The 244280-nt window shown below is 45.7% G+C and overlaps 1 protein-coding gene and 1 pseudogene across 12 annotated transcripts; one reads left to right on the forward strand and one right to left on the reverse strand.

Annotated features, from left to right (window-relative positions):
- Nucleotides 1-12055: 12055 nt before the first annotated feature.
- RAP1GAP2 (RAP1 GTPase activating protein 2) lies at nucleotides 12056-239983 on the reverse strand. Of its 11 annotated transcripts, none has more exons than XM_079130826.1 (26): nucleotides 239919-239983; nucleotides 227609-227725; nucleotides 200873-200908; nucleotides 108713-108797; nucleotides 66566-66601; nucleotides 62723-62767; nucleotides 61922-61954; nucleotides 61320-61532; nucleotides 60053-60156; nucleotides 51845-51923; nucleotides 51014-51067; nucleotides 48384-48467; nucleotides 42925-43025; nucleotides 40722-40851; nucleotides 38117-38272; nucleotides 32998-33069; nucleotides 32356-32442; nucleotides 30857-30991; nucleotides 21805-21942; nucleotides 20058-20176; nucleotides 17204-17317; nucleotides 16800-16917; nucleotides 16505-16631; nucleotides 14375-14451; nucleotides 13919-13956; nucleotides 12056-12789 (listed from the first exon to the last, which is right to left on the reverse strand). In XM_079130826.1, exons 1-25 carry the CDS (start codon nucleotides 239966-239968, stop codon nucleotides 13948-13950), a joined length of 2319 nt encoding a protein of 772 aa, XP_078986952.1. In that variant the 5' UTR covers nucleotides 239969-239983; the 3' UTR covers nucleotides 12056-12789; nucleotides 13919-13947. The 11 variants fall into 11 exon arrangements, with proteins under 11 accessions (XP_078986952.1, XP_078986955.1, XP_078986956.1 ...); XM_079130829.1 differs by lacking the exon at nucleotides 239919-239983 and adding an exon at nucleotides 235765-235799; XM_079130830.1 differs by lacking the exon at nucleotides 66566-66601.
- LOC306657582 (alpha-enolase-like) lies at nucleotides 113126-115138 on the forward strand (annotated as a pseudogene). Its single transcript has one exon. The product of its transcript is annotated as an alpha-enolase-like (transcript).
- Nucleotides 239984-244280: the final 4297 nt, after the last annotated feature.

The raw sequence follows: 244280 nt of genomic DNA on the forward strand, positions 1-244280 counted from the left end.
AGAATTTTAAAGTTCATTGAGGTTAAAGAAATAAGGTCTTTCACACGTTGTTTAAAGGGATAAATTAATACAACTAGTTTGAAGGACAAGTTGACAAAAACCTGAAAATATTCAAAGGACACAAGTCCTCTTTCACAGTAGTACCACGTCTAGGCATTTTTCTTATGGGTATACTTGCCCAAGTGAACAAAGACATTATGTAGGGGAATGTTCTTTGTAGCACTGCTTGTCATTATAAAAGACTGGATGAAACTGGTTAAATAACCTCTCATACATCCATGCAACTGTGGAACATAATGGAGCAACTGGGCACAGTGTTGCATGCCTGTAATAACAGTGACTCAGTGTGCAGCAGGAAAATCACAAGTTCAAGGCCAGCCTGGGCAACTTAGCAAGACCCTGTCTCTAAATTTTAAAAAATGTAAAAAAGGAGGGAAGGCATGGAATATAGTTCAGTGGTAGAGTGGCCCTGCATTTAATCTCCACTACTGGGAAAAAAAAAAAAAAAAAAAGGAAAAGAAAGTCATTAGGAAAAACAGTAATCAGTAGGAGGCTTTACCATCAGTATTTACTTCAGCACCACTACTAATGTTTCCATATCCATTAAACAGCCAGATATTTTTAGGTCATAAGCATAAATCAGTTTCCTATATGCTCCTTTTATGTTGAAAAGAATTCTGTAGTAGACACCTCCTGAGATCCCGCTTCAATGACCCTTTAGCTGCCCCATCACCCACCAGGTTATTTATAGCAGCCACATGTCCCAATGGTCTGGGCACAGTTAACCTTCTTGGGTCAAATTCCCACCTACTGGACTCTGGAATAGAACCAAATGCTGGTCCTGGATGGAGTCTTCAACGTGGAAGACGTGGACTTGTATGTTTCAAAGAGACTTCTTACCAGAGACACTGAGAAACCTGAACTTTGTGGCCAATCAGAAGAGAGAAACCATACTATAACTTGAATAGAAGTTTTAATATAAAGAATTATTAACAGGGCAATAGAGTAACAAGGTGTTTCAGTCAGTTTTTTCGCTACTGTGACTGAAAGGCCTGACAAGAACAATCTTAGGGGAGAAAAGTTTATTTGAGGGCTCAGGGTTTCAGAGCTCTGTCTAAGGACAACTTCAATCCTCAGGGCTCAAGGTGAGGCAGGGCATCAAGGCAGAAGGATGTGGTGGAGGGAAGTGACTCACATGATGATCAGGAAGCAGACAGAGATTTCACTTGCCAGATTCAAAATATATACCCTAAAGTCACGCCCCCAATGCCCACCTCCTCCAGCCACACCCTGCCCACCTTCAGTTACCACTCAGTTAATCCCACCAGGGGATTAATTCACTGATTGGGCTAAGGCTCTAATAACCCAATCATTTATCCTCTAAACCTTCTTATGTTGTCTCACACTTGAGTTTTTGGGGGACAACTCACATCCAAACCATAACACAAGGGATTGGCTACTAATAAGTAAAGAGAACACTAAAGAATAGAGAAATAACAAAAATAAGAAATAGCCACTACCCCTAGGGCTGTGATACAGTACCCACAGAAGAGCTGCCCCCCAACCCAAGACTAAGATGGGCCTCAGTCCACTGGATGGGGAAGTCACTGTGGCAACACACCAGTGGAATTATCTGGAAATCCACCCTCTATTCATAGGTAGAGGTCTCTCTGCAGGCATGCCACTATAAGACCACCTGGGCACTGAGAGGGTGGGGACAAGGAAGGGCTATTAGCAGGAGGAATCACTGGCCTTTCTGTGCTGCTGGCTTCTGTGTGCAGCAGGACTGCATGCAGGAGGAGCTGTGCACACTGTCAGAACCTGGTGCTGGGGAAGGTGCCCAAGAGGCAGGAGCCAGACCTTGAGATGCAGCATGCACTGCAGGAGCCTGCCAATGGAGCATAAAGAACTTGCCAAGCAAGCACAAAAGAACCAGAGAAGCAAGTCTTTCCCTCCTGCAGGGCCTCTCTTGCACCCTCTACTGACAAAGCTTAACATCCTGCCTACTGGCTAAGGGAACATACTGAAAGGGCCCACATCCATTTTCACAGTCTGGGCGGTGAAGGGATAATTTAGAGAAGAGAATAAAGCTAAAAAAGCCATCAGGAATCTATAAAGAAAAGACTCAATAGAAAGAAAAGAAAGAGATGCGCAGAGAAAAACTGAAAGCAGAGGCAGGAGATAAGAGAGGGGTTGGGATGTGGATCAGTTGGTAGAGCACTTGCCTAGAATGTGCAAGGCCCTGGCTCAATCCCTAGTACTACCAAAAACAAACAAAAAGACACACAGAGACCAGCAAGAGAGATGACAGCTTGTGCTGTCCTTTGTGTGTTCTTCGACTCTAAAATAGACACACCTGTAGCTTTTTAATAAATACCCCTTTTTTTGGCTTAAACTAGTTTGATCTTGTTTCAAGCCCTACAGCAAAACCATACCTCTCAGTACTGACTGGCAATAACAAAGTTCTTGAGTTAAAATCTAAGATAATAAATTTATCATTGCTGGGTCCTTGTAATAAGTTATTGCTGTTTGTATCTGCTAGAGTTTTGACCTTTCTAGGTTTTGTAAACACTTTTCCTTAGTGTAAAATACTACAATTAAAATTTAAGTTAAAAAATATTTTTCCATCATATTACACTATTACACAAGTGGCACAGGTGGGCTTCACCTGGACCCCTGCTGTCCATTTTCCCTGGATTATTTCCTCAGATTCCTTATTAGTGATAAGTTCTTATAAAAACCAACCAATCGGTATGTTAGAACAAGGTCATAAAGACTCCTTTGATAGTCTTGGGATTTTTTCCCTAATGTAATGTCTTGCAGGGGGACTCATTAAAATTCCCTCAATCCAATCTTCGGAGCATATTTACTAGACCATCTTTCTTATAAAGCACCTGTGCTTTTCCTAAGATGGTCTCACTTGTGTCTGTCTAATCATTCATTTGTATGTTTTCATGTGGAACTGATTATAGAGTAGTTTGTTTTTATTAGTTCTTCCAAATGGGTTGTTTGGTGTTATTATTCCACTGGAAGGAGTCAATTTGTCAAAGCACTCTTTAGTCTATACTGGAGTTACTAGTTTATTCTGCCTTTAACATCATTAGCAATAGGGAACATTTCACCCATGGGTGGAGCATCAGCTCCTTCCAGCAGCTATTTGTCCCAAGGTTGCTGATAGATTTCCACAGTCTCATATCACACTTTTCCTCTGATAATTTGGTTTCGTTTGAAGAAAGATGCTGTATCCATATTTTAATTTTAATTTAATTTTTAATTCTTTCAATATCTGGTTTTCCTTCTCACCAGATTCCTTCTGTTTCCCGGGTGATGCTGATCTTTTATCTGTATGTTCCTTATTATGAGATGCCCCTGTTGTTCTTGCAGACATCATCCATTTTCATCTCAACCTACTTTTTTCAAGCTTCATGTTTTATGTATACTTCTCTATTCTGTTCCCTCTACTGATTCCCTTTCATTTTCCTGTAAGATCCTGTGTCTTTCTAGGACAGATATTTTCCCCACATCTGTGATAATGGTGATAAGGATCCCCTTTGGTGGGGGGACAGGTGTCTTTCTATCCCCAGGACCCTCACAGAGCCCCACCCCTCTCTCACTGGCTCTGAGCCTACTGTAATAGGAGATACTTAAATAGAGACTGTGACTTGGGTCAGTGAAAGACTGCAGCAGAATCCCCCATGTGCTTGTTTAAAATACAGATTCCTAAGCCCCGCCCAGTCCAGGTGAATTATAAACTCTAGAGCAGTGCCTGAAATCTGCATTTGTAATGATATTTCTGGGAATTTTTATGCACCCCACAGATGAACTGCTAGAGAAGAAGGCCTCCCTGCATGATGCTCATGCAGGGGACAGTATCAGTTCTGAGAATGGCTCAGCACTGGGTCTGGTCTAAAACTAAAGACAGTCTGCAACAAATTTCTCCAGACCCTGATGCTCCCAGGAGGCATCATCTCTACCTGGAGAAATGGAGACTGAAATTCCCCTTCACTGGATCATTGCTTTTAGGTGCGATCTTGGTCTTGTATTTTCTCTCTGGAACTTAACTCTGGTTCCCATAATTAGTGCCTGTCAAGATCCACCATTAAAATATTGAGGGGAGATATAGAACCACAACAATGACCAACCAAATTCACATTCTAAATTCAGAGAAACATCAGAGTCTCTGTAACCAGCCAAAGAGCCCCAGCAGATATGCAGAGAGGCACCCCTGCATCAGAACCAGCAATAAAGCCAACACTCCCACCTCATCCCCCAGGCAATACAGAGGAGGACTGGCTCCATGAAGGAGGGACTGCATCTGCCTTGGGTGATGGTTAGTTTTATGTGCCAACTTAACTGAGCTAAGGAATGCCAAAGGAGTTGGATAAGCATTATTTCTGGGTGAGGGTGCTTCCATGAGAGACTGGCATTTGAATTAATGAGTAATAACCACCCTCACCAATGCAAGTGGACATCAGCAATATGTTGAGGGCCTGAAAGGAAAAAAAGAGGGGAGGAAGAGCAATTTGCTGCCTCTGCTCAAGCTGCAGAGATGCCCATCTTCTCTTACTCTCAAACACACTCCTGGTTCTCAGGGCTTCAGACTCAGACCAGGACTTTTACCATCAGCCTACCAGTTCTTGGGCCTTGAGTTTAGACTGGAACTCCACCAAAACCAGGCTTCCTCTGCTCCCACCCAATGACTGAGTGTGGCAGGGTTGTAATTTTAGGCTCCTTCTAGAAATATTTGGGAATCCTCAGGTGGAGAACCCTGGCTAGAGGGACTCCCCAGTGATCTTCCTCATCTTAGAACTCACTAGACACCTCAGCCCAAACTTCCATCCTCCATCTCTCCTTTGCTGGAGGTCAGACCTGCCTCACAGGTGATAGATTTCCACCTTCCTCAGCTTCTTCTTCACTCTCTCACAGGTCTTCCCTCTAATAAATGTGTCGCTCCTGTCTTGGTGCTTCTCAGTACTCAGACTAACCTGTGCCTTTTCCAGGGGCAGTCCCAAAATGAGAGTTCTCTTTTGCCCCTCTCCTCTATAGTATGGAAGTACAGAAGAGTCAGAGGGTGTTGGTAGGAGGGCAGACCAGCTGCTTAACAAAGAAAAATTGCACCAGAGTTAAACAGACAAGGAAGACTTTATTCAAAACTATTGAGATAGAGGTGAGATATTGAACCCAACTTTGAACATGACAGGGACAAGTGAGGATTTATAACCAATTTTCAGGGTAATTTTCTAAGGTGGAAAATTATCAAGAGGAACTTGGTTAGGTATCAAGAATGAAGGATGGACATCTGGTTTGGATATGTAGGCTAGGGAATTCTCAAACTGGTTAAGCAAGAGTCTTAGCTAAAACAGCTTAAGGATAAGACTAGGCCAAAACGAGGACTCAGAGAAGCTTGAGTAAAGTTCAGTCAACAAGGGAATCCCATAGCAAAAGACTGGTCCTACCAGGCCAGCCTACCCAAAGGATTGGTGGGGACAGCTCTGAATTGAAGGAATGTTTAAAATAAACAAGACTGAGCCTCAATGAAATGGGATTGTTTTAATAACTAATAATGCAACATTACAGAATTAGACTGTGATGTCATTATTGAACCCGGAAGCCCAGAGGACAGAGAAAGGCTGATCAGTACACAGCTGGTCAGTAGCATCTTTGGACACAGCAGGCACTCAAAATATAAGACTCAGGGGAAACCTGAGCACAGCCTGACATACTCCTCAGCAAATATTTCCCCTGTGTATTAGGCAGAATAATTGCCACACACACACACAGGATGTCCAATGACTGCTGCAAGCTGTTGGATTCTGATGTTAGTGAACCAATTTCTAGAGTCCTAAGACTGAGCCCTCGACCTGGAGGCATATTCACCTGGTGGGAGAGAACATCTGAACACAGATACCTAGACTAGCAGGTGAGCTTTGAGAGCACTAATAGGGTCTGAGGGTTTGGAGAGACAGGCGTTGGCCCAGCTGAATTGCATCCATACCTCTATGACACTTTCCCACACAGACTTCCTGTTCAACCCCCACAAGCCTCCAGCTGTGACATCTCAGCTTCTAGAAAGAAAGGCTGAACCCAGGAAGCAGTCAAAGACATGGGTGTTTGTGTGAAAGATGAGGCTTCATTTGCTGCCATGGAGACAGAACAGAAGGAATCTAAAATGCTAAGAAATATGAAACCTTAAACCACAGACTCAGAGGAGGTGCTGCTTAACATGAGTGGAATGACCCCAACCTGGTAGGCTGCAGGCATGAGTTCCAGGATAGGCACTGCTAACTGAGCAGGGAAACTGGAGAAAACTGAGATACACTTTACCTGGTGCATTCCTCTGCATCCAGAACTCCCAACAGTCTGGAACTTACCTTCATGTTGATGTCAGCCTAGTAGATTTGGATCCTAAACTGAACTGATTCTGAATCCTTATGTTACATGAAAATAATAACGTCTTAACGGGTTGTTTGGAAGACTAAATGAGAACAGAGTCAGTTCTATTATGACACTTGTTTTAAGAAGGTATTTCCCTGAGAATCACGGTGCACACCTGTAATCCCAACTATCAGGAGACTGAGGCAGGAGGATCTCAAGTTCAAGGCCAGCCTAGTCAACTTAGTGAAAACCTGCCTCAAAATAAATAGGGCTGTGGATGTAGTTCAATGGTAAAGTGCCCCTGGGTTTAATCTCCAGTACCACAAAAAAATAAAAATAACAACGAAAATAGGAATTGACACCAACACAATTGATAAAATAGGGAATGACTTGAGTATAATGCAAATTGTACTTTTGATTTCACAACTTATCCATGAGAAATGTGTAAAAGTAGAAACTGAACTCAGCTAAACTGAGCTGCATAGGCACACACACAAAACATACATGCACCTCAAACATCTACCACCTACCTCTACATACCATGTGTGCTACAGCCACACCCATCCATATCTGGTGTTATCATCACCCATCCAATTTCAGGAAAACATCCCCTCTACGTCTTCATAATAATTCAGAAATGGCGACCCAACACCCACTTCCACAAGTATACTTCAGGCCTTTTTCAAGCTCAAATGCCTTGTATAGTATAACATTTATGTATTTCTTAATCAATATGTATAAAGTTATTATCATTTTTATTAAGTATGGTATAAACATGACCTTTTTATGTTTATGTGTCACTGATAAAGTTTTTGAATGTTATGCACCTACCCCCATTTTTTCCCATAAGCCCTGTGGTTGCATGATTTTACACAGTGTTGTTTTTAGGAACTGGTATGTCATAACAAAACTGACAACAAATGTGAAATGATTATTACATGATCAACTTGCAATAAATGTAATCTGCTACCATTGTTATCATCATTATTATTGAACTTCTGATGATTAAATAATACTTGCCATTTTTTAAAGCTCTTCCCCAATTATGAATTCATTTTTATTCTCATACTTTGCATGTGGGTTAGATTCCTGATAACACATAAAAGAAAATGCAATTCATGGGAAGTAATTTGCCCAGGATCACAAAACCAACCCCTATCAGATATCCAAAGATTTGTTCTTTATCTTCAAACTTCTGAAGAAAAAAATACATTTACAGGTATTATTCTAAATCTAGATCCAAACAATGTAAAGCAAAGTATATAAAAGAGTGTGGCCATTGGGGGGGTCAAAGAAAGATAGGAAGAGAAGGATTTTGATTATGAATCATTAAAGAAGTGAATCAGTGGACTGGGAATATAGTTCAGTTGGTAGAATATAGTTCAGTTGCCTTGCAAGCACAAGGCCCTGGGTTCAATCCCCAGGACCAAAAAAAAAAAAAAAAAAAAAAAGTGAATCAGTAATTTGAGGGTGGGAAGAATGAAGAAATTTGCAGGATGGAAACAAAACAGTGAATATCATGGGTCTAACTCATGCCTATAGATGCAGACAAATAATGGGAAAGAGTAAAATGCTCCAGAGGCGGACAATAAGGAGTGGTGAAGACTGTGTTATACTCAGATCCTACCCAAAAAGACAGACTCTGCTGAGTGCTGAGGAATTCATGCCTGAGAAGTGGATTCAGCACCTGATTTTTTAAGAGAAACAGAAAATTGAGATTTTTATGTGAAATTTCTAGGTGTACTTTTGAAAGTTATGGTTAGTTTTAAAACATTGGTGACTTATTTTTTAAAAATTTAAACACTTTCAAGCCAAAGTTAACACATCTATCGGCTAGCTAATATGCAACCTCCAGTGAACTGAAAGGTGATACCCAGGCCTGGGGCCACACACAAAGAAATTTGAACACTGATGGACACAAAATATGTTATTTATTGTCAATTTCTGCAAAGACACATTTAAGCAACAAAATATACATTTGTCAACCTTTTAGAATTTGTTTTATACATTAACAAATACAATATGCTACCATAGCAATAAATTAAATGTACACTATTTACATTACATAGGCAGTCAGGGTCTACAAATCACCTCCTCACTAAGAGGAAAGAAATAAAAGTCATCGTCACAGGGGTCACTTCCAAGCTACAGTTCTTAGGTTCTATCACACAGGAATCTCTTCACATGAAGACGTCAGCACTCCCCGAGCTGGAGTGTCGAAGGGTAACACCCACGACAAGGGAGAGTTGGCACACATGCTAAAGAGTGGGAAGGGGGGTTTTACCCTTCCAAGCAGAAATATCACAAAAATCAAAGACGATGGCAATTAAATTCCAGTCTTCCAGCCAAACTTTCTTTCCCCAGGGCTGATAAGGCACAGGACAGAGCCACTGTTCCAACAGCCTCTCAGGAAGCAGAACTCTGCTGCCTGTGGCCCAAAGGGGGTTATCTTCTTCCTCCCAAAGGGGCACATGGCCCAGCTGAAAGGAGAAGGCCGGGGGTAGGGGTGGGTGAGAGGCTGGTGGTAAAACAGATACTGGAACTGGGTAGAAGAATGCCCCCACGGGTCCACACTTGGCTGCAGCGGCAGCCTTGGCAAACTTCATTGTCCTGCCCTTGCCTTTGATAAGGAGTAGCTGGAGTGGGGGAGGAGCCACAGGGTCCTAGCATGGCTGACTGGCCTGGTCCCTTCCAGCCCCTGAAGCTGTAAAATCTACTTGAATCCCCCACCATTCCCCACAACAGAGCTATATCTATAGACTAAGAAACAAATGAAAAAGGTAGTGTTTGAATTGGCACCTTCAAGGGTCAAGATAAGGAAAGTGAAGCAGGCCATGTCCTACCTCGTCACCTGAACCTAGGTTTCTAGTAACCACTTCCCATTAAGAATCAGAGAGAAATGAGAGAGAGGTTTGCTCTTACTACTTTTTGTTTTGATTTGCAGCAAGGAAGCTGAGGGTGGTGAGCTGCATCTCTGCCCTGGCCTCTGCCACATTACAGAATGGAGTTGTAGAGCAGAGGTCACTGAGGAGCAATTTGCTGGAATTCCTTTCCCTCTGCATTTTCTTTGCTCAAGCTTCATCCCAAATCTCAGGGTCCTCACTGACCAATCCAAGAGAAGAGCCCACCCAAAGACCAAGGCCCTACCTGAAGCCTTGACTGCTGGCACCTACCACCCAGTGTCAAGGCCAAAACACATGGCTTCCCCCAATCCTGGGTCCCAGGAAATCCAGCCACCTTCTCTATCAGTCACACAGCTGGTGCAGAGGACAGAACTGTGGGCTGTGAGTTCTAGTCTCAGCTTTGCCACTAGCTGGCTGTGGGTTCACTGAGGTTAAGGTTTCACATTCAGGTCATGATAAGGTTGAATGAGATGCTAAAAGAGGACAAGGAGGCTTGGGCATCAAGACTGTGCCCAAAAAACTGAACCATATAATATTTTCTAAGACACACCATTTGATATTCATTAGCATAGACAGAGATTCTGCCTAAGACCTTCTATCTCAACTTTTTCTGCAGCTGTTTTCAAGCATCAGTGGAGCTAGAAACATCCAGGTGCCCAACAGCACCTGCAAAGTATAATTTCTCCTGTGAGTCAAGTGGTCCCCAGAGCCAGAGATGTGAGCGGGAGAACCTCTCATAGAGTTCATAGTGGAAATTCCCCAAATACCAAAATAAGCACCATCTATACAAATCCAGTCATAAGGGTTTAGGGGGCTTCAGCAAGTCTCTGAGCTCCAAGACTGTGTGTAGCAATAAAAGGACAGTCATTGTGGATTAGAGTGTGGGGTGGGGTGAGGTGAGGAACAGTCCTCCAAGAACCTGAACTACTGCCCATGATCCAGGAGAGTGAGGGGAGACTGGGCCACATTCTCATCTGCCTCCTCCCTATCTCCACTAAGACCTCAGGTAGGTTGATAATGCACCCTCTGGAAGTTTATGAATGGACTTTCTAAAGATGGAGAGGCATGACCTAGAGGGAGGGGTGGCATCTCAGATCCTACCCAGAGTACCCCAACAGCAAGCCAAGGGTGGAGACCACATCTCATGTCTGCACTTCAGGAGCAAATCTGTGCCACTCTATTTCTTGGGACACACCTAGCCATCCTGTCCACCAGCCCAGAGGCAGAGGCAAAGCCCATCAGGGAGCTAGGGGCTACAGAGGGAGCAGTTAGGGCAGTGGAGACGGGGGGTACGACATTCCCAAGTAGGACAGCATGGGGACAACCTGGAAACCCCAAAGGACCCCAAAATGCAATATAACATGGTACAACCAATTGTAAATACTAGCTACCCAGAAAGACAAGCCAGAACCCTGTAATCATTTTCAAAGAAATGCAGTTCGACCTTTCAAGTTCCTTCAGAAACCCAGCCAACAGAAAGCCACCAGAGTTGACAGGCCTCGTTCCAGCAGTGGGTGCCGCTACACTGACTTTCAATAAAAGTGAAACAGATATTCTGTTGACCTTCTAACTAGAATAAACTATACCAGACTAGTACTTTATGTAAGCACATGCCCTGCACAGGGTGAGGGGTATGGCCACTCCCAACCTGCAAACAGGATCCAACACAAGAGTAGAAAATGAAGGATCAAACTTTTGCTCCAATTGCAAAAGTAATGAGGAAATAGTCACAATATCGGTCAAAAACAATGTGTTGCATTTGTATGCTTTGATTTGGGATTGGGTCCAGATCCCTGTGCAGAAAAAGCACTTGATTAGAAATTTTGTCATCTGCTCCTTAAAAGAAGGAGCCTAGCCAGCAACACCCCAGAAGCCCTGTGCCACCTGTACCAGAGACCCTGTGAACTTCAAACTGCAGTACCACCAAGGGTCTGATGTTCAAACTCTGTGTTTTACTTGGAGGATGCCTCACCCTAAACCCAGCAGCAAAAACACCCTGCAGACTAGCAGGACAGTCAGAGGTCAGAGGGTGGCCCCTCAGGACAGCTGGCTCATCCCAGAGAGGGTGGTTGTGGTTGGAAAGGGTAAGAGGATTGGGGGATGGCACTCCAGACATGGCCAGAGGGCACAATAAATGGAAGCAGCCCCCAAGGCAGCACTGGACACCTCACTGATGCCTGGGACATAAATCGCTGAGGGATACTGCATTCCTTTCCCACACCTAAGTTCAAGCCACACACATTGACTTGACCAAACCTGCCACGGCATCCCCCTAGCTCACCTCTCGCCTCCTGCCCATGGTGAATTGAAATTAACTATGTCTTCCACAATCAGCAGAGACTGGGACCCTGTGGAGGCCAGCTGAGTCCTCAGGCCCTGAGGTTTTTCTCAACCAACAAATGCCCAGCATTGCCCTGTTCCTTCTCCCAGAACTCCTTCTCACTCCTGGCTTCCCACCTGTTCCTGCGGAAAAAAATATCTGCTCAAAGGGGAAAGACTGCCTGGGGCTTCTCCCACAGCAAGGACAGTCAGGAACCTGCATAAAATCAGGTGGGAAAAAAGTTTCAGCTATAATCAAAGAAGTGTGCAGCCAGGTTCCCAGACACACCCAGTTCAGCCTCTGAGCTTCCACAAGTCCAAGACCCTGGTAGCAGGGATGACAGCATCCCTGGACCTGTCTGTGGGACTAGATCAGAAGTGTATAGCACAAAAGCAGGTAGATGTTTGGCATTCCAGAGATCTGGAACCAATGGAGTCAATTTTTTTTTTTTGGGGGGGGCACTGGGGATTGAACCCAAGATTGCTTTATCACTGAGTTACATCTCCAGTGCTTTTTATTTTTTAATTTGAGGAAAAAGTCTCACTAAGTTGCTAAGGTTGGCCTTGAACTTGCAATCCTCCTGCCTCCAGAGTTGCTGGGATTACAAGTATGCACTCAGTTTGGGGCCAATTTTCATCAGAACAACCTCCAAGATGTTGCTAATCTTGGCTCCTGGGTAAGCAGCCCCTCTATCTCCATTACATCACTAAATGCACTGGTGGTGGTGAAGCTCCTGCCTGCCAAGTCCAGGAAGGCACTGCACTGTGACCAAGGATGAACAGGGCCCACCTTATGTTCTGCTATCACCTCTGCTCTCCACCTCATCATTTTCTGCCTGAGGCAAATGAGCTGCCCAGTCTCTGACCAAGCCCCCCATACCCAGATCCCCCCTTGCCCAACTCTATCTCCTACAGACAAAGCAAGATGACAAATGACCCAGACAAACATCACATCTGGAGGTCAACAGCAGAGAAGCCTCCAGGTATGAAGCCTTGTCCAGAGTTGGGAAGGTTCTGCAGGGTATGTTGGTACAGGAGCTAGCAGGGCTGTGGTCAGGTTGGGACAGAGCATAGGAATCTGGTCTGATGGGCAGGTGGCCAGTGGGGCAACAGGTCTGTGATGGTCAGAGTAGCAGATGGCACCCCCAAACTGCTGGAACAGGAGCCTTCTACAGGACAGAACTGGGCTTCCCTGGAGAAGACAAGAGGGAGTGAGAAGATAAGTAAGCATTTCATAAAAGCAAGAGAGATAAATACACTGGCCTATAGCCACAACCCACCAACTGCACTCAGGACGAGGAGAGTGCCAAACATAAGGGTGCCCAACTTCATTTATACAGCCCTGGCAGTTGGGTATGAACATTACTTTAGTAAAAAGAAGCATCTGAAGTCCATGATAGATGTTGGAGGTGAATGTTGACATTCCTGTTTTTCTTCTGTTTTCTCATAAACAGGCTTAACATCAAGTGGGCTCAGCTCTGCCCTTTCCCATGGTCTCTAATGTGACTCATATCCTGGTGCTCCAGGTGGGGGAGAGTCAGGAGTTCAGATGGATTCTCCTCCTAGTCTTCACTAGGAGGAGCTGAGACTTAATCGTAAAGGACTCCTGCCCTGCTGTGCTGGAACCACATGAACCCTGGGCAGAGGCTGGGAGCAGAGGTCTCCCTGGGGTTGTCCCTTACACTTTTTTCTGAGCAAGTGTATCTCTTGGCATGTATGGAGGATATATCCTAGCCTAGACCCTTGGCCAATGACACAAGGAGGGAAAGGCTATCTAAGGGCAGGGAAGCAACAGGTAAGCCGAGAAACTCCTCCCTCCAGAAAAGGTAGTGGGCTCTGGCCACAGCCCCTTCCACTTGCTGAAACCAGACTGTCCCACTGAGTAAACACTCCTTCCCACACCCAAGGCATCCTCCCCATCTTCCCATCACAGACTTGGGAAGCCCATCATGGAGACTTGGAGATGAAGCCTATGTGTGGACCTCCCCAGCTGGCAACATCTCTCTGACCATTCTCAAGGTCATAAGCCCACCAGAATCCTGATTTTTGGGGGGAAGGGGTTAAACTATGGATTAGACCCAGGGATGCTCAACCATTGAGCAACATTGCCAGTCCTTTTTATTTTTTATTTAGAAGCAGGGTCTTGCTGAGTTGCTGCAAGGCCTCACTAAATTGCTAACGTTGGCTTTGAACTTGCCATCCTCCTGCCTCAATCTCCCAAGTCACTGAGATTACAGGCATGTGTCATTGCACCTAGCTGGTACCCTGATCTGAAAGGAATACACAACTCCCCTCATGCCCACTGCAAGGCAAACACTCACCTTGGACAGGCAAAGGACTCCACTTTCCATTAGTGACCCTGTTTGAAGAAACATTCATACAAGAGTTTTAAGTAACAAGATCGCAATCCACTCTACCTGTAGCTTCTGCACACTCAGCTCTCAACAATCTGGTGAGCTCAGAAAGGGACAGAGGCCTCAGGAGACAGTGGTTCATATCACAGAACTAGACACAGCTTTGTCCAATGGTAGCTCTAATGCAGAAGGTGGAATAAAGGTAGCTGATGAGCCCCTGGCTGATGCCTGCATCATGGGAGGACACATGACATCACCCCTAGATCTGATAAGAACTTCCCTTCCCCTCTTTCAGGGGACCCCCATATGATGTCTGGGACATGCTCCCCTTCCATCCCACAGAAAAGAAGACTGGCTTTTGGAGGATATTGGAATGGGAGTGGGGAGGGTGTTCCTGCGCAGTTGTCACACCCAGATCCTTACCGCACTGGAGCTGGCATGGCTGAGCTTATCAAAGCGGAATTTCAGGTTTGATCTTGGGGAGTTTCTGCTTTTGGCATCTAAGAAAAGGAGAATGTCCATGAAAAGGAGATGGAACTGCAGAGGTCAGGTGAACTGAATGAGTAGACTGGCTGGGGATGCCAAGAGAAAGGGGCCTCCCCAACGTGCCTAAAGGCACAGTAGCCCATATGACATGCACCAGAGCCAACTCTTAAACTTAGAATAGTGTGAGCTGGTTTTAAACACAGTTTTAAAAATCAAATGATAAAAACTTATGAGTAAATAGATTATATTCAATAAAAGTTAATAAATACTCAAAATTCATCATGTCCTCACTATTTTACAATTGTCTGTGCTTTTGCATCAATTGAATGCATATGACAGAAACACCCTACGGAAGTGAACTATACTTCTTCCCAGCCCATGTTCAAGGACATCACAGAGGTAGCTTAAGAGAAACGGGCAAATGCTACAAATCAAGGCATGATTTATTATTTTGTTGTCTAGACTTAAAAAACTAATGGAGAAAGTAATCATATGAATTAAACTTGAAAATGTGTTGTGCCTACAGCCATATCATTGTCATTAGCACCAAAGACTGAGTAAATACTCTTCCAGTATTTGAAAATTATTATCTGATTCAGTAAAAAAAGTTGCTCATGTCTTTGACAAATGGCTGAAGTTCTCTTAATATAAAGTACTGCTTAACATAAATGATAATATCAATTGTCATTCATGTTGGAATCACATTTTTTCATCATCTTCAACCTCAAAATTGGTACAGATACAAGGGTGAGACAACTATCAATGGAAATTTTTGTGTTTTGCAAGAATCACTGGACAAAAGGGATTTAAAATACAGAACATTGTGTATTTTATCCTTATTTATAAACTTTGTGTTTGATACATTGTATCAGTAAATTTTACAATAAGTGTAATAATTACAATAAGCATAATAATTGTAATTATTACAATAAGTGTAAATGTGGTAGAAGACCCCACTGTTAAATTTCTGCCATTACGCCACTCACAAGATAGCCACAGGCTCTCTGGTTTTCCCCTGACTGAGGTAACCTACAACTCACACATCCCTCTATAGGTTGCTGATGAATTCTGCAGGTGCTATAGAAACCTCTCTGAGTGACCCTGTCAATCCCCTTATGGGCTGCAAGAAGTGCAGGTACAAAATGACCAACGATCAAGCATCTGAGATTCTGGAAGACTCAATGTCAGGCCCTCCCAGCCCACCTCCCTCCCCTCAGCCTGCCTCTACCCAAACTCAGTTGAACAGACAGGTATCCCCAAGCCCACCCTGAGATCAACTGGCAAATGCTACAAATCAGGGCATGATTTACTGTTTTGTTGTCTAGACTTGAGAAACTAATGGAGAAAGTAATCAAAGTTGTGCTGTGGATACGCAGCACAACTTGCATGGAATTAGGGGTCAAATCCTATGTGAAAGGGAGGGTTACAGGAAAGTGCACACCAGGAAGTACAAAGCACTAGATAAGAGTCACTCGACATGATCTAGGTTCCCTTCTTCCCCGAGTAACCTTCAATATGTCGTAGACTCTAAGTTTCCCTTTACTCAACATATTATTCATTTTGATATTCATTTAGTGCCACACTGGCACTGGGTTTGGTTACAGATTCATTCATTCCATCAACATTTAACTAGCCCTTAAAAATCTAGGAATGTGTATGAATACTCCATTTTATAGAGAAGGAAAAGGAGGTTCAGAAAGGTGGGCCTGTCTGATCCAGATTAGAACCCAGCTCCAGATGGGAGATGAATGAGAGGAAGGCATGAACTGCTCCACTAACTGGGAAGTGCTAACATAAAAGATCACTTGCTCCTGACCATGATCTTCCTTATATCTTCCCTTGGACACTGCTGACCCTTTATACCTTTAGATTGATGGAAGATTAAAAGAGCTGGTGGAGCTTAAGGGTCTGCACCTGAGGGGTGGACAGAAACTGGCCAGTCCAGTAATACCTGGTACTAGGTACATACCCCATGTAACAGTGATCAAGGCACATCTGGCCCTCCCGGCTACATTACACATACCACCCCTCCCAGCCACATTGCAAATACCACCAAAAGCCACTCACCCGTTGGACTCCGGCTCATGATGATGGGGGTGGCAGCTGCCCCCAGGCTGGGGCTCTCGCTGCTCGGGGACGGGCTGTAGACAAACACCTCCTGCTTGAAGGGTGAAGTTGTGGATGGTTGGCTGCTCTGAGGAGAGAGACTGGGTGAGTGAGGCCAGTGTACCCTTGCAAGCCCCACAGGGGTTCCATGCCCAGGCAGGCCTGAGACAGGACCCCCATCAGCCCAGAACCTCCCACCCCTTTCTGTTGCCTCGGCCCTGGGGCACACTCCACAGGTTAGAATGGGTCCACTTACCCCACTGTCACACTCCTCCATGGCCTCGCCTTCTCCTGCAGTGCTGCTGAAGCTGCTGGTGCTGGAGGAGGAGCGGGAAATGTTGGCCCGGCCATTCTCCTTCAACTTTATGAAGGGCCTGCAGGGAACAGGAAGTGAGGCTGCAGGGAACCAGAAGTGAGGGCAGCCCGGGTCACAGGACACCAAGACCCCATTTGGTCCTCAGGCCCTCCCCAGACAGAGAGTGGAACAGGTCCACCTGAGATCTGAGCTTGCCCACAGCAATTCCTGTGCTCCCTCTGCCAACTTTCATGTTCCAAAAGTTTCAGAGGAGAGAGAGACTCTCAGCTGGCCTGGAGGCAGAGCCCATGTTCCAGGACTCCAAATGGGGAAAGCCAGTCTTTCCTTCACCCTTACTCTCTTACTTCTCTTTATTGGGGCAGATTTCCGGAGAGCTGGGATTGGATGAGGTCTCAGACTTTATCTCTTGAGAAGAGTGTCCGCCATCTGGGGTCTTGGGGGTGCTGGATGCACTGTCACTGAGGGAATGAGAATGAAGAGGAGTGAGACCATGGACCAGCTCCCAACCTGACAGTCCACCCCCAAGCCTGAGACAGAGTTCTGACTACGGGGTCCAGCAGACCCCTACTTTTAAAGCACAGCTACCAGGACTTCTTTTCCCACCTGAGTCCCTGAGACTGCAGCAGCCAACAGGGTTTTATGTTCCCTATAGCAAAGACTACTCTAGATTCATAGGTGAGAGTCCAGACCCACCAAACAGGAGCCCTGGCTTGATGGACTCCAGCCCAAGTCTACCCCTCATGCAAACTGGCTCTCCCACCAGGCAAAAACTATGAGTTGAGAAAGGGCCTCCCGATGGAACAAAGTAGAATCTATACAGAATACAACCTAACATGCATGGATTCCCAGAAGGTTCCAGGAAACCATCTGCCGTGTGACTCTAGGGGACACCCTGTATATACACTGTAATATGAGGTCCCTGGATCTGTAAGGTGAAGTAGGTCTGGGTACTGGGGAGCAAAGGGCTACTCTTGGCCCAAAGGTCCAGGAGTTCCCTTCTCTTAGAGTTTAGTAAAGACCATTTACCCTGTGCCAGCTGTTAGGTACATGATAGCTTTGTCTTCAATGTACGGGTTTTTTTGTTGTTGTTTTGTTTGTTTTGGTTTTTGGTACTTGGTATTGAACCCGGGGGCACTTTACTACTCAGCTACACCCTCAGTCCTTTTAATTTTTTTATTTTGAGACAGGGTCTCATTAAGTTGCTGAGGCCCTTGCTAGGTTGCTAAGGCTAACCTTGAACTTGCAATTCTCCTGCCTCAGCCTCCCAAGTCACTGGGAGGCTGCACTTTTTTTTTTAATAACAGTATCATGGAGACACAATATACATACCATATAACTCATCCATTTTAAGTAGACAATTAAACGGTTTTTAGTATATTCACAGAAATGTGCAATCATTACTACAATTTAATTTTAGAACATTTTTAGACCTCCCAAAAGAAACCTTAGCTCCATTTCCAATCACTGTCCATCCCTCTTTTCCCTACTCCCCTCCAACCACTAACTTCCTTTCTGTCTCTATAGACTTGTTAATCTGGACATTTCATATAAATGAAATCATTTAATGTGTTATGGTCTTTATGTCTAGCTTCTTTCACTAGCATAATGTTTTCAAAGTTCACTATGTGGTAGTGTGCATTCAAACTTCAATTCTTTTCATTGCAAAATTATATTTCATTTTATGAATAAATCACATTTTATTCACGCAGTTATCAAGTGAGGGGCATTTAGATTGTTTCCACTTTGGGCTATTGCAAATAATGCTGCATTGAACATTTGTGTCCTGAGTTGTGCTAGTGCTCTAATTTTTTATAGGTGATTGTTTTTCAGTTCTCTACAGCAGATATCTAGGGGTGGCATTGTTGGGTAACTCTCTGTTTAGCCTCTGTTTTACATTCCAACAGCAATGAATGAGGGCTGGATTTCTCCACATCCTAACAATTGTATTATCTGTCTTTTTGATCACGGCCATGTTAGTGGTGTTGAGTGCCTCAGTGCACTTCTGATGGCCTCCTCACTGCCAACCCTCGCAGGGGTTTGGGCCATGGTGCTGGATATGCCTGCACATCAACACCAATGTGGAATTTCTCCCCTCCTGGCTTCAGGTATCCCAACCTCCACAGCCTCTCCTCCTCTTCTCTCTTTTCCTTCTCAGTCATGTTCACTAGCTCTCCATCCTCCGGGTGCTCTTGAACACTAGTGCTCCATATACACCCTCTGGACAATCATATTCACCCATTAACATGTCTTTAACCGGCATCTTTATTCCAGTGTCAACCAACTCCTCCTCTCCAGTCAAGTCTTCTCTCTGAAACTCAAGAACTGAACATCTCTCCTGAGTGGCCCATGACACTCGATTGTGCAGGTTCCAAACAGAGCCTTTTGTCCTCCTCCATAAACCTGTCCCTTGTCCTGCATGGCCTACCTTGGGGAATGGTACCACTACTCAGGGCTACAGGCAAACAACCAGAAATCTAGAAATGAATCTAAATGTCTTCCCTTCCAGAACTGTGAGCTTCAGAGGGCAGGCCTGTGTCTGGCTGCACCTGTCTAAGCATTCAGCAGCATGCCCAGCATATGGCAGACACTCAATAAATGGTGCTTGCTGAATTAAAGAAAAAAATGGGCTCATTAGTTAAAGGATCAGAAAGATGATTAACAAGAACAGGTTAAGTATGGTATAAAAGGAGAGTTGCTTTAAAACGTATAAGAATATTCTAGAAGTCCAAAAGAAGGTTCAATTAACTCTGCCTGACAGAATCAGGGAAAGTTTCCATAGGAGGGGACATTTGGAGTTGGGGGTGTAGCTCAGTGGTAGAGTGCTTGTCTAGCATGCACAAGGCCCTGAATTCAATCCCCAGTGATATAAAAAGGTGGGGGGGGGGGGATGTACATTCGAGTGAGCATTGTAAAAAGAGACAAAGAAAGACAAGAACCCAGGAAATGTTTCTAGCCTGGATCAAAATGCTGCAGAAACAACTTTGGAGATCCATGCAGAGAATGGCCAAATGACTTGGTAGATAAAAAGCTGAGTGAGTGATTGACCATGCAGGTGCCTGAGTAGAGCCAGGGTTAAGGAGAAGTCACCTCCCCAACCTGAGCTAAGCTCTTCCCAAGGGTGGGCATCTGACAGCTGTCGAGGTGGAGAGGGTTGACAGATCGCACAGCTTAGCTGGAGTTGGGGCCCTTGGTAGTTACCATCGTGTCCGGCCGTCCCCCTGGCCTTCTGAGCCCGTGTGCAGGCGGGGGAAGAGCCCTGACCGCCGCTTGATGGGGCTCCGTGACTGGTTCTTCACTGTCGCAGCTGCCGCTGGAGGCTGCGAAGGAAACTGCCAAAGTGAGTACACCCACCCCAAACAGAGGTCCTCTTCCCTGCCCCCTCTCTGGTCTACAAATGGCACCTGGTCTGGAAAGGACCCCAGAAGATAGCAAGGCAGCTGGGAAAGATGGGATCTATGTAGCAAGAACTGAGACCCCAAAACTCACAGTTCTTTTCTGTGTTCTTAAGATAAATCACTGGCCCCAGGCAATGACCCAGTGAAGACCAGAATTCTTGGTGGGGTCAAGGCCCCCAAAGCAGAGCTCCACATATTGAGAAAGTGAGGATGACTCATGTGGTCACAGACTGAGAACCACAAAGCTCAAGAGTCCTTGATTTCACCAGTGAGGAAGCTGAGGACCAGAAAGGTGAAGCAAACTCATCAAGGTCAGCTAGCATATTATAGGAAGGATGAGGATAAGAAGCCAAGGGCTCCTGACTCTCCATCCATTGCTCAGGAGTAAATGGAGCCTGGCAGGAGTCACAATAACCAGATGGAAGGACAGCTGTGGAGCCAGGTCCATGTACGCAGGCAGGCAGCGGGAACCAGCAGAGGTTTCTGATTCAGGAGAGTTGCCTGGTCTCGCAGGGTGAAAACGAAAAGGCAAGACATTGAGGAAGGAAAGATGGGAACCTGGAACTAATCTTTAGAGCTTCTAACCCAGGACCGGCTTCTGCCAGTCACATGTGTGCAACCTTGGGCAAACGGCAGAACTCTCTGAGCCTGTCTCCTCAATCACAGAATGGAGAAAACTGCCCTGCTTTGCTCACTTCATAGACCTTCTGAAAGGAACATGACAACAGGTGTGGTAGATTAAACTAATTGTGTAAGGCCATTTATAATAAGAATCATAAATATTATGGTAAGTTTGTTCTGCTATTAGAAAAAGAACAAGAAAAGAAAATCCTAGTCCATACAAGTCCAAAACCACCATATTGCCAAATGGACTGGCAATATGGTTCCTTCACCTGTCCCACCCTGATATAAGTCAAAGCCACAGGGCCCACTTTCCTTGGTCATTGTATACACAGTTATGAAGAAGATATACTTTGAATCAGGAAGACTAGCATTCAAATCCAAGCTCCTCAGCTTAGCTAGGTGACTTATAGCGATTGCTTAACCTCTCTGAGCCTCCTTTTCCTCAAATGTGGAACAGAAATTGCCTCAGACAGCTGTGACAGGAATCTGGTGAGATCTTGTCTATGGATTATTTAGCCTGGTGTCTGGCACACAGTAAGCTGGGGTGGCTACTTCTATTGTTAAAAATAACAATGTGAGGACACCCTTCTCCCAGTCATGGGCTCCAAGCCCCTGGACAGGGAAACACACCCCAGGGTCACTTTGTAGGGTTGGTCCAAAGGATGAGATGTAGCTGTCAAAGAAACTCAGAGAACAGGACAAGTGGACTTCTAGTCCCAGGTGTCACCTGGGACTGAGGCTCTAAGCGACTATTATAAGAGGGTAAAGAATGAGTCACCCGCCAAGCAGACGCAGTTTCCCTCCATCATCCAGCTTGCCCCGCTCAAGTTGTCTAGCCCAAGTCTGGGTGGGAGCACCCTTCCTGCATAGGTTTAGTGAGGGGCCTCCCCTGGTCCATGTCATGGCCTAGAACCTGCCACGCTTACCGAGAAGGTAGTCTTGGTGACCTCCATGCTGTTGTGGACAATGCCCCCACTGAGACTTCCAGGAATGCTTCCACTGTGCAGCTTCCTCTGGCTGCCCACCATGGTCTCCATGGAGTGGCTACGCACGCGGATGGCCCTCTGCAAGGAGAAGGGTGACAAAGGTTTGAAAGTCAGCACCCAGTCCCTCTGGATGACCCTGCAATTGGCATGGGTGCATTTGTGCGTAAGTACAGGCACACAGACACTGAGGCCCATGCCAGAGCTTACACATTCTGTCCCATGCTCTGACAAGGCACCAGATAGGGGCCATAGGGGTCAGCATCCTAGCTCCCTACAAGGTGGGTCAAGGTTGTTATCCTCATCTTACAGGTAAAGGAAGTGAGGCTCAGGACTCAGGCAGCAGGTGTGACACTGGCTCAGTTACCAACCCCTCTAAGTACGGCTTCCTCATTTGGAAAACTGGAATTACATGTTCCACACAGGATCGAGGTGGGGATTAAGTACATTAAATCAGGTACTGGACTGCACGTTGATTCTTTGTTCAGAAAACTAACCTTCCATTCATGTCTACAATGGACTACCCTTCTGTTGTCATCCCAAAGTGTGCTTTGTGCAACTGGGATTCCATTCACCCTTGGTGAATGGAACTGTGAGGAAGTCCTGCTCATCTGTACATCAAACCCCACGTCGAGTCCTCCCTTCTGCTTACGGTGCTGAAGGCACACTTGCTTTCTAAGCCCATGGTTGCATGGCTGCTGAAAGAAGAGACGTGTACTCACACCCAGCACCTGCTTAAGGGGCAAGGGGCTATTCAGGCCTCATGGAGCCTGTGCCCACCTAGGGCCACCAAAGAGCCAGGGGCACACTGGCAAACAATGAAGCATTCAGGAGAGGATAACCAGGATGGTCAGGTTTGCCAGAGTGTGTGTGAGGATGAGAAGAACAGCTAAACCATAGGATCAGCAAGACCACAGGGGGGGTGGTCCTGGGGTGACGGCCAACTCTCAGGTTGCTCCACAGGGCAGTGCTGCTTGTATGAGACTAAAGGGGAAAAGTGATGGGAGAAATTATGGAGAAATGATGGGCCACTTCTCAACAAGTGAAGTCCTGGAGGATTCTGGCTATCCCATCAATGATGTTTTCTTTCAGTCCAGAAACCTTCAAAGATGGTATGAGAATTCTAGGAGGTTCTCTCCAGTGACTCCAAAGAACTGAAGTCACCTCCCTTTGATCTTTCATTCAGTTGCTGAATAACAGAACCAGGTGGCAATGCAAACTAGCTGTCAAAAGCATGAAAGCCTCAGGGTGGCACAGCTAGGATTTATACTTGAACTCTCTACTCCACCACTCATGATCTGGGTACCCTACTCAGGGTACTCATAGCTTCTCTGTGGCCTGTCGGCAAAATGGGATAGAGGTTACCTTCACCATGGAGTTGCTGTGAGAATACACAAAAGTCTCCCAGAGAGAGCACAGAGCATCAAAAGTACCTCTAAATGTGGCTACTCTTACTGTTAAGAATAAGAATTTGTCCCCTCGCTTCCTGTGTGCCTAATACTGTGCCAGGAACTGAGAGAACTGTAGTCCAGAGGCCAAAGGAGTATAAGACATGGCCCCTGCCACCAAGAAGTACCCAAGACATATTCCTCAATTGGGGCAGTGTTGCAAGACTCAGGGTTTGTGGGGTACTCCATCTGCATTAACTAGCTGCTCAGGGGCCCCAAGGACAAGTATTCCTGTATACAGATGCTATTAATGACTCACAAACAAGTACCAGTCCCCCAGTTCTCCTTGCTGACAGAATCACTGTCTGACCCAATATCTCCTCCTCCTCTGTGGGACACAGGAATAAGTCCTGATCAGTCTGAAGCAGTCACTTAACCCCTTAACCCATCCCCTTGTCAGTGGAGCATGAGGAACCTTTGCTGGGAGCATTGGAGAAAGGCTTCCCCAATGATTCCCAAATGAGATGTGACAAGTCTGCACCTGAGACATACGGCAGCCCTCTTGGGGTCAAGCCTGAGGGACAAAGCTGATGAGCCAGGCATGCAGAAGAGAAAGAGAGGAAGAACCTGGAAACCCCTGACCAACTGAGCCACAAGTCACCTGGTTCTTCTTGGTGCATGAGTAAATGGACTTAGCATGTAAGCCTGTCAAGGGAGGATGTTCTCAATCCCAGCTCCAGAAAACAGATGCAGAAGGGCTACAAGTTATGGGTCTGCTCCCTTCCTCTCTGAATGTCAGACCTGTGAACACACCTCAATCACCAACTTAGAGGTCTCAAGTAGAACAAACTCCTTCCCTCCTGCGAGGTGCCCAGGGAAGAGCTCAGTCTATGGCAAGGTAGTTCCAGGAAAACAGCATGAAGAATGACCCAACCTAAATAGCAGGTCTCTTGGGGACCTCTTTAGACCAGGAATTCTCCAGCCTTGGAAATTTCAAAGAAACCCATCCTGCCTGCCTTTCTATCCTGACAAGGGAAGCAGACTCAGGAAAGTTGTTGATAAATAAGACAGTTCCCACGATGAGGTACTGAGAACAAGGCATGGAGCCCACCAGTCTTACTCCTGATGTCATATGGTTTCTCAAGTCTGAGTCAAAGATGCCCCTTGAGGGACATCATCTCTCTCCCTCTCTAGACTACAGAACAGAGTCACCTAGCAACAGTGTTCCCGAGACATGGTTGGAACAGTCAGCATGTTCAATTCACTCATCACCAGAGCATCGTAAAGTCATGTACCCCTTGGGAAAGATGAGGCAGCACACAGCATGTCCTGCAATGAATGGTGAGTTTCCTTAAATGAGGTGAGTGCTCCATAAATCTCAGCACCTTTACACTCCTTGTGCCCTCTTGTGTTACCACCACCACTACCGCATTATCAGTGTCACTTCAAACTCATCCCAGATGATCTGATAAATTCCTCACCATCTTTTTCCCAGAAAGGATTTGATGTGGGGAATAAGCCCTGTGTGATGGTATCTGGTCTAAGCAGCTTCATGTATGTGACCTTATTGAACTCTTACAGTGCTAAGGTACAGGGAGGGCAGGCACTGGCTAGACAGAAAAGGTTTGGAAAAGCGAATATGCCCAAGGCCATGCGACAGGTAAAAGATGGAGCCAGGACCCTAGGCTTCCAGACTGAAAAATAATTCAACTGGCTGATGAACTAAGGATGAGTAGAAATCAGGAGGTTTCAGGGCACTCCCTCCCCACAAAAAAAAAAAAAAAAAAAAAAAAAAAAAAAAAAAATCTCAGAGGCTTCTGTCAGGAGGACACAGTCTCCTCAATTGTCCCTGATGCTACTGTCAGTCAGAGAGGTAAGTCTGAGGAGAGGATGGGCTGATGGGTGGGCAGGGTGATGGTCTGCTGCTGCAGTGATGAGAAGGGGCTGGGACCTGGCCCTCCCTTTGCTCTGCGTGTGCACCTCTCTGAGATGCTTTCTTTATACAACATGGCAATGGGCCCTCCAGGAGGAGCTATCACAAGGACGGCAAGAGATGGCATAAGACCAAGCCTGGCATAAGACCTGACATTCGGGGTCAGCTCTCCTGCCCCAATCTTAGTGAGAGGGAGGTGATGGTTTACCTCCAAGCCCTAAAATAATACTGGATTTGGATGAAACTGCTCAGGGATCTGATCTAAAGAACTTCACATTTCAATCTAATGGTCAACTGGATCAACACGCTGGCCTTCTCAAACTGGACAGAAGAGTCCAAGAAAGGGGAAGAGAAAGGAGGTGTCAACTATGGAAAGAGGAAGGCAGGAGAGAGGACAGGCACATGATGCCTTCGCATGGCTTTGGGAGGTCTCCAGGGACCATGAGGACTGTCTCCAGCTTGGCCCCACATCCCGCCCCAGCAAAGCTCATGTACCCTGCACTGGCATCTTCCAGGGCTGGCTGCTCACTGCCTCCAAGGCTGCCTGTCCTAGTGGTGAATGGCCTGACCTTTGGAAAGTGCCAAGTGAAATCTTACATAAATTCCTAGAGCTGAGTCTTGGACCAGTCTATTGGATTATTTCACATGATTGTCCCCTGCTGTCCCCAAACTGCTGTCCTCCTATCTAATCATCTCCAGTTCCATCAAGCTTCCTAGGTCACTATGATATCCCACCCCTCATTCACCTCCCTGCTCATCTTTGGAGAAGTTCTCCTTTGGGGGAGTGAGATTAGAGAGATGGCATAGATTTCTGGTTGCCCATACATGCCACTTGATCTTAGCCACGAGCTTGAGCACCAGTTAGCTTCACAGAGGAAGCAATTTCCTTCCCTGCCAACCACAGTCCTCATCTCCTTACAAGTGGATTTTATGAATTGCTTCCATTTAACAAACTCAACTCAAGGAGCAAAAATCAAGGAAATGAGCACCAAGGGGGATGCATGTATCAGAATCAGACAAGTAACAGAGGCAGAGCCCCTGGAAACAAAGATGCTAATTTCCTGCCTGCTGAGATGGCTCCAACTGGGGAGTACTCTTAGGTCTGGCACAGGGCCTTCTGTTCCTCTAGCAGGGTAGGAACAGAACAGAAGCTCACAGGTCTCCTCACACAGATGAGGTTCTAAGCCATGAGCTGAGCAGGGCCACTTGCAAGACCTGAGCTCTCTCTTACTGGACCCCCCCCCCCCCCCAAAGGCAGTGGGACCATCCTGACTCTACAACTTCCTGTCTCGTGAGGAAAAGAATGGGGTAGAGATGCCAAAGGTTGGGGATTCTGCCTGGGCTCTTCTGGGCTCCATCTACCATCACTGCTACTGCCTGGACCCCACAGAGATATGGCCAGAAATATGTGTGGCCTCTCCTGCCACTAGGGGTCAGGTCAGACCCATTCAATAACAATCACAGTCCCTCAAAGGCTGGGAGAAATTAACCTGGCAACTTCCAGCTTGCAGTGGTTCCAGTTCTGTCCTCTCTTATCCTCTGCTTCTATACAATGAGGTCAGTGGAGGGCTGGGCCCATTCAGTGTTTCTCCAAACGTGACACACACATGATTTATGCTCACGTCACATGAATACATCAAGCATCATCACTTTCTTCTTGTTTCATTACAGACCAATCAAAACCTTTGTCAATAGCTGGCATGGGCTGAGAATGGCATTTGAGAACAATACTCTGGAGATCGATATCTTTCAAAGGTGACTGATGTACAATATTTTTTTATAAAGAAAAAATGTTCTTGCAAGACCCCCAAGAATCTGTCCACAGACCCCCACAGGCTGCATGTGTAATACAGCTGACTATGTTCCCTGTCTCATTCTGTAGAAACATCTTTTAATTGTGAATCATCACTGCAAAAGTTTAGTCTTTGTCATTGGAAATCTTCGCATTTTAAAGTTATAATCTAAGTGAAAATGGAGACTTTGAAAGGGTCAGTAGAACTGGAAGGGTCCTGAGAATACCTCTCAGGACAGCTGAGGCAGCTCAGTTTGAAAAGCAGGTCTAGAGGTCCATAAACCAGCACGTCTGAGACTTATGGAGGAAAAGCTTTAATCACAGCCAGGACAAATGAAGCGAGATGTAAAGAACCACTCCACCTGCCACAAGGTGCCAGGCAGCACAACCCAGGGTCGTGGTGAGTCCGCTTCTTGAAGCCCAGATAAGGCCAAGGCCCTTTAAGGTGCAGGAAGAGCAGCCTCAGGAGAGGTGAAAGGATAAATGATCAAGACAGCTTTTGGCCCTGAATTTTCTAAATTATGTTCCTATTTCTCAATCGCATTATATCTACCTGTAAGATGAGGACTTTGACAGGAAGATTTAACATCCGAGTTTTCTTCCCAGAATCATTTTCAGGCACCACTTCATTCAAGAGGAATCCCGTGGATGTCAAAGGGAACTAGATGAGGAATACCAATAATTCTAACACCATAGCTCTGCCTAATGCATCCATGACAGAAAAAAAAAAAAAAGCAAAACTAGAGACAGTTTCCCGAGCTGAACGAGAACCTGGCCAGCTCAGGCCTCTCCATGTGGGGAGATAAGAGTGAGAGATTGAAAGGAACAGGGCTAGAGAATATGTGTTCTCCAGGCGAGGGGAGAAAAAACTGATCACTATCAACCAAACTCTAAAGCTTGCTCTGTGACTGATTGTGACAGTCCCCCTCTAACCCCACAGTGCAACTGCAGAGACAAGCAGAATAGAGAAACGGGTGTCCTCAATCTTCAGTTGCAAAGATTTGGGGTTGAAAAGAGAATTCCCTTCATTATTGACTCAAAGACAAGAAATAATAAAGTTCTGAAGTAGTTCCTCTCTTGGAAACCCCTTTAGAAAGATGTCAAATGCTCTGGAGTCAAACAGAGGCCAACTGCTACTCCTGTCAGAGGCAGAGGAGTGGACAAAATGGTCTCCTCAGGCCACTGTCCTATAGACCTGCCCCCTGTATTTAGCTACTGGGCCATCTCATTCACTGGATGCCATGGGCAGTGTCCACAACCTACAAGCTTCTACAGATTATAAAAATACTTGAATCAGGAATAAACAATTGTTAACTCTAATATAGAAAAAGAATCTTGCAAAACATAAAGTGACAAATGTTTCATTGAATGTGTACAAAATACAACATTATGTTAGATAGTCAGTCACAGCTCTACTCTGTTAGTCCTGCGTAAATTACACTTACTGTGTGTTTTGATCTGGAATGTCCCCCAAAGGCTCGTGTACTGAGGGTTTGGTACCCAACGTGGCAATGATCAGAGGTGGGGCTTTAGAGGAAGTGACGGGATCATAAGGGTTCTGATCTCATCAGTGAATTAATCCATGCATGGGTTCATAATTAAATGAACTATGGGAGATGGTGGAAACTGTAGAAGATGGGGCTCAGTTCCAGGAAGCAGATCACTAGGGGCCTGCAATGCCCTAGAAGGGTATATCTTGTCCCCTGCCTCTCTCCTTTCTCTCCCTCTCCACCACACCCCACCCTCCCACCCTGCTTCCTGACTGCCATGAGGTGAGCAGTTTTGCTCCTCCATGCCCACCTCACCACTGGCTCTGAACCAACAGAGCCAAATGCCTGTGGGTTGAAATCTCTGAAAACCATGAACCAAAATAAATTTTTTCTCCTTTAAGTTGATTTTCTCAGGTATTTTGTCACAGTGATAGAAAGCTAACATACTGTGTGATATGGACCATTTTGACATGCTTGAAATGAAGGAAGGCAGAGCGTCCAGAAGAGTGCAAAGCCTTAGAAAACCTCTAAATGGTCCTGCTTATCTGCCTTTCCAGATTCAAGTTCATTTTCCTATTATCTGGTCACATTCACCCCTCCCTCAGCTGGGCTATCCAACCCAGCTCTCTCTTTCCTTTTCCTGTTCCTCTCTCTCTCCCTGTTCCTTTTCTCCCTCGTCCCTCTTACATCTTGATCCCCACAATTTCCCTTATTTTGCCCTGGCTGCCACTGTCCATCAGAACTAAAGCAGATGCCCCAGGAATCTTCCACCAGCCTGGGCAAGCAACTTGGCTTCTTCCCCCACCCTCATGAGGAATCTCAGCAGCTGACTGCTGCTGACCAGCAGAGCCATGCCCTGCTCTCCATGGTTCAGCCAGTGAGGGACTGACCCCACACCTGCCCAGGCCCAGGCCAGTGTGGGTGGAATCTTAATAGTCAGAAACTGGGAGGGAGTATCACATAGCTGTTAAGAACACAAGGCTTTGGAATCTGGGAGACCTGAATTCAACTCTGTCTCCAGATGACTGGGACAAATTATTTAGTCTCTTTGAGTCTTAGTTTTCTCATATGTAAAATTATACCTGTAATTATTAAAATTGGGTCTAAATTATTATACCAAAATTACTACATCCACAATAATAGTTTTCCCTACAGAACACAGAGGGCAGTTGGAGGTTTAAGATAGGATAATGTGTATTAAGCTTTTACTTCATATAATAATAACAACTCACACTTGAGCATTTATAGTGTTGCAGTCAATATGCACTTCCCAGCCATTATTTCTATGAATTCTTTTTTTTTTTTTTATTTTCAGTGCTCAGTGCTGGGGATTGAACCCAGGGCCTTGTGCATTTGAGGCAAGCACTCTACCAACTGAGCTACATCCCCAACCCTATTTCTATGAATTCTTATAACAACTCTGTGATGGTGGCCTGATTTATCATCCCTGTATCATTAACTAGTAAACTATAGCTCAGAGACTTTAAAGATCTCAGCCAGGACCATGCAGAGCTAAGATTTGAAAGCAGGCAAGTCTAACCCTAACCTACACATACTTCCCCCAAAATAAAAGCTTTATGAACCACTCTCCAATGGACAAGCCAGAAGGACCTTGACCTGAGATTGTGAGAACCTGGTTTGAAACAAGGATCTACTCTGTGACCTCTCTCAGCCTATCCCCATGTGTGTTAGTAGAAATAATAAGAAACCATCCAGCTGACCACACAGGATTACAGCCAGGCTCAAATCAGACATTGGCTGTGTTGCCGTGTGGACCAACAAGGGCTCATCTAGAACATGATGAGCCTTGTCTGCCCCACATGCCAGTTCTGTGGCTACACAGGCTCCACTTGAATATGCTCAGGGACAGGGAGCTCACTGCTTCTTTTAGCAGCTTGTTCTGGTTAAAAGTTCTTCCCTTTGCAGATCCAAAGGGACTTGCCTATATCTCCAGCCCACCAGCCCAGCCAGGTCCCCAGGGCCTTGCCAGTTGGAAAGAATCACTGCAGCACCCCACACCAGCTGCAGGAGACCCCTAAGGTTTGTGTTTGTACACTTGCTTCTCCCATCCTGCCCCGGACACCCTGATCCCAGAAGGAGACAGATGAAATTAGGAATATTCTTGGTTTCCACTGGCTCCTCTCCAACTGCTCTCTACCTGTCCCTGCTTATCAGATTCCTGGGCCAGGAGAAGATGATCCGGGCCAATGGAGTGTGGAGAAGATGTTGGAGACACTGTTGGCTAACTCTGACCTCTCACACTCCTGATATCTCTGCTCTGTGTAAACACCCCCACTGGTCCTGTCTCTTCTAGCTGGCCCTAGGGCTTTAGGGCTAAAATCTTTACGACTTTAGATCACTTCCTTTCTTCACCTCACCCTCTCTGGCATACCTTAAAAGACTCCAGGAATCCTCCGTGGCCTCCATTCTCAAACTTGTCTTCCTCTGGGCCCAGTCCTAGCATGGCCTGTGTGTGAGCGTGGAGTTCATCATGAAGGTTGTCCAGGAGGGCAGCCCTTGTCCGGTCCTAGGAGGGAAGAGGGTGATGATGGAGGAGTTGGGGTCGACAACAAAGATGTACCCTCTCTTTGTGGGTTACACACACCCAGCCTGAGGACTGTTATGGTGCCATTGCATCCCAGCCAGTGTGGACCTGCAGCCAGGCTGGGCTCCATGCTCACAATCACGGCTGTGACAGCAAATGCTCTGGGCTCAGCCCCCTGATCTCACTGCTTTGCCCCTTTCTCCCTGGGTCATCCCACTACTTCCACAGTTCTCTCTGGTGACTCCCCACCCAGATATCTACCCAAGCCGCACGTTCATGAACCCACCTGCCCATGGCTCTTCTCCAGCCAGATATTCACACCAGGGCTATGCGTGCAGCCTCCAGGGGGCACATTCGCACAGATGGCCCTTTGAGTCACCCGCCTTGATAGGCACCCCAGAGCAGCGGATCCTAACAGAACAGTCTCCCAGTCACCCCCATGTCTACCACAGAGCTGAAGGTCTGAGAGACCCTACAGTTCCATTTCCCTCCACCCATACTTCCAACAAGACTTCATGTCTTCCTGACCCTGACTCTGAACCATTTCCTCCTATAGGGTATGAGCTTTCCTCATCTCTTAGACTCCTATTAATTGCATCTAACTGACCACCTTTCCTGTTCCTTCAGCCTGTCCTTCTCACCAGTCCCTCTAATATGAAAATAGAATGTGTCATAAGAACTTTCTAGCACCCATCACCTCTAGCTCACAATCCTTGATCTAACCCAACCTCATCTGCAGCTGAGCGCCCCCCATTCCACACCCCATGAAGTCTCTTTCCGTCCATAGCAGACTCCCAGGAGCTGCCTCCTGGAGCCATGCTTTGACTCTATGTGGCCTTTGCTCATCATTCCCCATGCCTGGAATAATAATCCCCACTCTTGCCTCCTGGCAAACGGTCATCAGATATTGAGTTTCAGAGACTCCAGAGCCACCCACTCCAGGGAGCCTTCCCTGAACACACTCCCAGTTCTCCCCCCCCCCGCCCCCCCCGCAAGTCACTGCCCTCTAAGCAGTGCTGGCTCCTCATGGCCTAGGTCTGGCACATTGTATTAAACTGTCTCCCACCAGCCTATGAGCTCTGTAGAACAGAAACTGTCTTGCTTATCCCTATATTCCAGGGAATAGAACAAGGCCTGGCACATAGTAAGTACTCAATAAAAGTTGGGTGAATGATTGACAGACCTGGAGTTTCCAAAAGAAGAAAGCAGTCCTATGATGAACAGAGGGTCAAGGGCTTAGAGGGGCAAAGATGCTTCCCACCTTGAACAGACCCCAAGATGAGAGCCCCAAGGGAAGCTGGTTAAAAGCAGACCAGGAGGAACACCTTCAGAAACTGTGCTCTCACCTCCAGCTTGGCAAACTTGTCCGACTTGCAGCAAGCGTTCTCGGCATTGGTAAGCTTGGTGAGCAGGAATTCCCTGAACTCTGGGCCCTGGAAAAGACAAGATGATCCAGAGCTCTCCCACCCTCAGTCACTGCCAAAGAAGCTTCAGTCATAGTCTTAGGCAGGCAGAAAAGGGGGCCTGGAAACAGTCCCAGAAGGGGCCCTGTGACATTTGATCATTTCTAGCAAGGCCAGGTCCACCTGCTAATATGCCATTATGGAAACCAGCTGGTCCTGGGACAGCAGCCCTCCATAGGGCATTTCCACAGTGGAGGCAATCTCTCCCAAGGTTCCTTGGGCAGGAGCATGGTATGAAAACCCTTCATTAGACCACTAGAAGAGTGGAGGATGGGGATCAAGAGAAGTACTGGATCATAATGGCCAAATTATGTTATATGCATGTACAAATATATCAATGTATAATTATAATGTACCCATAAAAAATTAAAATTAAAATCCCTCCTCTGGCAGGCAACCCTGGTATCAAACACCCTGACAAGTGGACACCCTAATGTTTCCAGCCCAAATTCTGCCTTCCAACATTGCTAGACAGGTATGGAAACCTAGAATCTTAAATGTGAGAAGAGTGGAAGAGTTTCCTACCTTCTGGAAAACAGGAGGGCTGGGCAAAGGTGGGCCAAAGGCAGGCACATCTTCCCGTGCAGTGACAGAGACCTGAATGAAAGAGAAACATGTGGGCCAGGAGAGAAGAGATCAGAGTTGTCTTTCAGGGAGCCATGCTTTTTGGGGGGTGCAGGGTGGTTATCAGGGATTGAACCCAGGGGTACTCGACCACTGAGCCACATCCCCAGCCCTTTTTTATTTTCTATTTAGAGATAGGGCCTTGCCAAGTTGCTCAGGGCCTCGACAAGTTGCTGAGGCTCCTGCCTTAGCCTCCCAAGCTGCTAGGATTACAGGTGCACGCCACTGTGCCCTGCTGAGCCACCACTTCTTTTATTTATTTATTTATTTTTAAGTTGCAGATGGACACAATGCCTTTACTTTATTTATTTTTATATGGTGCTGAGGACTGAACCCAGTGCCTCACACATGCCAGGCAAGCTCTCTACCACTGAGCCACAACCCCAGCCCAGAGCCACCACTTCTTAATAGCTAATCCACTCACCTTCTCCCCGCTCCACTTCCCAGAATACAAATAAAGTGCCCCGATAAGCATCACCAGCACAGGCCCTGAGTCATTGTTCCTAGAGGTGGGACTGGACAGTGAGGAGCCATCCGCATCCTCTCCTCTGCCTTCCTGGGTGCCAGAAGCAAGTACGGCAGAATGACTGACAGGGCTGAGGAGCAGCAGGGTCCCTGATTATAACACAGTGCAAGTGTCTGGGAGGTGTCATTACTTCATTCAACTGTGATGGTCATCCCATGGAGAAGGCACAGGGAGAGCTATTACCCCTGTTTTTCTGATGAGGAAATAGAGAGCCAGAGACATGGTTGAGCCCCACAAAGTCACACAGGTGATTAGCCACGGAGAGGAACAAAGCTTCTAGATCTCTCCTAATCCAGTCTGGGGTTCTTCCCCACCATACTGTCTCCCAAACCCGGCCATACTTCAGACTCACTTCCAGTGTTTAAAAAGTAAAATCAGATTATATGAGAAGCTTGGGGTTCCTGGGAGCCTTTGTATAGCCAATGGACCAGTGTCTGGGAGCCCTGGCCCCATACACAGGGTTAGCCATTCTGGCTGATGCTTATCCTAACAGATCTCCATGGTCAGGTTGAGAACTGAGAGTGGGGGGACAATCAGGCTCAAGCCAGCCTTAGTGAGATCTAACTGCAGAGCAAGAGTATTCGGGTACTCGGCATAAAGGGTGCCCATGCTCAGGGCAGGTCCCCTACCTCACCCCCTCTGAGTAGAGGTGTCCTGGTTTCACCTGCTCTCAGCCCCAGAGGCACAGGGCTCTCGGGACACTGCCTGCTCCTTTGCCTCAGCAGACATGAGCAGACCCTGGCCTACTGCCAGCCCCTCTGGCCTGTGAACTAGGGCAGATGCAGAGAGCCTGCCAGACCGGGCGAGCAGGCAGCCCGGAGCCGAGCCAAGGAAAGGCCCTGCCAGGGTCCAGAGGGGAGGAAGTGGAGAGGGTAGGTCAATACCGGCTTTCTCTCCCCAAGCTCAAGTCTGTCTGCACAGCCCAAATTGCTCTGCCTAGAGTCAGGAAATGCTGTGTTCACTGACATGATTTCTGGACAAGCTCCAGCTACCAAATACAGTTCCCTACCACCACCCACCGTGCACTGGTGGCCCAAGTCAAGAATTCCACCCACGGAGTCAGAATTTTGAGTGGGCTACAGACATCTGGGATACCTGGGACAAAGGACAGAAGCAGGCCCAGAGGCCCCCACCCCCTTCCAGCCCCGCTTCCTTCTCAGGCCTGCATCAGAGTGGTCGGTGCTGACAGGGTATTTTCAGACATGCCTAAATCCATCTGAGTCTCCCTGACAGAGAAGCCCACTGCAACAGTGGTCACAAACACAGGGGACAGGGGCCTTTCTGGTGATACCCTTCAACTTCCATCCTCAGCCTGTTCCCCTCCTGACCCCATTCCAACAAGGCAGTCTGGTCTCTGTGGTTCCCTCCTCTTGAGGATGTTGCTTCTGAAAGCAGAAGTTGCCTGAACAGAGCCCCTCCTCCCCTTCCTGTTTCTAAATTCAGCCAGGGCTCAGAGGTCACAGCAGCAGCAGGTGCCCTGGGGAAGAGCATCTTCATGGCTGGAAAGCGGAAGGAGCTTGGGTGTAGAGGCCAAGAGGATGCACCAGGAAGGCGGGGGATCTGAGCACTCGAAACTGACAAAGTCCCTGCCCAGGTGTGGCCTGTCACCTCAGAGGGCTGTGGAGTTAAGCTTGTTAAGCAACAAGTGTTGGGATGGGAAGGGGAGAGCTTCCCCAGTGGTCTGCTCCACAGAAGATTCCTGAAACCTTCACAGGACTTCAGGAAGGGGGAGGTGACCCCAAAGAGGAAGAGGAAGGAGTTCTACTGATGGCTGAGCTGGAGTTTCCTCCCAATCTGGTGGGATGGGGACTAAATTCCTACCTAAAAAATAATCCCATGTGACTCTTCTTGCACACCTGAATTTGTGAAGCCAATTTCCTACCAGCTCTGATGGCTTCACAGATAGACCTGGGTAGGAATTTCAGCTCCATGGCTCCCTGACTCTGTGGTCTCAGCCTTAAGTGGTCTAAGCTCTGAGACTCAATCTTCTCTCTATAACATCAAGCTAATAAGACAGAGTGCTGGAAGGAGATCACAGGGGACCTAGTCCAACTTCCTCATTTCATACATACAGAAACCAAGGCCCAGAGAGGGAAAGGAACTGATCCAAAGCCACACAGTAGTCAGAGGCAGGACCAGAACCAGAACACCAGCCTACCAATACTTTGATTGGGGAAACTTCCCTGAACATTTCCACTTCTGTTCTTCCCCCCACTCTTCTTCTTTCCTGTTGCTTATGCCTCCTGGGTATTGCTCAGTCCCTGAGGAAATCCCCACATCCTTTGTTGTAGCCCCTAAGCATTCCAGAGTCAGTTAAGGTCCCATTTCACCTGGACACCCTAAGGAATCTAACCAGGCCTCCCTCACAGTCCACATATCACCCAGGCTGCTGCTGGGGTGCAGGCAGGCAACATGTTGGGAAGTGCCTTGGAAGGTTGGTCTCTCTCCCTGCCCTCTGTATCTCTGGCCCCATTCCCACCAGGACATCTGCCAGGCAGGTGAAATACAAGGTCAAGATCCCAAGTCCTGAGGACTTGGCCCTGCTCCTCTGCAACTCTGCACCTCTCTGAAGACAGTGCTTGGACCTGGACCCCAACCTGTGGCTAGGAAAACTGGGTGAAGATCTCTAGCACTGAAGCTGGAGGAGGGGTAGTGCTTTCTGGATCTCTGGTTGTTCTCTGTATGGATGCACCACTACACTAAGCTCTTGGGAAAGTGGAGAAGCCAGGGACTGGGGATGTAGCTCAATAGTAGAGCACTTGCCTAGCATGCATGAGGCACTGGGTTTAATCCTGAGCACCACATAAAAATAAAGGTATTGTGTCCATCTATAACTTTAAAAAAATTTTTTTTAAAGAAAGTAGAGAAGCCAGTTATCTAAGCTCCATCTCCTATAAGGAATGAAAAGCAAATAGTAAATGTCCACGAGATACCAACAGATGAGCCACATCCAGATGACTTTCTTTCAGGGCTCCTTCTCCACGGCTCTTCCACCTCAGGAGGCTATTAAAAGAACCAGTGGTTATTTGAACTGTCCAGTGGCTGAACTACACTCACTGGCTCCTCTGTCTCTTGTCTGGGGTCAGCCAGGACCTGTAGGCCAATTCTGCACGTCACTTCCTGGTTCCCCACCCCCAGCATGATGCCTGGCACACAGTGGGCACTGAAGGAGTAAACTCACTTTCGTCAACAAATACATCAAGCAGCTGCAACAAGAATGCTCATTTCAGTCAAAGCAGGTGATTCCATAGCTTTCTAGGGAATGGCCACACCACAACTGCTCCAACCTTTCAACTAAAATTGCTCAATGTCAGAGGAACCCAAACTCGCTCACATAAGGAAATTAGCTCAGCACAACAAGAGGGATTTGTTTTTTGTTAGCTTTTTCTTTCCTTTCTTTTTGATAAGTCTCACATTTGGCTTTAAAATTTGATGGGAATTTTGCACTGAATACATCTATGTTTGTACTAATGTGTGAGTGACATAACCATACATACCAAAATTAATACTTACAAAGATGGCAGTGAACCCAAGGAATCAGCCCTGACCTAAGTTATTATCTAGGAAATATTTCCAGGCCTCATTGTCTCCCATTAGCAATGACAGGCTCATCTCTCCTCTCCCAGAGAATGGTGGTTCCCAACACTTTGTGAAGCAGGGAGCCCTTTAACAATGCGATCTCTGGCCTCTCTTCCCAGGAAAGGCAGAAAAATGCACCAACAGCAGTTGGTGCCAATCCCTGCAGGTGGGGGTGGGGTTGTGCAGAGACTGACTGACACCTTAAAAACCCTGCCTCAGCCTCTCTCCCTCAGGTCCTGTGCCCCTAGAACCACCATGACATAGTGTTCCATCTACCTAGAAGGTCAGGATTATTTCTTGTGGACAGGAGGAAGGTAGCCATCAGGAGTAAGCAGATGAGGGCTGCCAGGACAATGGATTGCTCTGTGTCTGTCCCATCCCCACTAGTGAAGACCATAAATCCATCTGCCCCACCACCCCCTGGCCAGGAGACTTACAGGGGTCTTGCATCCCTGCCTCCCTGAGGTCTTCAAGTTAAGATGGCCCATTGGTCCAGAATGACCAGGCCAGAGGGCTGGATCTACCACACCCATGCCCCCTTCGTCCTTCTCACCAGAAACATTCCCCCTCCTCTTTCCTCCCTCTGTTTGCTACCTCCCCTCCCTTCTCCTGTGTCCTCTCCACTCTCACACCTCCCACTCTGCCATATCCTAGAACCTGACATTGCTGCATTCCAAATATGGCATTCGGGGCTTCTGGACCCTCAAGTTAGATGCTGTAGAGCCTGCAGCAGCAAAATGGGTGGGATGACCTGGAAAGATGCTTTCCTTCAAGAGTCTAGCTCCAGATCCCAGACACCTGACAACTCAAGGAGCTCCAATACTGTCGACAACGAGTGACTTTTGATATCAAGAGTCCACAAAGCGTGGGGAGGCGTTTGGGTCTTGACTGGCTCCAACAAGGCCTACTCCTTACCTTGTAGGAGGGAGTCTCTGTGCCTGGGCTCTCAACCTGCACAACAATGTAGGCATGTAAGAAATTGGAGGCAATCATATCTGGGACAAATGGTGTATTTTCTTCTTGGAAGATGATGGCCACAATGTCGTTCCCAATGTGTCTCTTTCTCTGGAGCTAAACAAAAAGTATTCTATCATTACACACCAGTTAGGAATAGCCTGACAAAAGAAAAGATCTGTACAAGAAATTCCCCATTATTTTACCTTGGTATGTAAATCCTGGAGCTCTGAGACCTAGCTCCAGGGAGCTTCTTTCAATCCTTAGAAGCCACCAGGAAGAAAAGAATGAGGAAGATGCCCAAGTTGTTAGATAGCAGCCAGTGAGCATGTAACTGAGCTCAATGGTATGCAGAGCCCTAACTCAGGACCCAGGGAGAATATTTAAAAGGTGAGGCTGGAGCCAGATGCAGTGGTACACACCTATAACCCTGGTTACTCAGGAGGCCAAGACAGTAGGGTCACAAATTTCAGGCCAGCCTTGGACACCTGTCCCACCCAAGAAAGGGGAGGTTGGAAAGTGGGGGGCTGGTGATGTAGCTCAGTGGTAAAGCAACCTTAGATTCAGTACCACAAAAAAAGGGTGGGGAGGATTGGGTCTGGCCCCAGGAGAGCTGTAATTGATCTGGGCAGAATGACCTGAGAACCCTAACAAAGCTGCCAGTCAGCAAGTGCTAAGTTGGCTGCTGCACACAAAATGCCTCACAGCTCTGGGGACAGAGAGGAGGGATAATCAAAGGGCCTGGTAGGAACCTGAGAAGGCTTCCTGGAAGAGGAGATGAGGGTGTGGGGAGTCCTGATGGAAATGTGGATAAGAGGAGGGGCTGGTGAGTAGGTGGAATATTCTGCCAGAAGAGAGCTGGCCATGCTTAAGGGGCTCTAGTCACCAGGCTGAGAGAGGGGGGATGGAGGAGGGAAACCCCACTCTCTCAGTTTCCTAAATAGTGCCACATGCTTTTGCATGTGATCTTGATCACTAAACACCCACTATGTGTCAATAATTGTGTTGGGCTATTCACATGCATGATCTCAAATGTTAAAATCCTCCTGTAAAACTATGCATTTGTTCCTTTATTAAGCACCTACTATATGCAGGTCCTATGCTCAATCCTTTTACATAGAGTTTCTCATTTACTGAGCACTTGCCATATACTGAGCACCATGCTGGGTACTTTTATGCAAATTATCTCATTCCACACACATCCTCCCATTTCTTAGGAAAACTAATATTTATTCAGTCCCTGCCAAGAGCCATGCTCTGTGCCAAGGTACACTTCCCAATTAACGTATGCCAAACTGAAGTAGCCTGCGAGAACAAGCCCCAGGCTGGGGCAGCAGGTGAAGGGGACCATGAGGGAGCAGAGACTGAAGGTGAGCCACTATGAGAAAGCCCACTCTGGATACAAAAGGAATCCTGCTCCCATTTGTTTCTGGAACATTCAGTCATTATTTGAGAGCCAAATCATAATTTCATTTGCCAATTTCCTTTTTTCCTAAGAAGCCAGCACTATGTTTACAATTTTACGTCTCTGCTCCCTCTCAGTTCCCTGCTCAGAAACAAAATAGGTCAGAGTTTGGGCAAAGACCCATCTGCCCTTCTTGTTTTCCCAGAGACAGAAAAGGGACCAAAAAAGGATGAGGCAACCAGCATCGCGACCTCCAAGATCAGCTGCTTTTCAGAGGGAAAGCCCTCCCCAGGGATGTGTGGCTGTCCAAACACAAACATGAACGAGGCTGAGCAAACACTAGGAACACAGGTCTGTGAGTACAGGCTGAATGCCTGCCCACAGGCAGGTGTGCGGAGTGAGGAGGGGCATGAGGAGGTCCTCATGCAGTAAAAGCTCCGTCACCAGGGCAGCAGGGAGGCAGAAAGTCTAGTGTCCTTGAGCAGGGAACAGTTGTTACATAGGGAGTGGCCACATGCCAGGCATCCATCACAGTAGCCCTATATTCAGAAACTTATGTGAGCCCATAACAGCTTTCTGACATAGGGCTGCTATCTCCATTCTACAGAGAAGAAAATGAGGCAAAAGCTAACCATTTGCCCAGAGTCACACACCTCTAAATGGCTCAGCTGGTTTCAAGTCCCCACCTGCAGATGGGGTCATGCACCCTTTATCTCTAAGAGTTCTTATATGATCGGAATCATAGGCTCTGCCCTCAGCTCAGCCCCTAACTGACTGGGAAATCTTGAGGAGTATTTTTTTCTATTAGTGCTGAGAAGGGAACCCAGGACCTCCTCATACATGCTAAGTCCCCATTCTACAACTGAGCTACACCCCCAGCCCTCAAGAAAGTCTCTTAAGGGCCTGCCCTTGGACTGCAGTCCAAGGGCATCTGTCAAAGAGGGAATAACCAGGAGTACTGCCCTGCCTCCTGCACTGGATTGTGAGGTGCCACCCTGGTGATACAACACAACAGAACAAGCTGCGACCTGGGATGCTAAACAGATTGTCCTCTTAATTACGCAAAGGAAAGCCCCCTTGTCATCCCCCAGGCAGGTCAGCCCAGGAGCAGGCCTTCAAGGGCCACACCCAAGCTCCCAAAGTTCTCCAAAACCAGGCTACCTGTTGGGCATCACCCTCGGTGAATGGCAGCTTTGTGGAGACGTGAAACATGATCTCCCGGTCCCGGAAGGTTGTGAACACTGACTCCACCCCTGTCTGTCCATGGGTCACATCCAGGCCTCCTCGGAAACTGTCAGTAAAACAGGGCAGGAGCAGGAGAGAAAGAGTGAGGGGAAGCAGGCAACGTGGTGCGACCTCCCCTAAGGTTATGAGGCAGATGGTGGGCAGATGGAAGAGTTAAGGGAGGAGGAGAGGGCAAAGGAGAGAACAAGGGGAGGAAAGCAGGGAAGGGTGTTCTTCTGAGCAGACTAGCCTGGAGTTCTAATCAGACATCCATTGTCTAAATAAAAAGGCAGAACCTCTAACCCACCCCTTGTTGTGTCCCCCATGCACCGCTGTTCATGTGGGAAGGGAGGCCTGTTGTCCAAGATCCCAGACAAATGCCCATCCCAGCTGCCAGGCCCCCAAGGCTGGGCACAGCTCCATGCTCTCTGCAAGGCCATAGCCATGTCATCTGCCCAGAGCTAGGGCAACCAGCCATCCTGCTGGATGACGGTGAGCCCCTCAATGGCTCCAGAGTCAGCCAGGAGAGATAACAGATGCTTGGCTTGTACCTAGCTAGTTCCTGATGTGGAGGCCCAACTGTGGCAACACCCAGCTTAGGGAAATCCAGGGAGGTCCCTTCTCAGACTGCCTATTCACAGACAGGAAAGAAAAGCACAAAGGAACTAGGTGGGCTTTCAAAGTCTGTCCCTTCTGCCTTTACAGAAAAATGGCTGCCAGCTCTGGACCACATCCTTCAGCAAGGAGAAGAAAAGGCAGATGCAGGTTCCTTAAAGAAAATGAAATAAGATGGTCGCTGGATGTCAGTCTCCCAGCCCTTAATACAGCCAGAAAATGTGCTCAGCCCAGCACAGCAGAAAGGATTTTAGATGGGTTGTCGGAATTTCAGGTTCTAAACCTGCTTCTGGCACTAAGTCAGCTCGTAACCTTGGGCATATCACTTAATGGCTCTAGGCCTCAGTTTTCTTTTTCTATAACATAAAGGGATAGTATTACATATCTCTGGATCCTTCTGGGATTAGCATAATATAGTTCATCTATTCTAAGACCCTCAATTTTAACATTTTAACATCACAAAAATCAGGACACCTCATAATGATGGCATCTTAAAGTCAACAAAAGACTGCAAAATAAGAAAAATAACAGTAATGATAACCAGAGTGTGGCACTAGTCAAAATATTTCAAGTGCATTAACTATTTTAATCCCCCAACATCCTTGTGGGGTCAGTATTTTATTTTCCTTTTTACAGATGAAGTAACTAAAGCTTGCCAAGGTTAAGTCACTTGTCCAAAGTCTTAGAACTAGTGGGCAACAGAGCTGGGATTTTAACACAGGTGTGATTGACTCCAGACAGCAGGGTGACTTCCAAGGAGAAAACAAATGATGAAAAGGGGAAAGGGAAAAGGAGAAGGAAACAGAGAAGAGAAGAAAGCAGAGGAAGAGAGCAATTTTTGAACACCTACTACATGCCAGGCAATTGGGCTAGTTAATTTATACATGATGTTTGGAGCTCCTGCTATTTTGACTTCCAGGGTGGGAGAGGGGTGTGATTTCTAGGGCCCTCAGTCACACACCAGGTACCTGGCTGGCCAGAACTGAAGTATTCCCAAATGTTGCTGTTGCCAAGGAAAATCAAGAGCCAGAACCTTCCAAACAATAGCGCCAATATTTAATCTTTCTGTCTATTGCATAGACTCCTCCTGGTGTGTGTGGGGGGGTTATATTTATATCAACTCTTAATTACCCACTCTTTATGCATTATCTAAAAGGGGTCATTTCCTTCCAAACTGCATAGGGAACTCTTGCCCAGCAGGTGAGAGGTAGGGAAGGTGAACTCATTTCATTTGAAGTCTGAGTCAAATGCAATGAGGAAGGAAAATCTCAGGGAAGCATTCCCATCACACATCCTAAGGCCAAATGCCAATGCCTTTCAGATAACCTACCATGCTGATTATCCTTTGGACCACTGATTCTTTAGGAATAAGTGAGTGTTGATCAGATGCTGAAAAACAATCCCATACTCCTCAGATGTGCTTTTAACTCTCACGTGAGCTCCTTGAGGACTGAGCTGTGTGCCCCAGGCCCTTCTGCTAGGGCCTCATCAACGGAGCTGCAGCAATCCCTTGGCTAAAACTCACCCTTTAAAGTCCTGCAGTGTGATCGTGTCCCCTAGCAGATCCAAGAACTCCTTGAAAGCAGGACTCTCCTCATTGTTCCCAAATAGTTCCTCCTCCAGGGTCTTAAAAAGAAACAGGAACAGGAGTAGGAGTTTAAAAACACACCATCTTGGTGCCAAAGGAAAGGCAGCCACATACCTGGTCCTTTGTTTCTTCCTCCCTATCTCCCAATATATTTCACCACAGACGTCCTCATTGGAGGATGGGCTAATGGAGAACCACTCCACAGAGCTGGATCCTTGCAGTGGGTTAATGAGATCTTTCTATTTGAGCAAAGGTTAGTATAAAAGGCAAAGCTGACACAAAGAGTTCACAGACTTAATACCAAAAACATGATCCCTAAATGAAAATTTGGTAGTTGGACTTCCAACAAAGAATTAGTATCAAGAACATAGAAAAAACAAGCATAACACTACAGTAATCAAAACCACAATGAGATGCCACTTCACACCCTCTAGGATGGCTATAATTAAAAAAGAAAGACAAAAAAATAAATAAATAAAAAATAAAGAAGTATCCAGACTGGAAAAAAAAAAAAAAAGAAAGAAAAGAAAAGAAAGACAACAAGTGTTGATGAGGATATGGAGAAATCAAAACCCACATAAATAGCCACTGGGAAGAGAAAATGGTACAACTACTTTGGAAAGCAGACTGGCAGTTCCCCAAAAGGCTAAACAGAGGTACCATATGAGCGTGATTCCACTCCTAGGTGGGTACCCAAGAGAAATTAAGACCTAGGGCCACACAAAAATGTTTGCATGAATGTTAATAGTAGTACTATGTAAGATGTCTCAAAAGTGCAAATAACCCAAATTTCCATCAATAAATGAATCTAAAAATCTGATATATTCATACCATGGAATATCTAGCCATAAGTAAGAAACTCTTATAAAAGGTGCAGAATGGCAAGTCCACGGAGATAGAAAGTAGATTAGTGGCTGCCAGGAGCTAAAAGGGAATGGGGTTGGAGAGTCACTGAGAGTGAGTATGGGATTTCTTTGGGGAGTGATGAAAATATCCTGGAATTAGATAGCCACTGCTGTGCCACTGTGTGATTACACTACAAATCACCTGATGAAGATGCAACTCACACACTACTATGAATTGCACAGTATGAGACTTACACCTTAATAAGGCTATTATAAAGAAAATTTAAAAGCCTTAGTGAGAAAATGGTCAAAAGAACAGACATTTCACCTAAGAGGATATACAGATGGCAAACAAGCATAGGAAAAGATGTTCAACATAGTTAGCCTTTAGAGAAATGCAAATTAAAACTATAATGAAATATTACTAAACACATATCAGAATGGCTCAAATTAAAAAAAAAAAAAAAAAAAAAAAAAACAGAGACAACACCAAATCTGGCAAAGATGTAGAGAAACTGGATCGCTCATACATTGATGGTGGGAACAATCGCTCAGTAAGAGTTTGGCAGTTTCCTACAAATTAAACATATAATTACCATACAACCAGCAATTGTGCTCCTAGGCATTTATCCCAAAGAAGTGAAAACTTGCATTCAAATAAAACCAAAAGCTATATACAAATGTTCATAGTAGCTTTATTCATCATAGCCAAAACCTGGAAACAACCCAGATATCCTTTAATGAGTGAATGGTTAAACAAACCCTGAGAGAGCCAGACTATGGAACACTACTTAGCAATAAGAAGGGACAAACTAGTGACACAATTCAAGAACTTTGGACAAATGCTACTGAGCAGAGAAAGCAACCCCAAAAGTTCATGTGCTGTATGATCCCATTTATGTAACATTTTGGAATAAAGTTTTTGAAGTCAGAGAACAGATCAGTGGTTACCAGGGTTTAGGGACTGGAGTGAGGAAGGAGAAGAAAGGTGGGAGGGAGATGGCATGGTGATAAAAGGAAAATACGAGGGAGCCCTGTGGTGATGGAACTCTTGTTTCTTGACTATGGAACCTACAGGTGGATAAAATGACGTAGAATAAAACATAGACCAAATACACACGCGCGCGCGCGCGCATGTACCTCTAAAATGGGGATATCTGAATACTATCTGTGGCTATCTGAATATATCTGAGGATTGTGTCAATGTCACAATGGTTGTGACCGTGTGCTGTAGTTGTGTAAGACATGATCTTTGGGGAAAACTGGGTAAAAGATACATGAGATCTTTCTGTATTATTGCTTCCAACTACATGTGAATCTACAAATATTGAAAACTAAGAAGTTTAACAATTAAAAAAAAAAAGGCAAAGCTAAAAACAGTAGCAAGCTTTGCAAATGGTGATAGACTTTAAAAACTGACTAACCCTCTCTGATGAAAAACACTTGCTATTTTTTTCTGCCCATGGCAGCAGGGCCTGCAAACAGCTGAAGGCTCTGTAAACAGTCATGGGCTGCAATGAATGGCTGCATACAAAAAAATTTTAGTTTGTCCAATCACTTCAAGGACAAAGACAAATAGGTGATTCTTTAATATCTCCTTAATGTCTGCTATTTGGGGGGGTGCTTGAGATTGAGCCCATGGCCTTGATCATGCTAAACAAGTGCTCTACCACTGAGCTACATCCCCAGCCCCATGTAGGCCTGCTTTGCAACTAATGAAAGCAGACCCTCAGACTCCAAGTCTTCAACAGGCAACAGAATCTAGCAGATTTCAATAACTTTACTTGGTTTTTAATAGTATTTCTTCTTAGGATTACTGATTTCAGGACAAGTGATACTGGTTTCCCAGTTAGTGGAGTGTGATCTAGAAATTCCTTAAAAAAATAAGTGCACAAGGGCTGGGGGTATAGCTCAGTGGTAGACCATTAGCCTAGCTTGAGCAGTGTCCTGAGTTCAATCCCCAACACCACTGAAAACAAATAAATAAAAGCATTTTAGTTTTTTTAAAAAAATTTATAAAGAAAATATTTAGTAATTAATAGTATGGGTGTGATAAAAATTTTAACAGTGGCCTATTGTGACATAAATGCTATAATACAGATCCTAAGTATGGTCTATGAATATCTGAAGTTTTGGAAACACGGCTCTCTAGCAGGTGTCAGCAAACTATGGCCCATGGGACAAGCCCAGTTCCCTTTTTGATTTTAATCAATAAAATTTTATTGGAACATGGCCAGGCCAACACATTTGCATATTGCCTTTGGTGCTTTTGCACAACAAAGGCAGTAGAATGGTAGTAACAGAGATTCCAAAGCCCAGGAAGACTAAAAAATCTATTATCTGGACCTTGAAAGAAAAGTTTGCTGATCCCCGATGTTTAGCATGGTATGAAGGCATTGCAACTCCAGCCAAGAATCCTGTTTGTCCCAGGTCATGGGGCCTGAGTGTGAACTGCTGTTTCCAGGAAATCTACATCTCCTACTAAGAAAACAACTCATTGTAGGTTCTGGGGCATGTACCTCTCATCCAGGATTCATACCCAGTCTGGGATTATTAGCATTGTCATTATTTTTATACTGGCCCTGGGCTTGACCATGTACTCAGGGAAGGGGTCTTAGTCATCACTGTGTCCCCCACAGTTCTTAGCATAGTACATGACAAACAGGAGAGTTAGGTGAAGCTTATTTATATCCAAAGACGAGCATAGGGTTTTAATGCAACAAATGTTCATATTAAATGTCCCCCAGCTGTAGGTTTGCAAAACAACAATCTGCCTAGATTTTTTAAAAAATAATTTTATCTTCCTGGCTTTTTCCCCCACAGCAGCAGCAGGTACACAAAAAGCACAGAGGCTCCTTCTCAGAGGTGGATGGTTAATGTTCAGTAATTATAATTTTGCTGGAACATTGGTTTGTAATCACCTTACGATCTGTTTTGGTAAATTTCACAAGCAAAGAACTTTAATTAGGGGGATCATATTAGCCAAGTTATAAGAAATAAAAATGTAATATGTGAAAATAATGAGAGTGGCTACCTGAATAATCTCCCTTAAATTATAAGATTTATCAGCATTGGTCTTTCAGATCCTAACTCTTCACATAATTAGAGTGTTTTCAAGCAAACACATGTCTCTTGTGGTCTAATATCTTTAGACAAGGAAATCAGCCATCATCCGGCCAAGAAGACATTGACACGCAAAACACACACACACACACACACACACACACACACACACACACACACATAAAATTGGAGCACACTACTTAGCTGCCAATAGTAGGGCCAAAATTTTCATTTGTTCATTAACTCACATAACAACTGAGTATATTTATATAAAGTCACAATGCTAGTCTCTTGGATGATACAAAGGTGAGATGGGTGTGCAAACTTCTTCTCGTAGAACCTAGGTGAGGAGACCAGTGTGTCCTGCTGACCACCCTGCCAGGATGTTAGTAAATGTTCACGGTAAAACACAGGGAAGGAAGATGGGAAGTTCATGGTCAAAGAAGCATAGAAAATAATGGGCTCAAGAAAGTTAAAAAGAGTTTTTTACCTTGGGGGTTCTGAGTGTCTTTAAAATGTTCCTACACACACAGACCCCTGCTCCAAGTCATTTGCTCACAGAATACTTCACGAGACCAGTGTCTCATGGAATCACACTCTGAGAAACATTATTTGGGCCAATTAACTCCAAAGCTAAAAATGAGTGTTACAAGAGATAGAGGAGGGTAGCAGTGGTGAGCCAGTAAATTCTTTACCAACTACTGGCTTTCACAATTGCTCTCCAAAGGAAGAAATTGAAATTCTGGTGCTTGCCAATTTCCATGATATAAATAATACTTCCATGGCTGATTTCAAGCTACCAACATGACATCATTCAACACAGAGTTGGAAAGAGATGCCCATAATTGATTCCAGCACACAGCTGAAGTTTTGGGAGAAAAAGCTAATTCCCAGCTGGGAGAACAGTGAGCAAGAAGAGATAGGCTGCCAGGTGAGTAGCACATGCCTGAAATCCTAGTGGCTTGGGAGGCTGAGGCAGGAGGATCGAGAGTTCAAAGCCAGACTCAGCAAAATCAAGGCACTAAGCAACTCAGTGAGATCCTGTCTCCAAATAAAATACAAAATAGGGCTGGGGATGTGGCTTAGTGATTGAGTGCCCCTGAGTTCAATCCCTGGTACTCCCCAACCAAAAAAAAAAAAGTAGAAGAGATAAGCTTATGCTAATCTGTTCCCTCTGATTATTTAGGTTTTTCTTGTGACTGACAGCCCATAGATAAATACAAACTGAGACAGTCAGGAAGAATCAAACTTTACTGCTTTACTGTGTGAAAACTTACACCACCATTTAAAAGACTTGTAGGCCTTTTGGTAAGAAGTAGCATTACTTGATTCTGATATCTGCAGTCCAATTCACGCTTTAAATATGACAGTTGTATTCAGAATGCCTTAAAAACTTAGTTCAGGGATTCTGCATTTAGAGTAGGGGAAAAAGAGCCCTCAGTGAGAAAACATAGGAGATGGTGACCAGAATGGAGTTATGGTGCTTACCTGCCTGGCTTTTTGATAAATGACTCCAAACTTAAATGTGTTGTTGACATCATGTTCATCATAAGACACAATCATTTGGGAGGCCTGAAAAGGTAGGAAGGCAAAAAATCAATTTTGTTAATTTGGAGGCAAATGAAGATGCAAATGGAAGGGAAAGCACTCATTTTGGTAGAGAATGTGCCCCCTACTAAAAAAGCAGATGCTCAAGATCCAGCTCCAAAGGTCTTAGCTAGCTCCTAACACCTGAGCTTCCCCAGTAGTAACCAAGCTTCTGTATCATCCATTCTGTTCCCATCCAGGTGGGCCAGCCATTACGGGAAATTAAGGAGCCAGTGGGACTCAGGGAACTGACTTTACCCCAGTATTTTATCTGTGGTGTTAAAAATAAAGCCAGAACCCCAAAATAGTTCAGCAAGGATGGCTCTAGCTCTAATTCCACCTCTTCTCAGCAGCATAATGCTGAGCAAGTCCCTTCTCCTGTCCAGGCGTCAATCCTTTCTTCATAAGATGAGCTGTATAGAGGAACATGTTCTAATAAGAAGTAAACAGAAAAGAAAAATTAAAACCTGACCATAAGTTCTACCAAATTTTCCATTTTTTCTCATAAAATTTATGTCTGGGGTCAGAAACACTAAACGCTAGTTCTGAATCTGCCACTTTTATCCATGTAGCTTTGAGTGTGTCACTCATGTCTCTGGACTTCACTTTTTCCTCTGTCAAAGGGAGATGTGTAGTTATGAAGAGTCAATGAGATCAGGCACATAAAGTGCTGAGCACCAAGCAGCTATCATCAACATCAACATCATGATCAACAACATCATCACCATCTGCGCAACCCTCCTGGAAGAGTTGAACCAGCTTGTTGGGAAAGAGTAGCATATTTGGGTGCTACTGGAATACTTCCTACAATATAAAGGAAGGATTCGTCCATGTATTATGCTAAGGGAAGAACAAGGCAGGCCCATGTTAGGTTGCCACTCACTGTGTATCTCTGTGAGGTTCTCAGCTGCCTGAGAAAATGGACACATCTCAGCTCCCCCAGTGAGATCCCTGTTGGCCTGACCCTTGTGGAAGCCCACCAGTCCTGCCTGGGATGAGTTAAAGGAGAAGAACAGCTGCCCTCTCAGGGAGAGGCACCAGATCATAGAGACCTTCCAATAAATGTTCTAAACTCTGCAACTTTTAAACACAAACATCTCAGCCAGACTAATATCCCAGTTGAACTTTAGCAATTCCTCCAATACACACACACACACACACACACACAAACAGCTGATTTTCAATGACTACCAGGGATGGAAGCTTTCCAAGTTATAAAGAGAACTATGTAAATGGACATCACTGGGCTCTCACAGCGGGTATGATCTGACAACAAAAATTACCAAACCTGTAGTTCAGTTAGGTTTTTATGATGGGGTTTTAATGTGTGGTTAAACCTCATCAATTCAGCTTTAATCCTAAAGGGAGGTCAGTCTGAATGATAGAAAGCATTCAGTGGAGCACAGCATATTCCTGGTAAGTTTCTGGAGGCTCTAAAAAAAGAGGCATCCAGAAGAAGGGCTTGGTGAGATAGAGAACTCTGCCACTAGCTCAGCCACTGCAGATGAATAAATGCGTAGATGCTTCTAGGAGTGTCTTGCACAGTTGTGAACATTGAAGGTATTTTTTCCAGGGGGTTAACAAATTGGCAAATGCCTTAACCGTTATCCTGGTCCCACCAGGATAGAGGCCTCTCTTCTTCACACACACACACACACACACACACACACACACACACACACGCCAGACATTTCACTTCATGGCTCCTGGTTTTCAGAGTTGGAACTCAAGGAATGGACAGAGCCAATCCCAGCAAGCTTCAGCTGTCACCACATTGGCCACAGCGGAAACTCAGATCACAGCTCCACTTCCATTCTCTCCCTCTAGACCCTGCTGGCTCATGAAGAAGGCAGTTGGTGCACGAGGTCTTTTCTTGTGGCCAATTTTAAGCAGTTCTCTGTTCATGGCTGATTTAAGTCCTGTCATACCACAATCATTCTTGAGTGGGTTTCTTGTTCATTTTGTTATTATTGCTCCTCTCTCTACTCACACCACCATATCAAAACTGGGGTCAAGATCAGGCCAATCCTAAGGAAACTGATAACAAGAGAACTAGCTAGCTTATTAACTAAGGCCAAGAGGGGCCCGTAAGACCTCAGAGCTGCAGTAACATGGGTGATGGGAGCCAAGGTCTGGCCTTTTACTTCTTAGTGGGTTCCTGCCCTTTGTTTCCCCCACCCCCCATGATAGCAGTTGCTCTGTATCCGCCCCGCATCTCATCCCAGTACTGGCCTCAGGGAGGTACAACTGGAGTGCCGTAGAAAAGCTGTAAAACTGCTACTTCTGCCACCTTCCTAGCTGGAAACCTATTCAGCTGGGCTGGAGACCCAGGCATGTCTAAGGATATGTTCCCAGGGGATCAGTGTGTGAAGTAGTAGGCAAGGACAGAGGGAATCCTAGAGATTTATCATTTAGACCCCACAAAACCCCACCATGATGCAGAGAACTCCTCACAGAGTCATAGGTATGCAAATTCATGCTGAGCTACACAGCCCTGAATAACAGGCAAGGGGGAATATAAAGGTCCTCACCTTGGGGTACAGGACAGGGTTGAATCTCAGCCCCACTGCATCATCACAGAAAGCCTAAGCAGGGAAAGAAACACACAGGTCAGGGACCAAGGCCACAGAATACATCCCAGCTCCTGTACCCACTGAGAGAAGGCAGTATGGGAGGGCAAGGACCATGGGGTTGGGAACCTGGAGTTGAATTCTGGCTCTGCAGCTCACTACTCTGTGCCCAGGCCAGTCCACTAACCTTTCTGGGGCTTCCTGACAAAATGAGGAGAGGAACCATGTAAAGCTTGAGACCTATCCCCACTCTGACCTAAAAACAAGACCAAAAAAACCTCCACCCCCCAATTCCCACCAAAGGTACTTGGCCCCATTCTGCCAGCATCCCTGCTCCCAGATTGAGGGTCCAATACAATCCCACCCTCTCACCCCTCTTTGCTGACTCAGTTCCCAAGTTCCCTGTATCCCAAAGTGACACAGCACATCTGCCAGCTGGCTCCTTACTCAAGGCGGTCCTGGGTCTGGATCACCCTTCAGCCTGGCCCAGTTCTCTCCTCTGTTGTGAAGGCTCCCTGGTCTCCCCACCCCACCCTCCTCTGAAGTCCTATAGCTCTTGCCATGGCCAGCCCTGCCTTCCTATATTTCTGAGGCTGAGACTAAGGATTACACTCTCTCCTGAGCAACCTCAGCATTGATGGAAGCAGCTACCAACAGCCCCCCAACCCCATCCATGCAATCAAGGACCAGAGAAAAGTGGCTTCCCCCTTCCCAAGGGCAGGGCCTCCATTCCCCAGAGGCTAGCTCTGGACTGAAAGAGGAAGTCACCTTCTCTCAAGGGTTGGTTTTTACCTTTGCAATCTGAGGGACACTGGGCAATTTGCTCAGTCCAGCCAAGGGAATCCGCTCATGCACTGTCTTCAGTTTGGACCTGCACATGAGGATAAGGGTGAGGCAAGGGCACCCACAGGAACAGAGTCAATAAGGAAGATGGTTGAGGTCACACCAGACAGGTCACCTGCTTCAGGTCTCCCTGGAGGCAGGTTTGCTTCTTTCCCCCAACCCATATGTGGGGCAACACACTCAAACGGGGAAATGGAACCTAGCTAGGTACCCAGGGGAAGTGGACACTTCAAAGAACAAGCCTGATAAAGCTATCTGCCACTGAAATATGGGAAATAACTATATTTCCACCCTCCAGGTTACCACTATTTTTGTTTCTTTGTGGGTTTTTTGTGCTCTCCCAAAGAACTGGGCCCAGCTTCTGTATATATTTGGATTTTGACATGCAAATGAACCTGTATGAAAGATAATCTAATATTTGAAAATCTGGATTTACTCAAAATATAAATGGAATGGAATCTGCTTTATAAAGGGCTTCACCATGAGACTCTAAATTTAGCCCGTTCCCCTGATTCATTTAGCACATTATGAAAGTGTTGGATTTTTCTGAATGCTTTTCTGCATCTGCTGAGATAATCATATGGCTTTTAATCAGTTAACCTGGTGGATTACATTTCTGTGGAGCTATCTTTTCATCCCACAGGTAGAACTCCAATTGCTTATAATGTATTATTCTTAATATCCTGCTGAATTTAATTGATTAATAGTTTATTTAGATGTTTACATCAATGTTCAAAAGCAACGCTGGCCTTTTATTTCTTTTCTTATATTTTCCTTGCCAGTTTTTTATACCAAGGTGTTATTTCCAGTCACATAAAGTTGTGGGATAGCTTCATGCCCTCTGAAATATCTTGAATAATATAGGGATTTTACATTCCTTAAAGTCTTGTGAAATCTCATCTGTGACATCCCTGGGCAAAGGATACTTCACAGTTCTCCAGTGTTGAGTATTTAGATTTTCTACTCTTTCTTGAGTCAACTTGGATAATTTTTTTTCTATAAAAGTATCCAACAAACATATTGATACACTTGTATCAGATACTATTAGTAGCAGCTTCATTGCTATAATACTACTTGTTTGTGTCTTTTCTTTGTTTTCTTTGATCACTCTTAGCAGGGTTTACCTCTTTCATTAGTCTTTTCAAAGAGATAGCACTTGGCTTTCATGATCGTCTTTGCTCTTTTTCATTTTTGCTTTCTACCTCACTAGCCTGTTCTTATCTTTTTTACTTCCTTTCTTTTATTTCCTTCAGGGTTTTGCATACTATTCTTGTTCTAACTTCCCAGCCTTATGCTTACTCATTTAATCTTTTTTCTTTTTTTTTATGAGTGTACTTACTTACATCTCTCTGTAAGTACCACTTAATTGCATCCCACACATTTTGATAGGTAGTATTTTTACTGTCATTTAGTTCTAAATATTTTGTCAGTTCTTTTGTGATTTTATCTTTAACCAAGGAGTCATTTTAAAAGGTATTTTTGTCCTTTTCTTTCTTATTTATTTATTTTCAGTGATGGGAATTGAATACAGGGTCTCACACATCCTAGGCAAGTGCCCTACCACTGAGCCACATCCCCAGCTAAAAAGTTTTAAAAAAAAAAAAACTTTCCAAGTACAAGAGTTTTTTTCTTCAGTATTTTAATTGTTGATTAATAAATTCTCTTTTTTCAGGGAACATAATCTCTATGATATTCATTATTTAAAATTTGCTGACTTAGTCCATGAAACATTTTCTTTTTATTTTTACTTTTTCACATTCCATGTGGACCTGAAAAGGATGTTTTTGGTTGTTGTTGAGAGCAGGAAAACACATTACCAGATCGGGTTTGTTCATTGTATTGTTCAAATCTTGTTTATCTTCACAATTTTTTATCTACTTTATTCATTGTTTTCTGAGAGATGTTATTAAAATCTCCCTCTAAGACTGAGAATCTGTCAACTCTTCCCTACATTTCTGTCAGTTTTTGCTTTTTAAATTCAAGCCTCTGTTACCAAGCACATACCCATGATTGTCAGGCCTGGGAGACCTGTCCTCTTCATCCTCATGTAGATGGAGGCCTCAGAGAGAACCCAGCAGAGGCTATCTTTTCCTGCCCAGGTCTGAACAAATTCAGTAATAAAATAACAACAAAGAGTAAGGCAGTCAGGAGTGAAAACAGCTCTTTGTTACTGATAAAGACTGAGAACACATAGCTTAGTGTGAAGGAAGATGAAATGAGACTTCCTAATTAAAGTCCAGAATTAGTCAAACATAACCACCCAGTCACAGGTAGTGCTGGGTGGGGGCAAGAGCCCTCCTGGGGGGCTACTCAGGAGAAAACTCCAAGAGGAAAGGGGAGAAAAATCAAGGCTACACCTTAAATTCTTGCTCTGAAATGAACATGTCAGAGGGCAGAGAGAACCAGAGGTGTTACACAAAAGTGTTCCCACCACATGGCAGGAAACACCAGGCATCAAGAAAAAGTATTCCCAAATTACAAGAGTACTTCCTTTATCCTTAATGCTTTTTACCTGAAATTCTATTTTGTCTGATTTTAATATTGCTATGCCAGCTTTCTTGGTTAGTATTTTCCCAGTGTGTCTTTTTCCATTTCTTTCTTTTAAATCTTTCCATGTCACTTTTCCTTAAGTATGTCTCATAATCATAATGTACTTCCATTTTAAATTTAATTTGATAGCCTGATATCTTAGTAGGCTAATCTAATCTATTTATACTTACTGTAACTAACATATTGGAAATTATTTCTAATCTATCATTTTATATCTTTTATTCCCTATGGTTTTTTTTTTTTTTTTTTTCTTTCCTGTCTTCAATTGAATAGAGTTATGGGTATTTTTGTTTTTGTTTTGTTACTCTCTTTTTTTTAAGTCTGCTAGTTTGGGAGATATAGATTGTGTATCTCCCAAGATAAATATTTATATTTTTTCCAATAAACCCTAAAATTGTGATATTTCTCCTGTGGAGAAAGGTTAAAAAAAATTCTTCCTTTCCCATAGTCCTTGCTACCTTTGTTTATAAATTTAGTTCAAGTCTCCATTTAAAGATGCCAAAAATTACCTGTTTTTCCAGTCAGTAATTAAATTTATCAGTATGGTTTACCTATATCTTGTTATTTTATAATTGCATCTTTTCTTCTAAGTTTTCTTTTCTTCTGGCTGAAGTACATCCTGTAGTATTTCTTTCTGGGAGACTCTATGAATCATATACTCCCTTTTTTTTTTTTTTTTTTTAATGTTTGAAAACAGTTTTGTCTTTGATGTTTTCTGGGCATAGAATAATGGGTTAAAAATGTTTCTTCTTTAATTTTTTTTCCTTCCTGCTTGCTTGCTTGCTCACTACACTTTAAAAATACTATCCCCATCATCTTTCAACAACTATTATGGCTAAAGAAAAATCTACTCCCAGCCTAGTTGTCACTACCTCAAAAACAGTCTGGCTTTATCCTCAGGTAGTCTTAAAATTTCTTTAATTTTTGATTTCTGATGTTTCACTTCAACGTGTCTAGAAGTATTGTTTTGTTTTTAAATTGTTCTCAGCAGCAGGTTGTATACTTTCTTCAATTCTGACATATTCTCAGCTATTCCCTGTGGGAATCTGCTCACTAATCTCTATTATTTCCTTCTGGAACTCCTTTGAGACAAATTCTGAGGCCTCCCAGTCTATTATCCACATCTTCTCTTCTTTTTTATGTACTCAATCTCTTTATCTGTGCTGTTTTCTGGATGAATTCCTTGAAACTATCTATCTTCTGATTCACAAATTCACTCTTTGAACAAACTAGATTTTATCCTGTTAAGTTTATTTAAACAATGATTTTTATTCCTAAAAATTCTAATTATGCCCATGAGTTCTTGATTCATTTCTTTGTATTACAATTTATCCATTTTATAGAAGCTATTCATTCTTTGTCTTTTTAAGATCTTAAATATATTTATTTTTTAAGTCATTTTGAAAGACTACCATTATTTGCATTTCATCAGCAGTAAATCCATCTCCCATTTGTTGACATTTTGACTGTCTTTCTTAATGTCAGTTTTCCCCAGGTGCTTGGAATTTTCCACCCACTTTTCTCTATTCTCAGTGCAAGTCACTCTGGTTCAGTCCCCATCCTGGCTATTAGTCTGCACCACTCTGGGGGCACCATTCACATTATGCAATCTGGTGATCGGGATGATCACCTGCAATCATCACCTGGCTCACTGTGGCCACCTCCTGACTCACCTTCCTTCTCTTGGCCTTGACATTCCTCCATGTCATTGTCCTTACTCTAGCCAGAATGACCTTTCTATAGATCTTTCTGTAACATTCTCTCTTCTGTAGCTCTCCTTTGCTCTTAGGATAAAATCTAAGCTCCTAAAGATAATCTGTACATGATCTGGCTTTCCCACAACTCTCTAGCACAGTCTTTCAACCCTACACACATTGACACACATTCCACAATCAAACCATCCTGAACTTCTTTCAGTTCTCCCTCAACTTCTATCTTTCGCACCATCCTCACTAGCCTACAATGATCCAGGTCCATAATAAGAAGATGAGTAAAGCTAAGAAGAAAAAGACCTAAATGGGAGCTAGGGGTGTAACAGTGGTAGAGCACTTGCCTACCATGCACAAGGCCCTGGGTTCAATACTTGGCCTTGCAAAGAAGGAAGGAAAGAAAAAAGGAAGGGAGGAAGGGAAAGGAAAAATATATATATATAAAATGTATTGAATGCTTTCTACAGCCAAATAAACAAGTTAAGAATTTATTCCTCATAGAATCCCTACCCCTAGACAAAGTCTGGCACATAGTAAGCCTTGGTTAAACAAACACTAAATAAATCATGCACTTCCTCATATTAACCATTCTTACATTGCTAAAGTAATTGTTTCTTGACTATAGTAAAGTTTTATTAATAGTATGCTTGAATTTAAGTTTCTGAGACCAAGCATTCTTCTATATTAATAAGGAATACTGGGACCTGTTTTTTTTTTTTTTTTTTTTTTTTTTCTTTTTTAACTTACATTTCATTTGCCTGTTTTATTTTTCATGAGTACCCTCTAAACATTATCAAATGAATTGGGAAGCTTTCCATATTTCTCTATTCTCTTGAACAGTTTAAATAACACAAAATCTGTTCCTTTAAAGTTTAAAATACCTACCCACAAAACATTCAGACCTAGGAACATTTGGAGGGATAATTCTTTGAGAATTTTTCTAAGTTATTGGTGCATTTGGGTTTTTTACCTCATCTTGAGTTACATTTGGTGATGTATACTTCCTTGAAAGGCATCTGTTTCAAATAACATTTCCAATTTAATAGCATGAGTTGCACACAGCATCCATTAATAATTATTTAACCTTCACATCTGTGGTTATGTGTCTTTTTATGCCTAATTTTGTGCATTTTTATTTTCTCTTTTTATCTACATTTGACTAGCTAGTCACCTATCTTATTTTTTCCCCCCCAAAGAAGCCCAGATTTATCAAGTGGTGGGTTCTTTTTATTTATAATTTTATTTATTTCTGCTTTAATCTTTGTTGTTTCTTTCCCCTCACGTTCTTTAGGTAATCATATCAATGATGAAAAGAGTACTAGCTACCATTATTGCATTATTGAGTAGCTACAATATGACGAGCTCTGACTCACTAGGGCACATAAACACTCAAGAATTTTACCTATTATTGCCATTCACAGATGAGGAAACTGAGGCACAGAAAGGTTACTAACAACAACAACAACACATGTAAACATCACTCTTACTTATTTAATAAGAGACTATTTAAGGTGACAAACTTTCTTCTAAGTATATCTTTGAATGCAACCCAGAATTTTTATGTGTAATAGCATAAATGTCATTACTTTGTATTCTTTAATTATTGCCTTGACTTCTTCTTTGACCTAAAAGTTACTTGAAAGCATTGAGATTGTTTACTTCTAAGTGGTTAAGTGTATTTCCAAAAACATTCTTTTGTTATTAATTTCTACTTTTATTATCAATGTGTTAGTGAATATATCCAGAGGAGAATTTGCTTTTTGAAATTTATTTAGATTTTTTTTTGTAGTTCAGAAGTTCCTAATCTACCTGAAAGAACAACCTATAAGATTTTTAAAAGCAGAAATTTCAAATCACAATCCAATTTTTAAAAGGAACAAAGCTTATGAACAGTTCACAGCAAATAAATACAAGCAATCCTTAAGTATACGAAAAGATATCTCCAAATGATGGGTAGATCCCACTTGATTACTCTTATGCACACACAGAGGTTGTCAGAGAGCTCTTCTCATATTTAGTCTGGAATGCTTGTTGGGATAAATTTGGGACAGTGATTAAATAATCCAGAACTCTATAGGGAATGAGGAAGAAGCTGGGACAGTAGTTACTGCCAGCAAAGGTATTTCATCTCTGGAAAAGGACTTCTTTGTGTCTGGTAAAGCTGCTAAGCCATGGAGCCAATTTTTTCATGCCTGGTTTTCAATTTGGCCTGGCAATCACTCCAAGTACATGATGTGATTGTCCAACTTCCTGGCTGATATATGGTGTCTCTCTATCACCCTGCCCACAGGCTTTCTTTTGGGGAGAGACACTTTGAGCTTGCTCTTGGGCTCCTGGTATTGATTTCAAATGCTGCTGGCCCCAAATCACAAAAGTGGTTCTATGCAGAAAGACCCTTCACCATTCACGACTCCCTCTCACTCCTAAAGAGAACAGATTTCTTCCAGAATCTTCAGTCAGTTGCATATAGTCCCACTCTACACTGCTTTCTAAGGAAGGGACCTAGGGTTCAACTCAATGTCACCTACATTTTGGTCCTAACTATCCAATAAATTACAATTTTAAAATATCAAGTATATGTTGTGCCTGGCACCTTCTCCAGTCTTCAGTACTGATACAGTGTTTCATATAGGATGTAGCATTAGGAAGAAGGGCTTAGATCCCATTGTCATCTGACTCAGAAATCCCATATAATCTTGATCTAATTTTTATTAAGAAAGGAAATAATTTTCTTCAGAGAGGTTCATATAGCTAGAAATCCTATTTGGAGCTAGGGATTCAGGTCTTACCCTCTCTGAGATTTTTCTGTAGTTACTTAATTGACTTTCCATGCCCTGCAAATACAATTTCCATCCATGTGAACCTATGTAAATATAACCACTTCCTTTTTACATCAGAAGCAAACCAAGGTTGAATGGGGGCTGACAACTTATTCGAACCATACCCTCTCCTGCCTCTCCCAAAGCAGGGTCAAATGTTCTTGTTCCTTCCCATGTTTATCTCAAAATTTAGACAGAAAAAAAAATTGTTATTACTGCCTTCCAAATACCTTTAAGAACTTACAATTAGATTTAACAAATATGAATTGAGAGCTTGACAGGTTCATAGCAGTCTACTAAGCTCTAGCCCTTGGCCTTCCTGGCTTCTGCACCCCATAGCCAGGGAAAGAAATAAATAAGGCACACACTCCTCTGGGCCCTCATAACATTCTGTGCATATGACTAAAATAATACTTGTGGCACATATTAAAATTCAGGTTTTTTTCTCTTGCTAGACCATAAGTCTTTAGGGAACAGGGACAGTCTTGGTCATCATTATCAGCCCTTATCCTATTTCCTGGTACAAGGAAGGTTTTACAAAACATGTTGCTTGAACCAAACAGAAGCCAGTTCCAGTCCCTGCCCTTTAGGAAGTCACAATCCAGGAAGAGGTGCCACCGTTTCACCTATAAGTCAGGAGCACTTGTAAAGATCACTCCAGCTCCATGAACCCAGCACATATGACAGATGGTTTAGGATCCACCTTCCCTGACTCGGTGGTCACCATAGGCAGCATTCTGGACAACCCTTTCCCAGGACATAAAGCTGTGTCTCAGTTTGATGAGACACACTGAGCCATCCCTACTGTATGTTCCCATCCTTCTCAGGCTATGGTCCCTCATAAGAAAGAAAGGCCTGTTGGGGTCTGGTCTAGGTGACCTTGAAAATCAGTCAGCTGGGGCCACCTGGTCCTGTTGCCTGGCAACTTCAAATATAGCCCCGAGATGCCAGCAGGTCTGTCCTTCCAGACTGGACCTGGTCAGACTGGTATTTCTGCCCCCTCCACCACTACCCAGCACACACACTGATGGCAGACCCACCCGGAAGAGGTGTGGCCTCAACCAGTGCAACAGCCCCACCTGAGAATGATCCGGAGGTACTCAGTGCCTTCCACTTCCTCGCACTTGATGGACAGAATCAAGTTCCCCAGGCTGCTGCCAGTACAGTAAAAGTTTAGATGATCCTAGAAATAGAAATCAGGTGTGAGTGGAGAGGAGGCAAGCCTCCAGACACGTCACCACAAACCACCTTCTTCACCAGGGAAGAGAAGCCCCACAGAAATGAGGACGCTAAGGATGCTACTGCTACAGTTGCTGTGAGTGATGATGATGACCATGATGACAATAAAGAGTCCCCAGTATGTGCCAAGCACCATGCTATGGGTTTAATACCACTATCTTCTTTAATCCTGACCACAGCTCTAGGCAGGAGATCATCCCTATTCCACAGACATGGACACCAATGTTCAGGGAGGTTAAGCAACCATCCAGGGTCACACAACCAGCAAGACACAGATCCAGGGCTCAAACCCAGATGTCTCAACTGTGCTGAAGCTCTTCACCACCAGATGTTCCCAGGGGAGCAGCTCTCACCAACACAGACTCCTGTGGGAAAAAGCTAGAAGGCACTCAACACCTCCATCCAAGGGGAACTGAGAGGTCCTCTGCACCAGGGAGCCTGGGCTACAAACATGGCTTCCTGGAGCCCATGCCAGGTCCACCAAATCAGGGTAGGGCATGGAGTCTACATTTTAACAAGATCCCCTGGGTTTAGAGGTCTAGATGCAGCTTCTTCCAAGTGAGTCTCTGTAAAGCTGTCTCAGGCTAGAGATTTTCAGAATCTGCCCTGGGGACTTAGGGAATCTAGCAAATTTGAAAGGCAGAATATATTTAAAGATATATAACTTTGTCACTTTTAAGCAATCAAAGGGTCACAGCAAGCACACTGTGCTCAGAGGAACTGCATACATGACACCAGACATTGCACTAAGTAAATGACAATGGAGTCTTCCAAGGTGTGAGGATGTGTTTTTCCTGGAGAAGTCAAAACTCTACCCATCTCTCCTTCACCCCTAAACACTATCCATTCCATCACCTCCTACAATCCTTGCTGGGAGTGATCCCCAAAGGACCCATCATGGGAATTCTGCATTGCTCCCCTGCTCCTGCCTCAGAATACTGCTAGTCAAACTTCTCCTATTAAGACAGATGCAGGCAAGGAAGGGGACAGGTCTGAGACAGAGAAAAGGCAGGGAGAACAGAGGGAGCACTGGAGAGAGGGCCCCCTTCCCACCCAGGGCACTTCCCCCTCTGGCAGATCTTTTCTCCCAGGGACCCTGGACCTCACCTTCCCTAGGAAGTGCCTGCGGTAGGCCCTGGCTTCACCCTTGCACTCAAGCTTGTAGCCAAAGGTGTTGGGGCTGAGGTTGTCCTCTTCCTCCTCCTCACAGATGCTGCTGCCCAGTGACGTCGGTGTGCCCACATTCTCCGGGTCCTCAATCCAGTAGCCCCCAAACTGGGGCAGGATGATCAGAGGGTACGGGCCTCCCTTCTCCACAACCTGGAGGCAGAGGGAGGATCTTGCCCTGCAGGCCTACCCTGGGACTGCAGGAGAAAGTGCCTATGGTGTCCCCACCAACCTCTGCACTGCTCCAGGGAAGGAAGCCTGGTATTTTTAAGGCCAAAGGCAGTAACATGAATCTCTCCTCTGCACCCTATTGGCATCTCCAGCTTCACCAGCTGACCCTGTGTCCATGGGTTGCAAGACCTGGCTGGGCACCCCCAATTAAAGCAAGGAAAAACTGAGGTCGCAGAGGCAAATATGGAAAGAGGTCTCAGGCCCTCAAATTCCAGACCCAAGGTTCTCTCCCATGTGGGGCTTGGAAGGGCCATGATCTCCTCAGGGACAAGACCCAGACCAGGCTGCAGTGGAGCCAGGGGGGCTCCTACCTCATCAATGCTGGGATATGGGATATAGTCATCCTGCAAAGCAAAGAAGACAACAGAACTGTTAATCCTCGCAGTGTCCATAAAGTCAGATCGGTTTCCATGTCCCTCTACTGGGTCTGTGGAGGGGATGCACTGGGGGCTTAGCAGGTTGCACCAAGGCTTTGGGAGAAGCACAAGAGATGGAAGAACAGCCTAGAGGCAGCTCCTGGATCTGATATCTGGTATCTGACCTCAGTTGAGCTGTCTACAAATTGACCAACCTGAATGCAAATTAAATGAGCCAAAGACTCAGCATACCAAGGTGCTGACCCTGTCATCCCTAGTGAGACCAGCTTCTCACCCTAGGATGCCAAAACACGGTGATGGCCCCTAGTCTCACCAGCAGCCTTTTCCAGGTAAGAGGGTTGACCTCCAAGGTACCCTTGGGCATTGGAAACAATCCAAAGCTAAGAGCTGATGCTCCTCTAAAATCAAGTCTAACAGCCCCAAACACTGTGCAGGTGCAGGTGCATAATGGGATGGGAGGAGCTGGGCCCAGCCACCACTCCTGGGTCTCACTCAAGACCTCCACTCCCCCCCCAGCCTGCTCTGAAGCTGCCTTAAAGGCACTGAGCCAGGCCCCCCCTTTGCTGCCCACCAAGCACAAATGTTACCAGGCTTCAGTTACTTAAATGGCTCTTGGTGAAAACCAGAGTAAGAGAGGAGGAAAAGAGAAAAGCCCAGCACCCTCGATGCTCCTCCTGCCCTCCTCCGACTCAGGCCTTCTCACCAACCAGCCACCACCTCGGCGACCCAGCCCACCTTGTTCTTCTGGGGTCCTGGCTTCTGCTCCTCAAGTTTGATCCCCTGTGGAAACAAGGAAAAGAGGAGCCATGGAAGCAAAGGTCATAAAAGAATAATCAAAGGAAAGAGTCTCTGGGCAACTTGCCTTGTTGGGGGTTAGTGATGATGAGAGCAGCGGCAGCTGGCAGCTCTCACTGCCTTGTCACTGTCAGTCCTCATGGCAGCCCCAGATGAGACAGCTGGCAGCTGAGTTAAAAGCATGGACTGGAGACAGATCACCCAGGTTCAAATCCCTACACTTTACTTAATAGCCTGATGACCTTGGGCACGTCACAGAAACCTCTCTGTGACTCCATTGCTCTCATCTGTGAAATGGGAATGATGATAGCACCTACCATTGTGTTAAAGGTTAAAGGTTAATAATGAGTGAAGCCCTTGGAACACTGATTGGTAACTGGTAAGTACTCTGGGTTATTAGTACCATAGGCTAGCAATATCATTATCATCATCCTGGAGCTTAAATTATTTCCTAGGGCCACAAGGTCATCAGGTGAGGAGGGGAAAATGGGAACCCATGTCCATTGTACCACCCAGCTCTCCCCCTCCCTGATGCGAGGGCCTGTGGATGACAGGCAGGAGGCCTTGCCAGGTCCTCATTCTGCTGCAAGCCTTCTCTAGGTGACCCCTGGACCCTCGGTAGCTGCATCTATAAAATGAGAATGAGACACATCCCACCCCCGCCAAAAAATAAATAAAACTCACAGATACACAGAGTATAACAACGATCAGCTTTGAGAACTGGGACTAGACTGGGGGAATTCATCTGCAGGTACCTGGAAAATTCACTTCTGGGAGCAGTGCCTTGTCCAGCAGTCCTATAATTGGGTTCTGACTTAACTGGGTTGTGTGGGAGGATAACACATGGTGTCCCAAGACTGTCCAAATAAGTCAGGTGAGGGTATGAGCTGGTGGGACAAGCTAGGAGAAACAGGTCCCCTCTGGGGAGAAGAGAGTTCAGAAGCAGTCCCTGCCTGGTCAGAGCACTGACACACCTTCCAAGGTGAGTTTCCCCCATGGCCTCCTTCAAAGTTCACAGTAGCTTTTCACCAGCAAGGAAATAAAGATCCCACAGGAGGGCATGTGCCTAAGGGCACACAGCTAGTAAGTGACAAGGCTTAGATCTGAAGCCAGGTCACCTGCCCACTGGGTACATGACCACACCCCACACTCTCTGGACACCAGGGCCAATGCTAACTGGGTAGATTTAGGTATAGCTTCCCTGGACTTCTCTGGGCTGAGTCACCCTGCAACATTGTTCAGGAGGGCGTGGGAGGGGCCCTCCCACAAGACAGGTGCTCCTCATACACACAGGCAGAAAACCACCAGGGTGGCCCTGCAGACCCTGTCGGGGTTAGCCAACTGGGTAGGTGGGGTGGGGGAGTGGTGTCGGGAATTGCTTTGTTTGTCCTGCATTAGTCATCCCTGTCTGGGAACAGTCCCTGGGGCAGGAGAGCAAACCTTCTCCCGGCCCCTCAGCCACCGCACTCCCTCCCCCACAACAAAGCCACTGCTCCAAACTGGGCCCTCTCTCCCCCAAGTGCAACAGGTACAATCAATAGCTGACACCCAACCACCACCACCACCCCCCATGAGAAAATGGAGGCTCAAAGGGCAAAGATACTCAACCAGAAGGCATGGGGGTTAAACCTGAACCTGGGACTGAAGCATCCAAAGCATGTGCTCTAAACTCCTCTTACTTCACAGGGGTTGTGCCCTTCTTCACATCCCTGGACTCCTGGGCTGGAATCAGGGATCCTAGTTTCAGCTCTTCACAACTAGCAGAGTTGCCTGGGCACTTAATTGCTCTGAAGCTTGTTTTCACAATTGCAAGATAAGGATAGAGGAAGCCCAGCCCAAGGACAGACTCCACCCCCACTACACACTGCCTGGTCACCATCAGTTCCCCACATGCAAGTTTCCTACCAACAGAGTAAACGGGGACTGTGAGCCCTCCGCGGCTGGCACCCGTGGGCACATGGTAGTCTTACACACTGGGAATTTGGCGCCCACGTCTCAACTGAGATAGAAGCAGCAAACCACCATGGGTGTCATTCGTCCCAGATATATAGAGGAAGGGGAAAAACAAGCCCCTGCCCTGGAGAAGTTCCCACTCTAGCTGAGAAACAAACCCACCCGACAGCCTCTAAAAACAGAACAATATGAGGCCAGTTAAGTGGGGCTAAATTGCACACTCACACAGAAGCCCTGTGGGGGAGGGAGGAGACTCCAGCTCGGGGTGAGGACAGGCAGACCGTGGAGACCACCAGGGAGTAGGAAGAATGAGCCTCCGGATTCCCCACCAGCTTGCCAGAGTGCAGGGATCCCATTGGCTTGAGGGGAAAATCCTGGTTCTGCTCCACGCAGTTGAGCACTTAATTATACCCTGTCCCCACGACTCGAGCAGTGCACATGCCAGCCCTGTTTCCGCCAACTTGATTAGAAGTTCCCTAAATGAATGTAAAATGAGTTTGTAGTCCACACACTGGCAAGCATGGAGTAGAATCTTAATAATTTACTCGTGGTAATGACACAAATACTATCTTTCCCTCCAACAGGTCTCCTCTTACCTGCCTCTCAGGAGAACTGCCAGCTCTACCTGCACCTCAGGACTGCCCTGAGCACCATATTGCCCCTCCTCCTAGAGCTCCCACAACCTTATTACAGGATCTGTCTCTTCTCCTTAGGGTAAAAAGTATCATGGTACAATAGCTAAGCCCTCTGGCTTATTGCTATGTGTCCTAGAGTGCTATATTTAATAGCTCAATGCCTCAGTTTTCTCACCTGTGATATGGGGATAGTAATGGTATCATACCTACTTCCAGGGCCTTGTCAGGACAAGATAACACCTGTCAATCTCTGAGCCTAGGAGAAGTGCTTGAAACATGTGTGCCATTATCAGCTTCTTCCCACTGTCTTCACCCACGTCAATTCCACCTGGATCTCTGCTCATATTCCTTAGAGCAACCCTCTTACCTGAGAGCCCTGACCTCAGGGGCATTGGTTCCAGGACCCACACGGATACAAAATTCCACAAATTCTCAGGTCCCTTATATAAATGGCATGGTGTTTGACTAGAACTTACACACATCTTTCCATATACTTTAAATCATCTCTAGCTTACTTACACTACCTAATACAATATAAATACTGTGTAAACAGTTGTTATACTACATTGTTTAGGGAAGAATGACAAGAAAAAAATCTGTACATGTTCAATACAGATGAAAATTTTTCTAAAATGTTTTTCATCCACAGTTGGTTTAATCCATAGATTTGGAATCTGCAGATAAGGGCTGTGCTTATAAAAGTCCTTCAAATCCACATTGAACATTGACATTCACAGAGTGCCTACCAATTATTTACATATGTTCTTTTATTTCAGCTCAGTGAGTATTTTTTATTATTGTTTACTTAGAGGTGTGGAAACAGTAAGGAACTTGTACAACTAAGCGTCCAATGCAGGATTTGAACTCAGGTCTGCCTCCCATGTTGCAGCTCTTTCCCCTACAGAAGATGACACACCTCAGATGGGACTTGCTTTTTCAAGCTTTCTTTCCACCCCATTCCAGGAACAATGGCCTCTTTCCAGTCCCTGATGGAGTGTTTGGCTCCCCGGCTGGTCCTTCCTGTCCTCAGGCTAGAGTCTTCCCAAGTGCTTTGCTGCTCAATAGCAAAATGGCCTCAGGTTGTCTGGGCTGAGAGGGCCTGTCCCTCCAAGGTATGTCCTGCTGCTGATACCTCCAAGGTCCCAGCAGCAACCACACCATGACTGGGCCGCTTCCCCACTTTGGGAATGCTCACCTGCATTTTCTCCAGCATCTCGAAGAACTCCGCCGACTGAAAGACACAAAGGGGGTAGGGAGAGAAAGACGGGAATCAGAGCCTCCTCCTCACCAACTGCTTGGAAGCTAAGCTCAGGGCTTCCCCAGGGAAGATATTCATTTGAGTCAAGAGAGAAGATAATTTGATTTTGCCTTGCAGAACTGGAGAACCAGAACACCCCATACAACAAAAGATAAAATTAAACAGACCTGGGCTAGCCAGTGGCCTTGGGGAGAAAGCAGCCACTCTATCTCCTTGGGGGAAGGGGCAGTGGGACCCCTGGGAAAGTCACATTCCTCAAACACCAGTGAAGACTCAGCCTCCAGCAGGATTCATGTTTGGGATGTTTTCAACCCAACAGTGAAGCCAAGATGTCTGATACACGTAGTTTTCTGACATCTGTGGCAACACAGACTCTTTGTCTCCTACAAAATCTCACTCAGACCCTGACAGAGAGCCAGTATACACACCCACTCCAGTCACAGCAGCGAAAGAGGCCTGAGCCCCTGATGTGCCCCCTGGGACATCCTGGACCCCGTCCCCATGGCACTGCTTTGGGACCCTAGAGCTTGTGAAACAGCCTGAAACCCATTCATCTGAGCCTCCGGCACCTGGATGGATTATTTTAAAAATCTCAAACTGCAGCTGTCCAAACCTTTAACCTCCCTCATTGACCCCCTCTGTAAATTCCAGGTAAAGGCATAAAGGAGAACAAGGAGGCAGAATGGATGGTTGAGGGGCTGGAAGCTTAACCCTGATGAAGGACATGTCCTTGTCCCTCAGAAGTCCCCCGCTTCCCACTCCAGGAAAAGAACCTCACTTTCTTACACTAACATCACTGCACACATCTGGGCACTGGCAAGCCGTGAGTCAAGGTGCCCAGGGCAGTGCCCAAAGAATGCAGAGACAAGGAGGAAGGCGTTGTCCTCTTTTTCATGCAGAAGTAGTGCCTCCCCGAATCTCCCTTCCTCTGTAGGCACTAATAAGCCAGAACTTCCTGGGGCTCCCACTGTTCTCAGAATTCTTCAGAAGGGAGAGACCTCCAAGCAGTCACCTGGAGGGACCCATTCCTGCCATAAAATCCAAATAACCTGGGTCAAGGCTAACTTGACCTGTTAGAGGCAGAGCGCCTCTGACCCACCAGCAGTTCAGGATCTAGGTCTGCAGATCCCACATGTGAATGTACAGGATTAGGCTTGGGGCACTCACACCTAATGTCCTTGACCAGAAGCATCCACCAGACACCCAAACCTACCCTTCCCACTTCTCTAGATATAAAGGCACCAACTATACTGTGCATTCTTACCAACTCTGCCTCCAGGAGACCAAGATTGCCAACATTAAGAGCTTATAGAAAAATGAGCAGCAGGAGGACAGGGGGCAGAAACAATCAGCAATTTAGATACACAGATGGCCAACCCACCAACTACACTTCAAGCAATCTATATTCTAACATTCCCATGTATGCAGAAGATGCATACTCTCAAAATGCTCGTTGCTGCATCATTTGTAACAGTTGAAAAATTTCTGAACAACTTAAATGCCAATCTATAAGAAACCAGTTAGAGTAAGCTACATTCATAGGATAAAAATAAATACTACAAAGAATTTCAGGTCAACAAATTAGATAACTTAGATGAAGTGGACAAATTCCTAGAAAACCACAAACTATCAAAACTGACACAGTAAGAAACAAAAAAATCTAAAAAGACATGTGAGAAATAAGGAGACTGGGGGCTGGGGTGGTGGCTCTGTGGTAAAGCACTTTCTTAGCATATGTGAGGCACTGGGTTTGATCCTCAGCACCACATAAAAAAAATGAATAAAAAAATAAAAATATTGTGTCCAGATTCAACTAAAAATGTTTTCAAAAAAGAAAAATAAATAAGGAGAATGAATTTGTGATCCAAAAAATTACCCACAAAGAAAGGACCAGGTTCAGATGGCTTCATCTGTAAATTCTACGAAATATTTTTATGTGTTCATTTTGTTTTGTTTTGTTTTGTTTTTTTACTTTTTAAATTAACGTATTATACTTTTACATAATCATTGGGTTCATTCTGACAAAATCACACATGCACAGAATTTGATTTACTCCCTTTCAGTCCCTGGTGCCCACCCCCTTTCTCTGTTCTACTTATCTTTCATTCACTCATTTATTTATTTATTTTTATTGATGCTTTATATGTGTACATAAAGGTGAAATTCACTGTGGTATATTTACACACACATCTAGCGTGAGTTGTTAAATCTATTCTGCATTTCCACCCCTTTCCTGTCCCTCCTCCCTCTCTCTCCTTCTTCTGTGCCATCTACCAAATATTTAAAGAAGAATTAACACTAAGTCCTCATACTCACTCTCAAGAAAGTGAAAAGACAACCCACAGACTAGAAGAAAATATTTGCAAACCATATATCTGATAAGAGACTTGTAGCAAGAATATATAAAGAACTCCAGCAGCTCAATAGTAAAAACAAACTCCTTTTAAAAATGGGCAAAGGATCTGAATAGATATTTCCCCCTGAGAAAATACACAAATTGACAATAAGCACATGAAAAGACATTCAATCAACATCAATTAGCCATCAGGAAATATAAATCCAAACCACAATGAGATCCCACTAAGATGGCTATAATCAAAAAGCAGAAAATAAGTGTGAATGCAATAAGTACAAGAATGTAGAGAAATTGGAAACCTCACATATTGCTGGTAGGAATGTAAAATGGCACAGTTGCTGTGGAAAATAATTTTGCAGTTCCTCAAAAAGCTAAACATAGAGTTGTCACATGACCAAGAAATCCCACTCCTATGTATATACCGAAAAGAACTAAAAGCAGGGACCCAAATACCTGTACATGATGTTCACAGCAGCATTTTTTCATGCGTGTCAAAAGATGACAACAACTCAAATATCCATCAAGTGGTGAGTTGGCATACAAATGTGGTATACCTACACAATGGAATAGTATTCAGCCGTGAAAGGAATAAAGTACTGTATATGCTACAATATGGATGAACTCTGAAAATATTATACTAAGTGAAAGAAGGTAGACATAAAAGATTACATGTTATATGATCCACTTATATAGAAGGTCCATACAGAGAAAGTAGATTAGGTTGCTTAGAGTTGAGAGGGTTGGGAGGTCAGAGAGTGGGTTTCTTTCTGAGGTGGTGAAACTGTTCTAAAATTGATTGTGGTGAGGTGATGGTTGCTAAACTCCAAGCATATGCCAAAACCACTAAATTGTACACTTTAAATGGGTAACTTTACGGTCTGTGAATTATCTCAATAGAGCTGTTCAAGAAAGCTATGCAACCATTCAAAAACAAAGCAATCAATGTGTATTACTTAGATAAGCCACTCTCCAAGGGACATTGAGGGGAATTTAGAGGGAAGGAGAAAATCAGAGAACACTGCATTGAATATAATTCCACTTGTATAAATACAACCTTAAAAACAAAATCTAAAGTCACCTATAAATGGCATAGAAAACTATGTGGAAGAATATAACTCAAAGTGCCAAAAGTTATTTTATCAGGAAGGCAAGATGACAGCAGTAAGAGAAGTTAAGCTTTGTATTTGGCCTATTTCAAAAAGACACAGACCCATGTTACTTTCATAATTAAACTTTAAATAAATGAGTAAGTTTTTTAAGGGAAACAGAAAAATGTGTGAAGGACATGAATAAACTGCTAAAGGAGAACTATAAAATGACCAATTATCACACAAAAAAAAAAAATGTCCCAACCTCCCTTGTTATTAAAGAAATGGAGAGTAAATAATATTATAGCATCTTTCATCTGCCAGATTGGTCAATTTTGGCAAGAATATGGGGGTCAAGAACACAGGAACTGCTGGGTACGGTGGCATACGCCTGTAATCCCAGTGGCTTGGGAGGCTGAGGCAGGAAGATCGCAAGTTCAAAGTCAGCCTCAGCAACTTAGCAAGGCCCTAAGCAACTCAGTGAGATACTGTTTCTAAATAAAATGTAAAAATGGGCTGGGGATGTGGCTCAGTTGTTAAGAGCCCCTGGGTTCAATTCCCAGTACCAAAAAAAAAAAGGGAACACAGAAACTATAAACAAGTGAGCACCTGGTACAATCAATTTTTCTTTTCTTTTCTTTTCTTTTGGGGGTTCCTGGGGATGGACCCAGGGTGCTTACCTACTGAGCCATATCATAGCCCTTTTTTATTTTTTATTTTGAGACAGGGTCTCACTAAGTTACTTAGGGTCTCACTAAGTTGCTTAGGGCCTCTCTAAGTTGCTGGAGCTAGCTTTGAACTTGCAATCCTCCTGCCTCAGTTTCCCAAGTCACTGGAGTGGGACAATCTTTCTAAGGAGCAATTTGGTGTTCCGTGTGCTAAGTTTTAAAAATGTTCACATCCTTTGGTCCAATGAATTAACTTCAGGGAATTTGCCCTAAAGCAATATTTGAGCAACTGCACAAGAACACAAATACAAGGATGTGTGTCACAGCACTGTTTATAGGCAAAAAAAAGTGGAAATACAGTACCCACCAGTGAGGGGAGAAGCAAATAATGCATGAGTGTATGCCCAGACAAGAAAATACCAAGAGAGGAGACCTGTGTTAATTATACTAGCACAAAAACTCACAATGCAGTGCTAAGCGAGAAAAATAGCTTTGACAACAAGATGGTCCTATTTTTCAATTAAGCACAAAAAGATGTTTGTTTATATACATGTACATGTCTGATTACAAGTATCATTCCTGATTACAATGTATCATTCCTGCAAAGAAAAATACCTTGCAGGATATATGGCAATATGAGATGTTGGTTAAGGATGTTTCTTTCACTTTTCACAATAAGAGTGTGTGTGTGTGTGTGTGTGTGTGTGTGTGTGTGTGTGTGTGTGCGCGCGCATGTGCATATGATCCACATTTTGAAGACTTTGACACCTAAGTGGAGACTCTGGCAGTCCTTTCTTTGCTTTCTCAACCCCAGCTCAAGATCCTTCCCACAACTTCATGATGGGTAATATCCAGGGACCCAGTACTCAGTCTTTAGTGTCTGCAGAAAGACCCTGGATTCAGGCCAATTCATTCTCAAACTGATCATGGGCTCTGTGTATTATAGTGTAAAATGCCCAAATCCAGCTCACTCTGTTATCCACACACTCTGGGAATCAAAAAATTCTTCAGCTGTGTTCTTCAACAATGCCCCTCTATTGATCAGGCAGTTATCCTCAACTGATTAAGTACCTCCAAGGCATGGACAGGATACGGAGGTACCAGGCAAGGGCCCAACTTCCAGGGTATTTGATCTTAATTATGAGACAACACTTTCCAGGGTAATATAACTGATGACCAGCATCATGGTTCAGGGGTGGCATGAAGCACTTCTTACTGGGATGTCAAACATAGTTCTCTGCTGCTGTATAAGAAATTACTCCAAACCTTAGTGGCTCAAAACAATTTCTGAGGAAGGAATTCAGGAGCCGCTTAGTTGTACAGTTCTGGCTCTGGGCTTCTCCAGTGGCCACAGTCAAAATGTCAGCAGGGGCTATGGTCATCTGAAGGCCTAACTGGGACTGGAGCCTCTTGTTCTCACATGGTATACTCACATGGATAATGGCAGGAGGCCTCAGGTCCTTATCATGTGGGCCTCTCCATCAGCTGCTTGAGTGTCCTTGAAACATGGCAGCTAACTTCCCCCAGAATGAAAGGGCCCAGAGGAAGTTGTAGGTTATGACCTAACCTGAAACTATACAACATCACTTCCACTTATCCTATGTATTAGAAGCAAGTGTCCAAATTCAGCCCAGACTCAAGAGGAGAATTAGGTTCCACCTCTTGAGAACTATCAAGGAATGTGTGGACATATCTTAAAACCAACACATCAAAGAAGGCATCTTGCAAGACATGGAAGCCTTAAGGCAGACCTTAAAGGATAAAGAGAAATCAGATAGACAGGGAAGAAGAAGACATGGTACCCAGGCAGAAGGAACTGTGTGGGCAACGGTGGAAAAAGGAAGAAGTACATGTAGGTGGTAAACAGTAAGTGGATAAGCCCAGCCGGACTGGCCTCTGGGTAAAACATCCTGAATTTCAGGCAGGAAAGAAGAGCTGGGGTCTGGACCTGAGAAGCTCTGACCGCCAAAACTCAGCTAAATCTGCAAGGCAGAACAAAGCTACTTAGATTCAGAAGCAGTAGGAAGACAGGAGGGAGCAGAACCCAGAGTTCAACTCGTTGAACTTTCCAATGCGACAGTTCCAGCCTTGGCAAAGAGCAGGGATCAGAACCCAGGGCTAGGAAGTGGCCAGCCTGATGCTGCCCGGCTGTGTGGGATGATTCAGATTAATCTCTCTCAATTCTCAATTTCCTCACCTGAAAACTGAACCAAATAATCTCTGACTTTTGGGGACTCTTACATGGATAAAGTGATAATGCACGTAAGAAGTGCCCAGATAGTACCAGGTCCATGGAGAATGCTCAGTAAGTAGCAGCTACTGGAAGGAACTATGAAAACACTCACTATGGAAACAGCCTGGATCCATTGGGAAGATGGTCTATCTGCTTTAGGATACTTTGCTTTTCTTAACTTTGTGGGTCTTCCTAGAGCTGGGGTATTTGGATACCTATTAAAAATGAGTGCGTGTTTCCTGAATGAAGATGCTCTATGGCCTAGGGGTTGGCACAGATGGTGAGAAGGGCTGTGAGTCTTCCTGAGATGTGAGAATGCTTTGAGGGACAATTCCTGCATGGATAGTGCCCAGGAGCAGAAATTAGCCCATGGAAGTTGGCCGTAGCTGGGTTGGCCCCACTTCTTAGTGACTCGTTGAACTTTCCAATGCGACAGTTCCAGCCTTGGCAAAGAGCAAGTCTCCTTTTCCACCCAGAAGCAGAGTGACTCAGAGCAGCCTGGAAGAGCAGCTGTAGTGTTGCAGATCCACCCTCATCCACACACCCTGAGAATACGTCACATAGCCAAGGGCACCCTGCAGGCACTCAATAAATACTCACTGAGCCACTGGCATTGTCCCATGGTCCCAGTCGGACAGGCTGAAGTCCTGCCCAGAGAATCCTTGGAAGGGGATCCCCCTCCATCAGGAAGCCAGCCCCTGGATTTTCACAGAGGAATGTAATTCGGCCTCTTCATCAATAGCAGCGTGAGCTCAGTTGTCTAATTTATTATTAGCAACCACCGTTGCCACCCAAATGAGAGCAGCGGCCAGCATTTCCCCTGGGCTCCGCTTTAACAGCAGGTCAAGTAGGCCGTGAAATAATCACAGAGCCAGCTCAGCCAAGGAAGTCACAGGCTGGGCCCCAGGGTTCAGTCGGGTTCAGTCCCTGTCCTCTCCACCTCCCAATATAGAAACTGCCTGGTCCTCCCTCCTGAGGGCAAAGCCAGTCTTCAGGGAAGAGACTGTTGGAGGAGGTCTGAAGCAGGAGGAGCAGGCAGGACCAGGAAATGCAAGGAGCCACTTGGGTTTGAAAAATCTCAAGAAATTTTCCCCAATGTGCCTCTTTGCTGGCTCTGGTGCCAGTGCACTGCCCGGATGGTTGAAGAAGTATAAGCAATGGAAAGAATATGGATTTGTGTGACAAAATTTTCTTTTTTAATTATTTTTAGTTGCGGATGGATGCAACAACTTTATTTTATTCATTTACATTTTTATGTGGTGCTGAGGATAGAATCCAGTGCCTCACACAAGCTAGGCAAGAGCTCTACCACTGAGCCACAATCCCAACCGGACAATTTTCCTTTGCTATCTGCTGAGGATTAGATCCAGGACCCTCAACATATACCAAAACCCCCAGATGCTCAAGTCCCTTATATAAAATGTCATGGTGTTTGCCTATAGCTACACACATACTTCTGTGTGCTTTAAATAATCTACAGATTACTGCTGATACCTAATACAATGTAAATGCTATGTAAATAGTTGTTAATACTATATCGTTTAAGGACTAGTGACAAGGGGGAAAAGTCTGTACATGTTCAGTAGAGATACAATTTTTTGTTCAAATATTTTCAGTCAGAGGTTGATAGAATCTGTGAATGCAGAACCCACAGATATGGAGGTCCAACTGTACAGGATGGCCATGGCAGCCATTACACCCCCCTGTGCCCTTCCTGCAGGCAGGAGCAGCCTTGTTTGCCTCCCACTGCTTCATGGCAGCTCGACACATTGATGTGGCTTCTCCCTGAATATAGACAGCCACCTGTTCTTTCCCCATCATTGCACCCCATCCTCAAAGACACTACACACACTCCCCTTTCCCTCCTCCTCCTCCTCTCTGACCCTTCTTGTTGAAGAGACACCCACTGCCACCCACCTGCAGCGCGCCATGTCCCTGCTGGGCAACCTGCCCCAGCTCTGGGCTCCACTCCCCCGCTCCTGGAGGGTGTGTTTATGTGTGAGCAGCCTTGCTATGCCCCACTCCCAAGAGGACGACACACCCACGGATCACAGCAGGACGAGTGCTTCTGGGCACCCTGCATGTTGGAATGAGCCAGCATGTGCACAGCCTGGCACGGCACCTAACACACAACACATACTCTACGCTCAGCAGCAATCTCTTCACTCATTATCCCTGCCACCCCAATCCACTGAGGGAGCAAAGGCACATCAACAGCAGAACAAATTCATAGCAAGATGAGGGTGAAGGTTTTCCACTCACATGGATCCCTAGAAAATAAGGTGGAGGTAATGAGGAAGGAAGAAAACCTGGGTCACAACAAGTCTCTGGTCCTCAAGGAGATGAAAGACATTAAAATGTGTGTGTGTGTGTGTGTGTGTGTGTGTGTGTGTGTGTGTGTGTGTGTGTGAAAGACTCAGAGCACACGCCCTAGTAGGAACCAGATCAACATGCCCCCCAGCTACCCAACCATGGAGCACACCAAGTTGTCTGGTTGCTGCCTCACGGGTCCTGGAGGGTGGGCCGCTCCTGAGTCCTACAGAGAAACACCAGGGCTATTCCCACAAGACCACAAAGAGTAGATCACCAGAATAGAAGGTCCTCGAGGACATGGGGTTCTTGGTCTATAGTGTTCACTGCTGTCTGCCTCTGCCTAGAAGTGTTTAGCACACAAAAAAAGCCTCAAGAGACATTTGCCAAATAAGTAACTAAATTCTCTGCTGACAAAGATGAGAATGAAGCAAGCAGTGGAAACTGAGTCTTAGGCCTGGGAATGACCAGGGCTGGCTCCCTGGGACGGCTACAGACAGGACTGGACAGGCTAGCATGCCTACTAATAAGAGATGTCTATTCTCTGGCCACAGATTGCACTCCTCACCCAATCCTATCTAGGCCAAATCTCTCTAGTGAGTGCCCTCAATGATAAGTTGTCTTATCAAGTCCTATTCCAACCAAGTCTCCCTCCTCCACCACCACCACTACCACCAAAAAACCACCTGCATGCTTCCATTTCCCTTCTTTGGTCTCCCCTCCCACCTACTCATTCTGCACACAGCTCCTCTGCTATGGAAGTACTTCAGAGATGCCCCTTCACTACATCACCTGGACCCAGGCAGGAGTCTGCAGTGGATCTCTATTACCTACCACAGTGAATCATCGGGAAAGCTTGCTAAAACACAGCTTCCTGGGCCCTACCCCTAGTTTTTCTGATTCCTAGCCAGAGACTTTGCATTTCTAATCAGCTCCCAGGTAACCACACTTTGAGAACCACTGATCTACGGACTTGTGTTTAATGCAGAGGGTGTGTGAAAGGGCCTCTGTGAGCAGAGATACTGGAGCAGAGATGGAGTCAGGAGGGAAGGGTGGAAAGATGACAGATCTAACAGGACATCTTAAAAATCAGGCAGACAAATTTAAATCTCTAAGACAGGACTTGAGGGTACAAATGACTACAGGTACCAGGGAGACAATGAAAGAGCAAGGGATAAGAAACAAAGAGACTGCATCAGTAATTAAAAACCTCCCAATCAAGGAAGGTCCAGGACCAACCATATGGCTTCGTAGTGAATTCTACCAAACATTTAAAGAATTAACACATATCCTCTGAAACTTTTCCAAAAAGTTGAATAGTTGAAGGAACACTTCCTGACCCATCCTATGAGGTCAACATTACCAAATTCGTACAAAAGGAATCCCAAGAAAACTACAGACTGATATCCCTTATGGACACAGAGGCAAAAATTCTCAACAAAATACCAGCAAACTGGATCCAACAGAACTTTAAACACCATGACCAAGTAGGATTTTATCCCAGAAATGCAAGTTTGGTTCAAGATAAGAAAATCAATATAATATTATCACATTAATAGAACAAGGAGGGAAAAACATTTGATCATCTAAATCGATGCAGAAGAAACACTTGACAAAATCCAATACCCCTTCTTTATTTAAAATAAAAAACACTCTGAAAACTAGGAATAAAAGAGAACTTCCTCAACATGATAAAAAACTTTTTTAAAAAACATAACTAACAGCATATTCAGTGGTGAAAGTTCTTCCCTCTAAACTAGGAACAAGATAAGGATGCCTGCTTTCACAACACTAGCCAGAGTAAAGAAATAAAAAGCACCCACAATATAAAGATGTGATGACATGATCCTATATAGGCAACCTTAAAATTTTTACAAAAACAAAATGACTAAAACTAATGAAATCAGGAAAACTGAAAAATACAAAAATCGATTGTTTTTGTACACCAGCAATGAACAATCTGAAAAGGAAAACAAGAAAACAATTCCACTCACAAATAGCATTAAAAAAGAATAAAATAATAAGGCCAGATTTAACCAAAAGATTTACATACTTATATACTGAATTTATAAAACATTATTGAAAAAAATTAAAGACAACCTAAATAAATGGAATGACATCCGATGTTCTTGGATTGAAAGATTTAATATTGTTAAGATGGCAACACCAAACGAAGCAATCTACATATTTAATAAAGTCCCTATCAGAATCCTAGATGAGTTTTTGGTTTTCCTGTAGAAATTGAAAAGCTGACCCTAAATCTGATAAGGAAACTCAAGGAATCCAGAATAGCCAAAACATTATCAAAAAGAAGGAACAAATTTGGGAACTCACCTTTCCCAATTTCAAAACTTACTACAAAGCTACAGTATCAAAACAGTGTGGCTGGGCTGGGGTTGTAGCTCAGTGGTAGAGCACTTGCCTTGCATGTGTGAGGCACTGGGTTCGATGCTCAGTACCACACAAATAAATAAAATAAAGGTATTATGTCCATCTACAACTAAAAACAGTCCCAAAAATTAAAAAAAAAAAAATATCAGCATGGTGGTTCCATAAAGATAGACATTTAAATCAAAGGAATAGAATTAAGAATCCAGAGATAAACCCATACACCTACGGCTAATTGATTTTTTTTTTTTTTTTTTTTTTTTTGGTACTGGGATTGAACCAGTACAAAAGGGGCACTCAACCACTGAGCCACCTTCCCCACTCTATTTTTATATTTTATTTTGAGACCAGGTCTTGCTAAATTGCTTAGGAGCCTTGCTGAGGCTGGCTTTGAACTTGTCATTGTCCTGTCCCAGCCTCCAGAGCTACAGGGAGTACAGGCGTGCTCCACCGCACCCAGCTGGCTACTTGATTTTTGACAAGGTTACCAAGACTGATCAATATGGAAAGAACAGACTTTTTAACAAATGGTTGGGGGAAAAAAACAAATATTCACGTGCAAAAGGATGAGGCTGGCTATTTTCTTTGTTTAAATTTTCAAGGAGCCTCCATGTTGCTTTCAATAGCAACTGCACCATTCTGCTTTCCCACTAACAGTGTTATATGAGGTCCAGTTTCTCCACATACTCAGCAACATTTGTCATCCTTTGTTTTTGTTTTTTTTTTTTATGATGCCATACTAACAGTACTGTCTCATTGTGATTTTGATTTACATTTCCCTAATGATTAATGGTATTGGCATTTTTTCATATTCTATTGACCATTTGCATGTCTTTTTAAAAAAATGTCTATCCATGTCTTTTGCCCATTTTTAAATCACATTATTAGTTTTTTTGCTATTGAGTTGTAGGAGTTCCTTATATATTTTGGAAATTAACCCCCATCTGATCTATGGCTTGCAAATATTTTCTCCCACTCCATTGAATACTTTTTTCACTCTGCAGATTGTTTCTTTTGCTATACAGAAGCATAAGGATCCCATTTCTCTAAAATATCTAGAAAGACAGAAAACAGACTAGTGGTTGCCAAGGGCTGGGGGTGGAGGGAGGAAAGGATGGGGAGTAAGTGTTAATGGGGTTTTATTTGAGAAGATGAAAACAAAATATTTTGGAACTAGATAGAGGTGGTGGTTGCACAACATTGTGAACTAGTGGTACTAAATGCCACTGAACTGTTTATTTTAAAATGATTAATTTTATGTTATATAAATTTCACCTTGATTTAAAAAATAAAAAGAGTGGAGGAGTGAGACAGTGTTAAATGCCCAAAAGGGACAGTCACTACTTATCTCTAACCCAGTTGCCAAGTAGAAATGCAAGCTCAAAGCAGCTGGAGTTTTCAAGATAAGCCAGAAATCCATATTCTTATGTGAGCTCTTCTCAATTTTTACACATGAAAAATCAATTCATTGCTAATCAATACAATGTTAAAAATCTCTGTACAGACCAAACATAGTAAGTCTACAAGCCAAATCAACCCACAAAATAGAAGAATGAAGCTCTGCTCTGGACAACAGGAAGTCACTGAATATTCCTCAGTTGAAAAATGATAGAAACAAAAGTTTTAGGAAGTCTCAGGTGTCCTTGATTGAGAACCCTGTGATGTGCCAGGCACTGGGCACTGAATCAGACACTTTACAAACACCCCATGAGCCACACAAGTATCCACAGAGGGTTAGGGTTAGAAGGCTGGAGGCTTAGAGTGATCAAGTCACTTGCCCACAACACTCTTAGGAAATGCAGAACGAAGTTCAGGTCCAGCTCCAGCTGGGTTTGCTAACTCCACATCTCACACCCTTGTCTGATGGGCACCTCAAATTTAACAAGGCCAAAGCAAGCACTCTCATTAAATTAAAAACTTACTCTGCACCCACCAGAACCCCCATCTCACTGAGTAGTACCTCCACCCATTCTAAGCTCAGGACAAAGCCCTAAGAGTCCTCATGGATTGCTCCAATCCTACACCCAATCCCCCGCAAGTCTACCCTCAGAGTGGGTCCCAGGCCTGACTGTGTCTCACAAGCTCCATAGCTCTATCATGTCACCGTCCTTCAGTGGACCACTCAACAGTCTCCCACCAGTCTCCCTGCCTCTTACTGCACACCCCCTCACCAGTTCCCTATACGACAGCCAAATGGAAGATTAATATGATAGCATCAGTCCCCAGCTTAAAGTTCTCCAATTAACCACAAGCCACCCGCTGCCATGACCCAGAGGGTCATCAGCCCCATAATACCCATCCTGAGATTAGGGAACTTCTTGGCCCAACCCCCCAAATATAGTATCCTGACACTCCCCACACTTGTCACTCATCCCCAAGTTGTCACTCTCAGCTTCCTGAATGGCACAGTCGAGAAGGGAGAAGAAAGGCAAGAAAACAGCCAGTCCCTGGCCAGCAGAAGGAAGGCGTGTGAATGAGGGGGCCCCCACAGCCCCAACCTGGTGGTGTCAGCCTGGACCCTGGTGTCCACTAGGAGGAGTACAAGGGACTGGCAGAGCTGAAACAGGGTCCAGGAGCCTCTAGGGACAATGTGGCTGGATAGCACTGCACATGCTCACTCACCACCACAAGTCTCACACTAACCACAATCTAAGGCTCTGTGATGGAACACGAAGTATCCTACCAGGACCACCCCAAGAACATTGAGCAAAGAAGAGAGGGACTAGACCCCCAGGGCTGAGCTGGCTAGCTCCAAGTGTATGGGCCAGGCAGAAGCCTAACAGAAGAGTCCCCCTCTCTCTTATCCTGGAAACTCCCACCTGCGGTGTGACCTTTAGCTGGCAATGGGTCCTCTTGAGCCCTGGCACTGGGCCAAGAAGACTTCTCAGAGAAGCACATAAGTGAGCTCATTCCAACCCCCCATAACAGGCCAGGGAGCAAAGACCTGGCCCCTGACTCTGTCCCCGTCCATTCCCCCACCCCCACCACACGTGTGCACGCATACACACACACACACACACACACACACACACAGAGTCCCCACTGTCCCTGACCTCTGCTCCTCCTCCCCTGAGTGACAAGAGGCTTCCATGCCCCATGGTGAGCAAACAGCCACTTGAGGCTTCCTGCCAGGTAACAGTAGGAGGGACTATGCCCCTCAACCCCTCCACGCAGCAGGACCTGGATGGGCATTCCTCTTGCAGCCCAGAGACACTCACCAAAATGTTCTTGAAGAAATCCATCATCTTCCACCCACACTGGTCCCCTGTGAGTCAGGGGTCCTGTCTGCCTTAGCACCACTGCCGTGGCTGCTGCTGCTGCTACCACCACGGTGGCGGCAAGGGTGGCTGCTGACGTTGGACAACTTCCTTAAGATCAAACAAGGAACTGCAGGATTTGGGTGTCCGCCCGGAGTTGTTAGTCTACATTGACTCGCTTTGACCTTCGACCCCTCTTCTGCCTGGGCTGTTTTTCTGGGGAGTCCAGGGTTGGAGCAGCCACACATCATACGTCAAAAGGATAAGGGGTCCCTCCCAAAGGAGGGATGCCATGCCAGCAAGTAATGAGAGGAAACCTTTCCAGGCCTGGGAAAGTCAAAGGTAAGCACGCTCCTCCCCTTCCATCCCTGCCATAGGAGTTCCCAACACCCCTGGTCTGCACCTGGCCACAGGGAGGACTGGGACACAGGAGGCCAGGGACAGTGCCAGGATCAATTAGAAGACCAGTGTTGGGTGTCTGGTGGAATTCAAGGCAGACCCCACTTGGCTGGGGCCTCAGTGTTCCTGTCTGTGAACTGGGAAGCACTGTGCACAAGGAAAACAAAAACAAAAGAAAAGATCAGTGCCTTCACCTTTGAGTTTATGCTTTCGTTTTACAGTACTGGGGACTGAAGTGCCTGCATCTTTGAAGGCTTCTCCTGTGGACCATACAGAGCCTGGAACATCACTCATCAGAGATGTGAGGATACAGCTCAGAGTGGTTGCTTCAGGAGTGGCAGAGGGGAGCTTCTGGGAAAGGGCACAGAGGCACAGAGAACAGTTTTCTTTCAAGTATAATCTGGATTTTCAAAAAAATCTATTGCATGTACTACTTTGTTTTTAAAATATTTTTAAATGCACTTTAAAAAGAAAGAGAGCAGTCCTCATGCCCTGTGGCTATCCCATGAGAAAAAGTAAAAATAAATAAGATGAATGGCCTAGGGAGACTCATGCTGCATCTATGGCTTGAAGCCAGAGGTGTCCACAAGCTGTGCTGTTAGAAGCTAAGCATGGGAGTGGGCAGCCAGGCCCTCCCCTGGATCTCAGAGTCTCTTTCTAACACTAATGAACAAGTCACACTCCATGCCCATTCAGGGGCCCTCAATCTTGTTCTAGATTTAGAGGAAAGCAATGTCCCCAACTCAAAGGAAAGGGCATGGATTTTTAAATCCCTCTAAAAAGCAATATAGTAGAAATAGCTCTGCATTTAGTGTGCAGCAGACAAGCTTACAACTCATGGTTCTGCTGCCGCTACACTTTGTGGACAGGCCACTCAGCCTCTGAAACTCAGTTTTCATATCTGTAAAATGGAGACATATGGCCACTGTGCACCACAGTTGCAGAACAGGAAGTGGCTTATACACTAAGTCCACTGTAAGATGAGGCATGAATCACCCTCCACAAATGCAACCATGAAGATCACAGATCTTCCCTCCCAGCTTCATGCTTGCTCTTCACACCCCACTTCCCAAAACAGTGTGAAAACAAGCCCACCCAGAAGACCAGTCTTGTCCCTACTTTCCCCACTCATGCCCAGCTGGCATTCAGACACCCAGCCCACCTCCCCTCTCCAGCCCAGCACAGCCTGAGCCTGCTCCAGAAATCCCACCACCAGCATCCTGTGGGAGGATAGAGGCCAGGAAATGTCCCCAGGGACTGGGGGAGGGCATAGTTCACTTGAGTCCAGGCAGAGAGGGTTTTGCATGGGTCCATCCCTGGGGGCTTGGAACAGCACTGGAGGTCAGAAGGGGTGGGGAGGAGAGGGCAGAGTTCTAGACAAACTGGACCACTTCACTCATTCTGAGGAACCACCTGTGAGAAGGAACCCTGACCACAGAGAAAGCTGGCAATGTCCCTTCCAATTCCTCAAATGCCGAAGAAAAGACCATCTTGGGAAAAACAATAAGGTCAAGTTCCTGGGTCTCCCTGTTCCTACTGAGCCCAGGAACCCAGTACAGGGCTCCTGCATCCTCAACATCCTCCCTGTTCCCTCCTGTGCCTGCTTCTGGCTCATCTCCAATCCTACTCTGGGCCCATGAGTCATTTAGCAAAGTCCCCACCCCCACCCTAGCCTGCCAAGTCCATTCCCGCAGCCCTGGCCTCAGGAACTGGCACACCCCAGGCTGGCAGGACATGCCATATCTGGAACCCTTTTGCAACCTCTTGGCCACAGCACCCTTATGGTCCAAGCCTCTGCCTCTGTGCAGGAATATTAAGAGGCAGGGAGGGAGGTGAGAGATCTCCTCTTACTGATCTCCTCAGGGCCAGACACTGGCTGAGACTGGGGACCTGGGGAAGAACAGCCTCCATCCCTCTTTTCCTATCCATTCCCACCCACTTTATTGAGTGGACTCCCTTAGAACTTATCTTGGAAAGCACTTCCTCCAGGAAGACTTCCTGATCTCCATTCCTCCCCAAGGTGGTCTCCCTCCTACACACACCCTATGGAATCAGTACCTCTCTGTAATTTGTTTGTTTCTCACACTTAATCCATAACCTCAGCACCTGGCTCATAGGCACTGAATAAATACTCGCTGAATGAATAACTGAGTGAAGGGACTGGATGCAGGCTACTGACTAAGACAATCCTAGGAGCAAATAATCACAACCCAATAAGAGAACAGCAGGAATATAGATCTGCCACAGCCTGCAGAGATGCTCAGAAGAGTAGGCAAGGGCTGGGCTGCAAATGGGGAGGACTTTCTGGAGAGACTTATTCTCCCCATATTTTGCAGATAAGGCGGTGGAGTTACAAGTCCAGTATCTAATGATACATGGTGCAGACCAGGCCCAGGATGCATCACTAATATTTCCCATTTGACCCTCATGATGGTTCAGTTGCTGGGAGAAGGGGTAACTAAAGCTCAGAGAAGTTAATTGGTCTGCTCAAAGTCACACAGCCTATCAGTAGCAGAGCCTAGTATTCTAGGTAAAAGAAGAGTGAGGAGGGGAAGATGGAAGGGAAGGAGGCAGAAGGGTAGGGAGAAAAGACAAATATGTCTGTCTGTGTTAAACTCAGCAGGAAGGACACTCCTGGCTGGCTGAGGTGGCCCTTGGTCCCTGCAGAGTCATGAGCAGAGGTGGCAGCACAGCCACATTCTAAGAGCCTCTTCAGGGTGCAGGGAGCCAAAGGACAGCCAAGCTCAGAAGGAATGAGGGTCGAAGACACAAGTAGCTATTCTTGAGAAGCAAAACTGGCCACTGGCCACAGAGGAATAGATAAGAGATTAAGCTCTGTGCAGATTGTCCGGGTCAAATTAGCCTCCTGCAGCTCTGAATGAGATACTCTTTCTTTTTTTGTATCCCATCCCAGTACGGGGGATCAAGCCCAGGGCCTTGCATGCTAGACAAGTGCTCTACCACTGAGCTACACCCCCAGACCAACCCCTCTTCCTTCTAAACCCCACCATTCAGGACAACCAACAGTAATGATCAGGTGACCAAATACCCTGGCTAGGGCGAGGCCACCAGATCAGTGGGTTTCCTTTCTTGCCTGAGATTTCTCACTAGCAGTTGTACTCCAGGAAAAAGAGCACCAGGCAGAGGGAGACAGACCAAATCACAGCACAGCCATGTGATCTGAGGCCACATTTTCTTTATTTGTAAAATTAAATTAATGATCCCCACCCCATGCCTGAGTGTTTCCAAAGATGAAATGAGAAGACAATGTGAACGTGCCTAACACCTGGAACAGAAGTCAATTCAATAAATGTCTGCAGGCTCTAAATCTGTCGAATTCATCAAATTAATTTCATGAGGCGGGATCTGACATTTACTGCGTTCTCACTGTATTCGCCAGACCTTTGACTAAATTATTTTATATGTGTTCTCTTATCTAATACTTGTGATCATCTGTGCAGCCAGCTCTCTTACTGTGCCCACTCTACAGTTGAAGAAAGTGAGGCAGAGAGTTAAATAACTAGACAAACAAGCAGCCATGCAAAGCTACAGTCAGTTGCCAGGGTGTAAATTTTGAACCACCCTGCTAACAGGGCTTGAGTGCCTGCAAATCAGCTGGCTGATACAGGAGGAGGATGCTCAGGGTCTGAATCCCACCCAACTTCCCCTAAGCCTTCACAAAGCCCCAGTCACCATTCCCATGGCACTTGACCTGATTTGGGTAGACATCATATTCTCTTTTATGATAATGCTGGAACCATATCTCCTTTCCTCTAAACCATAACCTCTGGTGGGAAGAAACTGTGTCTACACACAGCCAGAGTTGTACACACACCAGATTTCATCAAATCTAAGCAGCATCCATTGAAAGGTGCACATTATTTGTACCACTAATAAAACAAAAATACTGGCAATCACAAACTATGGCAAGCCATTGCTTGTGAGGGGCTCCTGATTCCAGAATTGTTAAATGAGGGAAGCAGGAGGGGGTCTAAGAAGTAATAAAATACAGTAGCAGATACTCAGTAATTATTTGTAGTCAGTAATTATTTCTTGGGGTAATGGAAAGAACACTAAACTTGAAATCACAAGAGTCAGGTTTGTGTCTTACTAGCTGGCTAAGGAAAGGGCTTCATTATTTCTCTAAACCCCAATTTCCTTATCTGAAAAGTAGGAGTATAATTCTTCTCTTTCAGGGTGGCAATGAGAACCAGAAGACTTCACAAATGTGATTTATAAACTGTAAAGCACCATTCCAAACAAAAGTACAAAATACAAAGGGAATGAAGATACAGGTGGAACAATGGATACTACCCTTCACCTTGGACCTCAGAACAGCAAACCAAAATAAACCTCTTTTCTTTATAAAGTTACCTGGCTTCAGGTATTTTGTTATAGTAATAAAAACCAGATTAACACAGACACCATCTGTGGTTATGAGAGAAGCCAGATGGGTATTCACAGGGGGCACTATAAGTCTGAGGCTGCCTTGGGGCAATTAGCCCCATTTTTCAGAAAACAACTTGGGCTCCAGTTTCAAGCTGCTCAGCACTGGTTAAGGTGCAGGCACCCACACCATGAAGCCTCTCCAAGCCCAGCTTTGTGGTGTCAGTTGGCAGAGCTCCTGGTCTTGATCTAGTCTGTAGCCCGAAACTTTCAGTCTTCCCCACAAAGTGGGACTCAGCCTCAGGTCTGAGCCTCCCAGTGAGGGAATTGGAAAAACAAATCTGGAAATCTCATCAGGTCATTTGAGACAAACCTTGCTAGGTCCATGGTAGGGCAAATAGGAGGGTTCAGCATTCCAAGAGAGGCAGTAGCTTAAGTGAGGTTCAGAGCAGAAAGGTGAGGAGGGGCCAGTCTGGCTTTGGTCTCACCAGTGGTCATATCTGTGGCCCTGTCTTCTCTATGTCTCTCCCTGAAGAGTGGGAAAGAGCCCCTGAGGCTGAAAAGGTAGAGTCAAGGGTGGTACTGACCTCCCAGAAAATTTCTGCTTCCCTCTAAGCTTCCTTGCAACTGGAAAATGCATAGGGTCATGGACTGTCTCATAACTGGCCCTGGTGGGCGGGTGCCTGGCTGTGTCAGAGGCATGGGGTCCTTGCTGTATCCTCCATGGTGGCCTCTGCTCCCAAGCAAGGTTCCTGCATAAACCTGGGTGCCTTCCAACGGAATCACCCTCACATTATTAAACTTCCTTCCCCTCTCCCTCTGCCCTGCCTCCTGCCCACTTTCCTGATGGCTCTTTGAGAATGGAAAGAGCAGTCGTGCCCTGCACACTTGGACTCTGGGTTTGGAGGGGCACACAGAAGACATCTTAGCCCTGCCATTGCCTGTCCCCCTGCCTTCCACAGGCAGATTTGGAGAATCCGACACTGTGAGTCCTGGTCCTCATCAGCCTCCTTCTCCAGTCCTGGTGTAGAGGAGGAAGGTGAAGAAGCGTATCACAGGCCACACATGGAACCTGATCCCCTTTCTTTATCTCAGAAGCCGTCCTGCCAGAGCATACTTTCATCTCCCCTGTCCCTTCTACAGCATCTTCTCAGGGAACCATGAACTTAGCTGCCACCTGGGAGGGAGTCCAGGGTCAGCCAGTACCTTGGCCATGACCCACAGCACAGTCCACTGGTCTCTAACGTCAATTTCCATTCCACCACCAGATCCACTCCCAGGGCTGCCTGGAGAAGACAGAATCAAAGGTCATGACTTCACACTGCATCTACACTAAGAGGCACTGTAATCCAGGATACACAGCCTTCCTAATGGGCTCTCCTTACTCTGTGCCTCAGTTTCTATACTCTTACAGAATATGCAGTTGGCCACCTTCCCATCCCCTCCACTGGGCTGCAGCTGTCCTCCAGAAAGACACACCCCTATAGCCAGCAGCAGGCCATTAACTGCCCTAGAGTTTTGCTGCTCCCAGCACCCTCCTGCTTCAGAGGCGTTCCCAGCTGTATACCCTCTGCTTCAAGGCAAGTAAGAAATTTAGCACCCCATTTCCCATGCCCACATCAGCACTGTTAATGAGCGGCAAATGCAGTTTAGAGATCAGCCAAATCAGAATTTTGGTGATCTGGGATCTTCCTGTTAATACCCTCCTATATCCAGGACCTAGATTGCTGATGATTTTACTAAAACCCATCTCTTACCAAGCAAATAATAGGTGCTCATCAAATGTGCTGGGTTCTCCAAGAACTGAATAACTATATACCACTGGGTTTAGTTGAACAAAGAAGTGGTAGCGGAAAAAGCTCATGGGAAACGTAATTTTAGGGGATCATACATCCAATGTGCCTGAGAGGTGCTGTCTGAGTCATCCCAACTCAATCCTGGCTGTTTCTAAAAGAACCCAACCTTCCCCTGATCACAGAGGGGATGGCAGGAGGAAGGCAGAGGGGCCCCAGCCTACCCCCTGGCTGAGAGTTTCATTTTGGGTTAACCTGCAGGAAGGAGGGACGTCTGCAAATTGCATGTTCCTTTCCTTCCCCATCTTCTAGTTAATGATTACCTAAATAAGTGCTTCAGTCCCCAAGCTCCAACAGCCTAATTATACATGTACAAGCGCATGAGGACTCTGACGCTAAACAGCTCTCTTCTCTATAAACCATATGTCAAATAACACAACTGCCCCACCCCTTCCAGCTGGGTCTAATGAATGGGGTGCAGGGGTCCATGGAGACCTAACAAGGTTTATGGTATGGACACTGGCTACCCATCCTGGGCCCAGCTGTCCTGGTTGGGGGATCTATTCAGCTACAAAAATCATTCCCAGCAATGTGGAGTCCCACAATATCCACCCCCAGATACCCAAAGCACATGGATGATACAACAAAGAGCTACCCAAAACATCTGCATTCACATTCACCCTCCCACACACACACACACACACACACACACACACACACACACACACACACACACACACACCAGACAATAAACACTCACTCATTGCAAACAAACAAGCCTAGTGCTAGTGAGGTTTACGGGTCCCAATGGCGAGGACCATTAGCCAGCTGCACACGCCCTCCTGCTATAAACAGTCATCATCTGCTCTTTCCAGTGTGCCCGCCCAGTGGTCCTCTACTCAAACATACACAGACAACAAAGGAGGGAGGCAGAGAGGAGAAGCACCAAGTTAGAGACCTCAGCCTTTTTTCTCACAATCCACTTCCTTTTCTACCAAAAGAGATCGATGCAGCCTGGCATGTCTTTGAAGTGTTGCTGGAGTCTGGCCCCCCGGCGGGTGTCACCCTCTAGATGTGGGACTGAAGCTGAAAACTGGGCAAGACTGAAACAGCACCTAAGACTACAAAGTAGAGAACAAGGGTCACACCGGCAGAAGGCCTCATTCTGAGTGTGAAGGCTGCTGTGAACCCCATTCAGGTCAGGCCTAAGTAGGTCTCCAGGGACTCCTGAGTGGTAAGGCTGGCAGTGGACACTGGCAGGGCTCCAGTTCCTGGCAGCCTGATCCCCTGGGTCTACACACTGGCAGAGTAGGCAGCTGGTGGGCTTGTCACCCTCCCCAGGCTCCCCCAGACATGAGCTACCACCTGGTATTGATGGTGTTGGCCACAAGGGGGCCCAGTGAGTCATAAGGAAGGTCCAGACCCACAGCTGGGGCAACTGGAGCTGCACATCACCTTCCAGCAATGTGGTGGATGAGGTGGGACAGCTGATTGCAAAGCAGATCCATCCAGAGAGAGCTTGGTCCTCTTACACTCCCAGACATGCTTCCAGGATCATTTTAGCTCCCCAAAGGGCAGGTGATATGTTCTGGTCCCAAGGAACAGATCCACTTTCAATAAATTGGGGGTTCCTTTGGTCATACAGGGGTCCAGAGGGAAGGGCAAGCTGGTGCCCTGGGAGTGGCTAGTCTGACAGGGCCACCAGGAATGTGAAATCATGACCCTGTTCTCCCAGGCCTGAAGGGCAGGACCTATTACTGGAGAAGGGAGGGGCACAGATGATTGGGGCTGCAGCTACCAGGCTCACTGGGCACTCGCCCTCAGGAGCATCCATCGTCTGCTGGAATTTTCAGGCAGATGAACTCTCAGGTACTGCCCTCAGGGTCAGGGCAGTCCTGGGAGCTCACAACTGGGGACAGCCTAGCCTTGAATATGGGAGGCCCTCCTGCTGGAGTGAATGGAGTCTCAGGCTTCCGCCAACTTCCGCCAGCTTGACCACCTTATTCAGCTCTGTGGAATTCGGCACAGCTTAAGTGACAGGGTCTCCCCACTTCTCTGGTCAATCAGTCTGGCCCCAGAGCTACCTGAAACTGCATTATCAAGGTCACCAGTGACCTCCATGCTGCGGAATCCCTCATGCGCTTTGGCCCTTGTCATCTCTCAGCACTACCCCCTTCTTGCAGCGTTTTCTCCCAGGGCTTGCACAACAGCCAAGTTTTCCTGGTTTTCCTTCAGCCCTCCTTGCAGCCTCCTCCATGTGACCTGTAAAAGGCAAAAATCCCCGTGCCCGTGCCCGGCCTGGGCCCTCCTCTTGTCTCCCTCTATGCTGACCTCCCAAGCTGCCTATCCTTTCCCATGGATTTAATACTATCTCTATGCTAATTCTCCACATGGATAACTCCAACTGTGACCTCTCCTTGGACCTCCAAATTAGCATCTCCAAATGCATATCTGATGCTTCCACTTAACCAGCATATGTGTATCTCAAACTTGGCAGGTCCTCTTCAACCTGCCCATCCCCAGGCATCTCTATCTAAGAAAAATGGGACTGAAACCACCCACTGTTCAAGCCTTGTCTAGAGGGACTAAGCATCTGTATTCCTCCCTCTCTCGGTGATGCATCAGCCCACTCCACTGTACTGACCCCACCAGCATATCCGTAATCCATCATTCCTTGCCACCTCCACTGTCAGCACTAAGCCCAAGTTCCCTCCATTTCTGCCCAGTCTCCAGTAACAGCCTCCTATAGTCCTATAGGTTCTCCCTCCTCCCACATCTGCTGATCTATGTAACCCATGTGCCTGCCAGGTGCAAATCACATTGCTCTGTTGATTAAAATCTAAACCACCCTCCCAAGTTCCACACAGGCAGCACGCCCAGGCCCCGCATCCTCCCTTTGTCCATGTCACTGCAGCCACATGGCCCTCCTTTCTGCCATCAAGGTGCAGGTTGATTCCTGCCCTGGGCCTTTGCACTTTCCCAGGCCCAGACACACTCCCACTCTTCACACAGCCCTTCCTTCCCACTCTTCAGGACACATTTTAGTGTCCCCTTCTCTGGGGGTCTTGAAGCCATGAGCACCAAAAGGCCCTGTTTGTGTCTCTCCTTCAGAGCACCTATCAGAAACTGCCATCTGATTTGATTTACAGTCTGTCTCCCTCACCAGAAGGTAAACTCCACAAAGACAGGAACTATGTCTACCCGGTGCCCTGCTGTACCTCCAGGCCCTCAGCAGAACCTAAGCCATGGTGGACATTTTATAAGTCCTTCAAAGTAAATAAAGAGGGTGCCTTAGCATGCTGAGGCGTGAAGGGCTGTGTGCAGGACAAGCAACCAACACAAGCTCCCACCAGAGTGCAGGGAAGGCTTCCTTGAGAAGTGGCATCTAAGCAGTGCCTTTGTGAGAGATCAAGGAGAAGGAAGGAGGCTATAGCATGTGGGGATGGAGGCAGGGAGAGAATCCTGTACTGTAAAAGAGGGGCGAGCATGCAGCCCCTCTTGAGGGAAAACAATCAACCTGACCTGCTCCAGACACAAGTGTTATCAAATGATCCCTCCTAGGAAAGTCCTTTCCAGGACACCATCCCTTCAAGTACTCCCAGAGAGCCCCAAGCAGCCATTTGTGTCCCTCTGGTTAAGAGGAGGCTGGCCACTTTCCCACCCCATATAGATGAAATGTGTCTGCCACCTCCTCTTCTCTGCTGGTGGCTAGGACTCCTATGCTACCTCAGGAGGAAATGAAACTGCCTGAGAACAACCACGTGCCACGTGGTATCCCATAGGCAGTCTTCAGGATTCAACCAACTTAGCGCATTTCCATTGCACAGGACCAAGGCCAGCCTATAAGACACCTCTGTGTGAATGGAAAAGGAAACCTCTCTCATGGATCAATTAGAAAAAGTGCCCCTTCCTCTAGATAGATGCTGCCCCACAGGGGACACGCCATGGCTGGACTGCATCCCTCACTCTTTGTCTGTGCTAGGTGCCCCATGCATGACCTCCTCAGAGAAGGCTCCACACAAGCCATCTCTTTGCAGTCCAAGGCAGACAGGAATCTGGTGAGCAGCTGGAGGACCCTGTCCTGGAAGCTCCATCCAGTTTAGAGTCCACACCAGTCCCAGGAAGTCTACTCAGAGTACCAGGGTGACAGTCCTCATGGGGCTGAGGCTATGACTGGCCCACCCCCACACCGTCCCTCACAATAGCTGATGGCCAGTTCCCAGAAGAGACCATCTGGGACTTGATGCAGAGAGCCCCCACGCGCATGGAGCAAGGAGAATTAGAGATTATCGGTGGGCTGGAAGCCCTGCCAGAGTGTTTGCTAGGCAGTGACATTGAATTTTAAACATGTGTGCCTGTTTACTCTCCCTGCGGAAGCCTCCCTGTAACCAGGCAACGCTATCTGACCTGGGGGACATGGAGGGGGACTTTCCATGCCAGGCAGGTCACCTGGGGAGGGTTATCTAAGTACAGCTAGTCTGAGCAGAATGAAGTGTTTCCCTCCCCTCCCATCCCTTCCAACTCTCAGCCCCAGTGACCCCAGACCAGACTCTGGAAGGAAGCAGCAAAGGGTGGTCCTGGTCCTTGAAACAGAAGTGGTGGCATTATTAGAACATGATAGAAGCAGATCACTGGGATTAGGTGTCATTATTGATACCTAATTCACTGTTTCTCTGCCAGCCAAATGGAGAGCCAGCAGGCTGAAATTGCAGCAAGAAAGATTCAGATTAGATCGGAGGAAGACAACAATGTATGATTTGAGGCAGGTGATGGACAAGAAAGGATTGAACAAGTTTGAATCAGGGCTGGCGAATGAAGCTCACATGTCTTTCCCCCACACCCTACTACTTTTTCCACCTGGATGGAGATCTGTAAGTGGCTAGCTGAAGGTTACAAAATCAAGGTCATGTCTCAACTCTAAACTGCGTGGCCTTCTTTTCTCCATGGAAAAACTAAGGGACATTCAACATGTCTCAAACCTGTTGGCTGTGAGATTGGGGTGTGGACACAAGCAATCATAAGTAGTCCCAGGCTCACAAAGCAACAAAACCAGGTAGATGGAAATCAGTCACAGGACCATGGAATCCCACGGAAAAAAGTCCTACTATGCACTGGGGACTCTGGAAAAAGATAAAGATCCCCATTTTACAGATGAGGACCCAGGTCAGAACAAGACCCAGCCCTTCCCACTGAACCACAAAGGTGACCTAACCTTGGATCCGCCTGCCTGCCTCTCTCCAAGATGCCCTTGTGAACAAAGGAGGTTACATAGTAACCAAGATTAAGGTTACAGACAGAATTAAAACCACCCTGAGGTGGCAGGAGTAACCAGGGTAATCCAGGTGGGCCTGGATAAGTACAAGGAGGAGGCACCAGAGAGAATCAGAGAATGAGAAGGATTTGGCTCAGTGTTGCTGGTTTAAAGACAGAGGAATGGGCCCAGGAGCCAAGGAATACAGGTGGCCTTCTTGAAGCTGGAAAAGGCAAGGGAATCAATCCTCCCTGAAAGCTGGTACAGGGGACACAGCCTTGCTGATACCTTGATTTTAGCCTAATGAGATGCACTTCAGACTGCCCTCCAGAAATGTCTGGTGATAAATTTGTGTTGTCTTAAGCCCCTAAATTTGTGGTTGTTCGTTACAGCAACCATAAGGAGCTAACAGAGACCTAATAGATATAAGTCGGCTCTGGCTTTATGGGGCAGAAGGACTTATGACACTTCAGCATTGTATCTCTTAATTGATAACTTTTCTATACTCCTTAACACTGAACACTCAGTCAGATGCTGTGCAAACACCTGTAATCCCAGCAACTCAGGGTGAGGCAGGAGCATCGCAAGTCCAAGGCTAGCCTCAGCAACTTGGCAAGACCCTGTCTTAAAACACAATGAAGGGGCTGGATTTGTGGTTCAATGGTAGAGTGCTTGCCTAGCACATGTGAGACCCCGGGTTTGATCCTTAGCACCACATAAAAAATAAAATGAAGTTCTTGTGCCCATCTAAAACTAAAAAAAATAAATAAATAATAAATTTATTAAAAAAAAAAAACTGAAATGCTCTGTGACATATAGTCACAGTCTGGGGTAAACTTTATTTTGAAAACTGCCTTGGAGTGCTGAGCTGCTTCTCAAGAAATAAGGTGTAGACTCCTGACCTCCAATGAGCCCAGAATTCATGCACAGGATCCCAAATAGGTCATACAGTAATACACCAGGACAATGGGACCTGACACTTACAAACAGGAGGTAGAGCTAGCCACAGCAAATCAGGCTGGGCTGGGAGCTGGGAGGCCTGGCTTCCATCTTCCACTCTGCCACCAGCACTAGCCTCAGGTGCCTTTTGGAGGCCTGACTCAGCCTGGCTGTGCTGCAACAAAGTTCTTAATCTTGGCCCAGCCCCAACTCTTACTGAACCCTCCACAGAAATTGCAAACCCACTTCCTGCTCCAAGAACTAACACAGCTCCTGATCTATTTTCTGTTTGGTTCTTCTTTTGTTTGAGGGACTTACTCTAAGCCTCCATAGCCTGGAAGTTCCCCTGCAGACCCCAGAAACAATCCCCTCTTAGAGAAATGACAGGGAGGCATCACCTAAGGACTTCCGGATTTGTTTAGATTTTTCAGGTCTCTCTTGCCTCAACATCCAAGCAGAGACAACTGGGCCCCTCAGTGGAGGCCATGTGCCATCCTGAGTCACTTCCAGAGGATTGTTTCTGGGTTCTTGCTGCCTCCCAGCCATCATACCCTCAAAGCATCAAGACCATATCTTCCCAGTTGGACCAGAAGTCATCAAGCAGGAAGCCTGGCAACCATCACCCACAGCTGCTGCCTCCTGTCTCCCAAAGCCCAGCTCTGCTGACCACACAAGGGACAGCCCAAACAGGCACTCAAATTCAGTACTGAGACCCACCTGGACATCCACAATGGGACAAGGCCAGGGGTCCAGGAAAGGATCTGACCTCATTCCCAAAATCAGCCTGATCCTCAAGGTACTGCTGCAGGGAGATGACATTCTGGTCACCTGGAAGACCAGGCCACCCACCAGGACACTAGCCCCCGGAAAGAAAGAGTTCCAGGAACAGCAGCAGGTCATCTAGAGAAGGACTGGATGGAGCACATCCTCCCAAATGATATTGAGGTGCTTTTTAAAAAACTTCATGTTGGTCAAACAAAGCCTATCGGGTAAATTCAGCCCAGGTTCACCACTTCATGACCCTTGATGACATAACTCCACCTCTCCTCTCTCATCCCCTCCCTCTCCACCTTTTCCATGGTCCCTGGCCTCTCTGCTCCCTTCTTCCACCTTCTTTCCCTCCTTGCTTCTGCTTTCCCCTGCCATTTTCCTTTCTCCCAAAATTCCTCTTCTACAGCAGAAAGATACACCCCCCTCTTCTGGCTTCCCATGTAGAGTCAGTCAGCTATCATATTAACATCTGACATTTCAAAAACTTCTCGGTTCTGCTGCCAAATCAGATCAGATCAGTCCATGTCATTTGCTCACAAACCCAATTCACTCCCGAGATGGGCTCAGCTTGATTTCCGTGTGTAACTGAGCCCAGGCTCAGGAAGGCTCCCTCCATGCACCTGGAGAGGCAAACTCTGTTCCTCAGGCTCCTGTTCTGAGAACAGCAGTCCCCCTCAAAAGAAGCACATACTTCTAGGGCCATGTTCATAGACTGAACTATCTTCCCTCCAAAACCACCTGGTTCTCAGATTCCAAAGCAGAAAGCCAACTACAATATAGAGAGTTGAAATTCTTTCTTAAAAAATTAATCTCTACCCTCAAAGGTTTGGTACTTCCTTATAACATTTTTTCCCTGATCTTTGGAGAACTCATAAAAATTACTCTCTTATAGAGATAACACCTCTCTAAACTTTAGCAATTCCTTCTGAGCCACTTGTTTTTCATTCTTTTTTTTCCATCATTGGAAAAACAAATTGAACTCCTTTTATTACAAAGGAGTACAGAGTGATCTCATTTATGTATGCCTGTGTATATGATGCCAAGATATCTGGATACTTAGCAAGTGGTAAGAAAAGATATTTCTGGATGGCAGGATTATTAGTGCATTATTAATTTTTTAATAATGTACTTCTTTGTACTTTACTTTCTACAATAAGCATTTATCATTTTATTAAAAATTATTTCAAGGGTTTTTTGCCGTTTACTTAATAAAAAAAAAAAAAAAGAAAAAGAAAAATGGAGTCTTGGTCAGCACAGTAGTGCACGCCTGTAATCCCAGCAGCTTAGGAGGCTGAGACAGGAGGATCATGAGTTCAAAGCCAGCCTCAGCAAAATCGAGGCACTAAGTAACTCAGTGAGACTCTGTCTTTAAATAAAAATGCAAAATAGGGCTGGGGATGTGGTTCAGTGGTCGAGTGCCCCTGAGTTCAATCACCAGTAACCCCCTTGAAAAAAGTGAAGTTTTATGAAAATTCTCTAAGAAAATACTGTCTGTTTTTTGTTCATTGCCATATTCTCAAAGTGGCTTCATTGATGAGGATTCATCAATTATCTATTATATTTTTTAAGCATTTACTGTGGGTTCCTTTATATCAGATTCTGTGGTGGCAAGAAGAAGAAGGACAGGACGGGCTCAGTCTGCGTGAGCTGCAATTGAACTGGGTCGGTTCTTCCTGTCCCTGCAGTGCCCAGTGCCATACACACGCAGCCTGTAGTCCACACTGGATGTCCAAGTGCACAAGGAGGAGCAGGTGCTGCCTGGGTCTCACCAAGCTCCCACCAGGAGCTCCCAGACCCTGTAATGGGTTAAAGGATAGCTCCCCAAAGATATGTCCACATTCAAAAGTCTGTAAATACAGCCTTATTTGTAAAGAAGGTCTTGGCAGATGCTATAGTTTGAATGTATATGCCCCTCCAAAATTCATATGTTGGAACTCAAAACCCCAAAGTAATGGCATTAAGAGGTGATTAGTTCATGAGGATTCCACAGGTCCTTATAAAAGGGTTGGAGGGTTGTGGTGCATGCTTATAATCCTAGTGATTCAGGAGACTGAGGCAGAAGAATGACAAGTTCAAGGCCAGCCTCAGCAACTTAGCAAGGCCCTAAACAATTTAATGAGATCCTGTATCAAAAAAAATTTTTTTTAATTTTTTAATTAAAAAAACAGGCTGGAAACACATGGCTCAGTGACTAAAGGCCCCTGGGTTCAATCCCGAGTACCAAAAGAAAAGGGTGCGGTGGAGGCAGCTAGAGGGGGGGCATTAACAAGGCCCTTCCACCCTCCACCAGGCACCATCTTGGAAGCAGAGAGAAAGCCTTCACCAGATCTTCCAGCACCTTGATCTTGCACTTCTCAGCCTCCAGAACTTTGAGAAATAAATTTCTGATGTTTGTAAATTACCTAATCTAAGATACTTTGTTATAGAAGCACTAAGAGACTGAGATAGCAGATACAATTAAGATGAGAATCTCAAGCTGAGATCATCACCCTAGATTACCCAGGTGGGCTCTACATCCAATGACAAGTGTCCTTATAAGAGTCACACAAAGGGCTGGGGTTGTGACTCAGAGCACTTGCCTAACATGGGTAAGGGACTGAGTTCAATCCTCAGCACCACATAAAAATTAAATAAAGGTATAGTGTCCACACCTGCAACTAAAAAAAAATTTTTTAAACCTCACATAAAGTATAGACACTCAGGGAGAAGAGAAACCTCATTAAGATGCAGAGAATAGAGTCATGTACCCCAAACCAAAGGAATGCCCTGAGCCATTAGAAGCTGGGAGGATTCTCTCCCAGAGCCTTGGTGGGAGCAAGGCCCTGCAAACACCTTGATTTCAGACTTCAGGCCTTTAGAAGAACTGTGAAGAAATAAATGTCTGTTGTTTTAAGCCACCAAGTCTGTGATCATTCCTTACAGTAGCCCTAAAAACAAATACACACTCAAGACCTGAACCTCCACCTCCACACTCAGCCAAGAGCCAAGAGCTTACCAGGACCCTGGTGGGGGAGTAATCAAAAGGAGGGAAACACAGGTGCACTACCTACTGGGGCTCAGAAGTACACAGGTGACACCCCTTTAGGCACAAACATAAAACCACTGTCCACTGATCCCCAAAGCCCTAGATACAAGGCTTGAAGGTCAGATAAATGACACTCATGCTTGGGGTTTGGAGGGAGGCTGGGCACAGAATGTGGCAGCTCCCACTGTTGGGCTGGTCTCAGTGAAGTATCTATGGCAGCTGGAAGAAAAGGGCAGGCTTGTCAGTGAAGCCGCCCTACAAGCTTTTGGTTTACTGACCATGATAACCACCACAAGCATTCATATGTACCAATACAGAATACCTATATGGTGCCTGGCCCTTTATGAAGTCCTTGATGATCTATTTCCTCCTTAAATCCTCACAGCAACCCTGTGGGATGAGCTCAGTTCTACAAATGTAAGAGGTGAGATTCAGGAACATGACTGAACTATACAAGGACATGCAGCGGTTACTAAATACCAGGACCAGGACCAGGGCTTGGTACCCAGACCCAGCACAATCTACAGTGGGAGGCAGGACCTGAAACAAGCAGGGATGTTGTAGAAACAGGTGCTAATTTCTGAGTCAGGATGGTGAGTTGAGCCTCCAAGGCAAGTGACAGACTTGGGGCTACAGCAGCCCAGAAAGCATCTGAGATGCCCAGAACACCAACAGCTCTGTCAGGGTCAAGTTGAGGCTTGAAGACCAAGAGAAGGACTTAAGAAGGGAGAGGTCTGAGGAGGGAGGGTCTGGGAGTCAAGCACCTTTGCCAGTCATCCAGAGACCCCAGACAACAGAACACTCAGGCCAAAAGGGTGGCTGCACTCTAGGGGCCTCCTAATGCTGTTAGGCCCTGCACCCTGCTTTCCAATGTTCCCCACAAGGTTAGCACCTGTCCCAGAAATACAAGTTCATTTTAATATTAGCCATAGGCAAAAGGAATTAGGAAGGAAACTTCTGGTGGAGACAAACAGATCATAAAATGTGTTCCAAGGTCAACCTCAGAATTCTACCATAGCCCTGAATTATCCAAGCCTCTACAGAGTCCAATCCCACAAACCTTCAGGAGGATGCCGGCCCTGCAGGCTCCTCCTGTCACCATGGAGACCACATGGCCTGTAACTCTTGTTTAGGTCAGGGCAGCCAGACTCAGAAAGCAAGAGTTCAAAGTACAATCCAGAAAGATGCTCCCCACTCCAGGTCTGACTCAGTTTGCAGGGCAGGATCCTTGTCTCCAGTATCATTGTCTTCCACACTGATCATTCATGGTTTTACATCTGATACCCAGGATCACAAGGAACCACTCACAAAACACAATTTCAGTCCATGTTCACTATACACAAAGGCCCCTTAGCGGTGAGGACCTGGAAGGGAAGAAATCAAGGAGCCATAAGAGAAACTATTTTTTTGATGGACATTTATTTTATTCATTTATTTATATGCAGTGCTGAGAACTGAACCCAGTGCCTCACAAGGCAAGCTAGGCAAGCACTCTACCACTGAGCCACAACTCCAGCCCAAGAGAAACTATTAACAACAGAAAAACTGTACTGTGCTTCCTTCCAGACTTTATCTAAGCACTGCTATCTTAGAAATGAAGTTTCATCTTTCAGAAAGAAAGTTATTTTTTTTTTAGGAATAAGAATGACTAGTATTTACATAGCACAGGCTATATGCCTCTGTTCTAAGTGATAAAGACATACAATATCAATTAATCTTCAATATAATCACACCAGCCAGGAAATCTTCTTATCCCTGTCCCACAAATGAGGAAAGTGAGGAACAGAGAAGTCACACAGCCAAGAAGTGGAGAAGGCCCTGATCCCAGGCCAGCTGGCTCCAGAAATTGTGTCTTTAACCATTAATCTGTATGGCTTCATCTCTTTGAAGAAGTAGCTCTCAGGGATCCAGGACTGGGTCAAAGGAACTTGATTAGCCTCCATGGGAGGGGAGATCACACGGTCAGGAAGGTTAAGGAAATAGGTTGGAGAATCAAAGCAGAGAGGAAATTCCCAGAGAGAGAAATCTGAGAGCCCAGCTGGCCTGATCCTCCCATACAGAAGAGCTTAAGAACAAGGCTCAGGAAGTATGATGCCTAGGCCAAGAACTGTGATTTGGGAGTCATTAACAATTTCTAGGAAGCAGGGTTCCCCTCTGGGGCCTCCAGTTCAAAAGGCCAGGGGCCCAAAGATACATTGAAACAGACAAGGGTCTCCCATAAGGTGGTAGCTCTGGGTTCCAAAAAAGAAGCTCTGAAGGTCTGTTTCTCAAACAAGAAACTTGTCCAAATCATCGTCACCATCACCATTGACACCACCAATTACTGAGTGTTCACTGTGTATTAAGTACTCCACTAAGTACTTCATGGATTATTCCATCACTGCTCAAACCACTCCTCCAGGGGGTCACTGTCTCTGTTATACAGGTGAAGAGACTGGAAGTCAGGAAGTCTAAGTGGCTTTCTACAAAATGTCAAGCAAAGTAGTGTGGTGCAGTGGTTACCACTGCGTAGGCTTCGGAATACACAAGGACCTGGGTCTCGTTCCTGGCTCTGCCACTCACCAGCTGTGGAACCTACAACAAATAACTCATCCTCTTGTGACAATTTCAGTCAGAGATGCCAGAAGCAATTCATCTCCAATGACAACTCCAAATAACTGTGAGGGGCTGCCAGCAGAGCTTTCTTGGACAGGATTCTAAGACCAGGTCTAAGCTCTTGGGAAAAAGTGCCATGATCAGTTACTAATATCTGCCACAAGGGTAGAAGGGGGAGTGAAAGCACAAAAGTCATGTATTTTCTATCCCTAAGCTAGAGAAACGCTGTGGTTTATAGAGATACCATACAAGTGCACAAGTGCACTTCTACAGCCAACAGATTTTTTTTATTTTTTTTAATTTTTTTTTTTTTTGGTACCAGGGATTGCACCTGGGGTGCTTTACCACTGAGCCACAGGACCAGCCTGTTTATATTTTATTCAGAGACAGGGTCTCACTGAGTTGCTAAGGGCCTCCCTAAATTGTTGGGGCTGGCTTTGAACTTTGGATCCTCCTGCCTCAGCCTTTTGAGCTGCCGGAATTACAGGTGGGCACAATGGTGCTGGTGGTCAGCAGATTTTTAACTAAGACACCAAAGCCAATTCAATGGGGAAAGAAATGTCATTTCAACAAATGATGCTTGAACAATGGAATTATTCATACAGGAATAAACAGACCTAACCCTTTACATCATGCCATCCACAATCAAATTAAATGGAGAGGGACAACAATTGGTTCAGCACCATCAGTCATGAGAAAAATGCAAATTAAAACCACAATGAGAGTGGCTAAAATTAAAAAGACAATGGCAAACTTTGGGAGGCTGTGGAGCAGCCTAATCTCTAATGATGCTGGTGGCAATGTAATATGTACAACTATCGGTGAATAGTTTGGCAGTTCCATAGAAGGTTACGCAGTCACCTGTTCTTTCACCAAGCAATTTTATTCCCACAAACTTAACCTAAGAGAAATGAAAACACATGACCAAATAAACAAAATTTATGCCAGAAAGTTCACATTATAGCCAAAACTGGAAACAATTCAAACAGGAAAACAAACAAACAGAGGTGTATTCATGCAATGGAATATTACTCAGCAATAAAAAGGAACAAATTACCAATACATTCAGCTGCATGGGCAAACTCACAAATATTATGCTAAGTTGGACATAAGAGTATATATGCCAAGTTCCATTTAAATTAAGTTCTAAAACAGGAAAAACTAAGTTATGGTTTTAAAAAAAAATAAGAACACTGGTACTGACTAGGAAGGGACATGGGAGAACTTCCTTGTGTGACAGAAATATCCTACATCTTAATCAGGGTATAGCTTGCACTGGTGTATCCATTAATAAAAATAAACTGATAAGATGCAGACATTTATAAGTATGTAAATTTTTAAATCCAGTTACATCAAAAATAATCTACAAGAAGTATAAGCTAGTTGGCCTTAAAACACGAACAAAATCAGGGAAAATATACCCAGGCACAGCTGTGCACACATATGGAGCTAGATCCATGCAGGCAGGTGCTCCTGCAGACATCTGCCTGCTCTTAAAGCCTCCAGGAAGCATCTCCACCCTCAGCAGGAGACTGACTCTTTCCTCCTTAAATCAGACTTGCCCTGCCCTTGGGTTCCCTTATGGGAGGAAATAAAGAACTGCTAGGAAGTGGCTCCTGAGGAAAAGGTGTTTGACTCAGGCCACACCTGAAACTAGTGACCTAAATAGGGTCTGTGCAGAGACCGGAGGCAGCTCTCCCAGGGCCCACAGAGCCTCACCAAGAGCTCCAGTTGAGCATCCCCCAACCAAGGCAAGAAGGGAGCAAATGGGGCGGGGGTCGTAGATCAGTGGCAGAGTGTTTGCCTAGCATGTGTGAGGTACTGGGTTCGATCCCCAGCAACACATAAAAATAAATAAATAAAATAAAGGCATGCTGTCTATCTACAACTGCAAAAAAGAAGGGAGCAAATATCTGTCCCCTCATGTCCTCCTTCAAGGTTTCTTTTTTTTTCTTTTTCTTTCTTTCTTTCTCTCTTTTTGATACTGGGGATTAAACTCAGGGTTTCATACGTGGAAGGCAAGGCTTTCTGAAGAGGGTAACCCAAGACTCCCTGCTGATGTTCCTGAGCCCTTCCTGCCCCACCCAAGAATTCCTCCCACAAATGCCTTCCCACAGTCCCCATTTAGGTTGCCTGGAGTGTCCAGGACACATGCGGCCACCTCAGAAACCACTGCCCAGCAACCCTCTGATTCCCTGCAGGCCGGTGGGTAGGGGAACCCTGGACAATCAATTTAAGACTGGAAAGTAGGGCCAGAAACGAGGAGCCAAGTAAAGAGATGATTCTGCCTCAGGCAGTGCGACAAGGGAGGGAGAGTGGCTTGTGCCCAATTTGTGAGCTGGAGCAAGGGGAGGAGGTGCCCAGGGAGGGGTCTGCACGAAGAACAAAGAAGGCAAAGAGAAGGTCCCCAGATCTCCATTTCCTTCCCAGGCATGTGAAGCATGCACCCCTGCCTCCTCTGCCTCTGAGGCTTCGCGGGCATTCGCTAGTGCTGGAGTGATAACATAGGTGGTGTGAGTGGAGCGTTTGCCTAACGTACAGGAAGCCCTGGGGTCCATCCCGGTATCCCTCCACCCACCCCAACACACACACGTACAAAGAGCAACGTAGGAAGAAGACTTTTTTTCTTCCCCACAGAAGGAACTCTAAGCCTCCATTCCCCTGTTCTGGAAAGAAGGTCTCACATAGGGCTGCCCTAGGACTTGCATAAAGAGAGAAGTAGAAGCTGAGAGAGGGAGTCATCTCCCAGCTGATCTGGCAGCCCAGGGCCTCAGTGGGGTTCCAGGGACAAGTCTGACAGCTCAGGTCAAGGTCAGATCAAGTCTCAGCATAGCCAACTTGAACAAAAGGCCCTGATTCAAGAGTCCCCAAATGGTCCACCCCAACTCCTTTTTTGTCAGAGCCCAGAAAAATTGTGGTCTATAGTCACAGGGGGTTAGCCCAACCTCCATGCTCCCATGAGGGCCCCTCCTGACTTCCCCACCCCAAGAAGCCACCTTTCACATGTGGCCAGAAGTCTGGCCACATGCTCAGTCAAATGGTTTCTTCTGCATAGTGAAGGCCCCCTGTGGACAGCAAGCTCTTTGAGGGTCAAGGACTGCTGCTTCAGCAGACCCTGGGGACCTGACACAACACTGAGCACACAATCTGCCCTTTTTAATGCCTGTTGATCCATTTGGCCATGAAACCAGATTCATGAAAAATGTGGCCCTGGAAACAATCCACAGCATTCCCAGAAAGACAGCTTCCAGTCCTCTCCAAGCCCACCCTGCCCCATCCCCGGAAGGAGCTCTGGCTGGGAACTGGGCTCCCATTCAGCCCATCTGCTCAGCATCTCTTTGGTTGCTTTTTCTCAGCTTCATATGAGGGGGAAAAAAATCTGAAAATCACAAACAGAAAAGAGGTGGGAAAGGGTATGTGATCGACCAGTAGACACAGCGGTCTGATGGTGAGGGGCAGGGGCCAGGGATCAGTGCGGAGAGTCTGGAGCTGCAGGCAGCCACTGCTCCAGCAGTCCCCTCATCATGGAAGGAGCAACCAGAAGAGGGACTGTCCCTGGGGATCAGGGGTAGGATGAGAACACTTCACCAAAAATGGTTTGGTTCTTAGAATTTAGCTGTCTATTGACTACACAGATACCTGCAGTGGGACTTGGTGAGTCATTTCCACATCTGGGACTCTGGTTTATCTATAAAAGAAATGAATTGCCCACCCCCAACATTCTGACTCCCAGGTTAATCAATCAAAAGGGTATCCCTGATGCCCCCACCCTGAACCCCTGTTGCCAAGGGGATTGGATGAGGCCTTACTGGATGAGGTCATCTCCTACCGCCCAGTTGCTCAAGGGGTAGAGAATCAATTCCTGAACCCCCAAGAGCCAGATATGAGAGACAGTGTATCCAGCCTCCACCCCAAGGTGTCTCAAGCCTCAGTATATAAAAATAATCTGGGGAGTTTGGGAGGTGTCAACAAAGCAGAGGCCTAATCCCACCCTTGGAGACCAGGGAACCAGGTGTGTCCGAGACAGAAGGCCCAGGCAAAACCACCAGGACCAGAACAAATTCCTCCAAACTGGATGTCTCCTACAGTCAACAGACATCTGCCAGGCACCTGCCACGAGCCAGGGCCTGGGGACCCAAAAACCAGGACACAGTGGCTACATTCAAGGAACTCAGTATAGGGGGAGAATCGACAATTGGTAATAGGAAACTGATGTTATTTGGTGTGGTCACAAAGGGATGATCTAGCTGAGGTGAGCAGGGTGGGGTGAGGTGGGGACTGTGGTTTTAAATCCCTGATGAGCAGTTAGCTTTACACAAAAGGGAAAATGACCTAGCCACAGAAAGACTCCTAACTATGGCCATAGGCTGACAGAGTCACAGACTAAATAGATCTGAGAGTCACAAAGAGTCTGATAGTCACCCATTGACCCCAACACTAAGGGACCCAACCCAGACTGAAACCTGAGGATGAACTTTGATTTTCCTCAGTTCCCAGCACTAACTCTGTTCTTGGGATTGGGACAGAAAAGTCACAGGTTGGGAAATTCCTGAGCTGAGTTAAAGAGGAAAAGGACAAAGCACTTGGGGCAGGAGATGCCCTCTGAGGGGTCATGGAGCTTTCCCTGAAAGTTGTGATCCACTCTGGGTCTGCCTGAAGCCCTCCCCTGACCACCTTGACCCTGGATGGCCAGAGCAGAGCAGGTCCCTCATCACCCTCTGTCTCCTCATCTCCACACACCCTCTAACTCCCTTCTTTCAATACGTCTGCACACTTGGGTCTATATCCTCTGAGGTTTTCACCACCTCTACTCACTCCTCAGCACTCTGCCATCTGCTGTCACCTCCACCCTTCTCCAAGACTGATCTCAGTTATACCCCAGCAACTGCCAGGCCACTCTGCCCAGTGGCCACTGTACATTCCAAGTCATACTTGGCCTGTCCACAGTAGTGGACTCGGCTGCCCATCCCTTCCCCGTGAATAGTTCTTCCCACCATGCCAACATCCAGGGTTGACAGCAGAGATCCCAGCACCAGTTTTCACCAGGAGGTGCTCCTTGAGCTGCCTCCCCAGGAACCTTTCTTCTCACTCCACCCTCTCCTTGGAAAATTCACCCATCCCAGAGCTTCAGTTCTCTCCTCCATGAGAACCACTCCCAGAGTCTGACCTTCAGGCCACACCCTTCCTCTAAGCCTGGCCCCAAATACCCAGCTGCTCACTGACATGTCCCTTCCTGTCTCAGGCATGTCCAACTCAGAACTTCCAATATGACCCTCATCCTCCCTCCTGGGTCACTCCTATCTTAAAGAATGGCGGCACTAAGTTCAGCTGCTCCAAACCTGGGGGCTGTTCTTGCCTACTCTCTCTCCTCAATTCCTCGTATGTCATCCAGCTACCACCTGGGAAATCTGAGATCTGAGCACTTTAAAATAAGCCCAATGGAGGGTGGGGTTGTGGCTCAGTGATAGAGCCCTTGCCTAGCTTGTGTGAGGCACCGGGTTCGTTCTCAGCACCACATGAAAGTAAATAATTAAGTAAATAAATGTCTATTGACATTTATTTTAAAACTATTTTTTAAAAAATAAATAACTAAGCCCACTGGAGCCTCGGAGTCATCCTCTCTGGTTCGTCTCCTAATCTCTACTCTGCTCTCTCCCACACGTTCCCCTCACAACATCCAGGGTGATTGTTCCAAAGTCCCAGCATCTGAATCCTCTAGCAAAACTCTTCAATGACTTCAACAGGGAAAACCTCCAAATCCTCAGCAAAACTTCCAGGTGTCTGTTTGAGCTTGTCTTTTGCCTACAGTTCTCAACCTCTTCATCCCTAATTTGGGATGCTCACCATTCAGGTGTGTGTGTGTGTGTGTGTGTACGTGTGTGTATGTATATGTATGTGTATATATGTGTGTGTGTGTGTGTATATGTACATATATGTGTGTTTATGTGTGTGTGTGTGTGTTTTGCAGTGGTGGGGATTGAACCCAGAGCCTGGTGCATGCTACACAAGCACTTTACCACTGAGTCACATCCCCACCCCTAAGTAACCTTTTTTCTCCTCAAAGCTGCAGCTCAAGCTGTTATGTGCATTAAAATCACCTGGACATGTTGGTAAAATGCAAATTCTGCTTAAATGGTCTGGGACAGGGCCTGAGATTCTGCCTTTTTTTTTTTTTTTTTTTTTTTTTAAGTATTGGGGATGAACCCACAGTCTCACATATGCTAGGCAAACACTCTACCACTGAGCTACTCCCCCAGCCATAAGTTCTGCTCTTCTAAGGATCTCCCAAACAATGCAGGTGTTGCTGGTCCCTTAGCCTCAGAATAGCAAGGATCTGGAACATGATCCTTCACTCTGACTCCACCTTTGCCCAAGTCCTGTTAAACTCTCAATGCTCAGCTTAAATACCGTTCCCTCCAGGAAGCCCTAACTGTCTCTCTACAAAAGTAGATCAAAGCCCCTCAAGCCCCAACCTCATATTTTCCCTGAACCACGCTGCATTTCTCCTTGGAACATCTACTATACCTAACCATCCATCCCTCATTCTTGACATCATTTTTTTTCCAGCTTTTGGCTCCCTAGAGAGACTACAAACTCTAAGTCAACAGGGACCACAATATCTTGTTCACTCCTAGGTCCCTGGCACCCAGCACTGGTCTGGCACATCATCAGCACCTGACAGGAAGCTGTTGATCTATCCTGCCCAGCATCCATCTCTCCCTCTTTTCACAACAGCACTTCAATTTCCCTTTAAGGAGCCACCCCTCCTCTATTCCAAGTTCTTAAAGTCATGAGACTCAGGGCTAGCCAATCACAGCCTTCATCTCTCTGACCACAATGATTGGTTCTCAGGTGTGGACATGTGACATAAGCCAGGCCAATGAGCTTCCTCCCTGGCACTTTTGTTAAAACTACTGGGGAAAAGATACTCTCTTTCCCTGGTTACTTACCCAAGCTACTGTCACTATCCTGCCACCACAGAGACAAAACTTGACAAAGAATAAAACTAACACACAATACAGAAGGAAAGAGGCAGAGACATAGATACAGTCATGTCTGGCATCTATATTTGCTGTAACAAAGGAAAAAAAGTTCCCTTTTATGCCTTAGCTGGAGTGAGTTTTTTCTGTCACTTGCAACCAAGAGTCCTGACTAATACAACATTCAAATAAATATTGGGTGTTGAATGAATTAAACAAGGGTATGAGTAAAGGCTGCCAAGTGTACTCAGGGACTCCTCCCAGGCTTTCCAAGCTCTCCCTACAAACTCACCATCCATAAGCAAAGACAAGCTTCCCATGCCCAGTTCTGCAAACCAAGGGGCTGAAGCTCAGAATGGTGACATGTTCCTCGGCTTTAGCTGGTGCAAGCAATCCCCCCACCCCCAGCAGCTAGGTCAGATACCAGCCCTGGAACTAGGGTGGTAGAGATAGTCTGGCTTTCAGTGGCCCCTGATATTTCACCAGGAGGAGATTAGAGCTGTCCTCTGTCAGCCCTCTGCCCTGTCCCATTCCCTACCCCACCCCCCAACACCTAACTCAACCAGGGCAGGCTCTGCTGCCATTGCATACATTCCCCCTCAGTGTATACCACGTAGCTCTGTACAAGGCAGGCATCCAGTATGTGATGATAACAGGAAGATAGTTTTTATCTGCTTCCTTTGGGGGTGCCACATTGTGAAAGATTAAGTCAGGGGAGAGGGGGAGCAATACAGAGCAGTAGGGAAAAGATGCCTAATTATTTCCCTGTGAGTCACCTCAGAGCAGAGGCCTGGGAGAGAGATACAGGCTGGCCTAGGTGTCCCTTCAGATGACTCAGGAGGCAGGTGACTTCTTCAGAGCTAGTCCTCACCAAAGAAGTGTGAAGGCAGGAAGAAGGAGAGGGAGGGGGGAGGATGCACAGCAGCCCTGGCAGGCGCAGCGGAGTCATCCAAGTGCAAGCCCACGGAGCCATCCTGGGGGTTAGTGAAAGGTTAAAGGGGAAGAACATGGCGGCGGGAGGGCGGTACAGGGAAGATACTGTCCTCTTTCCAGGAAGAGGATAACCCTAGGCCTGGGGTCCTGGGATGTGATCTCCCAGGAAAGAGGCTTCTGAATAAAGTGCTGACACAAAAAGAGCTACTGCCTCCCTCCCAGCCTCAGGGCAACTCTCACACAAGAATTGGGGTGATAGGGCCATCCCAAGGAGACCAGTGAGAAGCAGGTAGGCCAGCATGCAAATGCCACTCAAGCACCAGAAAGTCCACCCCCAGCCCCAAATAGTCCTGGGCAGCTACCCCTTAAGACACCCGGCTATATTCTGTCTCTTCTACTTCCTCCAGCCTGGGCCCCTTGTTCCCAAACCCCATGGCTCCACAAGGCCTATCACTAATTACCAAGTGTCCTGCCAACCCCATTTCAGTCCCAGTCTATTTCCTCACTGCCCCTTGATGCAGACACCCCTGAGTCTCAGTCACACTTTCCTCCTGCTCTGGAAAGCTTAATTGGATGCTGGCTCAGGAAGCATCAGGCCCTCCACAGCCCCCAGTGGGACAGGAGCAGCTGGCCTGGAGCCAAAGACACAGCCAGGCCTCAAGACTTTCCCCCAAATGCCCTCCCTCCCTGTTCCCGACCTGGAGCTTCTTACCTTCATGGTGGGGGGTGCAGTGAGAGGAGGGGACAGCGGCCGGTCTGGGAGGGTCACATCTGAGCTGTTGGCCAGCTCCTGCTTCCTGTGAAGAGACCAAAAAACAGAAGTGGTGAGCAAGGCCCTGCCCATGCCTTCCCTTTCTGCTCTAAGAGTGGTAGGCTTGGGACACAGCCTGACGGACAAGGCAGAAAACCAGAGTTGACTGCCTTCCTTTATTGTGATGTACTAACATCTAAAGATGTCCTGCTCCCAGGTGATCCCTGGACCACCAGCAGCCCCGGGGAGCTTCTTAGAAATTTGAATCCTCAAGTGCAGGTCAGAATATCCAGGGATGGGGCCCAATAATTTGTGTTTTAATAAGTTCTCCAGGTGATTTTGATACACCTGAGGTCTCAGACCTACCAGTCTAAAAGACACAGGCTAGAGCTGAGGAGGGAAAAGGGGACAGGGGTCAATGTGTGGGATTCCTTCTCCCTCGGGCCCCTCTATACACACATACACACACATACACAGGCCCAGGCCAGAGAGCTGACCTTGGGAAGCCCGAGAACTGCAGGTTAAACTTATTTTAGTCCATGTGGGCTAGGACCAGGGAGAGGCAGCTAAACAGAATTGTGTCACCATGGCAACATGATTGCGACAAGTTCGCGGCTCTCACACACTCCCCACTTCCCATCTGGCCCTTGCCAGTGACCAGGGAAAGCTTGTTTGCTGTCCCATCACCAGGCAGACTGGGGTGGGAGAAGGCTTCAGAGAGAATTATGAAACAGAGCCAGCTGGGGAGAACCTGGGGCGTCCCACAGAGAGAGACTCTAGTGCCCAAGACATGCCTTGGCAAATGCCTGGGAAGGGAAAGGAAGGAAAGCATAACAGTATTGAGATAGAAGACCACAGAGCCGTCAAAGCCCCCAGCTTTACTAGCTTTTGGGATTATTTTGTGGTACTGGGATCAAGCCCAGGGCCTAACACGTGCTAGGCAAGTGCTCTGCCACTGAGTTATATCCCCAGCACATGAAGGAATGTAGCCAAGAGAGTCAGGCCAACACCCAGCTCTCACTAAAATAACCAAAGGGCCCCCAACTGCTACCTGGAGAGAATGCTTCTGTACCTCTCTCCAGCCAGTTCCAACCCAAGCCTGCATGAGAAAAGCACACATTCCCTACTGAGCCAGACCCCCAGCATTCCAGAGGGAAGCCCTGCCTAGTTCTGGGGCTCAGTCACCATCCCCTCTTAGCCTGTGTGATGGGTCCACCAGCCTGGGGCACAGGACCATGCTACTCTGGCACAACAACCCTTGCCTGCCCCTAAAGTCAGACACCCTTCTCTGTCCTCTAGCCAGAGGATGCTTGTGAACATCTGGCTTGGCACAGGATTCACACAACTCCATTAACCTCAACCTTGGACGTGCCCCCGCTTTCTGCTCCTCCACCTGCCTTCATCTTTATTTCTTCCTGGACCTTGGCAATGTGACCTATGATGATTGGAGAAGAGGTTCTCATCCCTTCTAATCCAAAACTGTAACTGGCTCAAGAACCAGCAGGGCTGAGACACAGCACATGCACACATGCCCATGCACACACCCATTCACACAAAGCAATGCATCAGCTCCTTCTACCTGGCAGCTAGAGTCACCAGCCTCCCCTTCCATGTTTGACCTCAGACATGAACTTCATGGCCTTCTGCTCTGCCCTCACCTACCTGGGGACTCAACAGAGTTGGTCCAGCACAGGCTCCACTCTCCTCAGCCCACTCCCAAGCAGTCACTGCTCCTGCTCCATGGGCCTGCTCCTGAGAAGCAGGAGCTGGGAAGGGAAGGAAGGAAGGACGATGGGGGATGCAGGGCACCACTCTGAAGTCCCTTAAATGACAGGGTAGCTCCCCTTGGGGCTGGAAGCCTGGCAGGGAAAATTAAGCAAAGAAGGGAGGGAAGGCAAGACCCTCACCCAGGGCTGGGGTTGAACGCTTGCCTAGCACGTGAGGTATTGGGTTCAATCCTCAGCACCACATAAAATTAAATAAACAAAATAAAGGTATTGTGTCCATCTACAACTAAAAAATATTTTTAATTTTTTTTTAAAAATACTTTTAAAAAAAAAAAAAAAAAGACCCCACCCAGCAGCCATTAGGATGCTCTGGGCTTAGAAGGACCTCTGGCCCACTCCCCTAGAGATGGTTTGTAGACACCTTGACCAACAGCAGCCCAGCTCTCCAGGAACACAAATCCTAGAGGAGCGCAATGCTGGCAGGTTTTTAACGTCACTGGCCAAGGGTTCTATGTTCACATCTATAAGGCCAGAGCCAACATGATTACTGTCTAAGGTCTGAGTTCCAAGCAAAAGGCCCCTAACACCAACCCTCCCTGGGCTGAGCCCTCTCCCATAAATCAGCCTGTTTCCCTGAATACTGGAAAAACTCGTGGAAGTAGTCTCCAAGTGAGTTTTAAGAACCATCAAGTGGGAATACAGTTTCTGGCCAGAAGGGTTTTCCAAGTGACACCTGGGAGAGGAATGAACACCTGTGGCTAACAACTTCCTGCCAGCTCCAGGGCTCTGTCTGGGACACCAGAAGGGAGGCCAGGGTGAACAGAAGGCATAGCTGCTGCCCTCCAAAAGATCAAAACTCAGAGTAAGCACAGACCCTTGGCTGCAAATTAAAATCCACCTTGCCTTGGTATCTGAATGGTTTCCAGTGGCATCTACAGGGTGCTGTGGGCCACACTGCACTACTCCCACTCTTGGCTCCAGTGCTCCCCACGATTTTAGAGTTAACCGCTTATTAAGGAATGTGTTCCCCTCAAAGATTTGCTGACCTCCTCACCTGTAGTACCTGTAAACAGGGCCTTATTTGGAAATAATGTCTTTGCAGATATAATCAAGATGAGGTCACAGGGGAAATCTTCAACTCAATATGACCAATGTCCCTATAAGGGAAAGCAACCACGTAAAGACAAGGACGTGTGAAGAGCGCCATGTGATGGTGGAGGCAGAAAGTGAAGTGACAGGACTGCATCTTGGGGAAGGCCAAGGATTGACAGCCACAACCAACCGGAATCTAGAAGCAGCAAAGGAGAGCCAGCACAGTGGCACACGCCTGTAATCCCAGCAGCATAGGAGGCTGAGGCAATAGGATCACCAGTTCAAAGCCAGCCTCTGCAATTTAGTGAGGCCCTAAGCAACTTAGTAAGACCCTTTCTCTAAATAAAATATTTAAAAGGGGCTGGAGATGTAGCTCCACAGTTAAGGACCCCTGTTTCAATCTCTGGTACCATTAAAGAAAAAAAAAAAAAAGAAGAAGCAGCAGCAAGGGAGGATGCTCCCCCCGGAGCCGTCAGAGAGAGCATGGTCCTGCCGATATCCAGATCCTCCTGAACTGAGACGATAAATGTCTGTTGCTTTAAGCCACTCAGTTTTGGTGCATGGTAATGGCAGCCCTATAAAAACAATACACAGTCCATGTCCCCAGTTAGTTCTAGCCTTGGTCTTGTGATTGGTACAAAAACAAGGTGAAATCCATTGTTATGGTTTGGATATTAGGTGTCCCCCAAAAGCTCACATGTGAGACAATGTAAGAACATTTAGAGGTGAAACTATTGAGTCATAACAACTTTAACCCAATCAGTGAATTAATCCCCTGATGGGATTACTGAGTGGTAACTGAGGGTGGGCAGGGTGTGGCTGGAAGAGGTGGGTCATTGGGGTGCACCTTTGGGATATATATTTTGTATCTGGTGAGTGGAGTCTCTCTGTTTCCTGATCATTATGTGAGCACTTCCCTCTGCCACACTCTTCGGCCCTCATGTCCTGCCTCACCTTGAGACCCAAGGAATGGAGCTATCTATGGACCAAGACCTCTGAAACCATAAGTCCTGAAATAAACTTTTCCTCCCCTAAAATTGTTCTTGTCAGGTCTTTTAGTCACAGCAGTATAAAAGCTGACTAAAACATTCATGCTTCTGCCTCACTTCTCTGCTCTGATCCTCTGTGCTCGACCTTGTCCTGCCCCAGTCCTCATGACAATGACATTGACATGTGAGCCACCCTGCTCCCAGGACAACCAGGCCAGACCCAGCCACCAGCTGGTACAAAGATAAGATAGAGTAAGAGCTGCATGCTCAGTGCAGTTCCAGTCCTTTCTCTCCCACTCAGGCAAACATATTACACTACACACAAGCAGGGAAATGATGTGATTATATCAAGGTATAACCTTGAATCTGTTCTCCTTTATTATGAGCAAAAGGTAAATGATTAGCAGAGGGGATAACTTTCTTGTAAGCCACAGTGATCCTGCCATGTGTCATGACCCTGAGATTGAAAACTGCCCATAACCAATCCAGACAGAACTCAAATGTGCTCTAAGGACATGAAGTCCCAGACCCAACCGGGAGACCCAGAGGGACCCAAAGAGGAGAGGAGGCTGGGGGAAAAGGAAAATTGTGCACCCAACTGAAAGAAAGGGTTATGCGGGTGGCTAAATGGGCAGGTTGGGGTCCTGGAGGCCCTGAGCTCCTTGCTCAGCATCTCTGCCACCCCAGGGTCAGGTGGTCCTGAAGCTTCCCACTCTGGGATTCTTTCCCCAAAGTATGAGAGGTCCTGAGCAGATGGGAGGGCTCAGGGAGATCGTGGCAGTCCTGGCCTTTAGCCAAATGCACTCATGAGGAAGGAACCAAAGGGACCTGGCGAAGAAGCTGATTCACCCAGATGAGACCAGGCAGACCCCTGGAGAGGGTCCCTGTGACAGCACCCAGGCCTCCAGGGTCCTCATCCTACCCTTAGATTGCTCTTCCCCAGACCCCTGAGGTCACTTCAACAGTTCACAATCTCTCGCAGGTTGCTACACTAACAATCGAGAGACTCCTGCATTTGAGTTTGGCTTTCACTGATAGTCTGCTATGTGACCTTGGTTAAGTTGCCTCATCTCTCTGTGTCTCAGTTCCTTCACCTGCAGAGATGCAGGTAATAACATCCTGAGGAATTAAAAGTAATGGCTGTGAAATAAAATATGAAGTCATAGGAGGTGCCCACACCTCGCTAGCTTAAAGCTCTTGGTATCTGCAGCACTCTCCGCTTCCTTCCTGGGCAACAAGACCCTGTCGCCAGATATTCACCATGTCTATTCTCAAGATCCATGCCAGGGAGATCTTTGACTCTCATGGGAATCCCACTCTTGAGGTTGATCTCTGCACCTCAAAAGGTCTCTCTAGAGCTGCTGTGCCCAGTGGGGCCTCAACTGGTATCTACAAGGTCCTAGAGCTCTGGGGCAATGATAATACTCACTACGTGGGGAAGGGTTTCTCAAAAGCTATTGAGCATATCAATAAAACTATAGCACCTACCCTGGTTAGCAAGAAACTGAATGTTGTGGAGCAGGAGAAGATTGACAGACTAATGATCAAGATGGATGGAACAGAAAATAAATCTAAGTTTGGTGCCAATGCTATCCTGGGGGTGTCCCTTGCTGTCTGCAAAGCTGACGCTGTAGAGAATGGGTTGCCTCTGTGCCACCACATCACTGACTTGGCAGGCAACTCTGAAGTCATCCTGCCAGTTCCATCATTCAACGTGATCAACAGCGGTTCTCATGCTGGTAATGAGCTGGCCATGCAGGAGTTCAAGATCCTCCCTGTGGGTGCTTCAAGCTTCAAGGAGGCCATGTGCATCGGAGCAGAGGTCTACCCAACCTGAAGAACATCACCAAGGAGAAATATGGAAAAGACGCCACCAATCTAGGTGACAAGGACACGTTTGCTCTTAACATCCTGGAGAATAAAGAAGCCCTAGAGCTTCTGAAGAATGCCATCAGAAAGGCTGGCTATATCAACAAGGTTGTCATTGGCATGTCCATGGCCACCTCTGAGTTCTTCAGATCTGGGAAGTATAACATGGATTTCAAGCCCCCTGATGATTCCAGCAGGTACATCACACCTGACCACCTGGCCGATCTGTACAAGTCCTTCATCAGGGAATACCCAGTGGTGTCTATCAAAGACCCCTTCAGTCAGGATGACTGGGAAGCTTGGCAGAAGTTCACAGGTAGCACAGGCATCCAGGTGGTGGTCGAAAATCTCACTGTGACCAACCCCAAGTGCATTGCCAAGTATATGAATGAGAAGTCCTGCAACTGCCTCCTGCTCAAAGTCAAGCAGACTGACTTGGTGACCGAGACCCTCCAGGTGTGCAAGTTGGCCCATCCAATGGCTGGGGCATCATGGTGTCTCATTGCTCTGGGGAGACTGAGGACACCTTCATTGCCAACCTGGTGATGGGACTCTGCACTGGGCAGATCAAGATTTGTGCAACTTGCTGATCTGAGCGCTTGGCCAAGTATAACCAGCTCCTCAGAATTGAAGAGGAGCCAGGTGACAAGGCGAAGTTTGCCTGCAGGAACTTCAGAAATCCCTTGGCCAAGTAAGCTGTGGGCCCTCAGGCGCCAGCTGGTGGTTAGATCCTTCCCCTGACATTAGTGAGCATAGACAGTTCAAGGTCCCTGACCAGAGCTTGCCAAAGCCTTTGGTAGTTAGCTCCCCTTCCCACCACTGCTTCCTTGGAACTCCTGCAGAAGCCACCTAGAGCCCTGTTGGAAATCCTAGCTCTGTAATTATGTGACTGGCCTGAATTGTCGTCCTCAATTCGCTTCACACCAAGTGTCCAGAGCTATGTTCACCTCCAGTGTAATCTCCAGTGTGGCTACAAAGTCCTCAGTGGTTTCATGTGCAAAATGACCCACAAGAAAAAAAAATGAAGTCCTATATACAAATACAGACACTGATGATGACGATGACAATGATGACTATGTGACTCATAAAATGGGGATCTGGTCTCCAAGCGAAGACAGAGAATCAAGGGTTCAGGGCTGTTTAAATGTCTCACAAAACATTTCTGGCATCTTAATAAGCTCCAGTTTTAGCCCTAGGGATCTACTCACAGGATCACAATTATTGGTTAATAATCAACAGCAGGAAAAATCCCCACCTAACAGTAGATGACTCTGGGTCCAGGTGTGAAGTCCCCTGGTGGCAGGGAGTTCCTGCAAATCTCAAAACTCCCCTTTTCTGCATCTCCCACCACTACAGCTCCCAATCACCCCTCCACACGCAGCTACTCTTTCCCTGGCCTCCCAAATAGCCAAACTAGAGGAATACAGACAATCCAACACTGGGAAGATCTTCTCAGGAAAACCAAACAAAAAGAAGAAATAGAATGCACAGAAGCCAAAGAGTGGAAACAACCAGAATGTTCATATACCAATGAAGGAATAAACAAACTACAGATGATCCCCACAATGAAATATTATTCAGCCATTAAAAGGAATGAGGTGAACCAGATGCAGTGGTGCATGCCTATAATCCCAAAGGCTAAAGCAGAAAGATAAGCAAGTTCAAGGCCAGCCTCAGACACTTAGTGAGACCATAAGCAACTTAGTGAGTCCCCATCTCTAAATAAAAAATAAAAAGGGCTGGGGGATGTGGCTCAGTGGTTAAGCACCCTTGGGTTCAATCCCCGGTACAAAAAAGAAAAGGAATGAAGTGCTGACATATGCTATACTATGGACGAATCTTGAAAGAAGCCAGTCACAAAGGATCACATACTGTATGGTTTCATTTCTATGAAAAGTCTGGATTGGGCAAATCCAGAAACAAAATAGATCTATGGTTGCCAGGGGCTTGAGGGAGGAGGGCCTGGGAAGCAACTCCTAGTAGATACAGAGTTTCCCTGAGGTGATAAAAGTGTTCTGGAACCAGACTGTGGTGATGGTTGCACAACTCTGTGAATAACTTGAAACCTACTGAATTACGTACACTTTAAATGGATGAATTTTATGTATATGAATTATATCTCAATTTTGGAAAAAGGAACAAGAAATGGCTGAATGGGCTCCATCTCTGTCATTCCTGCTGCTTAATTTCCCCTCTGGCTGCCTTTTGGTGCCCCCAGGGCCCTGAATGGTGTGCACGTTCCTACTTTGTGGTAATGGTAGTGGAGGGGGCACTGGGGAGACAGGACACAGGAGTGATGGCTCTGGCAGGTGGACAGGGTAGGTCCCAATGCCCCCTTTGATGAGCTTCTTGAAAAAAAGCAGGTGTTGCTCACCTGTCGGTACCTGGCAGGATTGACCTGGGTGTCTCCTCCCACCCCAGTGCAGACTCTAAAAGCTCCCCAAAAATTCAAAGCACAATGCTAGATCTTTGGTGATTCAAAACTTCCCAAAATGACAACCCCCATCCCAGATTCCATCCCAGAGTTTATGGGCACAGAGACCAGCAGCCTCTGGGAGAAACCATTAGATGCTGTCCAATAGCCTAATTACATAGACAGGCCTGGAGAGTCACAGGAGTTGCCCAAAATTTTGCCTCCCTCCTCCTTTCCAAGGAGGTCCAGTTTCCAAGTCAGTTCAGGCCAAGTTTGCTAGAAGTGAGAGACCACAGCTCCAGAAGAATTTGTCAGGAAGCTTGACTCTTTTATGCACATTTACAGAGCACTTACTGATTGTTGGGGCTCTTGTGTGAGGGAAGAGGAGAGAGGGAGATACAGGGGTCTATGGATCTCCATAAGGGGTAGACAGATGGCAGAGGCCTGGGCTAGGGAGCCAGGAGGTATGCCAGGTGGATCAGGGGTACTCTAGTGCAGGCCTCACCCTGAGAAGCAAGATGCAGTGCACCGTGGGGACCTAGGGGAGACCTGGGCGAGGTTCTGCCACTGCAGCCTCAAGGAACACTCTGGCTTTGAGTGCCTTGGGTACAGATGACCTGCCCTTCCCTGGAGGACCCTGAAGCCCTTAACTGGGCCAGAGGTAGGAGAAAGGGCAATAGCCAAGAAAAGCAGATACAATAGGCCCAGCCAGCCTCAGAGAACCAGCCATGGCCTCCAGAGGCCCCTGGAAAGAGACGGCTGAGCCTTGTTCTGCATTATGTCTTGGGCAGTGGACCAACCTACCCATGTGGGCAAGCCATCACTCCCTAGGAAAAAAAGCCTTTGCTGAACAAGCAACTTCTACAGCTGACTAATGCTTTAGGGTTCACACATGAGCAGATGGTGGCTCCAGAGTTTCAGGGTGGGCCCAAGGTCACAGTCAGAAAATGTAAGAAGCAGACCTCACCCTCCAGATCTCTGACTCCAATTCCATTGCTCTTTCCCATCACCATTAGAAAAGCCAGTTCTGTCCAACCTGCATGCCACTGCAGGATGTGAAAAGAGGACATGGGTCAGCAACCCTCTTGTTCTTGGAGCTCAAGTTCTTGGAGGCCCAAAGTGGGTGGTGTCTCATCATGGGCAGTGACATCTGAATTATGTACAAGCATCTGAGAATATGATCCAAGCAGGAGCAGTGAAATGCACAAACCATCCTGAAAGCATTGCATACCCACATGAAGGGCCTGCTGGGCAGACATTACTGTGTTAAAAGACATAGAATAAAGTGCCATGGGAAGAGAGGCCCAGGCCTCCTTGGGGGATCAGCGAAGGTACCCAGAGGAGGTGACAGTTGTCCTGGGACCAGAAGGAAAGGCACTTACTGGGAGAGAAACAGGAAAGAGAGAGGCACAGATCTGAGGCGTGCAGGGGGAAAGAAATGGCACTACAGACAGGGAGCAACACTGACACAGAGGAAGCACATGCCTGGCATGTGGAAGGCTCTTGAGAGGCCCCCTGGCTCAAAGAGTCTGCGAAAACTTTTCATGTCCTAGGTATTGTTCAAAGAGAACCACATATACATCTCACTTACTATTCACCATGATCCTTTAAAAGAAATATTATTAATTCCATTTTATACATGGGGAAACTGAAACTCATCAGTTGCTTAAGCAAGAGGTTAAGTAACTTGCACAAGGACATGTCGCTGGAAAGTAGCAGAGCAGACTTGCACCCAGGCAGTCTGACTCCAGAGTGAATGACCTTAACCATCATGCTATACTGCCCCTGAGAAAGAAAAGGTATCAGCTTGAGAGGGGATTCCACATGGCATCACTTCCCAGAGTGGGACACGTGCATCTCTACTGGCACCCAAAGCAGTTTGGGGTGGTCTGCATTATAATAGCCATTAACTGATCTTTTACAGTGACCTATTTCTGGCAGCCCACCCTGACTTTCCTTTTATGCTAGTGACATAAAGCTGCCTTCTAGAACCAGTTCATTCAAGTGAAATGGAGCCAGTTAAAGGAAGATATTAAATCACTGATACAGGTGATACACAAACATGACAGCAACAGCGAAGGGGGCACTGAGGACCGCTGAACTGGGGAGACAGGCACTGAGTAATCTGAATGCCATCCTGCAGGCCCCTGAGGCAGGGCCTGCCTGATCTGCTGGACTTTAGTGGACTCGGGCACAGAGAGGAGACAGGAGCGACTAGGAGATGGGAGCAAGAGGGGGGAACAAAAGGGAAGTGGCTTCCCTGTGCCTATGGCCATAGACATAAAATGAAAGGGCCAGACTCCTGAGACACTTTAAGGGCCAAAATTAAGAGGGCCTGGCCACTGAAGGCAAAGGAGAAGGAGAGCTAAATATGCCAGAAGACTTGATTTTCAGAAAACTGAATGATTGATGCTCCAACTATGATACAGACAGAGATGGGAGCACTGTGTTTGCAAAAGGCAGGTGATAGGGCACTCATTTCAGACACCGGGTGAGTCAGGGCCCCTAGGAGCCCATGTGGGATCAGAAAAGGATGGGCCCTAGCCAGAGAAACAGGAGTAATGAGCACAGAGGTGAAAGTGGAGGCCATGAGAGAAGAGGAGGCCCCTGGAAGAACGCATAGGTCTATGAAAGCCAGAAGAAACAGGACAGAGGGGCCAGTGCTGAGGAGGGCTGGTGGGCAAGTCCCCTTATACAAGAGGCTTCACTACTAAGTACTAAAGAAATCCCTAAGCTGCCGTGACTGTGCCCTCCAGCCTTCACAGTGCACTGCATCATTTGGAAACTGCCAACTGAGCAGCTTTGCTCACGTGCTCAGCGATTCTGCTTGGCGCTACCTGGCCTCGGTTGAGGGAGCTACATCATGGTCACAGCAAAGGCAGCCAGCTCCCAAGGTCACAGACAGCGTCAGAATCCAACACAAAAGCACAGAGTCACAAAGGTACAGCATATTTGGCACTTTCCCAGCCTGTGACCTTTCTTAACCTAGATGTGGAGGGCGCGTAAGTGCTCAGTTTATGATTCACTCAGTTTGGGCGTTATGACATGTATCACAATAAAACATTATTTGTAAGTAGTGGTAAGTATGTTCTTTCACTTCTTTTAAGAAATAGAGATAGTAGGGTTGGGGAATCCTGCTCAGTGGTACAGTGCTCGCCTAGCATGTACAAGGCCTTGGGTTGATCCCTAGAACCATAAGAGAGAAGAAAAGAAAAAAAAAAAAAAAGGAAAGAGAACTATTCTTAAGGTTGTTGAGATTTCCCACAATGAACATGTTAGACTGACCACATGAATGTATTTCACTTCTGAAGTTTCTTACAATAATCATAGAGGGGGAAAGTGTGAATGGACAAATGTAATGGAAGATAAAAACAGCCTACAGGAGGTTATAGGTTATAGGCAGCAAGCCAGCCCACTCACACAGAGTTCCCAATCCACTTCCTAGAGTCTCATTCTTGGGTACAAAGAGAAAACCAAGGTGCAGACATTTGACAACAAAGGCTCCAACATGAGGAAGAGACACCAAAATAAACAAGAGGATCCTGAAGGAAACAGCCAATGCAAGGAATCCATGGAAACTTCAAAACACAGCATAAACTAATATCATCAGAGAGATTAAACAAGATTTAAATCCATGACACAAGGAGAGAATATTATAAAAATGAAATGGTCAGGATATAAGAAAGAGATGTTAGGAATTGGAAATATGACTGGAAGATTAAGTTAAGGAAATCTACCAATAAAGAAGGAAATTTGGGTCTGAGGATGTAGCTCAGTGGCAGAGCACTGGATTCAACCTCCAGTATTGCACAAAATAAATAAAAGAAATAAGGAAAATAAAAAATATCATAGGATCCAATATCTGACCAATGAAAGTTCCAGAAAAAGATAATAGAGAAAAGGGAGGGAAGTGGTAATAGCTAGTGTACAAAGTTGGCCTCCTGAAGAAACATGTTTCTTTATATTATTGTCCTATGTGGCCCCCTTCCCCTGAATCTGGGCTAGCCCTGTGACTCAGTTTTGATCAACAGAAGGGGATGGAAATAACATTACTTAACTTCCATTGCTGAGTCATAAGAACTTTTGCAACTTCCACTTGATCTCTAGGAACATTTGCTCTAGGGAAAACAAGCCAGCATATAAAAAATCTGAGATTACCATGTCACATGGAGAAGCTGCATGGAAAGAGATGCTCAGCCAACTCCCAGATGTTCCAGGCATCCCAGTTCCTGCACATGAGAAAAGCATCTTGGCCATTTCAGGCCCAACAGATGCCACAAAGAGAACCTGGGAATTGAGCCAGAGCCAGGACCACTGACACATGGCCCAGCTGAGCATCCTCGCCATCTCTAACCATCTGAGCCACACAAGATGATGTCCCAGACACTATGAAAGCAGAGACAATGTGAAAGCATCCATCTTCAGTGTGCCCTTGCTGAATTCCTAACCCACAGAATATTGGCATAAAATGGTGATTGTTTCACTATAACAGAAGAAAATTATCAGAGAAACGGTACAAGAACATTTCCCAAAACTGAAGTCTCCCAAATCACGAAGTACTCAGCACAATAAATGACATAAGATCCACCTGAAACATTGTCATGGAATTTCAGAACATGTGGATAAATGAAAACTCTTCAGTAACTCCAAAGAACAAGTATAAATACACACCATATACATAGGAATGGAAATGTATACATCACCAGACTTTCTAACAGCAACTCTAGCATCTAATATTCAATAATGTAATAACCTTCAAGATTATTTAAAACTAAAATTCTATACCCAAACTATCAACCTGTGAGAGCAGAATAAAGATATTCTGAAATAGTCAAGAATTCAAACACTTTACCCTCTTGCACCCTTTCATGAGAGGCAACTATTTAAAAGTAATCACTCATTAGAGGACAGAAAGTTCTGGTAGTGAGGTCTCCTGGTGACAATAATGGAATGGACAGGATATCTAACAGGTGCAAGCTTTGTTTTTTGTTTCTTTTTTGTTTGGTATTGGTTTAAGTACTAGGGATTGAATCCAGAGGCCCTCTACCATTGAGTTATATCCCCAGACCCTCCTCTTTTTTTGAGAGAGAGTCTTGCTAACTTGCCAAGGCTGGCCTCGAACTTTTGATCCTCCTGCCTCAGCTTCCCAAGTTGCTGGGGTTACAGACATGTGCCACTGTGGCCAGCAAGTGCCAGCTTTGGGGGGCAGGGAAAACTATTAAAGGAATTATGGAAGAATACATGCAAATAATAAAAAAAGAAAAAGAAAGATAGGTACATAAAAAATGTTATATTGGAAACATGAGTTAATAATTAACTCCAAAAAAAGTGAAAAGTAAACATAATTATAGCATGCTCCATGACTCAACAATAAACAATATTTACACAGTCACAATAAGAAACTGACTACTGAACTGAACCAAAAAATGGTGCCACTAGGAGGATATAGTGCATACTAAGGTGTTCCTTGTTTTGACTGAATTTCTGGTTAAACTCAAGGAGAGAAGGAGCCACCCTGCTAAGGGCCCCGCACAGGGGTAAGTTAAACCATCCCCGCTTTTAGATATCACTCATCAGTCTATAAGCACTAGGAGTCACTCTGTCACAGGGCCAACTTGCCCTCCTAGCTAAGCCATCACTCCACTCCACTCTTAGATGATTTCTCCCAAACCTTAACTCTCTGAAGAAGTTAGTACTCAGTGACATGCCAGATTATGGGATTTTGTTATTGGTTCAAACTAAATAATATCCTCAGTAGGCCAGACCAAAGCATTTCAAGGTAAACGTGTCTGGTCCAGTCAATTAATCATGCTATTCCCTATCTATAAAAGACAAACACTAGGGGTTGAGGTGTAGATCAGGAGTAGAGTGCTTGCCTAGTGTAAGCAAGGCCCCGGGTTTAGTCTTTAGTACTGCAAAAAGAAAAAAAAAAAACAAACACTTGGAACTGTTTTCCAGTACTGAGACAGGGCACGTGGCCCATCCTCATTCTTGCCCTTTCTTGCCTGGGACCATGGTATATGTTCAAAGATGAATGTTGAAGGCAAGGGGTTCCACCTGTGGCCAAGCAACCAAGCACAGCTGACTGGGTCCAAGGGACCAGGCCTGCCATCTTACCTCATTGACACTCTAATCCAACATACAAAATGAGTCAAATCTAGTGATATGAAAAATCTGTCTGCTCTCAGTGTTGGCCTCCTTCTTGGGAACTTTAGGAAAGAAAGGACAAGATAACTGTGAGAGCCCCCAGGGGCACACTGGAAGCTGGGCATGGTGTTGTGGTACTACATGGCTGGTGGGTTCAGAAAAAGGGCTTGGCAGGCTGTCACTGGCTAAGCAAGATCTCCAGTTGATGAGCAGAAACCCAGCGGCCAGCCAGGCTGACCTCCAACCCAGTGAGAGCAGAGGCTGACCAGTGGCTGACCCAGCACAGTGCCTAGCACTGAATGAACTGGAAAATGAAAAAAAAAAAAAAAAAAGGGGGGGAAAGTTACAGATTATAAGAGATAGAGGGCTAAATTGACTACTGCCTCCGCTGTAATTGGTCTATTTACTATTGATGCTTTGGCTAATCTTAACTCTCTGCTCAAGAATCTGAGGCAAAATTGAACCATGTCCCACCAGTTTGATGTTACTGAAGTCACACCATTTCTCACCTTAGATTTCCCCTCTGGATAATAGGTAGTAGAGCTAATATATTCATCATCATCATCATCATCAAGTTAATACTTATTTAATACCACACTAAACTCTATATATTTTATTTTATTTAATCTTCTCAACAACCCTGTGCAGTACACACAGAATTATTCTTTCATTTTTCAGGCTCAGTGGCACGCGCCTGTAATCCCAGCAACTCAGGATACTGAGGTAGGAAGATCTTAAGTTTGAGGTCAACCTGAACAACTTAGCAAGAGCCTGTCTCAAAATAAAAAGCAAAAGTGGCTCAGAGGTAGAGCACCTGCCTAGCATGCATGCGGAACTGGGTTTGATTCTCAGCACCACATATAAATAAATAAAACAAAGGTCCATTGACAACTATAAATAAAAAGGACTGGGGATGTATCTCAGTGGTAAAGTGCCTCTGGACTCAATCCCCAATGCAAAATAAAAAGTAAGAATTATTCTCCCATTTTACAGATGAAGAAACTGAAGTACGGAGATTCAGACTTGTAAATGGTTCCACCACAAGTAAGTGGCAGAGCTGGCTAAAGGGCCCTAGAGAATGAGTTCTGCAGGACTCCCCCTGATCTGGTCTGTTGAGGCACTGGGGCCATTCACTAACCTCTCTGTCAAGGAAAGGGTAGTTCAAGGACCTTGGGAGCAACTTTCTAGACAAACCTAAGGTCCAAATGCAATGTGGCTTGGGAAAGCACCTGAGGTGGACACTGTTTTGTTTTGTTGTTTTTTAAGAAAAAGTTATTTTTTCATTTGCTACATGCCTACCAAAAAATCTTTTCAAATACAAATAACCCATTCCTGAATTGTTTCAAAAGGTACCATCAAGTAAGAGACTATCATTTTATTTCTGATTTTTAAATCTTCCTTGTAAATATTAATACATACTCATTGGGGGAAAATTTCAGAGAATCCAGAGGCATCAAAGGAAGTGGGCTGACTGTGAGGAGGGGCCCTGCCACAGCTGCCTTCTGCTCGTCTAGGGTGGCACATTAAACCACAGCACTAGACCCCAGGGAGCAGCCCCAGCACCTGCCACAGGGAGTCAGGGCTGGGAAGAGGCTGGTGTTTCGGGCTTCCCGCTCAATCATTTCCAGCTGCTCTGACCATTTAAGTAACAAGATGATGCATCAACATCAATAATACTGGACGGGTCTGTCCACGGACACAGCATTGTTCTCCCCAGGGATCCCAAAGTCAACCTCAGCAGGCAGCTGGAGCCACCAAGAATTAAGGGCCTCTGCCTTCCCCTCCCAGATCCACTCCCTGCCACAGTTTGCAAAACCAAATAGTGACAAGAAGAGGCCACTCTTAGGCCAGCCAAAAAATCATCCAAGTAGATAGGTGCCACTTGAGCCCTTGGACATGAAACTTGGTGCACACAGTGGGTCAAAAGTAGCCAAAGGGAGAAAACACAGAGCTTCTTCCTGCTAAAGAAACCTCACCACAGCCTCAAGACTCAGTGGGGCACCTGGCTTCACCTTTGTTGACCTCAACATGCTACAAGCACACTGGTCCAGCTCCCTGCCCATCACCTGGCTCCTATGAACTTTTGGTAACTATGTGCTGAAAAAGAGCTTGGTTGGGTCGGTGTCCCATGAGAAAGCATAATGAGAACCTTCCAGCCAGAACCTTCAAGAAATATGTCTATTTGAACCACTCAGAGGGCAGGGACTGCTTTACCCTTCTCCATAGAGCCCAAGCATCCAAAGCAGCATCCTACTCTGTAGGCCCTCAAAATGTGCCAGTTCATACATAGACTATATTTGTGATATTGTCCCTTATCCCTGGGTATCTGTGGGGACTTGGCTCCAAAATCTGCAGATACTCAAGTCCCTTATATAAAATGGCAAGCCAAGGCAGGGATGTAGCTCAGAGGTAGAGCACTTGTTTAGCATGCACAAGACCCTGAGTTCAATCTCCAGCACCAAAAAAAAATAAATAAATAAATAAAAAATAATAATTTGGGCTGGGGGTGTAGCTCAATGGCAGAGTGTGTGCTGAGCATGTGTGAGGCCCCGGGTTCAATCCTCAACATTAAAAAAAGCATAGCATTTGCATATTAACCTATATACATCCTCCCATATACTTTAAATCATCTCTAGTTTACTTACAATGTACAATTTACATATACAATGTAAATGCTATATAGTTGATATATTGTTTAAGGAATAATGAGAAGAAAAAAATCTGTACATGATCAGAACAGTTTTTTACTGAATATTTTTGATCCGTGGTTGGCTGAATCCAGGGATGCAGTATCCACAGGGTCAAGGTACAACCGCACACAGAGACTACGTGTATGATCACCTTCCCTGCCAAGCAGTTTTGTGAGGATGACAAGGACTGACAGTTCCCTCTCCTATAAATATGAGTCAGTTGAGGCTTAGCAAAGGTCGAATGATTGGCTAAAGGAAGCACAGTTATTCCATGGAGGAACTAGTATTCAAAGACAAGAACTCTTTAACTCCAAGACCTGTGGCTGAGCCATCCTGTTTACAGAGGCAGTAAATGGGTGGAGGAAGGAGGGAAGGCAGGTAGGCAGGCAGGCAGGCGGGAAGACGGATGACTGTTGCGGACCCCTCTGGCCGCCCCCTTCTCTGCATTCCCTCAGCCCTGCAGTGAGCCCTGGAATTCATTACACTTAGTGTTCTCTGTTCCATCCCAGTCATGCCAAGTGAGGGTGGTTCTCAGTTACAATGGTTCCAACTAGAAGCCTGAGGGGACCTCGCCCTGTGCTTCTCATGACCTCCCCCTCCACATCGGTAACAGGACTGAACCATCAATTCCTGACTGACAGGCAAAGGACATGTCCACTCTCTCTGGAGAGAGGAGAGTAGCAGAGATCGAGTCCAACAGGAGCCCACGGTCCACCTAGGCCAGGCAATGACCATAGTGGCCTTTCCAATTCTTACTGTTGCCCAAAAGTTGGCTGAAGTCTCCTAGCCCCCTGTAGGTCTTTTCCACATCTCTCTGGACAAAAGGGTGAGCTGAAAGCAGGGAAAAAGGGCCACCCAACCACTGATCTGGGTCAGAGCCTCGGAGGCCAAGTTGGTGAGGCCCCAGGCCACACAGCAGCCACACTGGGGTTCTATGTCAATTGCCCTGCGGCTGCCAGGATCAGGGCTAATGCCCAAAGCTCAAAAGCCAGCTCCAAAGGGAAGCAACATTTTTGTTCTGCTCTGAGCCGCAGATGGGATATACAAATGAGATCTTTAAAAATATTTTGTTTTGCAGATTTACAGAACAGAGGGGAGGGGGAATAAAGAAAACCAGAGCAGAGGGCAGAAAGGGAGAGAGGAAGAAAGAAACTGGCAGAATGGGAAAAGGAGGAAAAGACAAATGTTGGAAGCTTGTAGATGGAAGACACTTCGCTCCCCATCAGGGCCAAAATGCATCAATTGAAAGGCTGCCCAGCTGAAGAAGGCCCAGCAGGCAGGCAGCACATGGGAGCAGAGGCCCATGGGAGGAACGGCAATAAGAACCACACAAGGGGCTGAGCCAGGTCTTTGTGGTTCTTTCCAGAACCCTGACAAAAGTGTCAAGAACAGAGGAAAAAAAAAAAAAAAAAAGAACAGAGGAAAACTCTGAGTGTTCCCTGGGCATCCCCTTGAGGGGGCTGCTCATGGTGTCCAGACCAACCCACACAGAAAGTGCTTTTATGCCATAGCTGGAAGGCTCAGAAAAGGTCACACTGCTCCCTCAGAGCTGGCAGTTCAGCCCTTGACTGACCCTCCCCAGTTAAGGCCATGAGAGCCCCACCCAAAAAGTCATCCCTCAAGTTGTCAGCCCCTCCCACATGGTCTCCCCAGGCTAGAGATCTTGAAATAAATAGAGAATGGGGCAGGCCTGTAATCCCAGTGACTCAGGAGGCTGAGGCAGGAGGATCACAAGTTCGAGGCCAGCCTCAGCAACTTAGTGAGATACTGTCTCAAAATTAAATAAAAGGGGGTTAGGTACATGCCTAGGTGGTAGAGCATTTGCCTAGCGTGTGTAAGGCCCTGGGTTCAATCCCAAATACTGCAAAAATAAATAAACTAAATTAAATTAAAAGGGTTGGGGGATGGAGCTCACTGGTAGAGGGTCTGCCTAGAATGCATGAGACCCTAGGTTCTGTCCCAGCACACAAAAGAAAAAAGAAGATGGAGGTGATCCTTATAGCTGCTTCGATGCCCATCCCCCACATTAACATACACTGACCAAGGTGACCCTGCAGCCTCCCCCATAAGACAGGCTGCCTAAGGCCCCTCTTTATCCCACCTCTACAAAACACTATTAGGGGACCAATCGTGGAAGGGACCTTCAGTAAGGGCACAAAGAACCCTTCCTCTTGAGTATCTAGGATTCATTCAATTAATATTTATAAAACACCCACCCACAGTGCTAACCACTAGGAACATGACCTGAGAGATCAGGCTTGTGCCCCCACTTCCACCATCCAAGACCTCCAGGACATCACTCAGTCCTCACCACCTCCTCGTCTGCTCCAGTTGCTATCCCCCTGTTGCCACTCATCACTCACTTGGATAATGGAATCTGCATTTCAACACATCTCCATCCCTTGCACCCCCTCAATCCATTCTCCAAGGAAGGAGACACAGTGACCATTCTAAAATGAAAAGCTTATCACACCCACTGGATGACCGTAATTGAAAACAAAAACAGAAAAATAACAAGTGTTGACAAGGATATGGAGAAACTGGAACACTTGCACATGGTTACAGGAATGTAAAATGGTGCCGCCTCTCTGGAAAACAATTTGGCAGTTCCTCAAAAACTTAAACACAGATACCACGCAAGCCAGCAACTCCACTCCAAAAGAACTGAAAACAGGTGTTCAAACAAAAATGTGTACACAAATGGTCATGGTAATGCTATCCATGGTAGTCAAAAGGTGGAAACAACCCAAAGGTCCACCAATGGGAGAATGAATAAACAAAACATGGTATAGCCTCACAATGGAATATTATTCAGCCTTAAAAAGGGGCAAAGAGGGGAATTAAGGGAGGGGAAAGGGATGGGAATAGGAAAGACAGTAGAATGAATCAGATATAACTTTCCTATGTTCATACATTAATACAGGAACACTGTAACTCCACATCATGTATGACCACAAGAATGGAAACCTAATTAGAATAAGTTACACTCCATGTATATATAATGTGTCAAAGTATACTCTACTGTCATGTATACCTAAAAAGAACAAATAAAAAATTAAAAAGTGTATACAAAAAAAACAGATGTTTGAATGAATCTTAAAAAACAAAAAGGAGCAAAGTACTGATACAGGCTGCAACAAGAATGAACCTTAAAAATTGCAAGCAAAGGGAAGGAAACCAGACACAAAAGATCATATATTTATGATTCCTTAGTATGAAATGCCCAGAAGGCAAATCCATAATGTCAGAAAGTAGACAGCCAACTGGGGGTGAAGGCTGGTTGCTGCCAATGAATACAGCACTCCTGTTGGATATTGAAAAAGTTCTGGAGATAGGTGAGTGGTGGTGATGGATCATATGACATCATGAATTGTACATTTTAAGATGGGAAGTTGTATGTTATGTTCTACCAGAATTAAAAAAGAGAGAGAGAGAAGGTGCAAAATAAGTGTGAAGTGGATCATGCCATTCCCCTTTCAATGGCTTCTATGATCAAATTCAACTCTTTGACATGTCCTCAGAGTCCTTGTGTCCCAGTGGCCCCATCCAGCCTCAAATCCCACCCCTCCTGCTTCCTCTCCTCACCTGCCACAACCAATCTGCATGGTGTATCGATTCCTCCTGTAAGCCCTCTCACACTCACGTCAGGGCCTTAGCTCCTGCCTCTCCTCATCCACACAGCACCACACTCCAGACTTTGTTCACCTGTGTCCTATTCACCCTTGTCTCTCTAAAACATCCTTGCTCAAGATGTCAGGTGCTGGGTCCATTCTGGATCAGGAGCCTGGTGTTCTCTGCCACCATGGCACCCTGTTACAGACTCTCAATGGAAATGACCTAGATTGCATGCCTGTCTTCCCCTCCATACTGTGAGCTCCAGGAAGGCAAGCATCAGGCCTGCCTGGATCCTCTGCATTGACCCAGTCTCAAGGACATCTAAGTCTAATGAGGGAGGTGGATAAACATGATTACGCTATTCCCCAGGCATACCATCAGGCTCATGAGAGAAAAAAATGAATGGGCAAGAAATAAGCTTGAATGAGTAGGTATTGGTGGGGTTCAGAAATCAGTAGGGACAGAGCTCAATAGAGAAAGAGGGTTCAATCCAAGGAGGGGTACCCAGGAGAAAGTAGGGACCTTCAATGTAACAAGGGTTTGGAGGTGGGGCCAGTCAGGTACATAGAGCAGGCAGGGAAGGGAAAAAGTAGGCAAGCCAGGGCCCATGTGACTGTGTCACACTCTGCAGAGATGATGATTATAAACTTGCTGAGCACCAACCAGTGACAGCCCCTGTGCTCAAGGTGTTAGACACCCCAACTTGATGACCCTCACAACACTGCATGAAGAGGGCTCTATTATTACTCCACCAAACACATGGGAAAATGGAGGCCCAGAGAAAGGAAGCACCTTGCCCAAGTTCACCCAACTACCAAGTATCTAAGTAGGATCTGCACCCAGGTTTGCCCACAGTGGGGTTCCTGGGTGGCAGAAACACCCAAATACTCCAGCACGGTTATGAGGGCAGTTGTGTCAAAACCTGAGTGCTCTGCTCCACCTCCTCCTAAGGAACCCAGAGTTGTCTGGCTCCCCGCAAGGTCTGCGGCGGGGAAAGATTCCTGCTCATTTGCTTAGTTAAGCTGTCGAAGTGGCAGGAGCCAGCCCAGTGCTCAGTGACCCAGTGCAGTGTCCAACCAAGGCCTTGCCTTAGCAATGGATCTTTCATGCAAGTGACAGGACTTATATATAGAGAGAGGGGGTAAAAAGGAGTACCCTCACAACTCTCCTGACCACCCACATGCCCCCTCCCAAGACTGCATTCATCCACCCTAGAACAACTCCCCATTTTCACTTCCAGCCCAGGCCTCTCTGCTGAGTTTCGGATGGGATGTCACTGCCACCTGGACACCTCCCCCTTGGGGTATCACAAACAACTCCAAGGTGGGTATAAGGAGTATCCGCTAATGGGTACACAGCATTTCTGAAAAGTGTGCAGAAATGACCTCATCATTTCCCCCAACCTGCTCTTCCTCCCAGGTTACCTCTCTCAATTAAAGGCAGAAAGCATCCAACCTCTTCCTACTCAAAGTACATCTCTGGACCAAGTGAGGATGCTGGAGCTTAACCCTCACCAGGAAAAGACCAGCTATCCCAACCTAAGAGTTCTGAATTTTTTTCTAAAATTCCAATCATTCCCTGCTTTGAGTTGTGAATGTTTTTGGTCTTCAAGAGTCTCATTTAGATGCAAATGTCCAATTAGCCAGAGGAGAGGGAGCCTGGCCACAGTGGCCATCATGACCATTGCACTCAACCATCTTCCAACTCCCGGGAAGTTCCCCAGGAACTCAGTTCTTATTCTGAACCCCACTGGCACCCACGCATTCAAGCCTGCTTCTTGTCCATTTCTCCCTCCTGATCCTGATGGTAAACCCTGGGAACAGGCTTTACCTCTCATTTCATCTTCAGAACACAGATTCTTTTATGATCCACAAACAACAAACGAGTATACCGATTCTTTGAAAAACAAGCTAACTTATCCGTAAGCTAGAAAACCAGAATTTGAACCCAGACTGCCTAACTCCAGGTTCACAAACCCACTGTTTCTTTGATTTCTCTTTTTTTTTTTTTTTTTTTTTGGGGGGGGTGGTTTGTAGGGGTGTTTTAAATCTTTTCTTTTTAGATATTCATGATAGTAAAGTATATTTTGATATACATACATGGAATATAATTTATTCTAATTAGGATCTCATTCTTTTTTAAATATTTTTTTAGTTGTAGATGGACACCATATCTTTATTTATTTATTTTTTACTGTGGTGCTTAGAATCGAACCCAGTGCCTCACACACGCCAGGTAAGCTCTCTACCACTAAGCCACAACCCCAGCCCCAGGATCCCATTCTTGCAACTGAAAATAATGTGGAGTTTCACTGGTCGTGTATTCATATTTAAACATAGGAAAGTTACGTCTGATTCATTCTGTCTTTCCTATTCCCATCCCCCCTCCCTTTCCTTCATTCCCCTTTGTCTAATTTAATGAACTTCTATTCTTCCCTCCCCACCCTTATTATGTGTTGGTCTGTAGGGTCTTTTTCACTTTAAAAAAAAATATGAGGAAACACACATAACAAAATTCAATCTTAACCATTTTAAAGTATATAATTCAGTGACATTAAGTATTTCACAATGTTGGGCTACTATCTCCACTATCTAATTCCATCTCACTATCCAGTTCCTGCTTGGCCATTACATTATTTTAATAAACCTTTGTACAATTTCTTACACAAATACAGTTGTCAATACCTGTGGGGTTTGGTTCCAGTACCTCCCCAACACCACCGCCACTGCAGATACCAAATCAAAGATGCTCAAATCACTTAAATAAAATGGCACAGTATTTGCATACAACCTGTCCATATCCTCCTATATATTTTAAATCATCTCTAGACTACTTATAATACCTAATATAATGTAAATGCTATGTAAATGACTGCTAGACTGCATTATTTAGGAACTAATGAGGAGGGCGGAAAGTCTGTACATGTTCAGTAAAAATGAAATTTTTATTTCTGAATGTTTTCAATCCATTCTTGGTTGAATCCATAAATGGAGAGTCCATGGATACCGAGGGCAAGTCAGTGCAAAGATGGAGTCCTATTTTCCCATTTTTAAAACAAAAGACATATAATGTACATTCCATTCTGCACCTCACTTTCACTACCTAAGATATTTTGGGGATGACTTTCTATCAGAAAAAAGGCAGCTTTATTCCTTTTTAAGGGAAGTAGCAGTCCAAGACATGGATGTGAAATAATTTAATCAGTTCCTCACTTTTACGCTGTTGGTGAGATTATAAATTATAACCACTATGGAAATCCTCAAAAGATTGGGCATGGAACCACCATATGACCCAGCTATACCACTCCTCTGTATTTATCCTAAAGAATTAAAATCATCATACTATAGTGATATATGCATACCCATTTTGATAGCAGCATAATTCATAACAGTCAAATTATAGAACCAACCTAGGTATCCATCAATGGATAAAGAAAATGTGGTATACATACACAATGGAATTTTATTCACCCATAAATAAAAATGAAATTATGTCATCTGCAATAAAATGGGTGGAACTTGAGACCATCATGTTAAGCAAAATAAGCCAAACTCAGAAGGTCAAGGGTCACATGTTTTCTCTCATATGTAGAAGCTAGAAAAGAAACAGGAAAAGGAAGGTGAGGGGGCCTCATGGAAATCAAAAAGAGATCAGCAGAGTAGAGAAAAGGGGAACTACAGGGGAATGATACTGGCCAAATTATACTGCTATATTATGTACATGTATGAATATGTAACAACAAATGTACAACTATAAAGCACCAATAAAAATACAGAAAAGTTAAAAAATAAATGTAAAAAAGTAATCAGTTCCTTACTGAGAGGCATTTGGCTATTTCCAATGTTTAGTTATTTCAAATAATATTAAATTATTCCACACATGTGGGAATGGACATGTTTGAGAAATCCCCAGAGGTGGCTCCCCAGGTCAAAGAGGATATACAGGTATGATGGTAACTCTGCTGACGCACTGAACTGCTTACGGGATGGTACAAACTGAACCCCCATCAAATTGGTAATAGAAGGAAGGCCCGGGCTAGCTCACAAAGCTGGAACCAACAACAGGGCAGCTTTGACCCTGTATTTTTGTCTTCCCAACTCACTTCCATGTGAGCAATACATAGGAAAAAACACAGATGCACACACAATGTACAATACACAGGTGTGCACAAATATACATAAAAATTGACAGGAACCAAAGATTTTAGAGCTTTTCCTTGAATAACTGACCTCTGAAAAAAGAAAGCAGGACAAAACAAATAGAGGTTTAAAAAACTCCAGTTAGACAAAACAAGAATATCAAAACAAAATGTATTAATTTAGGTGCACAAGACCAAAGGTGAATTCACTAGGAAAACCATGAGCTCAAAAGAAGAAAGGAAAAAAGAGGCTCTAAAAAAAAAAAAAAAAAAAAATGACACAGCTGTAATTACTCTAGTGAAGAACATGGAACGTCTGTATCAGACCACAGTGCACTTTTGAACCAGATTAGCCAGTCCAGATACTTAAAGAATGTGGGAGCCCATGAGGTCGTTAGGAAAAAGTTCTCAATGTAAAGAAGGCTTGTACATATGGGATCTTTCCATTTTTACTTCCCTGTGGCCACTGGAGAAAAGAGGAAACCCTGCAGGAAGTAGAATGTCCCCTGACATTCCCGGGCCTGTCCTGTCAACTTCCTGAAGCTGAGTCTGTGATTTGGGGTAATGTCTGCCTGCATTATTCCCAAAACAGAATGTAGATCTCTTGAGCATCCTCAAAAGGTCCAGGACCTGGCCTAGCCAGCCTTTTCAGGTCCCCTTTGTCTATCTCCTGTTCCCTAGCACTTAGGAGGAACTTACTGAGAGGGCAGAATCCCAGAGTACAATAACTGATAAAACAATCATTTATGTCCTACAGCGATTTGGACTTTAAAATGGCATTTCTCCTCTGATCTTAAACCAGTTTGAGCCAATTGCTTATGCAGCTTACATTCCAGATGCAAGCCTCAGAGAGAGAGACCTGGCAGAAAGCTAAGAAGTAAGGAAAGCTGGCATTTTGAGCATGAGAGGCAAAGGGCATTAAATATGGTATCCTGACCCAAAGAGATATAGAGTACTCCTTTACTTTAGGCATGAATCAGGAGCCTCAAGTGAGGTCCCAAGATGTTCTGTCAGTCCCTAAGGGCTGCCACTTCTGAGCTCCAATCGAGAAAACTTTACTAGAGTGTACCCTAGCCAAAAGACATCAATTATCTCAAGATTTTTCCTCTAGTCTCCAAAAACAGGTGGAGAATAGAGATTCAAAAAAGGCTGAACAAAACAACCAGAAAAGAATTGAAGTAACTAAAGATAAACAATAACCAATGATAATGGACAGGAACACCAAATGTTACGGCACTGGGGCCTTCCTGGAAACTAAGGCAGTGCAAAGTATCCTTCAACCCCCAATTCTTGTGATCAAGTTGGAAAAATTTCAGACATGTCACTCAGAATACCAGGCATGAGTTTATTAAAGAGAAAGGGGACAGTCTCAAGGGAGAGGGTGGGTCCTCTCAGAAAGGAGAAGGACAGCGTACCTCTCCTGCACTCCAGTTTTATTGGGGAACCCAGAGAAGTTTCCAGAGAGTCTTGCCCAGGTCCACCTCTTGATTTTTGCCTGACAGTAGGATGACATCTGACTTTCAAGTCCATACTGCCATGACTACTCTAGGTCACTTTGGCCCATGCTGATCAGTTCTAAATGTATTTTTAACCATAAATTCTTAGGTTAGGAGGAACTATCCTCATCTCCCTGAATTTCAGGACCTAGCCTAAAAAAAGGGTCACAAAAGTCTCTCCCCTTCAGGATAACTTGGGTTCCTCTTATCAACATTATTTTGGGTCTGCATTTCTCATGCAGATAACAAGTAGCTTGCTGAGGAATGTTACATGTCCTGTCCAGGCAGGGCTGCAGGTAAATTGCTTCCTGATAAAGAAAGCATATGGCCCCAGGGTCAGCACCAAGGGCCCCTTTTATAGACTTATTCCCCTAAGCTCATGTTCCCATCATTCTCATCTGTCTCCTATTATTAGGAAGGGAAGAATTGTGGTTTCCCTGGGGTCCCCAAGATACTCTTACTCCTGGCACAGTGTTCATGAGACCAAGCTAAGCCACTCCCTCATGCCTACCCCATCCTCAGTCACAAAGACACCCTTTGTTTCTGCTTTACATATTAAGGTTCTGAATAAAGTTGTTTGGGTTTTTAGGGTTTGGGTTTTACTGTTTTAACCATTTTTAAGCGTGCAATTCAGTGGCAGTCACAGTGGTACAAATATCACCACTATCCACTTCCAGAACTTTTCCATCACCCGAAACAGAAACTCTCTACCCATTAAGCAATAATTCTCCCTCCCACCAGATGCAGTGGCACAAGCCTGAAATCCCAGCTACTCGAGGGACTAAAGCAGGAGGATCACAAGTTCAAGTTCATCCTGGGAAACTTAGCAAGAACCTGTCTCAAAACAAAAGATAAAAATTGTTGGGGTATATGTAGCTCAGTAGTAATGCACCCCTGGGTTCAATTCCCAGTACTGGAATAATAATAATTATGTTGATTATTCTCCTTCCCTCCAGCACCTGGTAACTTCTATCCTACTTTGTCTCTATGAATTTGCCTGTTGTAGGTACCTCATATAAGTGTGCTATAAACTGAATGATTATACTCCACTCAAATTCATATGTTGAAATCCTATCCCTGACGTGATGGTTATTAGGAGATAGGGTTTCTGGGAGGTGGTTAGGGATCAATTCCCTCATAAGAGAGGCCTCACAGAGTCCCCTCGCTATTTCTGCAATGTGAGAACGAGAGAAAAACTGGGAAGCAGTCCACCACCTGACATCACATCTTTCCAGCCCCCAGATGGTAAGAAATAAATGTCTGCTGCTTAAGTCCACCCAGTCCATGGTACTCCATTAGAGCAGAGTAAGACAAGGTGGAACCAAGTTCTTTGGACTTATTTCACTTAGCATAATCCCCCAAGATTCATCACACTGCCACAGAATTTTATTCTAATTTATGGATGGATAATATTCCATTTTATAGATCAACCACATTTTGCTTATCCATTCACTGTTGAAGAACACCCGGTTGCTTCCACTTTAGGCTATGATTATTGATGTACATGTATTCTTTGAGTTCCTGCTTTCATTTCTTTGGGGAATATACTTAGGAGTGGAATTGCTGAATAAGATTTTTGTTTACCAAGTAATTCCATGAAAGAACCAGTGAAAAGCATTCATTTGTCCTAGTCCCATATCACAGAAAGGAAAGCCAAGGGCTATGGAGGAGCACTATATACATCCAAGATTATTTTGTGTTTTTTCATGAGATTTTAGGCTACTCTGTCCTTCTGCAGTTTTATTTTTGCTATTTAGGGGTCAACACAACAGACCTCTGACACTTCTTCTGGGCCTGGGCCTCCAGAAGGGGAATGGCACAGAGAGCCAACCTCATCTAGCCAGGATCTTGTGATCAAGACACCCATTGGTCAGGTGGCTGGAGGGAATGGCAACCTGTATTCAAGGAATCTGGACTTTCTGGGTTGAAGGATAACTGGGTGTCCACAATTCATCAGCAAAAGAGGGTAGGGAAGCATTAGCAAACCCCAGAGCTCAGGCCACCATGACCAAGGCCAGACTGTCCTCTGAGATGAGGTCTAGCACTGTCATATGTCTGACAACCTCACCATTCAGGATGGATGGTGTGCAGACCAACAAGTGTGCTCACTGCGAAGGCTCCAGCCTGCTGCATCAGTGAAGAAGGAACGCCTCACCCAGTAGAGGCAGAGAAAGCATTCCTGCATCTGCAGAGGACCAGCAGCTTAGTCACCAGTCAAATAACAATACTGAGTTAAGACCAGGACCAACTAAGCCACCGGGGCTAGTGCAGTGAGCTACAGTTGGTTTTTTTCCTGCCCAGCTTCCATTCCCTGCTCTTCAGAGAGCAACACACCAAATTTCCTTAGATGACCCATAACTTCTATGCCCTCGGCCAAGCAACTCTATCCCTTGAATCAGGAGTGAGCATAAAACCCAGATGTGGTTAATCAGTGTATCCCATCTCTCTGGCCAAAACTCAGGGACGGCTATATGCCCATTATGTTCAACATGAGCCATCCCTGGGACTTCTGCTGAAATTACTGAGAAACACCTATGCTCTTGTTGGTGTATTTAAATATAGAATTTAAGTCTGGAACAGCCATTGCCCATCTTTGTGGATAACCTATCTGAGGAGGAAGCCAATCCAAAGGAAAGCACAGCCTAGAGAGGAGAAGAAAGAACCCAGTGTCAAAGGACACCATTCAAGAACTTGATTCAGCCAGGCCTGAATCTGTTCCCCCTGAACTTTCCAGTTCCTTAAAAAACAAGCCGGGCATGGTGGTACATGCCTGTAATCCCAGCAGCTCTGGAGGCTGAGGCAGGAGGATTTTTAGTTCAAAGCCAGCCTCAAGAATTTAGCAAGGTCCTAAGCAACTCAGAGAGACCCTGTCTCTAAATAAAATTTTTAAAAGGGCTAAAGATGTGATTCAGTGGTTAAGCACCCCTAGGTTCAATCCCTGGTACCAAAAAACAAAAAACACAACTTTTTTCTTTACATTAATTTGAAGTGGGATCTGTCACTTATAACAAAAGCTTCCTGACTAATTCAGCTAAATTACCAATCAGAAACAGAACTGATTTGAGGGCACCACCTACCAGCCCTCCAACAAAAAGACCATCTGATCTCATACCTCTGTTTAATATAACTGCAATAAAACAAATGTTATAGAATTCTCTTTCAAGTGTAAACACTGACTGGTTTTACTTTGGCATGCTAACTGGTGAACCAAACTGCCCTGTACATTTTGGGGAGTCAGGAAAGCTTCCTGTTTCTTAGCCTGTCCTTTTCCTGGGATTCAACACAACGAAAGAGCCTCAGGCCACCCAAACAGCCTCATCTCCCACTATTCCCCAGTGTGAAATCCACACCACAAACTGGGGTCTGAACATGCCCCCTGCATTTCCTGCCTCCATTTCTCTGCTTATGCTGTCTCATTTAACTAGAATGCAGTTCCCCACTCCATCTCTTCCTTCAGAAATCCTGTCCAGTCCCCATGGCCCACCTCAAATGCCTCCAACTCCACATAACCTTCCCTGCACATCCCCCTTCCTTTTGGCCTACTGGGTACCCTGCACTCCTTCTGCCACTTCCATCTTTGGATTCACAGGACATGGCTGGTCTCTCCCTCTGGAGTGCAGGATGCTTGGAGCAGGGAGAGGGTTTTGTTTTCCCCTGAGGTCAACTGCCCAGCACCTTCCTGGTACACACCGGCACTCCACCAATATTGATGGGCCAGTGGAACAGGACACAAATGGATGTTTGGAATGCACCCCATTTATATGGGAGACTGCTACCTACATTTGCATTTATGAAGGGGAAAGAGCATATCGATGCTGCAGAGGGGGCTGGCAGCAGTTTCCAGAAAATGGGGGAAGGGACTAAGATGTGGAAGCCAGGTGTCTCTGTTCCCATCACTTGCACAACTGCCCATGTCCTGCCTCCACTTGTTCATGTCCTTGGGGGACCTTCTCAGCTATCAGTAATTGGCCTTTGTTGATGTCACACTCAAAGCCCTTCCCTGCACATTTGTGGATCTAGTTTTCAGACAACCTGTTTCGATACCTCTTGATTTATACACTGTTTCTGCCTTTGCATCTTGAATTAAATATCTTATTAAAATAAATGTTCTGTTAAAATACAGATGGCGCAGGTAACCTGAACCTTCCTGATCACAGAGAGAAGCTAGAAATTTCTGTCCTAATTAGTGAGGACAGCAGACTGCGAAGTCACCTTTCAGATTATCTGAAGCATGATGAGACACACCCTTCCTCAACTCAAGGATCCACCAACCAACCCCTAGCTCAGACCAAGACTTCAAAAGAAGGTCAGATGCCTGGATGCCTATCTCATCTCTTCCTTAAAAAAGAACCAGGGCTGGGGTTGTGGCTCAGTGGTAGAGCACTTGCCTAGCATGTGTTGAGGCACTGGCTTTGATCCTCAGCACCACATATAAATAAATTAGTAAAACAAAGGTCCATCAACAACTAAAAAAATTTTTTTAAAGAAACAGAAAGTGCTAAGGTAACCCAGCTCCTAAAGTTTTGAAGTTCCTCCAGGGTGCATTACAGTTCCCTTCACAGTAAGTACCTTGGCCAGAGTTATCATGCACCCAGGAGGGGGAGAAAAGACAAAGAATTTGGCATCTGAGGGAGTTGGGTTGTAATCCCAGCACTGCTGCACCAGCTAAGCGACATTAGATATGTTGCCATTTTTGAACCTCAGCTTTCTCCTCTGTGGAGAATGGAAATGATGATAAGTGTTGTGCAGGGAATGAAATGAAGTATGTGAGGTTTATATACCAGTCCCGTGAATGCCCAGAGGGGACTCTATGTGTGTTCCTACCCTTCTCCATTCTCTCATTATTCCTGGGGTTTTGCACTATAATATATGGTCTCCCATAATTTCTGTCATTTTATTTAGAGATAATTCAGAAAGGTAAAGGAAGAAGAACATCCAAAGACAAGCTCACAGAAGCTACTCTGCAGCCCAGCACCTGCAGGGAGCCCAGCATGCTGCCAATACCCTGCAGGCCAAACAATGGACCTGTCCCAAACCAAGGGAGCTCAAGGGACATGCAGGGCCACAACACACAGCCTCTGTGTTGTTACCCCAAGAGTGCCTCCCACATCTCATCCATCAGAGCTATGGCATGTGGTGCAGGTGTGACACAGGTGCAACCAGGTATGGCCAGGTGTTGGGGGCTGCAGTGAGCAGGCAGCTGGCACTTCAAATGCAATGAGGGAAGACAGGCCCAGCCAACATTGCCAGAGCTGCTGATTTCTCAAGACTGAAAAACAGGTTTGTAGCGTGGAACCTTCCAATTTTAAAATATCAGCTTAAAAAGGAAAAAGAAAGGTGCATGAGCCTAACCAAGCCCCTGGAGAATGGAAGTCCCAGTGGGGCGGATCTTTGTTTCTGGGCTATCTACTGCTGAATCCCCAGCACCTGCAACCATATCTAGCCAAGGGCATAGGCTTCCTAAAAATGTGAGGAATCTGCAGGGGCCAGATTGCAAACTCCTCAATCGTAAAGGTGCTGCTGTCCCTGCTCTTAGAAACAGGACATTGTGGTACTATAGGACATAACAGTGAAAAACAAAGGGGATCTTGCCTCCGTTCCTGAGACTGTAATCCAGACCCTGTCTGTAAACCAGGGTCGGGAGATGTGCCTCCCTCATGAGGCTCTCACAAGTTGCTCTGCACCCAGGAGTAAGCTCTATGACCACAACTGCCCTTACGGTTCCCTGATTCCGCCATGCAGCCTTCCATATGGTTGGTTAAAAACCTTTACAGCAAATAAAAAGAAAAAGAGGAAGGGGAAAGGACAAGGGAGGGGAGAATCTGGCCAATGGGCCTGCTTCCTCCTGTCTTCAGAATCATGGTCAACAGAGGCCTGGCAGGGCCAGCTGTCTCAGTACACACATGGGACCACATGTCTCCAGGGACGTCCCCAGCTCCTGGAGGACTCCAGGAAGGACTTGGCTAGCGTTCCAGCCTCCATAAAACAAAGTGTTCACAACCAATAAGCGTAAAAGCAAGCGACAATTTTTCAATCCACTCTTGCTCCAAGGGCAATGAATAATCACAGCAGGTTCCCCCAAGGATGTCTGGAAGAAGAAGAGCAGGTCAAACCCAGTTCACTCGCCCCCAGAAACTAGTTTGGGTTTTTTGATACCATGCTCTTCAGGACCGAACCAGGCCTCCCCACTCAGAAATCCCAGCTTGAGGGCTGGGGTTGTGGCTCAGTAGCAAAGCACTTGCCTGGCATGTGTGAGGCACTAGGTTTGAGCCTTGGCACCACATAAAAATAAATAAATAAAATAAAGATATCGTGTCCATCTATAACTTAAAAAAAATTTTAAAAGAACCCAACTTGAAAAACACAGGACTCCTCAGCCATTAGTATGGGTGTGAAAGCTGCCCAGACGCCACCCAGGTCACCTAGTGGGAAGCCCAAGGTAATGGCCCAGATGACTTTATAAAGGTGTGAGGGAGTCTGGGAAGGTCTGGAAAAATCTATATTTTGATTTAGCTGTACAGGTGAATAGCTATGTGAAAATTCATGGAGTTGCACCCTTAAGATGTACACATATATACATGTTTATATGTTTATATGTGTATATATGTATACACATATATATGAATATTTGCACTAGGATGTACTAATCATAGCAGCAGCAGCTTGCACTAATTTCAAGCTAGGTACTGTGCAGGTACTTATCCTGCAAATCGTGTAATATCTCCGAGCACAACCTTTACAGCCAGGTTAAAATCCCAGCTCTTACGCCTTCGATTGTGTCCCAGCACCCTCCTCCACCCCTGAACCTCAGTTCCTCAGTTGGGAAACAGAGATGCTAACTGGTAGAACTAAGGGGTCGGGTGTGGTTCAGTAGTAGAGAGCTTGCATAGTGTGAGGCCCTGGGTTGGATCTCCAGCACCACAAACATGATTAATTAATTAATTAATTAATTAATTAACTGGTAGAATTAAGACAGATATGCACGTAAGCCCTTAGCATGGGGCCTAGCAAACGGTAATTATCAAAATGTGTGAGCTTGTTATAAACCACCATTCAACCCTCAATGACCCCAGGACACTGGTGCTATTGGGCCCATTTTAACATATAGGAAATGGGCCCTCTCCCTCCAACGGTGCTTCCTAAACCTCAGGCATCTTCATATCACTTTCCCAATTTTCCTCAAATGACAGTGCCACCTGACTATTATGTCTCTTAGCACTTTTCTTTAAATTGACTCATAATTTTTGACTTAAACAAATTTGCTTTTTTAAAATGTTATGTAACTGTCACGCGTGGAAAACCAGCATCGCTTGCCAGAATTCATTTTGTAATAAAGCTATTAAAATAAAAAGCACTTGTCCACCTGAAATCATCTTGCCTACCTCATTTACTTTTTATGGATGCAGCAGGAAAGGAATTCAGTTGGTAGCGGGTGGGGGATGTGGGGGACGGAAGGTGCTCATCTGCTTAAAATGACTGAGAAACTTCCTGGGCCCTTCAGCAGCCCCCATTTGCACAGATTTTCTCTGGTTTAACCGAACAGGCCTGGCAAGGCCTCTATTTGGCAACATCCTGGTAGCAGCCGTCTGTGCACCATGCCAGCTCCAAAGAGATAAAACTGCATTTAGAAGGGAAAAAAAAAAAAAAAAAAAAAAAAAAAAAAATATATATATATATATATATATGGGCTAATGGTGACTGTTCACTAATTCAAACGCCCACTGGCTCCTCTGGCATAAATGAAGGGAACCTGCCTCTGCCCATCAGGTAGCAGCTCTGGGATCCAAGATCTAGGAACTCAAAGCCAAGGACAGCACTGGTGCCAGCTCCAGCTTCAGGACAGTCAGGGCTGTCCATGTCTATGACTTGCAAAGCCATGCAGAGGAAGGGGAGGGATCAGAGGAATAACAACAGAACTACACACGTTCAAGTGATCATATGTATTTCTCTCTCAAATCTCAAGGAAGGAATGGGAAGAGAGAGATTCCCTGATCGTAAGGAAAAGGCACCTTTGAGACTCACATCAGAGAGCACTACACTATTAAAAGGATCTCTGGGACACAAGCAAAGGGGACATTTTACTTGGGAGAGCCACTAAGTCTCTTGAGCATCCCTGCTTCAATCAGCAGGTATTTACTGAAAACATCCTGTTCTGGGCAACAGGGACCCAGGGATGACAAAAGCAAAGCCCCAGTTCACATTCTAGGGGTGGCAATATCCAAAAAGCTGTTTATTACATAAACTAGATAATCTCAGTCAAACAGTAAGTGCCATGAAAAAAATAAATCAGGGTAAAGCAATTACAACTGGAGTGAGCTACTTAGATTAGATGGTCAAGGGAGTCCTTTTGGAAGATGACATTTGAGTTATGAGTTCAGTGATGAGGAAGTACCATCCAAATAAGCCACTGTTGACAGCAGGTGCAAAGGGCCTGGAGCAGGAATACACTTGGCATATTCCAAGAGCAGAAGGAAAGCCTCTGCAACAGAAGCACAGGGATTATGGTGAATGAGGAGTGAAGTGGTAGGAGGGAAGATCACTGGATTTTATTTCAAGTATAATGGGAAACTCAGGGAAAGCTCTCCCCAGGAAAGAGACTTGATCCCTACCCGCCTACCCTGTACTGGGATTCAACCCAGGGGATTTCGCAGGCTGGGCAAGCACTCTACCACTGAGATACATCCCCAGCCCTTTTTATTTTTTAATTTGAGACAAAGTCTCACTAAGTTGCCCAGTTTGGCCTCAAACTTTGGATCCCCCTCAAGGGCCTTGACTTTATTTGAATTTTTAAAATTCCACTCTAGCCTCCATAAGGAGAATAGATATAAAGAGGACACCGAACAGATTAAAACAGTGGTGTAGCTCATGGGAATCAAATAAATTCATTTATACCTCAAATTCTATCCCCTAAACTCCAAGAGTCTGACTCCTCAGACTCTCAAGAGAGGTTAGGATGGGAAGTTAGCAAAAGGGAGATGCTCGTTCTTTAAAGCAAGGACAGCCAACCGTGTGGCATTCAAACATCAGACAAGAAAGAGCTGGAGACAGGCCCTCCAGAAAGGGCAGGACCCAGCAACCTCCTAAGAAGAGAACAAGCCGCCATCTGTTCTGGGGCCAGAGCGTGGATCAGTTCCCACCCTGTGCCTCTTCCAGCTCTGTGACTCTGGCCAGGACTCCTGACAACCCACAGGCTCAGACCCCATAACCAGCCAGCTCACAGGGCTGTCTCCCACAGCAGAACACAAGTCTTCTCTCTGACATCAGATTCAAACCTGAGGACCAAATCAATCCATTACTACCAACATCACAAAACCAGACCTCCAGACAACCTCCAATGAACGAACCAAAAAAATAAAAAGGACATCAAACCCTAAGCTGCTGGTGCTTCTAGAACTAAATACCAACTTACAGATAATACAGGGGACAATAGAAAGTTAAACAACACCAGGGAACACTATCTACAAACTCTTCAGTTTTTTTGTTTTGTTTTGTTTTATGGGGTGCTGGGGATTAAACCCAGGGTTTTGTGCTTGCAAGGCAAGCACTCTACCAACTGAGCTATCTCCCCGGCCCCACAAGCTCCTGACTGGAAAACTCCCTAAGACAATTTATGGACTAGCAATGTAGCTCAGTGGTAGAGCATTTGTCTAGCACTTATGAGGCCATGAGTTTGGTTCCTAGAATCACACACACACAAAAATTAATAAGTAAACAGATAAAGAATCTAGTTTCTTCAATAAATGATTGTAAGAAAAAAAAAGCTGGAGAAAGAAAGTTTACAAATTAAGAGATATACACCAACCACACTTGCTTGTTTGTACCCTCACTTAGAAAAACTTTGGGAAACTTGTATGAGACCGCAGAGGAAATTTGAACACTGACTGGATGCGATACAAAGAAATTATCAGCCTTACGCAGTGCCGCACACCTGTAATCCCAGTGACTCAGGAGACTGAAGCAGGAGGATCACAAGTTCAAGACCAGCCTGGGCAAGTTTAAAGCCAGCCTCAACAACTTAGTAAGACCTTGTGTCAAAATTTTAAAACAAAAAAAGGACCGGGGATGTAGCTCAGTGGTAAAGCACCCCAGATCCAATCCATAGTATCCACCCCCCCAAAAAAATTACTAATTTTATTTTGTTTTGTTCAGTACTAGGGATTGAACTCAGGAGTGCTCTACCACTAAACCATATCCCTAGTTCTTTTCGTTTTTTATTTGGAGACAGGGTCTCACTAAGTTGCTGAAGCCTCAAACTTGTGATCCTCCTGTTTCAGCCTCCTGAGTTGCTGGGATGACAGGCATGTGCCACCATACAAGGCTTCCTTTTTATTCTTTGAGGCTGAGGCTGGGTTTCATTAAGTTACTTAAACTAGCCTCAAACTTGTAATTCTCCTGCTTCAACCTCCTGAGCAGCTATGATCATGTTTTTGTTTTTATTTTTATTTTTTGTGGTACTGAGGATGGAACCCAGGGCCTCACACATGCTAGGTAAGTGCTCTACAGCTGAGCTACATTCCCAACCTCACAATAATGGGGGCGTTTTTTGTCTTTTCATTTTTGGAACTGAGGTCACTGAGTTACATCCCAGTTCCACAATAATGGATTTTTAAAAAGAATTCTTGTCTTCAGAATACAAACTGGAATATTTAAGAATGATTCAATGTCTGAGATTTACTTCAAAATAATTTTGTGAAACAGATTGGCTATGAGTTGACAATGGCTAAAACAGAGTATCATGTTACACTCTTCTCTGTACTTTTGTGCATGCTTGAGAATTGCCACAGTTAAAAAAAAAAAAAAAAAAAATGTAGCCAGGCACAGTGGTGCACACCTGTGATTCCAGAGACTCAGGCGGCTAAGGTAGGAGGATCACAAGTTCCAGGCCAGTCCAGGGAACTTAACAAGACCCTTTCTCAAAATAAAATAAATAAATAAAGGGCTGAGGATGTAGTTTATAGGTAGAGCACCCCTGGGTTCAATCTTCAGTACTGCAAAAAAAAAAAAAAAAAAAAAAGCCCTAGGGACAGGTAAGAACCCACACAGGAACAGCCCACTAGATGGTAAGCTCCACAATAGAGGGATCACAGGATCATGTTCAGCATATCCACCATCCTCCCCTGAATCCCCTGTAGAGCCTCCAGCAAGTGTTTGCTGAAAAATGGGAGAATCCATAATTACCTTCCCATAAACCCCTCCATGGGAGTTGCCCCAAAATAACTATACCCTGTAAGAAGTGGATTTCTTTTTCCTTTATGCTAACAGAACTCAGGTTCAGAATGTAACACTGAGGCCACACTGACTTTATCCACATCTTTAAGAACATACATATTCTGGGGGAAGGGAAAAAAAAATAACATGAATCAAACAACATTGCCCTATGTAAATTTATGATTTTTAATTTAAAAAAATCAAAAAAAAAGAACATACATATTCTGATTGTGTTCTTCCGTCCTTCCTGCCAAAGTGCCCATTTCATCAATGGCGATGGAGCTCTCCTCCACCCACTTACATCCCTACAAAGGAGGCACTGTGGGCCTCACCCTCATTTGCAACATCTAAAAGAAAGTAGGCTCTTCTCAATCAAAGAAACTCTCCATTACAGTGGTTTTGGCACCTCCTGGAAACCATGCTCAAAATCCTTTCAAACACATTACTCTTGCAGGATTCCATGTGACAGCAACCCTGGAGGTGGTCAAAAAGGAGTAGAACCTCCAGGCTGACCCACAACTCTGGCAAAGAACAGTTAAGCCAAGGCTGATAAGCAGCATGCCCATTTCTCCTACAATCAAAAGGAAGCTGAAGCTGGAGCTATCAAGAGTGCCTGGGAACCTCTGAGCTCTAGCCAGATATGGGATACCTGTCTCATTACCATCTTCCCTAAATAAATGGCCTGCCTCCTAATATGTAATATTTTCAAGTGGCTTCAAGAAAGCAAAAGGTTGACAAGGACCACCAGGACATTACTGCCAGCCACATGTGACCATTTCAACACTGAAGGCGAGGAGCCAAAGAGTGCTATCTGTACAAGCCTGTCAATTAGAGGTGCTGGGAAGATCGATGGATAGATCAAGCCTTCTGGAAGAATGAGGAGGGGCTCAGGTCTGAACTGACCCTGTGACAAGAGGGAAGGAAGAACTCAGCAAATTTAACACCCAGCATGGAGTTTGGGGAAGGCTTAAGAGAGGCTGGCAGCTGCAGCCCGCTCAAGGCCCCCCGTGGCCAGCTGGCGCCTGCAGAGCAAGGGTCAATAGTGTGCACTGCACTGACTTGAGATGCTTAAAGACAAAGAAACTCCAGATTACAGCAAGGAAAGCAAAGGTCATTTAGCACCAAGATGAAAACAATCCCTCTCTCTCCTAGAGTAGGTTAAGTCCATGGCCAGAGTCACCAGAATGGCTGGAACAAAAGAAGAATGGGATGAAGGCAGGTGCTAGGAGGGCCCTGGTGTCTGCCTGCATTGCAGGGAAGATCACAGTACATCCAGGAAGAGAGACAAGATACCATTGTCCTGGGGCATCCAGACCCAAGTCAAACCCTCCCTGTTCCCTGTTCAAGTATTCCCTCATTGCATCCTCCCAGACTATCTCTGCCCATGCCCAAGCATGTCTGACTGCCTCATAGGTGTGTGCATGGCTTGTCTTGACCACTACTGGTGGGATTATCACCATTAGACATCTTTCACTGGTCCTCAGGGGCACAATACCAGCAAGAGAGGAATGACAGTAGTTCTGATCAGACCCCCTTCTTCCTTGTACAACACTTGAGAATTTTCACGGGCATCTTCACCCACATTGGTGCATTTAAGTCTCACAACCCCTTTGTGTGCAGGCAGAAGGGTCAGAGTTTCATCCGTATTATAAAATCATAGTCAATGGAGGAAACAGGTCTGGGAATTCTAGCTCCCTGTACAGGGTCCTTTCTCTCTCTCTCTCCCCTCAGAGTCAGAAACTGGTCTGATAGATCCGCCTTTCTATTAAGCACATCTTCCATTTCATTTCCCAAAGCAACCCCAAGTTGTCGCAATCCAGTTATCCCCAACATCCTTCTGACTCTACAGGGTTGGGCTGTTCATCCCTATTCTACAGATTAGAAGCTGAAGGTCAGGGAGGGAATCAAAACCCAGAAACAAATAGGGCTCAGACCTAGAACACTGGTCTCCAGAGTCCTGATGACAGCTTTTTCTGCCAGGCATATGTGACCCCAACATGAGTCACTCCTAGACCACCTGCAGGATTTCTGCCATATTCAATACCACTTGTACTTTTATTACTAGTATTTCTATTAAATAGACTCATTCTTGTGACTACATATATTTAATTTAAAGTGATACTTTACCAGGCATATGGGGGCACACCTGCAGTCTCAGTTACTTGAGTGGCTGAGGCAGGAAGATTGCTTGAGCTCATGAGCTCGAGACCAGCCTAAGCATCAAAGAGAGATCCCCATCTCAAAATACATACATAAATAAAATAATGCTTTATACTACTGCCACAAATGAAAAAATCGGTACCACTGGCGATAACTAACAGGGATTCCTAAAAATAAATAGTACTAAAACAACATGATCTCAGGCACCCCTTGCTACTTAAAGAGTCTGAGTCAGTAGCTGCTCTCTCTGCATTACAAAAGGCAGATTAGCAAATGTTTAAAAGGTGTTAAAGCCAGACAAGCACCAACTTAAACTTTCCCCTTGAAGATTGGTAAAGAACTGAAAAGAGAAGAACTTTCTCACTAGGTGACTCAATGTTATTTCATGCTTTAACCACCTTAAGTCATTTCACTGCCGCTTCATCCTATGCAAGGGAAACAACTCACTAGACTGTATTTTGGGAAAGGGGAGAAGAGGGGGGATGAGAGACAACCCACCACAAGGGTAACCAATACCATGGTCTCATAGTCATTTGCTGCCAGCCAGCTTCTGGGTGAGCTCAGGGGTTGCCAGTCACCACCCAGATGTCTCTGGCTCCAATGCCCTTGTCTTAGCCCGTGTTTTATGCAGAGTGCAGTACTGACCACTCCAAAACTGCCACTGGAAGTTGCAGCAGTGGCTCCCAAACCCCTCAGTTGCCAGGAAGCTTTGCCATGCACCGTAGCAAAAGAGGGAGGCTTCAGCCAACAACCTGCATAGGCACCTCCCCGGATCTAATACAGGTCAAGTCTGCAGCTGGGGGCTGGAACCCGGGAAGCTGCCCCAGAACCTCCTTCCACACCTCAAATCCCTCACCTCTCAACCTACGGGTCGTCCAAAGAGTCTCTGAAATAGCCTAAGAAAACCATTCTCAAGCAAACCCAATAAGAACCAAAAGTCAAAGAGGAGAAAACCCAAAAACAGAGCTACAGCGCGGGGCGGGGCGGGGGATAAAAAGACCTTCAAACTTGGTCCTTGACTGCCTGCACCGCGCGCAGGGCAAGGAAAGCTCGGCCAGGTGGGCACCTCGCGGGCTCAGCCAAGTTGCAAAGAAGCAAATGGCAACATCGGCGCATCAAGCCACTCTGGCTGAGCCAGTGACTGTCGACCCGGCTGGATCAATGCTAACCGTGCAGCAAGCTTCGGGATAGGCTCGGCGAACGCGAAATTCGAAGTCTCGGGGTGAAGGAATTGGTATCCCTTGGCGGTGGATGGACCCGGATGGGCCCTCCCAGCCGCCCTCCGACTCAGCCAATGCCCTGCCTGGGACCAGTGTCTGGGGCAAAGCTCCGAACTCGCTCCCTGATACGGCTCCTAGAGAGGAGTCTTTTTTCCATCCAACACCGAGCTGAACACCCGTTGGAAAAGTCCACCCCGAAGAAAACTGGGATTTAGCACAAAAGGGGAGGGCAGGGGAGGTGGTGCTGCCAGCTTTACCTTTTCTCTTTATTCTGTTTTCGGGATTTGTGCAGGAGTCCGATGAGCACCACGGCGGCACGGATCCCCGCCTTTCGGCAATGCATCCTCCCTGCCGGCTGGGACATGGCGAGGCCGCCGGCGGTGCCCGACCGCGCCCTCGCCCGCCCACCGCGCGTCCCCGCCGCCCCGGCTCCGCGCGCTCCAAGCTGCCCGCACCGGCCCCAGAGCCCGCGCCCCGGCCCCCGGCCTCCAGTCTTGCATGGGCCCCGCCCCGCCTAGGTGCGCCCCAGGGGTCAGGTGACTGGGCGCTCACTTCCTGGCGACCTTCAGCGTCTCCTCGGGGCTCGTCGGGCGGCCGGCGGCCGCTCTCCGCGCGCGGGCATTTCTGAGGCTCGCTGGAGGCTCGGTACCAGCCGGCCGCTCCCAGACTCTCGCTCAGACGCGCCGCCTGCGCCCGGCCCCGCCCCGCACCCCGGCTGCAACCGGCTCCGGCTGCCGGGTAGCTGGCAGAAGGAGGCTGCCCGCTCACGCCTTGCGCTCCCGGGGCTTAAGCGCCCGCGTCCGCTCTGAACCCAGCGCCCTTACTCTCCCCTGAGTTCTGGCCACCCGACCCCTGTTTTCCCTCGCCCCCGCCCGGTGCGCACAAGCCCGCCGGCCCCAGCCTCCCTCCCCAGGCAGAGGCGGCTGACGCGCTCTCGCTGCCCGGCCCGCCGGGATACTTCTCCGATGCTGTCACTGTCTTTAAAACAGGGAGAAAAAACATGCATCGAAAGGAAACGCGTGTCCTCCGTCCAAGCGAAACTGCCTTCTCGCGTGGTCACCCGAAGGCCTCCCCCGCCCTAGGGCCAGGCTTCAGGCAATTAGAGGGGGCTCCTCAATCGAGTTGCGAGCTGGGGGAAGGGGTGAGTTTCGATTAGTCAGGCTGCCACCTCCCCCCACCCCACCCCGAGTGCGCAAAAGGATTGTCGTGAGGGGCTGGGGTCAGCTCCCATTAACATTTGTTTTCCCAAACGTGGGAGTTTGACACAATACAATGTGGTCAACTTCACGTTGAGGACCAGGTTGCCAGGAAGATGCAGGTCTGGCGCCCCACCCCACCCTCCCGACCCCTGCACCCACACCGCGTCCGACCCACCCCGCCCCCTGCACAACGAGTGCAAACTCCATCTTTACTTTGGAACGGAAGAACGCAAGGTCACGTTAACTCCAGTGGAAGGGAACACTGCCTGGTCCCTGCTATAAGCCCCGGACTTTCCTCATAAGTCTCCCTCGACCACTTCCATTTGCTGCGGGGCCTCACAGACCCCTCCTATCCTTGAAGCAGAACCAACAGCTTTGCCCCCTAGAGGAAAGGAATTGGGCAGAGGGTGGAGGGAATTTAAACAAGCCAATTAGTCCATCTTTGGAAACAGTCCTGTTGGGGCCAAGGAGGTCCCTGAGGCAATTTGCCTTGTTTTTTGTACAGTCTAGTGTTCAAACAGAAAACCTGGGCAGGGAAGGGAGCCATCCTGAAAAGGGGAAGGGGCTGCAAATGAATTCCTAAGGTTCAAGGGCCTAAGGTTCAGTCCTGCCTTTCCAATGGCCACAGCTTATTGCTGGCACTGGGGTGGAAGAAAGAGAGTCCCCGAGTGGTTCCAAAATGCACCAGTCTATTTATGAAGCATCCATTAGCAATGGCCTTGAGCCCTCCTAAGGCACCTGTGTAGTGGGGGAACACAGATATAGCCATGGATATCTATTTATAACCAGATATAAGTGAACCCAGGCCCATCCCTGGGATCAGCAGCTAGGCAAGTTGCAAGGACTACACCAGCAGTGACTTCAAAATCACTGAGAAAAGAATAGGGAAATGAGTGTCCTAGGTGGGGAAGAGGGAAGAGCCCCAACAACAGACCAGGGCTTCTCCAGTCCCAGTATCACATAATACCTACAGGTCAGTTGATGGGCAGCTTCAGCTAGATGGCAGTGAGGTAATGAGGGCCATAGGTCTACACAGCACTTGGTGTATTTTATCTATATACAGGGCAAGGTTGCAGCCCTAGTGGAAAACTGGTCTTCCTCCCCAGCAGGTGAGAATATGGATGGCTCCCACCCATTCCAACTGCCTGAGAACCTGTCCAGGTCAAGTACACATCAGGGAGCAGGGCATTGAGATGAAGGTGCAAAATGTTCCCACCAAGCAGGTTCCATTATTCATTCCAGGTGCTCTCAGCTCCTCCACCACCCCAACATGGCTGAAAACACAAGGCTGTCTCCAAAGACTATCATTTCTCAGACCCTGATCCCTGAGGTTCTAGGAGGCAGGCATTTTCTGGGTATGCGAGAGCTCTTCCTCCTGCCCTGCCTCACATGGCTTCCATCTTTGGGACATAGGATTCCCCTGCCAAACTCCTGTTCCTGCCCCCACAGCCACACGCACATACCCCATAAAGGAAACACCAAAATATAAGGAAATCCATCAATGGACGAGAATGTGATGTCCATCTATGCTAGGCTTGTCTATTCTACCAACATTTATTAACACAAGCCATCCAGCTTTGTGCAAGACTATGGCCAGAGACAGAAACAGACGACCATTCTCACCCCGAACAAACATGGCTAACACACCCCATTGCAAAGCAATACCATTTTCAGTAGTGTGTGCAGTACACCCCAGCCAGTGGTTCCCCAAATCAAGCCACCCGTAGGCAATGTTCACAATTTTTGACCTTGATGTCATACTGCTTGATTATTTACTTATTATTTTGCTTTCATTAAATCAGTTTGCTTTTTTACTTAATGTTAAATGAAAACATTGTTACCACTCTAAAGGAAAATCTATGATCACCTGCTATTCAGACCATGAAAACAAATACAGATTTGTAATATTCTGCCTCAATGCTGTTCCCTGATGAAGGCTCTAAGCATGAAGCACCTTCCTTAAAGAAAGAAAAATAGGCCAGTGAGAGGTGTTAGTGAGATACTTGCACCAAACTAAGCCATTGTCCTTGAAGAAATCACAGTTCAGAAGATAACTGAAAGGGAATAATTTTCACATTAGTGACTCGAAGTTGTTCTAAGGCCACATCCCTGGGCACTTTGGGATGGACCAAAAAACTGCACATCCTCAAGCCACAGAAAATCAAGGTCAGTGAGAACTACAGCAGTCAGAGAAAGGATCTTCTTCCAGGTCCCAGCCCACCCCACAGTTTATCCCCACCTGTGTCCCCACTCACGCCCTAAAAGCCCACAGTCCCTGAGAACAAAGTACCAGCCAGTTGCCAGCCTAGGTCTCTGCCCAAGTGCAGGGGAAACCCAAAGGATTGTGGGGGCCTGGGTGGGAGTCAGAGGTGGAGGCAGGAACAGGAAAGTTAATCATGAACAGAGGTCAGACAGCTGCACAGCCCACGCCTAAGGGGCCAATGGGTTGAGACAGACAGACACGCATGCTTGGTCCTGAAGAAAAGGGCCTTCTGTGCCTGAGAACCTCTCCAAGAGACACATCCATGTGAAACCAGGAATCAGTCCTGCTGCCAGTGCCTCTGGTGTCAGACAGAGCCTGCAGCAGACGCTCTCTCCCTGTCCCACCCGACCTTGGACTCCTGATTCCTCCACTGCTCTGCACCAAAATGACTGCAACCTTTCTTGGCTAGGTCTGGGATAGATGTGGGCAAGAGGGGCTTTGGAGCACAGAGGGTGGGCCCTTTGATAAAAAACAGATGTCTTCAGATGCCTTGCCCCTCCCCTTCTGCAGGGTCTCCAGCCTGTCTCTGGATCACATAGTCTTTGGAGCAATGCGCAAGTTAGAAACGTACAATCTTAGGACAGCACACCCACTCTCTTCTACTTTGGGGGACAAAAATATATTAACACACACATGCTGGGGGAAATCACTCAGAAGCCCCCTCTCACACCTCAGACCTCACACTTACATGAGCCCTCACACTTGTGCTTGTCGGGAAACTGACATTCATTCTTAGCAGGTACACCAACGCCCCCTGCTGGGATGCAGCACAGTTGCATTTCCTGAAGATTAAGGTATGAAGAGTGGGAAGAGGGAGAGGGAAAAAGAGGGCAGGGAGGGAGAAATGAGGGTGGGGAAGAAAGAAAAATTGAGAAGCTCATTGGAAGTCGGGGAGCAGTCTCTATTTTGAAAAGAGAGAGATGCAGGTAAAGTTTCTGCCAACACACTGACTCTCCTATCAGCTCCTAACATTCCCTACCAGAGCTCATGACCAGCACCGAAGGGGCCCATCCCACAGTGACAGCCACGGGAGGCATTACCAGTAGGGCTGGGAGGCCCCGAAGACAAGCCTTAGGGATCACAGCTCAGTCCTACTCTCCTAGAGCCGACATCTATTAAGCAGAGGATCTGATAATAAACTGACTCAGGTTTTGGAAACAGATCTTGGTGACTTGTGTGGCATTTCCAAGCACCAGGGAAAGGAAACCACACTGAGGTAACCCACAGATCCTAGTCAACAATGGGCATCCAGCCCTTGGGCTGCCCATCAGGTGGTACCTGCAGTCACCAAGGGGAAGCCTGCAACGTGTGCTATTGATCAGGACTTAAATGGTTTTCTGTTCAGGAGTTACAAAAAGTGAGTACAGAAAGAAAAAAGGAGTTGTTTTGTTTGGGGGTGGTTGTTTTGTTTCATTTTGTTTTGTTTTTTCATATATTGCTTTGGTGTCTGAAGGTATTTAAAATATTTCTCTCTCTCTCTCTCTCTCTCTCTCTCTCTCTCTCTACCACTGAGCTATACCCCCAAAGCTTTTTATTTTGAGACAGGTTCTCACTAAATTGTCCAGGCTGGCCTCAAACATGGGATCCTCCTGCTCTGCCCCCATGAGATGCTAGAATTACAGGTCTGCATCTGGCTTGCTCTTGCCCTCTCTATCTATCTATCTCTATCTCTCATTCATTTATGGATTTTTAAATTAAGCTACATTATATATAGTTTTTCCCACAGTGGAAACATTCGAAAGGATTCTTCTGGCTGGATGTGGTGGCACAAGCCTGTAATCCCAGCGGCTTGGGAGGCTGAGGCAAGAGGATCACAAGTTCAAAGCCAGCCTCAGCAAAATTGAGGCACTAAGCAACTCAGTGAGACCTTGTCTCTAAATAAAATATAAAATAGGGCTGGGAATGTGGCTCAGTGGTCATGGGCCTCTGAGTTCAATACCCGGTACGCCACCCCCACGCCCCAAAAAAAAGAAAAGAAAATATTCTTCTGAGTATAACATTTCTGAAGAACATGAAGAAATACCTTTCGCATGAAAGCGACCCAGAGCCACTCCAGAAAGTCAGGAGCTCGGGCAGTCTGTAGCACAGTCCCTCTCATGCCCAGTGTCCCCTGGCCTCCACCTCACTGAGTACCAAAACTCTGAGCTGATGCTACCCACAAAGCCACTTCCAGCACTAGGGTTTCTGGGTCTGAGTGGAAAGTCGGAAGGGATGCTGTCTTTCCATAATATTAGCAACATTGCTTAGCAACAACATCCTTCAAAGCAAGAACCGACAGACTCTCCAAAAGTCTATTCTGTTTGGCTCTACAAAGAACAGAGTGGTTTCTTTATGCATGTATTATTTATATACTGTTTTATATGCCCAGTAACCCAGTCTGTGCCTGGCTTCTTTGGGAGATGACGAATTACACTTAAGTGAAATTTCCAGTCAGCAAGAGCTTTGAGTAGCAAAACTTTGTGTTTGTTTGCTTGCTTGCTAATTTGCTCTTATTGTAATGACCGTGCCTAGAAATTTCTTTAAAAGATCTCATGCACTGTTGTCCTTTTCCAAGACAGGTTTAGAGTAACCTTTTCATGGTGACTCAGAACCATTATCAATATCAACTACTCTAGTGAACTGAAATGCAGTTATGAACGGACAGGCCATTGAGGTGAGAGGCCATTGTCCCTGCACTTAGTGTCCCCAAACATCTGTGGAGCAAAGACACCACAATGAGGAAATAAAACCTAGACCCTGCCAATAAAGAAGGCTGAGATGGAATCCCACCTTCAGTTTTTACTATGTACCTGGCCTCAAGCTTACCATTAACCTCTCTGTGCCTCAGTCTCTTTATCTGTAAAATGGGGGTAACAACAGTGCCCTCCTCCTAGGGTTATCACAAGGATTCCAGTGAACATACACAGTCCACACAAAGACTTGTATGAAAATGTGAACAGCAGTTTTATTCAAAATAGCCAAAGTCTGAAAATAGCCTAGGTATCTGTCAACAAATTGTGGTACATCCATCCCATAGAATACCACTCAGCAATAAAATGAAGCACACACTCCATGCACAAATTTCAAAAACATTAGGCTGAGTGAAAGAAGCCAGACATAAAATGTACTTCCTGTAGGATTCCATCTATAAAAAATTTTTAAAAGACTTTCTAAAGTGCAAAAAATTAGAATGGTGGCTGCCTCCAGTTGTGTAAGATTTTTCTGGATAAATGGAAGTAAGTCTTCTGTATCAAGATAGGATGGAGGGTCTGTTTGCCCAAAATGTAGGATTATGATTTGTGCATTTCAATGCATGTAAATTTTACTTCAAAAAAAAATAGTCAACAGGCTGGGGCTATAGCTCAGTGGTAGAGGACTTGCCTAGTATGTGTGAGGCACTGGGTTCAATCCTCAGCACCACATAAAAATAAACAAAGTAAAGGCATTGTGTCCATGTACAACTAAAAAAAATTTTTTTAAGTAGTCAAAACTGATAATAACAGTAATAATGAGAATAGAACAGGGATACAGACTGAGGAACAGATGAAACAAGAATGGCGAAGGGGTCTGGGGATGTAGCCCGGTGGTAGGACACATGCTTAGCATGTGCAAGGCACTGAGTTCAATTCCCAGCACTCCAAAAAATAAAGGCAGATTGTTGGTGATTATTGAAACTGATGGGGGGATGGGGCAGGAAGCTCATGATACTTTACTGCTATTTTCTATTCTTTAATGTTATTTTTTTTAAGAAAAAAATTTTTAATTTTTTTTTTTTTTTAGTTGTAGGTGGACACAGTACCTTTATTTTATTATTATGCAGTGCTGAGGATCGAACCCAGGGCCTCACGCAGGCTAGGCGAGTGCTCTACCACTGAGCCACAACCCCAGCCCTCTTTAATGTTATTATTACTGTTTTCTATTTACTTTTGTAAGTTATACAATTTCAATAATAAAAGATTAGAGGTAATGTTCATAGTGGGGGGAGATAATAATGACTAGCTTAAAATTATTATTTTTATTTTTTTCTTCTGTTCATGAATTTTGGTGGGGGTGCTACTGAATATTGAACTCAGGGGTGCTTAACCATTGAATCACATCCCCAGCACTTTTTTTATATTTTATTTAGAGACAGGTTCTCGCTAAGTTGCTAAGACTGGCTTTGAACTCGAAATCTGCCTGCCTCAGCCTCCAGAGCCGCAAGGATTACAGGTGTGCACCACTATGCCCAGCTGTTCATGAATTTTATGTAAGGACTATTATTAATTTTGCAAATAAAATGAAAAGATAGGGTACAAGTGTTTAACTCAGTGTCAGAACGCTTGCCTAGCATGCATGAGGTCCTGGGTTCAATCCCCAGCACTGCAAAAAAAAAAAAAAAAAAAAAAATCATAATAATAATAAAATAATAAAGAAACTTCTCAAAATGCTAAATGAGAATGCCTGTGAAAGCACCTCTCCAGCGATCTATAAATGGCCCGTCCTGCGTGCTATGCTGGGTCCTTGTGCTCCAGGGACAGGGACAGCTGTATCTGTCACTGCCACTCACTGGGAATCCAAATAACAACAGTTTGACAAAAATGAGGAGCAAGAGCCACAGGGGTTTCCAACCCCAATTGCAGAATCCCCCTTTGCTTTCCCTCTTCCCTCCTGACTTGGACATATTTGTGGTATATAAGAGTTTTAGGAAAAACTGGATGCTGCTGGAGGGGGGGGGGGGGGCGGTGCATGTTTCCTGCAGTCCAAGCTAGGGGCCGCTGCAGTAAATCAGGTGTTCAGGGACAGGGGTGCCAGGCAGTGTACCAGTGGGGACCAGATGAGGTAGGGGCACAGGTCACTTTGATTCAACCACACGGGGATCACCTCATGGACCACAGACACTCCTGCTCACACCTCTGGTCAACCAGAATATGTGCAGGTTGATGGGCAGGGGATGTGGCTCAGTGGCAGAGCACTTGCCTAGCAAGCCGGAGGCGCTGGGTTCAACACACATGTACACAAATCATAGATCAGAGTCCTTCTACTCAATTCCTGGTACTTTCTCATTTGTTTCCCTATCACCTGAACTGATCTCTTTCTTCCATTGGCCCCTGAAGAACTGTGGATTGAATACTTTTTCCAGTGTGGCACGCTGGGAGTTGATGGGCGGGGCGGACACCACTGCCACTCCTGATGGGCGTAATCAAATCCTTTCTGCTTAGCCCACAATGGTTTCCTTCACAACAGACTCTGGATTCTAACTCATTGATGTGTTAATGGATCTTTCCCACTCTGACATTAAGTCCTTTTAGCCTAAAAGATAAACACAAAGCTTATCTTTTATGTTGACACAGACTCCCAGAGCTTTGGCCTGCTGGGAGTTGAGCTCTGAGCCTCCCACTGAGCAGCTGCATGTCTGCCAATTGCAAGTTTTCTCCCAAGCCTCCTTTCCTGGGCCCTTCCACTGAAAGAAAGTTCTTCCAGTTGTCTAACCTGCTGTAGTCTAAGCTCTCTTTTTTTGGTAAGCAGCTCCCTCTCCAATCTGTGGGGGGTGTGGGACTGGGATTTTGGTTCTTATTATTCCAACCCAACCAAGTCCCAAAGCAGCTTCAGAAACTACACTGGCTGGTTTCCTTTTACCCCAAGGCTCCAGACTCTGCTTCCATCCACTTTCACCCCTGCCCCAGCCTCACTCACTGAGTGTTATAGGGCACGATCAAGGACCCTGCAGAAAAGTAAAACATCCTACCTCAAATAGATTCTTTGGGCATATTTCAAATTGGTTCTTTAGAGAAACTGCAGACCTCTGGAGACGCAGGAGTAGAAGGAAAGTTGTCCTTTTTAGAAAAGGAATTAATTTTATTACTAATTGTCACATCAGTAAACAACAAATGCAGATAGGCTCCACCATCTGATATCCCCCTCTAATGAGAAAGATTTCGCAGGAAGAAGAAACTGGGGGTCAGACACCAGGTCCAGAGATGACCACAGGTGGCTGTTACCTGGGAGACATCATCTGCATCACTACACAGCTGTGCACAAGCTCCCTTCCCCCAGAACCCCAAGGCCCCATCCCTGGGTTAAATTCTGTGTGTGCTTCAGCCATCAGGTCTTCTTTGAGTCTCATACTGAATGTGTGGCTCCCGTGCTTAGGCACCTAATAAAATCTGTATGCTCTTTTTCCTGTTATCTTGTCTACTGTCAGTTTATTTTATAGACTATTATCAAGTCTTGAAGGTCTTCCCTCCTTCCCTACAGCTACTTGGGTCACAAATAATGGGTCACAACTAATAACTAAAGAAGTAAAGTTTGCCCAAACTTTCCTTCTTTTGAATATATTAGATCAGTTTCAAGGTCATGGGGAGCTGCACTAGGGATAATCTGTTGTGTGCACCCCATCCATCATACATTTTGTGGCAGAGGGACTTATGGGTAAAGGTGTTCCAATACAGTGTCTAGGCAGGCAAGCAGTAACCTTCATGAGGTCCCCAGTCAGTGATGAAACTGTTCTCTTCATGATGCTGGGAGCCTGGGCATCACAGCTCAATGGTAGAGCACTTGCTGTAATACAAAGCTGCTCCCCCACCCTTTACGCTGCATCACAACCTAGCTTGTCAGTCTGAAAGCTGCTCTCCCTGCCCTTTCCCTTCAGCCATTTTCCTCGCCTCCCAACTACTTGTCAGTCTGTGAACATCCTGGCTAGCTATTGGTTCATCAGTCAGTTTGCAAGTATCCTTCTCCGTTATTGGTCCCCTGTTGCCCTGCGGAATTCAACTGCTTAAGGATAGCTTCCCGCCATCTTTTCTCTTGCTTTCTCTCTCCTACTCACTTTCTTTCTCTCTCCTCCTCGCTTTTCACACTCACTCTTGCATGGGCCCTTTCTCTTTTCCTCTCATTTTCTCTCTTACCCTGCAGGGAGACACTCTGTTTGCTTAATAAACTCCCTTATGTGATTTCCCATGTCCGGCGTGGTTTTCATGGGTTTCTTACACTTGCCTAGCATGCACAAGGCCCTGGGTTCCATCTGCAGCACCATAAGAAAAGAAAAGAGAGAGAAAAAAAAAAAAAAAAAAAAAATGATGTTGTGAAAGCAAAGCTCTTAACTCTCTTAATGAACCTGGAGCCAGAACAATCTCAACCCACCCTTCTGTTCCAAAGGCAGTAGATCACCAAAGAGTAAGTGCAGGCAGGGAACTTTGTTGTCCAAGAATAACACAATCAAACCAACCAGTGGGGAAAGCTCTTGCTTTTCTTTTTCTTTTAAGAGATGGGGGTCTCACTGAGGAAAAGAAAAAGGAATAAAGACAGGAAGGGGAAAAAAGGCCAGGCTTGGTGGTGCACACCTGTAATCCCAGTAACTCTGGAGGCTGAGGCAGGAGGATTGCAAGTTAGAAGACAGCCTGGACAACTTAGCAAGGCCCTGTCTTAAAATAAAAAATAAAAAGGGCCAGGGAATCTAGCTCAGTGGGTTCAATCCCCAGTACCAAAAAAAAAAAAAGAAGACCTTTTTTTTTTTTCTTTCTTTTTTTTTTTTTTGTGTGTGTATGTGCTTTTTTTTTTTTATTTTATTGTAAACAAATGGGATACATGTTGCCTCTCTGTTTGTACATGGTGCAAAGGCATACCATTTGTGTAATCATAAATCCACATACAATAATGTTGTTTGATTCATTCTGTTATTTTTTCCCCTTCCCCCCACCCCTCCCACCCCTCTTTACCCTCTATACAGTGCTTTCTTCCTCCATACTTGCCCCCCTCCCTAACCGTAACTCTAACCCTAACACTAACCCTTCCCTCCCCCCCATTATGTGTCATCCTCCACTTATCAGCGATATCATTCGTCCCTTGTCTTTTTGAGATTGGCTTATCTCACTTAGCATGATATTCTCCAATTTCATCCATTTGCCTGCAAATGCCATAATTTTGTCATTCTTTATGGCTGAGTAATATTCCATTGTGTATATATACCACAGTTTCTTTATCCACTTGTCAATTGAAGGGCATCTAGGTTGGTTCCATAGTCTGGCTATTGTGAATTGAGCAGCTATGAACATTGATGTGGCTGTATCTCTGTAGTATGCTGATTTTAGATCCTTTGGGTATAGGCCAAGGAGTGGGATAGCTGGGTCAAATGGAGGGTCCATTCCAAGTTTTCTAAGGAATCTCCACACTGCTTTCCAGAGTGGCTGCACTAATTTGCAGCCCCACCAGCAATGTATGAGTGTACCTTTCTCCCCACATCCTCGCCAACACCTGTTGCTTGTATTTTTGATAATCGCCATTCTAATTGGGGTGAGATGGAATCTTAGGGTGGTTTTGATTTGCATTTCTCTTATTACTAGAGATGTTGAACATTTTTTCATATGTTTATTGATTGCTTGTACATCTTCTTCTGTGAAGTGTCTGTTCATTTCCTTAGCCCATTTGTCGATTGGATTATTTGTATTCTTGGTGTAGAGTTTTTTGAGTTCTTTATAGATTCTGGAGATTAGTGCTCTATCTGAAGTATGATTGGCAAAGATATTCTCCCACTCTGTAGGCTCTTTCTTCACATTACTGATAGTTTCCTTTGCTGAGAGAAAGCTTTTTAGTTTGAATCTATCCCAGTTATTGATTCTTGCTTTTATTTCTTGTGCTATGGGAGTCCTGTTGAGGAAGTCTGGTCCTAGGCCGACATGTTGAAGATCGGGACCTACTTTTTCTTCTATAATCTGCAGAGTCTCTGGTCTGATTCCAAGGTCCTTAATCCATTTTGAGTTGAGTTTTGTGCAGGGTGAGAGATATGGGTTTAGTTTCATTCTGTTGCATATGGATTTCCAATTCTCCCAGCACCATTTGTTGAAGAGGCTATCTTTTCTCCATTGCATATTTTTGGCGCCTTTGTCTAGTATTAGAAAGTTGTATTTATTTGGGTTTGTGTCCGTGTCCTCTATTCTGTACCATTGATCTACCTGTCTATTTTGGTACCAGTACCATGCCGTCTTTGTTACTATTGCTTTGTAATAAAGTTGAAGTTCGGGTATTGCGATACCCCCTGCTTCATTTTTCCTGCGAAGGATTGCTTTAAAAAGGAGACTAACTTTAATCTGAAAGCCTACGCTGAAGTTCCTCATAACTTTTCTCCCCAGACCAGTTTTTCTTCCAGGCCTGTCATTCCCAAACTCTTGAAAAATCTGTAAATCTTAAAGTTACTGTAAATCCACTCACAATCTTAAAAGTTACTGTAAATTCACTCGCTTATGAGTATTGCCCTGTGTACTGCTAAATAGCCTCCACAAGACACTAACACATGTATTTTTAGAACAGAAAGAACAAAGGGAGGCATGACATTTAAGCAACCTATAACGTAGGGTACATTCCAAACATTAGCTTTTGGTCAGATAAAGGAGACAAGGTCAACCCAAAGATCCTGAGAATGACCAGACCACCAAAACCCATCTAGTCATCACCAGACCATCCCCACACATCTCCTGCTTTCTCTCTCCTCTCATTTTCTCTCTTACCCTGCAGGGAGACACTCTGTTTGCAGGGAGACACTCTCTCCCCACACATCTTCCTACCAGCCCCACCACACTGGAAACCATGGAGTAGATGCCGTGTAGTTTTAGGGATCACCATCATCTGCCCCAATCCACCCCTAGTTTAGGATGGTGCCTGACACCCTCTAATCCTCAAAAAATGTCGTGGAAAGTTGGGAGGCGAGGGAGGGGAGAAAGAACAGAAAAAGAAGGAAGCAAAGGAGAGAAAGAAGAGAGATTGCCTCTCTCCCCTGCAAGAGTATTATATGTCCTGGAGTCTGAGCTTCCTTTGCCCCAGAAAAACTGTCCTAGGCTTCTGACCTGACAGAATTGAACTAGCTAAAGGGGAGTGGGGGCCAGACCTAGTCTCAGGGATGAAGACTCACCCTCTACCCTCTCATAAGATGCAAACAATCCACATGGGAGTGTCTTAAAGGACATAGGTTAAAAGCCCCGCCCCTGTCAGCTCCGCCCCGTGAGCCTGCCAAGAGGTGGCTCGCACTCACAGGTCTCTATCATGGGACCCCTCATTCCCCCTCCCTGGCTATTAGACAACCCGGGGAGGGGAGGATTCTAAAAAACAGTGCCTTCCATGCCAGCCCTGGAGAGTGGGACCAAGCCTCACTTTCAAAGTAATGTTTAGGAAAACAGAAAGCTGGGGGTGTGGCTCAATGTTAAAGTGCTGGCCTAGCATGCACGGTGCTCCCGGGTTCCACCCTCTGCACCATAAGAGAGACAGAGAGAGAAGAAAGGACTGAGTGAAAATGAGAAAGTTACTGACATTGCCCCAGGCTGTGAAGTAAACCAGACAACACGCCTGAAGGGGCCCCAAACAGCATGGCCTTCTGACCTCCACAGAGAGGTTCAAGGCTCAGACCTCCACAGAGGTGGGCAGCACAGGGTGCTGCTTCAGATTCCCCCTCCCAGGCCTCCTCCCCACCTCCAAGAAACTTCCCTGTTGGAAATGCTGTGGGGCTGGGGGCCCAGGAAAGGAGGGAGAGCAAAATGACCTATCCCCAGAATGATGACAGCTCTTCTGGGATGTGTTTGGGACTTCTCAGTGGCCACATCTGTCACTTCCTATTCTGTCTGAAGGGGATTTGGGGACAGGGCAGGATGTGAACTTGAGGTCCAGGTGTCTTCCCAGCCCATAATCTCAACATCCTCCCACCTCCAGAATTCCTATCATTCCTGGATGGCTTCCTGGTTTTTAAAAATGTTCACACACCTTTTGGAAGTTTTATCCACTTAATATTTTTCTTAAGTGAGTTTTTAAATTTTGTGTTATTTATTTATTTACAGTGCTGGGGTTGAACCCAGGGCCTCCTTGTACAGGCTAAGCACACACTCTACCAACTGACCTACACCCCTGATCCCAAATTTAATACCTAAATTAAATAAATGCTTTTACAAGACTTTACATTAATACCATACGTGGATATACTAGTTCCCAAAGACATAAGGTCACTATAAAAATAAATATAGTGTCCTGCTGCTTAGATGTGGGACTATATTCCCGGTGACTTCCTTCCAGAGGGTATGAATGGGGCAAAATAAAAAATAACTTAGTTGGGGTTGTAGCTCAGTGGCAGAGCACTTGCCTAGCACAGGGTGTGAGGCACAGGGTTGATTCTAAGCACTGCATATAAATTAATTAATAAAAAACTTAAAGCCAGGCATGGTGGCACACACCTGTAATCCCAGCAACTCAGAAGACTGAGACAGGGGGATTGCAAGTTCAAGGCTAACCTGGGTAACTTAGTGAGACACTGTTTCAAAACAAAAAAAAAAAAAAAAAAAAAGGGGAAAATAAATAAATAAATAAATAACTTGACAGTGGAGAAACCTGGCAAAACACACCCTGTCACGTGATCAAGGTCGACAACATCAGCAGAGATCAGTCATGCTGACAGGATGCACCCTCCATGTGACAAGAAGAAAATAACATCTAAACCCTGGGGTCTCCTCCCCCAAACTCACAAACTCAGGCTCTTCATGAGGGATAAAAACATAATGAGGGACATTCTCCAATATACCTCCAAAATACCTGACCAGAAATACCTGAAACTGTCACAGTCATCAAAAACAAAGCAAGTCAGAAATTGCCAGAGCAGAGAGAACCCTGAGGACACGTAACAACTACATATAATGTGGAACCCTGGATGAGATCCTCAAACATAAAAGGACAGTATGGGAAAACTGAGAAAATATGAATAAGCTATTATGTTATTCAGTAATAATAATGATATATTTGAATTGATTCATTAATTGAAGCAAATATAGCACACTAATGTAAGGGGAAGTTGGATTACATGGGAACAATATGTAAGATCTTGATTTTTCTGTGTATCCAAATCTGTTCTAAAACAAATTGTCTACTAAAAAAAGTAAATATAATGAAAGTTAAATGACGTCATTACACTCTAGCTAACTGAACACTGTTGCCAGCCCAAGACCTGACTGAGCCCCGCTCTCTCTATTAAGAAGGGAGATTAGCAAGTGTTAAGTATGAAAGACCGATCAGCACCTAACTGAGATGTTCTCCTTAAGGCTGAGAGAAGCACTGCAAGAAAACTGAAAAGGAAATAAATAGCTTTCTCTGACCCATCAGTGTCAGGCAATGCTGCATCCTGGTGTCACCTAATATCACCTCTCCCAGTTCCAATTTGGGAATTTTTGTGCCAGCCCAACTACTTCCACTTAGCTCCCCTTTCTCATTTCAAGCTCAGCCTGTCCTTTGTCATCTATGGTCATCTATGGAGAGATTGCCCCATACCTCCCAAGGGTCCCATCCTGGCTGCCCCAGGAGCAAAGGCAGGCTCTGCTCACCTGAAAGCAGAAGCACCTGGCAGGGCACCACCACCACCCATTCAGCATTTTCCACTATGCAAGTACTTTTCTTCTGTGACTCCACTGCATACACACAGCTCTGTAAGGAAGGAATTTAAATATCATCCCCATTTGCTAGATGAGTAAATCGAGATCTTCTGTCCAAGAACTCACAGCTACTAAGAAGCAGAGCTGAGACCCACACACAAAGGGTCCTCATAGACTGATACTCACAAAATTCAAAATGAAAGGACTGGGGACCCCAAGGGAAGAGAAGCAGACTTGGCTGGTCAGACACTCATCGTGCCTGTCACCAGATGTAGTGAACTCTGCTTTTCTGCCCACTCAGGACCTGGGCCCTTACTCTGGTTGACTGTGCCTTGATTTCCCGTTGGGGAATGACATCACTGTTGGTTTTTGTGGTTGAGGCGAGATTGTCCTTCTCTCAACCCCACCCACCCTGAGCTCTGCAATGGGTACAGAGATCGGGCCTGGCCAATCCATATAGAGTATTGACCAGGCAACTGGGTTTGCGTTAGAGATAATCACATAAGCCTAGCTGGTCCAAATAAATGAATACCTAATTTTTACTGGCACCATAGAAAGAAGTTTAAAAAAAAAACCACCGAGGTTTCCTAAGTGGCAGTCTGGAGCTGTGGGTGGTTGCCGCCTTTAAACATGAGAGGAGAGGTGCCTATGAATGAACTGAATGCAGAGGAAAGTAGAGCCAAGAGATGGGGACAGATTATTTGATGAAACTGACCCACCTGGATCCAGTCATTCCTGAATGTCATTTTTTCAACTTCTCACCTATAAGAATTAACAGTCTTCTTGGATTTTGTTTTTCCTTTTGTTATCTTTTTTCTCCCCTTAAGTTGGTTTGATATACATTTCTGTCATTAGTAACCTAGTTACTTATATAGCACACCTCTCTACCCAGTGGGCAAGGAAGTACATGGAAGAGCAAAATAATAGCTTCAGGTAAGTAAGAAGACCACACCCATGTTCACCTGAGGTGAGCATCCCCCAAAGAGGGCCATGGGGAAGCCTTTCCAGGAGAAACCCTTAGCGCTGCTTCCCCACATGCGCAATGCATCCCACGAGTGACAGGCTCAGGGACAGTCTTTGCAGAGTCCTCTCAGTCCTACAGGGGTGGCATGAAACAGAAATTCTTCCTTTCTTTTCACTGTCAGTATGCAAGCCACTCATTTCATCTTTCTTCTGTGAAATCAAGGACATTTCAAGGAAAACGTTTAAAAAAAAAAGGAACATTCAGACAAATCCAAAATGTGGTACATTCTACAAACAATGTTGCCAGGTCTGTTCTATTTAAAGAAATGAAAGAGATGTGACAACCAAGTGCAATGGGTAGCCATTAACAATAAGATAACAGTACAGCCTAATATACAGTCTGTATTCAAACTTGGGGACATCTGAAGATCCAAGATGGCAGACTAGAGAAAGGCTGCGTTCCTTGTTGCTCCATAACTCCGGTTTCAAGCAGAGGATATCTGTTTCTTGGTAAGGCAGTTTTTGCTGCTTATCGATCCCCTGCTATTTACCCCATTTGTCTGCTGTGATCACCTGCAGTCTGCCAGCAGCATATCGAAGCCTTTTTTGAGTGCAGATTACTCACTATCAGGCGCATATCATCCGCCATTTGCCTACCTCTCACCTGTCCATCGCCTGCCTTACTCCTATCCATCACCCAACGCATGAGGTTCACCTCCCGATCGTCTGACAACAGTCAGCAAACTGATCGCCAACCGCCAGTGGAGCACCAGCTGCCTGCTGTTGCGCGGAAGTTCACTGTTACAGTACCTGCAGGTTTGATTACACTTAGCTGCTGCCATTTTGAGACAACAGCCAGACCCTGTAGGACCCCTGGCCAGACTGACTGAGCCCCGTCTCCAGGATCCCTCAGCCCGACTGATCACTCCCTGCCTCTGGGGCCCTCACATTGACTGACTGCTCCCTGCCACCAGGAGCCCCAGACCAACTGACTGCGCCCTATCACCGGAACCCCAGACCGACTGATTGCAACCGGCCTCCAGGATCCCACAACTACACCAAACACACCTGACCTCCAGGACCCCTGCCTGACCAACCACATCCCGCCTCCAGGACTTCCTGCTGACCACAGACACACCCTGAGCTGCAGCTCCCATTTGCCAACACATTTCAAAGCCAGAGCGGCCATCTTGGATAATCCTGGAAGCAGTAGCTCCAATCTTTAGGTGGGGCAAAACCCATCTTGAGACGCCTGCTGGAGGCTTGAAGCTCATTGTCAGGTACCTCTCATGCATCAGGCTACTGAACACTGGGAGGTTTCATTAGTATATGACTGTTATACAGTAGATTTTCTTTTTTCTTCTTTTTAAAAAATTTAAGTTTTTATTTCTTTATTTTTCTTGCTCTCTTTTCCTTTTGTTTACCTGTTCCCTCAGAGTCTCTTTCTCCCTTTTTGCATGCTAACATCCAATTTCTTTTGATTACACTCTCACCCTTTCTATTATCTAGAACTTCTGTATATTCTTTTCTAATCCCATTAACAGCCACATTCTACATCCCTCTGCATCCTCTTTGTCCTCCATTAGAAACTGCCGACCTTATTACAAATCTGTTTGTTTTACTGAAGATAATATTTGAACTCATTCTGTTTATTATGACAATTTTGTTATTGTCCTCATAGGGGCTATTTGGTCTAGGATTGCATAGTGTCTGAATTGGGCACTGCTAATATTGATCTCCCCTTAAAGAAAGGGTTTTGGAAACCTATAGGGCCACTATAAGCCTATAGGGGGAAATCTGCAATACCCCAGATCTGCACTGCTAGAGGGGAAGATACACGAACAACATGAAAAAACAAGGGAAGAAAATGATCCAAACAAATCTAGATTCTATATTAGTAGAATCCAATGACAGTATGTTAGAAGAAATGTCAGAAAAGGACTTCAGATTATACATGATTAAGATGATTCACAAAGCAAGGATGAGATAAGAGAGCAAATGCAGGCAATGAATGATAATACCAGTAAGCTGAAAGAGCAACTGCAGGAAGCAAAAGATCATTTCAACAAAGAGATAGAGATTCTCAAAAAAAAAACTGTTGGGACTAATGACACGTTAACTAACTCAGGCTGATTCCTTACTTTCTGGCGAGTGAGCAAGATCAAGGCCTCAAAGGCGGTTTCAATAGTTAATGACAATGAATTGGACCACTGTCAGGGATTGGTTAACAATAGTTCCGTGAATGTGATCAGCTCGTGCTTGCCATATAGTCCTATGGGACTCTCGCCTGCGTGAACACCCCGTGCCTGCTGACCTTTAAGCTAATTGGTTCCCGCCTAGCCCCCACCCTACATAAAAGCTGTGTGATTTCCTCAATAAACGAGTTCCTGCTGTGACAGGTCTCCCTGACGCGTCTGATTGTCCTCCCCCCCTTACCTATCCCGGTCTGACCTTGTTGGGTAGTGTCCCCTTCCCTTGCCGCTGGTCAAGAACAGCAAGGGGGCTTAAGACCCCGACAAAAACAAACGGGGCTGGGGAGATAGCTCAGTCGGTAGAGTGCTTGCCTTGCAAGCCGAAAGCCCTGGGTTCAATCCCCAGCACCGCAAAAAAAAAAAAAAAAAACAGAAATCCTTGAAATGAAGGAAACAATAAACCAAATAAAAAACTCAATGGAAAGCATCACCAAAAGACAAGACCACTTGGAAGACAGAACCTCAGACAATGAAGACAAAATATTTAATCCTGAAAATAAAGTTGCCCAAACAGAGAAGATGGTAAGAAATCATGAACAGAATCTCCAAGAACTATGGGACATCATGAAAAGACCAAATTTAAGAATTATTGGGATTGAGGAAGACACAGAGATACAAACCAAAGGAATGAACAACCTATTCAATGAAATAATAGCAGAAAATTTCCCAAAGCTGAAGAATGAAATGGAAAATCAAATACAAGAGGCTTACAGAACACCAAATGCACAGGATCACAACAGATCCACACCAAGGCACATTATAATGAAAATGCCTAACATTCAAAATAAAGATAGGATGTTGAAGGCCACAAGAGAAAATCATCAGATTACATATAGGGGGAGACCAATACAGATAGCAGCCAACTTCTCAACCCAGACTCTAAAAGCTAGAAGGGCCTGGAACAACGTATTTCAAGCTCTGAAAGAACATGGTTGCCAACCAAGAATCCTATACCCAGCAAAACTAACCTTCAGAGTTGAAGATGAAATAAAATCCTTCCATGATAAACAAAAGTTAAAAGAATTTACAAATAAAAAGCCTGCACTACAGAATGTTCTCAACAAAATATTCCATGAGGAGGAAATGAAAAACAACAATGGAGGTCAGCAAAGGGAGGAACTACCTTTGAGAAAAACCACTCAAAGGAGAAACCAAGCCAACTTAAAAACCAAAAATAAGCCAAATGATGGGGAATACAAATCATATCTCAATAATAACCCTGAACGTTAATGGCCTAAACTCATCAATCAAAAAGACATAGACTGGCAGAATGGATTAAAAAGAAAGACCCAACAATATGCTGCCTGCAAGAGACTCATCTCATAGAAAAAGACATCCACAGACTAAAGGTGAAAGGATGGGAAAAAAACCTACCACGCACATGGACTCAGTAAAAAAGCCAGGGTTTCCATCCTTATATCAGATAAAGTGGACTTCAAGCCAAAGTTAGTCAGAAGGGATAAAGAAGGACATTTCATACTGTTTAAGGGAACCATAAATCAGGAAGACATAACAATAGTAAATATTTATGCCCCAAACAATGGTGCATCCCTGTACATCAAACTTGGGGACATCTGGATATGGGCTGTATATTAGGTTATATTTTTAAATTAATATGAAAATTTTTTGGCAAATCTGGGAATCAAACCCAGGGTCACACATGTTAAGAAGCACTCTAACCAAAATAGAAAGGTAGATCAATGGTACAGAATAGAGGACACGGACACAAACCCAAATAAATACAATTTTCTCATACTAGACAAAGGGGCCAAAAATATGCAATGGAGAAAAGATAGCCTCTTCAACAAATGGTGCTGGGAGAATTGGAAATCCATATGCAACAGAATGAAACTAAACCCATATCTCTCACCATGCACAAAACTCAACTCAAAATGGATTAAGGACCTCGGAATCAGACCAGAGACCCTGCAGATTATAGAAGAAAAAGTAGGTCCAAATCTTCACCTTGTTGGTCTAGGACCAGACTTCCTTAACAGGACTCCCATAGCACAAGAAATAAAAGCTAGAATCAACCACTGGGATAGATTCAAACTAAAAAGCTTTCTCTCAGCAAAGGAAACTATCAGCAATGCGAAGAAAGAGCCTACAGAGTGGGAGAATATCTTTGCCAATCATACTTCAGATAGAGCACTAATCTCCAGAATCTATAAAGAACTCAAAAAACTCTACTCCAAGAATTCAAATAATCCAGTCAACAAATGGGCTAAGGAAATGAATAGACACTTCACAGAAGAAGATCTACAAGCAATCAACAAACATATGGAAAAATGTTCAACATCTCTAGTAATAAGAGAAATGCAAATCAAAACCACCCTAAGATTCCATCTCACCCCAATTAGAATGGCGATTATCAAGAATATGAGCAACAACAGGTGTTGGCGAGGATGTGGGGAGAAAGGTACACTCATACACTGCTGGTGGGGCTGCAAATTAGTGCAGCCACTCTGGAAAGCAGTGTGGAGATTCCTTAGAAAACTTGGAATGGAACCACCATTTGACCCAGCTATCCCACTCCTTGGCCTATACCCAAAGGACTTAAAATCAGCATACTACAGAGATACAGCCACATCAATGTTCATAGCTGCTCAATTCACAATAGCCAGACTGTGGAACCAACCTAGATGCCCTTCAATTGATGAGTGGATAAAGAAACTGTGGTATATATATACAATGGAATATTACTCAGCCATAAAGAATGATAAAATTATGACATTTGCAGGCAAATGGATGAAATTGGAGAATATCATGCTAAGTGAGATAGGCCGATCTCAAAAAGCCAAAGGACGAATGATATCGCTGATAAGTGGAGGATGACACATAATGGGGGGGAGGGAAGGGTTAGAGTTAGGGTTAGGGAGGGGGGCAAGTATGGAGGAAGGAACTACTGTATAGAGGGTAAAGAGGGGTGGGAGGGGTGGGGGGAAGGGAAAAAATAACAGAATGAATCAAACAACATTGCTCTATGTAAATTTATGATTACACAAATGGTATGCCTTTACGCCATGTACAAACAGAGAAACAGCATGTATCCCATTTGTTTACAATAAAAAAAAAAAAAAAAAGCACTCTACCACTGAGCTTTATGCCAAGCCCATGGATTTTTAAATATGTGATAACAGTAATGCAATTATGTCTGAGAAGGACATTATTTTGGGGAGGCACACACTGAAATATATTGGTGTGACATGTCATGGTGACCACAACTTACTACCATTCTACAGAGAAAGTAAGAGTGAACCAAGCAGTTGTACCAGACTGTAATCTCAACAACTCGGAAGGCTGAGGCAGGAGGATCACAAGTTCAAGGCCAGCCTCAGCAACTTATCAAGACTCTGTCTCAAAATTTTAAAAAAACAGGGATGAGTGGACACTGGTGGCAAAATGTGAAGGTAAGCCCAGGTGACCCTAGGTGAACACTATTCTTCCAAGATTTGTGCAGATTGGTAATTTTCAAAAGAAAAAAATTTTTAAAGCCCATTATCCTTACCAATACCTGCTTCCAACTCTGCACAGACACATGCATTCACCCATGCAGGACCATGCACATACACACTTGCAGACATGCATTCTGAAACACAGCAGATGGGTAGACGGGGAGTCAAAGAGCACAGGGCCAGAAGCCAGTAGAATCAGCTCCTTGCCCAGACATGTCCTCTCATCATCAGTATGTCCCTCTCCTAGCCTGTCTTCTTATTGGTGAATGAGGGCTTCTATTCCAGCTCCTATAGACACGTACCGGATGTTATGTATGGGTTTGGATAGTTGAGGAAGGATTTAGTTGTAAAGGAAGGCGTTAAGAAAGGAAGGTAGAAGCCTAGACCAGATGGTCCTCTCTATCTTAAGGTTCTTTCTCAGGAGGCAGGTGTAAGTAACAGAAACTGTCTCTAAGGTCAAACCCCTTCTATGCAGCTGCCTGATTGTAGGCCTCTCAGGGACCCAGTTCTCAGAACTTGACCCTGAGTTTGACGTTGACAGGTAACACCCCAAGTGAGAACTGGCTGGCTCCTTTGCATCAGCCGGGCTCTAAGCTGTGGCTTCCCTGAGGGATCCTGGGAACAGAACTTGTGTGATACATGTGTTAATTGCATGTATAAATACACCACGATGAAACCCATTGTTCTGTATTACTAAAATGCATTAATAAAAAATGACAATAAAATGAAATAGGGGTCATAAAAAATAACCCAGGCTGACCTTGAACTTGCAATCCTCCTGCCGAAACTTCCTGAGTTGCTGGGAGAACAGAAGTGTACTACCACACCCAGGTATAGTTCATATTTCTCACGAAAAACACAAACATAAATAACCATGATCGGATAAAATGCCACCTGTCCAAATTTGTCTGGGGAAGTCAGTGTGATCAGCCCAGTGTCCCCTCCAGTCACCTCCCTGGTTGGTAAAGCTCTTTGGATTCCCAGGGCTTTTGAAAAGAGGAAAGCTGAGGATATTCTCAGGCACAGACCATCTTGCAAAGACCCTGAGCAGGTAGTACAAGGACTTCAGAGGCCAGAGTTCACCTGACTTGTAGAGGACTGTGCTTTGTCAGACAGGGTGGGCAGCGTGTAGAGGGAGAAGCTCAGAGAGCGCAAAGTCAGGGAAGTGCAAATCCAGAGAAAGGAAATGTACCCTCTTGTCAGTGGTGGGCACAGAACTTGGAGGGCAATTCAACAGGATTATTAAAGTAAAAAGTCCTACCCTCTGATCCCACAACCTCCTCTCCAAGATTTGCTCAAGCCCAGAGAAACACACGTGTGTAGAGACACTGCTGTACTTGTGTGAGCAAAACCATACTAGAAACATCATTTAGAGGAGAAACAGACAACTAGGGTGTGTTCTGTTCCCAAGCTGGACTCGATACAGTTGTTAGAAGGAATGAGACAAGTCTCTGCACATGGCATCCAGGGTGGAGAGGCACATAAAACTGGTTTTTAAAAAAGGTAGAAAAATGTGTACCAAACTTTGAACAGTGGGTACTCAGGGGAGGAGAGAAAGGGGCTAGCATTACTGACCACAGGAGACTTCATCTTTAACTGTCTGGTTCTTTTAAAGAATAATGTATTTTTGTTTGTTTGTTTGTTTGTTTATTATTTATTTATTTTGGTGGTACTGGAAGTTAAACCCAGGGGCATTCCATCACTGAGCCATATCTCCAGCTCTTTTTATTTCATCTTGAGATAGAGTCTCACTAAGTTGCCCAAGAAGGCCTCAAACTTGCGATCCTCCTGCCTCTGCCTCCAGAGTAACTGGGATTACAGGGATGTGCCTGACTTATTTTGTTTACTTTTTTGAAACAGGGTCTAGCTGTATTTCCCAGGCTACTTTCAAATTCCTGGGCTCAAACAAACCTCCTGTCTTAACCTCCCAAGTAGCTGGAGCTAAAGGTATACACTACCACACCTGGCTAGGAAAATGTATTTTTATATTACCTATGAAATGTAAAGTTAAATTTCTTAAAAGAATCAATCTCTAAGGGTAAATCCACTCAGTGAAACACTACATGGTTGTTTTGTTTTGTTATGTGGCAGGACCAGGGATTGAACCCAGAGCCACTCCATCACTAAACGATAGCCACAGGGTTTTTAATTTTTTTATTTTAAGACAGGGTCTTACCAAGTTGCTGAGGCTGGTCTTGAACCTACGATCCTCCTGCCTCAGCATTCTGAGCTGCTGGGCATACAGGTGTGTGCCACCACACCCAGCCTACACAGATATTTTTAAAAGAAGGTGGTGGGATTGGCAGCAGTACCTCTCCATGGACAAATAGGAAAAGATCTGCAAGATATATTTATGTTCTCTGGGAAAAAAAAGTAAGATGCAAAACAGTGTTGTGTAGGATATTATCTTATATATAAGAAGACGAGATAAGAAAATATGTCATATTTTTTACAAATAAAGAAGCACTGCAAAGAACCTCATAAGATTTAAGAAGCTAGGGACAGGGTGCATTAGAGTAGAAGCAAATCTGTCTACAATTTCTTTTCTTTTTTAATTTTTTTTTATTTTTTTATATTTTGGTACCAGGGATCGAACCCAAGGGCACTGGGCCACTGAACCATATCCCCCACCCTTTCCTGTTTTTATGTTTTTTATTTAGAAACAGGGTCTGAGTTGCTTAGGGCCTCGCTAAATTGCTAAGGCTGGCTTTGAACACCCACCTCAGCCTCCTGAGCTGCTGGGATTACAAGCATGTGCCATTGGGCTCAGCAATATCTATTTTTATATCATTTTGGGTTTTGAACCATGTGAACATATTGACTATTCAACATAAACTGTAAATAAACAAATGGCACTATTCAGGAGAATGACCACAGGTAGCACTGTGGAAACGTTTAGCAATAGTTCTAAAAGAACCATGCCCTTTGAATCAGTTATCATGTTCTTCATGTATTCTTAAGGAAATAAATTCATACAAAAAGCTACATGCACCAAGAGAGTTGTTCAGTGGTATTTCTGATAGTGGAGACTGGGAAGCAGCCTAAGCACCCACTAATAAGCAATCAATTAATTCATCTGTGGTCTAGAGATAAGGCGGCAGGGCAGTCTGTGCATTTGCCCCCTTAGATGCTTCATCATACCAGTTTCTTACATACATGTGTCAAACACAGGTCTCAGGACAATGACAACATGGTGCCAGTGACCAACTTTCAGGGCACTCGGAAGGATGACAGAGGTAAAATCCACCAGCACCCAGTGTTTCTGCTGATGGTGAGAGTCACAGAGTCCTCCCAATCCTACTTCAATCTGGGGCAAAGACCAGGAATCTGAATTTTAACAAGTACCTCACAAGGTCCACTTTTTAAAAACCATTGGCTTATGTCAATGCAAAGATGCAAATGGCTTCTGTACTAGGGAGAGAAGATCTATTATGAGAGCTTAAGTTCACTTTTCTTTTTTGTGGTTCTGGGGATTAAACTTGGGGGTGCTCTACCACTGAGCTACATCCCCAGCCCTGTTTTAAATTTTTTATCTTGAGACAGGGTCTTGCTAAGTTGCCCAGGCTGACCTTGAACTTGCAATCCTCCTGCCTTAACTTCCTGAGTTGCTGGGAGAACAGAAGTGTACTACCACACCCAGGTATAGTTCATATTTCTCATGAAAAACACAATAATTGTATTATGTTAACTTTCCAGTGAGCACAGCTCTGGTTCTGGTCAGTTCAGTCTCCACTGACAACTAAGAGTGCAAGTGTAGTGCAGCACATGTACGAAGGCCTGAGTTCAAACCCCAGCAAGTTTATAAAAAAATTAAGAAATATATATATACATTCTATATGTGTGCGTGTGTGTGTGTGTGTTTAAAGTTCATGGGGTAAGAGGACATTTTATTTTTGTCAACTAAAATGACCCCCTCAGAGAAAATCTTTGCCACTCATACTTCAGATAGAGCACTAATTTCCAGAATATATAAAGAACTCAAAACACTCTACACCAAGAATACAAATAATCCAATCAACAAATGGGCTAAGGAAATGAACAGACACTTCACAGAAGAAGATCTACAAGCAATCAACAGATATATGAAAAAATGTTCAACATCTCTAGTAATAAGAGAAATGCAAATCAAAACTACCCTAAGATTTCATCTCACCCCACTTAGAATGGCGATTATCAAGAACACAAGCAACAATAGGTGTCGGCGAGGATGTTGGGGAAAAGGTACATTCATACATTGCTGGTGGGGTTGCAAATTAGTGCAGCCACTCTGGAAAGCAGTGTGGAGATTCCTCAGGAAACTTGGAATGGAACCATCATTTGACCCAGCTATCCCACTCCTTGGCCTATACCCAAAGGACTTAAAATCAGCATACTACAGAGATACAGCCACATCAATGTTCATAGCTACTCAATTCACAATAGCCAGATTGTGGAACCAACCTAGATGTCCTTCAATTGATGAATGGATAAAGAAACTGTGGCATATATATACAATGAAATATTACCCGGCCATAAAGAATGATAAAATTATGGCATTTGCAGGCAAATGGATGAAATTGGAGAATATCATGCTAAGTGAGATAAGCCAATCTCAAAAAAACCAAAGGACAAATGATCTCGCTGATAAGCGGATGATGACATATAATGGGGGATGGGAGGGGTTAGCGTTAGGTTTAGGGTTAGGTTTAGGGTTAGGGTTAAGGAGGGGGGCAAGAATGGAGGAAGGAAGGACTGTATAGAGGGAAAAGAAGGGTGGGAGGGGTGGGGGGGAAGGAAAAAATAACAGAATGAATCAAACAACATTACCCTATGTAAATTTATGATTATACAAATGATATGCCTTGACTCCATGTACAGAGAAACAACATGTATCCCATTTGTTTACAATAAAAAATAAATAAATAAAATAAAATAAAATGACCCCCTCACATTATTGTCCACAGTGAGCTCTTTTGCTGTCTTACGCAATCTTTATTGCTGTCTAGCTCTCCCTTCTCTGTTCAAGCCATTGTTACCACCAACATGGACAACCAGTAGCTAGGGTTGCTTGCTGGAAGTGCTGGAGGTGAGCCGGCCATGACACTGGGAGATGGGCAGGGGTCCTGCAGTGAGGGTCCCAGGAGCATTCTCTGCTGGCAGGGGTCAGTACATAGCCCCAGCCTTTCACTGGAGAACTGAAGTCACAGGAAAGCAGATCAGGTACTGAGATGAAACTGATCCCTTCCTCACTTGCCTAACATATGTGAGATCCTGGGTTCAATCCCGAGCACCACAAGAAAACAAACAACAACAAAACCAGTCCCTTCCTCACCTTCCAAGCATGCATGAGGTCCTGATTCAATTTCAGTACAGAGAAAAGAAAAAGAAAAAGAGGGCTGGGGAGATAGCTCAGTTGGTAGAGTGCTTACCTTGCAAGCATAAGGCCCTGGGTTTGATCCCCAGCACCGCAAAAAAAAAAAGAAAAGAAAAGAAAAAGAAAAAAACTGAAAACAAGACCCAGTGGGGAAAGCACAACCGTCAGTACACCATGACATGCTCTTGCGCCCCAGCCAGGGCTTTCACACTTGTCATTCCCAGAATGTGGAGAAGGCTAGGATGAACCCAGGCCCTTATAAACCTGAGGTCAAGGCACCTGCGGTCCCACCAGCACTCCCTAGCCAGGCTCAAGAGCAGGTAGTCCTGGGACAACATTGCCACCTGCTGGCACAGGGGAGAACTGTCAGTGTTCCCAGGGGCCTTTCACCAGGGCAACCTTCTTCGTCACCTTCATTCATACCTGCCATGCCTGTTCCCACCCCATGACTTTTTACATGCTATTTCCACTACCTGGAGTGCTTTTCCCCCAAATACCCTCACATTCGGCTGGTGTCTTCTCAGAGAAGCTATCCCTGGCCACCCATCCTCTTAAATTCACGGCTCTTTACCCTTCCCAGGGATGGACCTTATCTAAACCATCTAGACTCTTTATTCTGTTCCTGTGTGCCTTGCACCACTAGAAAGTACCACAAAGTCCAGAAGGGTCTGAATTGTCCACTTCTGTATGACTTGCTCTGGCAATGAGTCTTGTTGAATGAATGATTCCATCAGAGTCATCCCGTTGAGCTCTCCTGAGATCAAGGGCTCAACTTCAGACTCCACAGGGACCCACAGCTCCTCAAACTCACACATTCAAGGCCGAGGACATTACCTTCCCCTGCAAATTGGGAAGGTTTCCCTTCATATGACCCCTGAGCCTAAAGCCCCAGGTTTCATGGGATTCCTCCTTTCACACTCCATATGGACCAGACATCTCCTCTGAGGATTCCACCTTCACAGAGCCCTAGCCCAGACTGTAGCCCCAGTCCACCTTGAGGTTCATCCCCACTCCTCACCAGCACAGCAATGGCATCCTCATCTCCTTAATCCAAACCCAGGGCCCTGAAGCTACTTTTCCAAATCACCAAGGAGACAGGTAGCTCCCCATCCTACTCTTCCCCAGCACCACATTCAGATACCCAACCCCCAGCAGCCTCGGTGCTGTTTTCTGCCATATCCTTCCATCCATTTCCGGAGTCTGGCTTGCTGTTTCTCAAACAGCTCCATACACTTCCCCACCCAAGCCTTTGTCCTTGCTGTGCCCTCAGTCTGAAAAGCCTCCCTGAAACCCTATCCTCCTAGGGGATTCCCTTTTAGCCTTCCCATGCCACCTTCTCTAGAAACCTCCCTGATTGCACCAGGAAGAATTCCCTGCTCCTTCCATGTCTCTACTGGCATCACCTCCTACTTCGTGATTGACTTTTAAATGTCTGTCTCCTCCATAGATTTCTTGGATGCAGAGACCAGATCTCAATCACACCTGACCACTCTGCCCTCAAGAACAGTAACAATCATGAGCACTAAATCAGTGCCAAGGACAGTGCCAAGCGCATTTCCTGTGTGAGCTTATTTAATCCTCAAATATTCCTATACTGTAGGGATTCATGATCTTCGTTCTCCAGATGGGGAAACAGGCTCAGAAAGATTCAGGGCTTTGCCCCAGGTAACCTCAGTAGCGAGTGACAGAGCCAGGATTCAACAAAGGGATCCCCGGCACCTCAAAGAGCGCTGGCTTAAAGTAAGTGCTCAATGAATATTCATTAGCTAAACACACAGTTTCGTTTCTCCTGCCTCCAAACTCAGTATTGACAGCTCAGTCAAAGACACAAGCATTGGCATCCTTGTTTTCTCTGTTCCAGTTCTGACCCACTTAAAGCCAAGTTTCTTCTTCTCTCTCCTTCTCCCTCCTCCCGTCCAAACTGTGAGCCAAGATGACTCTGCTCTGACAGGTGGAAAAAATGCTATCAATAAGCCTATGTTTAGAAAGAAAGGCAGCATGAGAAATTTTTAGGTGAGATCGGACACTGTGCAAGGCATCCCTCAATGGTACCAGGTGTTCCCTACAGAATGACCACAAGCATATCCACCTCCCTCCTCCTCTCCTTTTCTTCCTCTCTAACAAAGTCTGCTTATTTCTGCTCAGTCAGGAAAATTCACAAATGATATACGACTTTCTATTCAATTTTGTTGTTTCCCCATTCTCTTTACTCAGTAATTTCTCCACAATTGTTTTTTGCACTCTTTCTAACTGCCTTATTGGTAACAGGGTCATTCAGGTATAGGTCCACCTCTTTTGACCTTGATTCAATGAGTATGTGAGCCTGTGAGTCCTGTACAGCTAGCCCAGAGAGAAAGGTGTGGGGCAGAGTCCCTTGGGAAGGAGTAGATGGCTGGCATTATTCTGTATGCCCCAGGGAACCCCTCCACCGCAGAGACAATAGTACATACTCAATACTTGCTATATACTAAGAATGGATTGTGACATATCAACCAAACAATAAAATCAAAATGATTCTCAACTGAATTAGAATACTGTTTTTCCTTCTCAGACACATAAATTCCTGAGCCCACATTGTGCAGGCAGAGTACAAATATTGCTGGGGCTCCCCTGACAAGGCCGAGACCCAGTTCACTCCAAGCATTAGACCCTAGGATGGGAGACCAAAACCACATAAGACACAGGGACACAGCTCTCAGGGGGACACAGCTCTCTGAACACAGCCCTCCCAGTCTCTGTACTGGAAACTGACATGGTCCAAGAGAAAGTGGTGGAACCTCTAACTTGCAGCCTGATAGGGCTTTAAGAGTAGCACTTGAAGTCCCAGGTTCTGAGGGTTTCACACTCTATCAAGAAATTTCCCACATTTCTGTGCCTCACACCCCTGAAGAGCAGCAACCATGACTCTCTTGGTTTCTCTCCCTCTGTGTATCCCTCTCCCAGGCTTCACATCCAGCCTCATAGGGACCAGTAGCCTCAACATGTCTGTGAAGTGTGGAGCAAAAATCAGTCCTTCCATACCTGAAATGTTGTGTCTGAAATGATGGGTCTGCCACGTAGTATGAGAGGAAGAAGACTGGGAGGCAGAGAGCACAGCAGAACCCCAACTTCATCTCCTATCAGCATGGAACCAAGCCTTGGCTTCTTCCATCTTAAAATGGGAGGAGTAAGAGGAGCCACCTGCTAGGCCCGTGAGGATGGAATGAGGAGACACAGTAAGTACAGGTATTTCTGTTGCTGTTATAATGGATGTGGTATCCCTGTGCCTTTGGGGGACCGTGTTTATGAGAGCAGATGTGACTATATGTGTGTGTGTGTGCCCCTGAGTGACCGCGTATGATCATGTCTGAATCCTGTTACCTGGGTGCATGTCTGAGTGTGTATGCAGGAGACGTCAGGACCCACAACACGTTACACTTGAAATAAATGTTACGCTGAAGGTGACAGTTCTCCCTGTCTCTGGCCTCAGGCCCAAGGAGGCAGGGGGCTGTCTATGAGTTCCCAGCTAACAGATGCCAGCTTGAGGCCATCTCCTTGGTGCCACCTAGCGGTACTGAATTTGCGCAACTCAGACACTGCTTTGGAGCTCTAGAAGCATTTCTGCAGCAGGTGGCAGGTCACAGACTAGGTAGGATATCTGGGCTTGTCCAGCCCTTGGAAGTCCTCCAGGAGAGTCTGGTTTTCAGTCTCAACCAATGCTGTCCTATGGAACTCTCTGTGATGACAGAAATGTTCTGAAATATTCTGTGTCTGTGCTGTTCAATACAGTAGCCATTAGCCATGTGACTACTGAGCACTTGAAATGTGGCCAGTGTAAATGAGAGACTGAATTTATAATTATATTTAATTAATTTAAATTCAAATTGCTATACATATCCAATGGCTTCTGCTGTATTCGACAGCACTAGCTGGGGCAGGGGGGATTTTGCTTTGTTTTCTTGAAACCAGGGATGTTCTGATCTACATTTTCAGTTCTCAGTCCCCACCCCCCCCCCTTAACAGGGTCTCACTAAGTTACTGAGGCTGGCCTTGAACTTGCCAATCTCCTGCCTCAGCCTCCTAAAATGCTGGGATTACAGGTATGCACTACCACACCCAACTTGTCTAGAGCACTATTTGAGTCCTGGGCTCCAGATATGCCTCAAGCCAGATGGCCCAACCCCTAGACCTCCCAGCCACAAAAACCAAGATACCTTCATTTTACTCAGACTGGTTTGAACTAGGTTCTGGACATTTCCACAGAGTCTGGACCAATCAAACCATGACAATTCCGGTCCTCTTCTAGGGCATATGAATTCAAAATACACTAAAAGAAGGCAAAAAGAAGCAATGGACACCTGCTACTGAGGGACAAGAGGGACCAGGCCACCAGAGTTGCCACCAGGTCCCAGTTACTAAGCAACTTTCCAGATGCTGTACACCCCAACCCTGGAAAAATAGGAATCCAGCATGACTGAAGGTTATCAAGAACATCTCTGTGCCTCCTTCCTACAGGCACAAGCACAGAGACAGAGACAGAAAAACTGCTCAGTTTCCAGATTACCAGTTGTATAACCTTGAGCAAGCAACAACCTCTGTGAGCTGTATTTTCCTCATCTATAAAACAGAAGTTGGAGTAAAAACCTCATAAGGATAGGGTGAGGATCAAGAGGGGGCAGATGAAAGCATTTCACACCACTCAGTTACACAGAGTAAGCACTGTGGGTTGGCTAAAATTATTATTAGACCAAGATTTTACAATCTGAAAAAATCCTGATTAATGGAATAATGATCTAGGTCACTCAGATGCCAGGCTGGAGAATACTTGCTTCCTCCCTGTCTCCAAGTGTAGCCAGGTTCCACATTTTGCAAGTTCTTCCTATAGCATCTTGTAGCCATCTGCTTTTCCACGCCACATTGGAAGCCACCTTCATCTTTCTCCCGGGCAGCTGCTCGTTCACGTCTCCTGTGTCTAATAGAGCTCCACTGGGTTCCCCCAGCAGCCCCAGGGAGCTTCCTGGAAAGTTCTGCTGGAGTCCCTCCACATCTCTACTCAAAACCTCCAAATATCCCCCTATAGCTCAACAAATAAAACACACACTCCAGAACCAAAGCCTCAAGGCCTGCCACCGACCATAGTCCAGGCCTCTCTCTTTGGACCTGATTCCTCATTCTCCCAGACTCCAACCTTACTCTGTGTCACTTGAGCACACCTTGTTCTTTTCACCTCTCTGATCCTGTAAAAATTCAACAATTGACCAGTGGAATCAAACAGAAGCCCAGAAATACACCTTAAAATATACAAAAATGTAGTAGGGAAAATGGAAAATTTTGGCGAAGTCTATGACTGGAACAACTGGATGATTATTTGGAAAGAACAAAATTATAATTTCCTCTCTCATTTTATCTCAAACTAAATTCCAGATGGATTAAACAATTCAACATTAAAAAATTAAATTGTTAAGAGAAAAAAAACACATAGGCAATCATTGACTTTCTGGATAGGGAATTTTTCCAAGCATAAAAGTAATTTAAAAATCACAACTGAAAAGATCAACAGATTTTACTATCTAAAATTTTAAAACTTTAACACTAAAAAAACAGTCAATCTTAAGGGCAGAGAGCAAACTGAGAAAGATTATTAGGGAAAAAAAATATGAACAACAAAAGGCTAGCAGAAGTTGGGTGTGATGGTGCAGGCCTGTAATCCCAGCAACTCAGGAGGCTGAGGCAAGAGGATCACAAATTTGAGGCCAACAACAGCAACTTGGTGAGACCCCATTGCAAAATAAAAAGAGCAAGGCCATGGTTCAGAAAAAAAAGAAAAAGAAAAGAAAAAAAAAAAAAAAAAAAAAAAAAAAAAACCCTAGCAGAATTGATAAGACAAGAACCCTAAAGAATCAATAAGAAAAGATGGCCACTCCAATAGAAAAAATGAGCAAGAGTAAATAAGACATTTTCTTAAAAAAAAAAAAAAAAATAGAGCTGAGAGTATAGCTCAGTGGTAGAGCACTTGCCCAACATGTGCAAGGTCCTGAGTTTGATCCCTAGCACTAGATGAAGAGAAAGAGATAGGGGGAGAGGGAGAGAGGGAGGGGGGAAGAGGGGGTGTGAGAGAGAGAGAGAGAGAGAGAGAGAGAGAGAGAGAGAGAGAGAGAGAAGGGAAGAAAGCAAGAGAGAAAGGAAAAAAAGAAAAAGGAAAAATGAAAATATTTACCTTAAGTGGTAGTTAGCTGAAAGATTTATATCAAGGGTTTTTGCAGCATTAATTGTTAATAGTTGGAAATTGAAAACAACCTTATATCTAAAAACAAAGCAATGGTTAAATAAATTATGGAGCATCATAATGATAGGATGGTATATGACATTTTAAATCATGTTTTTAAAGAATAATGTTGCAAAGTATCATTATGTAATAAATTTTTAAAGGAAATTAAAAACATAAAAGACTGTAAAGAAACACATTAAAATGAAAACATTGGGGTGATGGGTCATGAGTTATTTTTATTTTTTTCATCCTAATATTTGCACATATTTTCTAAGTCTTCTACAATGAGCATGTACTATTTTTATAAACAGGAAAAGTGCTATTTTTAAAATGGGAAAAAAAGACTTTACCAATATGGGGAAATGCTTGTGATCTGGCTCAGAAAAAAAGGAGAATATAAGAACATCCCCCCAGGCCTGCAGAGAGGGACTAAAAAGGAGGCACGACTGTGATCTGACAGTTGGACCAGGGGCATTTTCATTCACTTATTCGAAATTATATTACTATTTGCAGAACAGATTAAACAAAAGGTGCTCTTCTCGGTCCAAATAATGTGAACATTAAATATTGGTGAGGGACGGGGGATGCAGCTCAGTGACAGACGGCTTGTGTAGCATGAGGGAGGCCCAGGGTTCAATCCCCAGCACTGCAAAGGAAAGGAGAGGAAGGAAAAGAACAGGAAGGGAAGGAAGTCTCAATGAAGATTTAGGGAATAAGAGTCTCATGGAGCCCTCATGGACTCCTAGGAGGAATATAAGTGGTAAATTCCCTCCTGGGGAAAATCTGCCAACACTCATAGACCTGCAGCTCAGCAGCCTCACTCCTGGGTCCCTCCTGGAGGGATCTTTCACAAATGCACAGAGTTCAAGTGGAGACAGTCACCACAGCACTGTCTGCAATCTCAGGAAACAACACAACCTAAGCATCCAGCAATCGGGGTACAATAAAGAATACCAAAAAGGGATATATTTGTAAAAATAAATACTACATGGAAGTTAAAAATAAAGAATCTAGATAGATTCCAAAAACCAGGTAGATGGACACAAATGCAGAACCCTGATAGTAAGAGCAGTTATCACGTCTGGTACACCCTGCATCCCTGCAGTGGCCTAAGCACTGGGCATATGTAAGCACACTTAATCCCAGAAATAACCTGACAAACTTGTTTTTATTACTAGTCCCATTTCACACATGAAGAAACTGAGAAATAGAGAGATTGAGTAACCTACCCAACCCAAGGTCATATAGCCAGTAAGTGGCAGAGCCAAGGTCTGACTCCATGCAGGATGGCTTCAGAACATCATATCAAAGAAATTCAAAAGCATGTCACATACGTAAATTTTTAATAGCGTCAACCCTTGGCATCTATCAGGGATCGGTCCCAGGACCCCACACAAATACCAAAGTCCACAGATATTCAATTCTGTACTCAAATAAAATGGGGTTGTATTTGCATACAACCCATGTACATTCTCCCATATCATTCAAATCACCTCTAGATTACTTATAATACCTCATACAAAGTAAACCCTATGTAAATAGTTGTTATACTGTATCACTTAGGGACTAATCACAAAAAGAGATGTCTGCACATATGCAGTACAGATACAATTTTTAAAATATTTTCAATCTGAGGTTGGTTGAATCCATGGATGTAGAACCCAAGGATCAGTGGGCAAACTGTACACACACAAAACTAACTACACAGTGTTTCTAGATACAACTGATGTGAACATCAGAAAAACACAAACTGAGAGAAAACACAGCAAGTGTGTTTGTGTGTTTGGTTGGTTGGTTGGTTTTCTCACAGTAGTCACCTCTATGGGTGAGACAGACAGAATGGGACCAAGAAGAAGTGATTACAGGAACTTAACTTTATCTGTGATGGTGTTTTTCTTTAATTTAACAAAAGTTGTACACAGTGTTGCCATATGTGTCATCCTCAGAGAGAAGGAAGACAGCAAAACACCCGGTTCCCTGCACTCCCAAGAACCTAGCCAAGTTAAGAGAACAACAAAAGTGAGTCTGGGCCAGAATGTTCAGATAAATATCTCAAAGGACACTGGCCTTCTCCAACCCATGCAGGGAATTAAGGCAAGTCAGTGTTATCTGTAGGAAGCAACTTTCTTGAATGAATGACAAGTTCTTTGGGAACTGGTCAAACAATGAGACAAAGCAAGTTACGTTGATGATGTCACTGCTTCTGAGCCTAACTTATAAAAGTCCCCTCCCTGTGATGACCAGTGTAGATCAGATCACTGTGGACAGGATAAGTGCTCAGCAACCACCAGACAAAGCATCGTGAAGGAGAGAGGCACTATTTTCTGGTGAAACATCAGAGGTACTGTGAGAAACAGGTGCTACTTGTTCAGCCTGTAGCTTCTGGATCTTCCCTGTATTTCTCAATAAACCTCATGTCTCATATCCCATCTCCAGGTGTCTTCTTTGGTCTCTCTGCAACTTATCCCACTATGCTACTACAACTAAGCTATGGACAATTCACCATATGATCCAGCAATTCCACTCCTACTATCAACCCAACAGAATCAAAAGCAGGGAGTCAAATACTTGCATGCTAGTGTTCATAGTAGCATTATTCACCAAAGCCAAAAAGTAGAAACAACCCAGGTGTCCATTGACAGGTGATTGGATAAACAAAATGTGGTATAGATGTACAATGGAATATTATTGAGCCTTGAAAAGGAAATTATGACGCATGCTACAAAATAAATGAATCTGAAAACATTATGCCAAGTGAGAAAAGCCAGAAACCAAAATACAAAAAAAAAAGGCACGATTTCCCTTATATGAGTTTTGCAGAGTAGTCAAATTCACAGAGTCAGACAGCAGAATGGTGGTTGCAGGGCAGGAAGGAAGAGAAATGGAGAGTCAGTGTTTGATGGGGATAGTTTCTGTTTAGGGTGATGAAAGTTTTAAATATGAACAGTGGTGATGGTTGCACAATAACAAGACTGTATGTAATATCAAACTAGTACCCTTAAAAATGGTTAAAGTGGTGAAGTGTTACATATATTTTATCATAATAAAATCAATTAGTGGAAAATGAGAAAAACTACTGCCAACTGCCAGTGGGGACCATAGTTCAGTGGTCAAGCACCAGCCTGACATGAGGGAAGGCCTGAGTTCTATCCCCTGCCCCTCAGGAGAAAAAAAAAAAAAAAAAATGCCAGGAGCAATGGCACATGCCTGTAATTCCAGTGACTTGGTAGGCTGAGGCAGGAAGACCAGAAGTTCGAGGTCAGCCACAGCAACTAAGCAAGACCCTGTCTCAAAGTAAAACTAAAAATGGCTGGGATGTAGCTCAGTGGTAGAGCATCCCTGGGTTTGATCCCAAGTACTAAGAAAAAAAATGTTAGCAGCTATAAATTCTGGATCTGAGGATTGCCGTGTCATTACCCTTTAAAAAAGGAAAAAAGAAGAAGAGGCTTTGTGTGATGAGGATGTAGGAGCGAGTTCCTCAGCAGGCGGGATGCCCCTGGAAGCTGGCTCTGGCTTCTCCATCTCTTCCCTCCTCCTTTTGTTTTTACTGTAAGGTGGTTGCTATAGAAACAAGGGGGCACCTTGGGCTCCCAGAGCTCAGCCCAGGTGCTGCTAACTCCAGAATAATGTCAGCATGCAAATAAAAGAAAAGTCCCACTGATGGGGGCTCTGTGTATACACAGGTCTGCCCTCGTGGCCCTATCCATCCAGTGACTGTATCACCCCTTCGCACACCTCCATCCTCAGCAGGCAGGCTCAGATCTGGGTGCGCATCCGTCCAGTTCACCCACATGGGTATAGGCAAGTATGTCTGCAGACATGTGGGCAAGTCGCATGGTTATGTGTGTTCATTGATCACACAGCCCAGGACCTTTTTTTTTTGTGGTACTGGGGATCGAACTCAGGGCCTTGTGCTTGTGAGGCAAGCACTCTACCAGCTGAGCTATCTCCCCAGCCCAGCCCAGGACCATTATTAATAATATCAGAAATATTAAGGCAAGGAGCTTTTTGTCAAGCATGTACTAGACCCTGTGCTTCGTGTTTCACAGCAACAGTACCCACATATAGGCACTATGATTATCCCCAGGTAAAAAAAAACTAGACGCAAAGAGGTTGTGTGGCTTTCTAAAGGTCACTCAGAGCCCACGAACCTAACTGGTGAGTCTGCATGGTGGGGAACAGTGCTTTAAATGAACTGTTTTCCCACGAAACTGCAACCTGGCTGCATGGTCAACATCACCTCTGGCCCTGCCAACACATGTTTCCTGGGTCCCACCCAAGCCTAATGAAAGAGAATGTCCCAGGTGGGCCCACAGAGGCTGCATTTTAACCTTGTCCCCTGGAGAGTTCTGCAGTGCCACGAGGGTAGGCAGTCATTGATCCATCTTGGGCTCCCCTGGCTGATGGGGTTGAATAGGGTATGGCAAGTTGGGGACAGGGGCTGTACCTCTGGAGTCCTGTTCCCGAGCCCAGAAATGGGCCTGGGAAAGTCCATAGCACAGAGTTCCTCAATTCCAAATGGCATCTTCTAGCAGCAAAGCACCCAAGAAAGGGCCAGTGGCTGTCATCACACACCTCCCTCAAGGGCAGGGCCCCAAAAGTCAGTTATGTGGCTTTGTGGCCTGCCAGGCACGGATTTCCGCCCACCCCACCCTCTCAGAATGAGTTGGGCATGGGGTGGAGGGTTCTCACTGTGGTAATCTGCTGGTTCACAGCTCAGCTGGAGGCAGGGAGGGAACAGCCACCTCACCTGAGCAATAAACATTGTGGGAACCTGGGAGCAATAAACAATGTGGGAGGTCAGGCTGAGCACCCAACAGGCTCCCACAGGCTCAGACCTCCAAGGCTGAGGGACACAGACAGAAACCCCCTGACCACCCCTCACAGGAGGAGCTACCTTTGACCCCTGACTTTCTGCTCCAGGAAGGGAGTGCTGGGTGTGTGTGGAGGAAGCACATCTAGGGCTGGCCCTGGAAAAACAGGCAGGATGTCAACAACGTCTGATGCTGATGTGGGAGGAAGAAGTCAAGGTATTTCAAGCAGCAGAGCAGCAGAAGCAAGAAGGACAGTGCCCTATCACTAGAGCTAAAGGTCAAGAGGAGAGACAGTCGCAAGAAAACAAAACTAGAACTGACTGAGGCACAGACAGGTTACATAACTTGCCTAAGATCACCCAGCTGGTGGGCTCAGGATTCCAACAGAGGCTGCATGACTCCAAAGCCCACAAACTATCCATTAAGATGGGGCTCACTGGTTGGCATTCTTTTCTTCTGCATGTATTTGAGAATGCCATAAAGGATTGTATACCTTTGCCCCAGAAGTTCAGCAATATCTAGAGACATTTTTAATTATCCCAACTAGGAGGTGGGTTGCTGGCATCTAGTAGGTAGAGGCCAAAGATGCTGCTAAACATTCCACAATGCTCAGGAGAGCCCCCAGCACAAGGAATCAATGTTCAAAACAATGCTATAAACCTTGGCTGGGCTGACTCACCCTCCTGGAGCTCATTTGATCCTCCAGCCTGACATGACCCAGACAAGCATCACATTTGTTTATCCCTTGGGACAGCAGTTCCCAAACTTCACTGCATACTGAAATCACCTGAGGATCTTTAAAAAGTACAGATGCTGAGTTCTACCCAGACATTCTGATTTCGTTGGAATTAGGTACAACCTGGGCATCAGAATTTTAAAAAGCTCCCCTCCCACAGGTGACACTAAAATGCAGAAATATGTGAAGACCACTGTGTCAAGGAAATGACACAGGATCAAATGTGTTGAGGATTCAAAGACAGTGGATGCTCATGTCATAAAGAGAAGTTTCTGGGGCATACATACAACCACAACTGCCCAGCATCCCACCAGCAGGGGTGGGGACCATCCCTGTACCAGCCTCCTGGAGACCACAAGCCAGTGTGGAATCAGCACCGACGAGGTCTGCCATGGATCAGGCTCCTCAAGCACAGGGCAGAACTAGAGCTGGCTTTGGGGATGATGAATTAGTCAGAGCTGGCAGAGACCGGAGGAGGAGGTTAATTAGAGACAGCCTTTGTCACCGTCTGGGCCGGAGATAATGGGCCTGAACTAGAAGGCAGAAGGACCAACCCCCCATGACTCAGAGGCTTCTCAACCCAGTGACAGAGGAAGAACTGGATCTGAAAGAGAGAAAAGGTTAATTGAGAGGGAGCGCAGTCTGGGAATGCCGCCAGAAATGACCAGGCAGTGGCAAAGGGGGGTGAGAACAGAGAGAGGGAGAAGCAACCTGGGGAGAGGGTTTTGGGAATCAGTCACAGAGAAATAGGAGATGAGACCTAGGGACACAGGTGGCAGGCAGGCAACCTGCAAGCTGAATTGGCCTGAAAGAAAGACCACATATAACCACTTTTTTTTTTCCTTTGGTGCTGGAGATCAAACCTGGAACAAGCACCCTATCATTCCACTGAGCTACACCCCAATTCCCACATATCTGCTTTTTAAATTCTTGAGGTAGTTGCTAAGATTTTGCCTAAAACTCCAGATTTCCAGCAGTTCCTGCATAGCAAATGATCAGCTGAGGTAGACAAACATTCCAGATGTGTGCAGGGGCCAAGCCCGACAGGGGCTGCCAGGTCCTTCTAGACAAGACACCTGCTCACCAGTGCAACCAGGCCCCTCCCCATGGTTGAAACCCTGCCAGCATCTGGGTCTCTCTTCAGAAAGAAATGAAGTCCTGAATCAAAAAGCTGCAAAGAGGAGCTGGAGACAATGTGTCACAAAGGTCACCAAAATGGAGAGCTGAACTCTCATGTTCTGATCCCACATTCACCATCTTCCTGCCCATTAATCAGCTAGGAACATCTGCACTGGGGGTATCAGGTCACTGACCTCTAATTAAGGAGGCTAAAACCCATGACCTTTAGCGGTCCCTCTTCATGTCCATGGAGCTCCTGCAGGCTGCCTGGAAAACCTAAACTCCCGTCAGCGCAGACACTGAGGAATCATAAAAGCAGTCAGAGTCCAGGGATGATCATCGAAGGGAAGAGAAAAGAAACCTCAGGACACAAGAACCACCTTCCAAAATCTGAAGGGCACTCAGGTGAAAAAAGGATTAGCTTGTTTAGGAGCAGGTTTGGGAAGCCAAGGGATAAGACTGAACTAAGCAATGGCAGTTAGACTCAGATGAAAATAATGGTCAACTTTGAACAAGCAGAGCAGCATTACAATAGAATAGGCATCCTTACAAGGTAATGTGCTCCCTGTCACTAGAGGTAACAAAGTTCAAGCTGAGTGACAAGTTTCAGAGGCACAGGAAATCCACATAGTGGCTAATTTGAATATTTTTATCACAAACCCTAAGACTCTAGAGATCTGAGGGTCTCTCCTGAAGGCTCCCCTCCCCCTCTCAATGCTCACAAGGATTAAGCTCTGGACTCTGCATCCCAGGAAGGCTTAGATGGTCCAAACAAAGCTCAGAACATCCATGTCCTTGCTCCCGTGGTTTCACCATGACCAGAGTCCATAATCAGATCCAGCAATTCCCACTGCATGACCAGCTATCCAGCAGAGCCTCACGGAGAGCCCCACAGAGGACTACTGGGGGGAGGGTCCCTCCCAGCACAATGTGGAAGTGCATCTATGTGCCCTCCTGATACTCCCAGAGGAGCCAGCAGAAGGAAGGGGCAGAAGAAGGCAGGCACCACCTGCTCCCAGACACCAACTCCTCTCTGTAAGGCCTCTGAGCTCCCAGGTCCCTGTTCCAGTGGTAGCTGGGATGGGGGCGTCCTGACATACTCAGGGTCCACAGAGTGTGGACAAAAAGCACAAAGGATACATAGTCTAGGGAGTCAAAGGCCTTTCTCCAAATTCAAGCTAGAGCAATTCTTCCCCAGTTCTAGCCAAATCCAGGCCCTGGTAAGCCCAACAGAGTTCTCGAGACCCCTCTTCCACCAGAATATGAGTCTCCCATCTTGGACAGAGCAGGGCTCTGGGCTAGGAGAACTGTAAGAAAGCCCAAGTAGATGGCCAGAAACCTGAGACAGGCAAGCATTCGGGAGCTGAATAGAGTGGGGGAGGCCCCAGGGCTGGCTGGGCCTGGGCTGGTGGGATACAGGCTGCCCCAGGGGCATTTTCTCCCACCCCCCTGTCTTTGCTCCCCACACTAACACAGTTAACCATGTCCCATTATTTTTCTTTTCTTTCTTTCTTTTTCTTTTTTTTGTCTTTTTGGGGTTTTTTAGGTACTAGGAGTTGAACCCAGGGACATTTAACCACTGAGCCACATCCCCAGCCCTTTTAAAGTTTTTTATTTGTTTTTTAAAATATTTTGTAGTTGTCAATGGATTTTTTTTTATTTATTTATTTATTTATTTATTTATATGCAATGCTGAGAATCAAACCCAGTTCCTCACACATGAGAAACAAGCACTCTAACACTGAGCTACAACCCCAACCTAATTTTTTTTTATTTTGAGACAGGGTCTCACTACATTCCTTAGGGCCTCACTAAGTTGCTGAGACTGACTTAAAACTTGTGATCCTCCTGCCTCAGCCTCCTGAGTCACTGGGATTACAGGTGTGCTCCACTGGTGCCCGGCAGCCATGTACCATTCTGCCCCACCAGCTCCACCAACTACATGGAGAATACCCTCACAGAGCTGCAGGTATAAGCAGAGTCCTTCCTACCTACCATCCCATACCCATCTCACAAAAGCACCTCCTGGACCTACTGGCCAGGGCTACCAGTCGCTCCATGCCTGCCCATCAGTAGACACCCACCAGACCTAGTCAAGTCCTGGGAAGCTGTCTGTTCACCCAGAAATTAGAATAGGGACTCACCAGGGCTTCCTGGGCATGGTGGGAACCAAGCAGGATGAAGGCCAGAAGCACGAGGGTCCCTGGAGTTTGAAGACCGTGCTAAACTGGTAAATGGCACCTCCAGGTATATCCCCAGTTCTTAGCAATGAAATCAGGCCACAGCCCAACTGCCAGCTAAGCACCCGCCTGCCTTGCTTCTCCCTGTTGCCACTCACGCCCCAGACTCTAAATTCCAAAACAGACATGTTCATGTTACCATAGGAACTTGCTAAAGCCAAAAAAGGCACCGTGCAGCACCCACATGGGCCCTCAAAGCTCATGTCCACTTTCATGGGCAAGTGCACACACAGGCTCACACACCCCAACACTGCTCTCAGGCTCAGGGCCCATCCCGAAGAAAATGATGACCCAGGGTCTGATGCTATACACAGAAACAGACACACTCCCCTCAGCGCCACCTGGAGCACCAGCTGTTAGTCACAGGACAGCAGGACTCACCTGGAGTTCACCTGCAGCTCACCTGCCAAAGGTACACCAGAAACTGAGCAGGGTGGAGGCCAGAGCCAGGCCCACCAGCTGTGCCTAAAGGACCAGGGAGAGGGCACTGCCCACCACTACCACCACAGACCACACATGGGCTCTCCCAATCCCCCAGAGGCAGCTCCTTTGTCCACTTAAGGATCAGGATCCAAGATGGCCACACAGGAGGGAGAGTGGAGAAGGGAGATTTTATATTCACAGTCTTACTTCCACCCTCTCACTCCCCAAAACTGCCCCAACTTCAGAAGTCCCCATCTCCATGAATGGGACCCACATCCACCTAGGACTCACCTGGAAACCAGAGAGTCATCACCTTTGATCACCTCCAACACCCTTAGTCTCTACTTCCAAACCAGCTCCAGCTGGCAAGTCCACCTCCTCCACAGCTCGCTCTCTCCAGCCCCACTGCCCCCACCCTGGCCTTACACCTCCTCTCTAACCCCTACAAGTGACTCCTTCCCTAGGTGAAAAGCCACCCAGCAACTCATCCCTCTGCACAGCCCAATGAGAACCCTAGACCTGGTCCAGCCTGCCCCCCATTCCACCCCTATTTTCTGTCTGGCAAGGATAAGAGCTCCCAGGTCCTCCCACCAGAGCTGCTTCACCCACTGCCTGCACACTGCAATTCTCTGTAGCCCCTCCCTTCTCCCACTGACCTTACACACCCTTGAAGACAGCTCAGGCACTGCCAGGTCTCCAAGAGGAGAGGGCATCAGAATACTTACTATGGCAACTGTCCGTGCGTCTGTCACCCTGTGTGATTGGAAGCTGTCGTGGGCAGAGACTGTCTTTTTCATCTCTGTCCTTACCCCTCCCCCAGCCCCTGGCACAGGGCTTGGAATGTAAGTGCCCAGTTAATGTTAGTTGAACTGACTCAGCTTTCTCCCCGCAAAAAAACATCTAGCTCCCCATGTCCTTGACAACCCCAACAAACTCTCTCAGCAGATGCCCTAGGTATGTAAGAGAGGAATTAAGATGAGTCAGTCCCAGGAGGGTCAGAACATCTTGGTTGTGCCCTGAGGATTCTTATAATCTGCAGTGAACACAGAGTCCTGATGGCCGAAGGTAAAGAATCAAATTGGTGATCATGGCCCAATGCATAAAGAGAGCTACCACATTGGAATAAGGGGTGACCTACAGAGGAATGGGCTTTCTTAAGCTAGAGACACACAGTCAGTGCCCAGACACCTGGGTTTTGACTCTGCTCTTATACCCTCAGATGAAAATGTGGCTGGCTAACACCAAGAGAGCCAGGAGAGGAGATGTCAGCAAAAAATCACCTAGATTTTGCTTGTAATTCTCGCGGATTGGCAACAGAAGCCCTGAGTTTAGAAGGCTATCACTGAGCAAGATATTGAGCTTCTTAAATGTGCCCAGCCCCTGTGCTGCATGGACAATGTCTCCAGCAGCTGCCTTTGGAGACTCCATAGGCCAAGGGGAGCTACACTGAAACGCACTGCCTGCTCCTGCCCTGTGTGGCCACCTCATTTTAAACAGGATTTTGAATTCTTAGCTGGTTCAGTCAGACACTTTAGGAGTGGCTGTGTGGTGTCTTCTGGACAAAGCATGATACAGCTGAATGGCTGCCCCCAGCCAGGCTATTGTCTCCTCCAGGATTCCCTCTTCCTCCCCCAAGGAATAAATCTGAGGACACAGTCACACCTTGGTCCAATCGCATGTTTTCTCCCTACCAGGGATGCCATTTCCAGGGAAGAGCCAGGGCCATCAATCAAAGTTGGATTCTCTTTCCTACAAGACAGTGAATTCTAGGTCCCTTCCCACTTTCAGGTGTGTGCATGATACTGTGCCCCTGGGAGTGGAGACAGGCTGCCCTGAACCATCCCCATGCTCATTCAGTTCCTGTGGCTGTTCTCTGCACACAACAGTCATCTCTGGTGGCTGAAGCCATACATCAGTCAGATAGACATGCACACACACCTCCTTCTTTAGCAAAGAAGCAGGGGTCTCTGGGGAGGGAGGGCAGGAAAGGGAGGAAAATATCTGAAGCTCCCAGCTCAGGTTCTCACCCTCTGGATGTTGCTTCAGAGGTGCCCTGAGAAAACCCCAGACACCTTGCCCTGCCAGCCTGGCTCTCCTCTGGGAGAAATTAATCTATGACTGAATTACTGCAGACAGGGACCTTGTCCCAAGCAGACCCCTAGAGCAGGATGGAGAAAGGGAGAGCCCCACATGCTAATCCTGCCTCTTTCCCTCCACCTGTCTCTGCCTTTTTCTCTCCATTTTTCTACCAGCACATGTCGGGCTAAGCATTGTGGCCCGTGCTTCACTCAGCAAATACAGACTGAGAACCTGCTTCATGCCATCACTGTGTTAGGCCTGTAGGGAGCCAGAGATGAACAGTGCAGAGTCTCTGCTCTCAGAGACACTCATGGCCTACTTTCACTTACTCAGCAGTGAGCACCTACCATCTCAGCCAAGGTTCTAGAAGAAATACAAAAGGGCATAAGCTGTGCACATAAACCAGTATGTTAAAGCTAGAGGAGAGTAAGTCCAAGTCTCCCATTTTACAGATGAGGAAACTGAGACCCAGAAAGGTTAATGATTCACCCATTTGTTAGCTTGGGGCTAAAACTTGGGCCTGCCAACCCAAACTTCTCTCTCCTGCATGGCACTGCCACTGCCTCTCTTTCCATGTTCCTGTGTGGCTCTGTGCCCCCCACCAGGCCCCACTGCTGTGAAGTAAGTCCTTGCCTCTAGGAGTCTTCCTCATACAGGCATCACAGGCCCCTCTCAACCTGGGTCTGGAACAGGAAGACTGGCCCAAGGCCAGTGTTGTGGCAGAGGTGCATTCTGTTAGCAAGGACTCTACACATTAGACCTCTAGGCACATAAGGAAAAGAGAGCAGGAAAGCAGGGTGGGGAAGCAGGTGCTGAGAACCACTCAGCTCCACACTGGACAGAACAAAGTATAGACCTGGTTCAAATCCTAATTTCATAACTTAACTTACTGAGAAGCTTGAACAAGTTTCCTAACCTCTCCAAGTGTCTATTTTCTAATCTCTAAAATGCAGAAAGCAATGGTGCCTGCTCGGTAAAGTGGTTGAAAAGTCTCCAGAAAGTAGTGCAATGAAATCTAAGCATTAAGTCAGTGCCTAATTATGGTGGGGCCAGACTTCTATCTTCAGAGTCACAAGCCTCAGGGACAAGTCCAGGAATTATATGGCTGACTTGAAGTCACAGACACCAGGTCCCTGGATAGGGAGCCAAGCCTCAGGGACCAAGGGCCACAGCCCAGGAATATTGCTGTTTAGCACAGAACACAGTAGACTGTATCTACATGAGCTACTGGCAATGTGGGGGGAGAGAGGTGAGAGGTGGGAGCTCATCTTTTTCACCCCCAGGGAAGTGAGGATACCTGGACACAACCTCTTATGGTGTCTGCTCAGCCTACAGCCCATCCTTCTACTCTAAGAACTAACCCCTCCCACAAAGAGGCCATCATAGCAGCCTAAACTGATTGGATCATGACTACAAAACTGGCAGAGCCTGAACCAATCAGATTCTCTCTTTTTTTTTTTTTAATTTTTTAGATGTTGATAGACCTTTATTTATTCATTTGTTTATATGTGGTGCTGAGAATCGAACCCAGGGCTCTACCACTAAGCCACAAACCCAGCCCCCAGATTCTCTTTTTTAAAAAGCTTTACTGACATGTAATTTTACATACCACTTTTAAGTGTATGCACTTTCTCAAAGGTTCTTAACATATTCACAATATCATGCAACCTTAACCACTATATATCATTACCATCCTTTCTAGTTCCAAAAAAAAGAAGGCTGTATCATTTAGATATCACTCCCTTTTTTCCTTCTCAACAAACCCCCAAGCCCTAGGCAATTGCTTATCTACTTTGTCTCTTGGGATCTGCCTATTCTAGACATTTTGTATAAATGGAATCGTACAATATGTGGTTTTTAGTGTCTGGTTTTTTACATATAGAGTTTTCAAGGTTCATCCATGTTATACTACTTATGTATCAGGACTTCATTTCTTCTTATGGTCAAGTATTAGTTCACACTTCACTCATCTATTCATCTGCTGATAGACATTTGGGTCACTTCCAGTTTGGGTTATTATTAAGAATGCTGCTATGATCATTTGCTTACAAATTTTTTGGTGGACCTAAGTTTTCATTTTTCTTAGGTATACACCTAAGACTGGCATTGCTGGCCATCTGGTAACTCCATGTTTTAACACTTTGAGAAATTGCCAGACTGTTTTCCAAAGGAGTTCCACCACTTTATATTTCCACCAGCAATGTATGAAGTTCCAATTTCTCCATATCCTCAACAACACTGATGACTAGCTTTTTTTTTATTATAGTCATCCTGTTGTTTGTGAAGTGACATGTTATTGTATCTTTCATTTGCAGTTCCCCAGTGGCTAATAATGTTGAGCAACTTTTATGTGATTTTTGCCCACTTACATATTTTCTTTGGAGAAATGTCTATAAGAATCCTTGCTTTTATTTTTCTGCTGCTAGGGATCAAACCCAGGGCCTCAAACATGCTTGGCAAGTGCTCTACCACTGAGCTACATCCCCAGCCCTCTTTGCGCCCACCTTCAGGAACCCAGGAGCACTTAACCACTGAGCCACATCCCCAGCCTTTTTTTTTTTTTTCCTTTTGAAACGATATGGTTAAGTTTCTTAGGAACTCACTAAGTTGTTGAAGCTGGCTTTGAACTTGTGATCCTCCTGCTTCAGCCTCCCAAGCTGCTGGGATTACAGGCATGCAGCTCTGCACCTGGCTACTCACTTTTTTGTTACATTATTTTTCTTTTTATTATTGAGTTAGAAGAGTGCTTTAACACTGTGGAACATTTATGAGTTCCTTATCAGATGAGTAAATTTAAAATATTTTTCCCCTTCTGCAGGTTGCCTTTTCCCTTTCCTGATGGTGTCCTTTGCAACAAAAAAGTTTTTAATTTTGATGATATTGAATTTATTTTTTATAGTTGTTGCTTAAGTTATTAGTATCTTTTCTAAGAAACTATTGTGTTACCGAAGGTCATGAAGATTTACACCTGTTTTCTTCCAAGAATTTTATAGTTTTAGTTCTTACATTTAGGTCTTTTAACCATTTAACTGTTGCATATGGTGTGAGAGAGGGATCCAATTCCATGGTTTTACATGTAGATGTCCAGTTGTCCCTGCACCCTTGTTAAAAAGACTATTTTCTCCATTAATTATCTTTGTACCCTTGTTAAAAACTATCACCATATATGTGATGGTTTCTGAACTCTGAATTTTATTCCATTAATCTGTATGTCCATCTTTCTGCCAATACCACACCATCCATAGCTTTGTAGTAAGTTCTAAAATCAGAAGTAGAGTCTCCAAACTTGTTCTTCTTTTTCAAGATTATCCTTGAGTTTCCATATGAATTTCAGGATTGGTTTACCAATCTCCGCAAAGAAACTAACTGGGATTTTGATAGAACAGGGTGTGTATTTCCTGGTTTAATCCCTCTTAGGTAGTAGCTCCACTTTCTCTCCTTGGGTTCCCTAAGGTACCCTGGCATCTTTTTTTTTTTTTTTTGTGGTGCTGGGGATTGACCCCAGGGCCTTGTGCTTGAGAGGCAGGCACTCTACCAACTGAGCCACATCCCCAGCCCCACCCTGGCATCTTTTCCATAAATCCATCTTTTATTTAACCAGAACACACTGGGTTTTTGTTTATTGCAATCGAAAGAATCTTATAACCAGAAACTCAGTCCTTATAACTTGTCCAAAACCACCATCTTGATACCACTTCCCAGTGCCTAAGCCCTCAGATGGTTCCCCAGATACCCAGAGACCTGACTAGGGCCCCAATCCCAACCCTGGCCCATGCCCCCAGTCCTTCACTCTACCTTCTACCTAGTTCCCTTCCCAGTTATAAATATTTTATTTACCAGTTAAAACACACAGACCTTCAATAAATGCTTGTGAATTTGAACTAGATTTCCTAAGACAACCCCAAAAGAAACAATTCTCCCACTCCACCCGAAGCAACTATGCTTCATGTCTCACATCTCATTCAATATACAGAAATGCTCTGAGAAGCTCTTAGAAGGCCAGACATTGCTTTGCCTGTGGGACAAAAGATATGGAAACTGAAGCCAGAGAAGTTCAGTGTTCTGGCCTGAGGAATACATCCTGAACCCTTGGTCACACAAAAGTACACACCCTTGCCAGCCCAGGCACAGGGGGCCCCACTGTTCTGCTGCACCTTTAGAAGCCACCTCCTCCCAGCAGTCTTCCAGGACTGTTCCACAGCACCCCTGGTATCATATTTAGGAGAGACTGAAAGCACTCAAAAGGCAGAAACATTCTGTACTCCGTCCCAGCCCTGCTAACTGCCCACCCTCACCTTTCTGAGTGAAACAGACCAGAGTAGGAGGCCCCTTGTTTTGACTCCCTTATATGTCAAACCTCAAGACTGGCTATACCTTGACCAGGGATCTATGTCCAAGGATACACAGTCAGTGCTGGCAACTGAATGGGAAACCTTTCTGCAGAGATGGGCAGTGACAACCTAGAAGAGCTACCTCTGACAAAGGCAACTCACTGGAGGAATTTTCTTGCAGGGTTAATTCATATGTGGCAGAGAATATTTTGAGCTAGTGACCAATACTTTTTTCCTCCTAGAGTTTTTCCCCTTTTTCAATTCACTCAATTTGAGCAGGTGGTTATTATGTCTTCATTGCCCCTCAAAAGGTATACAGAAGTTTCTTAAACTTGGGTTATAATGGTTATTTGACTTGTCAACTTGATTGGATTAAGAGATGTTGATGATTAAGAGGCCTCTGTGTGTGTCCATGAGTTCGTGTCTGGGTATGATTGGAATGTGGGATAGTGAACTGAAGTGGAGCCCCTCCCTAAGCATGGGTGGCACTGCCCAATAGGAGGGAATAAAAGCTGGAAGAACAAGGAAGCAGAGGCAGATGCAAGCTCAGTTCTTCTTGAATGGGTTCTTGAAGGTTGTTTCAATCATCTGAGGATATTGGACTCTGCCAATGATTCTCCAGGTAGTTTCAAGAAGCCTTGGTCTCAGACTAGGGTAGCACTGTTGATCTTTCTTATTCTGGGTCTTCTGTGTCTTGGACTAAGCAGCTGCTAGTTCTTCCAGCTCTCCAGCTACAGATGGCCATTTTGGACTACCCAGCTTCTGGTCATGTAAGCCAGTCAAATAAATTCCCTTTTACAATCATACTTCTTGTTGATTCTGTTCCTCTAGAGAGTCCTGACTAATACATGGGTTAAGTCTTAAAAAAAAAAAAAAAAAAATAGAGGATCAAGATGCAGACAAAATAGTTTGCAGAAACATAGAGGGAAAAGGAATAAAGATGATAAGGGAAGGGAAGACAGAGGATCCAAGAGAGAGATGTGCCTATTTAAGGCTTCCCCAGACAGACAGGCAGATGTGGCAACCATGGCAGATAATTCCCAAGCCCAAGCAGGATTTCGGCCATAGAAGCCTCAGAGAGGCCTAGGTAACAGGTGAATCAATGACCAGCTGATCCCACACATACCACCAAGCATGCTTTATGAGGCTCTGAAACTGTGTGGTACAATTATTCAAGTAGACAGGAAATGTCTGAAAGAAAAACCTGATGGAATTGGGTCTTCCTATAAAAATTAAAGTGATAGAAAAGACAATTATTTTTCTTACTGCTATTTGTATGGCTTCAAAGTGACACCCAGTGTACACATTCCCACCTCACTGGTCCCTGCTGCTTCCATTCTTAACTCTGCCTTCCTTGGACATCCAGGAATCAAGAGCCCACTCCAGTCTCCTCTAATGGGGAAGCCCCCTCCACTGAGATCTGACCATGCAGCAGCCCCACTGTGTTTCCCACGACATGGGAAGAACCAGGGCCCCAGGACAGCATGGTCAGCTGCCATCTCTGACTCTACAGAATAAGAAGTGGCTACTTACTTGACCTTCAGACTCGCCAGCATGGTCTTGTCGATCCTGCCAAGAGAAAAACCAGGGCTTCAGTCGGTGTAGGGCTGAAGGTTCTCACCCAGTATCTGCAGCAGAAGGGTTCCTGAGTGAGCTCAACTCACTAGACTGGCAGGGCGCTGCAGTGGACAATGAGTCCGAGGCAAGTTCTCCTCCAGCCCAGGAAGAGAGGACTGTGTGCTCTGGAAGGCCTGGGGCCACACACAGCCCTATGAGATGGGTACTTTTTCTTCCCATTTTAATAATGAGGAAACTAGAGTTCAGAAGGGTGAAGTCCCTGGTCCAGTCTAACTCCAGATATCTGAATACAGACCCAGGAGTTTTAAGCACTTTGTATATAGCCTCTCCTTTATTACTCCTACCCCTACAAGGAGCCTGTGTAACCCAGTTGGATCCCTCATTAGCACAAGGACAATCAACACTTCCACATTTCCTAGCCTTCAGCTTTGGGTAGATATGAGTACCTCCTAGCAGCAGGGACCCTCCTGCTCTAGGAGCTGCCAGTCCATCTGAGCAGGCAGACCCCCCTCCTGGGACAGAACCCAATAGTAGGCTCTAGGGAGAACCAGCAGGTGGGTTCCAGCAGGCACTGGAGTTGGGAGCAGGGAAGATCACGTTTGCTGCTGACTGTCCTGGCAGTCGCTCCTCTACCCAAGCCTGCACCCACCCTCGCTGGCAGAGGAGGCAGTGCTGGGAGCTTCTATTTTTACCCCCTGCATATGCCAGCCCTTATGGCTGGCAAAGGAAGTCCCTTCCCCCTCTCCAGAGACAGAGAGGTGAGCAATATTCCCATTGTCTGAGTCTCCTGATGATCACGATCATCGGGGTAACCACCAGTGTCACCATCACTATCAGTGTCACCAACATTGTCAATGTCACATCACTATCAGTGCCACCCTAGTGTGTACATCATTATCAGAGTCACAAAAATCACCACCACTTCCAGGATGCTAGAAACCCTGGAAAGTTGTTCTGGTTTTGTTTGTTTTGTTTAGTTGTCAATGAACATTTATTTTACTTATACGTGGTGCTGAGAATTGAACCCAGTGCCTCATACATGCGAGGCAAGCACTCTACCACTGAGCTTCAACCCCAGCTCTTTTGGGTACTGCTATCTAGCCAGCTCAGCTCTGTCTCAAGCTTCCCATACACAAGACTGCTGAGGCCAGTGGGGGAGAGAGAAAGAGAGAGGGCCACATGGTAAGGACACAGTTTCTCCCTCATCTCAGGTCAGCCTAGAGCCTTTGAGCCGGGGGTAGGATCCTCTCTCTCTGAGTAAGCTCCTAGCACCCTCTGTTCTCAGTGGCCACCCTGAGTGTCCTTGACCCACGTTCTTCTCAGTTTCTTCCCTAAACTTTGTCCTGGGCCCCTAAGTTAGGACTTCCACTTCCAGTTCCCAAGGGTCTCACCCAAGCCCCCCATCCTCTGGGATGCAGACTCTCCTCCTCGCCCATTCAATCTACCAGATTCCCAGATCTGCCCAGGAGTCAGAACCCCACACCTACTGGAATATTCCTTCCATAATTACTCAATCACAACCCTAATAATAAGCCCTTGCATCCCATGTTTTCTCTTTCAATTCATATATATATATAAAATACATATAATATATAATGTATATTAATATTTATATATATTTATATATAAATATTTATATATTATAAAATATATTATATATATTTCAATTCATATATACATTTATATATTGTATAAATGTAATTGTAGAGGGATATGAAATGTAGTTGTAGAGGGATATGAAACCCTAATTTTATTATTTATTTTCATGTGGTGCAAAGGATCAAATCCAGTGCCTCACACGTGCAAGGCAAGCACTTTACCACTGAGCTACAATCCCAGTCCCTCTCATTTAATTCTTACAACAGCCCTGCACTGTGGGAAAGGAAGAAATCTCCACTGACACATGGGGAAACTGAGACACAGAGAAAGGAAGTGTCCCACTGGAGTTCCTCAATATTCAAGGTGGAGCCGGCACAAGGCCCTGACTCTTCTGTGTGCCCTCCTGGCTTCTGTCTGGTCAGCCTGACCTCTATGCTGCCCACCAGCTCTCAGTGCCACAGCAGACCCTGTTCCTGAGCCCACAACCTAGTCTGTCTAGCAGCAGCCTGTCCACCAGGGTTCCCATGCCAGTCTAGCGTGTAGCCCCAGGACGGTAGAGCCTGTGGTTTGGGCAGGGTTGAGAGGGGAGATGGGGCAGCAACTGTGGGGCAGGAAGCCAAGTTCCCAGCACTCCTCCCTCCACTGACTCACTCTCACAACTTATTCTGCCTGAGGTCAAAGGCTATTGACTGGCAATGGATGGAACTTTTGAAACACCCCCTGCCAAGATTCTCTTCACAGTCTAGAGGGGGCAAATTCCAGGAATCTGTAATTAGCCCCCAAATAGCTATAACATCCCCTCCCAGTTGACTGTCATTCCCAGATAATGTCCACACTGCAGCCCTACCCTTCCACCCCACTGGGAGGCCCTACCATCCCCTTGGACTTAGTGGGCCCCAACCCACTGCCTGATGTATGCAAAACACCTCACCTAGTCAGCTCACAAGCACTTACTGAGAAGGTGCTCTGTGCCAAGTGTCCAAGAGACCACAAGAATAAGATGGAGTTGGGTCTGCCCTCATAGAACCCAGTCTAATGGGCACTGTGGTCAGCACATGGGGTCTCCTCTTTCCCTTCAAGGCAGCCCCGGGTGGCCACACTCATATCTCCCCTTTGCCTGGCCATATTCAAACCACAGGCTGAGCTTTGCCTCAGGACTCTGGAGCACTGGGTCTCAATGCCCAGCATGGCTACGTGGGATTGAGGGATTCTCTTAGGACAAAACCACACTGACACCTGCACCTTACAAAGGGAGCTTTCCAATGACAGTCCCTGTGTGTGTGTCACACCTTCCAGAGAATGTCAGGCCTGGGAAGACACAATTCCATTGCCTGGGCCCTGCCTTTCAGGAATCCCAGCCCACACATCCATCCCAGAGCAGGAAGCAGACTATGACTCAAACTCAGAGCCCACCATCAGGACTGCAGTCCTTGGTCCTGGTGTCAAGGAGGACCCATGAGCAGGCAAGCCTCACTGCATCACCTCTAGCATCATCTCATCCTCCTGTCCCATCTGCCAAACATGAGTGCCCATAACCCCTGCCTGCTGGAGGGTGGAGAGTGGAGGGTGAAGTGTGTTCAAAGAAGAGGAAAGGGAAATAAGCCACACACATATGGTAACCAGAGGGATAAAGTCCATCCCTTCTCAGCCCTCCTGTGCCTCCCACACCCTTGCCCTTCAAGCTAACCCCTTTAGCCCACCATCTCCTCCACTAGGATATCCCAGCCACCCTGCCCTGGCACCCTTCCCCAGGGCCAGAAGCTGAAAGGAAACCGATAACAAAAACCACTAGACTCTGTTCCCCAGCTGAGGAGAAGCTGACAGCATCTGGTAGCCAGAGACAAGTCTTTGACCTCAGTCTCCCCACTTTCTGGCCCCCTGGGAAGGAAAGAGAATCACTCATGTTCCATCCAACAGCTTAAAGGCAAAAGGTGGCCCAGAAGGCCATGCAGGAGGCTGGACGCAGACCCTACTTCTTAGGCTGGATGGAGTGAGAGTCAGGGGAGTGAGGCCTGCCCCTTCCTCTCACAGTTGACCCCAAGCGAGGAAGAAGCCCAGAGATGCCCCTGTTGTGGGGTCACAACACAGCACAGCAGGAGCACACACAGACCCAGGAGACCAGAGATGCTTGCAGGCACCTGCTCCAAAACACAAAGTACACACGTGGTCACAAACAGGCATATCCACCCAGCCAGGCATGCACCTCACTCACCACCACAAAGACTAGCAGTTGGGGTCACACATGCACACCTGCAAACACACACACACACACAATCAGAAATAATCACAGAAACGCACCTACCTGTATGAGAACTCACTAACAGAGACATGCATATTCCACTAGTCACACACCCACACTGGCAGCCACCTCTGACCTGGATTCCCAGCAGAGTGTGCCCCTGGGACAGGGAGGAAAAGCTTACAGTCTCTGATGCCTCCCCCAAGATCATCCATGCTATTCAGGCTTCCGAAAGTGCCCCCTACAGATCCAGGTCTCAAGCACAAGCTGATCCCTTCTTCCCCATAGGCAGATAAGGTGCTCAACAGAACTCCACCTTCAAGTTCACTCCCGACCCTTCAACTGCCCTTTCCTTTGTCACCCACCATCCGAAGCCCCCAAAGGAGACACTGCGTTTCCTGCCAAACATGGTGATGGCTTCAGGCCCTGAGTTCCCAGCGATGTCCTGGGGGCTGTAAGAAAGAGGGCCACGGCAGAGGTGCTGCAGGGTCAGAGGCCACAGCACAGGGCGGGGCACCAGGCATGGCACCTCCCTCCTTGCCTGCCCCCAACCAGAGTTTCCTGTGGGTGAGGCTGCAGGGCTGGGAGGTGTGTCCTGCCCTCCTAGAGGCACCAAAGCAGGCAAGGGAGGTCACAAAGGGCAGCTTCCCCACACCCAGAGGAACCCACAGCTCCGGAAGGGGCTCAGCTGGCAGATTGCACCACAGCCACATTTGGCAGTGGGGCCCACACAGCCCCGGTTTCCCGGAACCTAAAGGAGACCCAAGCATTCCCACAACCATGCCTGGGAGGGAAGGAGGGACCCAGCTGGAAGCCAGGAGCCCTGATGACGGGGACCCTCACACCTCTCCCTGGGCCCTCCTGAGACAGGGACCTTCACTTGCTGCTCCACTATGGCTCAGCACATCTCACTGCACCAGCCACACACAGGGACATAGGTACACATGTGGACACATGGGCACTCAAACAGGAACATGGGCACATGTGCACAGACATGCATGGGATGAAAAGGTACACCTGGGCACATGCACACTCACATACGAGTCATCAGACACCTGCACACTCGAGTCCAGCCACAGCACACTCGCATGTGCACAAATGCATGCTCACATGTAGGCCCACACAGACTTCGATGGATTTACTTACAAATCCCCACAGACTTTATGCACACACAGATACAGACAGAGGTGCTCACACATACACATCAAGTGTGCATGTGCCTGTGAACTGCCTTCACATATACACACACACATATACACAGACACCTACATGTACTTCTCAGAACCCGACAAGGGTGTAGTCAGACCACTGCCCTGCTTTGTGCCAGTTTGGGAACCACAGGGCTAGTCCTCATTGCTGCCTGCTACCAGGTACTACTCATGTCTGCGACATAGGAGGCGCTCACTGATGACAGCCCCTCAGGGGGTGTGGCACAGATACTCAGCAGAGAGCAGGCAAGGTGGCCACTGATGGGCTGCCAAGACCTGCCCCACTTCAAAGCAGTGGGGAGAAGGAAATAAGGCAGCTGGAGCTGTTGCCACCGGCCTTTCCCTCTGACCCAACCTGAGCGCAGTGTCTTGTTGGGGGCCAGCTGTCACTCTGGGCATCAAAGGCTCCATGCAAAGGTGCCAGGGCCATCCCCAGGTCATGGATAAAGGGCACAAGGATTTCTGTTTTCTTGATTTCCCCACAATAGGGGACACCACAGTAGACTCAAGCTACACTCCAACGTAGGCTAAGGGAGCTGTTTCAGGGACCCAGCCCAGGGCAGGGCTGAGGGCTTCCTTCCTTCTTCAAAGCAGCTGGTTCCCAGCAGAAGTCCAGAGATCCTGGGTTCGGGCTGCCCTGTGCACCCACCTGTGCCCCAGGAAAGGAAGGCTCACAGTCTGGGTGGCTTCCGATCCCTGACCTCCTCGTGGATGTCTACTCCAGAGTCACCACTGCACCTCACTCCTGCTGCACTCATCCCATGCCTAGGAAATGCACAACAGGCCCCACAGACACTTCAGATCCTGCCTGTCCTACCTCCCTTTGGCTTCCCTCAGAGAAGCACTTCTGCACTCAATTCGATCCAAGTCAGGAGTGATTTGTGAGGCCAACCAGTGCATCCAGTCTCCTGGCCTCAGTGACAGGTTCAGAAGACCTAAGCAGACCAGTATTACTCCTCCTGGGAGGCTCCCCGCCAGCTTCTCCAATGGTTGCTAAACCACAGGACAGAAGCCTGTGGCTGTGAGGAGTGCAGGAAAATTAAGTCAACCACCAAGAAGGCAGGGGAGAAAACAGGAAGACAGGGAATCAAGAGAAAGATCAAGTTTTAAAGAGCATCATCTGAGCTTCTGGATCCAGTGGTACTAGAAGCTAGGTGACCCTTGAGTTCACAAGAACCAGCAATACATCCTTCTATTCCTACTGCCAGTCGAGTTAGACTCCCCTCTCCCTCCACTGATAAAGTTCTGACAAAGAGCCCACCAAGAGCAGTGGCCAGTAATCCCAGCAACACAAGGGACTGAGGCAGAAGGAACATGACTATAAGTTCAAGGACAGCCTGGGCAACTTCGTGAGACGCTATCCTTAAAATTAAGCCAGGCATGGTAGAACACTTCTGTAATTCCAGCGCCTCAGGAGGCTAAGGCAGGAGGATCACATGTTCAAAGCCTGCCTCAGCAATTTGGTGAGGCCCTAAGTCATTCAGCAAGACCCTGTTTCTAAATAAAATACAAAAAAAAAAAAAAAAGGCTGGAGATGTGGCTCAGTGGTTAAGTGCCCCTGGGTTCAATCCCTGGTACCAAAAATAATGAATTAATTAATTTAATTTAAAATGCCTGGAGATGTAGTTCAGCCGTAGAGTAACCATGGGTTCAATTCCCAGTACAAAAAAAAACAGAAAGAATGAGGGAAGAAAGGAAAGACAGACAAACAGACAAGAAGACGAAAAAGTTTCACAAGTGAGAGTAGAGGTAAGAATGAACAGCCCACCTGGCTACTCTGCCTGCTCCCTTTGCCAACTCCAAGACCCCCAGACCACACATAGCACCAGCTGCAGAAGCACCAGGGTGAGCCAGACACAGCTCATGGCTGTGGCCAGAGGTTATTGCAGTAGGTGTCACATGGGTTACTGAGATGAGAATCCCTTCTGCAAACTCCTTACTCTTTTACCAATTACAGGGAGTCAGTGGCGAGCCCGTCTTTGGAGTGTATGTTGATGAGCTTTTATGTATGAGGGAAAGAGGTGAGATTACAGTTGCACCAGGCTGAGGCACACCCCCCACCACACAGACCATGTGTGAACATTGCCCATCACACCTATTCTGGGGAAAGAGGTGGCTGACAGATGCCCTCACACAGAGCCTCACAGTCTATAGAAACACTCAGGTATAAAGATACCCAGACCGAGTATTCCCCAAGCCAGGAGGACCCAGGCCCAAACATCTGGAGGGCAGCAGGGCAGCCTGGCAAGGAGGCAGGAGATGCATTTCAAGGCCTCAGAATCTGCCATCCTAAAATTAGTTTCTGCCACCTGGGATTCTGGTCCCTAGCAGTCACAAAGGACACTCATGGGATACACACACCTGGCCAAGGAGCAGCAACAGCCTGGAGCACTGGCAGGGAGCAGACAAAACTCCTAGCATGCTGGACTTCCCCAATGCCACTGGGATCAGGAATAAGAGAGGCAAGATGGACCCAGAGTCCCTAAACCCAATAGAGAGAGAGAAAGGAAGTTCTCACATGACCTTTCATTTTACTCCATGAGCTCTGGAGGTGGCTGAGAATCTTCTAGAGACTCTGCCCAGATCAGCTTTGTCTCCCAAGCTTTAAGGTTGTGTGACCTCCAGCAAGTTACTGAACCTCTGTAGGTCTTGGTTTTCTCTGTAATATGGGGTGGTTGCCACCAAATTCACAGGGTTATCAATGAACATAAGCACTTGGCACAGGCTACAGGAACTGTTATAGTTACTCTCTATTATGATCCCACCTCCAGTCTCAGTCCTGGTCAGCTTCCTGTCTGACACCCTTTACTCTGCCTCTTCCGTGCAGCAGTGGGTGGCAAGGGGGCCATGGCTCTCTGGGATGGACTGTAAGCCAAAAGAAAAAGGAAGTACTCTGTGAGCCAGCCCAGCTTCCTCCCAGACCTTGGCTGACCCAGCAGCCAGGCGGCTGGAGTGGAGGTGAAGACAAACTGAGGTGACAAGGGACTCAGGGGCTGCACCCATGTCTGTGAGTTCACTGCAGGTCAGCAGCGACCTAATCTCTTAGCTTATTTCAGCCACACATCCACCACATCGAGATGTTGCCTACTGTTATGCCCATGTTACAGATAGAGATATGGAGGCTCTGGGAGGTTAAGGAACTCCATGTAGTCAGCCCACCCCATGGTGACAGGGTCATTCTCAGCCACTGCTGCCGGATGATCTATATGGGTAGGTACCGGCCGCATCATCAAGCCCACCCCACTGATTCTGAAACCTAGATAAATGCATAATTCATGCAATGCCCATTGCACAGATGGGAAAGATAAGACTCTGAAAGCAAGACTAGCTCAAGAGTGGGGAGAGAACAATGAGAAAGTGGACCAGAGGAAAGGCCGAGTCCTCCTAACATCCACCCAGTGGGCTCCTTCTTCCCTAAGGTTGCTCTTGAACCCTGCCCAGGGCCTGCTCTCTGTCACAAGTCACAAGGCCCAGCTCTCCTGGTGGAGCCTGTGGGTGTTCCTGGAGGACCAGCCTAGGGTACAAGTTCCAGCCAAGGTCCCTGCTCTAGCCCCAGTCCCAGGGCAGGGCTCAGGGCAAACACCCTGCTCTATGGTTGTTGTTGTGTTGGGGTTTTTTTTTGTTTTCTTTTTTTTTTAACTTTTTAAATAGAATTTTATTACAAAATATAAAATATTTGGAAAGGATTTTTTTTAATTTCAGTTACAATGTCTATGTGCTTTTGAGATAGATGGAGCTAGGAAAGTTAGCTGCCAACAGAGGAGAGGTAGCCTCAGTCCCCCATCCCCTAGGGCAGTAGGGAATGAAGGGACAGTGTGGTTTCCTCTGCTTGGGCAGCTCAGACTTCATAGCCACCAATGAGAGTCAAAAGATGAGACAAGCTCCTTTTCCAGGCATGGGGATGAGACAGTTACAGGAAGTTCAGGAAACAGATGCCTCTAGAGAAGCAGGCACTTGATCATTCAGCCTAGATATTCTTCCATCCAGGAAGCATCATGGTAACCAGAGCTGACCCTGTGTAGCTCAGCACTCACCCCCACTCCACTTTAAGCAGGGCACCTACTCTTTTGAGGTTTCAATCTACCATTCATCAAAGGGGAGACACATATTGGCCTCTGCTCCCTTTATAAGCCAGGTGAGGATAAGAACAAAGGCAGAAAAAGCCATTATGATCTCCAGGGAAATAAGGGTATAGTGGGTGTACAGAGCAGCAACCCAAATCTGTTAGGAATCCACACCTCGGGGTCAAGATAAAATAGCACCAAACTTTTTTTTTTTTTAAGCAGAAGTTGTTGGGGTTTTTTTTTCATATTTTTTTTAGTTGTCCATGGACCTTTATTTTATTTATTTATATGTGGTGCTGAGAGTCGAACCCAGTGCCTCACACATGCTAGGCAAGTGTTCTACCATTGAGCCACAACCCCAGCCCGCACCGAGCTATTTTGCACACTGCTTTCCAGTCCATGGGTCACTTCTGTGTGCCCTTCTTGGGGGCTAGAATGAATGGTCCATTGCACAAGTTCTGGAAAGCAAGTTGATGACAAAAAATAATTGCAAAAAGACTGCTAGTGAAAACTGGGTTCCAAGAGCAGGACCCAGACATGCCAAGATTGCACAATTCCTTCTTATCTGTTCAGTATGACCAGTCTACCAAGTCACTAGCAATGTATGGCTGTGGGCTAAAGAAGTGACAATTTTTACCACAACTTAAAATGTTTAAATAACAATAATAAGGTATTCTCATTTTTACCCATCAGATAATAAAGGTTAAAGATAATAAAGGTTAAAGAAAATCAACCTTGAGAGTGGCATGAGGATTCAAGGAAACAGGTAAATCATTAGGGTGTAGGTATTTGGTGATATCTATGTGATGGGTAATTTTATGTATCAATTTGACTGGGCTAAGAGATGCCCAGATAGATGGTAAAGCAGGAAGTCAGGATTGTCCGTTGAGGGTGCTTCTGGGTGAGGTCAGCATTTGGGTTGGTAGACTAAGATCACCTTCAGCAATACTGGTGGGCATCAATCAATCTGTTGAGGGATTGAATTGAATAAAAATGTGAAGGAAGGGCAAATTCACTCTCTGCTGGAGCTGAGACATTGATCTTTTCCTGCCCTCTGACGTCAGTATTCCTGGTTTGGATCTTAGGACTTGAACTGGAACAATACCATTGGCTTTCCTGGGTCTCTGACTTGATAAACATGTATGAGTGCATGTATGTGTATATATGGATAGATAGATATAGATACATAGTTATAGATATATAGGTATAGATAGCCTATTTATTCTGTTTCTCTAGAGAACCCTCAGAATCTATTAGAATGTTATGTCCCTGTATTTTTTGTCAATAATTTTGGTTTTAGAAATTTATCACACACATTAACTCATATAAATTGATGATATATGCATTCAGATTTTAATTATAGCATTGTTTGTAATAGCAAATACCAAAAATAAGCTAAATTGCCATTATCTGGACATTAACTACACTGTGAAATAAACATACAATGGAATACCAGTAGCCATGGAAAAGAATAACCTACAACTTATATATGTTAATATATAAAGATAACCTAAATATTCAAATAAAAGAAAGGCCCAGAACAGCTCTATAGTTAAAATAAATTCCATTAGTTTAAATAAATATGCAACTCTTTATAGATGCTTAGACAACTTCTCGAAGGAAACATAAATAATGGTCCAAGCCTGGTCACCTCTAAAGAGTAGAACTGGAACTGCAAATCCAGAGGGAATGAACTTTTTACCATATGTCCTTTAATACTGCATTTTTAAAACCATGGACATTTTATAATTTGGAAAAAAAATTACATAAATTGATGGATATGCCTTTAAAAAAGAACAAAAGAAGCTACACAGGTTGATTTCTTTCAAACCCTCTTAAAGTCAAGGTTTAGAACTCAAACTCACCACTGACCCCGGTTCTGATTCTACCCCTTTACCCTAGGTGGAATCAGTCTTTACCTCTGAAGGAAGGACCAACCTCTCTCACTGATTCCAGATGGCTCTGCCATCCACTCTACTTTCAAGCAAAGAGTCTATTTCAACCCTAAGTAAGAAAACTAAAAGGGGATCAGAATATGACTTTGCTAAATAGGGTATGATGATGTGAATCAGAATCCTTAAAAATGTGCATGTCGAGCCAGGTGCAGTGGCATGTGCTTGTAGTACCAGCTACTTGAGAGGCTGAGGCAGAAGGATCACTTGAGCCCAGGAGTTCAAGGCCAACCTGGGTAGCATAGGAAGACCCCACCTTGGAAAAAAAATGTGCATGCCAAGGGGGCTTTTCGAATATAAGTCATAGCCTATTTTTGAGTCTAGATGTTATTTTTATATGAATGTGTCAAGTTTGTGGAAATCCATCAATCTGTAAACTTAAAATATGTGTATTTCTCTATAGGTATATTATACTTCAATAAAAAGTTTTTAAAATATGCATGCCTTTTGGCCTAGCAATTCTATTTCCAATTCTACTTCATCCCAAGGGGGAAAACTCAGAGATAAATGCAAAGTCATACTTTCCAGTTCTCCATCACATTGTTGTCAAAACTGTGAAGCACTGGAAACAATACTTAGGGGACAGACTAAAGACTTACAATACAGTACATGTCAGCTTATATAAGGTAGGTGCAGAAGTACCATATACACAATGATATTAGAAAATAGTCAAGGTCAATTTCAGGGTGGAATAAAATAAACTAAATCACAATCTCTGTGCCGTAGTATTAAGCAGGTGAGATTATGGATCATGACATTTTTTTCTTCTTTTTTTTTTTTTTTCTAAACTTTCTGAAATGAGCAAGCCTTACTTTTGTAATTAGAAAAATAATAATACTCCTTTAATGGCAAATAAAAGAAAGCATAAGGAGACAAGAAAGGGGTCAGGCCCACTGTTATAAAATAGGTTCTCAAATATCCTAGGGATGTAGCTCTGTGATAGAGCATATGCTTAGCAGGCCCTAAGCTGTAGGTTCAATCTCCAGCACCCATCAATGTTTCAGAAGCACTGGTAGAATTATTTGGTGCTTGAAGAGCATGGGTTCACACCCCAGTCCTACAGTTTGCCAGTGCTGTGATCTTGGGCAAGGTCCTGAACCTATCTGTGCCTCAAACACTCCATCTATAAAGTGGGGATAATTAAAGGTAGTACCTCCTTCATCAGGTAGTTGGTAGGAAAATTACTTAAGACTGTGCTAAGCCTTCAGAGTCATGCCTGACCCAGACCTGCAAACATGTTACCAAATGTGACTGCTAAAATTCTGATTCCATTATTCTGAGATGGCACCAGGGAATCATCCCCAGATGATTCTGATCTAGTAAGAAATATTGGAATGAAATACGCTACGATATTCCCATTATCATTTCCTGTAGTTACCCAAAAGAAAGCTTGGACACTGCAAACTGTTAGAAGGGATTCTCACTAAAAGCGATCACAGGGCCAGCTCTTTGACCTCCATTTGCTCACCCCCATCCAACATGGTCACTCCCAACCTTCCTTTAACCGAGCAGAACATCCAGATACTTCCCTCATCAGGATGGATCAGATAGTGGCCATTAGCGCCCTCTACAGGCAAGTATGGGTATTGCACGGAGGAAATGTTTTCATTTCCATTTCTAGGATGGCAGCCATATTGCCCTCTGCAAAAGGGATTGAGAGATGAGGGAAATTCTCCCTGTTGCAAAAGATAAGCAACAACCACCTGGTGTTGGAATGAACTGCAACCTTGGTTCTGACACTAAATGTCACTATGAGGAAACCACTTAAACTCTTGGAATCTCTGATTTTTCATCTGTGCAGAACAACTTAATTTGGGGGTAGCCTCCCATTAATCAGGGAGGCCATATTTTCTGCTTCATTTAACCCTTCCCACAACCATATTCACTTTCCTGTTTAGGAACTGGAGCTTCGGAGAGGTTAAGAGATTTGCCCAAGGTCACAGGGCTTGAGGGTGGCAATAGCAGAATTCAAAATTAGAGCACCTTCTTTGAATCCTTTTTCCATTCTTGTAGGGAAGACTCACAGCAGAGAAGGCTCCCAGTGGGATGGCATTGGAGGTGAGACACTGACAGACTAGGCTCCAGCATACCCCAAGATTCTCCCTAGGCCCCCTGTCAATGCCCACCTGAGGACTGATCCCAACCTGGGCTACGATGAGCAAGCCCTGAGATTCCTCCCCAAGGTCTGGCAAACTGGCTGAGGACCCATGCATTTGGCAGATGAACAGGGACTCAGGTGGAGGCAGGCAGTGGGAACAGAAGGAGAGACAAGGAGCTCCCAGACATTAAAAAAAAAGGCTCACGACTCAAAAACAGATTCATGATTCATTCATCTGATCTGATTTTCCTGGATAAAGATGGGGGAGCTAGTATGGCTTATCCCATCCCCAGGCCCGAACAGTTCTGGTAGAGCCCCAGCCTCAAGACATCTGCATCAACACCTGACCCTCGTCCACTAGAAGGGAGCAGGGCTGACTGGGAATGAAACAATAAAGTGAGACAGAAAAGATCTTTTCCATTCAGATTCCCCCTTCCCTCCTCATTACAGGTACCATATTTGTGAGGGTTCTGTACAGTAAAATGCCTCCCATATTATGAAACAATAAGTGAGGAATTGGGGACAGACCAACCTGAGCCAAGGGAAAAGTTTCATTGCCCATTACTCAAATTTAAGAACTAAATTTAAAATGTGTGAAAGAAGAAAAGAAAACCTGGCCAAAGCTTTCCCCATGGCCAGGGGTATCTGTGGATGAAAAGTACAACTGGTAAAGGCATAACCTGATGGGGTAAAAGTTACATACTGATAACAGTCCCATTTCAAAGATGACTTAGTAATATTCTCAAGGTCACAATCCAAGTAAATGTGGCAGGCTGCATTTTCCAAAGACTGTATTTACACACCATCCATACTTTATCTCTCATCCCATGTGCTCTTATCATGCGATATTGCACCCCTCCATTGAGAGATGGGGTCTGTTTGTTCCCCTTGGATGTGTGAGGGTCTGTGAGTATGACAGAAGAGAGGCTGCCCATTTCCATGGCTAAGCAAGAACACAAAAGAGCCAGGCACAGTGGCACACATCTGTAGTCCCAGCAACTTGGGAGGCTGAGGCAGGAGGATCACAAGTTCAAGGCCAGCCTCAGCAACTTAGTGAAGTCCTATGAAACTTAGTGAGACCCTATCTCAAAATAAAAAGGGGTTGGGGGTGAAACATCTCAGTGGTAAAGCACCCCTGGATTCAGTCCCCACTATCGGAGAAAAAGAAAGAAGAAAATATGTAATAGCTTCTGCCTGTCTCTCTCTCTCTCTCTCTCTCTCTCTCTCTCTCTCTCTCTCTCTCTCTCTCTCTCTCTCTCTCTCTCTCTCTCTCTTTCTCTACCCCTCTCTCTTGCTTGCCCCTCATCTCAGTCACCATGATGAGAGGAAGTTCACACTAGCATACAGATGGAGCACATAAAGAGACCCATGTGGAGAGGACCAACACCCTAAGCCAACAGCCAGCATCGAATACCAGACCTGAATAACTGAGCCCTCAGCAGATTCTACCTGGAGCACCCAGGATAACACTGAGTGGAGAAGATATTAGCTATCCCTACAGCCCTATCCAGACTACAAATTCATGTGCCAAATAAAGGTCACCATTGTTGTAAGCCATAAGCTACTGGGTGGTTTATTATGCAGCATTAGATAACTGGAACAGTGGCAGAGCCAGGACTTGAACCAAGCAAGCTGCCTCCAGAACCTATGCCTCTGGCAGATCTGTAGTGATCCCTGCTGTGAGCGGCAGTACAGAACAAGGGTCAGGAGTCCAATCTATCTTCATCTATTCATTCATCAAATCTTTATTACATCTCTACTGTGTTCCACGCTCTGTTCATTCTGAGGAAATTTAAGTGAGCAGACAAGCAGATCCCTGCTCTGGATGGAGAGTGAGGAGGTAGGAGATAAAAGAGGGATAACATTAGGCAAATACTCACAATAAAGTGATATGATCCAAAAGGGACCAGGTTGAGGAGCCCTGTTTAGAGGGGATGAAATGGGACAGTCTCTCTGAGGAGGAGATGGCAAGGATGAGATGGATGCAAAAAGGGGAGAGAGAAGGGAATAGTAGCAAATATCAGAAACAGACCTGGGTTCATTTTCTGGCTCCATCACTTATTAGTTTTGTGGCCTTGTGGAACTGACCTCCACTTACTCATAAATGAGACAGGATCTCTCTAAGTTGCTTAGAGCCTCTCTGAGTTGCTAAGGCTGGCTTTTGAACTTGAGATCCTCCTGCCTCAGCCTCTAGAGCTGCTAGGATTATAGGCATGTGCCACCACACCTGGCTGTGGATGTTTTTTCTTATTTGTTTGTTTGTTTGTTTTCAGTTACTAGGGATTAAACCCAGGGGCACTCAACCACTGAACCACATCCCCAGTCACTTTTATCCTTTGAGATAAGGTCTAGCTAAGTTGCTGAAGCTGGCCTCAAACTTGCAATCCTCCTGCCCCAGCCCACCTGAGTCATTGGGATTACATGCATGCATCACCACACCTGACAAAAATAGGGATGCTTTTAGAAACTACCTCACAGGATTGTTATTCTCATAAGCGAGGGGTGTTCTGCAGAGTAAATGAGCTTATATATGTTTAGTATATAGTCCAGAGTCTGGCACAGGAATTGCTGCATAAATATCAATAATATGCATAGCAGAGGTCAGGGAGTCTTCCTCCAGTGGCATTGGTGCCCAGGCCACGAAGGGTGGGTCAAGTAGATGGATGGCAAGAGCACACAGTTCCCTGAAGCATGCTTCTGCCCAGCCCCTGTAGCCGTCCCTTAATCTTATCTCCTTAATGCAGGGCTCACATCATTCCCCTCAAGCTCAGGAGCACAGGGCTGAAGGTTGGACTGGTAGTCCCTCTCAGTCCCCACTCCAAAGGCAATGGACATCCACATATTCAAGGGAGAGAAGTGTCTTCCTAAAGGCAAAGGGAAGGACAGGATAAGAAAGCCTGGAGAAAGGGCAGAGCTGGGCAGGGCAGAAGACTCAGAGAGCCTCAGGGGGCCAGGAACCCTGCTAGCATAAAGTAGCACCTGTCAAGCACACAGACATACCCTCCAGGACCCTGGAGAGTGCCCAGTGGGTGGTAAACACTTGCAATCAGAAAAAGGTACCCATGAACGTGCCAGAGAGCACAACAGTGCACACACAGAGACATGTTCCATAGAACCCCACATGGCCACACAGAGATGTACAAACAGCAATCCAGCAGCAAGGTCTCCAGGGACACACATGTGTGCCAAGCACAGATGTACTCACACCCACAGGCACACCTTGGTCTACCTGACTTGCTACCCCTTCCCTCCTGTTCTTACTCTGAACCACCTGACTAGAAGGGACCTGGCTATCCCAAGGTCCTCCAGGAGCTGACACCTGCTGCCATCTGCTGACTCAGACCTAGCCAGGCCCAGCCGTCAGCCAGTATGATCCAGGAAGGAGGCTGGCAATCCTGGATCTGAACTAGGGAAGGGGATGGGATGCAATCTGGCCTCAAGAGCAACATCTAAAGCAGAACCCCAGTCCTGCCTAGGCTGGCCTTCACAGTCTCCATTTCAGGCCAGATCCTTCAAAGCACAATCCTTGCCATGGCATGCCACCTGTCTTGGTAGGAGGCTACAGCTGCTTTGCATGGGGAGCAGATGGGCAGGAATCCTTTTATCCCCATCTGAAAGCCCTGAAGAGTGGCAGCAAACAGAGAAAGACAAAAACACAAAACACCTACACACATAAATACACATGTGCATGCAAACTACCTCATAGGTGGCAGGATGAGATCAGGTATGAGGTAAGATTTCCCAACACACACCAAAGCTCTAAAAGAGGTGTGGGAAAGAAGAGAGTATCATCCATTAGATGTTTCTTTAAAAGGGGAATACACTGAGAGGGTGGCATTAATACTTTTATTTTTTACTAAAATTATTATTATTATTATTATTATTATTATTATTATTATTATTATTTTGGTACTGAGAATTGAACCCAGGGGCACTCAACCACTGAGGCACATCACCAGCCCTTTCTGTATTTTATTTAGGTACAGGGTCTTGCTAAGTTGCTTAGAGCCTCACTAAGTTGCTGACACTGGCTTTGAACTCATGATCCTCCTGCCTACCAAGCTGCTGGGATTACAGGTGTGTGCCACCTGTGCCCAGCCCTAAACTTATTAAGAAAAAGCACCCCAAGTTGCAGAAGCCAGAATACTCTTTAAATGATGGTAAGTGAAGACCACACCTCCCCAGCCTCAGTGGGGCGTGACCTTGTCTGCAGGCAGAAACATGGACACAGTGACCTTTATATTGTCAGCCTGAGCCACCTGTGCATGAGCAAGAGGCAGCTGGATATCTTCCCTACTGTGTGAACTCTCCTGGAGGGGGTGGCTTGTTGCTCAGAGATAGAAGGTGGGGAGACAAGGGCCACCTGGCACCATGGCAACAGGCCTTGGCTGAGGCAACTTCTCCCATCGCTGCTCATGTGTTTGCAGACAGAGACAGCATCTCCCCTGCCAAAGGAGGTGACAGCCCAGGAGGAGCAGGTGAACACATTGGAAAAATGAATGAGGAGGCTTGTGGATGCTGGACCCTTAATATGAAGTCTGCTTTGGCTTATGTCCCAGGACCCCTCAACTAACCCTCAACCACTGCTTCCCTTCCCTTTCCTCAGACCCATCACTCTCCCTCAGACCCAGATACCTCTAAAATCCCAGGTAACAGGGCTTCCACCTCACCCCTGATTCCTGAGCCCTGATTCCTCCATCATTCTTGACCACCTTCTGCCAACCGGCTCTCCTCTCCTTTTCTGTTATGTATTTTCTCTAGCCCTCCCCCGTCCCTCTGCCCTGTCCTTCCCACTGACTATAGCCCAGACCAGTGCCCACGACCATCTGCCAGTTCCAAACGCTAGCATCAGTCCTCCCTCAGCTCCTCCTTCAAGCACCTGCTTCTGAGCTGCCTGCTCCCCTCATCCTCCTCTGCCAACTGCTGGGCTCCAGGGTCCTCCAGGAACTTACCAGGTTATGAGTCCCGCCCTTGAGCTTCAGATTCTACAACCAGGAGGGGTCTTTAGAGGTCATCTTATCCCATTTCCTCCTTCACTTGAGCAAATGAATATCTGCTCCACTAGAACCTGTCGTCTTCCCAGCAACAGAAATGCTCTCCATTAGTGGAGCCCTTCACTGAACACCCACCCATTATTATCATGTTCAAAAATAGTTCACACTCACAACACTCACATAAGGAGACAGAAGTTAGGTAACTTGCCCAAGGTGTATAAGACACTTCAGTGTGCCACTTCCAACCCTCTCAGTCCTTCCAGCCACTTCTGCAATGACCAGTCCCCTGCAGGCTCTGAACAGCATCTTATAAGAAAAACGAAATGTAGCTTCATATAGCCTGAGGTAGGCCTTCTTTGAAGCAGTGATGTGGGATGCCCACAGGAAGCCCCTTCAGACTCACACAAATGTAATCTGGAGGCCCATAAGAGTTCTTGTCCATGGAGCCACTTCTGTCCAGGAAGGAACACTATGAACAGATAAATGCTTCCCTGCTTCTCTCCCTGACAGAGCTCCTCAGGAGCCCACCTGGATGCAGTGTGGTGATAATCAAAATTGTGCCTCCTTGCATTGCTCTCCTGTCTCTCCTTGCCCCTGCCCTTGCTTCCTCAGAAAACTTCCCAAATAAACCAATGCACACAAGCCTTTCTCCAAAACAATGCAGGTGGATACAGTGAGGGGATAGTACAGCTGGGATTCACACTCAGGTCTGAGTAACAGATAACAATGTCACCAGGAGAGTGGTTAAGCCTTCATGCCATGTGCCACTGTGCCATGCTGCCACCACCACCACCTATGGCACCACTACCTTTCCCTCAAGGTGTAAACCATTCTGGGCCACTGTAGCTCAGCCACACTTGACCAGAGTGGATCATGGGAAAAAAGGGAAAGAAGGCTGTGAGAGTGCCTTCCTCAGGAGGATCCTCTTCTCTGGAACTGATGCCCAGTCCTGCCAAATTACCTCAACATCCTGGGCTGAGCAGGAGTTTCACTGGACGAGGCCTGGCCCTACCCAAGCTCAGCATCTGCCTCCACCCAGAAGCAACAACCACAGAAGGTTTTCAGCTCCAGATTCCCATTCCCCCTCCAGGACCTTCAAGCCCCACCCCTGCCCCACTCCTCAACATCTGGCAAAGAAGAAGTGGCCTCAGGCAGTTTCCCAAAGCCCAAGCAGCCAGATCTAGCAGATACCCTTTACCACCCCTGGAACTCAGGAAACCCAGCAGCACCTTGCTAGGAGGTAAGGGCAGAGCCTTTCTCAACTTGCCAGCCAAGTCACAAAGATGCACTGGGACTTTCCTGAGGAAAATCACAACCCAGGACCTCACAGGCCCTGAGTCACTCCCAGTCTCCCAGCCCCAGACAGCTGTGTGAGCTTTCTGTTTACTCCTCGCCTGCCTGCAACCCCCCTCCCCCACCAGCCATGTACAGCAGAAAGAACATAGAGGGGGAGAGGGCAGAGGCCTCATAGAAACTGAGGCCTATGTCAAGGGACAGCCTCAGAGTTACAAGGCATGAAAAGGAACCAAGAGCTCTGATGCTTGACCCAGGACAACCCTATTATTCCCCATAGAGGCTGCTCCAGTGGGGTTCACTATCAGAAGCAGATCCCTGAATCAGAGCCCAAACCCCGCTTGCATGTAAATGTCCTTCAGGTTTGTTAAGAAGGGTGAAGGGGGAGCTATGGAGGAAAGAAAGGTACCCCTTAGTCAGCCCCCAGATCCAGACATACAGCATCTAGTGGTGGTAAAGTCAAAGTGGAGTCTACAAGACTCCTAAAGTCCCCTAAACATCTGCCCTGGACCCCAACCCAGGTCTGCCACCCACCACACCCACCCATACAAGGCCTCCAAATATGAGCATCAGGCTAAAGGCTGGCCTTGCCTCAAAGGTTCATGAGGGCCTCTCAGCCAGCAACCCCCATCCTAGTTCCCTTCCCTGCAACAGGCACAGGTTGGAGGGAGGATAGGTTGTAATTTATGCCCTTTCCAGTACCCCTGGGTGTTCCTGGCTTTTTTCCTTCTACCGCCACCTGTAAACACCCACGTCTGATTCTAACACCACCTTAAACACCCACGTCTGACCTCCATCTCGGTCAGCTTCTCTAGTCAGAGACTGACGCGGGCTAACCAACATCTCAGTCACGCACACACACCCCTCTGCATTGATGTGTGTGCGGTGCCCCACCCGGCAGGGATTTCTGAGGACAGTCACCCTACCTCCCAAACATAACCCGGTACACTGAATTGCTCTTTGGGATCACAGCTCAGAGCTCACAAGGGCCATACGTGCTGGATATCGCTTTGCAATACACGCATCCACACTCACAACGTACACTCCTATTCTACGCTAGATCACACCCAGGACTCAGGTTCTGATCCAGGCTGGCTATGGAATTACAACCCAGCCCGGAAGCCACTGACCTCGCTCACCGACGTGGACGGAATGTCAACAGTCAGTCCTGGCTGCTCACCCAGCCAGCGCGCAGAGAACGGCGCGTCTAGCCCTCTCCATCCGGACCCAAGCCCCCTCCTTCTCCGCTCCGGGGTTCCCTCGCAGCCCGCCCAGTCGCGTGCACCGTCACCGCGACGCGCACACGCGCACACCCGGCCGGCGGCTGGGAACGCACAAAGCTGCGCCCCCCTCCCGCCTGCAGCCGCTCGCACACCTGGCGGGCGCGTCCCCGGCTTCCGGAGTCGCGCACACGCAGCCACAGACTGAGCCGCTGGGACCCCGGGGTCCTCCCGCCGCCGCCCCCGCCCGCGCCTACTTTGCGCTCCAGCCCCTCCGAGCAACACCGCCCGGGTCTGCGCCTGGTCCCGGCGGTGCCCACTCCGGCTTTCCCAACGCGGCCGCCGGGCTGCTACCGAAGAGGGGCAGGGAGGTGGGCACCGGAAGCGGCGAGGGCACCGGGGTCGGAGTACAGTGAGTCCTGAGCGCCGCGCTCTGGGGACGCTGGCGTAGCCACCGTTAGGGGACTGCCCGAGGCAGCTCCTCCGAAACAAAGGCGTGGGGCGGGGCAGGCGCGCTCAGGGGTTCTAGGGAAGAGAAGGAGAAAGAAGTCCACCTGCCCACAGAGGTTCCTGGAAGGTGGGGCGCTGGACGGTGGGAAACAGAGGTGCGGAAAGATCCTTGAGTTCCTGGTCTATTGAGGATACTCGGGCTCTCTTGGGAAGGTAACTTGGAAGTTAGCGGCGGGGTTCAAGAACGACCAGAACCCCTGAAACTTCCCCCTGCTGTGGACCTGGTCGCCTGGAGTTCTCATTCACTTACTCCACAGACACCTGCCCACCTTCTGCCAAACCAAAGATGCTCCTGAACTTGAAGTAGTTGAAGGGATGAACAGTCCTCTAGCCAACCTTTGGGATGCTTAGGTCTCTTCCTCGGTAACTCCCCTCTGAGGGCAGCCTCTGACTATGACTTGCACACCTCTAGTGATGAGCAGCTCACTCCCTCAGGGGACAGACACATGGTCTTTATGTAGCTGTAAACTCTAGAAAGCCCTTCCTTTAATTGAAGGGAAATCATCCTCACTTCATTCTGCTGGTCATGACCTCACTTTATTCTGACCACAGTGACTTACTGCTTCTAGAATATACCTAGTGTCTTGCACTTGCTATCCCCCCTGCAGGGATAGCGTTCCACCCCATGTCCTATGCCCCTCCAGCCCCCTATTCACCACTCCTCACCAGCATCTTCTCCATATGACTGCCCCCTTCTGCCCTCCAGGACTCAGCTCACATGTCACTTTCCCAGAGAGGCCTTCCACCTCTTCCAAAGTCCCCACACACCCACTGGTCACTCATTATCCTGATGCTGTGTTTTAGTTTTTTCAGCAAACTGATCATCTTGGAAATTATAAGAATCTGATCATCTCTCTTGTTTTCACGTTTACCTGTTGGTAGTCCATCTCTCCCACTAGAATGTGTCCCATACAAGCAGTACCCTTTTTTGCTTTGAGAACCACTGTAACCCCAAGGCCTGACCCAGATCAGGATCACAGTGGACAGTTGTAGAAGGAAGGGAGGCAGAGAAGGGGGGGGGGGGGGGGGGGCAAGAAAGAAAGGAGGGAGGAAGGAATGGCCAGCCCACAGGCTGAGTTCCTTCAGTCACTGGTCTTGAAATGCAAAGTGCCCAGCCATTCAAGGGTAATTCTGGCACTGGAAGCAGAGGAAAGGTGCTCAATCACTTCTCACCAAAAAAATAAAATAAGGATAAGGAGTCTTGGTCTTAGAGTCTGAGCCTCAGAAGAACATGACCTTTCCTTTCTCATTTTGGATCCTGCCCTAATCCCTTCAGCCCCCAAGATTCCAGTATTTTCTTTGATAAGCCTCTAAAACATAGGGCCATAGTCAAGCTTCTACTCAATCAGAACCCCTCAGACAACTCTGATTCTCTTGCCTCTCTACCTAGATGCAGACAGGGTTAGAGGCCAACTTTGATTTCTTTTTACCTCTGTTAAGGTATATTTGCAGTAGTCCCCCCTTATCCTTGGGGGTATGTTTCAAGGTTCCCACCCCCAGTGGATGCCTGAAACCACATATGGTACCAAACCCTATAGATGCTATGGTTTCTCCTGTAAAGACAGTGCCTGAATTATTGATGGTTCCACTTACAAGTTGTCAACTTTAGGTTAGGAGGGCATGAAAGTAATAAACTTTCAGTAGAAACTGTATTATAATTTCTGAACTTTGATTTTTTTCCCAAACTGGCAATATGCCATAAAATACTCTCTGAGATTCTGATCAGCAACAGTTAACCATAACTCCCAGTTAGCTACACAATTACAAGGGTAAACAACTGATACACTACAGTGTACTGTGTTGCTAGCATTTTTTGGATATAGGCATTCATGAATTAGATGAGATAGTCAACATTTTGTAGGCTTTGTGGCCAAGGGACTCTGCCCAACTGTAGGCAAATATAAGTTGTTTTGTTTTGTTTTTTGGTACTAGAGATTGAACCTAAAGGCACTTTACTACTGAGCCACATACGCAGCCTTTTTTTTTTTTTTTTTTTTAAGATAATGTATAAGTTACTTTGGGCTCTGCTAAGTTGCTGAAGCTGGTCTCAAACTCATAATCCTCCTGCCTCAGCCTCCAGAGTCACTAGGATTATAGGTGTGTGCCACCAACCCCAGAAAAATCAGTATTTTGAGAGACTTAAGGTATGATATTCAGTAGGTTATATGTATAAAATGCATTTAATATTTTCAACTTATGATGCATTTATTAGGACTAACCCCATCATAAGTTGAGGAGCATCTGTACATACAGAACAATGATGACATTGGTAACTTTTATCTTTTCTCTTAAAGGTAGCACATTAGCATATCCAAATTGGCACCTTTGAGCTACTATTGAGTAAAATAAGGGTTACCTGAACACAAGCACTGAAATAGCAAAATAGTTGACTGGATAACCAAAATAGTTACAAAGTGACTAACGGGCAGGTAGCATATACATTGTGGATACATTGGATAAGAGATAGTTCATGTCCTAAGTGGGGCAGAGTGAAATAAGATGACCTTTCATCAGGTTACTCAGAATAGCCCACAATTTAAAATTTATGAATTGCTTACTTCTGGAATTTTCCATTTAAAATTTCAGACTGTTTAGCTGTGCGTAACTAAAACTGTGGAAGTGACATCACAAATAAGGGGAACCTACAGTACTAAACTTGGGCCCAGAATCCAGCTTCTAGGGCATTTGGGGGTCCCAATTCTGCCATCTTGCCTTGGTATGATGCCCAGGTTCCAGCCATCAGCAAAATCACCAGCATGCAGTCCATGTCCTTCCTCAAGGCACAATAAACACACTGAGCAGGACTCAACTAATAGCAGCCCACTTATCAGCCTCCTCAGCTGTGCCATACCCCAGCCCACTTCCTCTGTGTCACCTGCAGTGCTTTGACAGGAAGAAAAGAATGATTTCTTGTAGAAATTCATAGCCACTATCTCCTACTCCACCACACCCAATTCAATTTCAAGTCTAGAAAATTGATCAGAAAAGCACATAGGCTTCCCCCAGCAGGGCAGGTTCTCAGGGAATTCATACAATGCTAATGATCCTCTACCTTTTCCCTGAGTGTTCCCAAACCATCTCTTTATTTTATTTTTTAATACCAGGAATTGAACCCAGGGGCACTTAACCACTGAGCCACATCCCCAGTCCTTCTCATTTTTTTTATTTTGAGACAGGGTCTCTCTAAGTTGCTTAGGGCCTCACTAAGTTGTTGAGGCTCACTTTGAAATTATTACCCTCTGCCTCAGCCTCCTGAACCACTAGGATCACAGGTGTGCACCACCATACCTGACTCAAATCATCTCTTTAATAACAGGCTCTGAAACTTGACCAATAATGATACTCAGCCCATTTATTTGTGGTTTTTGGATATCACTTTCTCCTTCTTTGTAAAGAAATTATATTCCCTGTCTCCCACCTTCAGGTACACAGTTCATGCTCTGAAGCAACGTGTAGGGGTTGCAAGCACTGTCACTTACTAGCTGTTACTGTTTCTCACTCTCATCTGAAAAATAGAACAGCCGGGTGCATGCCTGTAATCCCAGTGGCTCAGGAGGCTAAGACAGGAGAATCTGAAGATCAAAGCCAGCCTCAGCAACTTAGTAAGGCACTTAGCAACTCAGCGAGACCCTGTCTCTAAATAAAATCTAAAACAGGGCTGCAGATGTGGGTCAGTAGTTGAGCACCCCTGGGTTCAATCCAGTACCAAAAAATAAATAAATAAATAGGGAGAGCAACAGTACCCAGATCATAGTGTTGCTATAAAGATTAAACCAATTTATTCCTGCACAGGATTTACAATGTGACACATAACAAGCATTAAAAAAAAAAAAAAAAAAAAAAATCACAGTATTTTATCAAAAAATAAGTACTGTCACTGAGCAGACCCATCATCATGTCTCCTGGGATATAGCCTCCCCAAGGATGGAATTTGAAGTTGTTTCAAATGATTCCAGCCTGTTTTCTGATTGCTTTCCTCCTCATGTGAGGAATGGTTTTGCTCATGTGACTCTAAAGGGCATTCTTGTTCTCTGGCTTATAAAACAGAGCAGCTCAGTTAGCCTTGGACTGACTTCATGGGCAGGCGATCCCACACTCCTCCTTCTCCCTGACTATCACCTTTGGCAGTTTTAAAGAGCCCGCCTTACCTCCTACCAGCCTTTCTTCAATTTCAAAGTCAACATTCTGTCTATGTGTGGTTCATTCAGTGACTGCTTAATGAGCTCCTTGCTTGGGCCACACACTGTGCTAGAGCACAGGGAAAAACAAGATGGAAAAGTCCCTGCCCAGAGAGCCTACAATCCAGTGGGGGACATAGACAATGAATAAATGGGCAGTGTTAGAGCTTTGAAGGGAAGGAAAAAGCTCCCTTAAGTCAGATGGCAATTGGCATGCATGAAGGCTTTGCAGGTCGCCTGAAACTAAGTCAGTTTGCACACCTGTCATGCCCACATGTCTCCAGAGTACTCCCAGGGCAGCTACACCAGCCTCTTTCTCCTTCCCTGCAAGCAGTCACAACTGTACACTTGGAATTTCATTTTTGTACACTTCCTAATACTCTTACCTAAAGCTCTTGATTTTTTTCTGTCTTTTCTCTACATTATTTGTAATCTACTCTCTGGAGTCCAGGGCACTTCTGTAAATAACAAGAATTCTTGGGTGGCCTGAGTCACCTTTCCAGGGTTCCTGTCACTTCTGCATCTTCATTTGACTTATTCTTCCTCACTGGTCAGAACCAAGTTCAAGGTGGCCACCTACCTTACTACTTCCTGAATCTTCTGAAATTGTCAATGAGACAAGAGAGAGTGGATGCACTGGGCTTTGTTTTAAAAGACTCCTAACAGATAGTAGGAGAGATGATATCTACCACTACTGCTAAACCTTATTCCTGGGGCCAGTTTGGGAAACTGCAGTAATAGCATGTGGCCCCCTTCCTTTCATCCCTTCCTTTCCTCTTTTGTTCAACCATTCCTGGAAGAGAAGATTCTGTCAAGACTTCTAACACTGGTCACATCTGTCCACTGTGGTGGAGGAAGAGTGGGCAGGGACCTGGAAGCTGGAATCTGAGTGGGGAAAGCCCCTCACCTCCCAACTCTCCACTCAGACTCAGGATCCCAGCTGGATTCTCTGGCATAGAGGAGGAGGCACACAAGAAAAGCAAGGCTGGATTTACCAAGGTCAAATCCAGAGCCATCCAGCAAATTCGCCAGTTACCCTCTCTCTTAAGGAGGGTCCAGCTGAACTCCAGGCCTGAGAAATCTCTGGAGGCACCATTCACTGGAGACTCATGATCTCCAAGTTTACAGAAGAGAAAGCAGAGTCACTAAGTTGCCTCCAATCACTCAGTGGTTGGAAGGGCACCCAGGACCTTGGGAAGCCTCTCCATCACTGAGGGCAAAATTTCCTGCTGTGGATTTAAGGACCAGTGTGAGCCGGCTACATAAACACCAGATGGGGTAGAGCAGGGGCTGGACCTAGGCCACAGAGTAAAGGGAAGGGCAGAAATTCCTTTACCTGGAGGGAGACTCGAGGTCGGCACGGCTGAGGATACGGTGCTGCTGTGGGCTGTAGAGCCACTGGAAGGCTGTTAATGTCCTTTCCTCAATTCGGAACCGCCCTTCCTGCACATACCTATGAGTAAGACAGAAAAGACTGAGGAGGTGGGCAGGTCTCAGCAGAGTTCCTTTGGGGAATCAGCCCTGCTTGCTGGAGAAGGATAGCCAAGGGGTACCAGTCTCCAAATACTCCTCCCCACTGCTGATCTGAAAAGCTATCCAAAAACTGTTGTCTGAAGTTGAGTCACTTGGAAGGGGTAAGTTCCCTGTCACTTGAGGTATGTAAACAAGAGGGCAGGCAGGGGATTCCAGCATCAGATGAGTGTTCATTTTCCAAGGCTAAGACCCTGGACTTTATCTCACAAAGGGAGAAGGGTGGCCCTGGAGTGGGGCTCAGGAGTCAACAATAGTCAGGTCTTCCAGAACCTCAAGATTCTCTCACAGAGTCCCAGCTGCCCTCTGAAAGGATCAGGGAAGCTGGATTGGGCAAAGTGAACACAAAGGGAAGATGGTCTCTCTGCCCCTTTATTCCCTGACCCCTGGCCAACCCCTCTGATAGAACCATGAATCCATTCACTAATTTAGTATTTATCAAGTTCCAATGCTGGTAAGCAAAACAGACCTAGACCTTGCCTTCCTGGGGCTTACAGTCCTCTGGGGAGAGAAACCATCCAATAATTACAGAAATAGATACATCATCATGACAGGCACTCTCTTACATTACCAGTAGGAGTGTCAATTTGCACAGCCCCTCTGGAGGACCTAACATCTATCTACATTACAAATGCATTATTTCCCTTTTAGTCCAGTGAACCTCCCTTTGGTGAATCTATCTTCAGATTCCAGCATGGACAAGGTTATCTGTGGGACTGTTTTTAACAGAAAATGACTGGTGGATGACCCAAGCACCCATCATCGGGAACTGGTTAAATCAATTATGGTTTATCTATACAATAAAACCATATGCACTCATAAGAAATGTTGTAAATGAGTGTGTTCCTCTGTGCTCTCATACCAGGACCTCCAAAATACATCAGCAAGACAAAAAAAAAAAAAAAAAAAAAAAATCAAGGGCAAAGCAGTATGTATAATTGATGTTAAGAGGAAGAGGGGAAGGAATAAAGTAGGAAATCATACTTGCTTATCTTTACATATATAAACTCTGGAGATGCAAAAGGTAATAAAAGTCACTTCCTGGGTGGGAAGAAGAGAAAGTAGGGTAGTTGCAGATGTGGGAAAGTGATCTTTTAACAATTTAATTTCTTATACAGGAGAGCTATTACCTATCTCAAAAAGTGTGTGTGTGTGTGTGTGTGTGTGTGTGTGTGTGTGTGTGTGTGTGTAATTACAAACTGGGTAAAGTGCTATGAAAAAGAATAGTGCAGCTGCTCTTTACCCAGGGGGGCACAGACTATCTGCTGGGGAAGGGAATTTCCCAGCAGTCCTTGCTGGGGGATACAGGTGGAGCTGAGTTCTGAAGGACAAGAACTGCCTTTGTCAGTTCAGGCTGCTAACAGAATACCATGGACCAGGTGGCCTAAATAACAGAAATTTATTTCTCACAGTTCTGGAGACTGGAAGTGCAAGATCAAGATGTCAGTATCTGGAAAGGGCACTCTTCCTAGTTTGCAGATGGCCATTTTCTCATCGTATCCTCATATGGCAGAGAGAACTCCTCTCTCTCATGTCTTTCTTATAAAGACACTAATCCCATTCACCAGGGACCACTTTCATGACCTAATCACCTCCCAAAGGCCCCACCTCCTAATACCATTACATTGGGGGTTGGGATCGCAACCTATGAATTTGGGGGGACACAGAGTCAGTTCTTAACAAGGACTGCCTAAGAGAAAAGAGTCATGGCAAAAGTGGTCCAGCAGAGGAGCCTGCTTAGGCAAGACCCAGAGTCAGGAGGCAGCAGGTGATTTTAAGGACCCAAAAGAAGGCAGGGATGCTGGAGAGCAGGGGTTCCCATTGCCCCTGTGTTCTCTCAGACAGGAGTGCCTGGCCCTACTCTGTCTCTGTTCACTGTCCTCCACATCATTCGTTGGGCATTTCAGGAAGGTCGTCCAGCCTTCTGGGTAGGAATGGCAGGCAGGCCCACTCAGATGTCCTTGATGAGGTCCATGTGGGATGGCTTGGAAAGGAGGACAGTGCTGGAGATGGAGAGAAATGGGAGGACTTGCGAGTGAGCTAAGGAGGTACTGTGGCAGGACCTGGCACTAAGGCAGACATGAATGCAGAGAAGACAAGGCAGTCAGGTTGTTCTTCAGTTCCTACTTTGTGCAGGTGGCTGGCTGCAGTGCCATTCACGCCAGCCAGGGACAACTTTGGGATGGAAGCTTGTGACCTCTGTTTGGGACATGACCTTTCTCGGTGACTTGCTTCCACCCCTAGGATAACTGTCCGTCTGTAAAACCTGGTTCAAAGGGTTCCTTCCTCCAGGAAGCCTACCCTGATAGATCCCATTTTCCCCCTATAATGTTTCCCTGTCTTCCCCCACCATGGCCTCCTCAGATTGTCCCTGAGTGACATGCTCTTGCCATTTCCATGAGGAAATGAATTGTACTAACCAGCTGGTGCTCTGGGTTGCATCCATGGAGGGGAGTGAGTGGCTGAGGAGCACTATAATTGATTTGGTCCCTTTTGAATATGAACCAGATGATTAAAAAAAATTTTAAGACCTCTACTTATCATGAAGTCATAGATTGTTAGAGCAGCAAAATGCCAAGAGGTTATCCATCTAATCCAACAACTTTATTTTATAGGTGAGAATAGGAGTCCCAGAGCAGGCACAGGGCCACTCCTGGGCTGACAGACCATGCACGGGGCTGTGCTTGACCCCACCTGGCACACACAGGAACCCAAGCCGAGGGAAGAGGGGGTCCCCACTCCAAGCCTCTCCTCACCCAACACTCGGCCCTGCCCCAGAACACAAACTCAGCCACAGTGCCACCTCCATCTACCTCCTTGCTCCAACCCAAACCCAGCCACCTTCCCTTCCCTTCTCCCTGCACTCCATCTTCCAGATCTTGGTGGAGGAGACTGTCCTCTGCTTAACAAAGTGGCTGCCTGACTTTGCAGGCACCCCAACCTGAACTCCAACTGTGAGTGAGGGCTTTTCCCCTGTGGATACCGGATTCCTCATCTGTAAGAGTAATAATAAAACTTGAAGTATTGTCATCAGAATCAAATGATATAATGCATAGGAATTCCTTGCCACCTGTTCATTTTTGTCATTTTCCCTTCCCATCATCTTTGGTCTCTTCCAGGTATCTGCCTTACATGCTTCACCCAAAGCCACCCCCTACATTCTCACATCAAAACCTGTGGAACTGACCATCCCATTTCAGAGATGAAGAAGGAAAGGCTCGGGAAGAAGTGCATTTGTCAGAAGTCATGTGTGCAGGAAACAGCAGAGGCCAGGCCTTACATGCACCTTGAACCTTGAACCTTTAACCTTGAACCACTAGCATCCAGTTTCCTTCTAATCAGTCCCTCTAGCTGTACTGTTCATCCTCTCTCTCCTCTGTACCAGCCCCCACTTTCCAACACAAATCTTGTCAGCTCCTCCCCTGTCCCAAAAGTTCCATGGCTTCCCAGTGCATATGAAATGTCATCCACACTGCTCACCTTAGATGGCCAGTCCTTCCTCTCTTGGTTCTGTTCATGGTTCTGTTTCTGTCCACTACATGCTGCCTCCTCCTCATTCACACACAGACCCCTGCATTCCTGAACCACTTGTCCTTCTCAAACATACTCTGGCCTCTCTTACCTCAGAACTTTGGCTCTGGCTGTGTCCCTAGATGAACCCACCCTGCTGAACCCAGACCTGCTCCACTTTCCCAAACCACACTGCCTCAGAATGCATCCTATCTCCCAGCCAGAACCCAAGTCAGCGCTAAGGTTTCTGGGATGCTTTGCTCAGCCTTGATCACAGCATTGCAATCCCTCTGCTGGCTGTACATGAGTTATTTATGTGCTCGTCTATCTCCTCACTAGAGTGCAAAAACTAGGTCTGATCCAGCTCTGAAATCTCTGCAACGTCCTCACACAGTCTGGTCTTTGGAGCCAGCCTGCTGTAAAAATCACAACAGCAACAGAGATCAACTCATTTACATGCTCTGCCATGGATTATCTCCATTAATTAATCCAATTTAATAACTTAGCAAATGTTTTTGTTGAATTGAACTGCACTGAATAGAAGGAAAAACAGACCACTCATCCCCAAATATCTTTCCTTTTAACCTTCCAGGTATCTGAAATTCCACTGAAATTAAATACTGCACAGTGTCAAATTTTAAGTTTTTTCAGCATTAAAATTTTAGCAAGAACCAGATTATCCCTGAAAGAATGGAAATCAAGAAAACCAGGGATATGATCTGAATATTTGTGCAAACCCCCTACCCTCATTCATATCTTTTTAAAAAATATTTCTTAGTGTCAATGGACCTTTGTTTGTATGTGGTGCTGAGAATCAAACTCAGTGCCTCATACATGTTAGGCAAGCGCTCCACCACTGAGCTACAACCTTAGCGCTCCCCATTCATATCTTGAAATACTAATCTCAAAATGGTATTAGGAGGTGGAACCTTATGCGAGGTAAAGTCATGAGGGAATGTGATTAGTGCCTTAACAAAAGAGATGGTAGAGGGTTAGTTAGCCCCTTCCACCATGGCAGGACCCAGCAAGAGGGCATCCTCTATGAACCAGGAAGTGGACTTCCACAAGACAGTGAATCTGCAGTCACCTTGATCTTGGACTTCTCAGCCTCTGGAACTGTAAGAAATATATTTCTATTCTTTATAAGCCACCCAGTCTATGGTATCTAGTTAGAGGAGCCTGAATAGACTAAGATACCTGCATAGGGACATTTTGATAGGAATGAGAGGGGAAGAGAAGGGTAGGAGCTGCTCAGATACACAGGCCCCAGGCTGTGGGGTGGGTTGGCACCTTCTGGAGAATGCCACCCATCACCACAAGAGAGCACGGTCTGGCACTTTACAGGCCATACCTGTTTATTTGGGTGACCACTGGGGGAGGTCAGGAAAGCATAATGCTTTCCTTCAACAGATGAGGAAACTGAGAATTCCCCAAGTGAGGAAATAATTTGACCTAGATCACAACTCTTAGGTGACAGAGTCAGGATTCTTCTTCCCAGGTCAGTGCTCTTTTCAGAGTGCAATTTCCAAACACCAAAAAAGACTTATCTGGGACTGAGGTTGTAGCCAGTGGCAGAGTGCTTGCCTAGCACACATGAGGCACTGGGTTCCATCCTAGCAATACATAAAAATAAACAAAATAAAGGCATGCTGTCCATCTACAACTACAAAAAAAAATTTTTTTAAAGACTTATCAAGCTGTGTGTGGTGGTGCACACCTGTAATCCGAGCTGCTCAGGAGGCTGAGGCAGGAGAATCTCAAGTTCAAAGCCAGTCTCAACAACTTATCAAGGCACTAAGCAACTCAGCAAGACCTTGTCTCTAAATAAAATACAAAATAGGGCTAAGGATGTGACTCAGTGGTTGAGTGCCTCTGAGTTCAATCCTTGGTACCCTAAATAAATAAATAAATAAATTTTTTAAAAATAAAAGAAATAAAAAGACTTATCTAAAAGGTACAAAATAAAAGCAACAGATAGCCAAAGTTCCCATAGTTCCACTGAGATACACCTTGAAAAGTCTGAAGAATTTCTCTGATGTTCCTCCAAGGAGTTATTTAGAAGATGGTGCCAATCCAAAAGATATACAGCCTGGAAGACAGTTTCTGGATTGAGCCATGTCTGAAGCCATTACTCTTAAGGCAGTTCAGTAAAATGAACCAATACATATTGGTTTGGGGTTTTGATTTGTTTGTTTTTTGCTTTAGCCAGTTTGAATGCATGTTTCTTTCACTTGTAAACACAGTAATTCAATTTTATACAGCATACTTGAAGTCAATACTTTTCTTTCTTGCTTTTTTTTTTTTTTTTTTTTTTTTTTTCCCGGTACTGGGAATTGGGGATTGAACTCAGGTGCTCTATCACTAAGCAACATCCCCAGCCATTTTTTAATTTTATTTTGAGACAGCTAAACTGCTGAGGTTGACCTCGAACTTGCAATCCTACTGCCTCAGCCTCTCAAGTCACTAGGATTGCAGGCATGCACTACCACTCCCAGCTTGAAGTCGATAGTTTATCAAATAGAAGAGCCAGGTACTTAGTAGAAGTTGGAAAGCTCCTTGTTGCCCATAACCACATTGGTGAGGGTCCTTCAAGAACATTCATAGCTGGGGGAAGCAGCTGAGTCGTACAGCACTTGCCTAACATGTGCAAGGCCCTGGGTTCAATCCCCAGGACCACAAAGAAGAAAAAAATTCAATGCTCAAGAACATTCAATGACTCTTATTGTTCAAAAAATCTAAACTCTTTGGCTTGGCATTCAAGCCCTATGCCACCTAGTTCTGCTGTCTCCAGTCCTATTTCATACTCCTCTCCTACATAGGTCTAAATCCCCCATCCAATCCCATGAGCTCTCATTGTTCCAAACACATCCTACACTTTCCAGCCAGACTGTGTCTTCTCTGCCTTGGAATGTCCCCTTTTGCCCCATCTCTGCCCACTGAAGTATTATCTTTTCAGAAGGTTTTTAAATACAGTATAAATAACACACACACACACACACACACACACACACACACATATGTGTTAATAAATTTGGAGAAAATACTTTCAACACAGAAACCAAAGGATTGGGCTAGGGAGATAGCTCAGTTGGAAAAGTGCTTGCCTTGCAAGCACAAGGTCATAAGTTCAATCCCCAGCAACACACACACACACACACACACACACACACACACACACACACAAAACCAAAAGATTGATCATAAGTAGAATTCACATTTAGTTTCTCATATCATTCTCCAATGTAAAAAGGCTCCTTAGAGAAATGGTTGATTCTGGAATTGAGGCAGGAAATACACAAGAGGGGCCTTGAGCATATGATAGTGACAGAAAGTCAGGAAATGGTAGGCAACACCTTTTGGGTCCCCTCTTGCCTTCTGGGACCTCTATCTCTTTTCCTCTCACTTGAATAAATCCTACTCTTTTATGATTAAAAAAATGGTAAAGAAATGCTAAAAACAAAAAGACAAGAATGATAAGTGTATGCTAAAGGGAAAGTATTTCCAACAGGCAAAGCTAGAACAATTGAGTAACAAAGTAAAGTAGTTTGGGATTATAATGCAAAGTTTAAGATAAATATCTATGAATAAGGAGCACAAAGTTGGAGAACTCACCCACCCCATCTTCAAGTCATTATACAGCAACCTTAATCAATAAAATATGGTACAGGTATAAGGACAGACATCCACATCAATGGAATTGAACTTGAGAGCATTTAAATAAGCCATAACATTTACAGTTAATTGATTTCCAATAAGAGTACGAAGACAATTCAGCAAAGAAAAAAAATAATCTTTTCAATAAATGATTCTGAGACATTGAGATATTCACATACAAAAACTGAACTTGGGGACCCTCTCACATACCATACAAAGTTTAATTAAAACAGATCAAAGACTTAAATGTAAGGGCTGATACTATAAAATTCTTAGAAGAAAATGGGTAAATCTTCATGACCTTGGATTAAGCAATAATTTCTTAGATTGATACGAAAGCAAAAGAAAAATCAATAAACTGGGCATCATCAAAATTTCAAACTTGTGCTGCCAAGGGCACCACCAAAAAAGTGAAAAGATAAATCCTGGGGTGGTACACACACCTGTAGTCCTAACTACTCCAAAGACTGAGGCAGGAGGATCACTTGAGTCCAGGAGTTTGAGGCCAACATGGGCAATATAGTGAGACCCCATCTCAAAATAAATAAAAAAAAAGAAAAATCAACTAATAAATGAAAATTATATTTTAAAAAATTCACTGTACTTACACAAACTCAGAGGGTAGAAACTACTACTATCATACCTAGACTGTGTGATATATACATATGCATGCATGTGTGTAGTATAGCCTATTGCTGCTCCTAGGGTCATGATGAACAAAACAACACAAGATTAAATCAAGCATAAGGGAAGATGATTCAATCAAGAAATGAGGTAGATCAGGGCAGTGGCACATACCTATAATCCCAACAGCTCATGAGGCTGAGGCAGGAAGATCACAAGTTCAAGGCCAGTCTCAGCAACTTGGTGGGACCCTGCCTCAAAATGAAAAATAAAAAGGACTGGGGATGTAGTTCAGTAAAGCACCCCTGGGTTCCATCCCTAATTAAAAAAAAAAAAAATGGGGCTTGGGATGTAGTCCAGTAATAGGGTAGTGGCACTTGTCTAGTATGTACAAGGCCATGGGTTCAATCTCCAATACTGCAAAAAAAATTTTTTTTTTTTTACTGTATAATGTTAGCAGCCTCCTCATATATCAAATGTTACCTTGCCTCTCTCGTCCTCTCCTCTTTTTTTTTTTTTTTTTTTTTTTTTGGTACTGGGGATTGAACCCAGGAGTGCTCTCCCACTAAGCTACATCCCCAGTCTTTTTTTTAATTTTATTTTTATACAGGGCCTAGCTAAATTACCCAGGCTGGCCTTCCAAGGTGCTAGGATTACAGGTGTGCGCCGCCATATTCAGCTACCTTTTTTTTTCCCCCCTCTGGTACCAGAGATTGAACTCAGGGCCACATCCTCAGCCCTTTTCATTTTTTATCTGGAGACAGGGTCTCATTAAGTTGCTTAGGGACTAAGTTGCTAAGACTGACCTTGAACTTGTGATCCTCCGTTCTCAGCCTCCTGAGTTGCTGGGACTACAGGCGTGCGCCACAGCAACAAGCTATGCCTTGTCTCTTGATTGCATCATTTTTCTTATGCTTGCTTTAATATTGTGAGGTTTTTTTTTTTCTTCATCATGGCCATAGGAGCAATAATCTATACCATATATATATATATATATATATATATATATATATTATACCATATAGCCGAGTAAGTAGTAGACTATACCCTCTGGATTTGTGTGAATACACTTAAAATGTTCAGATGATGAAAAAAATCATTTAACCATGTATTTCCCTGTTAGAAAGTAGCACATTACTATTTTCAAAATACCCTAAAAGTCCAGGAAGGTGGTGAACATTGTGATGGGCTGACAGATCTGGCTCCATGAGAATGTTGTAGGCCAGACTATAAGGAAAATGTCTAAACAGACTCCATTTTGCTCTGAGTCTCCATGTTATGTAGGAAATAAGTTTCTCCCATGGGAACACGCTCCTCTGTACTATCATCAGTTACTTAGCGTGACATGTTTAGCAATACAAAATGACAATTCTTATGTAATGAAAAATTGCTCTCTTTTGATTCCTATTGCTTCTAAACAATGTACCATGTGAACGGTGATTGTATGGATGTTAGTAACCATTCTTTAGTTTGTACCTAGGTAAGGGTCATTTTGACCCACTTCCTCCTGTCGATGATCTCAGGATGTTAGTTTGTAATTTTAAATCATAGCAACAGACGCTTATGATTGATGAGATTTTTGATATAAGAACCCCTACACCCCTATGGTCAGGGCTGTTCTCCCAATAGTCATTTTTTGGGGCATTGTGTGAGACAGTCAGCCAGCTGGCTTAATAAAGACTCTCAAATTTTGACTTCTCAGTGGTGATCAGTCTGTTCTTGAGTTGTGCCCCATAACAAACACCTGTAATTCCACCTACTTGGAAGGTTGAGGCAGGAGGATCACAAGTTGGAGACCATCCCCAGCAACTCATCAAGACCTCCAGCTCAAAATTTTTAAAAATTGTGCTCATTCCGGCAGCATATATACTAAAATTGGAATGATACAGAGAAGATTAGGATGGCCCCTGCGCAAGGATGGCATGACATGCAAATTTGTGAAGCGTTCCATATTTTTTCAAAATGTAGTCTGTAAAAGATTAAAAGAAAAATAAAAATAATAATAAAAATTAAAAAATAATAAAAAAATTTTTGAAAACAGGTTGGGGATGTGTCTCAGTGGTTGAACTCCCCTGATTTCAAAACCTGATAACAAGAAAAAAATTTCTTTTTTTTAATTTAAAATGTAAAAAAAATAAATAAATAAAAATAAATAAAACAGCTGTAAAAACAGCTGGGGGTATAGCTCTGTGGTAGAGCCCCCATAATGGGAAAAAAAAAAAAAAAAACTATATGTGACCCAGGTCAGTCCAATGAAATGCCATCCTGAGGGTTAGTCTTGGAGAAATGAAGGCTGCCTATGGTTGCTGACAGCCAGCTTGTTACCACAAGAAATAAAACTAGAACAGTAGAAAGCAAACAGATAAAGAGAACACTATTTGGGCATCTGAATCCTGTTGTCCCTGAAGAAATTCCTGGAGTTTTCCTTTGTGAGCCAATAAATTTCTTTTTCTTTCAAGACGCTTTGAGCTGCTTTTCTACAACTCACAAGTAAAAGAATCCTGACTCATCCAAAAGGAAAGCAAACTGACTCTGTGTGAAGTCCAGGAACCAGGGATCAAGGCTAACAGCATCTGGACTCTGGCATGGGTTCAGACGGGTATCTTGCCTTCAACAGTATTCTCTGCCAATCTGCCTGGGCACTAAGATCACATCCTCGGGACCTTCTCAGAAGATGGGCTTTCACATGAGTGTCAGAATGACCAAACCTAATTGGGGCACTAAGAAAGATTCTTGCATCTTCAGGTCAACCCAAGATCCCACCCAGCCAGAAGCAAGGGGTAGGTTGTGAGGTGAGGTGAGTCAGAGCAGGTAACCAAGCAAGACCCCTTTAACACTCTGTTTCCACTGCTGTGAAGTGACAGAACTGATCTGGAAAGTCTTGGGATCCTGGATGGTGCCTCCTTTTGAGGAAGTAACAGTTTGGTCCCTACTCTTCAAACAGATTAATTCTACTTTTATATGATTTATATGCTGGAATTTCATCTGAAGAGTGATTCCACTACTAAATAATAAACTTGGAAACACATTGATCCCTTCTGCTCTGACATACTGGGAATCAACAATGTGCATTTTTGTGTGTGGCCAGGTTAGGGTTGTGGGACAATCCAGGAAACAAGAAGCAAAACAGGAAGAGTTAAGCCTAGGAACAAGACAGGTTGAAACCCAGATTCTGTGAAAGTGTTTTCTGTTTGGCCTTGACTAATCATTTTCCCTCTCTGACTCTCAATTTCATCATATGAAAAATCGGGGCTGCTAATAACTTCCTCTGAGTATTACTGTGAAGAGTAATCCTGAATTACTCTGAATCCTGATTACCGCAGAGCCACAGAGATGCTCAGGAAGCCCATGTTGCTATTATTGAAGATATTATTACTGTTATTTATATACCAGCTACAGAATATACCTGGCGAAATGTGCTCAGAAATGCTACTTCAAGGAGGTCCCCTGACTCTGGTGTGGGAGGGATAATTTGGGATGGGGCGGGGTCCCAGTCAGACATTCTTTTTTTAGATCTTTTAGCCCCTGCAGGGTTCCACAGGGTCCCCTGCATTCTAAGTCCCGTTAAGTAGAGGTGAGGCACCTTGGTAGCCCTGAATATTCGGACACCCGCACACGGACGACATGGTTTCTAGTGGACCAGAGCAGGTGACTGGCTGTAAGCATCTGAAAATCCTCTCGAACCCGCAGTCCGGTAACCTGACACCGACAGGCTCTGATTTCCCAGCCTGGGCAGGACTGTGGTGGGGGAAGGGGCAACTACCCACCTATTCCAGGATCCCTTCCCATTCGTTCTCCCACTTCCTAGGTTCCCTTCTCTGAAGCCTACACCCCCCAAAGTGCGCACCCCCAGAGATCCCTGTGGAGGTGAGCTGGGGCATCTCTTCGAACACAGGGGATGGGGGCTGTGGGTTGTGCTCAGGTGCCCAGGTCCTGACCCTACTCTGAGTAGCAGACGGAATGGAGATACACGGGGACCCCCCCCCCACTCCATTGCACAAATGGGAAAGCTAAAGTGGGGTTACAGGAGAGAAGAACCCCGCCCTCTGTGGAAGAAGAAACCAGGTCCCTCCGAAACCTGACGTCATGGATAGGGTCCTTGGGTCCCAGCGCCCATGTCTCTGGACAGCTTCAAACACCCGGTGCGGGGACCCCAGTGTTTTGATCAGGTAGCTCAGCCCTCTCTGTCAACCCAACCCGTCAACCTCTCACTCGGGAAGAAACTTTGGGCCAACGCCCCGGTTCCTTCCCAGGCAGGCCGGGCTCGGGCTTAGGGCGCGCGAGTTAGCACCCGCACTAGGCCCGGCGGCTGCCCGCTGCCCACTCACCAGCGCACCAGCTGCCAGCGCTTCTCCCCCGGCGCCCGGCGACCCGCCATACCTCGCCCGGCCGGCAGGTCCCTGCCCGCCGTGGGCCTCACGGTGGAGGTGGCTCCGGCTGCCGCAGGGCCAATGCCGAGGGCGCGCTCGCTGAGGCGGGGTGCGGCGCGGGGCCGGGCGGGGCGGGCGGCGGGCGCGAGGCGACTGGGGCCGGAGCGCGGGCTGTGCGGCTGTGCGCCCCAGTGCGGCGGCGGCCGCCCCGCCCTCTGAGCGGGCTGGGACCCGGCCACCGCACTCCTCCGCAGCAGCTCGCGGGACAGCAACTTGTCCCTTTCGCGTCCTTCTCCGCGTCCTGGCTTGCCCAGCCACTCGGAACAGCCCGTTTCTTCGGAGCACTAGGCAAGGAGTCAGACTCTCTCGAGTCCTACTGAGAGGAAAATTTGACTTGCTGAGTGAGGAAGCGATTCATTCAATCCTTCTGTGCCACATTCCTTTGAAACAGTTGTTATTACCTACCCAGAAAATTATGCATAAAAATTAAACTAAACGCCTAAAACAAACGTCTATGTGCCCTACAAATAAAGATTTCTAAAATGACAGTAATAAAAGAATATGGCATTCCCCTAGCACACTGCCCAAACCTTCCTAGAATCAACTCCACCCAGGCGGTCAACCTCCCATCCACCCCAGAATCTCTTCATTCCTGGAGGGGAGCAGAGACCGGCCTGGTCGGCGGCATGGTACAGTCATGCATCCCAAGCCTGGTGTGAAGGAGATAAGTCAGAAATGTTTATAAACATAGAGGTTGTCTGCAAATTGCAGGATGCCTCTCCTGTCAAGACAACCCACTTTGTTTGCAGGAGAAAGTTTGCAGAAAAGGAACAAACAAGCTTCTAAGGTGATATCCTGGGAACTTACCTTCCTTGCAGCTCTGGGACCCTGATAACATTTTCAGGGAATCCAGCTGCTACTGACCTTTGTCATTGTATCCATAGGTGTCCACCCCAGTGTTCAAAAAAAAAAAAAAAAAGACTAAAGTTGGATATGGTGGCAGCATGCCTGTAATCCCAGCTATAGGAGGAGGCTGAGGCAGGAGGATTGCAAATTCAAGGCCAGCCTCAGGAGATTAGGAAGACCCTGTCTCAAAATAAAAAATAAAAGACTGACCAGGCAGGGTAGCTCACATCTGTGAGCCCAGCAGCTGTAGAGGCTGAGGATGGAGAGTTCAAAGCCAGCCTCAGCAACTTAGCAAGGCCCTGAGAAACTCAGTGAGACCCTGTGTCTAAATAAAATACCAAAAAAAGGGCTAGGAATGTCTCAGTGGTAGAGCACACCAGTACCAAAAAGAAAGGAGGAGGAGGAGGAGAAAGAAATTTAACAATCATTTTACAAAATAGTAGTGTATTCAAGCAAATAAAACACAACAACAAAGCCAATTTTCTTTAAGATGCTACAGGAATCGTTAAGATTACACAGAAACATGGGGAAAAGTTATGATGCAATATGGGTGAAAAAAGTCACATAAATCTGACATGGAAACTAGGTAAATCATCACATACATGAAAACACTAAGAGAAAATACACAAAAATAACAACAGTTGCATTAGGGCAATGGGATTGCCCTACAGGTACTTTTTTGTTACTGAATATACAATATTTCTGAATATAATTATAATACTTGTCTTACAAATGATAATATTAAACAGAATATACAAAGTGGCATGTTTAAGGCAAAATATGGACCAGCATATGTAACAAAGCTAATATAAAAGGCCAAAGGGACCACAGTTTCACCAGATCACCAAATTTGGGGAACCAGTTGCCTAAGATCATGGACACTGACCTATAATGGAGGGATTTCAAGCACAGGCAGCAGAACTTCTTAGGATCTGATGAATGATATTGTCAATTGAGCTCCTGAGCCCTCTGCCCTAGGTAGGCAGGAACAGGAACATGTAGGCACTTTGAGGCCCAGTGATGGCCTAGTACACACACACACACACACACACACACACACACACACATTCATTTCCTACTGCCATGCTAGTGGTTAAGGAAGGATTGCACAAAGTCCCTGCAAATCAGTGCTGAGATGCATTCAAATTCTTGCACACTGTGGCCCTCATTTTCCCCTAAAGTTCATGACCTCTATGGGCACTGTCAACCACAACTAGATTCATCTCTCTGAGAGACTTGATGGTACTATGGTTACAAGCTTACCTCTGGCCTAGGCTGGGTAAGGGTTTCTTTTTTTTTTTTGCTTTTTTGTACCAGAGATTGAACCCACATGTGCTTAACCACTGGGCCACATCTTCAAAGCTTTTATTTTTTATTTTCAGACAGGGGCTCCCTAAATTGCTTAGGGCTTCTCTAAATTGCTGAAATTAGCTTTGACCTTGCAATCCTCCTGCCTCAGCCTCCCAGGTCACTGGGATTACAGGCACGTGCCACCATGCCCAGCTGGGTAAGGGTTTGAATCCTGACTCTGTTGCTTCCCAGCTATGTGGTGCTACTTGTAACCTCTTTTGAGTTTCATTTTATCCACTTGCAATGGGAATAAACCTTTCCAATAGAAATTCTCAACAGTTTAAATGAGATTGCATGGATAAAGCACTCAACTCAAAATAATGCTTCTTAGGCAAGATGTATACATTCCATATACTTTTCCTTTTACAGTATTACAAGTTTAATTCTGAAAATAGGAAAAAAAGTCTTTTTAAAGGGCATTTATGAGTGATTTGGCATATACAAAATACTTTAACATTTTTAATTGTAATTGTCATCATCATGTCAAATGTCCTATTTCATAATGTCTCCAAGCTCTCCCATAATTTCCAGTACATGGCCTTCAATAAACTTTGTTCAATATTATTCGAAATATTTACTGATTAATTTCTTTCTCTTTTTCCCCCCTAGCACTGGGGATCAAAACCAAGGGTACTTTACCACTGAGTTACATCTCAACTTTTTTTAGGGTCTTGCTAAGTTGCTCAGGCTGGCCTAGAGCTTACAATCTTACTTCCTCAACCTCTCAAGTCACTGGGATTATAGGTGTGCACCACCAAGCCCAGCACTAACTCACTAATTTCTAAAACTGTTCCAAAGAGGCATCCCTAAATCCCTTGACCTAAGTCCAGGCCCCTGCTCTGTCTTCACATGGTGATCTCTCAACTCTGTTGGCTGTCACTTTCAGGTGTTCCTTTGGTGCCTTATATATGTTGTTATTTTACATATAGTTTTTTTTCCAGCCAAATATGTTGAAAGTTTCTGAGGGCAGCCTCAGAGGGTTTTTATGTCCAGCCAGAAACTTGGTCAGGTACAGGATTTTGCAGGAAGCACAGTGGAACTCCTGGTGAACAAGCGGGGCCATCTCTCAGACAGGTATCTGGGACTGTTTGCTTTAGCTGGTTAAAGGTCAGAGTTCCAGGATACATTTTGATACAGGTTAAGGAGAAAAATATTTGGAACTCAGTCATAACAATCCTATCCACATGTCTCTCTCTCTCTCTCTCTCTCTCTCTCTCTCTCTCTCTCTCTCTCTCTCTCTCTCTCTCTCAGACACACACACACACACACACACACACACACACACACACACACACATAAACTTTCCTTGCACCTCATGACAGGTTTACAAGGATCTTGTTGACAGACTAGATGTTCTGCTTCCCATTTTACTTAGGAGGAACAAGAACTCAGAGACACTAAGACTTGCCTGGAATTACTCAGCTAGTAAGTGACAGAGCTGGAATCAGAACCCAGGTTTTCAGATTCCTTCATACTACAAAACACACATTCTTCATTCTTACTGATAATTCATAAAATTAAGGGAACACAGATGGTTCAACACAACCCATACTCCTGCTGGAAACACTCAAATACAAGGTCAGAGAGTTGCACAGTCCAGGAAGGAGTTCCACCCTCTGGGAAGGTCAGCAAAGAACTAGGGAGCAGAACTAGACTGGCCTTTCTGCTTCTTTCCCAGGAATTTTCTCTTACAGAATAAAGAAGAGCCACCCACAGGGCAGTTAGTTCCTACAGGGTGGAATTTGAGGTGACTCTGCGCAAAATACAATCCCTACTGCCTGTTAGGCCATTTAAGACAGCCATTCTTCAACTCTTTTTAGGTTTAGAGTATGCCAGGAGCAGATAAAACTTTTAATCATTGACACCTAAGTTCAGTTAAACCTTGGAAATTCAATGGTGAGGACAAAGAGGAAAAGGACCCATAGAGAGAAGGCAGGATGCTCCTGAAGCCAATGAGTTGCTGGAACCTTTCCCAAGATCCTCATAGTAGTTACAAAGACAAAAGGAAAGGACTTCTCTGGAAATGTGGTTCAGGAGGAACAGTCAAGGAGTGTTTGTCTGCAA

This window comes from Sciurus vulgaris, assembly GCF_902686455.1.
Source record: "Sciurus vulgaris genome assembly, chromosome: 3".
Taxonomy (NCBI): domain Eukaryota; kingdom Metazoa; phylum Chordata; class Mammalia; order Rodentia; family Sciuridae; genus Sciurus; species Sciurus vulgaris.

Coding starts and splice junctions, on each gene's coding strand:
- RAP1GAP2 (XM_079130826.1), bottom strand. CDS start 239,968: ATGGCGGGTCGCCGGGCGCCGGGGGAGAAGCGCTGGCAGCTGGTGCGC. Junction 227,726..239,918: donor CGCTGGCAGCTGGTGCGCTG/GTGAGTGGGCAG, acceptor TCTTACTCATAG/GTATGTGCAGGAAGGGCGGT. Junction 61,533..61,921: donor CATATCCCAGCATTGATGAG/GTAGGAGCCCCC, acceptor CTCTGCCTCCAG/GTTGTGGAGAAGGGAGGCCC.